Source organism: Musa acuminata, chromosome BXJ3-3 (genome assembly GCF_036884655.1).
Source record: "Musa acuminata AAA Group cultivar baxijiao chromosome BXJ3-3, Cavendish_Baxijiao_AAA, whole genome shotgun sequence".
Classification (NCBI taxonomy): domain Eukaryota; kingdom Viridiplantae; phylum Streptophyta; class Magnoliopsida; order Zingiberales; family Musaceae; genus Musa; species Musa acuminata.
The window spans coordinates 35,019,479-35,299,115 of NC_088351.1; the positions used below are offsets into that span (position 1 = coordinate 35,019,479).

Here is a 279,637-nt window from a genome sequence, read left to right on the forward strand (position 1 = left end):
TTATTTTATATTAAATAAGTTCTTAAAAAACTAATTTTTTTCATTTTTTTAAATAAAAAAGCATATTTATTTTTTCCACCCTAATTCAAAACAAAACGTTACGTGGGAAATTCAAGACAAAGAATGGTGAAGATCTACTCCGAATTGTAGGTGGCCAATAACAGTGCATCCCTGTTATCATCCCTGTTATCATTGCGTTCGATGAACATCCACTTTGACATCATATTATATATATATATATATATATATATATATATCAAGGTCTGTCGTATCGTATCGTATCGAAATTTTCGACCCGGGCTCGGTATCGATACGATACGATACGGTATATCGTATCATTGGTCTGTCGAACCGGTACGTACCGAGCACTGTAACAATGTTACCGAGCACTGTAACCTAGGTGTACCAAGCACTGTAACAATATTACAGTGCTCGGTACGATACAAGACGGTCCACGTATCATTGGTCTGTCGGACCGGTACGTACCACCCGTACCGGGCGGTATGGTCCGATACGACAGACCTTGATTATATATATATATAGTTTTTCTAGAAACAATACGTGGGTGCGACCGTTGTGGCTGTTCTGTTTATGACTCCACCCATGGCATTCTAGAGAGAAGAGGATGACGGTGATCTCCACCACCGTCACCGCATTTGGGAGAACAGAATAGATATAGAGAGAGAGAGAGAGAGAGAAAAAAAAGGAGCTTTGGTGATGCACACTGGAGAGACGAGAAACTGCCACGTGTGGCACTCGTTAACACGTGACGGTTTTGGTGCATGGAGATTTGACGTTGCAAAGGAGATGACGTGCGTGGGAAGCGATTCTCAATTTGAACCCAACGTGGAGGAAGAAGAATGGGAACGGAGAGGGATTCCACTTTGACGTCCGACTGTTGGGAATCGATTGGTCTACTATTATCAATCTTAATCTTAATTTAAATATATAATTAATAATTTAATAAATCAATTAATTCATTAAATCTAAATTATGATATTAAAGTCAACCTGTTTTTAGAATACGACAAGAAAACTCTGAATGTGAAAGACATGTCTATAGATAGAATACTTTTCAAGAAATAGACTAATTATCATTTTCCATGAGGAATGAAATGTGGAATAGTAAAAGCATTGACTTCCTCGTGTCGATTGGCTTCGACTGCGGACAACGTAGCTTTCCAAGGAGATGAATGAGGGAGGGGAGCAGTTCCATGTCTTCCTCGACCATCCAAGAATCTCCCCACCATGGCAAGTCAAAAGAGATACATAGGTGAGGCGTATCAGCTGCCTCCTCGGTCTTCGCCATGCCATGCATGCTTTTGATGATAACGATATGGATGTGCGTCTCGAATGATCACATTGTTAGAGTAGGATGAGTTGATGTGGATGTGGACTTTGTCGTACTTCCTCGTATCCTTGGCGTGATGGAATGGATAGAATAATAAAAGATTGAGAGGACGAGAGAAATGGACATGAAAATATTAATCGTAGAGGAAAGATTGGGTTTATAATTCGATTTTGATCTTCCATCCAACGGGAGAGATCCAATTTTTTTATGATCCATCTGATGTGCTCCACGTTGAAGTTTCATAGCAAATCTCCTTCCAAACTTAGAGGGAGTGAGCTAAATTTACGTAGGAATTCAAAAGCTTATCCTCATCCTCCTTCGACATATGGGGGAGATCATAACATATCCTTCAAATTCATACAATATAATGTACATGTTTTTAATATGGTTGGCATAATTTGATTTGGCAGCACAGCAACATAAGATTAGTGTGAAAGGGGGACAATGGGTCTTATATAAATGATAGTCACCAAAGTATATTTAATTAAAGATAGACTTACATTAATGTTGATTGGAGTTGGTACAAGTTGGCTCTAATAAAATATCATATTATTTCTCTAAATCAAAATATATAGAATTACCGATTCATGCCGTCTGAATTATCACATTCAATAAGTGAGATCCTATCTTAAATTAATAATATTATAATTTCTCGTATCATGTTTTAATATCACCTTTTTTATTTTTATTGATAAACTTGTTCTTATTATTTCTGTCCTTTGTCTATAGAAATTTTTTATTATTATTTCCCACCGGTGATCAGTCTCTCCTTTCAACATAAATGTGGCAAAAAAATTCTTTTGATCATCAATTATTTTATCTATTAGCATCATCCATCGTTCTACCACCATGGATTAGATTCATCATTGAACCATGAAAGACTAAACTCCTTAAATTAATCCATTTCTAGTCCATTCTATATTCGATATTATGATCATATTTAGTCATATAAGATATACTATAAATATAATTAAATTTTAATATAATTAAGATTTTTTAAAAGATAATCAACTTATAATATGATAGATGACTCGGAAAGACTCTTATCCTTTATCATCGCAACCCGACTATAAGAGATCAATTTTCAATCTCTTTTGATTTCTATTACATCACTTATAAGATCATCTAAGTAAATAGATAAATAGAAGAAGAAGAGTCTAGAGTGTGATCGGATAAAAGTTTGTAGAATGACATCGAATGAGATCGAGAACCTCTTAAACTCATAGAATGAATGAGAGAGTGAGCTAAGTTCACATAAATTTCGACTTTACATAGATATCATGTCTTATGCTACCTTCCATGACCTATCTACCATCTCAATCAAAATATGCATCTATAAATTTTTGATTAATCACATAGGTCATCTTGACCCAAGTTATTTTTATATATTGACCTATGTTGACTTGGGTGGAGCAGCACGTTATTGTCTTCCCACCTCACTAGCTAAAAGTCCAATGTGAACCGTATAAAGGAGACAACATAGAGGATGTATTACACGCAATATGTTATGTTCTTTCCCATCTCTTTCGGCAAGACTTCTCTTTTTTGGGTCAATCAATCAATCGAAAATAAAATAAAATATTTTAATTCACTTCATTTACAAATTATTTTGATAGATCTGATCATAAATAATTCTTAATCAGATACATAGAAAAAACCGATAGCTATAAATTTCAAACTCTTAAAATATTTTTAGTTAAAGAACAGAAGAGAGGGACACATGTCTAAGTGTATGGTGCAAATTAACATGAATGAAGAACATATATTACACACATATTATTTATTAAGTATAAATAATAGATACATAATTTAAACAATGATGACTGTGTACATTACAAGAATAAATAGGGTTAAAGTGATTATAATTATGCCTATGGGATCAGAAACCCGACAGGGAATCTTGCTGTGATATGATGAGAAAGTTGGGAATATCTAACTTCGGCTTCAAACTTGAGAATCCTTCTCTCCGTACAATATATCAATTTATATGTCTCAAGTGGTTGTCGCTATGCATTTGACTATCAGTTTAATCTTGCTTTGTGATTATATTTCTAATATGGAAAATGTTCTCATATGTTAGAATATTTATCATATCAGCACTAAATCTTAATAAAAATATTCTCCATCTAACATGTCTAATCATACTTAGCCGTAGACAATCAGAACCATAGCCAAGAATCGAATCCATATCGTTAATCTTGAAGGCTAGGGGCTATGGTCAACGTTGCTTGATCACTTTTAATATCTTTAATTCAAAGCTAAAGGTGAAATTTTGATTTCATTCGGCTCATTTACAAAATGAAAAAAATTAGAAAAGATGGAACTCTCTAGACGCAATATAAGTATATTATTTTTTTATTTATATTTAATAATATTCTTTTACATCGATTTATTCTTTTAGAAAAGATGCACTTAAGCATTAAATATATTTTGTTAAGAGATACTAGTTTTATGTTCATCATGTGCAGATAATATTTTCTCAAGAAATTTCTTTATTCTATCGAGAAAAATCCTGTTGGAGAAAATATTCTCTCGTATTCTTTAGTCAAGGTGCACAACTTGGATACTGTTTGGTCGAGGTGCATGACTTGGGTACTATTTGGCTGAGGTGAAGATTCATAACTCAAGCACATGACTGACCGAGATTCAATTGTGTGACTCCTCGCACTTTTTTACCACCAGTGCTTTGGTAGCAACATACTAGTTAGCTTGCTGGAACATCTCGGAAATGGTCGCCGGTGGCCTATCGACTAGAAGAACCTTGAAAGCTGCAAGCCCATCAAGAATGCTTACATAACCAGAGAAGGGTGGGCATTTGGAACCCCTCAGATCTCAGTAGTGAAGTGGGCGATGAAGAGAGAGAGAGAGAGAGATTCGTCTTCCTTCTGCCTTAGCTCAAGGAGCATGATCGCTGATGGTTTAAGTCACACATTAGTTAGGAAATGAAGCTCGAGTTCCCTTACAAGCTAATCAAAAGACGAGACCGAGGACGATCTCAATTGGTTATACCACATCCAAGCCGGGCCACAGAGGGTGATAGGAAATGCCCAACACATTATGACATCGGAAGTGTTATATAGGGCCTTCTAAGCTCGAAAAGTGATGATATGCTCCACCAGATCGGAGCCACCGTCATAGGCCTCTAACGTCAGGAGGCGAATGTTGAAGGGGATAGGCTTGTCCTGAATTTCTTAAGCAAATGGGGACCCAACCAAGGTACTTTTCCTGAACTCCTCCTTGGATTTATAGAATTCCCTCTGAACATTGTCTAGACACTGATTCACCAATCGTAACTGAATCCGGAACGAGTCATCCGCTGAGTTGGACAATAGAGTGTTGGCTTCGAAGAAGGTTGAGGTAGCACATTTGGGCACGGGGACACTATGCTCTATTATTGGCCTTGGGTGTCCAGATTGCTCCCCGGTTGGGGGATGGGCATTTGGAGCCAAAGGTGGTTGGTTGATCGGGGTAACATTGTGAGGTGCTTGGATGAGTGTAGGTTAAATCATGGGCAATGGCTATGGGGGGAGAACCATCTGCTGAGCTAGCAGGGGTATAAGGGATGCGATGGTTTGCATAATCCTAGCTAATGCTTTTACCTAATGGGTAAGGTTGAGGAATGTTTTGGCGGAGATGACTAGCTACCCCGGAAGGCAAGAGCCCGGGATTGTTGAACAAATGGCAATAACGCCTTAGAGTTTGAGTCAAGGTGCTTCCATCCATATGTGGGAGAGTGGGGAGCTGCCCTCTGAGCTCAAAGGTGGAGATGGTGGCGGGTGCCTTCTCGCTAGGGTGTTTGTTGGGGTTGTTCAGTGGTGGACACTCTTGCAACATTGACCCCTTTTTCTAGCATCAAAAATATTAGAAAACCTTATATCGTGGCCAATCGATCAGCATGACTTGATCCAATCTTAAGTGCGCGGAGTAGCCAACGTGGATGCTCAAATAGAGACAATAAATGTCAGGTTATGTACATGTTTTATCTCTAGAATTGGTCTGTGGTAGAGCAAGGAGTTGCTCTTCCTCCTTCACTGAATTGTTGCTTCTTAGTCATTGAATTCCTGCATAGAGGCCGAGGTCGAGAGGAAAATTTCTTGACTCGACCCCATCAAAGCATAAGCTAGTGTTAAGTGGAGTTATGAGGAGTTCAGTGTTCAAATCTCCAATCAGGAGATTGACTTTTATATCTACAAATGAAAGTTGATCGTACATGGTTTGTTAATGGACGCTGACTCCTCGGGTGATCGACTCGTATTTTCCATGAGGACACTGATCGACTTGCACGGATCGACATCGCGCGATGCCATTCCGAACTTTTCGGAGTAGTTCTATACTATGTGATATCGTCTTGTACGACCTTGGATAGCATAGGAGTAGGTGATCGTCCCATCCGAGTCCACCTTATCACGTTGATGCACCGTAGCAATCCTGAGATTCCGTGTTGATACTGATTGTTATCATGAAGTGGTACCATAAGATGTGATATCAGAATTCTAAGCACCGTTCCCAATTGAGACGATCAGTTTCCCCCTCTCTTTCTGCTATTCAAACTGTACGAACCAATCTTCCAACCTGTCTCACAGATCGACACCTATGCCACAGTCTCCCTCCGTCGCGTGGGAGGAACGTGTGTCCCGAGAATGCGATGATTCCGGGGAGAAGACACCCAAAGCTTTAAAGTCAAGACATGTACATGTTGTTGACTAGCGTTTAATGTTCCTCGGGTATTGTGTGCAGTTTGCGTGACACAAAGCTTCTGCACGAGGTTGTTTCAGCACAAGAAACCCAGCTTCCTCGAAGCTGCAACGAAGGCTGAAACCACCAGCAAAACCTAGCCGAGAAGCGATGCATTCAGACTTCTTTTTGGTGCGTGTTTGATACTGTCTCCATTAAATAAGGTGGTGGCGGATCTGACCATTTCAGAAAGATGTGGTGATCCATGTGGCGGTGCGACGTCGGCTGTCGGATCGAACCTCCTCTCACGGATCTTGCCACCCTATCTTCAACTCCCCCGGACCTCCCTCTCTCTCTGTTCTCTCTCTCCTCTATATCTAAAGCACATAGGGAATCCAGATTCAGCGTTACGGAACACAACACTTGAAGAGGCTGCAATGGGTTCTTGGGTTCGCACCATCACTACCCCCTTCAGGAAAGCTTGCACCCTCATCAGTCCACCCAGAGACAAGAAGCCGCAAACAGGTGAAGTGCTGCTGCTTTGCTACCTTCGTCTTCTTCTCGCTTTCCTCTCATGGTGAAGTAGCATGAACGGTTGCAGCGGGACACGACCGGCACAGGACGGCACTACACGGCGAGGTGATGGCCTGCGCCTACCACGACGTGCAGGTGATGTGGTCCATCCTCGACAAGTCCAGCCCCGGAGAAGATCATGCCCGACGCTGAGGACCCCCCCGAGTCTCTTATATGTTGTGCAGGTGTACATTCTGGTCGGCCAAACGATCGCTCTGGTGTTGGAGAACGAGAGTCGACTTGGCCTTTGTACTGTGAAGCCTTTTCCTTGGTTGGAATCCCCATGGCATTGTTCGGTGAAGCACGATGTGCAGTTCGTCCCCTTTGTACAAACACTTGGCCATGCAATTGTGGGGAAGCTTGTAAATGGTCATCTACATCTCTCTCTCTGCATCAATGATCCAATCACCATCGTCCGTTGTAGGGCACTTTAAGAGTTGTGCCGCAGCCTGATGAACGGCCACTATATATATATATATATATATATATATATATATATATCCAAATCTGATCTCAAATTATGGTAATTATTTATGTACAAGGATACAACTTGATGAGTAGATGTTTTAATATAGGAAGGGGTATTTCATCATATTTGAATATAATTAAATAATTAGTTATTTGAACTCTAATTAGGAAATATATTTTTGTTTATACCTTTTTTTAATCTTAGGTAATAATTATCATGATTTAGTATCTTCATACAATTTTCTCTCATCTTGCTCCATAGGCCAATTGGCAAAATAAGCATTGCATTTGACACCTTAACTTTCTCCAAGGAAAAATAACATAAAATTAATAAATAAATATAAAATGTCATTGATCATATGATAGCAACATAATTGAAAAATATAAATATTTTCTTAGTGTATGGTTCGAATAAGATTTGAATATACGACCCTTTCGCTCCGATATTATCTTATATTTTTGACTGTTGCATCTAAGAAAATAAGTCATTAAATATGACCTATAATGTTGTATTCTTATTAGTAATTTTTTATCTTCCAACCAAATACATCACATGTACCAACTACACCTTTCTATCTATCTACATGCATCATTGCACAGAACATCTCTCTCTGTCATATATTTATAGTTTTCTATAAAAAGAAAAATGCAGTTCTCCTCCAAAAAAAAAAACCAAATTCATTGCATATGCTTTCCCCCATTTTTGATACATGAAAGATCAGTCTGAAGGCAACTTCTGGACATGAGATAGATATTCTACATTGGTGAAAGCTTCTACATGGCACTCCTATGATAGTGAGGATAAAGTAGTCAACAATGTGATCTGAAATCTGCACCAGTGTTTGATGTGGCTTATTTTCTTAGGAGGAGAAGGAAAAGATAATGTTCTACATATTTGTTTGGTGAAATATAAATAGCAAATAAGAGAGAAATATTTGAAATGTGTGTGTTTTCCTTTTTAATCAAAACTTCAGATTGTATGTGTTTGTGTTTCTTGGAAAGAACTGAGTTCCACTTTGGCAATACAAGCTATATCTGAATCCTGACAAATTTGAGTGTTCTAACACCTTTTGCCTTTTCCAATGCTCTTTCTTTCTCGGAAAGAATTGAGTTTGATTTTGGCAACAGAAGCTATGCCAAATATTGGTTCCCTCTAATCCAAATTCATTTCATTTTCTACATAGAAAACATTGTCACCTTTTGTCATTAGATGATTTTTGTAGGTTGTTTGGCTTATTTCAACAAGCACAAAGGAAAGAAGAAAAACATAAATTTATACAGCTATAAATATTTTCCCATTTCAAAAGTAAAAAAATATATAAATAAGTTTTCTCTTGAGCATCAAAATTAATTATTTATAAATTTTTTAATGGTGATTTTGCTATAAAATATACTCATTTTGAATATTTCCCGATTGGTACCGCCATCTATGTTTTTTAAAATAGTGTTTTTATTTTTTTAAATATCAAAGTTATCCTTTAATGTTTTTTTTTCATCTATTACCATATTTTTAGTTTATTATAGTGTTTTGCCCATCATTAAAAAAAACATTGTAAAGCTTACTTGAAAGCACCATAAATTATTTAAGTAAACTATCAACATCAATCAAACTAATTATAAGCTTTAAAATATAATATTATAACGGTTTGTAAACAATGATAATTGAAGAAATATGATATAATATCACATACAATGTTTTCAGTATATTAATAAAATACTATAAATATTATTAAAAATATTATATACGAACTAAATAAAAACATTATAATAGATAAAAATAACAAAAAAGGACACAATTTTGATGAAATTTATAAAATATTATTAAAAGTTTTGATAACATATAAAATATAAAATATTTTTTAAGAAATTGCTTGATTTCCGATATTACCTTATGTGTGAGCTTAAAAGATGATCAAATCATTGACACGTGTCTGTGTTGCGAAGCGATGTTTTTTATTAGGATAATGTCTCATAATGATGTAACCTTAGTCGTAAGATTTACTTATGAAGATCGAATTATTGTCGTGTCTGAGTGTTACGAAACAACGCTTTTCGAGAGAGATCACATCTCATGACGTAAACTTATGAGATCGCTCATATTATAATAATAAAGATAATAATGTACAAATATAGTAATTTTATATTTCGAATCATGATAAAAATGAAGAGACAAAGTCCACCCACATATGTATATGTATTGATTAGGGAGCTTTACCACCACCATGCAACACAAGGATGCATGGTGGTGGAGAGTGCATGAGGAGCTAGAGAGCTTCCTACACCCCCTACCGTTGCCATCGTCAGTCATTTCTCAAACCTGTCCTATATTTTCGTAATCTGATTATAATATCAATTCTAAATCTCTTTTAACCTATTACAATATTTATAGTGATCATCTAAAGGATGAATAAAGAGGAGAATTTGAGTGTTCTAACACTCTTTGCCTTTTCCAATGCTCTTTCTTTCTCGGAAAGAATTGAGTTTGATTTTGGCAACATAAGCTATGCCAAATATTGGATCAAAAGCCTCTAAACCAAATTAATTTCATTTCCTACATAGAAAACATTGTCACCTTTTGTCATTAGATGATTTTTGTAGCTTGTTTGGCTTATTTCAACAAGCGCAGAGGAAAGAAGAAAAACATAAATTTATACAGCTACGAATAATTTCCCATTTCAAAATTATATATATATATATATATATATATATATATATATATATTTATACATTTTCTCTTGCACATAAAAATTAATTATTTATATTTTTTTAAAGGTGATTTTATTAGAAAACATCCTCATCTTAATTTTTTTTCAAATATTATTTTTTAAATTATAAAATATCGAAATTACTGCTTAATAATAGTTTTATCTATTATATTGTGTTGGTCTATTACCATATTTTTAGCTTGTTATAGTCTTTTAACCATCACAAAAAAAAAAGCTGCAAAAAAGCACTATAAATGATCTAAACATACTACTACCATCAATCAAACTAATTATAAACTTAAAATATGATATTATAATGATCTATAGGTAATGATAATCAAACAAATATGATATGATATCATTTACAATGTTTTCAATATATTAATAAAATGCTATAAACATTATTAAAAAGTATTATATACAAACCAAATGAAAATACTATAATATATAAAAAAAACTAATAATAAAACAGATAATTTTTTTGAAAAAAGTATTTTAAAATTTTAATTTAAAACATTATTTAAAAAAAATTAATAAACATATAAAATATAAACAAATTTATAGAAAAATTGTTTAATTTATGACGTTACACGTAAAAGATAATCAAATCATTGACACAAGTCGATGTTGCTAAGTGATGCTTTTTAGGATGATAGTGTAACATTTATTCGTGAAGATCGAATTATTGTTATGTATGAATGTTGAGAAACTATACTTTTTTTTTTTTTTTGGGAGATCACATGTCACTATGTAAACATGCGAGATGGGTCGTATTATAATAATAAAGATAATAAAGTGATGTAGCTACACACAAATATAATAATTTTGTTTTATTTTATGTTTTATTCACGAGAAAGAAGAAGAGAGACAAGTTCACACACAAATGATGTATATGTATTGACTAGCGAGCTTTACCACCAACATCCAACACAAGGATGGCATGGTGGAGAGTGCATGAAGAGCAAGAGAAGGCCCCATAGATCTTTGGGGAAGAAAGGAAGTGCGCAGACAAACTAGTGGACATCGGACAAAGGAGATTATTGGATCTTCGCCATGCAAGCTCATCTGAGATCTCAAGGGAACAACGAGTCCGGCCATGAGCTGATGGGATCCAGGTACATCTGCCCCTCCTCCGACCACGGGCTCATTATGTCCATGAGCCAGTTCGGCCTCTGGCTTCCCTCCGCTGCATGGCCCTGGTTCACCGTGTTGATCCTCTCCATCGGCAGCGGCATCATCCCCGTGACAGTGGCCGCGGGAACCACTGGCATGGGTGGTGGCGGAGGGGCCATGGCCAGCCGCTTGAGGAGCTCCTCTCTCCTGTCGCTGACCTCCTTCAGCTTGGTCTCCACCGACCAGGCGAGGGCGGAGGCATCCTCCACGTCCAGGTCGTCGAAGCTGCGGCCATGGAACCCCTCCCACGTCAGCCATGTCATCTCGATCTCCCGGTTCTCGCGCTGCTGCCTGCGGAGCTGCTCCAGAAGCTTGGCGATCCGCTGGTGGAGGAAGGCCTCCTGGTTGACCATCTTCCGGCTGCGCTCGATTTCCGGCATGCTCTTGAATCGCGCCATCATCTGCACAGCCTCCTGGAGGGACGGCCACGCCACCGGCTGGTTTTCGTGCGGCGTGTACACCACCACGCACGCCTCCACGCCGCACAGGATGCTCAGCTCCCGCACCTTCTTTATCAGCCCCTTGCGCCGCTTCTTCAGGGTGGCGCGGCGGGTGGCGTCGTTGACGATCCATGCCAGCTTCACCTTGTTCCGGGCCATAGCAGGCAAGGACCGAGCTTCGTACACCCCCTTCCGTTGCCATCGTCATTCATTTATAGGGCAGCCGAACACGAAGGGGTGTGAACGGGCTACCAACGGGATTCGAACGGGATCGGATATCCACCTCGGTCCACAAACACCATTACATAATACGATTGGAGAAACGTCATTGGTGCGTGGCCATCAGCCACGTCAATCGTTGTCAGAGGTGAGTAATCGAACCGCGAACTCCCTGTTCCGATACCGGCACCCGATCCGAACCTCTCACCCGCGAGGTCCGCTCGGCTGCGCCACCAACAACAGCAAACAGCTGCATCAGCGAGCACACGCCGGACAAGCGTCCAATCGAAAACGATATGGGAATCACCCATATCCACTGCACTTGTGACCGTCAATGGGGAATCCACGGGAAGGTACAGCTCAGCACCCGTGCATGCATGTGGCGTGCCCTAACCCGCACATCCTCTCTCTCTCGCTCTCTCTCTGTATCTTTGCGTGTGTGCATGTACTGCAGCGGTGCCATAGCCGATCAAGATTGGAAGGGGGAAGTATTCTGATCAAGTTTGGAAGGGGGAAATATTTTGATGTTGCGGTTGGTTGATCTGATTTTGATCTCCCAACTGTTACGAAATATAACTGTTACGATATCATCTGTCACGAACTCTCGGAGATGAATAAGTAATTACATCAACTTCAGAAAATAAGCTACTTTCCTTTACCAATGCCAGGTTCGTCTGAGTCACTGCGCCACAGAAGTAGGCCCCATCAAGGTAGGCGAATGGGTCCAATACGGTTTTTGATTTGATAGGCTTCATGGGGAGAGCCCATTATTAGGCCCATGGATGGGATCTTTCGGTGGGTCCCATCAAAGCAGGCAAATGATAGCGAGGCTCAGTATTAGGCCCAATAAGGCCCATGAACGGGTCGTTTTCATCGTTCCTCCCAAACCATTCGATCGTCCTAAAACCCTCTTCTCGCTTCTCCTCTTGCTTCTGTCATCATCATCGTCAACATCATCTGATGCTTGTCGTAGGTATGTCTGAAGATCTTGATCCTACTCTCATCTTGATCTTACTCTCATCAAAGCAGGGAAATGATAGCGAGGCTCAGTATTGGGCGCAATGAGGCCCATGAATGGGTCCTTTTCATCCTTCCTCCCAAACCCTTCCATGGTCCTGAAACCCAAACCGTCGTCTTCTCGCTTCTCCTCTTGCTTCTGTCATCATCATCTGATGCTTGTCGTAGGTATGTCTGAAGAACTTGATCTCACTCTCATCTTGGTTTCAGACATGTAGTATCCGGAACTGGGTCTCTGTGTTCTGCTTGATGGGCTGCACCGATCGTTTGATACGCAGTTAGCTTTCGTGTGATTGAAATGATGAGATTATAGATTTTTTAAACTACCATTTGTTCGTTCTTTTTTTCTTTTTTCTTATATGTTTATAATCGTTTAAGCAGCGTTCTTTGAATACTCATCATCGAGCTGTTCATTAGGGGGGAGAAGTAGACTTTTTTTTTTTTGTGCAGAAACCTTGATTAGTTTTCCTTCACTAGTTGCTTTTACAACGCCAAGATGACACTTTTTCTTTTTCTTATATCTCATTGCAATCATCTACATGATCATTTTGGTGCCCGGTTATCTTTCCAGAGATATTAACCGAAAAAAGGTTCTAATCTGGTTAGGGTAGTTCAATGGACTAACCTGCCATGAGCAATGCTTTCATAGTTTTATATAGTCTATTTCCTTTAACCTTCTTAAAATTTCAGAAGAGCAGACTTGACGAGGAGCAGAGTGTCAGGCCGAACAAGTTAAAGAAAGTAGAAGTTTTATGTGAATGACTCTAATCAAGGGCAGGGCAAAAGAGCTTTGTGGTAAAAATTTGTGGCTAAGGCAAAAAATGTCAACTTTGATCGATTGGAATCTAATGCTTCACATGGTAAATCTAGGATAATCTACTTGAAATCTTGAACACAAAGTTTTTGCTGTCTTTCATTTTAGGTCACGGAGAATTTTCATCCTCATCTGATAGGTCCTTAATGAATGCCCAGCAAAAAATTAATAAGAATTCACTCTAGTCCTATGCATATAATTTTTGATGATGATATTGTGGGTGAAAATTGATTGGCTGAATTTTCAGCGCAAGTTTCATGTAGACTAAGTCAACTATTGAGCTTGTATACGTTTAGCATCCCCCAATGTGAATCTCTAACTACATGTATATACTTGAGGTTGTCCTGAGCAAAACTATCTCCTATTCCTGTCACTTTGGAGCTGGACTTATTGATTGCTCATTCAAATCATAATTTAGTGCTCATCTTTGTATGAAAAAAATTACGAGTTCAGAGGACTCTCCTTTGACATATGTGGAACAAAGATAGAGATACAGATACCGGCATGACATGATAGAAATATGCTGATGTGTTAAGTCCTTAATTTAGGCTGTCATACATCAGAAATTTGGCAAGAGATATTTTTACATATACGGTACCATATATTTCAAATTTTGAAATTTATTTATGATGTTAACATTGACAGTTATACATCACAATGAATAACTAGCATCCTATTCCAATCATAAAAAAAAAGAGAAAATTATTCTAGGTCATGGTTAAAAATATTGGAATTCATATCCATACCGATCCCAGCTTGGATCGGCGCATACTGTTACCACTTGGTACAACACAATTATAAAATCGAATCTATGTTATGTTGATACACTATTGTTAAGAAGTAATATATGAAGCTAATTTTTTAAAAATGTTCATTAATTAATATCTAATGCGTAAGAGCAACAGATAGACAATCTATCTAATCATATATTAATTTATATATATATACATTTGTGTATACATATTAAATCATCAATCAAACAGAAGTTCTCCCAAGAAGTGTCCATAAAAAGAATCCTGCAACTATTTAATTGCTGTATACATTCTTGATGTTAATATTGAACTGTCCATGTTCATGGTTGGTCATCCATACCACTTGCTGATGTGATGATACTTGAACCTGAAAAGTAAAAGGTTGTTTGTAATCAGGTGTTATTCTACGTCCACGTAAAGTGATGCATGGTGATGTATATAGGATGCATAATTTCCTCTTGTCCTACTGTTATACCATGTGATGGTTACAGCAATAACAAGTGTATATGCTGCATATGGACCACAAAAAGTGATTTCTTTCAGAACAATGTATCTGTTCATTTTTTCCTCATAGGAAGGTTGTTGGAAGATAAGCTCTTCCAGTGATCACCATATGTGACTGGTAAAGGATGCTATGACAGTGATGCAGTGACACATTTTTACGCTTTCTCAATTGACCATCTCTATGATATTGTGTCCTCGCCATGTAATTAGAGTTCTTTGTAGACCTTAGATTTATGCGGCTTTTACCAATCCTCTCTACAGTCATAGTTATTTCTTAATGTTAAAATGGAGCAATAAATTTTTTCAGAATATGATATTTCAAGGAGTTCTTTCCTTTGAGAGTTGAGGGTATGTGAAATTTTATTGGAATCTAGTCCAGTCTTCCTCTTTTGTTCTTGTAGTGAAACAGGATTGATCAATCAAAATTTGTTTTTCTTTGAGATATGTTGAGTTTTAAATATGTGATCCATATTTAGCCGAATCCATTCATCTTCTTTATTTTAAAATCTTGATGACTTTGAACCTGAAAAATTGTGATCCTTCTAAGAAACACTAAACTCGATAAGTTCTACACTGAATCAACTCGTTATCTTTATTTTTAATGTCCTTGACATGTCTGAATTGACATGGGCAACAACCAAGCAACAATTGTTGATCGATTGATGTGAGTTTGATAATATGTTGAAGTTCTGTTTGATCCGCAAATTGGTCTCTCTTGGACTATATTTGTGCTGTCAAGCATCCTTCTGTGATGATGTTAGATGCTAACTTAAAATGTTGACATCAGAAAATTGTTCTCATCTGACAACACAATTTTCAAGGTGATGTGTTCAGGTATTTCATAAATGAATGTGAGAGATTTTTGGAGAACTATTCTACTAACAATTCTCTCTAGAACATTGGATATCTTCAAGAACTTCGTTTTATAAGCAAACAAATCACTGAACTCATCACATGTTCATATTTAGGAACAGATCATTAAATCAATGATCTCTTCTATTCTGCTAAACAATATTTGGCAGAAATCAATAGCACCTAGGAATAGATCTTGCCTGTCTCCTCTATCATTTATTGATCATTGTTATCTCCTCTTGGGATCATTGAGTTGCAGTGAACTTGGCTACACTATCTTTGGGAAGATAACAATTTGATATCAGAATTACATCTGCAACGATAACATGGTTTTGTGGCCTCAGATCTTCTATTGGCTGTTGGTGAGCACACCTCTTAAATTACATCAACAATTCATGTTGTTTTATTGTCTTAATGGAATTCATGCATATGTTGGTGAAGCCATTAATTCATCGATCATTTTCAAAATGTTTCATTTAATGACAGGTACTGTTTGTTGCCTCGCTGCATTATATCATTCTTCAGCTTTTTGAAGATGTCAATTCAGAGAACAGTTCAAGATTGGTTGGTCCTACTAATGAGGTATCAGATTCAAAGAATTCCCCTTTTATTTAAAACAGTGGGGACAACGTTTTGTCAATCTAGTTATGTCTTGGACTTGTTACTTGTTTCTTCTCTCGTCCTCAACCAGCTCCTTTTTCTCCCTGGATTTCAACTACTTGGACGTGTGCCATAAATGTTTGTCCATTGTCAATATTAACTTTTGGGTTGTCTTCTTTCTCCAAAAACTTTTGTCTTGGTAGTGACAAGTGGTAGTGCTGACAATGCTTAGGGCCTACAGGCTCCATAATGGTGGAAGATTCAGCAATAGCCAGTGATGATTTAGGGGTCGGCAAAAATTTATGATCGGCACAACTTTTTGCCGACCCCTAAATCAGATCAATTCCTATTCCTATATGCAAAAAGTAAACTAGAGATCCCTTATTCCTTTAGAAGTTCCTGGTTATAAAGTTTGGCAACACTGTAATTTTAGCATGGTTTATTGTCATGCATAAATTTTTTTCGTTGATGCTATGATACATAGGTTAAAATCATAAACTGTAGTACTTATATGTTGATGAACAACTGTAGTTTCACTAGATTGGTAACATCACTCTTATAGAAGAGTGTTATAGCAAATTCAGTTAAGACTAAAAAAATGGAAGATTATGGACCATCTCGTAATTGCCTTAATAGGGCTTCATTGACTTCTTTCAGATGATAAATTCTTGTTTTCACTTCACCTTTATTCACCAGCATCTTTTAACTGCTGATATGTTTAATTTGAACTGTTTGTTTCCTCATCTTTATTTCCACTTGACCTAATATTTTGTACGATTCCATTAGATGACATTTGGGTGGAAACAAGTGAGACACGTCGTGGAAGAATTAACTTCTAACTACGGTGGCCAATCTTCCTTCTTCAAATTGTAGCACTTAAATGATGCACGGTTTGATGACAGGCTCCACTTTCATAACAAAGAGTGAGAACATGATTACTTGGGTGTTGTGGGGACGAAGTGGCATTCTCAATCCAACAAGGATCCTATAATTAGTGGATTCATCACTTTGAACTTTTTCTTTCTTCCTTATTCTTGCTAAGGTCAAATGCCATCATGTCTTGGGCCTCCCACACCTTCCTTTTCTGAACGAAAAGCTATAGCACTTTGCTCTCTGTGCCACTTAAGGACCCAACTAAAGTGTAGCCTGTGGATTAGTATGAATCGAAGAGTGGAAATCCTTTTGAGCTAGATGTCTATAAATGACCCACTGTAGTTCCTTCTTCATAGGAAGAAGGGGGAGTACGACAACTGAGTAACGGCCTAATTAAAGTTGTTGCATGCCATGTTCCTGTCCATGCCTTGAGTAGGAGGGGAGGCATAACCCTAGAAACTGGAAGATAAGGTGCAGAGACATAACCCTAAGAATTGGAGAATTAGGTATCATCTATCTCTCTCTGCCAGTGCAGATGGATTGGACCCCAACAGCCCTTAAGTTAATATTGGCACCCGATGATCAAATTGTGCTAATAATGTAAAAAGAAAGAGAGGAGAGGAATACTACAAAACTTTTACATGTTTTGGCTCACATGCTTATGTTGACAAGCAAATTCAGATTGAAGTTTGCTGCATCAAATTTAAATATGGTGGCATGCTGGAGTACAAAGAGAACCCCTAACTTGAAAAAGGGCATGGAATCTCAAATCATGATAACACCGGCATGGCAGGTATCTTATTATATTATGTTTTGGTGTGCATTCTTTGTTTAAAATTATAAGATCGTATGTATACAATATCCTTCATCAAACTTTGTGTTGGCAGGAACCTCATGCATCGTACCATTTATCTCTTATGCGGTAGAGTTGAATTGAAGAGACACCTAAACCAGTCCAAGACCTGTGAGCACTCTTCCTCGACTCATTTTGCAGTCTCTGAGAAACGTCCACAGGCGATGGGAGTCCCTTTTGGTGGTATTCCCCACAACACATACTTCTTGTAACGAGCATGTGGACCACCCCTTGACCTGGTTCATTGATTCAGGGATGCTCTTCTTCTTCTTGTTCTTCCTCCTCCTGCTCCTCCTCCTCCTCAAGGACGAGATAAGGTTTGGGGCTCACGGCAATCTGTGATGGTCACAACAGGACTACAATAGCTTTGCCTCATTGCTCCACACCAGTACACGCCAAGATGCTACCTCACTATCATCCAGCTGTAGCCAAGCAGACGTCTCATGACCATCCATATCCAATGATCCTTTTGCACAGTAAATTCAATCACCAGCAGTGCCATGGAATCTTCTTCTTCTTCTTCTTCCTCTTCTTAATCATAACTAAATGTGTCTCCCTGATGTTTTCTAAAAGAAAACACATCTAATAATTGATGGTTGCAAAAGATAAGACTAGATGCTTCTTGTACAGTTGACAATTAGGACATCATGTGGCTTGCAGTGGTGAGGTGAGTCCCTGTGGATTACAATATTTTGTGAAACACAAGTGTATTATGTATAGCATTTCTTTCGGAAATGTCTGTCCTTTTCCTCATCCCATCTGTGCTTGGAAACATCAGTAAAGACAAGGGCGGCTTCATAATGCTTGAGAGGGGCTCTCAGTTTTCTATTTGGTGCCATCAAGTGGAGGTGGAGGCATAGAGATGGAGATGCCATTCCAGTGCTTGCTTGTCCCCATCCCATGCACACAATGCATGGAAGATTTTGCTTATACATGCCGGCTTTTGTTTACTTTGGCGTTGGTCAAAACCTCGTCGATTTGCTATAACATGCGGTGCGAGTTGTGCCAAGACGAGTGTCTGTATCACGATGTCATGCATATCTTTGGAGTGTGAAAGCAAGACTCGAGAGCCATCCTTTATTAAATAAATAATTAAATATCAAATTTGGTATTTAGTGTATCCATAAGAACGAGAGGATCCAAAGAAAATATATCATAAATGTCAGTCTTTATGGACGGACAAGTGTTATTTGGCTAGATTGCTATGACACTTCATATTTTATTAAATTTGTAATATTAAGTGTTTTTTATGTAAAATTTATGATGGTGAATAGTTTAGTCATAGTTTGTATTATCGGTTCGTATTCGATCATCAACTGATGGTATGATATGTACAGAACTATATTGTGCATATCGTCACATGATACACTGAGATGTATTAATCTATATTCATTCTTTGTCGAACTGATACGTATCATCTATACAATCAAACAATATGCTTCGATACATCAAATCTTTAGTTTAGCATCTATAATTTAATTTTTTATAGGTTGAGCATTATTACCACAATCGAATCCCTCGTTTAGAACTCAAGTGTTGTTAATTTAATTTTGATCGTCAATTTGATGGGGTGGAGTTCTTAGAGTTAGATTGTTTTCTTGGATTTGATTACATTTGAATTAATCATATCTAAAAGGTCATGCCCTCATTGGGTTTACTCTGTAACTATAGTTCCTAGTGCTCATTTATATTTGTAATATCAATTATCTCATAGTTTATCCATGTAAAAATATATTGTCTATTTTGTTTTGTGATCTTGATAGTTGTAATTTACATTAAAAAAAACTAGTTACGAGGTGCTTTGAATGTTTGTCTTTGGAGGACGAATTAGACACAATCACATGTCTTGCCTGGTTAGACGAATGTTTGTTATGCAAAATATATTTTTGTTCTAGGCAGATAAATCTCACAAAAGATATTGTTAGACATTTTGGATGTTTTTGTCTTAGAGGATGCATCATGTGCAAGAGACACTTCATCCGATTAAGATACATTGGGTACTTCAAATGCCTCTCTTGGCCGTAAGTATCATATGTATAAGACACTTCACTTAGTTAAGCTCCATTGAATGCTTTAAATGTTTTCATCCTAATCGAACATATTACCTAGGCTAAAAATACTTGAAGCGTTCGACATAACTCAACGAGTTGAGCTATCTCATACGCGATGCATCAATACAAGACAGAGGTATCTAAACTATCGGAAGGGCCTTAACATAATAATGTATCTCATCTTATGACAAAAAAATCCAAAACATCCGACGTATCTTTATTGAACAAAACATCTTCTTATGTCTAATGCATCATCACTGGAATAAAAACATCGGAAGCATCTCTTAACTATATTTTGATGTTAGAAACAATTATCAAGATTTAAAAATGTATAATATTAGACTCCAATGGATGAGCTCTTACCCCCGGTGTGAAGGATAAATAATATGATAGTTGGGACTCGACTAATGGAGTACTTTAATATTAAAGTAACCTTGTTTATGAACACAAACATAAATACACTTCTTCCTCAACCAACCCACTTTATAACATAAATTAATTATGAACTGAACCATATAAATAAATAAATAAATAAAGCCTTCCTACATATCAAGACCAATAAGATCATTAGGAATGATTATTTTCATATCTCACATTGGCTAAAGCGCCGTGCATTACATCTGTGACATTTGTTTACGACACAAACCAACCCACCACCCCCAATTCTTGCCAGTAACATTCGGATCAAGTGAAGCGAATATAATTAAGATGCTGAGTTTGATCCCATAGTCGGACGTGTCGATATGCTCGAGATGATTCGGAAAATAAAATCATATAATATATTTGTTAAAAGATTTATCATATCGAAGTTTATTAAGATAATATTTGATTTTTTTAATGAATAAATAAACGATGAAAATGAGAGTCGACAAATCATCAAAGTCTTTACCAATTAAAATTGACCGACATATATTTGATGTTGCTGGACATGAGATGCATGCATGCTCGTTATATGATTGGTATGAGATGTTTTCGGATCTCATCCCCTACCAAGCAACATTGCGATCGCACCGTAATATCGAACGTCTTCGATGCCTGTTTTGTCATGAGCCGAACAATGGAGCCGAAGGCACGCATGCATGGATGGAGGGAGCGTTAGTGAGGGCGGCTGTGCTGTCGATGGTGGGTTGCTTGTTGTCCGCCACCAGGCTATGTGGTTGAGGTCGACATGCATCCGCCCGCTGAAACAGTGGCCGATGCTTCTTTTAACACCGCGAGAGTGCCTCCGTCACTTCAGCACGCAGTACCAATGCTGGTGCGGTGTTCACGGTTGGACCATTTGCAGTGGCTCCGCCGTCCCTCGGTGGGGTTTCGCCCCTCTCGACTCTGTCTCCGATGCGTCTCTTTTTTAGACGAACCACGCACGGTTCTCCGCTCCGGCCCCCCTCCCCCCCCCCTTCCGAATCGTCCGCGTCGCGTGACTGGAATCCCTCATCCGTCGTACCTCTGATGGCGTGGATCTACAGGAACAGGTAGCATCAGCTGTGAGGACCATCGGCTGGAGCTCTCTCTCTCTCTCTCTCTCATGTCAGTAATCTTGGTGTCGTTCAGAAACAAGTACGACGAGGAGGATGTGGCTGCCTCGGACGGGGAATTACATCACATCTTCCGGTTCTCCTTGCATTGGGCAATCCACGACACCCGACAGCTATTTAGAAGCTTGTGGAGCAATGGATGATGTCGATCGAAGTCTGATAGGTTGCACACTTCAGTCCTGAGAGCAATAGCAGCATTTAATGTGCTTGGGCGGGCGTGGTCATGGACGGATGACTACTGGAAAGGCCCCTCGCATAAGCTGGACACAGCAAGGACAGGCAGTGTCGAACGATGAAGATGAGATTGCTCCTCTAATGGAGGGCCCCAATGCAGCACGAGCCACACTAAAAAGGGATGGCTACGATCCGTTCAATCAATCAATCAATCAAAAAAAGTGAATCGAATAAAAAAATTAATTCGATCAATTTAAATTTATAAATCGCTTAATCGATTTTAATTTTAATTTATTTTACTTTAATCGGATCGATTTCGTGGCATCCGAACTGCTCGGAACACGCGGCCATGTTGGAGTGAGCTTTTGGGGAGTCGCTGGTTCTCTCTGTAATTGCAGGGATGATGGAACTCTCTCGGGATGCACACGAAAAGTTACCCCTGTCCAGAGAGAGAGAGAGAGAGAGAGAGATTTGGGGAGTCGGTGGTTCTTTCCGGGACGGGGAAGCCGAGCAACTTCCTTTTTTGCCTTTACAACCACTTCACACAACCTTGACAAGGCTCTCCGTCGCGGTGGATGTGATCAGAGATCCACCAAAAAGCAAAAGAGGAGCTGTTCTCCCCCCTGACGCATGATGCCCAACACGTTCGTGTGCACTCTCTCTCCCTGAAAGTGGAGCTGAAATTTCCCACCACCTGGATTTGAGACCAACGTAATCTTGAGATACATGCATTCTCGAAGCTTACAGTGGAAAGATACGCTGATCGGTCAATTCCAAGATGCCTTTTTTGCATGGCCTTTTACTTTTTACTGCCATGGACAAAGTCTGCTGTGGAAGAATGGTGGCAGACACTGCCCCCACTGTTGGACCAGCAGAACGTTTAGTCTACGAGCTGGATGTGGCACTCAGCCCCTGCGCCCACGTTAAAAGGCAGTGGCGATTGAATGAATGTGAAGGAAGGAGGCCGAGAATCCAAAATCCAACCACGGCAGGCAGGTTTGACCATGGCCGCCCTGCCCTTTCTTCAGCTCGCCCCCGTCTTCTGAGTCGAATCCCGCCGGCCGGAATGGGGAGGCACGCTTGCTGCTTCAAGCAGAAGCTGAGGAAAGGCCTGTGGTCTCCCGAGGAGGACGAGAAGCTTCTGAATCATATCACCAAGTACGGCCATGGATGTTGGAGCTCCGTGCCCAAGTTAGCAGGTACGTGTTCTGTTGTTCACTTACGTCAATGCTCGAGACTCGGCTCGGAGCTGAAGCTACGAAATTGCAGGTCTCCAGAGGTGCGGCAAGAGCTGCAGATTGAGGTGGATAAACTATCTGAGGCCTGATCTCAAGAGGGGCACCTTCTCCCAGCAGGAGGAGGACCTCATCGTCGAACTCCATGCGGTGTTAGGCAACAGGTACTACTACTAATAATAAAACATGGCATCCCCAGAGATGCGTCTGCAAGCTCTGACTGCTGTTCCGTCAGATGGTCGCGGATTGCTACCCGTTTGCCGGGGAGGACGGACAATGAGATCAAGAACTTTTGGAATTCCTGCGTGAAGAAGAAGCTGAAGCAGAGCGGCATCGATCCCGACACCCACAAGCCGCTCAACGAGGCAGACGGCGGAGAGGCAAGAGCAGCCGGTAACGGCGACAAGGCGTCAGAATCCGGCGAGCCGAAGAAGCTCGCGCCGCCCGGGTCGGGGAATCCAGAGCACGCCGTCCTCCAGCCGATTGCGCCATTGATGCCAATGCTGGAGCGGAACCAAATTGGGAGGTCGATGACAGCCACGGAAGAACTCGGCCTTCCCAGAAGCGTGGAGAGCTCCTCCCTGGCCAGCTCAATGAGCTACATCGCACTTCAGCATGCATCTCGGAGCTCTAACTGCGACATCGTCAACCAAAATATGCCTCTCTGGTTTGCCCAGAACTGCAGGCTGCTCGATGTGATCCCAGAATTGAGCTACAACACACCGTCGACTCCATCGACCTCGGTGGAATTAAAGCCGATGCCCGCCGGTCTCCCACCGGACGCCTCCCTGCTACCTTTCCAGTACTTCGAGGCATGCAATACCAGCAACAGCAGCGCGAGCAGCGGCAACAGTAGCAATGGAGTGGAGTTGCAGAGCTACAGTCCCTTTCTCGACAATGGCATCTTCCCGTGGTCAGAGCTGCTGCCCAACAAGGGAGCGGAAATCCATCTCGAAGGCGAGCCAGAGGATCTCAAATGGTCGGAGTACCTCAACGGCACCATCAGACTGACAGACACGATCAAGAAACAAAGCCGGTGCTCGTATGGAATCAGCAATGGAGAGAAGCATACAGCTATTCATTAATCGAGTTCTCGGAAACAGCAACTGAATTGGAGGACTCGGAAGCAAAGAGAAGACAGCAGAGTAGTTCACAGGTGTGTGTGTGTGTTACAAGATTTTTCTCATGCACATAAGTCTCGGAGAACAGTCGTAAGCTATGTAATCTTCGAATAATTTGTCAGGGTGGCAGTGTTATCCCAACTTAATTGTTTAGGTTGGGACAGAGTGCAGATAATAAAAGCTTCTTTTCAGTCACCTTCACCTCCTTCTTTTTCGCTGTTTTCTTGCATAGATGCAGTTGACATGCTGCCATGAAAAGTGGAAAAAAATCCATGTTCTAAGGAGTCCCCTTCAAGTTTCCTTCATCACTAACACCATCAATCCTTGGCCTTTTGGCAGTCAACAATCAATTCTGTGAAGGCAACTGCGCTCCACTGTCTGCTTATGGCCGTCTACCTCTTGCTGAATGATCCGATAACTACTCAGGTCACCTCAGCTTCGATCATGAGGCTTACGAGGCTCTAAATTCTCGAGCTATATATTAAACGAGACAAATCATATATACTTGAGTATGAGAAGATACATGTTCATGAAGAAAGTGCCATAAAAGGAGGCGCTTCCTGGTTGCGTGTAGAAGTTGGAGAGTGGCTCGATAGTCTACCGAGGCTGACATTTGTTCTCTTTGTCACTATGTTGAGGAAATCAATTGAACAGCGATTGTGTGATGATGAAGCTGGCAGGCAGTAAGTTGCATAAAGGCTCATAATCAAAAGAGAAGCAAAGACCAAATTGACGAAGGAGAAGGAAGTCTGCCTCGAAAGATCTGCTCCTCTTTTTGTCTTCCTGCTGCAGTGCAAGATGGGAGCCTCATCACACTGACAGGAAACCTCATCACATGCTTAAACAAACGTGCAGGATGGGAGTGATTTGACTAGGAATAATATGACCAACTCTAAACATAAAAAGACGAAGGAAGAAACAACAAACGTGCAATCAAGTAAAAATAAGAAATCTTACCGAGCTCAACGAGTGCCCAATTCCCTGTCAGATTCTTTAGCCTGACAAAAAAGAGGGGAGCAGGTACAACAAGGAAATTTAGATTGGCCACCTGATTTGACTCGAAAGCAGCAACAGAGGGCTCACGAAATATCGATGCGAGGCCCCATGAACAGGAATACTGGAAGAAAAAGCTGTGAAGGCTTCACCTCAACCATCTGCATATGCTGGTGGAAGATGCACATCAGAATAAGACTTTACCTTCCTTCCGGGTGCATTACGAGCACAGGACCTTCTTGTGGCCCAGAGTATGCTGGGGAAGAGACGGCAACCCTGTTTATGTGAGTTTAGTGATTCATTGACGAGAAACAACTCTGGAAGTCGGCTCCACAGTTTCTGCTGTATGGTTCCATTATTGTGAGGGCAAAAAATTGCGACGGGCTTTGACATAATAAATACTAAGCAAAGACATGGACAATACGCAACCAAGGAAACAAAATGTTCTCGTTCTAATATGCCGTCAATAAAATATGGGAATGGGGTCTTGAAAGATGAGAGGTCTTCTGTAGACAGGTAAAATTCTTCAAACTAAACATGACGCACCTTTGATGAACAATATGATTAGAATCTTTTGCGTGCTTTCCATGGTCATGCTGGTGCTCTTGTTTCTACAATATATTGTTCCACAAGGTCCCCAAATCATGTGCATCTTAAAACAGGTCAGTTCAAAATGCTTCTACTCATTTAAGTCAGCATACAAAGGCTAAACCACAGACTATTCAACAACTATTAAATACCCAGACCACGTTACATGCTGATCTAAAGCAGCTATGACATCAGTTTATGCACAGGAGTAACTAGGATAGAAACATATTCAGAAGCAATATGCAAGTGAGAAGCATGATAAACTTTTTTTTTTCTTTTAACAAGAGGCAAGAATGATTGATGTAAGAGGTAAAAGATCTATTGAAGGTAATAAAATGCTCGCAGGTAGGACGACGAAGTCAAGCCGAATTCTCCTGCAATAGGTCATTTCACCATAATTAATTATATGTACTACCACACAAAAATTGCAAGGTATGAATTAAGTGCGTTCAACGACTCTGATTTTTTTTATAATCACGACATCATAATTTATTGAAATGTGATCTACCTTAACCACTGAACTCCCTAACATATTGCTGCAAGCAACCAAAGACAAACAATTTGTTCCAGGAAACTGAGAATTAATGGTTTCCTAGTGACGATACAAAATGGAGCAGAGCCTCTACAAAATATTAGTTGTTGCACATCTATGATTAACTGAAACCATTTGTGCAATTGATGTGACGTTACATATGCACCAGTGAGTTCTTGAAACAAAATTGTAAATGAATTTGTCCACCTAGTAGAATATGGAGAATAATTTGCATATCTCCTCTCTAAACCAAAGCATTCCGCTGCTTTTAGACTCAATACAGAGAATAGGCATCAGATAATCAAATAAGTATTCCATATAAGAGTATAACCACAGGAAGCAAGCAAGAATAGAAAGCATCAAAAGGTAAAATTAAAGCTCAGTGACCACAGAGCATCCACAGTCAAGGTTTTCATACCTTAGCTTCTCATATCTTCATTAACATAATAACAGATCGTATTCAGGTGCATTAAACTCTTATCTAGCGAAGCTGATATGAGATCAGCTACCAGAGGCTGAAATGATGGATTATCTAGAGCGTCACAGGTACACTAGATGCCAAATGATGGTCACACACACTAATCTGCTCATCTTTCAAAATGATAAATCAGTTCTCACAAATAAAGTGTATAAAATTATCAGGAATAAAATAGCTATATCCTGGATCTCATTATCCTGCCAGGTTGCTCTAGTGACTAAATGGGCCCCAAAATTGTCTTCAATGTTCGACAACTGAAGTTAGCCGCATTGACATCCCTTGGTAAAAGAAGAAATCAACTAAATCATCAATAGCCATTTATCATAATATGAAAAACACGACCTAAACAATTTGACAAGCTCCAAGGAAAGATCTGAAGCAATATGAGATTTCCAAGATGCATGCCACTTTTTTCCCTTTTATCAAACAATAATCCATTGATTTATGTCCTTTGTATAAGAAACCTGTATCATTAAAAATATCATAGTTTTATATAAACTTGAAGTTCCAAGAGATGTTAGCAATAACCATAGAGTGAAGAAGTTGTTACCATTAGGCAATATGCCTCAGAGCAGCCAATGAAGACTGGACCATGACAAAATTCATCTAATTATCTACTGAATAAAAATGGTTAAATTAGTAATCAATCTAGTTCTCCAAGAAAAAAATTTGGAGGAAAATGCTGAGCCTGAGTCTTCATGCCATTACAGAACACATCACTGCCATGTCAGTAATAGTACAGAGAAGCCATAAAAATTAATGCGTCTGTCACAAGAAGGCCTATGGCATCAAAAACATATTTTGGTGCAAATAATCCCCAAACCTGCAAGAAAATTGAAAAAGGTTTAAAGATTGACTTTATTATGGATTTAAACATATGCCCATATAGTACCTAATCACCATATTAAAAAATGATTTTTACAAGTTTTCTGAAACAACTTTTTATTTAGGGAACATCAAAGAAATTCTTTCAGAATATAAAAAGGTTGATTAATTATTATTGCTTTATCATCATTGATTGGTTTAAAGTAGTAAAAGCTAATATTATGAGGAAATATGGTGAATTGAAAAAGATCTCCTTAGAAACAGACCATTAGATGTCTTCTTTGAATTGTGACGCATATGATTGTCAATGTAGTTGTTGTAGCTGTTATAAGCCCATAAATCAAGAAGACCTGAACGTTCACAAGAATGGTACAAATGATTAGGGATAAACTGAAAATTCAGGACAGAGAAGTGAACAGGGAGAATGTTCACTGATCTACACCATGGCAATTATCGATAAAAAAGAACAAGAGAGGGAAAAGTAATTTTTGAGAAGTTGCAAAATGTGATATATGGTCTGTAAAAAATGAATCAAATTACCTGTGTCAGGTAGAGAAAAGTATTACCCTCAGCAGAGTTTTCCTTACTATTCTGCAACTGGATTGTGATAATAAATGGAATACTAAGAATAGGAAGAATGTGAGACACACCAAAAGTATCTATTGCAAGTAGAAGACCTTGACGGATGATATTGAAATGATCAAACCTGCAAAAAAATAAGGTAATAAATGTATCACTTTTGTGAATGAAGATTTTAAGCCTCCAAACAAAAGCAAAGGCATTGGTGAAGAAAGGACCTAAAAGACTTATAAAGGTAGTGACCTATGAGTAACCATAAACATGCATCATAGAAAATCTGCAGTTTAATCAGTAAGAAATATAGAACATCTCGACTTACCCAACAAATGCTGCACCATAACGCAGACCATCAAAGGTACACCTGCATAATTATACACAAAGGTTACGTGTGAAAAGAGCAAGCATAAAGACTAGAAATTCCAGGTATATGTCAGGATATGAAAATGTGAAATCTGTCCGGACATGTGATAAACCATGCATGTCTACCTATCACATTTGTAACAAAATAACAACTAAACTCATCACATCATATTGGCCATAGTTTCAAGATCAATATACATGATTTTCACATCACATGCTACTGAGGAAGTCCATATTCACCCAATACTGGAAAAGTATTTTAGTCAAAATACTGGAAAAGTACACAAGAAATGTACAACTAACTTCATCTTACCAGATAATAGCATTTCAGGCATTTAAATGACGCACCTCTACAAAACTATTGTCTTGCTTCATCATATCTCTAAATGCAGTCATAGAAGGATCATTCCACAGTATGCATTAAAAAGAAAATTACACAAAAAATTGAGAAAGAGTATAGCATCCTCCAGGGAAATAATTCCATCTGCTTTCAAATATGTGAATTATGGTCACTAATAACATAATAAATTGAACACCAGAAATGAAACTGGCTTCCATATGCAGAACAAACTGAGGTACCATGCTAAAGATATGGGGGTCATATGTATTATTCCAACAATTGTGGGTACAGATATGTGCACAATCATGCTAAGCTAGTGTCTCTTTTGTGCAGGGTGAATATACAGGGAGCAAAAATTTTAGGTGAAAATCTTAACCAATGCATGAAATTAGCTATAGGGTACAGGTTAACTTGATGCAGTCCCCTGATAACTTATTCTAGCCTAAGCTAAATGTAAGAAAATATTCTACAGGCGTTAATATAAAAAAATTTATAAAATCCATGTGACTTACCAGTGACCAGTGTAAAAGAATAAACAAACAGCTAGAAAGCTCCATTGAATCACAGGTATAGGATCAATGACGAAGGCTCCCAAATCTCTTCTTGTGGATTCTATCCATCCTTCCCTCCATGACTTTACTATAAACCAGGCTGTCATATAAAGATTATTCAAATGATACGGTATTACACTTACGAATTCCAGGAAAACATAGCAGAAAAATCATTGACAAAACAACTTCCACGCATGTAATATAAAACTCTACAAACTAGTAGACTGTTATTTTAAGATTTATAATCATTACACGTAGACAAAACAACTGGACTAAAACTTGAGATAAAGAATACCTCCACTTATGAAAATCAAAACAGCAAAGGGACCTTGTCTTCCCAGTAGAATCAAGATAGTTGGGCTCCATGAAGAAACTAAGGCCAGAGATAAAACTGTCATCCTTGCTGTTGGCTTTACCCTACTACTGTCCAGAAACCGAGAAAGCACTGACAATACCAGAAGTCCAAAGCCAATAGCATAAACCACTTGAGGTGCAAAGTTCCTTCCAGTATATTGAACAAACAAAGAAATAGGCATCAAATTGCTCTCGGAGGCCCAATGTAATGCTATGAGCAGATAGCTACATACGGTTCCAAAATAGAGAATATATCTAAAGTGTGGCCAACAACATATGCCAGAAATGAACTTGTAAAACATGATTGCCAAAACGAATAGCAAAATTATTGGAAATATGTCTGTCAAAACTGTCAAAAGAGGATCTCCTTCATTGATACCAAAAATATTTTTAGAAAAGGTAAACAAAAATGTCGAAGCAGAGCTTTCCTTTGACATCCCAATTTCTATTCCAAATCTAATAATGGTACTTAAAAGAAGAAAGAAAAGTTCCTGCAAAAAACAAATATCACAAAAATATAAAATATGAAAATCAGAAACATCTATCTGCATGGAACTAATACTAACATCTGTCGGAAGCTTCCATTCCCTGATCGAACGCTGTAATCTGATAATACCAGCAGTAGCTAAAAGAAAATTTGCAACGCTTCCTTCTGCCACTGAATGACATTCATAATAGTTGAAGGCAATTAGAATAGTAAAAGATATGGACAATACAGTGTGCATAGTAGTTTTGAGCTTACATATGTAACTATTTGACAGAAAACTGGCTGCCCGTATTGCCACCAAGAGAAGAGGAGAAACCAGACTGAAATAATTACCAAGAATGTTCAGGGCATTTTGATAAGGCTTACAGAGAATATTTAGCCTTCTGATCGCCAATAGGTGAATGGCAAGAGAAACAAGCATACAACTGAGTCCAACACCCATCAAAGTTCCATCAAACTCTGTCCAAGCTGATCGAGCAAGCTTGGCAACACTCTCTAAGAAGTCAGAATATGCATCAATTTTCTGTTGAAAAGGTGACTCTTCCCTATCCTGAATCCTGTGAGGGGTACCCATAGGTAAGTAACCACTGCTCACAGTATCTGACCAGTTAGTCTGAGCTTGACTGTACAACTCCGATACATGGTTTAGATCCTCAATAGGCAACCCAATAACTGATGTGGCAGAATAAAGATCAATATATCTCTTCACCTGTAAAGTAAACAACAGACCAAAAAGGAACTGAATTAAGAGAAGCATGGCAAGAGAATTGGAGGAAACCTTCTCAACTGAAGATTACAATTGGGATAGGCAAATAACAAAATAGATGTTAGACTAGTCCAGATTCGTCCAGATTCAAATGTCTCCTACAACTAGATACAGATTCTTATCTGTTAGTTCCATAATTTGGTAAACAAAACTCCTTTGTCCAAATGAACATAAGAAAGCATGAGATGGCAAGGTAAAAGGCTACAGAAAAAATAACATTGAATTCATTCATTAATGGGCATAAAACCGATTGCCCAATCTAATTATCTCAGATATATACGGTTGAATTATGTCATCTCATGCCAATTTCTTGACATGAAATGACACATGCATATCATGGGCATGCTAAATTTACTTCTGAATGTTTGTTGTTACTAATCTCGTGGCTTGACACAACCAGAAAGTGTATCACACTCAGCCACAAGAAGAGAAACAAGAACCAAAATGAAAAGTAACAGCAAAAGCTTTCTATTGTGTGATGCTAACCTCGTGGCTTATTCCGTTTTTCCAACAATAAAGTACTGGAGGAATTGCCTTGAAGCAGAACTTAACAGAAGTGTTAATACTGCTAATTGTTATACCTGGATTTCTACTTAAGTTATATTGGGGATTTCCTAATCAAATTTAGGTTAAAGTTAAGTAAGGACATTTTGATAATTTAATTTGGATATAGAGGAAGACCTAAAAGGACTTTAATGGAAACTATAAATAAATATTTAAGTACTCTGAACTTAACTAAACTTATGGCTTTTTACATATTTCAATGGTGACAGAAGATCCATGTAGCTGACCAAGGTTTTTAATCTCGTACTGTACCGGTGTATAGAGCTTGCTCGGTACGATACGGAATGACATACCAAGCGATACGTATAAAATAGGCATAAAACCTCCGAAAATACTTGAAAAATGGAAGAAAAAAAAGTTAGGATAAGGTTTTTAAGTTAGAAATAAATATACATTTAGTATAGTTTTAACAAAACTAATGTAAATTAAGTTAAGAATAGTGTCACGAATCTTTTTCGAACTTTGAGGAGTAGCCTTGTGCAAGGTTTGCAAATTTCGATCCATTCCGGATCATCCTTCCGTTAATATTGAATTATCTATAGAAAAATTATTTAAATTGTTGAATTATTTTGTATATAATTTAAATTTTAAAATTCAAATGAATTAAGTAATTATATATGTAGATATACCTGATTCTACCACAAAAACGAATGACGGACCTCTATGGGAGGTGGATCGAGGTCCTCGATCCTATGTATCTATATATCAATATGATATGTTTGTTGGACACAATCCTGAAATTAATCCCATATATAGTGTATTGATACACCGTATGTCATTGGTGCATCAATGTGGTGATGATCGTAGGTTGATCAACGTAAATCACATGTGTCCGAGGCGGCGGCTCCTGAGGTACGAATTGATGAATGTCACAACTTTTACTTTCGCTATTGATCTGCTATTTCGTATCATACTGTTACCCGTAGAAATATAATCAACTATCACTATACTGTTGTTGGCCATAAGATTCTCCATAATACGATGGCTGTGAATACGACGGTTGTAGAACCTCTCGATTAAAAAGTTCTTCCTATTAATCCTCCCAAATTAGCCTCCTAAATTTAATTTAATCAATAATTCGTTGCTTTGTTGAGTTTAGGAGAGTGAAAATATAAAAATAAGAGAAAGAATATAAAAAAAAAATGAGTTTGAGAGAATTTAAGAGAGTGTGAGAGTAAAATAGATTGAAATAGGGAGGAGGAAAGGGTTTAAAAACCCTTGAGGAGGCCTCCAACGATCAGAACATTGCTACCATTCGATAACGATCGATTTGGACCGTTACCGCCAAGTACAACCTTGTATCGCTCGATACAAGGCTAAATACTTGATACCGCCCGGTAGCAGGCGGTCCGCATTCCGGTCTGCTAGTAGACCGGTATGTACCGCCCGTTCTGAGCGATACGATGTGGTATTCAAATCCTTGTAGTCGACCCCAAATAGTTGGAACTTATGACTTTGTTATTATTGTTATTGTTATTTGTACTCCTAATCAAGGTATGCAATACCGTACTGTATCGGTGTTTCGAGGTTGGCACGGTACAGTATGGTACTGACGTACCGAGCCGTACACCCGGGCTTACCGAACGATTTCCTCTTATTATAGTACTGTAGCACTGTAGCACGGTCGATCTGGTAGCGGACGGTCCGCGTACCGATGTATCGTCGGACCGGTACGTACCGCCCGTACCGGATGGTACCATTCGAAATTGCATACCATGCTCCTAATTAATTTAGGATTTGGTCAATCCTCCACTTCCCTCCTTTAATCAAAGTCCATTCCTAATATAATTAGGAGGGATACCAATGTCCAAGTTAAATTACCAAAATGTCCCTAATTAACGCTAACCTAAATTTGATTAAGAAATCCGCAAAATAACCTTAGGTAGAATTCTGAGTATAACACTAATATTATAGTTTTTTACCTCTTTGGCATAATCAGGACAGACTCTTAGCTACAAATAGTTTAACAAAAGTAAATTAACTACACTGTAGTAGTAGCACAATTTTATTACACAATTTCAAGTAGTACCTGCCATGAGTTTATGCAGAGAGCATTAGCATAGTTTTGCTTCCATGCTGCCAAATCGGATGATGGTTGACAATTGTTTGTACCTGTTCCTCGACCTTCCCATGTATGAGCACTCAATGCATATATTTCAGGATCAACACGCCCAATGCTATAGAGAGAAAAATTCATTCTTGTAAGCCACCATGTATAGTAGGTAACACGGAAATTATGTAACAGAAAGCACCTAAGTTTAAACATATGAATATTATATATATATATATATATATACACACACACACACACGAATACATGTAAACCTATAGACACACACTTATGGCATCGAAAACAGCACACAGACAAACATTGTAAACTGACATGGTTATACCTCTAATGAAAAAACAAAAAAAAAAACCTAGAAACTAAATATTTAATATCTTTAAGTATCCCTTTTTTTGTGGAACATCAAATCAGCAACACTGACAAGTTGAGCAGCGAGATGCAATGTCGCTTCCTTTGGTTCAAGGGCTACAACTACCAAAACAGAATATGTAAACAGCAAATCATGGGTTTAAGTATAGCATAATCATGAGCTAATGAGGTTGAATGTGCTGGAATCAAACACTGGCTTTCAAGGGTTCTGAAATGTACCTGCCAAAAGGAAATGGAATACCAAGGAGTGCTGAAATAGTTACCGCAAAGTCGAGCTGCATGTATAAAAAGAAATGTGAGAAAAGGAAAAAACAGTTGAAGGAATTGAAGGAACTGCTATATTCGCAATATTAGGGAACATGAGGTTGGACCTAACCTGTTCGAAGATGCCAATGCATAGCTTTCTACCATCCTGATAATTTGAGAAATAAAAAAATTAAAAAACAAAGCAACAAAATATCATTCTATTGAAAACTAACAGCACAGACATCTTAATATTTTCAATGTATGCAACAAGGCACCACATAACTCTGACTGATGAATCAAAATACATATAACAAAGCTTAGGTTTTACTTTTCGACTGAGAGAATCCTCAGTTTCATTTGTCATATAGTGTAAATTGTCCATTGCATTTGCCTTTAACTAGTAATAAATTGTAAGATACTCCAGCATAGGGTATATAATAATAGATTTTGCCTTCAATATCAACATTTTCAAACTAGAAACATGTGAAAAGCAAAGCCTTATTTCTTCCTGACCCATATACCTCCTCACAACTCCTAAATTATCTTTTAATATCATCTCCATTGACATCCATCAATTAATTTGTTTCCCATCCTAAAGGTGATCATATCTTACCTCTAATTTAATATGGTAATAAGCTTGAGAAGGGAAAGAGTCGATGACAATTGGAAAAGCGTACAAGGCATCTAGGAAAGCAGATAACAAAAGACATGTTACCATATTTATTGCATAATTAGAGCAATTTTTCTTTTAGAAAAAATGAAACAGATTTACTAAAATGAATGTGCAAAGTGTGATGATACTAGTTGTTCTAAACCAGCTTTAACTAGAAGGGGAAGAGTGCATCAAAGATTGCACATCACATAAAACAATAATTGTGGTATAATATAGAATAAGGATATGAAACCGCCACCAGTTACAAAATTGATTCCAATAAATGAATTAGTTTCACTGAGACATAAACATACCAAATCAGGATGGCAAAAACTTGAATCAAGAACAGAAGAAACAGAAGCTGGAGGACTCTGTAAACTCATAGCAAAGAGTGATGTTTCAACCTGCAGAGTACATGCTCAAAACGAATAGATAGGTGAGCAAGAAACTCCAAATTAAAATAAAAAGAAGTGTATGGAGAACAAGCATAAAGTTGCTCACGAAACTTTAAAAAGGTATAAGAAATACACTGAACCTCTTCTGCTGTGCCACCACCATGATCACCGTTTGTGGTTTGGCCATGATCACCCATTACAGTAAGAAAAGTGTTCTCATGAAGGCCACCTGCTCCAGATTCGCTCTTCAGCACGTCAACAACTTCCTGAAGAGTAGTGTTAGTTGATACTAGATGAAAGCATGAGTTATGTCACAATGGTCATTGTAGTTAACAATAAAGGCTAGCAGGAAACAGAAAATTTTGAGCAAGTGGTTTCAGCAAAAATACCTCAAGAATACTGTTATATTGTTCCAACTTCTGTATCATCTGTGCAGAATCAACACCAAATATATGCCCCGCATGATCCTAAAAGATTAGCATCACCACATTTAATAAAGTTAAAAATCTTTTGTAAAAAGAAACATGTGTTTTACTTATGGATGCAATAACTACTTTGAATCCATAAAAAGGCTCTAAGTCAAGAAGAGGTATTTCTCTCAAAATTGATGACATTTTTATTATATCAAAATGGGTCAACAGAGGGTGCAGTTCTTTACCCTTCTTCGGTTTCTAAACTTTGGTAGTAAGTAGTAACAGGATCTATAGAATACTCAGCTTTAAACAGATTGAAATGCCTCATAACAAAGGCTTCTTATGATTAACGTGGCTGGCATTATGTAATGAAACATCACAACCTAAACTGCAGTTTTGCAAAACAGAATTGGCAAAAGGATGTTACTTGCAGTGGCTGTGAACATCTTCTGAGGGTCAAAAAGTGTTAACAAGTATGGAAGAAGCATAGGATAAATGGGAGGTGGAGGTATTCCTGAGATGGCATGTTCACATTCACCTGCTGGATGTTGTGGAAGACAAGAATTCTTTGAATTACCAGAAAACTCCAACCTTGATGTCATCCTCAGAAATTAAATCTGGAGTTATTTGGAATGAAAAATCAACATACCCACCATGAAGATGAATGGGTATCAAGACCTCTAGTCTGGAGTGAGACTAATGCTCCATCTATAACAATTTTAGTTTTTTCTCCCTTTTGCCCCTTTTGTCCCCTCTCTTTCCTCTGAATACTTAACTATCCTACTCAAATAGCACTACAGGACTTACCTTGAAAAGAAAAGATAAGATTAAGAACACATCTTATTTTGTCTATTGATAATAAGAAATTGATCATCATCTAAGTATCACATATGTTGCAAAAAATTATGCAAGCAAAATGCCACTTAAATGGAAAAACCAATATAACCTAGAAACTAGGACAGTAAATTCAATTCATGTTTTCAAAATTTGAGTTGGATCATGATAAATATCATCTACATTTCAAGCCCCAAAATTTTCTTCATAACTTTCATTTGCTCTTATGTGAATTAACTTGTGGTTTGCAGTTTGTACAGAAGCATGATTGATAGTAAATTCAGAGAAGTTTCCAAGGTTACGATATATGACAGGATGGAAGCATTCTGTTTGTATCTAAAAAGTCCAAGAAAGGTAAAAGATGATTTAAATGAGGCCCTGAAAGCAAGAGAAAAATTATCATGCATGAGTTTCCTCTTAAGGCAAGTTCCTTAAGCCCTGACAGCCCATACATATTCCTTCCCTTCTTTTATATATATTTTCTTCTAGTATCTCACTGCCCTATTTTCTCTATATTATACCACTTCATTAAAGCTGTCACAACACATGTGGCATCTTAGTTGTTTTTGGTCATATACATCTCAACTATTTGAATGTATTAATTGGGACAACAAAGCAAAATCATTTCAGGGTTACATGGTTCACTCAAGAACCTAAGTATGAAATGGGGGTTCTCATAAGAAAGACTACATGAAGGATACTACAAAATTCAGATAATTAGTTCCCACTTTCCTTGGTTGCAGATCAAAATGATTTCCTGAAGAAATTCAAAATCTTCGTTGGAAACTATTATGAGTTGTGAATCAGATCTGCTCACACAAAGAACATTTGTCCCAGTTGTCCTACATAATCACAAATCTGATGTGATGCAATGAATTGACTACCCTAATTTAGGAGAAAGCAAGGAGTTTGTGACGCTCATGCATGGATTGCATTGATGATTAATTGGATGTCAAGCATCTTAATTTCAAAGAGCAAGCACATCTGTTGCAAGTACTTTTTCAGTGCCCTAAGGAGTACCAGAGCTAGCTGTCTCATTGCATTGTATCAGAGACCAAACAAGTAACAAACTGCAGAAATTGTCGGGGTCAATATAAGCAAAATAGAAGCACATCAATCGGTGCCAAATAAGTTCCAGATAAGATTAGGTAAAACTGAATTCAGGAACCAACGCAAGTTCCTGAGACACAAGTCGCTCAGTCCTGTTTCTCTATCGTTGAATTTTCTTCTCCTTTTTGCTGAATATCATAAGTGTTGCAATTTGGTCTCTTACAAGTAAACATAGGATTTTAGTTAGTAGTATTTCTCTTAGATTTTGTCTTGCGGGCACCTGAATTCCTTTTATTCACATCTAGAGAGTTCTAGACTAGGTGAAATAAGAATAATATCTGCTCCAAAGAATAATTCATGTAGCTGGAAAAGAGATCAGACCACATAAATCCTTTGTATAATAAACAAGCCTTCTTATGCCTTCAGGTCAATGTAAAAGTCCTTTCTGTCCGCCTGTTCTATGTCTACTCTATTTTCTTTACCTCTTTTCCCTATCATCTGAAATACCAGTAATTACCAGGTTAACTTACTGGAACTGCATTAGTAACTAAATGAAGGTGAGATCAGAATATGGAAGACTTGAACAATGAAAGATGAATCTTTTATAAGAAAGAAAATATACGAGTGACCCTGCCAGACCTTCTAAACTTATTGACAGTTGAATCAGTCACACAGTAGCATCTGCAGTCAAACGGGAGGTGAGAATATTAGGTTCCTCTGATTTTACTTGTAATAAATCACAAAGTACTCATTCGAGATTTAACTTTTGTGATGTAGAATCCTCTCTTATCATGAAATCTATGCATTTGAACAACAAATCCTCTCTCATCATGAATTTTGTGATGTTGTAAAAATCAATTACATGGCAACATCTACCAAGAAGCAACAGAAACAGAATTAAAGATCTGGCTAAGCCTTCTGTCGAAAAGATTAACAATGTGATTATACGAAATATTATTTACCAAACAAGCAGAAAACCAAGTTATGATGAAAAGACAAAAAGATACAAATAGTCATATACAAGTATAAAAGTTTAGCAAATTTTGCATGTTCATCCATCGATATAACCTGCACGCAGGTAATTTAATTTTAAAGTTTGGAGGGGAACTTATCATAACACAATTATTTCGACTTACCACACCAAGGAAATGTGCAATAAGAACATCCCAGTCTTCTTTGTACAATGATGGAAGCAAGTGTTCGATCACACCATTATCTACCTGCCAGATAGAGACTGATTCATATCAGTAGAAAATATGTGTATATATCATGTCCTTTGTTAAGAATAAGGCACCATTTTCTGGTGGATTGAGAACATAGATTTAAATGAACTTACCGTATCAAGATCTTTAACATTAAAGGAAGGGTAAGGATATGATGTATTAAAGTGATCAGGAAACAGCTGCAACCAGGTATCATCACCCATCATCAGCACTCTCTTTCCATTTCTCACCAACTGTTTTGACATATGAAGAAGTAACAAATATCAAAGATTGAAATGCATAATAATAGCCTATTGGACAATATTAGGCCAAGAAGACAAATAATGAGAAGTTTCTTGTTTAAATACTTACTTTGCTTTTTACAATAAATGAACAACGTGAATGTAATACTAGACGAACAAACCTGATGTATCAGATTATCCTCCACAGTCGATAAATACTTTGTTTTTTACAATGCATGAACAACGTGAATGTAATACTAGACAAACAAACCTGATGTATCAGATTATCTTCCACAATCGCTGGAGCTCCAAAACTGTTACCAACATCGATGAATGTTGGGAGTCCTCCAGTAGTTAGTCCCTGAAGATGTCCCAACAGAAATTCAAAACTTAAACAAGGTAACAGGAACACAAGCCGCAAAAAAAAAAAAAGAGGCATGAAGAAGAGGAATTATGACTAAAAAATAGAATTATAACATTTCTTAGAAATTAATTGTTGTGATGCCAGATAAAGTATATTTCAAAAATTATCTATAAACATAAGAAAAAGAAACGCCAGCGACAAAGTATCTGGTTGTGTCAGATATAGCTTGAACAGGAAGAACATGCACTTGTAATATTTATGAAATAAGCACCTCACTCGACATCCTTGATAACAAAAGATTGCTGTTAATTAGTATAACCACAACCATCAAGCATTCTCCAGAGCTCAGTATCAGCTGTAACAAGTTAAACATCCAGAGCAATGTAATTCTGTATTTCTCTCCATTTCATATTTTCTTCAAATTTGATTGGAGTTGTTCTCTCCTCATATGATCCTCATATTTTGTTCTCCATTGAATAACCTACTAAAATCTTAAAATCTTACACCTCACTAAGCCAGAATCAATGAATTGAAAAAGATGCTCCTTTGTGTATGTGTTCTAACTTACTCCTTTAAGAATTTCCATTTTAAGGAGCCTGCAGATGGTCAATCATTCAGGTGTACATCAGAATATTAGATAGAAAATTTGAAAAAAAAAAAAGCCAGCAATAGTATAAATGGATAACAAACTTTAAACCTGGGGGCAAAAAGAAAGACAATCCACCACTCTCATGATGTCAATACCTAAAAAGGATGGAACAATTTAACAAACTTTAAACTTTTTCTAAAGGAAACTTCTTAATGAAATTAAAAACATATTTACAATGAAAAGCTCAGTGTAATGGAAAATGGCTCTATTTAAAAACAGTAATAGTAATGTGAAAACAGGAATGTGACTGCAATTCTACAACTCCTAATTATGTCGGAAGTACAATGCTATGGTTAATGGCAAGCTAATGAATCTATTACGAGCTAACGGAGCTAATTATTAAAAAGATAATGATTTTTAGGAACATGGGTTGTTACCCCTTTTTCTTGAAGATAATTGTACTGGAAAAGACTTCTCATCATTGTGTCACTTAATCAGAAAAAAACATACATGCAAAACACTAGGTGTAACATTCTTGGTCAAATAACAATAATTGTAACACTTAATTGAAGTGAATGTGGAATCATGATAGATATGTGTTAACCACAACGTGCAAGCCACAACCAGATTAACATAAATAGTCACACAATCAATACATGGTGCTTCTTGAAATACTATAGCTTAGAATGACGAGAATAACTTTCAGAATTTAACCTTCAATCGTTGCAAGCTTGTAGTTGGTGGGTCTGCGATGGCCTTAAAGATCCTAGCAGATGATCCTTCCGCCGAGGCCAGCTTCTGTAACACCCGTAATTTGTCCATCCATGGCTTTTTATCTGCAGCAAACCGCATATATTACCCCGATATACTCGTGGATTATTGGAAATAACAAGATAGACATTAGGAGAAAGAACACTGACCTTTAAAGAACGTACTGGGCGCAACAAAATCGAATCTGATGTCCAAGAAAAAACATCGTGTGAGAACTCGAAAACGAAAACCTAGAAACTTAACCTACAAGCGAAAAAAAAAAAAAAAATCAGGAAACCGGATCGAGAAATCGGGGTTTCGCCAGCCGATCCGCTTATGGAACGACGAGAGGAGTCTTGGTAGGGCGGAGAAGAAGGATTACCTGAGGGCGTCGAGCACGATGATAACAAGGCGATCGACAGCCGGCTTCGTCCAGCAACGGCGATCTCGATGGAGTTCATCAGGTGATTCGTCGGGCGGGGGAGTGAAGTTGCTGCGGCGATGAGAGGAGGAGATCGAGGAGCAAGGGGAGTGGGTGAGATCGGAGCAGTGGCTGAAGGAGGCAAGCTCGGTGCGGGTGAGGAGGAAGCCGCGGGTGAATAGGTAGATGGCGAGTGAGTGGATGAGGAGGATCACCAAGAAGGGACGTATCAAGCTCCATTTCGATCCTCCCGCCGTCTCCATGGCGAGAGCGAGAGGACAGAGCGAGAGAGACGGTAGGAATGCCGTTTGGTTCCCACGACGGATGTGAGTTTCCGATGGATGTGAGCTCCCAATAGATGTGACTCGACGAAGTCAAGGGTAAACGGTTGGGTTGAACCATGTACAATATTAATGTCCCTTTAGTTGTGTGTGTGTGTGTGTGTGTGTGTGTGGATATTTTGGTCTGTCCATATAGCTTAAACTCAATCTAAATACTTATTGATTCGACTCGAAATATACAACATCATCTTAATTTAGTTTCATATAGGAGGACAGTGAACTCAATGAACATGTACTTCTTATAATTTAGTATATCATGTCATCACCTCTGATTATATCATAAAAAAATTATATCTAAACATTAACTTGATATATCCAAACATAAATTTTTATGTCATTGTAATCATTTTCTATCTCTCTTTTGTATTTTTTTCAGAATATAAAACTATAATAATTCATAAAGCACGATTACAAAAGAGTCAAAAGAGAACAAAGAACGTCAGCTTACCATCTAATATTTTCAGAATTGACTTCTGTTTATATGTATGTACACGTGCACATAAATGCCTGTGTATTTACTAAAATGTCACGTACGGTATGCTGGTTGTTTGCTTCCGGCTCAACTCCCATTCCTTCGAATTGACTAGTTAGGGTTCGTCGCGTGCTCACTCCGACTCGTAGGCGTATGCGGAGCAGCGGCGGATCATGAGGACACAAACGCAGTATAAATGAGTCAGTGACGCGGGAAAGGAGAGAGCAGCCCTCCCAGGAGCTTAATTTTCCTTTTCCTTCTCCTTTTGATCGACCGCGGTCTCCCACTCTGGGCTGGTACCCTTCGACATTGTCATTGCCATGGGAATCAAGGTTAGGGTTTCGTTTCATTCCGTCTATTGCAGTTGTTTCTTGGCATCCTCACCGCGTGATGGCGTCCTCCTACTCTTCTTTGCCTGCTGTCCCTGCTAGGGTTTGACGAAACTCCTCGCGGATAACGCCCCCAAGGCCATGAAGGAGCAGAAGTTCGAGAGCTATTTCGGCCGGAAGATCGCGATTGATGCCAGCATGAGCATCTACCAATTCCTCGTCCGTTCCCCATCTCTTGGCCTCATTCCTAGTGTTTCTCGTTCGGAACTTATTTGGATTTGCCATTAGCATAGAGCTGCTTGTTAGATGAGTTCTAGGGTTTTGGGTTTTGGCAGATAGCGCCTCAGATTTTTAGCTCTCTGTCTTTTCCCCTAATCTTACGCGAATTCATGGTTTGCAGTCATTTTGTTTCTTATAGATTGTCGTGGGAAGAACGGGTATGGAAACCCTCACCAACGAGGCTGGCGAAGTCACAAGGTTACAAAGCATTTCTTTAGTTTTATTCTTCTTTCCGTTTCTTTATAAGTGACAAGAAAAGTTTGAATCTCGATAAACATTTCTATTCAGTGGGTTTATTTATTTATTCTTCTTGTTCTGACGTTTTGTTTGGTCTAAAAAAGTCACTTGCAAGGGATGTTCAATCGAACTATTAGATTATTGGAGTCGGGAATAAAGCCAGTGTAAGTCAGCATTTAATCCTTTCATTTTCTTATTTTGAATACAGTTCTTTGGTTTTCCTGGAACTCTTGATTAAAAGCATAAGTTTCTGTTTTTGTGTATGTGGTGCCAGATATGTATTTGATGGTCAGCCACCAGAATTGAAGAAACAAGAACTTGCCAAGAGGCAAGTCTTTACTAATCTGCTATATTCTTTTTTCTTTTATTTACATTCTCATGGCTGAATAATGATGTTCTCTAAGTTTGTTGTGATTTTAGATACTCAAAGAGGGAAGATGCAACCAAGGATCTGAACACAGCAATAGAGGTAAGTGCTTCTCCATAATGGTGCTTTCTTACGACCTGAGATGTACTTTATAGGTTGTTTCATTTTCCCCTCATGCTGCTTCTGGTCCCTCTTGTTCTGTTTTTAACCCTTTTAGGTGATGGCTTCTACCATTGCAGACTGGTGACACAGAGGGGATTGAAAAGTATAGCAAAAGGACAGTGAAGGTAGTTTTACATGTTTTTAGTTTTCAACAGATGATATGCCGTGAGGGTCTTGTTGACAACTTTTTAGTCCTAAATGATATTGATATTTACTTGTGTAAACTAGCACAAGGAAGCTTTAAGTTGTTTCTTGCTGATGTAATCCAAATATTTCAACCTATTTTTTGATATGCTTTTGGAAGAACTATCTGGGCAGCTATTAAACACTATATTACAATGCAATGCTTGTCTGATTGACACGGGGAAATGAATACCATTAGGAATATGATGTAGTTCATATTCAAAGTGAATAGGCTAATTTTTGGTTAGTGTAATGCATTTGACATCTGAAAAAGCGAACTGCAAGCATCTCGTTGCTATTTTATAATTGCTTTCTATTTCTGTTGCTCGTTTCGGATGGATGTCCAAAGTTTCATCAAAATTGGCTGCATTTCTGTAAGCTGTTTATGAGATCAGGCTGTCCACCTATTGGTGACATCATGGTCTGCTTTGGCAGTTAATCTGCCTCAGTCTTATGTTACTTATGATTGACTTATATGTGGACAAGAACAACCAGAGACGGTGACAGGAATTACCAATGGTACCACTCTTACAACAACCATTTCTTCCATAGTGGTTGTACAGAAAACAAACAAGAAAATATTGATGTATAATTATTTGAATCAACAATCCTCAATTACATTTATAAAGGACTCAAGATGTTCGATCATTAAGTTTTTCCTGACCTAGTATTCATGAAGTAGAAAAGTTTAATTTGACATCTTTATTATGTTCGAGTAAATTGGCCCATATAGTGAAAATATGGATCTGGGTCAATACAAGCCATTTCAGACTGCATATAATTTAAAAGATAATTTGTTTATGACCAATGTTTGTGATGTGACCAACTGGCAAGGTAAGTGAATGACCAATAATGTAGGCAATCTGACATGAACCTAGACTTTTTGTTCCCAACTTAGCTGACTCTTGGGTGCAGTTGTTTAGGTGGGATTTGGGATTGAAGATGTCAAATTTTATTAAGACACAAATAGGTAAATGGAATGTTCAAGAGCTGTTTCGGATTCATCAACATGAGAAGCTAAAGAAAGATAAGCAGTCTGATAAAGTAACAAATTTAACTCCTATATATTTGGCAAGAAGAGGATAGATGGATGTATGACTTGTTATTCAAGAAATCACGCGTAAAATGTATCAAGTTCAAAAATTTAGAATTTTAGACAGTATCAGCATTGAAGAAGTATTTATTAGTAGCAGTCATCACCAATTAGTAGGGAAGTCAGTGCTGACAACTGTTTAGTTAATTTGAACTGTAATTCTGCAAAACTCTGAGTATACCTGCTACTTATGCACTAATTTCATGATGATTTTTGGTTTTGCTTGCTAAAAGTTTCCATTTTTTGACAGGTAACTAGACAACATAATGACGATTGCAAACGTCTCTTAAGACTAATGGGTGTGCCTATCATTGAGGTAAAGTTACTAGGTTTAAGTTGCTGTTTGTTGAATGATTGACAGATGCATTCAGACACATACAGGATGAAGTATTACAGCATATCAGGGAGACTTGGTTTTATTGTTTTGCATTGTCCATTCATCAAGTTATCTTTTTCTCCTTATTGCATGATGAATCAAGCTCAACAAGCACTGCTAACGATGACAATGTCCATTTGGCTTGGCATATGAGCATCTTTTGAATAGTTGCATGTGTTTCCTTAATTGATTTTTTAAGCCTTGTTTCAAAAAGCTAAGCTCTCACTTTTTATTCCAAAGGCACCTTGTGAAGCAGAAGCTCAATGTGCAACTCTTTGCAAAAGCGACAAGGTAACTGATGCACTTCCATAAATTTTATTTTATTGTGATATCCTAAACATATTTTCATCTTTTTTAGTCTTTATGTCTAGGTATATGCTGTTGCATCTGAAGACATGGATTCTTTAACTTTTGGAGCACCGAAATTTCTTCGCCACTTAATGGATCCCAGCTCCAAAAAAATCCCTGTTATGGAATTTGAAGTTTCAAAGGTATGTTTATTTTAAATGACATGACTCTGGTTAATTGAACTACGAGTACACAGATCTCATGCTTATGTTTCAGGTTCTTGAAGAGCTAGAACTCAGCATGGATCAATTCATTGATTTGTGCATTCTCTCTGGATGTGACTACTGTGATAGCATAAAAGGTAAGATACATCTTGCACATATTGCACATTAACAGTGTATACAACACATGCCACATGGATGCAAATATTTGTGCAGATTGATTGACAAATCGTCTTATAACTAAAGTTTATGTTTCCCATGTTTCTGATATCCTTGGTCATGATTCTTGATTCCTTTTCGATAATATTTGTCGGACTTCTATGCTTAGGATGATGAGTATACTTTCTTGCATATGACGTTCTATTTAACCTAAAGAAGGGAAATATATAGAACACATAGAGAATGTATTGAACAATCTCTTTTTGTTTAGACATAGTTGTACTTGTAAATCTCTCAAAAATTTCCAGATAATACTTGTCACTCTTTTAAGGTTATTCAGACATATATTGAGATATAGATAAGACTTATATCACATCTCTCAAGTTTTGATTCATAATATGGACACATTGATATAAGGCATAACATGCATATACATATATATGTCCAGCTCTTTCCAGCTATGAAAATGTTTTTAGATTGATATCATCTGATCCACTTTCAGTTCTAATGGCTCACTATAACAGTGCAGTATAGGGCAATTAGTGGCTCAGTGTTGGAAGTGCCAGCAGCGATTATTATCCGAGGACCAATATACTCTTTGTATCATTGTGACAAATGTAATAAAGTTCCTTTTTTCATATCTTATTTCTGAGCTTAAACTATTACTAAATAAGTGAAGTTAGAGAACTTGCTTAAGGAAAGTCTATCTAGACTATCTTATTCAATTTAGCCACTGGATATAATATTGCAGAGGAATCCATATAAATATCACCAGGGACACACTAGTGAAGAAGTATGCCTCATTTGACATTGTCACTGGCAAGAGGGAACAAGAATGACAAGGTCTTACGTTGAATGTGGTACCAGCACTAAACAAATGGGAATGTTTTAGATGTTCTGCTAGTTTTAACATCCATTATGTCTATTTTAAACAAGGCTATTTTGTCCTAAAATTTATTTAGCTATAATTAGTCTTCCTAAAATTTTGTCATCACCCATTAGTTTTTGCTTTGTGGTATTGTGATCTACGTTCACCACGATTCAGTTCAATGAAGTAATAAGTTAATAACTATAATAACTAGGCTTATGGCCAGGTGGCCCACACATGATTATATATTTGTTTTTATGCACATTTTTCTGCTTGTGCATGTGCATGGGTGTGGCATGTGCACATACATGGGTTTGCACAAATAGAATTGACAAGGTGCACATACATGGGCATTTCCAGATTCAAAGCAATAAATACCCTCCAATTTCTTAATCAACCTTGGTGCCCTTTTACTCTTGTAAGAATCTAATGTGGTGCACCAAGTAAAAGCAGGTTTCAATTCATGGAAACCTTGAGATAGTCTTTTTCTTTTTTGGGGGATTTTGAGCTTTTGCTAGGCATTCTCTGAAATTTGGTATTTATCGGCATACCAACACATGGTATACTGGTACATTGCTATGGGTCTGGCTCTTGATACCTTGGTTAGGTCTAACCATAAATATTTATCTCTAGTGTCTATTTTGGCTAAATGTCTCCTTTATATATTTAGAAATCCCAAGCTAGTATAAGTGAGAAAAGGTTAGGGACTTGGAAACTTATCTGATGAAGTTTCTTATTTTTGTTAAATTTTCTCGTATGACATAGTATAAAAATACATCCTTTTCTCAATTCATGCTTGAGTGATATTCAAAGAATTTTGATGTAAGGTGCCCATTCTTAATTTGGAAGAGTGTATATGAGCTCTAGAACAGATTATTACTTCTTTTGGTATGCTTGTAATTTTAGTTTCATAATGGATTTTCCATCACTATGCATGTGATACATTCAATTCTTTCTGACTTTATATGTGTTGAAGATCTGTGCTAGATTAGATAGCTGTAAGTAATTGCTTTTGAAGCAGGTATTGGAGGTCAAACAGCTTTGAAGCTTATTCGGCAGCATGGTTGCATAGAGAATATCTTGGAGAACATAAATAAAGAAAGGTAGAGCAAGATTAAAATTGAATCTTAATCTGTTGAGATTGATACCAGATTATACCCTGATCTTATGATATTTATACACTTAGCTGTAAGAACCATAAAGCACAGGTATTGATCGTCATGAAGTTTATTCAATCATATTTCTTAAAAATGGATATTTGTATTGGTTCTTTTATTGTTTATAACATACTCAGAATGAACAAGTTTGCTGTTGAAAGAGTAGCCATATGCATCTATTATGTGTGTCAAACATCCTTGCATTTAAGACAAACATCCACCAAACAAATGCTGATTTGATCCTTTGTTCTCAGAATATTGTGTGTCAAAAATGTCTTGCATTTAAGACAAACATCTATGAAACATGCCAACTTGATCATTTGTTCTCAAGAATGGTGGTTCTTTGCCATTCTTGCTGTATGAGTTTGCAGATTGCTTTGACTTGACTTATAGGTGGCAATTGTGATGATATATCTTTTAGAGGTGTTTTGCCTACAGACTTTGCTATTGTTTTCTTCCATCTCAGATTGCTCCGACATTGCATTCTACTTTGAGGGTTCTTATTCTGTTAAAAAAATAAAAACAAGGGTATCGTGGTTTTTCTTATCTCATTTTACAAGAACCAGGCATAATACTTTTATGGGAAAAGGTTTCTTTGTTACCATTTCTTTTCTTGTATATTGTCTTAATAGACAAAACCTTTATTAAAGGTTTCTTATAATATTTGTCATTGTTATACTTATAATACCTGAAACATGCATATTTCACCGAACTTCACCGAAGTTGGTTATATATTATAGTGGAAATTTATTTTTTGAAAAATCATGAAACATAAGTTTATGTGTATCTAATTTTTTGCTTATTCCTTTTGAAGAGGATAATACATGCATATAAACTAATGCTTTGGATGAATTTGTATGCTGTGAGAGCAGTTCTTTGGTGGTTAGTCCATCTTTCAGAGTGCTCAGGACGTATAGTCATCAGTTTAGGTCATTCCTGCCATGTATAGGATTGACTTATTCTTGGCAATTAGAAAGTTTGATGGTAGGATTGAGTTTTGTGAGTGTTATCAATTATTATCTAAACCTCAACTTCCAAGAATTTTTTGGCTACAACTAGTGTGTATGTACACATGATACCCCTCGCTCAAACAATTAGGACAATTGGTGCTGGAGCTTTTATTTTGTAATAATGGTTTAACTTTTAGTTTACACTTGTGAACTCTAAGATAACAGTCCAAATTTCAAAATTTCCTTCTTTTTGAAAAAAAAAATTTATCTCGTGCTTGTCACAAATTAGTTAATAAAGCTATTTAAAAAAATCATCATCATGAGTGAAACTCTGTTTTTCCTGTAGTTTCTTATTTCTGTGCTTATTAGGTGTTGTCTTTTGTGCTATATGTTTTATTCTTTCTGGATCTTGTTGGCCTTTATATATTATCCAGGTAACTCTAAAGCTTCTGCCTAAACTTTATGTATGTTTACTATGTTACAGGTAATTAGTAGGCAAAAAAGTTCATTTTCTTCAATAATGAGTTAACATGCCATCAGTATCTGAACAAGGAAATAACTACAGTAAATTTGCTACCACCTTATATTATCTTGTGCTTCTTGGCCATTTAACTTGGCAGGGCTCAAACCTATGTATTAAAGTTGTATTCATTAGCTAGCATATTGAAGACTTAGATCCTGGGTTTTGTTCCCTTTCTTTGAAATGCTTTGGCATGCCCATTAGAGAAGCCACTTGCTAAAGTCCAGTGCAAAAGGATGTACTAGTCAAGGCTAAGCCATAAGCCAAGTTTGTTATGACTTGAGGAACTGGCTGATTTAATAATTGGGTGTAGCAGGCGTTCACCAACATTTTTTGTCCATCTTACTATTTCCTGATGTGTAGATCAATATTGTTATGTTAGAAGTACATCACTGAGATGTCATAATCTCCTACGTTAGATTCCTGACATCCTTGTCAGGATTCATCATGTATTACATAATTCTTCTGCAAATGCCCCTGATGTCTCGTGGGACACCATTTTCGTGTCTACTAATGCCATTTTAGCATCTGTTAGCTTACACCAAGTGGTGAATTATCTGTCAGTCCTGGTTGAACTAGATCCACATATTCTTCCCTCATTGAATGCTTCCTAATAGTACCTATCTTTATTCTCTCCTGCTTTCAATTTTATTTGAAACCATGTGTACCTGAATAATCTTCTAGCCTATTAATTATTATGCCAAAATGCAGATCATATATGCAAATCCACTTTCTTGTTATTTTTTGTTGTGGAACTGTTGTTGATATCCCCCAACTATTATGTTATCGCATGTCACCCTGTATCGCATAAAGTTACTTGTTATTGGACACTTCAGTTGGCACCAACACTTAATGTGATTATATATTTTTATTTATAGATATCAATTCCAGCTTGTTCAAATCATGTATATTATGTATCTGCAAGATTTGGATTTGGAGATGATGACTATCTCCACTTGTGAGTTCTTTGTCTCGATTCAAGCTTGTTCAAGGCGATTATGTTGCATTTGTCCTAAGCACACCTAGGCCATGCTCGTCACTTTACATATTTGCATGTAGCATATGCATGAATGTCAGCTATGACTTTTAGTTAATGAAGGTGCAAGAGGCCCACCATTTCTGGAGACCCATTGATTGTATTATGTCTCTGAGACTTCACACAACTTCATATCATGAACTTTCTATTGCAGGTACCAAATACCTGAGGACTGGCCATATCAAGAAGCTCGTCACCTGTTCAAAGAACCTAATGTGATTATGGATGTACCAGAGCTGAAGTGGACTGCTCCAGATGAGGAGGTAACTAACGAAAATAATAAAGGTGCTTCCGATCCATATATTAGACATCTTGGGACAACCTAACCAGGCATTTCTGTTTCTCATACCTAGGGTCTTGTGAACTTTCTGGTGACTGAGAATGGTTTCAACAATGATCGAGTTACAAAGGCATGTATTTTGTGCAGTTTGATCACTACCCACGAAATAGTTTTCGTTGTACTTAGCTATTTGGTGTTTGTATATTTTCTAGGCAGTAGACAAGATTAAAGCAGCCAAGAATAAATCTTCTCAAGGACGGTATGCTTTCTATTACTTTGTTAACTGAAGTTTTATTTTGCTTGTGATCAACGAGAGCACTTTCATTTACTCAGGCTGGAGTCGTTCTTTAAGCCTGTTGTAAGTGCATCTACACCACCTAAAAGAAAGGTCAGTGCCATATCCACCACCTCTCTCCTTGCATCTTTTTCTGGTCTTCATGGCTGTCAAAAGAATGAGTAATAGTTTCTCTTAGTAAATGAGTTATGCTGTGAGTACTTGAAAAAAACTTCAGGAAATCCAGAAGATGGAACATTTACTTGTCTTATGTGACTTTGCCATAACTGTCTTTAAAAGAATCAAGAAAGTCGTGAGTCATAGGTAGTGTGAATTTGCATATTGAATGTGAAGGCCTGTACTGATGCCAATTGTGTATCTGCTGTCAAAGCGGAGTTTGTAAAGAACAAACCCTTGTTTTTCTTTTTCAGGTAACTGACTGACCAGTGAAACCACAAACAAGCTTAGATAAGATATTTAGCCATTATAAACATATGAGATATATCTACATGTTCAGATAGTGCACAGAATTGGGACAGCTTAGATGGCCTGGCAAATGGTTACATGCGAATCCATTGTTCTGTTTCTGACTTGATCGATCATTGCAAAATGCTAATTATTGTTCTTAACCTCTTCACAGCATATTTGGGATTGTTCTGCATGTTAATGATAGAAGTACCTTGCTGAGAACATTGCTGAATTTCTTTTGTCAGGTTTTGGAAAAAGTGGCCAAAGAAACTTCGACGAACAAGAAGTCTAAAGCCGTGGGTGCAAAAAAGAAGAAATAATTGGAAAATTCAGTCTGTGCTTAAACATAGCATCTTGTTGACTGAGCTGACGAGAACCATTTTGTTGGTTCGTATTTTGCCGATCCTATCTGCACTACGGTTTGGGCTTTTATGATTCGACTCGGCCGAACCTGTTTTCTAGTAGTTCTTAATGGTAGATGTAGTTATGTTAATTTATTAAATGTGTTTCATGGTTTATTTGTGCTTATTTGCTGGCATCTCTCTTCCGAGCTACGATATCAAGGGACATCAATGGTCAAGTGATCGCCTACATTGCCGAGAGCTGCGGCTAAAAGGTATGCTGCGGTGGCTGGGCCTGTAGGACACCATTCATATTGCCACTTTAGTGCTTAAAAGCATGCAAACTTTTGGGACAATAACTCGATGAGATGTTGGTATTGCTTTTTGCTGTCCTTTGGGCAGGAAAATACTATAAAGTTGACTTATGGTGCAAGCAATGTCCTCAAGAAAATACTATAAAGTTGCAAAGAATTAAAACAATTTATCTCTATTTAATTACTAGCCCTGTAAGGCTTTACTTTATATTATTTTCCTCATATTTATTGGACTTGCTTCTATACATAATATATGCAGTTACCTCGAGAAAATAGTAGGAGCAGTAGGTTTTCTATTTATCCTTTCCGAGTCGACCACAAGACGTCTGTAATTAATACTTTCAAGTTCAAGGATTCTTGCATGTCCACGCCTTCCTTCAGTTGTTGTTCAAGTATGTACCAAATTGTTTTAGCAAATGAATATTCCATAAATAAATGTTGCCGTTCATCACTTTCATCTTCACACACAACACACTTCCATTGGAATAATGCCCACTAAACTTAGCATTTCATAGGTAGATAGCCGATTAAAAAACGTCGTCCAATCAAGCACGTAAGCCTTAGCTATAACAAGAATATACCAAAGCTCCAGAGAGACAGAGACATACTGATCCCTCAAATTGATTGATGCACTTTGCATCAACTTTCCAGATGTTTCACCGAGTCATCTTTAGTGAGGCGGTGAACGGAAGCTGATGGCGTTATTATTCTTGAGCCACACGTAAGGGCCAGAAGTGGAAGTCCCCTACTGCGGTGGGTCCCATTCGCTCCCAACCACGTCATCACATGTTACGCTCCGCTCCTTGATCCTTTTTCCCCGTCATCAATCCTTACGCGTACAGTGCGTCTGACGTTTGATTTTGTTTTATCTTTAGTATTTGTTTTATTTTTCTTTTACTGCGTTGGCCTCAAGCTAACTCCATAAGCCAAGCAACTTCTCGGTCAGACTGTGTGTCCTTATGAGTAGTGCTTTTGGAGAGAGAGAGAGAGAGAGAGGGCGGAGAGAGGCCTTCCGACGAAGCGTCAGTGGTGCGCTCACTCCCTCTTCCACCTTTCCGCTTCTGCAGAACCCTAGTCGTTCTTCTTCGATCGAGGAGAGGAGGATTCATCACCATGTTCGGCTCCACCAACCGTACGCTTCCGATCACATTCTCTTCTTCCCGTGCTCGTATACGTCCTTTTAGGTCCTTTTTCTCTTCTGATTTTGGGTTCTGTCGGAGGGATTCTGATCGGGTTTCCAAAGATTACGCTACTTGCTCGCACCGACTCGTTCGAACCGGGTCAATGCCACATGATGTGAAGATTTCTTCTCAGAGTGATTCGGTGGGAGGATATCGTTCTTGATCGGTGGTGTTTTCGTGGGCTCGATTTGGTGGTAGTTTGATGGTGTTTTGGTTTGTGTGCCCTTCCATTTCTTTGTAGGGTATGTTTGTAGGGTTCTCTAATTCTTGCTTTAGCTTGTACTGCTATGTCGATGCTCTGTTTGCCAGGCCGCCTTGTTCTCAAGAGTTCATATTGTGGCTCGCTTAATCGTCTTTGTGCTTTATTTAGCCTTCAGTTGCAAATTTTATTCTCTCTACCGTGGAGTTGTTTTATCTCTTGTTTTGATTTATGTTGTTATTTCTTCTCTAGTTCTGAAAAAATCATGGTTAATTTGCTGTGCAGCTTTCGCTCAGCCTTCTAGTCCATTTGGTTCCCAGTCAATGTTTGGGCAAACAAGCACCAGTGGCACTAATCCGTTTTCCCCCAAACCGTTTGGAAGTCCAAATCCTTTTGGTTCACAGACTGGGAGTTCGATATTTGGTAGCACATCTACTGGTGTCTTTGGACAGCCTTCTACACCTGCATTTGGTGCTTCTCCGTCTCCGGCTTTTGGGAGTCCCATGCCTGCTTTTGGGGCATCGTCCACTCCTGCATTTGGCAGTTCTTCCTCTTCCTTTGGTGGTGAGTATATCTCGAACAGGCAATTATTAGTGTGGTCATAATCAAATCTTTTGGTATTGGTTATTAACTTTTTGATGCTTTTGATTTAATTCATGGAATCCTTCATAAATTTGTTTTTTGCTTGCTAGCTAACTTGGTGTTGTACATGTCAAGTTTAGCAAGTAATTTTCTACATGGTATTCCTAGTGCCTCTTTGGTTCAAGTATCTGAAGAAATAAGTGAGTTATTCTGAGAATAAGCTAATCGATGGTGTTGTTTATATCTGGATGTTCTGGGGAATGAATGGTGATCTTTGTTCTCCATTAGAAGAGGAAAAAGTAATTATGTCATTTAAGAGCTTGGTAGTCTGGTTGACTAGGACTCTTTACCAGATGATCCCAGTATTGAATCCTGCAGAAAAAGCTACCTTTGGGAGTTGTTACAAAGTAAATGCTTATTTACTCACTTTTTTCTTTGGCCATTGGGCTTTAAGAATTAGGTCTCCCAGTGCATGCGTGACTAATATTTCTGCACTAGCTTTTGATAGACTATTTCAAAAAAAACATAGCTTCATTCGAAAGGAGAATCTTAGTCTGGAATCTGGACACCTCTAAGGAACGTCAAATTTCATTTATTGTTTCTGGAGTCTCTGTCTTATGACAGGTCTATGACTAATAAGATATTTGTTTTTAGTTAACAGCTAACACTCTTCATATAAAGATTTGATCTATATATTATGGGAATCTCATTGGTCTCTGTCTGTGCTTGTATTACGTGAATGCCACAGGCTTTGTTATATTATACAGTCTTCATTGGTGAAGTTCTCTTTTATTGCTGCTGATTGGACTGAAAATGTTTATTTGAGTAAGCTGGATTTTATATGATGTCATCGATCTATTTACAGATAAGTCTAGGTGAGATGATGATGAGGATCTAGCCTTTTCATGAGCAACTTGTCATGTCCCAGCTCAATGAGAGAATTAATCCATTAATTTTATGAGCCTAGAACGATGTCACTGAAAATGTTAAAGCCTTGTCAATGGTACTAGGTCTGTTTAGCCATAGATACATTTGTGTTCATCCTGACACTTCCAATTTATGATTAAATTGGGATGTCACAACATCCGTCATTTAAGCCTTGATCTCTTGATTAAGCCTAACAAAATCAGTTCTGGTGGGTAGTACATGAGATCCAAAAACTAACTACATGTCATGATATGCTTGTAGCCATGTTAATGATTAGTCCTTTGTCTATTTGGATCACCTAATCATCCTAGTGCTTGGTGCTCTGGTACTCATTTTGACAACGCAGCTAAATGCGAGAGAATTGACTCATTAACTTGATGAGCCTAGAACCATATGATCCAAAATGTACATATGCTGGTGTTAATGATAGTAATCTCATATAGTACGGTATACAACCATGTTCACTCCTTTCACTTCAATGCGAGACTAGATCAGGGTGGGACTAAACCAGGGTGTCACACAACTAATTTCTTAGTCTTCAACAAGGCCTTGTACTGATGAATACTTTGCTGGGAATACTATGTTTGGAGGATTGGTGCCTAGGTTATAACTCCATGAAAGTTCTGCACAATCTTAGTTTTGTTGATTTGGAGTTTTACCACATAACTGAGCATGCATTTGTGGAAGACTCTTGGGTGGAAATATTTGGCAGGAAGATCCAATGGATTCTCTTTAGATGACTCCTTTTATATTGATGATCTTTTATGTAAATACGTTGTAGCTGATGTAGCTGATTTGATACCACGGATTTTCATTGCAAGTCCTGTTAAATCTATACTCTTATATGTTATAGCCGGATACTTTCCAATTCAGTTCATAGTGTGCCCTGTCAATACTGTCAGATATTTGTGTGCCATGTTCTCTGATATGAATCATAGTGCTTACAAGTGATAGGGTTTAATTATTTGCTTTTCTATTATTGTTCTGTGACTCTGTCGCAGGTCCTTCTTTGTTTGGGCAGAAGCCAGCTTTTGGGAGCTTTGGGTCATCTTCCAGTCTATCAAGTCCTTTTGGTAGTACATTTCAGCAGACACAACCAGCATATGGGAGCAACCTCTTTGGTTCTACCTCACCATTTGGTGCTACTACTACCTCAGCTTTTGGCTCTGTGACCACCCCTTCTTTTGGTGCCACAACTTCACCAGCATTTGGTGCCCCAAGCATGCCCGCATTTGGTACTACAACTCCTTCATTTGGCTCAACATCGGCACCACTTTTTGGTACCACAGGAACTTCTTTTGGGGCTTCAAGTTCCCCAGCGTTTGGTTCAACAATGACACCATCTTTTGGAACTCCAACTACCCCTGTGTTTGGATCTTCAAGTACACCAGCATTTGGTGCATCTACTGCTCCCACGTTTGGGTCTCCTACGGTTTCTGCTTTTGGTGTATCAAGTGCTCCTTCTTTCAGTTTTGGTTCCACCGCTTCCTTTGGGCAGTCAGCATCTGCATTTGGAAGTACACCATTTGGAGTGTCACCATCTCCTTTTGGTGTTCAGAGTTCCCCATTTGGTAATTCTTTTTTTCCTTCTATCCAAAAAAATTATACCCCTTGAGGTCAGAATAACCTGAAAAGCATGTCTGTGTAGTAATTATTTTGAATTTCTTGTTTATATCCTATAGTGCTCTGGACTCTGGAGTACGTTTTTGAATAGAAGTGTACTCATTTATCAAAGCCCTTCTCTTGCTCACCCTTTTGGATCCCTTCCTATTGGTATTCTTATCACTATTCTGAATTTTGTTCTCCCCTCTTGTGCTAATCTTTTGCAGGTGCTCAGGCGATGACACCAACATTTGGTAGCCCAGGTTTTGGACAGTCAGCATTTGGGGTTCAACCTGGAGGAACAAGAGTTGCAGCATACAGTCCAACACCTGACATTGATGGTGGCACTGGTAGTCAGCCTGCTGGCAAGCTGGAATCAGTATCGGCGATGCCTGCATATAAAGATAAGAGTCAAGAGGAATTACGATGGGAAGACTATCAACGTGGTGACAAAGGTAAGAACTATAACCCTTTCAATGTGACTCTTTTCTCAGGGTATGGCGAACTTGCATAACTTCTATATTTGTCTGTTAGTAAAGCTAATATTTCTTTTTTCATATTATTGCACAACTCCAAAGTTCATGTTAACCGGGTGATATCTTTTTCTTCTGAAAACGGCAGAATAAGTGAGGTTCTGAATCTGTTTAAACAAAAAATTCTAAAGCTGAAAGTTCTGTAGGTAGCGCGACAACCCTAATTTGGCATGTAGATCAATTGTTTCCTTGTTTCCTGAGGCAAAAAAATTAGCATTTTGTGGCTGAAACTTTTGTTTCCTCGTGAGAATTTGGCTTTATGTATCTTTCTCTGGTAATTGTATGTCCTAAAGCATTCTTCATCCTGGTTGGGGCTATTCTCCATAACTATTGTTCTTCATTGTCTTAATGTTTATTTCTTTTCCCACAATTTTCTGCTTCTACTATTGACTTGGTCTTTTTTGTTTGTGATCTTATAGGGGGCCCAAATCCTTCTGGACAGCCTGTAGGGCCACTCAGTTTTTCTTCTCCATCTCAACCCAGCCCTTTTGGTTCAACCGGTGCATTTCACCAATCTGCTGCAAACCCCTTTTCCTCCACAGCACCTTCCAATCCTTTTGTTATTAAACCTCCTAGTTTTGCTTCATCTGGATTTGGTTCTACATCTACTTCACTTTTTAGCTCACCATTCACTACATCCTCATCAAGCCCTTTTGGTTCCACTTCTTCCACGGCTTCACTGTTTGGTGTCCCTACTGGTTCTGCATTTGGTGCAAGTTCAGCATCCTCACCTTTTGGTGGAGCAACAACTTCTGCCTTTGGTTCAACTTCACTTTTTGGCTCCTCATTATCAGGGTCAAGTTCTGCTTTTGGGACCGGCCTGGCCTTTGGCAACACTCAACCGTCTGGGTTATTCCAGTCTTCTGTTTCACCCTTTGGTCAGACATCATCACCTTTTGGGCCAAGTACTGGATTTCAGCAAACCTCCTCTGCTTTTGGATCAAATCTTTTCAGCACTCAATCCACTGGTTTTGGGGGGAGTTTATTCAGCAGTTCAACACCGTCACTGTTTCCTTCAAGTACTCCTGCTGGATTTGGTCAAACAGCTGTAAGTAATATTCAAGTTATGCTGGCTTGGTCAGATTTTGATATACATATTACATATACATGTATGCTTACATGTAATAAATTTTTATACCTGACTGGCTTGCATTATTCTGTAGTTGAACTTACTGCTTGTCTTTTACTGCCTTCTCTGCAGACACCTTTTCAATCGGTACCGGTAGCTCCGACATCAAGTTCATTTTCTTTTGCCAACTTTGGTCAGGCATATCCAAGTATGTTTGATGAGTTTTTCTTCTACTTGTTTTTGTTATGTATTACATCTTTTTTCTTCTTTCTGGCATTTCAGCCTCTTCTGGTGGCTTTGGTGGCATTTCAAATATCTTCAATCAAGGCATCTTTGGACAGTCGTATGTTCCTTTTCTTCTGCTGTTCTTTTTTCTCCTCAGATTACCGCTTTGTTATTGTTGTATTTAGTTTTTAGTTGCCATTCCCATGTAATTATGACTGTTTTGGTTCTTTATTCAAGAGTTTCTAGAATGGTACTAAGTAAAAGTGAATAGTAGCATATTGTGGTAAAATATGCTGTTAGCTGTTCTGAACATCTCTTATATATTGTTTACTACATTGGAAGTGAGAGTACCGGACAACAGTTCACTTATCCTATCTTTTGTTTCAAATGCTCAAGCTAGTATGTGATGTTTAGTTGTTATCCAGTAGGGCAAATGAACAACCTGTGGGATGTTTTTTTTTTAAGGGACAGTATGTAAGGCTTCATGAAAATGCTGCTATTAGTCCTGTCTTATTTCCTAAGTACATGTTTTGACCTTTTCTGTCTATATCCTGTTCTTTGTCTATGAACCAGTGCTTCTAGTCAATCCAATATGGTCATGCAACCAGCACCTGTTGCAAATCCTTTCGGAACACTTCCAGCAATGCCTCAGATGTCAATTGGTCGTTTGGGCTCCACCCCTTCAATTCAATATGGAATTTCTAGCATGCCTGTAAGTTTTTTTTTCCAAGACAGGGAACACTGTAGGAAAGTACCAGAATCTTTCTTGTGATTGTACATGCTGTGATTTTATCATTGATTTGTGCTGTTATCATATATCATGCTTCAGAGATTCATTATGTGAATTTTAAGTTATTAACAACTTCTTTGCTGTTAACAGGTTGCCGATAAGCCTCCTCCAGTAAGAACTTCTCCATTGGTGGTTCCTAGACACAGATCTCAAAGAAGCATTAGGCTACCTCCAGGGAAATATTATCCTAAAACTGATGGCCCAAGGGTGAGAGATTGATATTGGGACAACTTACAACAATAATAATTTGGTTATAAGATTTTCAACAAAATGAATTATTTGGTTATGAGTTAATGAAATGTAAGTTTGAAAGATGTCCTGCATTATATTAATCATTTTTCCTGAGGAAAAGTCACTATTTTTCTAATAGCAGGTGCCTTTTTTTTCTGATGATGAAGACACACTTTCAACACCCAAGGCAGATGCACTTTTCATTCCCAGAGAAAACCCTAGGTCACTGATTATTCACCCAAAGGAGCAATGGCCTTCACGAAGTAGTTTGGGAAAAGAAAGTATCTTAAAAGGTGGACCAACTAATACTGCTAATGAAAATGGTAAAATATTTCCCGCTCAGGATGCATTAACCACCTGATTACTTTGAATTCGCAACAAGATTTTTCTGCAGAAATTTTTAACATTATACACTATTTTAATAGTGTCCGATATATTGTATGGTACAGTTGGTTTGATTTGTTCTCATTAAGTTGGTTATAAAACCTTTTTTTGAGGTAAAAAAGGAGGATTAGTATTTATTCAATATGGTATTATTAGAGTGTCTAACCTTAGTGATTCTTGGATATATAAGAGCAATTTGCTGTAATTGTCATTTGAGTCGTCACTTGGATAGTATGCAAATGGATACACCATTTCATTTTGCATTACTTGTTATGATTGACTTTTGACTTATTTTTCCTTACAACGTAAAAGCATGATTAATGAAATTTGAAGGAAGAAATTACGAGCTGATGCTAAGCTGATCAACAACACATTCAATTGTAGAAGAGTATAAGATTATAGGCTCACATGTGCAGCAACCAACTGGCTCATGTAAAGAAGAAAACAAGTTCAGCGATACATTAGCAATTTGGGTGCTTTGGAGTGTTCTGTGATGACCTTATTTTCATTGAAGGTCCGTGTGCTTTTAGGGTTCCCTAGAATGTATAAACAGGTTTTAGAGTGACCACTGACCAGGATCTCCTTTGTGCTTATGTCCAGAAACTGGAAACAAGGTGCAGATGTGAGTCAGAAAGGAACTAATCCAATAACTTGCAGACCAGAAATGAACTGGTCTACAAAACTATAAGGCCTTGAAACTGGAGTTACATATGGCAACTAGCAAGAAAACTGAAATTGTTTCCCTTGTAATTTTCTTGGGATTGTACTACTAAAAAGTTCGACTGTAAGCATGTTCTAGGGTGAAAAAGGATTTGGAACTTGCAGGAGTAAGAAAAACAAGGACCACGTCGATTGGTCAGTCTCTGAATCTTTTGTCCTCTAAAGCTACGAAAAATAGATTTTAACGCATAGGGGATACTTATCTTTTCTTCAGCAAAAGTATAAAACTTTAAACGAGAACTATTGCATGCATTTTCACAAAATTTGTATTGCACAGTTAATGGCTGAAGCTAGCATAACTTTCTCCAAGTACAATCCTAACTTTTTTTTGTGGGCCACCTTATCCCTCTTGATAAAATTGTTTCTGTAAGTTGTGTCCTATCTTCCTATCTTAAGTGTTTCCAAAGGTTACAGATCAGGATGGTTAAGTGCCAGAAAGAGGCCATCTTCGTTAAAATTGTACCCAATTGTTATTGTTGCTTTTGCTGTAAAAAGTGACTGAAAGTAGTTGGATGTGAAATAATTCCTCGCTCTTTTGGGTGATACTAGTCTTTATAGCGCAAAATCATGTTCGTTGATGAGGTAGTAGTAGAAGCATCATTTGATGTGAGATGCTCCCTATACATATTTTTATTTAATACTATCTTTTCCTTCTTAGTGGTAAAGAGGTAAAACAGAAGGCAAGTAATGACAGTTATTTTTAACATTGTGTGTACGACATTTAATAAGCCTCGTGATCAAAGTTTCTGTGCAAGAAAATTGTGATATTGATCCAATAAATTCGACATTGAGAATTCTTGTGGCCTAAAAGTTTGTGGATCGATCAGACTCAGTTGTAACTCATGGCTAATCCTGGTCGACTCCAGGCAGTCACAGTGATCTTAGTCTGGATTAATCCTTACTGATTTGTAAACTTTCCACTCATATCCAGTCAGACACAATGGATATTGACCACCTGTGGGCTTACAGCCCACACAGTGGCAAGATGATGGTGTGATCTTCGGATTTTCTAGTTGGTCTTCATTGTAAATTTCCAAATTAAATTCCATTGATTTTCCTCTACTGCATCTTCAATGGATCTCTCTAGCGCACCAGCAATATTTACAATTGTTTCTTACATGTCAATGGCTTCATATGCTGTACATATTAGGGTTTAATATTTATTTCTTGATTACACCATTCAAATTCAGAACTTATTGTTTATAAGTTAATCTAGCAACAATTCATTTTTCATATTTTCGCTAAAGAAGTTATTTGATCTTTAGACCTATAAGTTCTTCTAACATTTACATAATCTGGAAATATTTCTTGTGGAGAACATTTAAGATATTTTGCATTATTTTAAGTACTATGCTATGATAGAGAAGCTTCTGTTCTTAATAAGGGAAACCATAGCAAATGTAGTCTTAACTAAACTGTTTAAAGGATATAAATGATGTCTGTGATTAGATTGTTGTGGTATCCGGTGGTCTAGTAAGTCGATGGCGACGGTGACATCTAGTTGACTTTGTGGCGAACATTAGAAACCCAATGATGATGCTGGGCAGAGTAAGTCTGGCCTATCTACAGTTCTGTACAAGGCACTTCTGTGAATCAATGCAATGATGACTTCCTATTTAATTTATTAGATGAAGACCGCAAATATTCTTTCTTTTGAAACTAGGATGGATCTAATATGTCAGGTGCAAAAGGGATCTCATATCATTTTCTTGAAGCAGGATGAGTCTAAAAATATAGTGCTGTTGTGAGGGGGCATGTTGGGACCATCATCCTTGCATGCTAATGCTTATTCAAGGAGAAGATTTTATCTTGGATTTCTTTGTTCATTCTGTTGCAGAGTTTCAATTTCGAGTCTAGTTATTGGTGAGATAATGATATGTTAGGTAGTTAACGGACCTTTGCTTGGAACTTTTGTCTTACATGATATCAAATTTGAAGATGTATTGTGTAACTTCAGTGCTCACTGTGAGTGAGTTGTTTCCTTGTCCTGGATCTTTGTAATTTCTATCAAGTGATTCTTTAAATAAATATTAGTCTTGCACATCAGTAGTGTTCCATCAAATTCATTTCACTAATACTATTTGCTGAATGTTTGGTCACTCTCTATGTTGCTCCAACTTAAATATTTTTTCTGTTTGATTGTAAGAGCCTTGATTCATTTTGTTACTCCAACCATGTGTAACGATGATTCTTTCTTCAGGTAATGTATCAGAAAAGCCATTTGCTCCAACTTTTAAAGAACCATATGCAGGTGACAATGATGGTAAGTTCATTTCATCTATTTGTCTTTTTTGAGAGACTATTGGAAATTCCTGTCTTCAGCAGAAAAGGAAGTTCCTTATTACTAGTATCAAACAGGCATTACAGATGTTTCTGTTTGAATTCCTCAATGGTTGGAGAGCTTAGTTGTAAATTGTGTGGGTTTAAATGTAGTTTGTGTATATTTGATAATATATAGGGCTTTATTTTTGACTTGTCATCTTTTTTATGCTGATTGAAGGCAATTAATATAGTGCTAGTGATTATTTTTGTGATACCAATTGCCATGATCTGATAATACCTGCTAGACCAATAAAGCACAGATTAATCTTTAGTCACATGATCCAAAATGATTAATCAATTACTAGTAGTACTCCCAAGTCCCAACTAGGTTCGTACATTATTCTTAGCCTAGCATCTCTAGATGATTAATCAGGTCACCAACAAATTAATAATCTGGATGTATGCAGTTCAATTAAAAACAAATCTTGAGTGGACTTTTTCTTTAGTTGTCTTGGATAGATTTATTGATAGTTTTCTTTGACTAGTCCTAGTATTATATACCTTCCTTAAAACTTCTCTTTTGGGGTGAATTATTAAGATAACTATTTTCAGATTCTCATTTCTCACCTGCATTTAAAATGATGCAGAATGTGGTGCTGAGAATGGTCACACAAGGGAGCAAATTGGCACGGTTATGCCACTTACAGAGCCTTTGCATGAGACAAATAGAACCGATGATGATCAGCTGCCGAAGGGAACAGACTCTTCATATGTGAAAATATATGGGCAGAGGCCTGGTGAGGCTGCAACTGCATACAAGCACGATGCAGGCATAGAAGCTCTCATTCCCAAACTTCGCCATGTTGATTACTATACCGAACCTAGCATCCAGGAACTGGCTGCAAAAGAGCTTGCAGAACCAGGCTTCTGCTGCCATGTCAGAGATTTTGTGGTTGGCAGGCACGGGTATGGCAGCATCAAGTTTTATGGAGAAACCGACGTAAGACAGCTTGACTTGGAGTCAATCATCCAGTTCAACAACCGTGAAGTGATTGTTTACGGTGATGACAGCAAGAAGCCTCCAGTTGGGCAGGGTCTTAACAAGCCGGCTGAGATAACTCTTTTGAATGTCAAGTGCATGAACAAGAGGACAGGGCAGCAGTATACAGAAGGCCCCAAGGTCGAGAAGTACAAGGAAATGTTGACACAGAAAACTCAAGAACAGGGGGCCGAGTTCATATCGTTTGATCCTATCAAGGGGGAGTGGAAGTTCAAGGTCATTCACTTCAGCTGTTATGGGTTTTTGGTAGATACCGAGATATGTAGGAATCGGGCTGGTCGTTCCTAGCCTCGTTTTCTACATTTTCTTGCCAAAGTGAGCTTTCTGTGGATAAACATGTATGACTAGGAGATAGCGTAGTTTATTGTCCATAATTCTACTCCTTTGTATCGCCTTTGTGTATAGGCTCCTCTTTGATGCATGTGTACAGGTTAACCTGCTCGTTTTGGAATCACCCTACTGTGACACAGCCATCAACTGAGATCGGTGTGCTATGCACGCAAATACTACTTTGGAATTTGCTCCTCTCTTATGTATGTATGTATGTATGTATGCATTCTCACTTTGGTAATGCACAAGGCATCAGATTAAAGATCTGTATTATAAGATACGAACATAAAGATGAATTGATTAATACTAAGGATGTGGAGTGAGATAAAAGAAATATTGATATATTTTATTAAAAATAGTGAATGTTTTAAAGGGTGAAGTTTTTAGAAAAACCTCTATGTTTAAGAATTTTCAGCCAGTGTCTCAAGTTTTAAAAAAGTCTTATTGTATCATAGTCACGTGAAAAGATTATTTTATTTATAATAATTTTTTATTTTTTTTTATTTTTGAACTTATCGTCACTTTCGTCAATTCATCTTCATTCTGTATCATCACACGTAACCCTTGTCACATCACTCATAACTCTGGTAACCCATTTTTTATCCCATGGTTGGGTGTCGCTTTAGCTAGTAACCTAGCACTCTTAATTCTCTTTTTCACTTTGCAATTGGTTGCATAAGGGTTTGCCATCACTATCTATGGCTCTTGTGTGATGGTTTACTATCACACTTTTATCACTAGTTGTATAGTCTCTTCGTGCCATCTTCTTATTGTCGATCCCCTGTAAGGAAGAAAGAGAGGTAACTCATCCTCACCCATGATCTCCGTCTTTGGTCATAGAGGCTACACCCCTATTATGGGTCTAATGAGGGTCATTGCACCTCTATCAATGGGTGGCCTTACGACCAAGAGGCACAACTAAGGGTTGGACGGAGGCCAAAGGATGGTGATCGACAATAGTAGTAGAATGATCATTTTGAGAAAAAGGATGCTATGCCAAAATTTTTCAGCCCAGGAAACAATTCTCAAACTGAAGTATTTTTTAAAAAGTTTACCCTTTTTAAAATATTTATTATGATTTTAAAATAATCGTATAGCCAATCTCTTGGTCGAGATGGTATGGCTTATTGTGGTTGTACTTCATGAGAATCGGATCTGAGACAAATCGGACTGCGTTGGATCCGATCCGTTTAATGGCCCCTTACGTCGGTTTTGGTACCCACGGATTTGATCCCGCGTAAAGCTGGCGCAGCGATAAAAAATTTAGCCGTCAGTGTGGAAAAAGTTAGCGTTGGCTTCAGCCACAACCCTAATTTCCATCGAAGCCAGCGGCGGGAAGAAGATCAGCACACCTTCTCTGACTAGCAATGGAGCCGAGCGTGGCGTTCGCCGCCGACAGCCCGCCGTTGTCCGTCATCGCCGCTGCGAGAGTCGCCGGCGTCGCTCTCTCAACGGACCCCTCCCTCCCTTCCGGCTCCGACCCCGTCCTCCGCCTCGCGTCCGGGTAAGAACTCTACCTCCCTCCTGCTGCTCTGTGGTTCTTGGACGGTGTCATGCTTAGGATCCCTTCGGCGAATGCGGAAAATCTTGTTGATTCCGATTCTCTACTGTGTACAGTCTAATTATTGGCGTGCAAATGAAGTCTATCAAACATAGATCTTGTCGTCTGCGGATAAACTTTGCCGTCGAAGAATGCGGCGATTCTATTTTCTGTTCCTGCTAGATCTCTGTATAGAAAACACTGTAATTTTGATTTTGCTTGACGGTTTTTGCTGGTCATTGAGTGTATAGGTTATGTTCCTACGGAATTTTTTATTTTTCTTACTCAACGGGTATGCGTGTTACCGAATCCCAATTCTTTTGGCTTCCTTTGCGGATTCTCTAATCTCACCTTTTCTTTCTTTCTTTCTTTTTTTCTTTTCTGCTCTTCTCTGCTGGTCTTGGGTGGAAATACCAATTGAATCATTGTGATCTTTAAATAAAAAAAATACAAAACAAGAAAATTATTATTTATTAAAATTAGCGACATTACTATTAAATTATGCATTCACTTTAATAAAAACATAATTATTAATTTAAGAATATTGTGAGTTACTAAATCTTAAAACTTTATTTATAAATTTTAATAGTTGCATATTCGTATCATAAGATTCAATTTTTATAAATTATAGGATATCTGACTTTGCAACCCCTTTTATGATCCTAGGTAGGTAAGCGAGTTTGATATTTGATAACTTCTGCTTTTGGATATCTTTGGTTTCTAAGTCACTTTATATACCTAACTTTTTATGGTTTGCTTGATGATACAGAGAGACCTTGCAGGGTACTAACTCTCTCCTGCGCTATATTGGGCAATTTGCAGCTCTTCCTAATTTCTTTGGGCAGGATGCATTTGAAGAAGAGCAGGTATTAACACCATGGCTTAGTGTTTGCTTTTGAGGTATTTTTGCTTCTTGGATCACTGAAGATGCATGACCAACTGTCCATGGGGGTTTTTGACAGATTAATAAATGGCTCGAGTTTTCTTCAACCTTTCTATCAGGCTCTGAATTTGAGAATGCTTGTGCGCATGTTGATGGACATCTAACTTTCCGAACCTTGTTGGTCGGTTTTAATTTGTCCATTGCTGACATTGCAATATGGTCTGCTCTTGCAGGTAGTATCTTAACTTCCGCTACTTGTTCTATTTTTTCATGTGTATGCCTTATATTTCACGGACAACCTTTCTGCTTGCAGTGGTAAGGCTGCATATATTGACCCTTCTGATGGTCTGCATTAGCATGAGCCTTGTGCATGATGCTGCTTTTTCTTTTTTATACATCTTATATTTCTAATATTAGTCTATTATTGGATTCTTATTGATATTTTTTATATCATGATACTACCTCCTATCACCATAGGCACTGGGCAGAGGTGGGAAAGCCTTAGAAAATCTAAAAGGTATCAAAATTTAGTTCGTTGGTTCAATTCCATATTAACAGAACATGGAGATGCTCTGAATGAAGTCACTGCTGCATATGTTGGGAAAAGAGGATTAGGTAAGTTTCCTGCAGGTAACACTAAGGGAATAGTAAGCAGTGGCAGTTCCAATGAAACAAATGTGCGGTCTCTGCCAAAGGAAACTGCTGGTGGCTTTGAAGTAGATCTTCCTGGTGCAAAAGTTGGGGATGTGTGCTTGCGGTTTGCCCCAGAGCCTAGTGGGTATCTCCACATTGGGCACTCAAAGGCAGCTCTGCTGAACAAGTACTTTGCCGAGAGATACCAAGGACGGCTAATAATTCGCTTTGATGACACAAACCCATCAAAAGAAAGTAATGAGTTTGTTGATAATGTGCTGAAAGACATTGAGACATTGGGCATCAAGTTTGAAAAGGTTACTTACACATCAGATTACTTTGAGGATTTGATGAAAATGGCTGAAAAGTTGATATTGGAAGGAAAAGCTTATGTTGATGATACACCAAGGGAGCAGATGCAAAAGGAGAGGATGGATGGGATTGAGTCAAGATGTCGGAACAACTCTGTTGATGTGAATCTTGCATTGTGGAAAGAGATGATTGCCGGGTCTGAGAGAGGTCTGCAATGTTGTGTAAGGGGTAAGCTGGACATGCAGGATCCTAACAAGTCCCTTCGAGATCCTGTTTATTATCGCTGCAACCTGGTTTCTCACCATCGTATCGGGTCTAAGTATAAGGTCTATCCGACATATGACTTTGCTTGTCCATATGTTGATTCTATTGAGGGCATTACTCATGCTCTTCGATCAAGTGAATATCATGATCGCAATGCACAGTATTACCGTATTCTTGAGGATATGGGCGTGCGAAATGTCCAAATATATGAGTTTAGCCGATTGAATATGGTATATACACTTCTTAGCAAGAGAAAACTTCTTTGGTTTGTCCAAAATGGTAAAGTCGATGGATGGGATGATCCTCGCTTCCCAACCATCCAGGGCATTGTACGTAGAGGCTTGAAGGTTGAGGCACTAGTACAATTCATTCTTCAACAGGTCAGTTGCATCATAATTCCCTTAACCTGTTGTCCTATGAAACATATTGATTTCATTATTTATGCTTAGCATTTCCTTTTGTGCAGGGTGCTTCTAAGAACCTGAACCTAATGGAATGGGACAAATTGTGGACCATCAATAAGAAGATAATTGATCCCATATGTCCAAGGCATACAGCTGTCCTTGAGGAACGATGTGTAATATTAATCCTTGAAAATGGGCCCGAGAAGCCCTTTGTTAGGATTGTGCCTAGGCATAAGAAATATGAACCTGCTGGCCAAAAGGCTACAACGTATACAAAGAGAATATGGTTAGACTATGCTGATGCTTCATCAATTACAGAGGGTGAAGAGGTCACATTAATGGACTGGGGAAATGCTATTGTAAAAGAAATCAAGAAAGAAGATGGAATTATAACCCAATTGGTTGGTGTTCTCCATCCTGAAGGTTCTGTTAAAGCAACAAAATTGAAGCTTACATGGCTTCCTGAAATTGAGGAGTTGGTTCATCTTGCACTGGTTGAATTTGACTACCTAATAAAGAAGAAGAAGGTAAGTTGCTACTGTTTCCAAGTTAACATGCTTGAAATTTTTCTTTTTGTGACTATTTGTTCATTTATCATCATACTTAGTTTCGTCATACCTAGAAGAAGGTCAATATTTCCTCTCATCTATATCTTCTGATATATTACCGAGTTATTCATTTAGTAACCACAAGATCAATTGCTTCCCATTCTGGGTAAGCATGTTTTCTATAAGATGCCACTGAAATTTCCACTTGACATAGTGACCTTTTTTATATGATTTCATCATGTGTATCAGGCAATTCCAAACTCTTGTTATTTATGAGTTCACTTGGCAGTCTATGCATATAATTAGGTTGGGAACTGAAATTTAATGTTCTTAAAGTGAGTTCTATATAATCAATTCAAAGGGAGAGAACTGCATGCTAAGAATTCAAAGATCCTCCCTGTTTTTTTGTAGAATTAGAAAATCGGTATCTTTCCAGCATCTGAAGTATAGTAGAACAGTAAGTATTTTGTTTGTAAATGCATTTTATATTTAATTATGTGATCGAACATGAGAAAGAAACTATACAAACACTGAATAATCTTAAAGGGGTATTGTCTATTAATAGAACTTGGGAAGTGAACCAGTGTTTTTCTGATGGGAGAGTGGTGGCCTTTTAAATATTTGGAAATTGATCTTAACCTGTCAAAAAAGATTGTAGTTTTGAAGAGCGGTTCATACGTCCACTTATGCGCCCGCATCTGCAGGTGCAGTCGATGGCTTACACTCCATTACCTATATGTGGTGCCAGTGGGTGGTTGCCCTCATTTGCCTACATATGTTGGGTTCTATTCATCTACTCTGCTAGTTGTATCTTTTATTTTTAAACAGAAAACCTTCAAAAATAGGTTGATGCTTCCATGAGAAAAGAAATATAATTGAAGTCGACGAATATTTTACCAACTGGTCGTGGTCATTGTTCATGTTACAAAAAAAAGAATTGTAAATAGACCTTGTTGTTTTAACATCCTAATGCCTGTGGAGTATGATATTTTTCTTGTGGCATTTGAAAAACTGTTGATTGATTTGGTGGAACTACAGCTTGAAGAAGGGGAAGACTTTCTTGATAACTTAAATCCTTGCACAAGATGGGAAATCCCAGCCCTGGGTGATGCCAACATGCGGAACCTGAAACAGGGTGAGGTAATACAGCTTGAAAGGAAAGGCTACTACAGATGCGATGTGCCATTCTTAAGGCCTTCAAAGCCGATTGTGCTGTTTGCGATCCCAGATGGAAGGCAGCAGGCATCCTAAACTCACAGCCACCGAAGCAGCTATTGGTCCAATTTATGCCCGTGTTTGAATTTGGATCAGTATTTTTGTTTATGGTTCGTTTGGACATCAGGAATGAGACTTCCTCTCCTTTACATACCATTTTGGGCTTATCCAATGCAAAAGTTGATGACTGAAACAATCCTTAAGATCTTTGAAAATCCATACTTACACAAGTGATGTGTACTGAGAAAAATGTGAAGTCCCAGCGTGCTTGCTGTAGTTGATCATGATATCCTGCATGAGTTGGATAAAAATATCTCATACAGCCGGAATAAAAACTTCATCAACAACATTTCTGCATGGGAAATGTTATATAGCTCTGTTACTCACTTGACATCTTTATAGATACATTTTGGATGCTACGACCACAAATCCATGGTATTTGCGAACAGTTCATTTGTCAACTCCCATTCTATTAAGATTCTTAGTCACTTGCAGATGTCTTGCATAAAAGAGCAGCTATTTTCCTAACTTCTCACTGAAACTTCTACAATGTTCTTACACAAGTAAAACAACCACCATTAGTAGCAATTACAAACTTCCCCATTCCACTTCATCAAAGTGGGCAAATGTTATTCAGATCTTTTAAAGAGAATTAATTATTGTAGTAATAATTTCAGATGGAGATTATTTTGACTTTTTTAAACAGGGTTACTCGATTCTTTTTGTAATAAAATAATCAAACAACTTAATTGTTCTACAATGAGAAAATACTTTCTACAAGCATTTGCCAACAGCTCATTCCCTTGATATAATCAAATTCTCCTTTCAACATTATATAATTAATTTATCATAAAAATCATCATTGTTATTTATTTTTAAATTTAAATATAATTTTGAAGTGGGACAAAAAAGGAAGAGGGCAAAATAGAAATTACAAACTAATTAATTATATAGATTTTTTATTGCGAGGAATCCTTATCCCTCCTTCCGTCATCCTCCTTAGTTTGTAATAGATTTTTTATTACAAACTAATTAATTATATAGAAATTAGGGTTTTCGTCATCCTCCTTTCGAGCTAGACATTTTTAGTATCATGGTTCTTAGACTTAAAAAATTTACATTGAAATTCATATAATTATGAAAATAATCATTTAACCTCATTTATCCTAACGTCATCGGTTTTATGGAAGATACAATATGTGGCATCGTGGATGGTGGTTGTGGTGGTAGTCGATGGCAATGAAGCGATGGTTGGCCTTGTCGATGTCAATCCGAATATCGACGACGAGGAGAAAGATGAGGCATTTACGTCAGCATCGAAGAAGAAAGAGGAGAAAGGTTAGGCATTTGCATCGATACCACACCACTTTACCTTCTTTTGCTCCTCTGAGGCCACTCTGCATTTGCGTCAATGCCGGAGGAGGAAGAGGAGGCATGTGAGGCATCTGTGTCACTGACAACGATGAGGGAGAAGGAAGATGAGGTATTTGTATAACACCATGCTCAAATCCTCAGACTGTCACTTCGTCTAGTAGCATAACGGATTCGAGAAAGGGATGATGGGCGACAAGAAGGAGAGAGGTTGTGAGCGAGGTCGATGAAGAGGAATACTTGCTTCGAGTTCTCAGGCTTTAGCCAACGCACGAACGATGCATACGTCTTGGCCATAGAGGCATGGTCGCTAACTTGCTTCTGGAACAACTCCACCCGCAATTAGAGGGGATACAATCGGACGAAAAATGGAGGCCTGAATAGTACAAATCTGATGATGGCAGAGACAACAAACCCTTATCCTCCTTCTCGCTCACCTTTGATACCGTGGTGGTGGGGGAGAATATCAGAAAGATGGCGATGACTGATACAACGAGTGAGATAACGAAGAAACGATGGGATCATTACGATTAGCCTTTGAATCGTGAGAATTGTCATTTTGGCTAGGGTTTTGAGATTCATCGTTCATATCCACTCTACCTCACTTGCCTCGTCTTCCTTCTCCCTTCTTGTTGTTGGCAATGTCTCACCTACCTCTTCTTCCTCCTTCGGCTTTGACACAAATGCAGAACAATTTCATAAGAGGTAGAGTGGTGTAACTCCAACGTAGATACCTTCCCTCGTCTTCTTTCTCCTCTTCCTTCTTGTCATCGATATTTGAATCGACATTGACAAGGTCGACAACCACGTCATCGTCGATCACCACTATAATAGTCACCCACGAATTCGTCATCATCGTTAAAATTATCTTTTTACTCATTTTATGATAAATAAAATTAAATATTTTATTTTTATAATTATAAAAAAAATAATATAAAATTTTTAAATCTAGAATAAAATAGGTGTAAGCTGTCGGGGGTAATGTGTAACTCCTCCCGATAGAGTGACGTGAGAACAAAATGCTGGCGAGCAGCGCTCCTCCTCCTCCCCTTCTTCAGATGGACCTCCCCTTCTCCTCTCTCCAAAGCCCTTTACTTCCTCCTCTTCTTTCTCCGACTCGGCGCCTCCTCGCCCTCCGCTGCTGATGTGGCTTCTCCTTCGAACACGCCCCCTCAAGGGGAGAGGGATGCGTCGCCGGTGGTGGCTCCGGCGTCTGGCTGCCGCGGCTACTAGCGCATCCCTATGGAGACGGCCGGCGCTTACCGCCTGGTAGACAGAGAGACTGGGGAGAAGTTCATCGTCTGGGAAGGCTCCGATGACAACAACGATGCCGACACCCCCATCCCCTCTGCGGAGGTCCTCTCTTGGAAACCCCCTGTCGCCGACGATCGACAGGAAAGTGAGAAATCCTTGTCCTCTCCCCCGCTTGTAACCTTCGTGGATTACAATTCCATTCATGAGGCAGAAACCCAACCTCACGTTCTAAAGAACGCGGTAATGAGTTGGTAAAAAACCCAACATGTGATTTAATTTTTCCTTTTGTTGAGACATACACATTGTTGAGCTGGTCATGATTGGTGAGGACAGGTTGATGGTTGCTGCTTCTTCATTAAGAGCTGGTCTTCATACTATGAGATGTTTTATCCTGATTCTTTCTTATCAATCGTCTTCTAAGGTTGCAGAGGTTTTTTTTTACCGCAGAAGTTGATGTGAGTCGGCTTGCATTACCGCTCGGTACGCAGTCCGATAGAAGACCAATATAGGCGGTACATTGGTATATCTTTATATATCATGTGTCTGGTATCTTTGATACAACTCAGTATGTACTGTACCAACAGCTGATCGGCACACTGGTATGGACCTGTAAGATGAACCATAGATGTGAATGAAGAGAGTTGCGCCTGCTGGTGGATCTCTTCGAAGTTTCAGAAGGCTGAAAGGCACAGAATCTGAAATCCTTGATAAAGGAAACCTCCAAAAATTATATGGAAGATTCTCAAATTGGAAGTGCCACGATTGCTGGAGATTCATCTTCAAGTGATGCCAATCGAATAGATTCATTTGGTTCTGGCAGAGCACAGGGTGACTCTCCTCAGGATTCATATTTGAAGGACAATTCAGCAGTGAATGAAGAGATTGAAGCCACAAATTCTTTGCGCTTGAATTCTAGAGAAGATGATTATGCTTCATTTCTAGACAGATCTGTTCCAAGGAATGCTTCCTTCATGGGATGGGGAGGTGCTGCTTAGCTGGCCAGTCGAAGCAGCACAGTAAAATGGCTACTGATGCTGGATTTTTTAGCAGGAAATCTTTCAAAGATGTCGATTGCACAGATGACATGGTCGGTGCTTTGAGGGGCCTGATGTTCCTTCGCCCTTCACATATTCAGGTGTTTCTTAGTTTCAGTTTCTTAGTTTCGGCTGAGAAAATTTGCTTTACTTTTTCTTCTGGTCTATACCGGAAGTCTCACACTATATGATAACCTCTGATCATGTTTGATAGGATGAACCCCTTATAAGCTTGCTTAGTTTCTATGATCTCAGAGAATCATGTTGCTGTCAAATCTAGTAAATTTGATCGAAGATAAATTTTATGGGTTTCCTCTCATGCAAACATTATATAAATTCTGTTCAGCCAAATTCTCATATTAGATCCTTGGCTTGCTTCTGAATCTGTCCACAATTATGTCAATGAAATTATCCAAATTGATCACTGGTTTGATTTGGGAATAAAGTGGCTTGTGGAAACTCAAGTAGCACTTTTATGTATTTTTGAATACTGCAGGCAATGGCATATTGACCTATTATAGAAGGAAAGACTTGTGTTATTGCTGATCAGAGTGGATCTGGTAAGACATTGGATTATCTTGCTCCAACTATATAATGCTTAAGACAGGAAGAGATACTAGGGCTTGGTAAAGCATCATCAAGGAGCCCAAGAGTGATAATATTGGTTCCTACTGCTGAATTGGCTTCACAGGTTGGTGTTTGATGTCACCATCACCATCTTTTTCTCTCTTTATCGTTTTTTCTCTCTGAGCCACCAATAGTTGAACTTGATCTATACCATTTAGTTTTGATGGTTTGGTTAAAGGTGGCTAGTTTGCTGTAATTAATTAACCAACTGTGAATGCAGAATTTTGGCTTAATCTCTGGTCATTATTGTTTATAGGTGAAATATCAAGTGATAATTGGCAGTTTGAGAAACCAAATAAGTGACTATTGACATGTTTAAGAAAAACACGGATGAATGCCTTTACAACAGTATCATAAGCTACCAAACACGACATCATTGATCAATCTGTCTGTATTATTTGACATTAATGAGAAAGAATTTATTGTGTTTTGTTTAGTTTTAAAAGCACAAATAAAGTTAGAAACCAATTATTGGTCATAGACATGCAGTATCATCCCTTTGCATGCTCTTGGGATATAGCCAGATAAATAATTCTGTACAGAAAGGGTATGTATAACACTGTACAGATCACTTTTATGTTCTCCTTACTCTTTCTGACACAGGGAATGAAATCAATCTAAATTAAAGTTGCCAAACTCACAAAATTTGTTAAATGAGAAATCTAGTGGACCTACATTGAAATGGAAACCGACAGCTTGTCCCTTTGTTGTTACAGGATAAATATCTTGCCGCTCTGTCCTTCAATTAGATGAATGATGGCCATTGCCTGTAGCAATTAACTTGATTTGGAACTTTTAGTGACCTACATTTTCACTTGCAAGTTCTTGTTGACTACAGTGGTGCTGATGGGGAGGAGAAGAATCCAGATACTGCTTTGAAAAATAAGAAATATGTTCTTCTGCAGCTTTTAGAAGAATTGCCAGTTCCTAAAACAATTGTTTTCTGCAATAAGGTAACGTTGAATTTTTAAATTTATGTTTTGACTAATTAGAAACATGGAAGTTATAAAAATAAAACAGAATGAGTAATGTAATCATGCTGACTGGACATTATTGCTTTCTTACTTCGGCAAATTTAAAGATCCATCTTAAAAGAATGTGTCTTAGCCGAGGAGCCCTTCATATGTTGACTTCAAGTTGGCAGCATCTTTTGTAATAGTAGGCAATCATTCCTCGAGTTCTGCCGATTGCATCCAACTGGGTGTCTCCTTTTTATGTTAAGCAGTTACCTTGTTTTGTTCCACAGATTGAAATTTGCAGAAAGGTCAAGAATGTGTTGAATCACTCCGGCAGGAAAGGATCTCAAATCAAAGTCTTGCCATTCCATGCCGCTATAGCACAGGAAGTACTCTTATCAAACATGAGGGTTTCTTAACTCATGTTCAAAAGATTAAATGTTTCTGATCTGCACTGACAGGTAACACAAATGTGGCAAATATTGTATTCATTGTCTCAAAATTATCTATGTAGCTTGTTTTAGAAAACATGAAAATTAGAAAACACATCTGATTTGCTAACGCATGTGACATGTTTAGTTTCATAATCCTCGGATTCTGGGAGCCTGCTCCAAATCTAGCAAAGTGTGTAGCGAAAAAGAGTTGCTCAATAAGCTATAATGATGGTGTTTAGATAGCAGTTTAGCTGGTTTAACTTTTATCACATGTCCTTTACTCTTGTAAGTAATATACTGTCATGGCTTCCGGCTAATGAACATTTTACCGTAGCTCATTTGAGTTGTCTTACTTTGATTGTGGTGAAATAACCAATTGCAGGAAAAGGCATGGCTGACAAACTGATATTGCATGCTGAATTAGGTATAATAGCATAGTTTTTTTAAGATCATACACATTAATTAATGATATATTGAAATCCTTGGTTACAATTATCTTCATCATGCCCTCTGCCTTTTTCTTTTTTTTTATCTTCCTATGCTTGTGTTGAATAAAAAAGAAAGAAAACCAAGAATCTGGGTTCGGTAGGTAATGACAAGGCAATTAGTCCTTTTTTCCTCACTGATATTGATGATCTTTCGACAGGGCATCACGGGGCATAGACTTTGCAGGTGTGGACCATGTGTTACTATTTGACTTCCCTCGTGACCCTATCGAGTATGTCTGTCATGTTGGAAGGACAGCTCAGGGCGCCGGAGGCAACGGCACGGCCTACGACAAAGCAGGTCTCCTTGGCCAGGAGGATTATGGAAAGGAACAAGAAAGGCCATCCATGCCATAGGTGACTGCTGCTTCTCTCTTCTCCAAACTGATGATCCTCTCTATCTTATACCACAGATGCTGACCGATGCTCCTGTTTCTTGTTTCAATAGCGAGATGACAAAGAGAAACTGTCAAGAGCAACACCGTACCACCGAAAACCTGATTGGTTGAGGTAATCTTTCTGAAATCATCTTTTATGCTTCAGTTCATCCTAAATTCTCATAAAATTTTCCATATCATACTCCGAACTTACAAATAGCTGATTCTTGGACACTAGAACACCGGCTTTCTTTCTATCTGCTGGTTGTGGGATTGGAGAACTAGGAGCAAATAAAGTGGTCGACACATCTCCAAGCTGTATCTTCATTTCACAGCTTTTCATTGTCATGAAAGATTTTGGCACATATCAACCTTATCTATTTTACATTGTTTTTATCTACACATCATCTCTCTGATCCGATGGATCATTGAAACATTCCATATCCCTACAAGTGTAAATTATCAACTACATCAACAAGTACTAGGATCAAATGGTTCTTGTATGGACATCAAGATCCTCACAAGTGTCAATTATCAATTACAATCGATTTACATTCAATATTATTTGTGAATGATCATCAATAAATTCTGAAAGAATTTATTCCTTAATCATGCTTGATGTGATGTCTTTCCATTGATTGGATATGGTCTAATCCAATATGTTCATGAACAATTCGCTTCAATTACCAGCTCTCATATTCATCCAACTTCTCTCGGAGAACATGATATCAAAAACCAAAAACACTGTGAGTTTAGCATTGCTCGAAAAAGTCAACGTTACAAATTCTTACGGAGGCGTTTGATACGAAAATTATTTACTTTAATACATATGATAGCATAGTTTGTAAAAAAAAAAAAAATATTAATAACAATTAAGTCATATGGACATCAATCCAAAATAGTAAATTAGAAAAATATTTCTTTCAATTAAATCTATTATAAAATTTCAATTTGGCTACAAGAATCAATGTTAATGATCGTTTTGGGATCTAACTAAATCGTCAAAGGGATCACATTGAGAATCCCACTCAATCTTGTTTTTTGTATAGATCAACCACTAAACAAATACCTGAGTCGTTTTTTAATTGATCTTGTCATCATCCACATCTCTTACTTCAATGTCTCATGACTTGGTGCTTGGGAATAGGGGTGATCGTGACTTGGAAACTATCGATTTTGATTTTCAAATCATTTGTTTTGATTTTCAAATCATTTGTTTTGATTTTTCAAACTAAAAATCGGAACTAAACTACACAGGTTCAGATTCTGGAAGTGAACCAGAACAGTTTATTCCGATTCGAGCAGTTCCGATTTTGGTTCGAATCATCAAATTTTTTTATTAAAAATAATTTTAAAATATAAAAATATATATATTTATAATTTTATTTTAAAAAAAAATAAATATATAACTATAATGAGTGTAGTAACATACAAAAAAAATTATATGAAATTATAAAACTATAAAAATTATAATCAAATAAATGACATTATAAAGATTCAAAATAAGGTTTCTTTAATTTAAAAGCAACACTTTAATCATTATAACATGAGCACTCTTTTTGTGTTATATATATATATATATATATATATATATATATATATAATTTACTCTATTTAACCGGATTTTTCAAAAATTAAGTGCCAAATCGAAATCGACTAAAAATGATTTGATTCCATTCGAAATCAATGAACTATCGGGACGGTTCGATTCCGGTTTCAGGTCACCCCTACTTGTTGTCGGTGAACAAACGTGTTGTGGCTGGTGAGTCAGCATGACTTGGTCCACGGGTCGATATCGGGAGTTTTTTTGTCTGCCGAGGTCGACCGGGCCCTTGCGACGATGTCTTGATCGGTGTCTCTCGGTCCGGGTACCGGTTGATGGCTTGCCTTGGGGACTTCGGTCGACGACTTCCGAGGTCAGAACGCTTGCGGGTCGTAGGTGGCTGCTTTCCTGCAAAAATGACCTTCGTCGGGTGATTTTCGATTTTAGCCCCTCCGGCGAGCAAGTCAGTTGTAGGTCAAATTGTTTCTCTCCTTTGAGCGGATGCCGACCATGGGCTTTTATACTTTTGTATGAGGGTCGGTTGCACGCGGGTTCGATGTGGCCCATGATCTTCGAGAGTTGAGACGACACTTCTAACCGACCGTCGTCTCGAGACGCACGGAGCGACGTCATACGGCACCACCCCAAGTTCTCGGGACGGGACACGTCGAACCTGTGTCTCGATACGGATTTTGACTTGCGTGTGGAGATGTTCCCCTTATTGATTCTCGAGCTGGCATTGTGGCACGTGAGTCAAACAATATCTTGCTATGGATTCGTGTATGACATTAACTGTGACGTGTGTTGGGTTCAAAATATTTCTTATCGCTTGTGATCGAAGCTGTGACGCACGGATCGTCGCATTCACACACGCCTCCATGTCGACTTGGAAACCACACCCTTCGAACGCCGAATCCAACGCCACCCATCACTGCTACTCGTTCATGGTGGCGTGCTAGTCGTTCACGTCGCACTCACCATTAATTTGAGTCGCATAGGCAATTAACTTGGCTCTTGACGTGGGCACTCACCATTCGTCATATTGCTTTTGTACGATATATTTTATTCCTTTGAAGAAAGTGTTTTAGTACGATCTTCATCGATTATTGAATGTCAATTATTAGTCAAAACTTTTAATTTATCTAAATATCATTAAAAATTCCTCTATCATGATGCTTAATCTTAAGGATATAGTAGATATTTTAATCTATTAAACCTCATATAAGTCTATTATTATTATTATTATTATCATTATTATTATTGTTGTTGTTGTTGTTGTTGATATTGAGTGAGTAACGTGGAAGATTGCATGTGAAAGGTGAGTGGGGTCAGAAGAAGCCCCATTCAATCCACATTTGTCTTGCTTGTTGCGATCGACTTGCGGAGCTCTCCAAAGTTCAATGCAACCAAATGCTTATGCAGTTGAATGATCAGTCTCCATCGTCTGAAAGGGAGGAAGAACATTTGTCAGTGTTAGGTAAGAGTAGTTGATGCGTCACAATGATAACCATACTTTTCAAATGTTCTGATATGATTCGAGCATGATTCATTTAGGATCCGAACTTGAATCCGATAAGAACCTAAGGATGACCAAGCGGAAGATAATCTTCGCTCTCAAATAAGTTATTGCATCATACGTCAGATATGAACGAGTTACTAGTTAAGGATAGAAGATCCACGTTGGATCTAATAAATTTATTGATCTATCTAACTTTAGCAATTCCATATTCTATCATAGAGTTGGATCGAATCACGTAAATGAACTCTCCCCGGAAGTCGTCGACATACTTGGAGGCATTGGTCATCACCTGCATGGCTTACGTACATCTTACGTACGACACCATGCGTGCGAGTGGGAACAGGAATAAAGACAACTCTATTTTCTACCTCGGTATATAATATTACTCGCATCATTTCAAGCTGTATTCTCCAAATTAATGTAGTGTGTAGAAGATAAACACTGCCATCGAGTATCACGTCAAATTGTATTCTCCAAATTGATATAGTATCTAGAAGATAAACACCTCTCTCTCTCTCTCTCTCTCTTTGAAGAATTCAATGGATATATGGAATGTTAATGGCGAATCTGTGTTGTTGCACATCATGGTGAAGTATGAACAGAGAGAGAGAGAGAGAGAGAGAGAGAGAGAGAGAGAGAGGAGATTCTCTTTGTAACAGTTTGACCTAACCTTAATAAAGACGAGTGGAGCAGTGTGTTGACGATTCAGAGAGGGTAGGCGTGAAGGCCCACACAAGTAAGCATGCTTTTAAGGGCATGGTTTACAAAGCTAACTCTCATTAATTTCATGTGCTCCATCGTTGTCTTCCAAGTCATGCTCACGGATAGGGTTTTCGCGCATGCGCGAAAGAATTTTGTACTCCTCTGAACTGCAGAGTTGCAGTCTTCGATTAAGACAGCTTTAAGATTTCTTCTCTGTAGATTCGGGAACAAAAAGTCTATGCAGTGGACACAAATCTTGCATGCATAATTCAACATCGCATGTAGATCGTGTACATATATCTATTTTGTTGCTTGAAGAATCGATAAGAAAGCATCGATGATGTTGTGGCACAGATGAGTTCAGAATGAAGTCTTATGACACTTGTTCTTCAAGCTCTTTTGTTTAGTGCCACGTCAAAGCGTAAGAAAAGATTTAAATCGATTTATAAGAACTTATAACTATCATTAACTTGGACTTAAACATTTGACTGGCAATTCGGCTTATCAAGAATTCCAAAGAGTGGGTGATGATAGCAGATAAGATTTCTTGTACGAGAAAATCTCGCTACTTTGTTAATCATAACTTCTATAAATAGGAAGAACATATCAATTATTTTCATAAAATATATCTTCCATCAATAAAATCTTGTTGTGCTTCGCCAAGACCGGTTCTTCTTCCGTCCCTTCACCTGTAGATTATTCTATGTATTCTCAAACCTTAAATATTATCGTCGTCAAACTACAAGATGGAACACACCTCAACAACTATGCATTCAATACAAGAAAGAACTTATCCTCTCTCTCTCTCTCTACAGGTTGAGATAAAAGACGGCAAAACCCAAAGTGGCAGACGACCCGGCGACGGAGGAGGAACTGTACGTATAAGATGCGAGTCAGATTCCTTGCTTACAGCGCCGAAAAAGTTATCAGATGAAAGCACCGTCTGCTCCACTGCCAATCAAGTCTTCACCTCAATTCTTGCCCATAAAATATTACGCCCAAACGGCGTTGACCGGATGCAGCTCCATTGATGTACAGAAATCAAAAAGTCGTCTCTGACTTATTCTGTCTCTCTCTTCTTTAACTCCCAAAGTATCTCGAGTGCGTGCGAACGGCTGTAACCCTCCCCCACCCTGTCTCGCTTATCATCATCTTTGGTATCTTGTGTGTTTGGAGAAGTTCTGCTTCGACGGTTGACCGGAGTTCAAGCACGCCTAAGCTGAAGGATGATTGCGTTGGGTACTCTTTGACTTCCATCTTGTTGTCCCCACCATGCACGTAGCGGGCTTCGCGCAGAGAATGAACGTGATCGAGAGCAGATACCTTGATCATCCTTCGGTTGCCAAAAGTCTTCCTTCGGAACCCACAGCGGGTGATGCCACTCGGAGGATAAAAGTCGTCAGTTGGACCCACGGTGGTTCCCACGTGAGAATGCGGATATTTGGGTGGGTCCCTTGATGATTGTGACCAGTTACCTTCTTTTCGTGGGATGCTGACGTCACATGACAATCGGTATCTCAGGGTTTTTTTTTGTCTGATTCGGAGGCCACACGATACATTATCTTAAGCGAAATCATGTGCGGTTCGTTGCACATGATTTTTCCTCTGGAGAGTCGGGACTTATCTGTCCTACATATTTGTTCCATTGGAATAATTTCTTTCTTCGTTTTCTTCTCTCAGGAAGTTTTGAAGATTATCATCCTCTTGGACTACTCCCGCAAACAAACTGTTCATTGTTCTGCTTCCCGCAAACACACTTGTTATACATGAACAAACTAAATAATTGAAGGATATATATACTCCTAAAATTTCAAAGGGGCAAATATGTTATTTTCAAACTTCAAGAGTATAAATATGTGAATGGATCTGGATGATCCACTAACCCGACACCGCAGCAACAAAGCATGGAATCACGTTGACCAAACTATTGGATCGAATCGTAATTCTCGATCAATACGCAGATCCAATATGTTGTAGCTGATATGTTACTGCTCACATTTAGATCTGCATTTGAGTTCGTACTTCCTAATCGATGGATCCAACCCAATAGCACACCGGAAGCAATACACACTCGACTCGGTCCATGACAGATGTGTGCATGTGGTTTCTCCTGAAGAATTAGATTACAAGGAGGAGGAACATGCCAAGTTTGATACTTCAAAGGATAGGAATGAGTCCCATTGTAATGTGTTGACATACAACCTAAGGAGTGTCCAATATAATAATAGAATTTAACGTTGTCATCAGGGTTGACTTGAGCAGGAGAGGAGAACAGCAGTTCATGAACGTTGTATAGCATTATGTTGTGTGTTATGACAGCTCGTCGGAACAACTCATCACTTCTAATTAATCTTTGAGAATAAAAAATGACAGCAAAATTGATAAGGTCAACATGTAGAATTGTTGACCCACACATTTGGTTATGCTTTGCTTACACGATTGGGAATAAGAAGATTAGCAGTACGTGACATAGTAGCAGCGTTTCAAGATCATTATGTCGGCCGGGAGCAGCTGACACTTTGACTCTCACTTCGAACCGGTTGGTCTTCCATGGCGCAAAAGTCAACGGCGTGCAGTATTTCCCACGGCTGGTCAATTAAATCGAGAGAATGACAGTTGCTGAGATCATTATTGTTTTATATCAGTGATTAAATAAGGGATGTGATTCAGCCACGTCGATCGCGATCATTTTAATACATGTGATAAAAGTATTGCCATTATCATTGCAGCATGCTGTAGTACACAGAGAAGTCCGCATGCTGTGACACGTGGCACAGTGCTGTTAGCTATAAATAGCGCAGCAGCGCGTCACCAAACTGCACCAAGTCTCTCCTTCAAGAAGAAGAAGAAGAAGAAGAAGGCAGGCTTCCTTTTGAGGGACAAAAACCTGCTCTCCTCTTCCTCTCACTCCTCCTCCGCGGTGTCAATATACTTATGGCCACGACGAGTGCGTGTCCGACACCGTCGACGGTGACGTCGAATGGGTCGTGGGACGGGGACAACCCACTGCACCACGCGCTGCCGCTCATCATCCTCCAGATCTGCCTGGTGGTGGTCGTCACCCGAGCCCTCGCCTTCGTCCTCCGCCCCCTCCGCCAGCCCCGCGTCATCGCAGAGATCATCGTAAGCCCCTATCCTCCTCATCCTACTTCGTCTTCCTCAGACAATCGTCCCTTTGTTCTTTTACGAGCCCGATGATCAAGGTGGAGAGTGTTGAGAATGCTTCTCCTCTCCTCTTGTCGTGAATCCAAACCCTAATCTTAAAAGAAGATATCAGAGATCTGGACGTTCTGTGTCCCAACAGTATAATGATTTTAGAAGCTAAGAGATCTTAGACATCCACCTGTTGTTGTATCTACGGAATCCTGGTACGACTTGACTTTGGATTCCAACGTTAGTCATATGATTTGACTTTGCGTTGCGTGGCGACGTATACGAGCCAAACCTTTAGTTAAAAGACTGAAAGGCCAGTGCCGTGAAATGACAGCAACCTTTGTTGATAGGACACTTATAGCGCTGACTCCGAGGCATTGAATGCACGTCCTATTCCTTTGGTAGGATGGCACAGCGTCGCATGTCGACGATGTTGCCGACTTTGTTGCATTTATGATCGCAAGAGAACTACAGATACATAATAATATGCTTTATGTGCTAAATGGGGGACGAAATGTTTGCAGGGCGGCATACTGTTGGGGCCCTCAGCGCTGGGCCGCAGCACAAGGTTCACGGAGAACGTGTTCCCAAAGCACAGCATGACGGTGCTTGACACCCTGGCCAACATCGGCCTCATCTTCTTCCTCTTCCTGGTGGGGCTGGAGCTCGACATCCGGGCCATTCGCCGCACCGGCAAGGGCGCCCTGGCCATCGCCCTCGCCGGCATCTCCCTCCCCTTCGTCCTCGGTGTCGGGACCTCTGTCGTCCTCCGCTCCACCATCGTCAAGGGCACCCGCCAGGGCCCCTTCCTCGTCTTCATGGGTGTTGCCCTATCTATCACCGCCTTCCCTGTCCTCGCCCGTATCCTCGCCGAGCTCAAGCTCCTCACCACCGACCTGGGCCGCATGGCCATGTCCGCCGCCGCCGTCAACGACGTCGCCGCCTGGATCCTCCTCGCCCTCGCCATCGCCCTCTCCGGCAACGGCTCCCCGATCGTCTCCCTCTGGGTCCTACTCACTGGCATCGCCTTTGTCACCTGCGTCGCCGTCTTCCTCCGCCCCGTGCTCGCCTGGATGGCCCGCCGCTCCCCGGAGGGCGAGCCCGTCAAGGAGTCCTACATCTGCGCCACCCTCACTCTCGTTCTCGCCGCAGGATTCACCACCGATGCTATCGGCATCCACGCCCTTTTCGGCGCCTTTGTGGTGGGCATCGCCGTGCCCAAGGATGGGCCCTTCGCGGGGGTGCTCATCGAGAAGGTGGAGGACCTGGTGTCCGGCCTCTTCCTCCCGCTCTACTTCGTCTCCAGCGGCCTCAAGACTAACGTCGCCACCATCAAAGGCGGCCGCTCATGGGGCCTCCTTGTCCTCGTCATCACCAACGCCTGCCTCGGCAAGATCGTCGGCACCATCATCGCGTCTGTCGTCGCCAAGGTCCCCATACGCGAGGCCGTCACCCTCGGCTTCCTCATGAACACCAAGGGACTCGTCGAGCTCATCGTCCTCAACATCGGCAAGGACCGCAAGGTCTGATACGTATTCCCCTATTCACAATGTATACACCTTTCCCCCCGTCCTATCAGTATGACTTATGCCGACATTATATCGAACAGGTGCTCAACGACGAGACGTTCGCCATCATGGTGCTGATGGCTTTGTTCACCACCTTCATTACCACTCCCATCGTCATGGGCATCTACAAGCCTGCCCGGCGAGCAGCGCCCTACAGGCACCGGACGGTGGAGAGGTCAGATATGGACAGCGAGCTCCGCGTCCTTGCCTGCTTCCACGGCAGCCGCAATATCCCCACCATGGTCAACGTCATCGAGTCATCCCGCGGCACCCGCCGTCGCCGCCTTACCGTGTATGCCATGCACCTAATGGAGCTCTCGGAGCGGTCGTCAGCCATCTCCATGGTCCACAAGGCCCGCCGCAACGGCCTACCCTTCTGGAACAAGGGGGGCAACGCCGATCAGATGGTCGTGGCCTTCGAAGCGTACCGGCAGCTCAGCGCCGTCACCGTTCGCCCCATGACAGCCATATCCGACCTCGACACCATCCACGAGGACATCGTCACCAGCGCTCAGCAGAAGCGCGCCGCCCTCATCCTCCTCCCCTTCCACAAACTGCAGCAGATCGACGGCACCTTCGAATCCATAGGCCACGCATACCATCTCGTCAACCAGCGAGTCCTCCGCCACGCACCCTGCTCCGTGGCCATTCTTGTGGACCGCGGCCTCGGCGGAAGCACTAAGATCACCTCCGACGAGGTATCCTACACAGTCGCGGTCCTCTTCTTCGGCGGCCCCGACGACCCCGAGGTCCTAGCCTACGGCACGCGCATGGCGGAGCACCCGGGCGTTTCCCTCATGGTTCTCCGCTTCCTCCCGGCCGCTACAGTGGACCAGGATGAGCTTGCCAAAGATGAGGCCTGCATCTCCAACTTCAGGGCCAATTTGCCATCCTCGTCGGCATCCGATGGGTCGGTCAAGTACGAGGAGACATCGGCTTCGGACAAGGCGGGAATCATAGCGGCCATCAAGAACTTAGGCCGGTGCAACATCTTCATCGTGGGCCGCTCGCCGCCGGCGGTCGCCCTGGTCGAGAAGAGCGACTGCCCGGAGCTGGGACCCGTGGGGAGCTACCTGGCCGCCTCAGAGTTCTCGACCACAGCGTCGGTGGTTGTGATCCAGAGGTACGATCCCAAGGGGGACACGTCCACGCTGGTGGAGGAGGTAGCGGTGGTGCACGATGTGCCCGACACACCGCTGGCCTTTGCCACGCCGGAGTCTTCCCTCCATGACAAAGGAAAAGGCAGGTAGACTGGAAGTTGTGGTCAATAATACCATACCACATCAGGCGGCTTCCCTTTGGCGTTGGAGAGGGAAGCGCACCTATGGTTCCATGCTTGTCGATCTCTATTGCCGGCCTGTTAGTTCAGCCTTTTCGTCCATACATAGTGGAGTATGCGATGAGCACGGAGTGATGACGATAGTGTAATGAGGAACAGCATCAGTGTACGCAGGTAGAAGAGGATGATACATGCCAGCATCATGCTCTGCTCTCTTCACTTGTACCACAACCTCACAAAGCATCATCTTCTCATACTAGCAGAATGAGAATGTTACAGAAGTGTACCCATTGAACTTTGTCGCAAAAAGAAACCTTTGTTATATTTTGGCTATCAAGGAGGATTTCCTTCAACAAGATTTCTTTATACAATTGAAGAAATCTTATCTGGAGACATATCGAAAATATCCTTTTACGGTGATGAATAGATCTAATTATCATAATCACGATCTCGCATTGTCTAACTTGAAAGATGCAAGTAGCCATCAACATGTCATAATTCCTAAATCAAATAGTGATCGTGATCTAAGCATATATTGGTGATCTAGGACGAGAGTCTTGGCCTTTTACTCTTATGGTATGGAGCCGAGTCTCTTATAGCACGTAGAGAATGGCGAGATGCTGACTTGAAATATGTTTTTTCATATCAGCACTTAAATACCGGTTTATTTGTTTCTTTATGCCGGAAAAGAAAGAAAAACTACTTGCGCATATCTCCGGTTGTGTCGGGCAGGATTTGCCATGGACCGAACCGGCCCAAAATGGCTTTATGCTTGCATTCTTGACGCGGATTTGATGTGATGGTTCGACATTTTCGAACCAGACCGGTCGCCGAGTTGATGGGCTGAACCGACCCCGGCCATCTGTTTCAAGCAATTGATCGCCCAAACCGCCCGAGTCCTAATGAGAACACAGGTGATTATTGTAATTGTGGTCGACGAAAATGACTTAGTGATCGATGAGAACACTGGGTACTTCTTTTGCTTCTTGTAGGAGAGGAGGAGGAAGAGAATGAGAAGAAAAAATGACGACAATATGTAATGCAAAAAAAAGGACAACGTCGATGATGACGCTCTACATAAGTTGCTTGATAACTATGTTGACAAAAAATACATATAAAAAATGATAAAAAAATAGTTCAACATCAGCATCGATGCTAACGTGGATATAGATGCAGAGCCCTGCTAAGTATCTATGTCAATGTCATCGTATATATAAAGTAATGTGACCCTTATCATTTTTTCTCCATTTATCGCTTAGCATATGTAAGAGGGAAGAATGATGAGTGATACTCGACATTCTCGTATTGTTTTGCATCACTCATTATCTCCCCCCCTCCTTACGTGTGTTGATAAAAGGGGGAAGAAGGACAAGGGTCACACCACTCTTCATCTATTTCGATATCAATGCAAATACCGCTCTGTATTTGCGTCAACACCAATATAAATGTCGAATGATCATTTTATCGTTTTACATCTATGTCATAGTCGATGTAATTGTTGAGCGACATCGATAGAACATTTGTATCTGCATCGTTCTCTTCGTCTTCTTCGTTTCTATCATATCTCATCATCGTTTTTTCTCTTTCATCCTCATCCGCGAGAAGCCAAGTCCCAAACGCTTTCCTTTCAACACTATATAATTAATTTAACATAAAAAAATCATCATTGTTATTTGATTTTTAATTTAAATATGATTTTGAAGTGGTAAAAAAAAAGAAGGAAGAGGGCAGAATAGAAATTACAAATTAATTAATTAATTATGTAGATTTTTTATTGCGAGGAATCCTTATCCCGACTCGCGGGGTAGCTGAGGGTTTTCGTCGTTCCCTCGCCTCGTCCTCGCTCGCTCTCTCTCGATAGACTGACGTGAGAGCAAAATGCTGGCGAGCAGCGCTCCTCCTCCTCCTCCCCTTCTTCAGAAGGACCTCCTCTTCTCCTACTCTCTCCAAAGCCCTTTACTTCCTCCTCTGCTTTCTCCGATTCGGCGCCTCTTCGCTCTTCGCCGCCGATGTGGCTGCTCGTTCGAACGCGCCGCTCGAGGGGAGAGGGATGAGTCGCCGGTGGTGGCTGCGGCGTCCGGCCGCCACGGCTACGAGCGTATCCCCATGGAGACGGCCGGCGCTTACCGCCTGGTCGACAGAGAGACTGGGGAGAAGTTCATCGTCTGGGGAGGGTCCGATGACAACGACGATGCCGACACCAACATCCCCTCCGCGGAGGTCCTCTCTTGGAAACCCCCTACCGCCGAAGGTCGACAGGAAGGTGAGCAATCCTTGTCCTCTCCCCCGCTTGTAACCTTCGTCGTTTACAATTCCATTCATGAGGCAGAAACCCTACTTCACGTTCTAAAGAACGCGTACTGAGTTGGTCAAAAACCCGACATGCGATTTTATTTTTCCTTTTCTTGATTTTGCATTGGAAACTACAAAATTATTTCGTTGAGACATACACATTGTTGAGCTGGTCATGATCGGTGAGGACAGGTTGATGGTTGCTGCTTCTTCAGTAAGAGCTGGTCTTCATACTATGAGATGTTTTATTCCTTATTCTTTCTTGTCAATCGTCTCCTAAGGTTGCAGAGGTTTTTTATACCACAGGAGTTGATGTGACAATGCCTATTGATGAAACCGGCAATAAGAAAGTTGTGCCTGCTGGTGGATCTCGTAGAAGTTTCGGAAGGCTGAAGGCACAGAAGGTGAAGTCCTTGATAAAGAAAACCTCCAAAAATTATATGGATGACTCTAAAATTGGAAGTGTCACGTTTGTTGGAGATTCACCTTCAAGTGATACCAATCAAACAGATTCATTTGGTTGTGGCAGAGCACAGGGTCTGAAGGATTCAGATTTGAAGGACAATTCAGCAGTGAATGAAGAGACTGAAGCCACAAATTCTTTGCGCTTGAATTCTAGAGAAGATGATTATGCTTCATTTCTAGACAGATCTGTTCCAAGGAATGCTTCCTTCAGGGGATGGGGAGGTGCTGCTTCTAATCGGGCTGGTACAGTTGTCCGGTCTAAGCAGCACAAGAAAATGGCTACTGATGCTGGATTTTTTAGCAGGAAATCTTTCAAAGATGTCGGTTGCACTGATGACATGGTTGGTGCTTTGAGGGGACTGACGTTCCTTCGCCCATCTCATATTCAGGTGTTTCTTAGTTTCTGCTGAGAATATTTGCTTTGCTTTTTTTTTTTCTTTTCTGATCTATACCAGAAGTCTCACACTTTTCTGATCATGGTTGCTAGGATGAACCCCTTATAAGCTTGCTTGGTTTCTATGATCTCAGAAAATGATGATACTGTCAAATCTAGTAAATTTGATTAAAGAAAATTTTATGGGTTTCCTCTTATCCAAATATTATATAAATTATCTGTTCAGTGAAATTCTCATATTGGATCCTTGGCTTGCTTCTGAATCTGTTCACAATTATGTCAATGAAATTATCCAAATTGATCACTGGTTTGATTTGGGAATAAAATGACTTGTGAAAACTCAAGCAGAACGTTTATGTAGTTTTTGAATACTGCAGGCAATGGCATATGGACCTATTATAGAAGGAAAGACTTGTATTGTTGCTGATCAGAGTGGATCTGGTAAGACATTGGCTTATCTTGCTCCAACTATACAATGCTTAAGACAGGAAGAGATACTAGGTCTTGGTAAAGCATCATCAAGGAGCCCAAGAGTGATAATATTGGTGCCTACTGCTGAATTGGCTTCACAGGTTGGTATTTGGTGTCACCATCACCAACTTTTTCTGTGTTTCATCTTTCTGAGGCACCAATAGTTGAAGTTGATCTATACCGTTCAGTTTTGATTGTCTTGTCAAAACTAGCTAGTTTGGTGTAACTAATTAATCAACAGTGAATATAGAATCTTGGCATAATATCTGGTCAATATTGCTTATAGGTGTAATATCTAGTGATAATTAGCACTTTGAGAAACCAAATAAGTGACTATTGACATATTTAAGACAAACACAGATGAATGCCTTTACAAGAGTATCATAAGCTACCAAACACAACAACATCATTGAACAATCTGGCTGTATTATTTGAGCATGAGTTAGAAAGAAATTTATTGTGTTTAATTTAGTTTTAAAAGCACAAATAAATTTAGAAACCAATTATTGGTCATAGACATGCATGATTATCTATTTGCATGCTCTTGGGATATGGCCAGATAAATAACTCTGTACAGAAAGGGAATAACTCCGATCATGTATAACTCTGTGCCAATCACGTTTATGTTCTCTAAACTCTTTCTGACGTAGGTAATGAAATCGATATAAATTAAAATCGCCAAACTCACAAAGATTGTTAAATGAGAAGTCCACAGGGCCTACATTGAAATGGAAACCGATAATTTGTCCCTTTGTTGTTATGGTCTGTAGTTTTGATTTTGATAATTTGTCCCTTTGGTCCTTTTTTTTATACTTTCATGTCTTAGTTTTCTTCTCCTCTGTGATTACATGCTTGATTTGGACTCCCATTTTGATTGTGGATTGCTTTTCCTTTGTCCTTCCTCCAATATGATGGTTGCCTAAAAAACTCGAATTGTTTTTGAAATTTACACAGCAAAGAAGAAGTGGATGATTCGGAGTTGGCTTTTCTGGGAATCGTAGTGATTTTTCTTCTTTTGCTTTTTCTCATTTTCTGTCATTGGCTGCCTTTTCACGTGCACTTAATAATTGGCTTTCTTGTTATTGTTCAATAGTTTGTTCCTTTTCTTTCGCCATGTTGATAATTGCTTAGTGAGTTGGATTTGCTTTTGCATATTCAAAGTAGAAATGGGTGTTGCCGATGGTATTGTGTCTGATGGAGTAGCATGAATTTGATATATATGTATGCAGTGCATGTGATGCATATTGATGGAACTGCTGAAATAAAATTTAGAATTTCACTCAAGTGTTTGTGAATGACATGGAACTTCTATTTCTGATGTTAGCGTTTGACTTTGCCTGAACCTTTTATATTTGCAGGTTCTTAGTAATTGCCGGTCGATAGCAAAATATGGTGTCCCATTCAGATCTATGGTTGCAACAGGCGGCTTTCGACAGAAAACTCAGCTAGACAATCTTAATGAAGAATCCGATGTACTCATTGCAACACCTGGCCGTTATATGTATCTGCTACAAGAAGGCTTTCTGCAACTAACGAACCTTAGATGGTAATCCGTGTTTGCATTTTTCAGTTTTTGCTATATCAAAGCATCACGGTTAAATTTAATTTTAATTGGAATTCTTTTGGTTTGCTTTATGTGACTGCAGAAATGTGCTTTTGTACAGATCTGAACTGGCATGCTTCTTAATGTACCTTTGCTGAAAGTTTAATGTGGCTTCCATAAACAACAATCTGTTTTGAACTAAAAGTTCTAAAAGAAATAGCAAAAGTTTTTAAGTCACAGTATGTTCTCGGAAGTTTTCTAAGACAGTATCAAGTACATAAAAGTAAAGTTGTTTCTTGTGAGGTTGTCATGTAAAAAAAAGAATAGAGCTTGTTTAAACACCTATGAACTAATCTCTTTAATACATGCAGTGTTGTCCTAGATGAAGTGGACATCCTATTCAGAGATGACGGATTTGAACATGTTCTTGAGAGCTTCATAAGTTCTGCACCAGTGTCGGCACAATATCTTTTTGTTACTGCAACTCTTCCAGTTGATATCTATAATAAAGTGGTCGAAATATTTCCGGACTCTGAAGTAATCATGGGACCTGGCATGCACCGTACAAGCTCCGGTCTCGAAGAGGTTAGTCTTCCATTATCTGCTTGTTTCTACCTTGAAGTGACGTGTAAAATCATTGATTCTGGCTACTTAACAAATGGGATGTAAAATCAGTCTTTAGGTGTAACCAAGCTGTAATTATGGCCGATAATTGGTTCTGGCAACTGAATGAATGATTGTGGAATACTTGATCTTTTTAATTGTAGATTGTGTGTTTATATACACAAAAAATCACATTCACCTTCAATTTATCAAAGTAGAAATACAAAATTGTTTTCTCCTACTTCGTGACTCCCAATTTTAATTTTAATGAAATATTTAACTATCATATATTTTAATATCCCTTGCCAGACCAACCGTCGGCAACCCCGAAAAATATTGCATCATAATTATCATTCTTGTACTTTGTCCATTAGTATAACACTAGTGGTTGAAGTGTTGAACAACTCAAGCCCCAGGTTACTTGGAATTGTGGACAGGAATTTTAGACCAACTGGCAATTGACATCAACCCTCCTGATTCAATGACAAATTTATAGCCAAGGTTAGGCAAAGATATGTTTGCAGAAAACATAAGAGGCTAGTTGGTGGTTAACAAAATCTGAGTTTTGGCTGCTTTTTTGACAAAAGAAATAATCATCATCACCTTCCCCACTTGATGACAACTAAAATCAGATGTCTTCAAATTTCATATATATTCTTTAGATATTTCCATTTTTATATAATTGGAAGAGAAACTGAATTATGATGTTTGTGATCCTGATTTGGTTAGTGAATATTCTGAAAGCTTCTCTGCAGAATTTTCAGATACCATTAATTTCTTTATATGAAACATGTTCTTATTGACTTTGTAAATATCTTATCACTTTGTTCTTCAGTTAGATGAATGGGGGCCATTTCCTGTAGCAATTAACTTGATTTGGAACTTTTAATGACTAACATTATTCACTTGCAGGTTCTTGTTGACTGCAGTGGTGCTGATGGGGAGGAGAAGAATCCAGATACTGCTTTTCAAAATAAGAAATCTGCTCTTCTGCAGCTTTTAGAACTCCCAGTTCCTAAAACTATTGTTTTCTGCAATAAGGTAACATTGAATTTCTAAATTTATGTTTTGACTAATTAGAAACATGGAAATTATAAACATAATTCAAAATGAGTAATGTATGTGTAGGAGATCATTATTTTCATGCTGACTGGATATAGTATTGTTTTTCTTACTTTGGCAAATTTAAAGATCCATTTTAAAAGAATGCATCTTAGCGTAGGAGCCCTTCATACTTCAAGTTGGCATCTTCATTTATAATATTAGGCAATTATTCCTCAAGCTTTGCAGATTGAAACCAACTGGGCATCTCCTTTTCATGATAAGCAGTTACCTTGTTTTGTTCCACAGATTGAAACCTGCAGAATGGTGGAGAATGTATTGAATCGCTATGATAGGAAAGGATCACAAATCCAAGTCCTGCCATTCCATGCTGCCATAGCACAGGAAATACGTTTATCAAACATGAGAGAGTTTCTCAACTCACGTTCAAAAGATTCAAAGTTTCTGATCTGCACTGACAGGTAATGGAAATGTGGCAAATATTGTATTCATTAGTTCAACTTTTTCTATGTAGCTTGACTTAGAAAACAAGTTATAAAAACACATCTGAGTTATAAAAGGATCACAAATCCAAGTCTCGCCATTCCATGCTGCCATAGCACAGGAAATACGCTTATCAAACATGAGAGAGTTGCTCAATAAGCTACAATGCTGGTGTTCAGATAGCAGTTTAGATGGTTAACTTTTATCACATGTCCTTTACACTTTTAAGTAATATAGTTTCATGGCTGCTGCACTAATGAACTTTTTACCATATCTCATTCGAGTCATCATTCTTTGATTGTGCTGAAATAACCAATTGCAGCGAAAGGCATAGACTGATAAACTGACATTGCATGCTGAGTTCGGTATAATAGCATGGTTCTTTTTGAACCATGCACATTAATTAATGATATATTGTAAAATGAACCATGCACATTAATTAATGATATATTGTAATCCTTGGTTATCTGCTACTGTGTCTCAGATCAAAATTAATGTTACAATTCTTTTCGTCATGCTTTCTACCCTTCTACTTATATTTGTTTTTTCTGTTCTTCTAATGCTTCTGTTGGAAAAGAAGAAAAAAAATTAGTCTTTTCTTCCTAACTGGTATTTGATGATCTTTCAACAGGGCATCACGAGGCATAGACTTTGCAGGTGTGGACCATGTGGTACTCTTCGACTTCCCTCGTGATCCTAGCGAGTATGTCCGCCGTGTCGGGAGGACAGCTCGTGGTGCCGGTGGCAAAGGCAAGGCCTACGTCTTTGTCGTAGGCAAGCAGGTCTCCTTGGCCAGGAGGATAATGGAAAGGAACAAGAAGGGCCATCCATTGCATGATCTACCTTGTGCGAGTTTGGTGCCATAGGTGACTCCGCCACTTCTCTCTTTTCCGAGCTGACAATCATCTGTATTGTATATCACAGAGGCTGAACAATGTTTCCGTTACCTCGTACCGATAGCGAGACATCCAAGAGAAGCTCTCAAATGTTGTAAGCAACACTCCCACCACTGATCCTGACTTGCTGTACGATTGGTTGAGGTAATCTTTCTTGCATCATCTTTTATCTCCTTAAATTCCCATAAAATCTACTATATCAGTTTTAAATAGCTAATCCTTGAATTCAGAAAACCCAACTTAATTTCTATCCGCTGGTTTTCGGATTGGCGAACCACTAGCAAATAAACCAATCAAGTGGACAAACTCTTGTTACTTCTAAGAAGGTTGCTGAAAGTTCTCTTACACGTCGGTGTGGATTTATGGAATGAGCAAGTGAATTTGTTAGCCTGCTTTGGTAAAAATTTTGATAGATTATAACCATCATGAAGAAGTGGTCTATGATAAGGAAGTCGTTCAACGACATAATCAGTTTCGACAAGCGTTGACTACGTCAGCATCTAACATAAACGCTACCAAATCAGGTAATATGGTTGTTCGTAACTTGGGTCTCCTTTTTTCTCCAATGTCAGTTATTCCTCCACTCATTATGGCAATATGTTGTTGGTTAATTGTACCTTATAACATGGAATTAATATGCTCCAAGTGATTTGTGAAATAACAAAATCTAATACAATTATGGTCTAACTCGGCATTAAACTATATAAGAGATCTGAAATCTCGACCCTAAACTATGTAAGAGATCTGAATTCCTGACCGAAATAAACCTCGAGAGCATAAAAGTGATTCAGTTTACCATTCTAATCATTTAGAACATTAAAAAATGATTTTGTTTAAAAAAAAGAGACTACTACAGCATCCATATGAGTTAAGATGAGACTTCGTCGGGATGGAGGTTAAGATGTCAGCCAGGTTGACAAAGATAATAATAATATGGCAATCATTCAAGGGTGACATGTATACCATGTGAAGATGAAGATAAAAACTGCAATTAAACATCCACACGTCATAATTCCCAAATCAATTACTGTTCGGGATTTAAGCATGCAGTGGTGATCATGTGATGAATAGTACGTGTGTGCCGGATTTGACTTGCTGAGCCGAGCCCGGCCATCTGTTTCAAGCAATTGATCCAAACCGCTCGAGTCCTGATGAAGGCACGTCAACCATGTCACCGTCCCTTTCATACGGCAGCATGCTGTGCTCAGTCAAATTAATTTCTTGATATTTATTGTCATAGACTATTAATTTTGTCAACCATTCTCTGAGTCAACGCAATTCGGCCTGCTCACTTACGTAGATGAACCTTCTTGTGCCCACGGTTTAGAGCCCGTGGCTTTCCCCAGGGTGAGTGAGGGCAATTGGGGACCCATGACGAAGCGTAACCCCGCATACTCCCATGTGTTAGGCTTCTCCATCATCACCGAGCCCAACATGGAGAACAACAACAGCGAGAAAGAGAGAGAGAGAGAGCGCGAGCGGTTGAGGCGGGTATGTGATGGACCCGGTGGGCCCACCGACTCCTTCACGGATTCCGGATCTTCTTTGGCCTGTACTTAAGTGAAATCCCGCTTCGAACCCGCCAATTAGGGTTTCTTTCCGCCCGTTTGATTTGAATGACCGAAACCCCCCAATAAGGGGCAACTTTCCCGAGGCCATCAAACCCATCCCGCCTCAAATGTCGGAGGGCAACCGGCGGCCGACTCCACCACACCGACCCAGGCCGCGCCTTCCTTGTTCTCCTTCTTCCCAGTTCAACGGTACCGGCTGGCTCGCGCGCGGCGCCGTTGACGCTCGTGGATCGGTCTCTGCTGCTTAGTAGTGGCCCCTGCACGGCAAAAGTCTCTGCCTTCCTTCCCAAGAAAACGTGGGCAATCATGAAGATTCAAGACGAAGAAGAGATCAAATACTACTGAGCCTACCTCCTCCTGCTCGTCCTCCTTAGCGTGTTCTCCAATCTCGATCTGGTGAGCGAGTTAGTAGCTGCCGGTTCGTTTGGATGCCCAGCATGGCGGCGATGGCATTGGAGCGGCTGTTGGAGCCAAACGGGGGTCAATCCGCCGTCGCCTTCTCTGCCTCCGACCGAGATCTCCAAGCCGAGGATGGCGACAACAGCAAGAAGTACCTCTCGGCTCGTCAGCAACTCTTTCTTTTCTCCCCGGAGCTCGCTTTCCCTAATTCCTTCCCACCCTCTCGCGACTCCTCCTCCCCCTCCGCCTTCCCTCGTGTCCTTAACGGAAATATTTGTAGCCTGAGCAGCAACAACATCGGCGCCTGGCCCGCCTCTTCAGGTTGTGGTGGCTTCCGGTTTCAGCGGAAGCGTGATGCTCATCGGGGAGTTGAGTTTTGCTTGGCTGCAGGGAAGCTGCCGATGGACAGACGTAAAGGCAACGAGGAGAGCGGCCGTTTGGATGCCTCTTGCAGAGGGGAGGAGAAGGGAACAAATGGACTGGAAAGGGAAGTCCTGGACAGGGGCGTCGATGAAGATGACGATGAAGATGGTTTCTGGAGCCCTCGTGAGACAAGGAGCGTTACGAGCTGCTGCAGTGGCGAAAGCTCCGCAGGATTTGGGAGCCGCACACCTAACCATACCGAATTCTATGATGCCATTGAAGGTATTATCTTCTCTCATACCCAAAATCTATATCTTTTTTGTGCATCTTTCTTTTATACACTCGATATGTCTCGAGATGATGAAATGGTGTTCTTCTCTGATGATGCCTCGCTTTTAGCTTGATTGATATGTTCGTTGTCATAGCAGTTGTTCATATTAAATTTCTTGCTTGAGCATTCTTGGTTTCAGTTGGTCCTGACATCCTCGTTATTCTAGAAGTGCTTATTGTGGTGGCAGATTCCTGCTACAAGTGAATCTGTGAAAGTTCCCCCTATTTAGTTTCTTTTCCAGTAAAGTGTATGTTAAGTTTACAACTACAGATTTCATGAATTATGTCACTGTTTTAAATACCGCCTTCCATCAGATATGCTTACATGGTTTGTGGTTCGATTAGCTGGATTTAACTTGATAGCTATTTAATAAGCTAGTAAGGCATATTTGCATTATAAATCTGAGCATAGGAAGTGCCAAGGCATATGTTCATGGGTTTATGTGGAAAGCTGTTAGTGTTCCCTTGTTTATTCTTAATAAAGTAATATGTGGGCATTGCGTTGAACTCTAGATCCTATATGTTTGTGTTGGATTGGAGTCTTTATTTCAAGGGCCTTGGCCACATAGAGATGTATTTGGGTATTAAGATTTTTGTTTTTTAGTGGTTGTCTGGTCTATTTGATCAAGAACACAAAAAGGAAGTGCCACTACAAGAGATAGAGGTGCATTAAGGAAAGAGAAATGTTGAAACAATCAGTAAAGCCTTCATCCTTTTGTATATTAACTATGGACAAGATAAATGATTTTACAAAAAGGAAATTGTTAGTACTCTTTCTTTAACAATTTGGTGTTTTCAAAAGTGTTTTGTCTCTAGATGATGTTTTAAAAATTAATGATAAGAAGGTTTTCAATAACTTCCTACATTTTTTTTAAGCTGCAAAAAAATATAATCTGCGACGATGATCTAAAAAAAAAAGCAAAATATTTCCTACAGAATAAATATTATAAGATATTTTTTTATGAAAAATCATTAATGTATGGGCAACCGAACTTGTTTTTAGTACATCTTTTTTTTATTGACTGGAGCAAAGAAAAAAGCTCAATGTGAGCTAATTGGCTTGATCATGAGACCCATATATAGAAAAAATTATTTGATTGATTCAACCTAAGGATCAAAGTGGTTCTTGGAAGTGTTCACATTTTGGCTAAGACCTCAGCTTAAAGAAGCAGGTTTGGCAGTTTTTTCTGGCATCAGGTTGTCGGATGAGATATAGATATACAAATGAAGAGTAAAAAGATGCATTTTGGTCTGTTCTGGAAAAGAGGAACATATAACATTATTTCCAACCCTCCTCCATCCTTGTTTTTCTCTTTTTTTTTAAAGATTCTTAGTTTATGCACAATTTTTGATGCAAAATATATTCAGATTTCTAACAAATTGAAGTTGCAAACTCAGGTCTTTTAAGTGTATTAGATCTTTATGTTGTTAAATCATCAGAACTGACAGCAGTCCCTAATTGATATCTGGAGATTAGATATGTTTGATCTAAATTATAAACTGTAAATTGATGTCCTTTTACTTAATTTGGGCTACCAAGTTTCTCAAATTAAACATTTTGAATCTGACTGTTATGGTTTTCCAGATTTCATCTCAGATGGTTCTGCTTCACAGTCATCTCTGTCCTCAAGTATAAAATATGAAAAGGAACTATGCACTTTACGGGTTGACCTTATTGAAGAGATTGAGAGACGAAAGACAACTGAGATGGCCCTTCTCCATATGCAGACCCAGTGGGGGAGATTAGCAGAGAGTCTGTCTCAAATTGGAGTTACATATCCTGTAAGCCAGCAAGCTGGAGGATTTCAGCTTGAGATAGATCCTGCAGAACTCTGCCAGGAGATTCTAGTTACAAGATATGTTTCTGAAGCTGTTGAAAGGGGTTTGGCCCGGGCTGAAACTGAAGCAGCTGCACAGGCAGTTGTTGATATGAAGAACCATGAGATATCTCGGCTGCGAGAACGAATTCACTATTATGAGGCTGTGAACCGTGAGATGTCACTGAGGAATCAGGAAATCATCAGTAAGTCCTTTTGCATTATTTCATTTACATTTGAATTCTTGATGTAGACAGCTAAACTGTTCTTTGTTTTTCTTCAACATACTAGTGCATCAATAATTTTAGAAGAGAAATCACATAAAACCTAACTTTAGTTTGTTTAGTTTTTTTCCCTCTTTTTTCGATGCCGTGCTTTGTATAAAATCATTCACATCAGTCTTCTAACCCTTTCGTTTTTCTATTATGGTAGTAGGAACTCTTTTTTTCATCATGGTTCTACGACATCTCATGTGTTTGATCAAAAGATATTGCATCCAAGATCATGCATGATTGACTGTTTACGATGTGTTCACAGAGCTGGCTCGCCAAAATCGTGTAAGAAGAAGACGGCAACGAAGATGGATTTGGAGCGGCCTCGGCTTGGCTGTCCTTGTTGGTGCTTCTATGCTTGCATCCTCACATCTAGGGTACACTGTCGACGACCTGCTTACCTTGGTCTACCATAATTCTGAGGATGCATCTTGCGATGGTTCAGATTGACGTACCTGCTTTTAGACTGTTAATATAGCTTTGTGTCTTAGATCATAGAATCAAATGTAGTGCAGTCGAAGCTTCTCTTCTGAAGCTAAACCTCGTGTTAAAATTATCTGTCATCCTTAGAGTTTGAATGATTAGAATATGTAGATTTTTGCAGTAGGAAGACGATGACTCTCTTCTTAGGCCCAAACAACACAAAACACTCACATGATGAAGCTACTCTTGATGTGTATATAAATGACAATGGGTAAGGTTGTCAGGAACCAGCATGATGGTTATATGCTTGAATTTATGTGATCCATGACATTTAAGTTCAAGTTAATTGCTAATCTTTTATATAATCATATTCCTTTTCACTCATTTATGGATTCATGGTGATATATGTTACATTAGAGCATATGACTTTGGTTAGCGAAACGAGTTTGCGAGTCCTTCGATTCATGGCTAAACTAGCCGCATAGATCGTCCTCGATGTCGTGGAAGGTCTGCAAGTGGGTCATTTGCCTTTAGGCCCATTATTTATAAGGTTAATTATATATTATCTTTTGTATTTAGATTCTATTAGTATTGTGTTTTTTGTATTTAAAAAATTTATATTAAGATTTTTATAGTTTTGAAAGTGAAACAAATAATTTTATTTACTCTAACATTATTAGTTGTATTAATGAAAAACATGATACGTGACACCATGTGTTAAATCGATAGAAAATGATGAAAAAAAATAATTTTAATATTTTATCTATTTTTAACATATGAGATTTTAAAATTATTTTTTTATCGATAAAATTATTTAAAATAAAAATATTAAAATTATTATTTTTATCTATTATTTTTGCGTCGATCCAAAAATAATTAATGTCCTGCTCAAGCCCAATCCTTCACGCCACGCCAACACCACTATCAGACGTGGCCGGGAGTACGATCCTGCTCCCTACAAAACAGGCATAACAGACACAGCAAGTCATCTTATAAAAACCCTACTCCCGAGAGGAGCAAAGGAAAAAAGGAGGAAACACACACAAAAAAGACCTCTTCACTTCATCTGACTTGATCGTTGGAGGGGTCGGGTCGAGCTTCGACCCAACCTGTGTGCAGGTACGAAGACGAAGCTACTTCCCCACCAACACCGAGGAGAGGGACCCTTCCAAACGGGACGTCCTGACGAGTCCCGACGTGATCTGATCTGCACGGCCAACCACATCAGCAACCCCGAGAGACCTTGAGCAAGATCCCCGCCATTCGGACCCGAAACAAGCCGTGTTGGCCCTGAGGCCACGACATGAAATTGTTGACACTAACATTTTGGCGCTAGAAGGAGGGCTTGAACCTCCTGGTCAAACAGACCGGAATGTCGACCGAGGCACATTAAACATCCTGCTCAGGCCCGGTCCTCCACGCCAACACTAGTGTCAGACGCTACCAGGAGTACGAGCCTGCCCCTGCAAGCGGGCACATCAGGAAACAGTAAGCTTCCCTATAAATACCCTCGCATTCTAAACGGGAGGGGAGGGGGGAAAGACAACCAACAAACCCACTGTGACTATTCACTGACTTGATCGTCGGGGGGGTCGGGTCGAGCTATCCTGACCCGACCTATGTGTAGGTGCGAAGACGGAGGCCTCCCGCTAGACGCCCAGGCGAGGAGTCCCCTCTCGGAGGAAACAACGACCCCGTCTCGATTGGACCACCGCAGCCGGCCACCTCAGCGGTCTCAAGGGTCGTCCCGGGAAGATCCCCCATCATCCGGACCCGAATCAAGTCGCGTCGGCCCCGAGGTTACGACTTAAAGTTGTTTACACTAACATTTTGGCGCTAGAAGGAGGGCTCGAATGTTAGGGGATCGCCCAATTGACTCAGACGAGCTCGCAGCTAAGGCGTCACACCCGATCAGAGCTCCGGGGGAACACCCCTCGCGTGGAGAACCTCTAGACGAACCCCCCGCCATGACTTCAGAGCGCTATTGGCGGATATTTAACGACCCGGGCCTATTGCTGCCCGACGGCACCCTAGTTGGCCCATCGCCCATGTCGTCCAAGGCCTTTCTGGACCTCACTCATCAAGTCCGAACTTTGAGCTGTGTCCCTCAGCGCGGCCTACCCGCATGCGCTGTGCTCCGAGGCTCCATGTTGCCCGAGACCAAGCCTGCGCGGCCTGCCCGCCTGAGCTATACTCCTCAGCCGCAGCCCGCCTGCGCCGTGCTCCTTGGCCGCATGTTGCCTTAGACCGTGCCTGCGCGACCTGCCCGCCTGAGCCATATCCCTCGGTCGCAGGCCGCCTGCACCGTGTTCCTCAGCCGCATGTTGCCCGAGACCACACTTGCGCGGCCTGCCCGCCTAAGCCATATCCCTCGGTCGCAGCCTGCTTGCGTCGTGCTCCTCGGCCGCGTGTTGCCCGAGACCACGCCTGCGCGGCTTGCCCGCCTGAGCCATATCCCTCGGCCGCAGCCCGCTTGCACCGTGCTCCTCGATCGCGTGTTGCCCGATACCATGCCTGCGCGGCCTACCCGCCTGCGCCATGCTCCTCGGCTCCATGCTGCCCGAGACCAAGCTTGCGCGGCCTGCCCGCCTGAGCTATACCCCTCGGCCGTAGCCCACTTGTGTCGTGCTCCTCGACCGCGTGTTGCCCGAGACCACGCCTGCGCGGCCTGCCCTCCTGCGCCGTGCTCCTCGGCTCCATGCTGCCCGAGACCAAGCCTGCGCGACCTGCCCGCCAGAGCTATACCCCTCGGTCGCAGCTCGCTTGCGCCATGCTCCTCGGCCGCGTGTTGCCCGAGACCACACCTGCGCGGCCTGCCCGCCTGCGTCGTGCTTCTCGGTCGCGTGTTGTCTTAGACCACACTTGCGCGGCCAGCCCGCCTGCGTCGTGCTCCTCGGCTCCATGCTCCCCGAGACCACAGCCTCTGCTTGGCCTGCTCTACTGAGTGTGCTCCTCGGCCGCACACTACCCGTGGTCACCGCTGCACATCCAACCCTTCTTAGTTGCTAAACTCCACGATTCCCACACCCCTGGCAATGGACCGGCAAAACGCCCGACTGGGACATTTTCTCAAAGCCGAAGCCATGCCTCGAACCCCCCTTTTACAGCAACCGACGCATAGCTTCCTTCGGGAGGGGAATATGATGAGGGTAATAATGGCGATAAGACTCGGGTTGACGTCAGCTGCCCTAGATGACGCCTCGGTTGACCTGACACCCCCTGGTCAAACGGATCGGAACGCCGACCGAGGCACATTAAACATCCTGTTCAAGCCTGGTCCTCCACGCCAACACCAGTGTCAGACTCTACCAGGAGTACGAGCCTGCCCCTGCAAGCGGGCACATCAGGAAATAATAAGCTTCCCTATAAATACCCTTGCATTCTAAACGGGAGGGGAGGGGGGAAAGACAACCAACAAACCCCCGACGACTATTCACTGACTTAATCGTCGGAGCTCGACCCGACCGGTATGCATGTGCGAAGACGAAGGCCTCCCGCTAGATGCCCAAGCGAGAAGCCCCCTCTCGGAGGAAATGGTGACCCCGTCCCGATCGGACCACCGCAGCCGGCCACCTCAGTGGTCTCAAGGGTCGTCCCAGGAAGATCCCCCATCATCCGAACCCGAACCAAGCCGAATCGGCCCCGAGGCCACGACTTAAAGTTGTTTACACTAACAATAGCGTTAGGATAAATAGAGTTATTTATTTTATTTTTAGAATTATAAAAATTTTAATATATTTTTTTAAGTATAGAAATTACGAGCTTAATGAGATTCGTATGTAATTAGCTCTTATTTATATGGAACAGGAGGACGTTTCCGACTACCTATTTGATGAAATTACACGCACGCTCGCCTGCTGCATTGTTTAAGCGTAGCCATGGGGTGTGGTGTGCAAACGTAGCACTGCCTTCTGCTTCCGCCCACCCTGTCTTCCTTCCATTCTTGAGATCCATATCTCTCCCGCCTCCGCTTACTCCGCTCGCCCACAAGCCAAAATACCACCCCCTTTCCTCAAACTTGTCCTCCTCCTCTGCTGCTTTCATTTTCCTTTACTTCTTCTCCTTCGTCTTCTTTCTCATCCCACAAGCTAGTCAGAATCCGAGGGAAGGGAAAGAACGGATCTCTTCCCTTTCCCTGTCAATGTAACACCTGTTTCCCTTGTTCCGTACGTTTTTCTTCTCCTTCCCCTCGCCTGCTGCAGCATGGGATAGGCTGAGGGTACATGGTGTCTCTTTGTCCGATCTTTCTCTAGTCTGTTCATGGAGTCCAAGATTCCGACGAACGTGTGCTGCCACGCCTGAGCTGCGCCTTCATTACCGTTTGTTGCTGCGCGCAAGCCTGCTGCTTCTTCCCCTGTCGTCGTGGTCGTTGGAAGAGTAAGCACCAAAGAGTATGGAGGAGGAGGACGGGAAGAAGGTCTCGGGGTGTGGCCTTCTCGTCCTTTACAATAACATCTTCCGCCGCGGGACCGCGAGCTCGAGCCCCGGGCACCCCACCTCGGCCGCCGAGAGCCCCAAGCTGACGGCGTCCGACTCCAAGCGCCGACGCGCCGCGTCCGACGAGGCCTCCCTCCTGGTGCCCGCGAACGCGTCCCATTTGCCCGTCGCGCCGGCTCCGCAGAATCCCAAGGCGGTCGCCCCGGGCTACCTCAAGGCCTCCGGAAGGCCGGCTGGCGCGCCCGCGGGCAGCGCGGGCCGCGCGCGCAATCTCGGCCTTGCGGGAGAGCTCGACAGCATGATTAACGATCACCAGCGCTCCATGGGCAGCAGCACCCTCGTCCGCGCGTCCTCCGGCAACGTCATGGTCTTCAGCAACCTTGGCAACATCCGGGCGCCCGGCGCCGTCACCCCCAACCGGAACGTGCTCGATTTCCTGCCCAAGACCGCAAGCGAGAAAGGGGGGATCCCCGACGGCAACCAAGGGCGCAGGTACACCAATGGCCCCGCAGGCCACGCCCCGAACAGCAGCGCCGTGGAGGTCGCGGCGCCCGAGGGGTTGTGCCGGGCTCTGTCAAAGAGACTGGAGCCGGAGGAGCTGAAGGAGATGGGCAACGAGGAGTACAAGAAGGGGAGATACGCCGAGGCGGTCGCGCTCTACGATCGCGCCATTCTTATCGATCCGGACAAAGCATCGTACTGGAGCAACAAGGCTGCTGCCCTCATGGCCATGGGCCACCTTCTCGAGGCCGTCAGTGATTGCAGAGAAGCAGTACGCATCGATCCTTCTTATGCCAGGGCGCATCGGCGATTAGCTACATTGTATCTCAGGTATGCAACCTGCAACTCGGACATCATGCTCTTCCTACTTGGGATCTTTGATCTGTGATGAACTCGTCTTAGGTTGGGAGAAGCTGAGAAGGCAATCCACCATTTCAAGCTAGCACGAAATGAGACGAGCTCCGAGGACATTGCGCAAGTACATCGCCTCCAAAACCATCTCTCCAAGTGCAACGAAGCCCGCAAGCTACGGGACTGGCACTCGGTGCTGAAAGAAGCTCGATCTGCTGTATCTTCCGGTGCCGATTCATCTCCCCAGGTCTCTCAGCTACACTCTCTTACTCATGCAGAGATGATGCACTTCGGATTGATATATCTATCCGAGCTACTAAATCTTGTCTGTTGTGTTCCAAAGATCGTGGCTGCTCATGTAGAGGCCCTCCTGGCGCTCGGCAGGCAGGAGGAGGCAGAAACGACATTGAATTGCGCCCCAAAGTTCAACATCGATGCGTCTACAAAGTTCTTTGGGGGTTCCAGAAGTGCACATCTGCTCTCAGTCAGAGCACAGATTCACTTGGCTGCAGGAAGGTCAGAACCAAACTCTGTGCTCCTCTTCTACCAGATCGAAGAGTATGCAGATCGTTTATGCTTGGGTTTTGTTTCTGTAAGGTTTGAGGATGCTGTTGCCGTAGCTCAGAAGGCTGCTCAGATCGAGCCGAGCAGCAGAGAGGTCGGTGCGGTTGCCCGGAAGACTCGAGCTGTGGCATCAGCTCGTTTGACGGGGAATGATCTCTTCAAGGCTTCCAAGTTCAGGGAGGCTTGCGTGGCGTACGGGGAAGGCCTCCACCATGACCCCCAAAACGCGATTCTTCTCTGCAATCGGGCGGCGTGCCGGTCGAAGCTTGGGCAGTGGGAGAAGGCCATCGAAGACTGTAATGCTGCTTTGAACATGCGTCCTTCCTACACCAAAGCTCGTCTCAGAAGAGCCGACTCTAATGCAAAGGTAATTTAGCTTCTCCGATGCGTGTTCCGCAACAAAAGGATAGGACTGAAATCTTTATGTCCGGCTACCAGTTGGAGCGGTGGGAGGCATCAGTGCAAGACTACGAAGCACTGATCGACCAGCTTCCGGGCGACGAGGAGGTGGGCAAGGCCTTGAGTGAGGCTCGACAGCAGCTCAAGAAACAGAGAGGTGAAGGCAGTATGGACACCAAGGTTGGTGCTAACTTCGTCCGTGTCACTAACAAAGATCAACTCAAGCAGTTCATCATGGCACCAGGTAAGGGTCATCATTCACTATTCTATCAATGACTCGGTGGAGAATGAGAGAAACTTTGCTTCATTTGTGTTTTGGCAGGGATCACTGTTGCATTAGTCTTCAACAAATCTAGTGAACTTCCAAGCCAATCAATTCCTTTCATGGAGAAAATGTCCAAGCAACATCCCACTGTTAATTTCCTCGCGGTTCGAGTCCTATCACGAAACTCCTCAAAATTTTCCATCTTGTATATCATCTCACATGAATCGTCTCAAGAATTCTATGAGGGTTTCTATCTTTTCGTTATCGAGATCTCCATGTCCAAAAGCTTCTTTTCATACTTCATTTCTTTGTGTTTCGAGTAATCTAGTCTGTGATCAAATTAATTTCGATCATAAATCTAAAAATATGATAACAAGTGCATCTCTCTTTTCAGATTTCTCATGTATCATGTTCCTGCTTGCAGATGGATCTCAGCCAAAGCCCGTCGTTGGAGGAGTACGGTAGCTATGGGCCGGTGGCGTTCAAGGTGTACAAGAACGGCTCCACGGTGAAGGACATCGATGGGCTCGACCACGAGCAGCTGGAGAGCTCGCTCAGAGCACTCAGCAAATGAGGAAGTCAGCCGACCAAATCAGAGAAGAAGTGTAAAGATAGCGAAGCTGTACATTGTCTGAACAACCCTACCCCGTGGTGGTGCAGATCGCCACCACCGTCTGTCTCCTCGAGTTCATCTGCTGCAGCCAACATTTGGGGAAGGAAAGCACATGATAGAACTAGTAGAGCCTTTTTGTTACTCATCCGACCCTCAACAATGACTCTCTCTCTCTCTCTCTCTCTCTGCACACCAACTGCTTGAATGAGAGGCTATTTCTTTCAAGGTCATGTTTGCGTGCCGGATCACATACTGCTGCACATATAATTTGACTACTAAAAGTGAAGATTTTATTAATGTTTGGAATTCTGCTATGAAATGTAAAAAAGAGAAACAACAATCTTTTTTTTCTTGGTTAAATCTTTTCCTAACAATTTAAGTTTTATAAGATTAACAATGTTATTTATTTATCTTTTTTTTTCTATTTGATTTGCATATTAATCAATTTCATAGAGCAAACTAAAAGTCGCTTTCTTTGTTGTGATAAATGATATAACTTAAAATTTTATTTTTAATATAGTATATATGGAGTCATTTTGAGTTTTTTTTAAAGATAATTTTTTATTGTTCGAGTTGTACTCGAGCGCGAAGCTCTCTAAGTCAAACTTTCATGGAGGATGTTCTCGATAATTGTTGGATCCAGTCCATATGTGGGCTTGGATAAATTGGGTTGTTCGAGCCCAAATAAGAGAAAGAGAGAAAGGGCAAAATTGGGTGAAGAGAGAGAAAGATTAGATTTATGAGTTTTCTGCTTGACGATCGGTGGTGTGTTGATCTGCAGTTTACCCTCTCTAAGGTACTTTCCTGCGATATCCATTTTGTGAGACATAGAATTCTCTTACGAGAAGATCTATCTTACACGATGAAGATATGCTATTCTTGAGCCAAAATCTATGATCTTAATGTTATTCTGATCCTCTAGTTATTCTAGAGAAGACCTATTGTAAACCTGTTATCATTATTATTGATAGTGAAAGTTTGAGGTAGATTACAATCTCGTAGTTCTTCCCACATTGAGTTTTTCACGTTAAAAGATTTGGTCTCACTGTGTGATTGATTTTTGCTAATTTGTTTATGCTGTGCTGGTTGATATTTTCATTTGGATATTAAGTTGGTATTTTGATGATGAACCTATTTTAATACACAAAGAGGGAAAAAATTATTCCGCTTTAACATGTTTCTTCCCAACAATAATGTTATCTTTTCGATGTTTAAATCAATAATCTAATCAGACAGACTTAAGATCGTTTTGTGCCTTAAGACATACTCGTGAGCGCGTCTCTTTTATAGCGGAGGTTTGGAGTTGTTACATTTGTTTATTATATGATTTGTGTCATAGTGAGGGTGTGAAATTCGATCATAGTTGTCGTCGACCCGCACCGAATCGACCAAGTGGCTCCATTGTGTTGGCCACATGGGTCCACTGGTCAATTACATGGAGCTAATGTGTCCTCCATATAGAGTCGACACGTTGATACGTCGACCATGCAATTTTTACTAATAATAAGTTTCATTTGTATTCGATGGGATAATTGACTTATTAATTTGATAATTTTAAATCACATTCAAATTATTTAAATTTAAATTACTAATAATAATAAATTTAGTTCTATAAACTAATTTAATTCTGGCCTTGCATTATGACTAGAACAAGATGTTGCTGAAAAAAACACAAATGCAAAGTTTGAATAATAGAAAGATGCTGGTATAGTCTTCCTCGTGCTTCCAAGTCAACGATGCATCCATTTGCATGCACGTGTTCAAAGACCAGTCCATTTATATTAATTCCACTTCGTTGAACGCCCAGCTCTTCGCCGTACCTTCGTTCCAATTACCCATGCATGGGATGGGCGGACTCTGATGATTCGGTCTGCTCTCCGTTCATCTTACTGATTCCATTGCAGAGAAAGTTCATCTATAATGGGTTGACTCGGACCGAGCCCGCACGAGTTGAACTTGTCGACTCCAGATGGATCTTCGACTTGAGCGAAAATATTATGGAAGGTGATTTGGGGATTGTTGACACCTCATCGTCATGCGGTCGATGCCTCACCATCATCTATTAATATCCAATGACCGGTGGAGTGGGGAGACTTCTAATCGGCAACAGCTGCGAAAAGAGAAAGAAAGGCAGGGTAGAGCGGGACCCCAACCCCACAGCAACATCCATTAATGGAGTGGCAGCGTGTGGGAGTCCGCGTTGTGCGGCAGAGAGAAGGCCAAAGCGAAGACCCACTTAAAGCGCAGTAGGAAGCCACGTTGCTGTTGCCGCAGTCAAGAAGTGAACACAAATCGCCAGTGTTCCACGCCACGCGCATTAATCGCCCTCCTCTCCACCTACCACCTCTTTCTCTCTCTCTTCATCCCCTTCCATATATATATAGAGAGAGAGAGCAGTTGCAGAAGCAGGGACTCAGGAAGAGGAGTCTCGTACGCCATTGGGTGGAGGGATAACAATGGCTCTTAGATTGCCGGCAAACCTTCATACCAACGCCTCTCTTCCGTGCAAGAAGAGCGGCGCAAGTAGTTGCAGTAGCAGTAGCAACAGCAGGAGGAGGTTTTCCGGTACCAACCTAATTGTATGTAGCAGTAGCTTAGACAAGCAGCGGAGAAGGGTGGGGGGCGGCGCCCCCGCTGTTGCTTCTCCGCTGCAGGTCGCCGAGGAGCTCGCGGCCCGCTTCGGCCTCGAGATGGCCGTGGCCGACCTCGAGCGCATCTACCGCGAGTACAACCGTGGGGACGGCCCTCCTGCCTTCTCGGACCCTGGCTCGCCCGGCCGCCCCCTCCGCGTCGCCTACCAAGGCGTCCGCGGCTCCTACTGCCAGGAGGCTGCCGCCGCGGCCTTCAACTCCTCCACGGCGGCGGAGGACTCCGGGCGTCTTTCCTTCCTCCCCTGCTCTGACATGGAGAACGCGTTCGCCGCGCTCGAGGACGGCTCCGCCGACCGCGCCGTCGCCCCCATGGAGAACTCCCTCGACGGACCCATCCACCGCAATCTCGACCTTCTTATCCGCCACCCCGGCGTCCGCATCGTAGGCGAACTCATCCTCCCCGTCGACCACTGCCTCCTCGCCCTACCCGGCGCCCGCCGGTCCGCCCTCAGCCGCGTCGTCAGCCACCCTCAGGCCCTCGCCCACTGCCGCGAGCGCCTCGGCTGCCTCGGCCTGGAGATCGAGGAGGCGTCCAACGCGGCCTCCGCCGCCGAGTGGGTGGCGGAGAACGGGATCCGCGACACCGCGGTTATCGGGAGCAAGATGGCCGCACGGGAGTTCGGGCTGCAGGTCCTCGAGCGCAACTTCCAGGACCAGCCGCCCGGCGCCAACGTCAACCGCTACCTTCAGCTGGCGCTGGGCAGCAGCAAGGGGAACGGGAAGAAGACGACGGTGGCCTTCTCCCTGGAGAGTGGGCCGACAGACCTCTTCCGGGCGCTGTGGGCGTTCGAGAGCCGCGGGGTGCGGGTGAGCCGGGTGGACCACCGGCCCAACCGAGCCAACCCGATCCGCGTCGTGGAGAAGGCCACGTACATGGACTACATGTTCTTCCTGGACCTGGAGGGGCCCGAGTCGGATCCCCGAGTCAAGGCCGGGATCGGACTCCTGCACGAGTTCGCCGGGTTCGTGCGCGTGCTGGGTAGCTACGACTGCACGTACCGGACGCGATAACAGGAGACTCGTAATACGAAGCCGCCAACGAGAACAAAAGCCTCTAATTGTAAATGCAATGCAAAATCAATAGAATTCTTTCGTTTTGTCAAAAACATTCCAAATGATCACAAAGAAACGGCATAGTAGAAGCATGTAGAATTGAAGACTAATGAAAGAAGAAGTAACGATGCGTACCGCAGAAAAGATGAGACATAAAGACACCACCATCAATCACCTTAAAAGATGGGAGCTCTAATTCTTGGGAATGTTCTTCCCGACGATCTTGGCAGGCGTTATTCGCAGAAGATTGCCGGGCTTTCCAGGAACAGCCCCTTTTATCATGACCACACGCAGTTCACTGTCTACTTTGACAACCCTCAGCTTTCGGATCTTAGTTTTGGTTCCTCCCATCCTTCCGGGCATCTTCTTCCCCTTGTAGACACGCCCAGGAGTGGTGCCAGCACCAATCGAACCCAAGGCTCTGTGACTCTTGGAACCGTGAGTCATCAGTCCACGACGGAAATTATGTCTTTTGATTCCACCTGCAAAGGAAAAGGAAGACTGAGACTTGATATTCCAGTGGCATATCCTTACAATCAAACAGGTAAAAATTGGATTATGCATGAAATATTTGAGTGTGTTAACTATGAACATTAGAACATTTCATCTATATGGCTGTTTCCTGTCTACCATCCTCAATCCTCTTCCACTTGATGTGGAGCGGCATTCTTGAGGTACATTTAGGAAAGAACTTCATCCAAAATAATATTTTTCAGTCATTTAAATAGTTCACACAAGATTATCCAGTTTATAGATTGAAATGTGCATATACAAGTCATAATGATGAAGAACAATTAAAAGTTCATGAAGCATGATAGGACTATAGGATAAATCCATGTGCTAATTGAATCAGATAAAATCTGTTTGTCCTCCGAGTAGTAATTTATGTAAGACAGAGAAACATGTAGTACGAAAGAACATCTAAGAGTAGATGATAGAATTAGAGTACATCATTGTGTAACATCAGAGCAAATATCAACCATAGAAATATTTGGTCCACATTGTGCCAGACGACACCAATTTACTCTTTACAACCGTTCTTAATCGCACTATCCTCCATGCCGATATGATGCTAACATGGAACATTACAGCCAGCAGAGACTGCAACTCAAGTGCAAAACCAAACAATCTTAGATCACAAATGCAAGGTTCAGGTGAAATTTGAAGAAAACTCATATGATAAATGTAATGGGTCTAACTTTACATGCTTGTCCCACTTTGTAGAAGGGTTTGTAGGACAAGTCATTTATGGTCAAACCTGTGCAACACAGTATTCCAACAAAAGCTAGTGACACACCGCCAATGGTCCCATCATTTTGGTTCAGGTAAATGGTTCCAACGTCCGAAGTATATAGGCACGCAAGACCAACAGAATGAACTCTTGATTAAACTACTCCAATTCACGACAGTTCTATTCCAAAGTCTTTTGTACAACAGCCATCTAGCAGAAAGTGTTGATAGCTTCAGAAATAATGTTTAATACCCAACAGCGTATCACTTTCTAGGCTTTTTCCTTCTCTTTTTCATACTTATGACCCCATCCTTTTTGGTTTATCTATAAAATCACTTACTTCTGTCATGCAACCAAAACCACCCAAAAAAGAAAGCAAAGCAGGTAATATTGATCAAGATTTTAAAAAGCTTCAGTAACCTACTAGATCAGTATGGCATTAAAATACTAAACGGCATACCATACTCTTGGATATCACTGAATTTGACACCAATTATTGGTCGGACAGACAAATATACATACTAGTCCGCTCAGTATTTTTAATTTTCATAACAATGGCGCATTAAGTTTTTCTCATGGTGTCACTGTTGAATCCATACAACGTTGATCCTTTTTAAGAAACAATGCAGGAAGGGATTCACCATCATTCTTGTCTAAAAGAGATGGTGAGAACTCATGTAACATGGCATCTCTTAAAAGCTGAAGAGAACAACAAAACCAACAGCATAAATTGAGCACAACGAACACTTTGGCTATTATGACTTGCTAAAATATTATACTTTAACCTCCTCCCTTGACCCTTATGCTAAAGGTTCATACATTAGTTTTAAGGATCCTTCCCTAAGATTTCAGATGCTTTCTGCACTCCAAGAGTTCCACAGCAAAGAGCACACTGCAATTGTAAAATTTACGGTATTACAGTTCTCATCCCTCTACTTAATTGTACTTTGCTCCTTAGCCTTCTCAAAGGGTGCAAATGCACCCAACAATCAACCTTGAAGCTGCTCTAGTATAAGTTTATACGTTAGTTATCCGAGTTACATCAACTCACTACCCATGAGGACGCTTAGATCCTTCTAAATTTAGACATAAATAGATTGAGGTCAGTTAGTTTCAAGTCAATCCCCACTATCAAGCCAAATTCCAGCTATTTCATGAAAAAAATAGATAATTGATAATTTGAACATTTAAGGGCCTTGGTCTACCAAACTTCTCGAACCCACCTTGAACGAGCTTCCATGATCCACCACTAGATTTCAATCTAACAGTTCATACGCCTATTGCCATGTATATATTCTCACCATAACGAATATGCTAATTTCTTGTACTGTGTTTAATAAATAAAGCTAAAACATGGCTATTTGTAAGGTTTATTAAATAACACAAGAGAAATAGGAAAATCTAATTTCTGCTAGGAAATATTTAAAGCATAAAAGATATAGAATCCAGGGTCAACACAGTTTAAACTCTTACAAATTAAATGTATACATTTGGATACAAGATGCCATGATATGACTATCTTAAAATTTACAGAAAAAAGGTAATCAGATAAGTTGATACTAACAAACCGCTGAAAGCAGCTTGGATCTGTAGACCATTAAACAGAAAAATACAAGTAATAAAGACCAAAGATGAGGAAATACCTTACAGCAGGTTTAGTAAATCATCTCCAAATTTAAGCATGCTAAACTACTATTGACATGGACATCCTCATTCTTCATTTTAAGAAGACGGTGTCAAGAGAAAGGTCAGTAGAATGAACATATTCCTTGATTCCGTTCTGCTGTTTAAAAGTAGCATTTAAGTTTGAACTAGGGCACTCTAAATTACATGCTGTCGCATTAAAATTAGATAAGATTTAGGTCATTACAATGACACACTACCAAGTTTGTGGCCATAACATTCATGTTGTGCATAAAAACTAATGTTTCAGTTGATGGAGCCAAAGTGAAGCATCCAGTAGAAGTCTAATATAGTCATCTTAGTGATAAACCGAACGATTGATCCAAGTAAGATTATAAATGCTCCTTGGTTGCTTCTCCACAACACCAAGAGTCCACAGCATTCATAGTGCGCACAATTGTTAACCTACACCAATCAACCGCCGTGTCTAGCAAATCACGATGCAGATGTCAAATGTCACCTTGTTTAGGCTGGTAGTTCGTGAGATTTACCTTCAAAACGATCTCCAAATGTTGATTTGTTGGTGTTCATCGGTGAATTGGGAAAGGCAGATTATGCATTCTTGATTAGTTGCTTATAATTTTGGGGTCCGATTTCCTAACCCTTAACCAACAGGGTTTCGAGAAAGGAGCAGAAGGATACCTTGGAATCCCTTGCCGATAGAGTTGCCGGAGACGTCGACGAGGTCGCCCTCCTTGAAGATATCCTCGACGATGAGCCTCTGCCCAGGCTCGAAGCCGTCGACGGACTGGAGGCGGAACTCCTGGAGGTGGCGCATGGGGATGGCGCCGGCCTTCTCCAGGTGGCCGAGCTCGGGTTTGGTGAGCTTGCGGTCGCGGACGCGGCGGTAACCGACCTGCACGGCGTCGTAGCCGTCAGTGGCCGCGGTCTTGACCTGGCTGACGATGTTGCCCTCGCGGAATCCAACGACGGTGACAGGGACGACGGTTCCGTCGGGCTCGAAGTATGTCATCATCCCAAGCTTAGTACCCATCACGCCGATGCCCGCCTCCATGCTCATGACCGTTACCCTACGGCCGCGCCGCTGGGGGAGGACGTCCACAGAGGAGGTGAGAGGGCACAACGAGGAGGAGCGCAAGGAGAGGAAGGTGGGGCGGGTGAGGAGGGAGGCTGTGGGTCTCCTAGTGGGAGCGGGCGAGAAGGTAGAGAAGCGCGCGCTGCTCATCAGCGACACCTCCATCTTTCCTCTTCGTTCGCTGGGCGCTGTGCCTCTTTTCCGTGTCTTTGTCTTATCCCCTTATCCGTCACGGGGACAGAGCAGAGGGCGAAAAGGGTATGAGACTGTAAGTGTTTTGGTGGAAGCCCCCGACTTCAAATTTTAATTTTTTTCTTAAAGAGGTATTTTGTTTGATTAATTTGTTTTTATAATTTTATTAAAAATACCATTACGCTTATTATAGTTATACAGATATTTTTAATTTTTTTAAATATATATATTTTTTATTTTTTTTAAAACAAAATTTTATTAAAATATGTTTTGATTTTTCAAAACCTTTACCTATCGAAATATTTTATTAGATGTTTTATAGTTAATATAAATATCTATTTTATATATATATATATATCATAAAAGTTTTATGAACATAACATCACTTTTACTAATAGAAGATTGTGTGTCTTTTATGCTCATTGTTGGAATAAATGACGTGGGTAAATATTTTATGAGAATATCATAATTCTAGTAACCTCGAAACAAACCAAGTCGATTTAAAATTTATCAATAATTTATATATAAATCTATAAATTCCCTTCTATGAGTTGACCAAAATGTTTAAATAAAATAATAAGTCCTAAATGTTCATCCCGTCTTGCCACTTCCTACTATTAGTATTAAAGCTGTATCTACTATGTTTACTGACTTATAATTTTGACTTCCATTCTTGCGCAGGATCACCGTCCATCAAGGTGGTTGCAAATCTTGAGGTATAGGTATTAAATTAACTTCCGTTATAGGGAACTGGCTTTTTTTATTCTTTTAATGATAAATTTCTCAAAAAATATTTCGAGGTTGCACTTTTTCTCATAGTTTTGTTATTTTCTATTAAATACATATGACATCTACCTTAAGTTAGACGGATATAGCGGCCCCCTTAAATATATATATTGATGAAAAAAGAGTGAGTCGATGCAATAAGATGGATATAGAGGAGAAAGTTTGTTAAAGGATCGATGGGATGATATGGGATGATATGACAATAATGATGAGGGAGTGGATGGAAGTGATGATAATATTATGATTGACGATAAAAGATATAAGAGTACCGTGAAGGTTCTTCATGTATGAGATGAGGCAGTGGCCGATGGTGAAGTAGTCGGCACATGTGAGGATTTTGTTATCAAGGATGATCGTCATGATCTTAACAATGAGGATGAAAGTTTGAATATACATGTAAGTCTATGCAATTCTTCATTCGAACAAACATAATCATGGTGAGGCCAAGATAACAATGATAAGAGCATGATAACAATGACTAATGAGAGTAAGAGTATAATGACAATAGTGAGGGACGAAGCAGAAAGGGATAGAGGTCACAACCAAGGATAATCTTGTTTTTATAAAATAAGAGATTCTTAAAAAAAAAAGAAAAAAAAAGGGAGTTATAGGTAGAAAAAAAAAGAAACTTGAGATATTTTTTGAGAATTTATTATTTCTTATATATATCCTTATAAAGTTAGAAAATGACATATTTATTCTTATAAATCTACCTTCTAAATATTAAAATCCTTTATATGCTTATCATCTTTGGTATGTATATGTGTTTCCAAAATTTGATATATATATATATATATATATATATGTATATATTAATGATAATCTAACTGGAGCTTGATTATAAGGATATATATATATATATATATATATATATATATATATTAAAATACTAAATATGAGGAATAAATATACGTATAATTTTGTTGTTCCACGTTCATTCTTTCGCGGCAGGAGTCGTTGAATTCAAAAGGCGAAACCGTAACAACCAGAGTGAAGGGCGAGAAAAGACATTATTGCGCTCCATTCGGTCAGTCTGGTGGCGTGTACAGTGGGTTTCTTCGCCGTGGCGTCTTTCTCCTGCCCTCTTTCTTCTTCCCACTCCTCCCTTGGCCGTCATCGCCGGGCGTGGGAGGAGCCGCCTCCGGTCGCTCGTCGCCTCTCTTCCGCCTGAGAAAGAGGAAAGGCGGAGAATAAGAAAAAGAAGAAGCTCCTCTACCGCCGTCCCTTTCATCTCAACCCTAACGAGGTACAATATTTTAACCCTAACGCTTCCATATATAGTCTGTCGATCACTTGCTCCTACTCCCCCGAGATTCCGCCCTCTCGCTCCGTCTCTCCTCGCCCAGGATCTGGTTTTGACTACAATCTGTTGGTGATCTTCCGACAATTAACCTCAAGATTCCCTTCTTTTGCTAGGCTTGGTTGGAGGACTCCGAAATATCGAAGGTCGTAGACCTTGTTCCATGAGTAGGGGCACCGGTGAGACTGCAAGGTTTACTTGAGAGAAGAAGTGCAAGAAAGCCCAACTTGCAGACACTTGAGGTTCGATCGAGTTCCTGACACTGCCTGCAACTGTTATCTACTCATTTTTTTGTTTTTTGTTCCGATCTGCTTGCTTGCTTTGAGCTTTGGTATGCTTTGGTTAGATTGGTCTACGTTTGCAGGTGGAGGAGCAGGGCAGGAATTTGTTTTGTTGTTTCTTCTTCCATGGCGCCCATTATTTTTGTTATAATCGCATTCCCATGTACGGTGGGAGCCATAGCACTGGCGATGCTTCACATATACAGGCACCTATTGAATTATACAGAACCTATCTTTCAGCGCTACATAGTTCGCATCATCTTCATGATACCGGTATGCTATTTTCTCCGTTGGTTCTTGGTTCCTGTTGTTGTTTTTATCATCTCCTTGTTTGCTTGATTGTGCAAGTATACCGTCAATCCGTCATCGCATTTTGTTGCAATATTTACTATTTAGCTTAGAAACATGCTGGGTGATTCTGCTTAGAAATTATTATTCAGTATTTAAAAATTGCTAATGTTGCTACTTCCTCACCTTTTTTTTTCATATTCCTAATTTTTCGTGATCACATATTCTAGGGTTAATTACTTCATGGCTATAATGTTACCAATCATCAGTTGCATTTAAAATTAGAAGATCTTTTGGGAATCTCTAATGGATGTTTTAGTTTTTTGTGGATGGATGTCCATGGGTTCTTGATTTTAATTTCTTTATAGTATTTTGAATTTTAAGGGTTTACTTTGAGTACTTCTTATGGTTTCTTTAGTGTTAAATCATATGCCTCTGAGTTTCATGCTTTTCAGTATATTGTTTATTCTCTTCTAGATTTCTATCAGCTGATGTATGAACCTAAATTTCCATTGCATGTCCCAAACCAGTTATGTCTCATTCACAAAACAACACACAATAAGGTTTAAAATGCAAGTTTGTATGGTACAAGCCCTTTTCTGAATTTATGCAGGCAAGGTACAGCATGACCTCAACTCACAAAACAGTTATGTCCCGTTCACAAAACGACACACAAGACGATTTGAAATTATGCGGGCGAGGTACAGCATGGCGTTAACTCTTTAAACTGCACCGAAACCCAAAAATATTTTTTAAGCTAATTGTTAAACTAAAGGACCTTGATATTGCTTCTTATGAAAGACCAACAGAGACACCATTTAGAATTAGCAATTTGCTGAGAAATGGACCGGTAAAGGACAGGTCCTGGTACATTGAGACAAAGTTGAAACTTGTTTATTGGATATCTCTGACTAGTGAATAACCTATGCTTCAGTTGAAATCTATGATACATTATCTACTTTATTTGGAGAATATGCAAGATGATGTTTTAAAGTGTACATATATGGGGCACAAACAAGACCATCTGGCCTTGAGGATTCAAGTAAACTCTAAAGTTCGCTAAGATCCTGCTATCCATCGTTACAAGCTACAAGCCCTATCATGACTCGGTTCAATGAGAAAATTAATCAATTAACTTTTTTGAGCTTAAACTACTAATTCAAAATGATTAATCTCAAGGTAATATTTCTTAAGTTTAATAGTAGTATGCCCTCAAGACTATATTTTACAAATTTCCCCACTTAAAAGACTTGACATTAAGGACCAACGTAGTTTAGAATCAAACTATAGTATATTTGGGAATTATAATTTTCCATCATGTCTTTATGCATTTTGATATGAGACTATCTTTGGAAAATACAATTTTCTTCACTTAAAGACTTGATATCCTCGTCAAGTACCAATATAGTTCAGAATTAAGCTCTAGAATGGTGCACGTGAGACCCAACCTAATGGTAGCTCCATGTTGTGATATGTCCTCTAGTCCCATCCATGGGTAACCCATTCTTAGTGGAGTCCCCACTATGCCAAATAGTAGGTTAGCTTTGTCACTGTCTGTCATCACCTAACCCAATGAAGCAACTGACCCATTTACTTTGTTGATTGTAGCCCACTGATCCAAGATGCTTAAGCCTAGGTTAAGTTAATAGTATTACATTCATCGAGCTTTTATATACCAATTCAAGTCTTTGCCTAATTCTGATGTGATTGTACTAGTGGATTACAAGTGCAGAGTCTACTGAAGTGATGAGAATGCTGCATTTATACCTGTGTAAAATGATGAATTGTGTCCAATGTGACATGAGTGGTATTGCTAAATTCTTAATAATTCTTGACTTCTTGGTTGTAGAAAAATGAATGAGAATGTTGCTTGCAATATTTACCATTCTTTGTCCATAGTTTTGTGTGCCTATCTGATATTTTATAATAAGAAGAATTATGCGTTTCTTAGTTAAAATGCTTACCCGAACTCTCATGTAATCCCACACCTTTTCTTTTCTTTTCAAGTGTTGGGAACACTTCGAGGGTCAATCCTCTTACTTCACTATGGTATAATTTGTTTGTTTACTCATTTTCTTTTGGCTTATGTGCCTTGTTTATATTTTCATCTCCAATAAATAGTACCTGTCTGAAATCTTGCCTCTATTCTCTGACAAAAATAATTTTGGAGGATCAAAGTGGTTCAGTTAAATTAATTCAGTAATTTTCCTCAAGAAAAACAACAGAAGAATAAACTGATTTGATGGTTCTTGTTAGTGTTTCATTTATTCTATGCTCTGAGATACAAATTCTGGTGTATGCATATACTAATTGCATAATTCCTTGCCTGATTAGCTTATACCTCTTTTGGCAGGTCTATGCACTGATGTCATTCTTGTCTCTCATCCTTAATGATCGATCAATATATTTTAATTCTATTCGAGAAGTGTAAGTATGTTTGTGATCTCTGTCATGCTAAATGTCTTGATCAAAATCAGTCAAACTTGCTCTGTATTACTGTGATTACATTTCTTTCGGTCTTAACATTTGTCAGTGACATGTACTCCACTGTCAAGATGACTAATAAGATAAATGGAGACAACATATCCGCACACCTCAAAACAAAGGCGGTTTCATGTGTAGCATTTCGTCTGTAACCATCAACTACAATAGTTGCTTGTTTTAAATACAATATCGGACATTATAACATATGACTAAGCTTCTTATAGCTTGACTCTCTATTTATGGTCAACTTGATGGTTCTTTGAGGTGCCTGTTGTTTCTGTTATAGATACATGAGATTGTGTAGGAAGATGTTTGGTAAGTTATTATTTTTCCTTTGATCAAGAAAAACTCATTTTTCCCCTGGATTAAATTGAGAGAAACCTCTTCTCATGAAATTAAGCCTTTTGCTTTGCTTTGCTTTGCATGCTGACAAAAGGAATGAGAGTAAAAGGAGGATGATGGAGAGAGGTTTGCAAAACCTAACAGAGAGGGAGGGAGGGGGGAGATTTGTAAAACTTAACAGAATCATTTATTAAACCCAGTTCAATTGAGATTCTTCTATTCTCGATGGCAAAAGTAGCATGTCTTCATTTAAATCAAAGCCATATTTTCTTCTTCAGCTTATTCTGAACCTTACATCATGCTTTCAAAGTTGATAGTTATTTTTTCCAAGATTCACTGGTATGCCGAATTATGAGTAAGATTGTTTTAATCAACTGTTGGAATGGAATTGATTTAGATAAGGTGATAGTAAACAGAACCACAGTTTAAGGAAGAGAAAAAGAAGAAGTTCAGAAAGAAAATAGACTCCATATTTCTATCCTTTTTGGCTTGTTGGTATGTTTAGCTGCAAGTTTGGTTCGCCTGTTGTTCCTCACTACATCCTTTTTGACTTTTCAATATTGATCCAAGATTGTTAGTATCTGCCTGTGATTCCTATTCTGTCTGAGTAAAAATGTTCTGTACATGATAATTTGGATAAGAAAAAAAAATAACAGTTGTGATTTTTCTTAATTTAGGGAAAGCTGTATTTTGATTATTGTGATTCCTTTTTAATGTTTCACTTGATATGTTCAGATTTTCTCTGAGAAGCATTAGTACAGATGGGACTCAAGGATCTGAAGTCTTTTTCAAGTTTGTCCAATAATTGTTCTAATAACAATTATGTGTTTCAGCTATGAAGCTTGGGTTATTTATAACTTCCTTTCTCTCTGCTTGGCATGGGTGGGAGGCCCAGGTGCAGTGGTTTTGAGTTTAAGTGGCCGATCTCTAAAGCCATCTTGGTACCTAATGACGTGCTGTTTACCTTCTATTCCCCTTGATGGGTCTGTTCTCTGAGAATCCCTTATCCTGTAATGATGGATTTAAAGTTTATCATATGAATCCCTTGTTGAAACACTTGTCACCAATGAATTCAATTAAGTCATATCTTTAGTTACTCATTTTTGAATGAATTCAATTATGAAACAGGCGTTTCATAAGAAAGTGCAAGCAAGGTGGTTTGCAGTTTGTGATCCTGAAGCCTATTCTAGTTGTGATAACCTTCATACTCTATGCTAAAGGGAAATATGAAGATGGAAATTTCAGCGTGGATCAAGCCTATCTTTACATCACAATAATCTACACAGTATCATATTCCATGGCGTTGTATGCTCTTGCTTTGTTCTATGTGGCATGCAAAGATTTGCTCCGGCCTTTCAACCCAGTTCCAAAGTTCATCATAATTAAATCTGTGGTTTTCCTCACATATTGGCAGGTATTTGTTTTACCGTAATTTATTGCTTGTTACCGTCTTTCTCTTTTAACGAAGGTATTAACCAATCTTTCATGCAGGGTGTCTTGGTTTTTCTCGCAGCCAAGTCTGGGTTCATAAAAAATTCAGAAGCAGCTGCGGAATTTCAGAACTTTGTGTTATGTGTTGAGATGCTTGCAGCAGCTGTTGGCCACTTGTATGCATTTCCATACAAGGAATATTCGGGTGCTAACATTGGTGGTTCTGGTGGTTTAAGGGGAAGCCTTGTTCATGCTTTGAAGTTCAACGATTTCTACCATGACACAGTTCATCAGGTGATCTCTCTTGTAAAGTAATTATTTCATCCTGTATTGAATTTAAGTAGCTTATTGTATGTTATCTGTTGATGATATTCTGATCAGTTTATCTTGACACAGTTCGCCCCTACTTATCATGATTATGTACTGTACAACAACAATGAGGGTGATGAGGGAGCAAGAAAGTATCGATCACGAACCTTTGTGCCTACGGGGCAGGAGATGGATGCTGTGAGAAAGAACAAACATATGTACCCAGGGAAGTTGGATGATACACGGTTGTCTAGTGTTTCCACATCAAACTCAGGAAGCCCTGTGATTACAAACAGATTGCAAGACCAAGTGGACTTGGAAGCAATCAAATCTTCATTGCTCAAAGACAGCGCTGCTGCTTCTGCACGACCATATGATTTTTCAGTATTGGCTGCTACTGATTTGTCAAATTACCCTGCCAAGGTTCCTCCTGCAGTTGATGACTCGAGCAAAAGGTAATCTTAAATTACTACTCATTTGGGCAATCAAAGTTGGAAGCCTTCAGCTGCACTCCACCGGAAGTGTGCATCTTTGTCTGCAAAACCGGAACATGCTGCACTGATTGCTTCAGTGAAACCGATGCTATATCGTACTTGATTCAATGGTGATCAGGATCGGTGATGTACCATCTTTTATTCGTGTCACTTATTTTTTAGTATGAACAGTGGTGATGGTGCCTGTTGATCAAACCATGTGTTCCTGCTACAGTGCGTCAGTTTCTACCTACTAGCTCACCTTTTTCTTTTTCTGAGCCAAGGTCAGAATAGCTTGTTGTTTGTTGTAATGACAGGATTTACTCAAATATGTGTTAACCTTGTACAAAATATCTGTTAAGTGTATGGCTATTCTTTAATCTATTAATTTTCTATTTCCCCTACGGGCCACTCGATGTTGTCGTTCATCTGCATCTCAGTTGAGACTGCCGATGGCTTCTTCCCACCACCATTTGCCGTGCCCAGCTGACACCAGTGCCTCTATTTCGGATTCTCTAGGCTTTTCCAGGTAGTCAATGCTACATGTTTTTTATTGTCCGTTTCCTTCACTGACTGATTTCTCTCTGCTTCAAGGTTGGTGTGTGCAGGCGCAAACCACCAGAGCTCTCGAGAAGTGCTTGTTGTTGCTGCCCGAATCGCGTGGATTCGAGCTTTGCTTCTGATGGTATTTGTTGATTGTGCAGGTCTTCCGCGGAAGAAACACTCTCGATGCTTCTACATGGATATGCTGCGTTTGGTTCAGGTCTAAAATAATCTTACACCATGTTAATTGAATTCCATGTAATTATCAATGAATTTAATTTAATTTCCCTGTCTTTCCTTGTTGCTGATCCAGCGTATACGTTGGGGTTACATGCGTCAGCGAAGAAGATGATATGTCCAGGTTAAACAATTTAAATGAGATTATCTTGTGCTTTCTAGGTCAATTTTTTTCGATCCTGGTTGTTCTTTTTAATCCTCGAGCATTTCTCTGCAGTGCTCTGACCCTGTCCCAATAGGCGTGCCATACTCTCCTCACTGGTTCTACCTGGGGGTGGTTTTTTGGTAAAAGATATACACCTCCCACCCACAAAGGAGCTCAGCAGCTGAGCTAACATCAATCACTAAATGGGAATGAATAGATGACTGTTAGATGATTCCAATCAATAATTGCTTCTGTACTGCCCAACCCCATCAGAATACAAACAGCAGATGCAGGACATCACTACCATCTATGTTGGCCATCCCACCCGCCTGGGGTTCCTGGTTGGTTTATTTGTCGAAACCTTATCAGAAACCTGTATGCAGAGGACACTCCACACTCTACCATTGGCAGAATTCCTAATGGTGATTCTTTGGATGACAAAGAAAAGTCGCAGATTTTGCCGTCACTCGGTGGCTCTACCTTCTTGTCCCGAAGCTTGTGCTGGCATGGAGGCGCCAGAAATATCTACGATATGCTCCACAAAGGGTTGTCGGCACGCACGTCCATGCTAACAGGACCTTCTGCGTATAAAAGGCGTTGCTTTCTACCCCCCTTTCCAACTTTCCGTGTTTCCCCCAAATATGTAATATTATCTTCAGAACAGCAGCCATCATACATATATCCTGAGTGGATAAGGACGAAGAGTAAGATAAGTCGGAGAAGTCAACGAGTGAACCAAGCAAACAGTTAGTGGGCTAATCCTGCTCAGTTGGAGACAAGCATAGGCGTGAAAGAGACGCATTCAATGGACTGTCCGATACCCCACCCGATTGTTTTCAAGGGTAAATTCTCCAAATGAGAATCTCGCACAGTATCATTATTTTCAAAATTTTCTAAAAATTCTTTTAATAAAAAATATTTTTACCCTCCTATCTGTGTCCCATCGTCTATATGCGCTTTCATCTCTTATCACTTACATCTTCGCATTATCATTTTTCATATATAGAGACATCGAAAAGAATCGAACGATTGGTATCTATCGATAACTCTAACATTAGAAGTGATGAGTCTAGGGTCTTTATCTTTCTTGTCGAAGGAAATAAAGACTTGATGACCCCCGTTATCTAAGACTTGAAGATATACGAGTAAAAATATAAAAGTAAAATAATTATATATATATAAAAAGATATTTTATAGAGTTATTTTTATATAAATTAGGGTGTTATCTAAAAATTTATTAAAATTAAGATTTTTTTTTTAATCCATCGCCTTTGATATCTATAAGAAAAAGAAAAGAAGATACACAAACGCCCAGATTCAATGTCTATGGTGACGCCATACTAAATGTCCCATCACAAATAAAGAATTGTTCACCTATCAGTAATGGAGCATTACCATGATGGTTGAAAAAAGTATGTGGAGGCTTAGAGGAATCCACCTTAGGACGAAGCAATTTTGCCGTGATCTCCATTTTTAATCCACAAATATCATTTTAGTTCGGCAAAATGATGTCAGCTGAGTTGTATAATAATATTTATTATACAAATTATTCTACCGGAAAATATATTGCGTTCGTCATTAAAAGAATATTAAATCCACCAATCGCATTTCTAAGGCATATTCGTAAAAGAATTATAGGAGGATAAATCGAGGTCGTTCCTCACAAGTGGATGACCAGAATTGACATGATTATTCCCTTCATATACGAAATGCATTATTAGGTTATTGACATGATCATTACAGATTTCATTATCCCCACCTAAACAAGTTTGAAGTGGACGAGTAGGTTAGGAATATATTTATGTGTAAGATGTAGATCGAAGAGAGGATAATAAATATTGAAAGGGTCATGCTGAGAGTGATCCGTAACTAATATAAGTTTCTAAGTTGAATCGTTGCATTCATCTAAATTATAGATTATAATGTGAAGGATATCCTCTTAAACTTGCAATCACATATTTAGGTAGATATTTCAAATCAGGATGACTATATATATATATATATATATATATATATTTATTTATTTATTTATCTTTCTATTTTGATTTAATAGCAACATTGTCATTGATCTAGCGTGGACATTGGATGATTGATCCACGGTGGCCTATGTGGAGCGCACATCGTCTATGTATTCTTCCGATTAGTGTGTGGGTATTTCATTCGGATCGACTTCTCCTTAGATGAGATAACAACGATCGCATGTTACATTATCTGATGTTTTTTTTATGACTAATTATAAATTAATCTTGGTAGTTAGATCATTTAATATTTCGATCTTTAGAATTAAAAAATTTATATTAAAATTTTTATATTTATGATATAACTTTATTTATCTTAATATTATCAGTTTTATGAACGAAATATATAACATGTGTAAGAATGACACGATAAATAAAAAAATAATTTTAATATTTCAATTATATTTGCTTTTGTTATATTATAATTAAAACTTTTTTGTTGATTATTATGATGATCGCAAATTGTGATACCGTTGGGATCACGAGTGGTTATTGTGGTGGTGGTCAATTTTGTCGATCTCGATCCAAACATTGACAATCAAAGTGAGGGTGATGACAACAGTGATGGTTTGATAATGATGGTGGTCGATCTCGGGGATATGAGAAAAAATAGAAAGAGCAACAGTGAGAGATGAGACAAACGGAGAGGAGGAAGAGGACGAGGACTATAGTATCATGGGAGATAGAGTCGGTGCGGTTATCCTTCTCATGACACTATCGTCCCGCAAGGGAGGAGGAAAAGGAGGGAGTGCAACAACGATGTTATATCTAGCTTATGTGACTTCATAGGGGGGAAGAGGAGGGAGAGTGACTATCTCCTCTCTCTTTGCCTCATCTCCCATCGTTACTTTCCCTCTTCTTCCTTCTCCCCCGGTAAGAAGTCGCAGAAGTCGAATATAGCATCGTTCCTCCTCTTCCATCGCAGAATGACAGTGTCACGAGAACAATGGTCATGTCAATGCTATCTCCTATGACATTATCATCTTCTCCTTTTGTCTCATCTCCTATCGTCTCTCTCTCATCTTCCTCATATCCTCGAGATTCACAACCTTCATCATCAACGATCGTTAGTTGCATGGCGACTATTACAATCTCAATCGTCAATGTTTGGATATCGATAAAATCGATCACTACCACAATAATCACCCATGACCTCTGACGACATCGTCAGTAAACCATCGTAATAATCAACTAAAAAGTTTTAATTAAAAAATAATAAAAATAAAATTATAATATTAAAATTATATTTTTATTAATCATTTTTATATCGTTCTTACGTCGTATATCTTTGGTAAAATAAAATATTTTACTTTTATAATTAGATTAAATATTTTATTTTTATAATTATGAAAAATTTAATATAAATTCTTTAATTTTAAAGATCGAAATGCTGAAGGGATTTAACCATAGCAGTAATAAATAATTAGCCCTTCTTCTTAGGTACGTACCGTAAGAGATCTCGAATCTTATTTGGCCCTCCTCTTGGATTTACTTTTACCTCCCTCCCACCCATCCGACGGCCGTGGCTGCCGGGCTTTACCGGACCGCGGACGGCATCGTTCACCGAATCTTGATCCGACGGAAAAAGAAAAGTAGATTTGGTGGCGGTCGCTCTCAATGGATTATTATTTCCATGCTTTTCCGAGGACGTACGAAAGCCGGTATGGATTTGCATCGCCGTTGTTTCATCCCCAATCCTGTGTGCTCTTATCCACAGCCCACCCCACTCTCCATCTATATAGATGGACGACGGGACTTCACGCTCGTATTCCTCGAGTTTCTTGTGACATCAGTAGCAGAAAGGATTTGGAAGAAGAAGAAGTAGTCGAGATGGGTTCTCTCATGGCCGGCTGGTCTTCGCCTGTTGTAGACCCAGAAAAAGGTAGAATCACAAGCTTTACATCTGTTCTCCTCCTCCTCCTCCATTTACTGATGTGTTATGCTGCAACGCGCACAGCTCTGCTGAAGAGAAACAAGTCGCTGACGAAGGAAGAGATCGACAGCTTCTGGAGACTGCACAGGCCGACCAAAGAAGAGGAAGAAGACTTCCAAGCCAGTTTGAGCTCCCCGAGAACCCCTCAGGTGGCTTTCCTCTCATTCGATGCTGTTTCATCCTCCTTTGTTTCGCTTTTACTTAGCTTTGTGTGTGTCTGTAGGAGTCGGACGGGCTGAGCCTAAAGAAGACTGTCATGGGGTTTCCTGATATCCCAGACATGGAGAAGCCTCCCAAGACCGGTGACTGGTAAGAAGAAGCCACTGTATACAACTCTTAAGTACATACGTACATGAAGGATGATGATATGGTTTAGGGTTTTGCCGGAGCAGGTGGACGAGGAGCAACTGGGCGTTTCTGAATGAGCCACCTCGTGACGAGCTGAGCGATTCAGCTCACAAGTACACAGCTCAGTTCCATGTTGCTGACCTCGCCGTCAAGAAATCGTAGTTCATCGTGGTGTGAGAATTCTATACATGTATGTGTATATTTGTATGGATGACGCTGCGTGCTCCTACGGTGTGGTCAATTACTATGGGTTTTGCTGTGATTTTGGCCTCTATGAACAGCTTTTACGTGTGGGTCAACGCTAAGAAACTAAGCTAATATGGTCAGTCAGCCACCTCTCAGCTTGATGGAAATTTATCATGTGAGAGCAGATTTATTTTGCAAGTCGATGCTCGGAATACTCTTATTATTCCCCGTCTTGATTATTATTATTATTATTATTATTATTATTATTATTATTATTAGTATTAGTATTATTATTATTATTATTATTATTATTATTATTATTGTTATTGTTGTTGCTATTATTATTATTATTATTATTGTTGCTATTATTATTATTATTGCTATTATTATTATTATTATTATTATTATTATTGTTGTTGTTGTTGTTGTTGTTGTTATTATTATTATTATTATTATTATTGTTGTTACTATTATTATTATTATTATTATTATTATTATTATTATTATTATTATTATTGTTGCTATTATTATTATTATTATTATTATTGTTGTTTCTGTTTTGATTAAAGGAACATATAATTTGAAGGATCCAAGCTAATGAATGAATTCTGTTAGTTGGTATAGTAATAACATGTCGAACTCGAAGGAGTTGCATAGAGGACTCGTTATTTACTGCAACCAAAGTGTATCTTTTGCTTTTTAATGCAAGAAAAAATAGATTTTTTTAATCCAAAAGAAACTATAATTATATATTATCTTTTATAATAAAAAATAAAAAATAATTTTAATATTTCAATTGATGATAACGAATAACATCGTTTGTGATTGACAACATCGTCGATAGAAACTATGAATGATGGTTATAGATTATGAGAACAATGACAAAAGATGAGGATCATTTTATTTGATACAGATACAAAATGATCCTCACCTATCGCTATCGTTTTTTTTTATCCATAATAATTTTTCGATATCGTTTTTTATTAATAAATAAATATTTTATTTTATAATTCTAAAAAATATATATATAATTTTTTTAAAACATAAAGATTATGATACTAATATTGATATGTAATTATGGTTATGGCATCAGTGTCATGTTTGAGCGCACAGACTTCGCATCGATATCTATGCATAGATTTCAATCACCAGACAGCTAAAAGCGCAGATCTGAATGTGCATTCATTTTTTACCTTCGTGCTATTCGAAGCTAACTTGATTGCTTCAAGGAGAAAGCAAGAGGAACAGCCTCAGATCTTTGTTTTCTAAGCTTTTACAGAGAACACTGAAGGCAGGACCATCAAATAACGAGTTCAATATTTTGCCATCTTAATCAGATTAACCAGGAATGATCACAGAACGAGATGAAATCATTCAGCAAAAGACCATCATCATCCCCTTCACCCAAGTAACCGTATGACCTGTTGCTAGGTTTAAGGTTTGACATCTTGACAACATAGATAATAGGCGTCCTCGTTACAAGGACTATGTGAAACTAAGCACTGGCAGCGGCTTTTGGATCGCTGGTAGTATAATCTACGATCAAGTTCTTAGACGCGGGCATCCCAGCAACAACATCCTCTTCGATTCCGCATTCGTTTGTGCCCCTTGAGATCTTGAAGTAACCATCCTGCACGAAACAGACAGATGTTGAGTCAGTCCATCAAACAGGCAAGAAGACTTCATGCAGTGTTTGTGGTGATTTGATCTTGATACATACATCACCCCAGCCTCGGTTCCACTGGTTTGCAAGAAGCTGCAGATTATTAGAGTAGACATAAGTCAGTAAGTGTTTGGTTGACTTCTTGGTAAGTCTAAGATGCTGAAGATTTTATCAACCAACCCAGTAGTCTTCACCCTCATCGCTAGTCCCCCATCCGATCAGCTTTACGGCGTGGCCACCGATTTCATCGCCTGTCAAATGCTTGTAGACTCCTGATTTATAGTGAGCAAAGTCCTAAGCACAAGGAAGATTTCACTTAAGTTAGCACAAAGTGTAATCTCTTTGACACCATCGTTTCATAAATATTGACAAACAGAGAAATGCCATGAGAATGTTGATGTGATACCATAAATTCTATCACTTTCTGGATGAGTTGTGGCCTCGGCAAAAATTTAAATTTGACTTACCTCATAAACAGTAAAGCTGACTTCCACAGGACCATTTGTGTAGACCTCTGTCATGATAGCCGGTGGATCCGATTTTACTCTATAAGCGTTGACAGCGAAATGCTTAGACTCATCCCACAAGAGATTCTTAACTTGACACTTTTTTGCACATTGTGGGGTTGGATATAGAGGTACACAGCCTGGATGAGCACATCCAATGTCATCGAAATATGGGTCACACTGCAAGATTAAGTATTTTTAACTTTGTTAATCTTTAACATTCAAAAAGAGGAGCAATATAGATTAGATTTCAAGAAACAAGATAAAAGAACAGTAGTGTTGAATGCAGTAAAAAGAAATTCAAGGGAACAGAAACGTATATATTTCTTTTCATTCTTCCTATCAAAGTCATCATACTCATAGGGCAAAACTCCCCAGCCTTTCCAGAAGTTCCAGACGAGGTAGCGTCTTTTAATATTCTTCAGCCATGACAAGGCGAAAAACCAACTCTTCCTCGACAAATTCTCTAGGTTTGTTCAACCTAGATCGACATGTTCAACCAAACATTGTTGTCCTTGTTGTCCTTTCATTAAAAATCCTACAGAAGCTGACATCATATTTGGCTACTCTCCTAGTCTCTTGAGCCGAATTATCAATCCTTGATACCATTCTGTATTAAAATTCAATAGCTTCATTTTCTGCATCTAACAACCACATTATGTTCCAATTCTGACTGCTCTTCGGTGTTTGGCATCATTGATCGGCGCAAGAAAATGAAAATTCTGTAACATTTATACTTATGCTACTCTGTGACCAACTACTCTTCCAACTCTGCTTCCTAGACAAAGTATCTCATCTATTCATTTCATTATTAATTGCTCATGGATCAATTTGACACATCATCAAGCTTTTAGGACTAATTTTATTTTGATTAAACTCCAGAACTTATCTAACAGGACAACAAGAAAGTAAATTAGAACGTATCTTGCTCCTGCCAACTTATGACATTATGCTGTGATGCTCCACATGCCAATACTAAACTACTGAAGAGCTCATGCCAGACTCCTGCGCATCAACCACTGCTAATGCCTAAAGGTACCTTTACATAAATAAAGCAAAGAAGAAATTGCATGATTTGTAGAAAATTTGCAAGAGTCGGATTGACTATATTGTCATGAATTACCTCATCAGTGACGACGCCATTCTCGACAAAGTACCGCCATGCACGTATGGGGTACCCTCCATCACAGCCGTCTCCACACATGAACCCACAGCAGGATAAAAGGTCGTTGACGGACAGAGAAATGTTCTGTAAACAAAGAAAACATAGGGAAGTTATGTTTGTCATTTTCATGAAAAAAATGATTTTAACCTTCAGAAATGCCGAGCAGGCCTTACCATGCCAAAGTGAACGCAGAAACGATCGGAAAGTGATTCTACAGCACCAAAAGCCCAACATGAACCACAGTGCCCCTGCTCATCATAAACAAGTTAAATACCTTAGGGTGTGCCTCAATAGTTAAATGCTGGAGATGAGCTAAATCAACCAGCTTACCTGATCTGTTGACCAAATTGATCAATGACCCATCAACATAGTTGGGACGCAATTAAAAGGGTTAGTCTTCCATGAAGGTCAAAATGTGCTTCCATCAATAACAACAACAAAAAGAAAGTAATGGAAGTTGAGGCAGCTGACCAAGTATTCTTCCAATTGTGCTACACTGAGGCCAAGCCGTCCTTGCATCAAATTGCTTCGGAAGCTTTAAAGATTTTGTATAAGTTTTTGTAGGAATATCCATCACCTCATTGTGAGGCATTGGTTTCACCCCAAGAATATGCTTGAACTGACCAATCTACAAAAGAAAAATGAAAAAGGGAAAGTAATTAATTAGACACATATGGTCAGAAGTAATTAATCAAATCTGAATGATTGAAATTAGGTCTGGAGCCTCACTGTATAATTTTCGAAACGGGAGTTCATGGAAGCTTTCCATCCAGCATTAGGGTTAGCATTAATCTTTTGAATAATTGAATTCTGTGCCATGTAAATACTATCATCATCAGCAAAGAGAAGAAGAAGAAATTTCCATATAAAACACAGAGTTGTTCATTTTCTTTACTGAACAAAGAGATGAAGCAACACCTGAAGTATCATTGAATCTGTCCTGAGTCGAGGCATTGGTTTTACTGCAAAGACCTGTACGGATATATATATATATATATATTTATTTATTTGAAGTAAAAGTCACAGGATAATTTTAGTTTCATGATTACTGAAGCAAAAATACAAGGTGAAGAATCATTGGTGCTAATCAACAAAAACAACAAAAGAAAGAACTATTATAAGAAAAGCAGAGTCGGTGTACAAGCATATCGAACAAAAAGATGAAGTTGTGAGGTTAGAATTACAACGCCTAAGCCCATAGCCACATCTCCTCTCACGATCGACATAAGTTCTAATGCATAAACACAAGGATAGCGGTTGTCTGCAGCGACATATATGTTACTATTCTTCGGTATCCCCAATCTAGAGGGTCCAGGCCCACAATCTCTTGAAGAAGAAGTCTTGATCATTCCATGGTGAAAGTCTTGTCCTTTTCCTTTCCCACCTTTGAAACTAAAATATCCCGTCTCTAAAAATTCCGGGAAACATTCCATTTGAGGTGCACTTCCACTCGTTTAAAAGCATAGATTGATTAGGTAGGTTTCATGTAGAGATAGCTTCTCATCCGTAGAGTAATTGGGAAAAGGTAATCGGTTGGTATGATTCATTCTTGTGAATGATTCCGGTGTTCCGACGCGATCTGTCGAGGAGGATGCAGAACCGCTAGGGCGGCGGATGGTGGTCTCGATCGGGTTGGTGATTAGGGGCAAAGATGTTCGCCATGGCCCAGATCGTAACTAAAATTCAAGGGTTGATTTAAGAGAAAGAGAAGCTAACCTGCTGCGGCGGATGAAGCGTCGAGGCTAAAGCGATCACAAGAAGAAGTAGGGACAAGGGGCACGGGGACGCCATTACTTTCTCCTCCGCTTCCTCCTCCCCCTCTTCCGACGACGAGGGGAGACGGGACGGTGAAGAGTAGCGGATGAGGAGGATGAGTTACTTGCGGTTTCTATACGTGCATATATTGACGGCAGAAGGTGGCCTTAAGGTCGTTGGCGTCTGCGGAAGGAAGCCGTCCCATCCATTATTCGTCGAGGAGTGACGTCGATGAGGCTCGGAAATAGGAGCTGCAAATAATGATAATAATAACAATAAACAAAAAGACAGTAATAATAGTAAGCGCAATCCAATGGGAGTGGCGAGTGCGGTCCAGTGGGAGGGTAACACGAAGACGCCGCCTGCTTCGCCCCTATTGCAAGCAAAACGAGAGGCGGTGTGGTTTGTCTTGCTTGTTCGATTGGGCTTTGATGCTTGCGGTGCTGACTGACACACTGTTCGTTTCCCACACGCTTTGATCTGATGACGATTTACCACCTCGCTGTGGAATGCGTCCAAGTGGGAGAGCAATTCGATATCGAAGACCGGTGACTTTGAGCGACTCAAAAATATACACTAAAGGCTCGATGGAGAGATTAGCATGCGTAGACGAAAAGATTACTTATTGTTAGCATGTAGTGAAACGAATCAAAGAGTAGTGGTAAGGAATGCATACGGCCAAAAAAGGGAAACACACAAGCATGTTTTGGTACCAGTAAGTACTAATCTTGGATACCGACTCCTTTACATGAGAACCACACGGAGCATCGAAATAAATGAGCATAGGAACTGCAGCAATAATGTTACACGTATCATCAACTTTTAACACGAACCTTCCGTTCCATCCTTCCATCTCTCACACACACTGGAAAGCTAATACGGTTCACCGTCGGGCTTCGTCAAGTACTTCTTTCAGCATGGCATAAACAAAAACAAGGTGAACTTCATGTACATCACATTTCTTGCTTCAAGAATTCTAAAACTCGGTTTACTCGATGCACATCTTTAGTATTGTTGGATAGTGGTAGTAACATTCAGGCACCATATTTTCTGACGCAGATTTACAGGGTATAGATGCGATGGTCGAACCAGAAACACATTCATGCCACCAGCCGAACAAGACAAACCTATAATGGGTCTGGAAATCGGAGATCAGCTGGTCCAGGGCCTAGGATGCCCTTGTCATGCTCTCCAAGGACGGTGCCGGGAACAAGGTTCGTGTCTGTTTGCCCATTTCTATCTTCTTCTGTAGGAGCCGGCTGTCTCCAGCTGCCCCCTAACCATTCGTGCTGCTAATAAGATGAATAATACAGGGTTAAGGAACATAAGACTCTGTCCAACAAAGTCAGAAAAGGCTATATAGTTCAATTTAGAACATCACAACTTACTTCTTCATGAGTGTAATTTCCATCAAGCAACATAGGGGTCACGATGGGTGGGACGACATCTGGGTCGGGCTTCTGAAATACAAATGTGGAATACAAACCTGAAGAAACAATGATGCTAAAGTTAGCCTCATGGGGAGAATCCTTGAAGCATCATACAGGAGACAGATTTATCACCTAGCAAATCAAAGGAACGAGCAAGAAGCTTCCCTCGAGGATCCACAAAATTTGCACCATAGCCGAAGAGCATTCCGGCAAACTGTGTTCTGAGAACAAATGACATGTATCTTCAGGTCTGGTGACCCAGAAAACTAAAGGGAAAAACCTTTGGCGATAAAATAGGATCTGAAATAGGACAACATCAATGTTTGATAAAATCATTAAACCAACCGTAGGCTAGATTGGAGATGTTAACAAACATCAATCTTGTCATATTTCAGATAGATTGGAGATGTTAAGTATGCTCTGATCAAAGATTAATGATGCTAGTCTCTAACTTTATAAGTGTCAATAAGTGTTTTTGCTATGTATATTATTACAACTCTACATTTTCAATAAAAGTGGTAAAAGTCAGGCTTGACCAACTCCGATTCCCAAAGCATGTTTATCAACTAGAATATCTAATAAGGATGGATTGAAGATCCAAATGCAGCCATTATTCCTTGTCATTTGTAACAAAGAATGTCTATAGGAGCTATTTTCCACAACGACAACAACGTTCACACATAATAATTATAACCATGGCTTCTCTAACCAGAACAAAATTATCGAGCACATTAGAAAAAGGGCCAATGCACTCGAGGCATTAAATCCCATAAATGTCGGAGGCAAGAGGTACAAAAAGAGCACATGCCTAAGCAAAACAAGGAACAATTTTAAAAATTTTAATGATCATACATTCTATCTATATTTTCTCATGCTTGATATGTTTTTGATCAATTACAATGTGAAACACTTGCATGTTGTTAGCTTATTATTCGCAAACATGATAGATGACTATTGATGCAAAATATGGTAAGCCTTGTTGTTGGCAGGGCATGACAATAATAGCCATCAGCTCAACATTATGGAGTTGCACCAACACATGCCTGTCATTGAAATTGACAAATGTTACTTAAGATGATACTCTTGTCCCACTTATGGACTCTTCCCTAGGACAGTGTGTGGTCCTTTGGGATTTAAAGATTCTAATGTCTATTCCCCGCATTTTGCTATATTTAAGTGTTGTGTCAGACAATCATATGCTTATACAAATTAACAGAATCAGGATTCCTTGAAGCTTCAGGTTGAATAACAAAGCAGAAGAACAGGTTATCCCTAGGTCACTCCGATATTATTTTCTATTAAGCCAACATATCATCATCCAATATTGGGATAATCAATCCATTAAGTTGATAGGCCTAAACTACTGGTCCCAAAATGTTTAGCCCATACCTCTAATGTGCTTTAAGTAAAGATTACTCAAATTGAAAGTCATAGGAAAGGAGGAAGAAGAAAAGGAATCTGAATAGTTTTGAAATATCAAAAGACATCCTTCTTGGAAATAATTGAAAAATAACATGTGCCCAAACACATAAATGTTATATATGTTGCATCTTAATTTTTTTTCATTTTTAAATAGTTTTAGATAATTGCTTAAATTCTTCTTTTTCTGTGTCTTTGCTCCTTTATTCTGCCCTCTATTGCATGATTATTTGTGTAGCTTATATTTAAAGTTATAAAGCATATCTGCTAGAAGAATTTAAAAGATAATAGTTCATAAGGTCTTTCTACCATTAACAGCTTCAACATTTAATAGCTTGATTGCCAACTTTACCCTGGAGAATAAAAGAATATACATAAATGCAGAAATAAATAAAGCACAATGTACCTGTTATCATCATAAAATTCAGCTAAGTTTTGTATCTCCACATATTCCAAACCTGCATCTCTGGCCAGCCTGAATTAATTGGCTTATCAGTGTCATATCCTCAGATTACGCAAACCAGATGTCTCTATAAATTAGATAATACGAAATAAGTACCAGACTAACCTAATCAGGCTTGGAAAGTGGACTAAGCAATGAGTTTCTGAAGTCATATCATTAGCAAATTTCAACTGATACTTTTTCCCAAACAAAGGAAACCTGAAAGTCATTTGCATATAAAATAACACATACGAAAGAAAGAAAACAAAAAGGACAACTGTCACTAACTCAGTACTTTTCTTCCTCAACTTCAAATGTAATAACATAGTTCTCTGAGCGGATGCAACTTGGGACAGCATTCGGCTTCATACCAATTCCCTTATTGTGGCAAGCTTCAACATTCTTCTGATATTTTGCCCTGACAAAGTAGCATCTCCATATGACATGATGAAAATATTCCAAAAGCAAGGTTTGAAAATCTAAGCCAGGAAAAGTGCAAAGACTGTCATCAACCAAGTATAGTTATCATGACATTCTTCCATCATCTAAATTAGCAATTTCTGTAACAGAAGGCATTGAATTTCTTTGACATCCATTATACCTTCTCCGTATATCTCAGACCTGTTATAACTACACTTTGTCATATCTTGTAGCAGGACAGTAGTTCCCGAGTGTCTTCTAAACCTCAGAATACCGAGTGAAAATAATGGGTTCGGGCTGTGTTAAAAGACATGTTTGGTTGGAGGTTCTTCACTCTAATCTTGTTAGTTTCAGTTTCAGAAAAGTTACATAAAGAAGAAATATGAAGGCATTAATTTGAACCAGGGCCTTTGTTTTTCATGTTTGTTGGGTCATTTCATGTTTGAAAAAAATGTTAGCTTCTACAATCCTTGAAGAGAGTCAAACACAAAACTCTACAGCATTATTTGGATCCCATTAGAGTATAGTAAACCATTTTACTGCAGTTAAAACCTCATACATCATAATCTAATCTTGCCTACAAAGTAACAAAACCTAGTATAAGAATTCCTAAAATTTGTCAACATGAGGGGCAGCTTCGAGCCAGAAGAAACAAGAAGGTGGTTAATAGCTAGTATAAAGTGCCCATATGTGACATCAATCATTGCTTGGTTCAAAATTTATAATATGTTCTCTTGACAATTTGTGATTCTACTGTCCTTTTCCATAACATGTGCTAGTTTCTTTCAGGTTTTACTTACAATTTTTCAAACTGCAACATAAAGAACTTTGGGAAAGAAGCTGTAATGTATCCATACCATATGGTAGATGAGTCAGGAGTTATACCGAAAAAATATCCCCCTGGTCTAAGCAATGATGAAACATTTCTCAAAAGACTCCTTACTTTCTCCTCACTCTCAAAGCATGACTGCAAAGATGTCTACTTTTAGAAGTATGTTGTGAAGAATTATAAAGAAAGAAGTAAAGGAAGTACCTGCAAATGCTGCAAACAACATACGATGTCTGCTGGGGTACCCTTGTCATGCAAATACGAGTCTAAATTTTCCTACAACATGTGATCGCCTCATTATTACCACAAATATATCCCATAACCAGAATTTTCTTCGATTACTAATTGTTAATAGCATGTAAGTTCACCAAAGATGCAACATGTGAAGTCGTCAAGTTGGTCTAGCCATCCATCACAAAGAGATATGATCTAACACCCAAGGATTAAATACAACGTGTAGGAGATGACTAAATGACTATGAAATATTGGGCTAATTACAGATTACCCCCCCCCCCCCCCTTGTAGTTAGCTACTTTTAGCATTTCGGTTTCTACACTTTAAAAAGATACATTAGCATCTTTATAGCTACGAAAGTGAAATATCTAGGCCAATTTACCTTAGCACCGTCGGTTTTACCAACAGAAACATAAAAATAAAGGGTAAAAATTATAATTTTAATATTTCAATTGGTAGTGGCGGACGGTGATGTCGTTGGAGACCATGAGTGGCTATTGTGGATGAGAAAAGAGACGGCGAGAGGTGAGGGCCGCTCTGCATCTATGTCAGCGTCAATACAGTTGCCGAGCGACAAAAAGGCCACTGATGTAGATGTCGAATGGCGCAGCTTGGCAACTGCGTTGACGTTGAAGCGGATGCAAAGCGACGCTACTCGACATCTGTATCAACGGTCCTTTCGTCGCTCGACAACTGCATCAACGTCGATACAGATGCAAAGTGACGAAAGGATCGCTCGGCAATTGTGTATGCGTCAACACAGGTGCAGAGCGGCTCTCACCTCTCACCACCACTCTTCTCATCCACAACAATCATCTGCAGCCCCCAACGGTGCCGTCATCCGCCATCATCGACGTCGTGCGCTACCATCAACTAAACATTAAAAATATATTTTTTACTCTTTGTTTCTGTGTTTCCGTTGGTAAAACCGACGACGTTATGATAAATAGACCTAGATATTTCACTGTCGTAACTATAGAGATCAATATAATATTTTAAAGTGTAGGGACCGAAATATTAAATGTAACTAACTACAGAGGTTAATCTATAATTAGCCCTGAAGTATTGCCCTAGGTATGGGCTGCAGGTTATGAAACAACAGTACAAGCATCCGCCCTCCTTCGTCTAGGGTTTTCTATCCCTCCGTCTGATTAACACATCAGTGGCGTGTGAATAGACGGGCGGATGCATCTGCTAGGTATAGTTTCACAGATTAGCAAAACTGAACAAGCGCACTCACCACGGAAGGATCCAACTCGCAGAACTCGGCGGTGTAAGGCTTCCGCTGGCCCTCCCACATGTCGCGGGCTTCGCTAATGCCGGACAACGAGGCATCTGTCCGATCAAAATAATGAAAACCAAGACGAATCTGAAGTCAAAGTGAGAACAGAAAAGGAAAAAGGAAATGGAAGGAAAGAAAAAGAATAGTAGTATACCGACTCCGATGTAGTGGCCGATCTGGGCGTCGTCCCACTTGTCGGTGTTCGCTCCGCCACCGCAGTAGAGGTCGCAAACCTGATTTAGTCGCCGAAGAACGAGGATGTGAGAGAGGAGCTACAAGAAAAAGAGAGGCAGGAGAAACGAGGGGGTGCGAAGAGAGACGCACGGTGGCGTAGGGAAAGGCGAAGATCTTGATGAGGGCGGTCTTGGCGAACTCGTAGAGGCGGTGGTGAGCGGACTCGGCCGCCCGGACGGCGAACGAAGCAGCGGGAGGAGGAGGAGGAGGAGGATGCGGCGCTGCTGCCAGGGGAGCCGAGGAAGCCATCAGCGTCGCTCCCCTCGCCGTTGCATCGGATGCTGTGCGAAGTTTGCAGGTGGGTCGGGTTTTTTTGGTTTTGGATCAAATCACTCAAATAAGCCTTTGTCAAACCGACTCACCACCCCGGCCGAGAAATTTATTTTATTTATAAAAAATAAGAAATAGCATTTCCTGTGTATATTCCTGTAAATTTAAATAAAATATCATTTAATTATAATATGAAAAATATTAAATCTCTTTTAATATTTTTCTCTTTATCATGACAATAAGAATATTGTTATAATAATAATAATAATAATAATACTAATAATAATAATAATAATAATAATATTATTATTATTATTATTAAGAGTATATGTTTAGATAATAATTTGTCAAAGAGAAACTGAACCGTTTGGAGCCGCAACTAATTAGAAGCTTCTTTTATGAATTTTTTGTTTATATATAAAAGCCTAAATGCTCAATAGCATATATGAATGAGCAAATTGGCATATATGAATGGCTTTCCTTTTACTTCACAACTTGCAGGAGCTCCTTTCCAAGGACTCCGTTAGTAGGTTTCGAGATCAGAGAGAGAGAGAGATCATAAGATGATTAAGTGATCATCTCATATTAATTAGTAATGAATCAACTCATTATATCATACACAAAAATATGATTTCATTAGACTAATCAGATTTGAAGGGGCAGGAAATCTCATACCAAATAGTCTCTTTTCGCTACATACAGATTGAACAACAGTGTACTCTTAAATTTCAAAATTAAGATCCAAAGTTAAAATTTAACAAATAAAAAAAACAACAAAAATCTCCCGTCTTCCAACTTCAAACCTCAAACGACATCATGATCATGCCACGGACGAATATACAGATGGTCCTGATGGGTTTTTGCTAGGTGAAGGCCAACCCAGCTGAGCAGCAACCATGGCCTCACATTTTTCACAAGATAATTATCTATGTTCATATGAATTATAGACGATACTCACATGCATGTGGCAGCTCATGCAACAAACCCTTATTTCGCCTCTTGTTTCACTTGATTTCTTGGAGTGTTTGAATCAGCCTCAGTGTGTTTCTTTAAGATTCCAGTAGCTTGTTGTCCTTGCCGAGTTTGAGTACCCTGGGGAAGAAAAAGGATAGGTTTAATACCCATAAAAGCAATTTCCTTGTGCCCCCATCATGGAGATGCAGTGTTATGAGCTATCCCAGGATCAACTATCTTTTAGGCATCATTTCTGGATTTTATCGAAGTTCGATCATGAAGGCTACCATGATTAATTATCTAGATGTCTGAAAACAACAATATTTGTTCTGACAAATGAAACAGTTGATCCTGAAATTTCTGCTAATTGTCGAGAGCTAATATTGGCACGTAGAACTAAAAGGTTGATGGAAGTGACTCACTGCTGCCTTCTGTCCGGTCAACCTTCTTAAAGATGGAACCCGAGCAACTGAAGAAGCGGCAGCGGCGACAGCAGCCACTCGTATCCTGAGAGAACGCCATATCATTGTATAATTTCTCATGATATATTGAGACAGGAACAACAAACTACCAGCAAAATAGCACTAAAGCATACCTCTTGTGGACATCAACAAATTCATCTGTCTCATCCACTATCTCCTCCTGCATGAAGCATTAACCACCCCATTACTTATAATCAATCATGTAGGAAACATATCATGGCCTAGAGACATGCTGATATCCTGATCGTACATGTCACTTGCATTGACAAAGAAATTATGTAAAATAACCTCCATGTTCTTTTCCTGATTTCAGAGTCAGTTAAATGTGTACACAAAAATAAGCTGTCACAGTTGGTATAATGGACATCTATTGGAAAATAGAAGTTGAAGCTGAAGACACTAAAGGTCCGTCCTGTGATATATGAGGATCTCTGCTAAAGCAATTAATGGAACACAAAGAATAGTTAAATTTTTAGCATGTAATAGTTATAGTTACTTGAAGGAGCTCTTCAAAGACATCCTCAAGGGTGATAATGCCAATGACCTCCCCATGTTCTCCATCTTCGGCTAAACGAGCTACTATACTTTCTGCTGCATCATTCTGTTGCAGGGTTGGCTTATCTCCAGTGACTTGTTTATTTTGCCATGTGTTGATGTCAACAACAACACAATCTGATTTTTCTCCGCCTTCAGATAATAAAGGAACCATCAATTCAGATTTGCCACTAGGTTCTTTGTTCGCTTCCAATTTCTTCCTTTCAGCAGGTGGAGTCTCATTTATGCTTTTAGCTTTCACAACAGCTGCCATATGACTGCTACCTTTTTGAAACTCATTCAGTATATCATACAGTGGCATATCTTCTGGAACCCTGTTAAATTTCAGAAATAAGCAGAGACTTGCTGTATAAGCATTAAAGCTTAACAATACAAGGTGTAAACCTCGGAATTCTTCTGATAGAAACAGCACTAACTGGTGTTTCCGTCTCAGCACGAACAGTGAGAAGGCTTTTCACCTGTGTCAAATAAGCAAATGCAAAATGAGAAAACAGCAATTACTACAGTCAGCAGTATTGTTGAAGGAAAAATAAATAAAAGCAGCATAAATCCAGAGGTGACACAAGAAGAAGACTAAAACCCACCAGCAGAAGGCCAATAATGTTTTTCGGATTCCCTGAATAAACAGGAACACGGCTGTGGCCTCTAGCAAGAATCTTGCCAATTGCTTCCCTGGGTAAAAGTCCAACCAAATAGGGGAATTTTTTTAATAATTGTAGGATATGAAAAAGAATGAAGTAATCCGGATTCTGGATGAAACCCTTTGTGGTCGAAAAGAATTGTCCAAAAAGGTTATCTTAAATAGAGGGGAAAGGAACTTTTTTGCATTCAATAGTACTACAGCAAACTAAGCTATTTAGTAAATCGCTGTTGCATGACAGCAAACATGAACCAGAATCTGATTGGATCATTATATTTGGAAATGGTCTATATTTATTAAACTTTTTTGTTTACAATAATCGTGTGCCTTAAAGAATATTTATAGTTTTGTGGTGGGCTTGAAATTCCCTTGTGTTTCATGACCTTTTAGAATAGTAATTAAAAAGGTTGTTGATAACATGTATCTCAATATTGAGGACAACATGCCATTATACACATAACCAGCAGAACAAAAATACAAAAGAAATTTTCTAAATGACATGAAATGTAGAGCCAATGGAAACTTAATATATCAAAATATTTTAAAGGATAGAATATTGGCTTAGACACTACCTAACAGCTAGTTTTTTTAATTAAAATAATAACAGTACAACTAAAGTTTGAAAAGAGAAGATTTCCATCTGGTGACCCTCACCAGTCTAATTTTGAATTGACATCTAATGAGAATGTTGATTCAATGGGAGTCATGGCTGCCTCAGCTGTCTGCACATGAAAACATAATTTAATAATACCCAAACCATAATCTCAAATTGAAATTCTAGAAACATGCAGTTATGCAGGTTATAATTGGCTGAGAAACTAGGAATAAACTATCCCCGTTTAGCTAGCTAAATTGAATTAGCAACTAACAAGAATCCAGTAAGTATACTGTCTCTAAATATGTCCGAAGGGAAAAAGCAGCTACAAATAAGCACGATGGTTTAGAAAGCTGCGTATCATACTATATAAACAAATAAGCACACTCCTCTCCTTTTAAACTTGCGTACTCTTAAATCTTCCAATAGATTCATATATGGTCCAAGATTTTGTAATAACCTTAATATTATTATTATTATTTCCAATCATGGGATGCTAGAATGAACATGGTGTCCTGGAAGAGATTTCAATTACCAAGCAAATATACAATGACCAAGAAACCAGTCTGTCTGGTTATATAAAAAGTAAAAACCCTCCCCTTTTCTAAGATATCTTGATATCTTCATGCTCAGTTGTCCAATGAAATAGCTGAGAGATGGTAGTTCAACAGATAGGGTTTCTTAAATAGGGCCAATAAGTGCTAAGTTCACAAGGTAAATTTACTAGGTTTATTTAACCTTGCCATGACTAAAATCAATGTATAAAGGGAACCTACCCATGCACAAGTTAGATGAGAGGAGTCAACTAGAACTAGTGATATGATGAGAGATAAAAGACGACCTTAGAAAACCTCAGTAGAGACAACATAAAGAAAAAACAAGTAAACTTTAGTTTCACTAGCAGTATCTCCTGTAGCATATCTCAAAAGTGGAAAGAGATCCATGTATCCAACCCTAAGTAGTAGGAATCAGATGGCTTGTTGATATAATATAGTATGACTAAGATCACCTACAATGGAAAACGGAAAGTCAAGAGATTGACATATATGAATGGAGTCTAAACCACTCTATGCTATAGCTATTGGCGATGCTAATAACATAATGAAGTATAGACATGTCAGTTTGTGTGACCACAAAATTTGGATAAAATCTAACATTCATCAAATGCCATAATGTCTTAGCCAAGTATTTGTTTGCTTTTCTGATTATTATCATTGCCTTCTTAGTATCAAGATAATTAGCTGAAAGCAGCGAAATTAAATCCACTGGTTCATGTATTTCCGAGGACTTCCACATAGATTAATTTGCTAGTCTTAAGAAGCTGATTTTTCCAGATTTATATACATAACAAGTTTGATGACTTCTGCATCTTCTTATGTAGTTTTACTAGTTAATACAGACATGAGACCAGGTGTTCATTTGATTAGGTACTAAAAAGTGTTCATCAAGATGTACACTCTGAAACAAAAGAGAACAAACATTGAAGTTTCATAAGACATACCTTTTCAGTCAAGTCTAAAGCTCCACTAATTATTGTTGTCTCATCATGTGTGAGCTCCCCACCTTTACCAGCCTAAAAGATTGAACAAATGCTAGTATCATGTATTCGAAATTTTGAGCTGACTCTAACAATCTTAAATCCAAGAAAATATGGACAGCTAATATAATAAGTCGGTGGTAGCGCAATGTAGAAGTTGATTACCTCTTGACTATGGATAGATACAAGAGCTTTTAACTGAGCACGCCTAAAAAGTGCAGATTCATTATGCCCTAGTGCACAATCAAGAATCTGGAATGGCATATTTGGAAAAATTAAACCAACAAATGTTCAAAGCAAAACAAAGCTAAATATTCATAAAATTTTCTGATATGGCATTTGAAAGAAAAGATCAGTGACACATATTGCAATAAACAAATTATTAACTAAGCACCGATGAGATAATAAACTACACTTATTTGATAATCATAATAATTGATAAGCTTACATAAACCATGGAGTCCTAGAGTTACTCTAATATAAAGGAAGTAGATAAGCAATACTAAAGTAAAGTACTAGTAATGAAAACTAATAATAATGTGAGCAAAGCAATATTGTGTGTAAACAACAATGATTGCAATAAAAGATGTACAACCAAATCACAAAACCTGTGGCCTTTTGTGATGGCCCAGATCTGGCCTACTAAGCCAATAACCTGATAAAGTGACCTTGCTTAGCCCATGCCCAGTAGTAGCCAAGTCTCATGCAGGAGCCCAAGCCCTACTTTGTGTTTTCGTGCTACAAGCTCACTCGATCATCGTCATCATCCTTGTTGAGGGGCTAGATATGGTCAAAAATTCATCTTTAGTATTTCAAGATGAATTAGGATGTTTTGCACCATGCCACTTCCCGTACACCCCTCCTAGGTTCAAGGGAGACCATATCAATGACACCAACATGATTAAAGTCGATATAGTTGGAGCTATTCAGATACCTTGCATAATGAAGGATTCATATATCACAGGCACACACTGTGCTAATAATGTGCAGGCATGATGCAGCAGAGGGTCCATATCGGTTGACACAAAATAAAAAACAAAGAGGCGTGGCACAATATCATCGATCATGGTACTGAATTATGTATTCTTTTTTCTTTGTCACATATCCTAGTCCTTTCTTAAGTCCCTGAATCCCGGTCAACAAACCTTCTTAGAGAAAACCCATTTGGGGATACAACATGGAACCTAGTCTTGACAGTCTCCATCATGACATTGCCCATGCTCTAGTGGGCCTACTCCTACCATAGTCAAGTGTAACCACATCATCGATGCCATTTACTTCTGGACAATCTACTGTCTAAAAGAAATTGCAAAATGATGCATAAATTACTTCTGACATATAATTAATTACCTTGCCAATAGGATAAGCTATCGGGTAGCATATAATCATCAAAATGCGTACAAGCCATACAAAATTAGCACCCACAGCTAGTCCATATCTTGTGCATATGGCTTGAGGAATAACCTGCACAAAAACATAGCTTATTAGCACTGTTTTCTTATATGTATAATTTAAGATTAGCATTTCCAACTTCCAAGCGTCAAAAGCTAAATGACGATCAGTTAAAGTACCTCTCCAAAAGCCAGAACAAATGTTACAGACAAGACAACAGCAACGAAAGGATGGAAAATCTTATCAAGGTATATGGGAAGAGCCTGCATCAACCTTTTCAGCATTAGTGTGCATGCTATAGAAGCAAACGAAAGAAGTTATGCAAACTTGACAAATGAGACAAAAGCTTATTTCACGATCTGAATTATATTAAGTAGGTGGAAAATGGTATATTGACCTTAATGGTAAAGCATCATTGCACATTGAGACATCATGAACATATTCAACTCTCTGTGAGAGATTGCATTTATATGTTCTCCTAATTTGTTTCCTATTCAACAACTTCATAATTCAAAAATCAGATCCCGGTTCCCCATTTTTCATCTGTAGCACTGACATGAACAATAATGCTCGCATCCTAAAGGCCTAAAACTACCAATTCAACAATATAATCTAGAACAACGATGAGATCACTCAGCTTTTAGTTCTTTTTTTAATTTGTTTCAACTTCTATGACATTTTGTTCCAAATTGCCTCAGAGCGAAGTTGTCAAGAGTGCAGAAAAAATAAAAAATCCTAAAGTCCATCAAGAACAAAGCTAAACTGCCTTTTGGAGTTTGTTATATCCTGTCATGAGATATATATATATATATATATATATATATATATATATATATATATATATATATATATATATATATAATAAATATGTTTTAAGTGCATGACCAGGAATGTACAGATTTATAATTTTTTTCTGAAAAGAAAATAGGACACTGTTACCTCCATGGCAGCAGCATTACATAAAAGTAAGGTGACAAGAAGTTGGTGTTGCTTTTGAACAACAGGAAGAATAGTAGCTGCAATAATAACCAGACAACAGATTTGTCAAAGATACAACCATAAAAGGTAAGAAATGTGCATAAATTGGTGAGCTAGATGATAAAAAACTTTGATTCAGCTAACAATATATAGAGACTTGATGAGTGTGCCTGTTATCGATCCTAATAATAAAATTCTATCGAGGATGTGGAAAGTTCGCAGACCCAGGAATCAAATTTATGCAAGGTTAATGGTAATATTGTCCTACTCACGTAGTAAAGAGTACAACAACAAAATCAGATAAATTATCTTGGACCATGAAAGAATAAGTCCTAGATAAATACCAAATTGGCAAATAAAAAAGTTGTACCACATAGGACATGGGCATTCTCATCACCTCTATTTCATACTGTTTTCTTATAGATGTAAAAAGATTGAAAATGATAAAGAAGAAAACATGCTTGATGTCTTAATTTCTTTCTTTCTTTTTTTCTTTTCAGAGGTAGAAGTTCTGAAAATTCTTGGAAGTTCAAACTTTCTTTTCTAATAGGACTCATACTGTTCAAATTTAGAAACTTTAAGATGCAATAATGAGCATTTGTCTCTACATGCATTTCCAACAAAACAAGTACAAAAGTTTCTATCTAAACAGATAAGAATTTTGGCCATGTTTATCTCATGGTAAATATTCTCTTTCACCCCTTCCTCTAAAAACATGTAAATCACTGTTAAACAGCCAAAATGTTTTTGACTGCTACAAAATCTATACTTTGATAGTGTTGACTGCCATATCTATCTAGTGGCTCAGATTTTCTCTTATTTGAGAGATTAATCCATTAAAATTTCTACAAATTCAATTATCTCAAGTATTTTGATTTCCATGTTTTCAGCTGGGTAACAGTAACATATCACAAACTAGAACTGTCACACAATGAAAGTGAAAATGCTCGATAATAAACTTCCTTAAACATTCTTTAATAAAAGGGTTTAAAAGTATTTATTTTCATTGATTGGTGACGGAGAAAACAAGAAACAATCGACATTGGAATTAATGTTTATAGAAAGAACTGTGAGAACTTTTTTTTTCGGCGAGAAATTACCATGAACATCGATTGCATCAGAAGCGTTTTCCTCTACTAACATCACGTTCATGGAAAAGAAGAAGCGTGGGATACGACAAAACACAATCTTGATCATAATTCAATCAACTGATAGAGACAGAAGCAATCAAGCGATGAAATCAAAAGAAGAAACCGAAGAAGCACGGGAAGCAAAAGAGGCCGGACCTGCCTGCTTCTTCTCGGTGGGCGTCCCGCTCCGCTGCAGGATCTCGAGCTCTACTAGGCCCAGCGACATGAGCCCTAGCGTTAGCCCAGACATGATCCCCGCGAACAGCACCAGCAAGCACGAGATCCCCGCGTAGGCGTACCACCAGCCCGTCCCGAACGGGATGTCCTCCGCCTCCTGCAGCACCGCCACGGTCTCCCCGTTACCCCCGCCACCCCCCGCCGCCATCATCATCGTCATCACCCCCCTCGCCACCGCCATCGCGTTCACCGCGTGCATATTCCCGTCTTACCAACCTACCAAGACAAACGATGATGCTTGGAGACCCGATACCTTTGTTTTCACTTCATCCTCTGGGCGTCCATCTCATCGACATCGTCTTCCTTGCGCCAAGCTTGCTACGACAGAAGCCACCAGCGGGAGTCTCAGAAGCGAGAGCTGACCTTGTCAACTATCCGACGGAGGGAAGCAAACATACAATGGCGATATTGACCAAATGGCCTCACGAGACGTGATCCACGTCGGTTTGGAGTGGCACAATAAATGCACCCACTCCTAGGAAGAAACCGACAAAAGAAACGGGAAAGCGGTCCGCCAAGTGCGGTGGGAAGCCTCGGCGCGTCGCGGAGAAGCGTTCGGCTCGGTCGGTGGCGGTCCCCGACATGCACCGCGAGTGTTCGATACGGCTCGGTCGATGACGGTGCCAGACATGCACCGCAAGTGTTCGATGGTTGGTCGCTAAGTAGTAACTGCGTCGACGGTCGATTAACTAGCTAAGTTGGCTCAGTCAATGAAGTCCAGCAGCGTATTAAGGTCAAACAGCGGGCATAAAATAAAAGTGCTATGACGCGTCGTTGTTCAATCTCGCGTACTACGATAGAGACTTTCTATTGAGAAAACAGATAGGCAATTGAATGGTCCCCAAACTGCGCGTAACAATATTTATATTTTCATCCTATTAGTCGTAAATGTGATCATCGATTGAAATTAATCCAATCGGACTCGTTTTTTCCAAATTTTGTCACTATCCGTCCAACTAAATCTAGGCTTCAAAGTTCAAAGCCCGATTTGAATATATATATATATATATATATATATATATATATATATATATATATATATATATATATATTGCAATCTTGATACTATTTATGGGGGAGTGCAGGTAGCAAAGGCGCAAGCTCATCTTAGGAACTCACATGGTGCTTCCGGATGTGAGTTGGGCAAGGTGAATTCGACTGGTGTGATCTTCAGGTGCTGTTTGTTTGCCTACGGTGTGTTTTGCATTGGACAAATGTGATTTTGGTTGCCTCGAGGTTCTGAAGTCGATCGAAGGTGTGCATTGGCCTCATCGAGATTGCTGCACAAGAGGTTAGCATCGGGGAAGTTCCCGACTCGATCTATTCGATGGTAAAGTCAACGATAAAATGAGAATAATAAGATTTTTTTCATCCCCTCTCAGATTCTAGGGATTAGCTTTTATACATTAATGATTGATGATCGGAAGTGAATAACTCTTTTCCCCCGATCTATGGTTCTTCGAGGGCTCATTTACGTCGATGGTCGATTAGTGTTAGTCATAGGTGTTTTGCAAGCCAATCACGTGAGTGATGACACGTGTGACATGACATGATTTTTTTTACTTATTTATTATTATTAATTTTTTATTTTATATTATTTATTGCATAAATATATTATGATGTTAATAGATCTGTTCAATGAGAATCGGATCGTGATGAGATCATAATAATGAGATTGATTCACCTTTAAACACAAATCCTAAGTAATCTTGGTCATATGTTACTTGAGAGAGATATCGAGATAACCGGGCAGATTGGTATACTATATACTCATTCATATGATCAAGACAGCTGGTCTCATAGTTGCTCGTGTGGGGACATTAGGGTCACAATGCAAGTGCTCATTAGAGAATGAGTTCACTGATTGATCCGCTCACAAAATATTAGATGGTTGATGATACTTCATTATCAGACAACCATTCCGTCATCCCAATGGTGTATCTAGTTCTTAAACTTGAGATACTAAAAATGTTCTATATAAGCACTCCATTTTTTGATATCGGACTTATAGGTTTGGAAGTTCTAGATCTAGTACAGTTAATCATCAGATGTGACAGCCAATCTTACGAGAGCTATTGAGTGTCGATAAAGGATCATCCGCTCTCGGTATCATGAGAGGAATATCTTATGTATTCTTACTCAAACAAATCCTTGACGAAGGTCATTCAGATTAAGAGATAAAGAGTTCTCTGGGAGAATCCAATTAGAGCGAGACCCTAAGAGAAACCGTATTGGTGCATGGTATGCGGTCTCTGAGATATTAGATTGATGTGAGACTATAGGTATATGGTAATCGATGACATATATGTCTAAATGATTGAATTCCATCGTATCGTCTATGGACTGCGCCGTAGTGGCCTAGTATATCCGCAATCGACGAGTCGAGTGAATTATTATGAAGATAATAATTCACTGAATTCGAAGGAGTTCTAACATGTATGACTCATGACCAGCTCGACATTGAGCCTAGAGGGTCACACATATATGGTAGATATTGTGACATGTTGAAGTTCAGATATGAGATATTCGTCGAAGCCCCTATTTTATTGAATATCAAATAAGTTCTTGAATTATTAGATCATATGAATAAGATATAATAAGAGTTAATGAGAGATTATTGGATATGAATCTACTAGTATAAGAAGTTTTGATAGTTGAACGAAGATTCAATACCCAATAGGACATGATTCATATGGTTAAGTTAACATGGAGCCTCTATAAATATGAGAGAACTAAATGGTTATAGGTTAAGCCTTGTTGGTTGCCACCTACTATTCTCTTATCCTCTTTAGATAGCAGGTGTGAATATTTGGATAATGATTCGAGGAGTATTTTCGTAGCCCATACCATATGGATCACCACTAGATAAGATGACCTCATTCGTCTCTCTCCCGGATTTATAGAAATTTAGAGATATAAAATGAACCTTATCGTCGGGGACTAATGCTCCATGTGATCTAACGTATAATCTTTTTCGAAATTACATTTAACGAGGAGGGGGTGAAAGATCGCTTCTATATCGTTTGTCACGTAAAGGGAGAGAGGCACGTGGGCTCCTATATCCCCTGTCACTGTATAGACAACAATAGATAGTTGGGTGGGTCAACAGATTAAAGCTAAAGTTCCTTTGTTCGTCTCATCGTTGCATTAGATTTATTTTGCTTATTTTACATATTAAAAATTTGCATATATACCACGTACATATATGTTATACAATATATATATATATATATATATATATATATATATATTCCTTTGTTCGTCTCATCGTTGCATTAGATTTATTTTGCTTATTTTACATATTAAAAATTTGCATATATACCACGTACATATATGTTATACAATATATATATATATATATATATATAGTATTTATAATCAATATCAATTTTTTTTGGCAGAACAAAATAAGGCGTATCAAAGGTTAGTCATATATTCACTGCTCCTGGTCGGCTCTAGACGGGTTGCTTCCATTCACATATATCTCTCACGTCCGTGAGTGGCTAATCCATCACAATCGAAGCACCATTAAAGTTAGAGCCTCTCATTTCTTATTATTATTATTATTATTATTATTCATAAAATATATTTCCATAACTCCCACAGGCGACATGATGTGAATGCATTGTTTCGATAATGTATTCTGCATTAAATATAGTGACTCGTGTAGAGAGGCTGGGAATAATTGTTCGAGTCGATCCTGTTATAGCATGCGACATCCTACGGTGAGATTCTACGCCACGTGTACTTTCCTCACGTGGATTCGTATGCGTTCACGTGGATACACGAACTGCATTATGCCTTGGCGGTGATCACAGCCGAACACACGTGCCCAGCGATCGGCCCCAACAACTCTCTCGTCAAAGGGTCACAGGAGGGGTTCGTCGGGTGGGCCCCATGGATCCCCTCGACCTCCTCGATAGAACACGTAGACCCCTCCTATACCGACCTGTGTAAAGATGGGACCCACCTGTTCGGCCACGGCTACGTCCATTCACGAGACGGGTGGCTGGAAGGACGGTCACCAAGGGCAAGGCAGGCGGCAAAAGTAATGCTGCGTGGGAAATGGTTTCGTTTCGGCCTTGCTTCGAGATTAAGAATCCGCATAATTACATTTCATCTCCGTTTCTGTTCGCCTTTTCTTCTTCTTGTTATTGCTCCTCTCGTCGATTCGCCGGGAGAGCGCTTCCCTACTGTGCGCTACGGACTCTTCGCCTCGTCCTTCTTGGGGGGGTTTCCATCGAAGCTACGCAGCCGATCGATCGGTTCACCCACTTGGCTTTCCCGTCCTCGTTCCTTATCGGGGCGATCGGTTCGTTCTTCTCACTCCCTTCGCTCTCGCCTTCGCTTCCTTTGCAGGGTAGTGTTCATAATCGGTGTATCTTGATCGACCAGTTGATTGATGTCGCGGGATCTTGTTTTCTTTTCCTTTCTGGTTTCCCGATCTCCCGTTTCTTTTGCCTTTCTGTTTCTTCTGTATCCAATTCGTTGATTGTAACGGAAACGGAAATCAAGATTGAGGTCTTCATGACAGTTTTGCTTTCGGCAGGGTTATATATGATCGAATGATAGCATGGGTTACAAGGAGGTTTACGCTTCTCTTCAAGAAATCTTCCCGCAGGTAAAAAGTATTACTCTCGGTTTGCTCTCTTAAATCTTGTGGGACTGATTTCTTCCTCGGTTTTCTTATGTTTATTGGTTCTTGGAACTTTCTTTTGGCCCTAAAATCTCTATTATCTTTGTAGAATAACTAAGGTTTGTTACTTTTTTTATCTTTTTCTAAAACATTCATTTACTAATAAACGAAGATTGGAAAACCTTGTATTGTAAAACAAGAATAAACTGCAAATCTTGAGGGCTTGCATTGGTTATACTTCTTTCACGGTTATTCAGGCTAACCAGTGTGGTGGCTGTTAACGCTGTGATATGCCTTCTTCCCCTTTTGGATTTTCGGTTGGATATGATGTTTATGCAGCGTAGGCGTAGTTAGTGGTTGTCAAGAATGACAAACCGTACTGGCGATGGCCCATCATGTAGGCAGATATGCAGGTGCTTCTTGTAATAAGAAAATCTAAAAATTGATGCAACTATTAATTAAAAATTTTATGCAGTAATTATCATGAATTTTTATGTTTATTGTTTGTATTTATTAATAAAAGAAGGGCATACCCAACGCCAATGCAGGATATGTGGAGGATGAATGTATGCACTGCATTTATCAATGTGAATCCAGCAAATTTATTAATGAACATCATAATGCGAACAATAAAGGAATTTTCTATATTAGTGTTGCAGTTAATTGAAAATTCTAAGTTAATTTTGACATTTGATAAGTCAGAATGTTATATTTAGTAAACAAATTAATTTCCAAACAAAATAATATTAATGGTTGAATTTTTATAAAGTCCAGAAGTAGCCTGTAAAAAAAAAAACATGTTAACACAATAAGATTAGTACATGTCAGTGGTTGTTCATATATGATGTTTTATCAGTCTATAGGAGTTCTTACTTTTCTTTTTTAGAAACATAGAATTGTAGACAAAATTAATAACTTTTTGTATCTGTCTTCCTTTAAATAATATATACTTCTAGCAGTAGTGTAGCTGTCTAGAGAAAGCCTTTAATAATATCCACTTGCAGGACCTCACTCAAATCCTTTGGCAAAACTCCAAGAGAGACAAGTTCCCTAGGTAATCAGTCAGATAGCTGAGGTGCTGATATTGGACCATTGTAGCATTGTAAGCAATGCCAATCAACCATGGTAACCTTTATTAGAATTATAGGATAAGGCCAATTTATTAATCAACAACTTGTCATATTTCTATTGATATTGGTTGACTCTGCTTACAAGAACAACAACAAGAACAAGTTGTAATGTCCCGATTGTTTGGTACTGGCTATGTGGATCTTTTGTCACCATTGAGCTTCATTAAAAAAATTAATAATCTTATTTAATTTAAAGTATTTAAATATTTACTTATATAATTCAACTTTTCCTCTTTGGCCTCTTTCTACATGTTCTCATACCACTCATAATTGTCTCACCTCTTCTAACAACAACATTCATAGGGCTTTTAGCACCTGTTGGCATCATTTTTAAATGATTCTTTCTTGTTTATATTCCATTAGAGCTATGCCCAATTGTTCACAAATGAAAATATTTCCTTTCCTAACTTTCTTGTAACTACACTCGTCCACCTCAACAGTCTCATATCATAGACTTCTTGTATATGTTGCTTTTTAACTTTCTAACACTTAAATTTATAAAGCTTCATTGACCTAATAATTTTATTATAAAATTTTTATTTAACCTAAAAGGTATTTGATGATTTTACAAAAATCATGAAGCTCCTCTGAGCTTTAACCACCCAGATTTTAATCAATGAACAACATCAAGATAAGTTGATTTGCTTGATTTGGGGTACTTGATTTTCAATAAGTAAAAAATTGGCTAGTCATGGCATTGTCTCATATCAAGAAATTGATTGAATCGAGGCTTGTCTTTGGAGTTGGTTCATCTGAGAAGTTATGGGTGCATAGAAATAAGTTTAGGAATAATAGACTTAGGTGATCTTCACACTTGAAAGCAGATGTTTAAGTATGTCATAAGTAAAAGGAAAACAGTTTTAAGTTAAAGATATCAGGAAGAGGAAGCTACAGACGAAAGAGGAATTAAACAGTTTGAGCTCACCATCGTGTATGAATTTTGATACGTTTATGCGAGTCCAAAGGTGTGTATGCGGATATCCATATCTGTTTATGTTCATGAACTTTTGTGATTTTCTTTTTGCATGTGAACGTTTATGTGTGTTTGTCATCCTTCTGCTTTTACAAAATTAATTTATAGAAAGTGCTTTATTGAAGTTTTTGTAGGTGAAACTTTTTTTTTTTTTTTTTTCATTTCCTAATGGTTCATTTTTCTAGGAATGAGCATAGTATATTTGGTGATATGGATTCAAAGAAAAGCTAGAAGCTAGTTTTAGCATCTTTTTGAAAGATCTATGCATTTGCTTGAGTTTGGTTGATAAGGAGTGACAAAATCAACTAAACTGCTATGCTTTCTGGAAATCTTTATTTTTCTGCAAGTTGTATGTGTGTTAATATGCATGCTTGTACATATGTGGTCACTAAGAAAAGGCGAACAGTTTAAGTTAAGAATATCAGGAGGAGGAAGCTAAAGATGAAAGAGGAATTTTCAGTTTAAGTGCATCATTGTGTATGCATTTTGATATGTTTATGTGAGTGCAAAGGTGTGTATGTGGACATACATGTGTTTATGTGCATGAACTTTTGTAATTTTCTTTTTGCATGTGAACGTTTGTGTGTGCTTGTCATTCTTCTGCTTTTACAGATTTAATTTATAGAAAGTGCTTTGTTGAAGTTTTTGAAGGCGGGGCCTTTTTTTTTTCATTTCCTAATGGTTTATTTTTCTAGGAATAAGCTAAGTATATTTGGTGATATGGATTCAAAGAAAAGCCAGAAGCTAGTTTTAGTCTTTTTTTGAAAGACCTACACTTTGGCTTAAGTTTGGTTGATAAGGAGTTACAAAATCAACTAAACTGTAATAGTTTCTGAAAATCCTTATTTTTCTGCAAGTTGTATGTGTGCTAATATATATGCTTGTATATAGTTGTTGATGTTTGCATGAATATATGATCCTGCGGTCTTAAATTACTTAATTTGGGTCTTACAATATATCATTAAGTTTACAGTTGCAAGAAAAGCCTTCATCAAGATAGTAAATATCTTATTTGTATCTTGTAGAATATATTTTGGTTCTCACTAATCAATGATCGATATGTATCGTGGATGGAACTGAAGCTTGTTTTGGAATTATTTACAGTTTCTGGATGGTGATTTATTTTTTTGGAAACATGTGTAGAGCCTTTAGTCCTCAAAAACTTGTAGCACTTTAGACCCAATATACTATTTTCTTAAATGCATATGATGATGGTTTTGTTCTTGTCTTTGCAGGTTGATTTCCGCATACTGAAGGCTGTTGCTATTGAACATGCTAATGATGTTGACACTGCAGCTGAATCTATTCTCTTAGAAGTGTTGCCATCTATAACTGGATCCTGTGAAGCATCATGTACCTTGCAAGATAAAGATGCAATGAAACATCCCTCATCCGCAGGTCAGGTTGCTTTTGACCTGTGGTTGAATGTTTTGGCTCTAGAGACAATTTCTTATGTGCTTTACTAGTTATATGCCTAATACCAGTAGTAGATCCATATTGTGTTCTAATTGCTGGTAGTTTGCTTTTGTTCCATTTGCTACTCGAATGCATATATATTGGTGCTGATGCTGGGAAAAATTGTTGGGCCAATGGTGTGATAATGTGGTGTATCATGTACTTTGAGAATTTTTTATTGTTTGCCTAAAGTTGCATCATGTTTGGATTTTGCAGTTGGGAAGGATAAACAGCCTATGTTGTTTGGCCTACAAGAAGTGGAGGAAGGGAGAAGATATAATTTAGGACAAGAGCCAGTTGCATGTGAAACTACAGTTTCTAATGGTTATACAAGTTCTCATGTGATGTCAACATGCATTAGCAAAGCAGATCCCAGAGACTTAGAGGTTGGAATTGTGGATTATTCAAAGGGGTTGGAGTGTCCAACATCACACTATAATTTTTTGAAGGAGCTGAACACAACTCAAACTGATTTGGAACCAAATTTTATGGAGAGGGGAATTGATCTAATCTCCGATATAGAAAATATCTCACTTCATGGTAAGTCACATGTGCATGACAAGCTTGTGGATGTGTCTCCTTGTAGTACGAGCAGTCAGGTTAACGTTGGCCTAGTAAGTCCTGGTTCAACACATGATGATCGTCCTTTGGGGCAAAACGACGTGCAATCATTTATTGGAGAATCAGAAAATGTAATTAATGAGTTGCATGATAGTGCTCAAATAGATTCATCAGCAGTTGCTTCAGTTGTTGGCTGTGATGTTCAGAATGCTTCAGTGGAACCATTTGAAAGGAATTCTGATGACTTGGGGAACAATATGATAATGAAGGATGGGAGCTTCTCCATATATGGTTCTGAGGAACAATCAGGATGGTCGTTTCAGCCTGCCATTGCTCAGTGTGTCTATGAGTTAGAAGCTAATACTGTTTCAGCTGGTGCTATATCAGGTGAAGATTTTAAAGATTTTGGTGAAGCTGCGGGTTCTTGGGGGTGTGGCATCAATCAGGTTACAACCACTACTGCTGAATGTGAAGAACTGCACTCTAAGTTGGTAGATGAGAGTATTGCCAATTTATCTTTTGAGAGAGGAATTCTTTCTGCTAATGATGATAATCTGCCTGCAACTCTGCTGGCCCGATCAGGCCACTTTGTTAACATTGATTATCTTGAAGATCTTATTTCTGATGCTAAAAGCAACAAGGTAAATCTTCTGTTGTTTATATTCTTCTGTTCATTCAATATTGTTTGACAACAGAAGACACTTTATGAACCATTGTGTGAACTCTAGCATGTAGTCATAGTAAAATTTTATCTAGGTTGTTATAATCATGGGCATCCAGTGCTTTAATGGGTTCTTCTTGAATTAATCTTGCAACTGTTACTTATCGCAAAGCTTGGGCACTGTTCAATGTACAGGTCTTGAAGACTTATTAATTACTTTAATATCTTTAACTTCTCATGAAGGAAAAGTTCAATATGCCATGAGCCATATGCCATTTTCATCTTTCTTTGATGGCTAGGAGGCTTTGTAATTTTCTTTGTCAGAGTATGGATTTTTTTTGACCTGTCATTTTATGTCATAATTTACAGACAATCGGGGGTGGGAATCCAAGTTCCCTAGCTACCATAGTTCCTTTCGTTGACTTGAATTTAAAGTTCTGTTGAGATCTTTTGCATTCGTTCTTTTCCACTGCAATCTTTTCAGTATCATTTTATGCTATATAATATTTCTAGGTTTATGTGAAATTATAACAGTACAAAATATTCCTTTTTCTGGTATAATATTTTCTGTTTGGCTTCACTTAGTTCCTAATTGTTGTTGCAGAAAAAAATGTTATCTGCCATGGAATTGATAACTGAGAGGATGAAAGAGCTGGAACATCTTAAGGAAAGAAACAAGAAGGCCCAAGAAGAATCTTCCTGTGCTGGTCTAGATACTCTTACCAAGGTGGAAGAACTCAAGAAGATATTAAAAGACACAAAGGAAGCAAATGACATGGTAATTTTCATAATCTTATCCACTTGTTTTTAACTTTTATTGCTGGAGGAGGACGGCTGAAACTTCTTTTTTAATATTTACAGCATGCTGGCGAGGTTTATGGTGAGAAGGCTATATTGGCAACGGAAGCTCGAGAGCTCCAGTCCAGACTCCACAGTTTGTCAGATGAAAGAGAGAAATCGCTGTCGCTGATTGATGAGGTGCAATTCTGACACTTTGTTTCTGGATATAGACAAAGCACATGCTTACTCTTGCTACCGTTCTTATATAAGCATGCATGTTTTCATGATATTGTTGGCTTTATTTTTAAAAATTTAGAAGCATAAACTATCGCAACTCACTGCCCAACTACCTCTTTGCTTAGATTTATTTAGGGAAGAGTAGTCCCTTTATCATTTTAAATAAATTCTTGTCTTTTGTAATAGTCTTTTTGCATCTTTAATATTAACTATTTTATTTGAACTTATCGGTTAATCTACAGGGTGTTTTTGGGACACCTAAACTAGGTGTTATTTTTTGTTTTAGACTGACGGAACTACCTCCCCCATGCTAGTTGCATAGGTTGTTTTGGCCTATGCTTGTAAACATTTACAAGAAAATGGAAAATGCTGCATAGCAATATTCAAACAAGTCTAATTTATGTTCACTGTATGTCTAGAATAACATAAAGATTACAATAATATAATTATTGTTTTGCAACATAATTTTTAGTGATGAGGATGGGCCTTGATGCCTTGCGACTTGGGTGTCAAAAAGAGTTTAGATCCTTAACATTCTAAATGTCTTGCACTGTTTATTATCATATTAGATAGAACTCATAACTGCAATTAATTTATTAATTGTCCTTTAGCCAATATTTCAGTACACATGTTCTTTGATATTCATTCTCAAATATAGTTTTTTTTTTGTATTTTTTGAGTTTTTAAAGTCGTGCTCTCTCTTTAGTTTGGTTAATGATACAATAATCCTAATATTAGTGTTTACTATTACTTCTTGATGACATTATTTTCTTGCATTTTATGATGTTTTATTCTATTCTATGTGAATTTCAAATTTCTTCTATAGCATTATTCACATGATATTATCATTCTTTTCTTTCTTCTTCTCACTCAGTTTCAGTTTTCGTATGCAGATTATAATTGTCCTCAATAGTTGTCAATTGTTTTGTATTCTCTTTGCAAATTATCTGCATATTCTTCTGCTAAATGGATTTGTGTATTGTGTGGAATCCAAGCCTTTCAGAGTAAAAGCAAGCTTTAAATGTGACATGTACTTGAGAAATTTTCTAGATTCACCAAGCCCTTGAAGCACGCATAGCTGCTGTGGAGGAGGAAATTGTAGCAGCTGAACAAGAAAAGCTCAAGAAGGAAGAACTAGCTCGCAAGTCTCTTAGCGAACAAGAAGCCACTGTGGCTTCCATAGTGGAAGAGTCAAAGAAGCTGCAAGAAGAAGCAGGAGCTAACTCCAAGGTTATGAATTTTTTTGTTTTGAATGGATGAAATGGATCAATTTTGCAAAGCGATGCATTATTTATTAAATGAATCAGCTGACTATATTTTTTGTCTTTAATTTTCTACAGTTGAGGGAGTTCTTGATGGACCGTGGCAGCATAGTTGATGCACTCCAGTAAGTTTGGATGTTGCCATTTGGTTTCAGTTGTTGATGCACTTAAACATTAATAGATTCAAAGCAACACTGATTTTTTACGTTTTATTATATTTTCACGAGAGTGTGTTTGCATAAGCTTGAAATCGTGGTTGTAAAAATCTGATTTCTTTATTTGTTGTTTATGTTCATCCATGATTCTTGGATTACTTGTAAATTCTTGGTTGCATAACAAAAGTGTTTCATTTTAATACATTTGATCTTCTATTTCAGAGGCGAGATTGCTATCATCTGCGAGGATGTTATGTCGCTAAAAGAAAGAGTTGATGGCCGTGTACTGTTGGGTAGATCTTTTTGTTCGATGACTTCTAGCTTAGTGGCTTCATCAAGCTCGTCCTACCCTTGTAGGACCAGACATTCATCAGAAGAGGTGCTTCAGCATGAAGATTTTACCATGACGCCCGCAATCACTGGGAATGAGCAACACGAGGTACAGCAGCCTGAAAACCGCAACGACATTCATGGAGCATTTGTGGATGATGGCTGGGAGATACTAAAAGGTGGAGTTTCGTGCTAGTTAGACTAGCAGGGAGTTACGATTCAAGTTAGATAGTGAAATGGCAGGCAGTGGTGCCACAGTTTCGTTTCGTTTACTTTTCCTTTTTTTAATTTTTTTTATTTTGTTCATATTTTGTGGATGTCCTATATAATTGTCATCGTGGACTTGAAGCCATATCGTTGCTTCGTATTTGACGGGTTCCATGATCATCCGCACTTGATCATCAGAGTGTATAGGTAACATTAAAGCACCGTAGGCATTTTCTTCTTAAGTAGCTTTTGCGTATTCTTAAGTAGCTTTGGTCAGCGGATTCTGATCCGTGACCAACTTTAAACTGGTATACATCTTAGAACAGAGTTCAGCAAAGTCCGACACAGCACGGAAAAGCTCTGGCAAGTGCGTCTTGAGAGTAACCGATGACTTCTCTCTCACCTGCTTGCATATCCCTTTGTGGGCTTCTACTTCTTCATCAAGCTTGCTTTTGAGAGACTCCACTGCACGCCTCCTTTCTCCCACGGCGTCAATTTGACTTGTTGCCTCCCCACCAGTCTCCGGCTCGCCCATCCTCTTCTGCGAATGCTTTTGGTACCAGTCCTCAAAAGCCCGTTTCTTTCGCAGATACGCCTTTTGGATCTCCCCGCATCTCTCTTTCTGCTTCAGCTCTTCCTGTTGGACTGCCTCTATCGTGTTTAAGACCGCTGAAAAGCTGAGGAGAGCAGTGTTTGCAAGCTCCTCAGGGAGCTGCTTCTCAAGATACTCATGCCATGCATGCACAAGAGTCTGAATCGGGGCATGAGCTGGCCTTTGCGGAGATGACACTTTCTCTTTCAAGCTGCTGTCGATTGGAATAAGATTCAACTTCAACCAACTATCAAGAGCTCCCACATACTGTTTCTGATGGGTAACAAGTTTATGCAACTGCGATTGCCACTCCCTGACAATGTCGAGTAGCTGCAAAGTGCGCTTGTGATGATGTTCACTTGTCTCCTTGGAAGCATTTGAAATGTCGAGAGCTTTGATACCTTCCATCATCTTCAGCTGGGAATAGTGATGCACGTGCATGGCCTGCCACATTTTGGCCATCCTGACAACAACCAAAGAACTATTAGATAGATTATTTGCATTCCAAAGCAACCAAAAAAAAAAAAGGAAAGAAAATGAATACAATGACAACATTGCCTAACGTATCGTGTCTAGCAACCTTTAATCTTTCAGCATGGTGCACTTTTTTTCTATCCAGAGTTGTTACTTCATCCTTTTTAAGGAATGATGTCATGACGACTGCAGGGATGATGATGATGATGTTGCATTCATGCTTCAAGGAACCAGTTCTCAAAACAAAAGCCCATAAAATGAAATTGGTTCACATCTGTTTAGCAATATCAATCACATTACAAAATCTGATGTTACATTGACGATCCCATCCGGTAGCTAATTAGTCTGGTCACTTCAACGTATATGAAATTAGTGCGAGACCAAAACCCAACCAAAATGCGGATGCAAATGGTATTGCAAGAAGACAATAGTTTAAGCATCATCAGAACAAGAATAAAAAAAAAAAAATACTGTGAATGCAAAATACCTACATACTTTCTGGAAACTTTTAACAAACTTACCCTTCAACGAGTTCCACTAGTTTCGGATAAAGCCGTTTATCACGCAGACGTTGGATTTCTGCCACAGTTGAATCCATTGACTGCATATCAACAACGTATTTAGTGTGCAAATGGCTCACAGCTGCTTTAGTTCTTTGCAGTGATTCACCACTAGCACCACCCTTCTTTTGCCTGTTCAGTAAAGCAACCTTCCTATGATACTCAATTTTCGTAAGCCTACCTGCCTGCCTCCGTAAACAATATTAAAATTAGATTCTGAGTTTGTAAGAGCCCAAAAAGACAATAAGCAATCAGATAACCACAAAAAAATTTCCAAGTAAAATATTGACAGGTCAAACTTATATGGAATGGAAACCAGAACAACTTGTTTGAACTCTGTAATGGTTATTAGTTACAGACTTTGTTAAATAGACAACCAGATCCAAGACTCTCTGGTCACCAATGATTAGACGTCTGTTGTTAGATAGGGCTATGTTTTCCCTCAAATCCATAAATAGACATACAAACTTCCCAATTTTGTTAGTATCCATAATACATCAAGTCCAGAAAAGTCATACTGCAACACAACACTAACACCTATGTTTGATGTTTTCCATAGTAACATTAAGGATTATTTCATTTTAGTCTGAAAAATTTATAACAAAACAAAAGGAAGTAATGTCTCTTAAAGTATAGTTAGCCTGAGGCGAAGCAGGAAGCAAATTATGAAAGCAAGAAACTGCATCAACCAAATCACCCAGAATCACTAAGTGTGGCCACACAAAAATGCACAGGGAATTAATTAGTTGAACCAACCATAAAAAATGATGAGAAAACAAACTTAAATGTGTTTTATGAGCTTGATGAAGTTCAATGAGAATGTGACATTTACCTTAACTTCATCATATAATCTTTTTTCCCATGCTAGGATCTTATCCAACACAGTTGCATGAGTTTCCCATTCATCATCGATGAAATCACCCTTACTGCCATCTGCACCAGGAGTAACTTCAAATGACCTATGCCATGTAATAACACGCATAACCCTCACAGAATGATCGACATGACCTATAAAATAAGTCCAAGATAGGTTAAGTGAAGTATTAATAGCAAAAAAACACATTGGTAACATGACAAACTTTTGAAGGGGACTAAAGATAAGAGAAGAAACCAGGGAGGTTTTTCTGTTTCAAAGGTAGCATATGTATCCATAATCTAGCAAATACTACATGGATCATATACATCTGATGAATGTTGTTTCTGCTGGCTTAATTTTAAGGCAATCTTCACACAAATCCCGAGTCCTCTATCCTCTATAATTCCTACAACACCAAAAACCATCAGACTTCATCAGTACACCATCACCTAGCCTTAGCCAATGCAACTCCATCAAGCATATTTACACCATGGTGCATATTCTTAAATCTTCGGATGGAAATCCATACTTCTATACACCGTGAACCGCAGAAATTAGATCGGAAGCCAAAAATCCTAATCACATTTTTGTTCGTATATTCCTTCTATTTCTTGTTGATCACAGGATTTTAAAGCAAGGTGCATCATTTTCAGTTTAAAGATTTCATCAGAAATGCAGAAAATATACTGAAATATCATGGAACAGCATTGAAAACTCTCCCTTGAAGGAGTACATCACTGAAATCTTGAGGATTGTTGAAGAATTCAAAGTCTCATAGATCCATCTTGCACTAGGTTAGACCTTGTATTTGCCCTCATAGTTAAAGTTCAACTCTATGAAAAAGAGAGAGAGAGAGAGAATTCTGACTTCTCTTTCCAATACTTTATTTTCTGGATATTATCCAGATTTCTATTGTTTATTTGCAGAAAAAGAATACTTGCAGGAAAATAATATGCATAAATCCATCTAATTACTAGAAAAAATGTGTAATAAGAAAGCCAAAAAGGAATCCTTATGAACCACAAGAAATGTGGTGGAGCACAATGAATATTATAATCATTGGTTTCATATAGATATGATGCATCCAGTCCCTCATAGAAGCGAGGCTGATGCAAGAGAAATGAACAGATAACTTACTTTAGTGAGGCCCTCTCTGCGCAATCTACAGACTACTTATAGCCGAATTAAATCAATTCATACAATACAAGCTATAAGTAAAGAAAGGAAATAGCCAATGGATAATTGTAACACTCTTCTTAAGTAAGGGTTTGAGAGCGTACTACTATTCTTGATAAGTGTACTACTATTCTTAAGTAAGGGTTTGAGAGCGCGACAATAATAACCCACAATTCTACAATATTATCAAAACTACGAAATAAAGATAACAAATCAACTCTTGTTAAAGATAACAAAAAGAATTATAGTACCTCGGCTATCCACAAAATTAGAGTGGTAATGCATTCTGGTCGCCTCAAGCACCTTTGAAACTTCATGTGTACTCTCTGACGCCCTGAGGAAAAGATCATCAAGATCTGTAAGCACCTTCATGAGATCGATGCTGCTGGACGGTGCGGCTGGCACCGTCTTCTTTTCCGGGGATTCCTCTCTCTCAGGCCGGATCCCGCCCGCTTGGGTTAGCGATGGAACCGGCACGTTTTCGTCCGTAAGACCCCAAGCCTCGGCCTGCGACGTTGGTTGAAGTGAGGGTGGCGGCGGCGGGGCGGGGGAGGGTGAGAGGGAAGGGGAGCCCCCGGCGGCTTCGGAGGGCCGGCGGCGGCGGTTAAGGCCGCCGTCGTTCTCCTCCTCCGCCTCGTCATCCCCCTCGTTGTCCTCCTCGAGGATGGGGGTGGCTTGATGAATCTTGGAGGGAAACTTCTTGGGGAGATCGGGCATGCTTATGGAGCGATGGAGAGGGGAGGGAGAGAACTCTGGGAGCGGCGGCGGGGGCGGTAAGAGGGTCTCGGTGGGCGGCTGGACAGGAGCGGCGATGACGGGGGCGCCGGTGGCGGAAGTGCCGCCGCCGGTGGAGGAGGAGGAAGAAGAGTGGACGGAATCATGGGCTGCCACCTGGCCGAACTCGCTGAGGGCGGCACCCGTGTCCTTGAGAGAGGCGGCGTAGGCGGAGTGGGCAGCGGCAAAGGCGTTTCGAGCGACCACCGCCGCCTTCATCCACTGCCGCCGCTCCTTGCATCGCGTAACCGCCTCGTCGTTGTTCACCCTCGACTGCGCGCACCCCATGACACGAGACCTTCGCTTCCCTCTCTGAAAGAGACAACGGAGAGCAAGTGACCTCCCCCGCGTTAAAAGGACCGCAGGTTAGAGGATCGGAACGGGCCACGGCCAGGGGAGCGCAGCACCGGATACAGAGAGAGGAGGAGGAGATAGGATGGTGCTTTGTTCCTTTTCTTTCTTCCTCCATTTTCTTTCTTTTGGGAAGGAGGGGGGAGAGCGAAGGATTCGTTGAATGGGGCAGAGGACGTGTCCTTTGTCAGCTTGCCGCCTTTTGGCACCTTTTAAAAAGTGAATTATTAAAAGAAAGGGAAATAAATAAAAGACGGAGAACAAGAAAACACTTTCGCCACCCGGTGACGATTACCGCCATGGCATCTGCCCGCCCATCACGGGACCCACTCCTGGCAGCGTCCATCCCAAAGGCAGGTAGCCGTTCAGGGACGGAAAACAGGTAAGAACTAGAAAGAGAAATAATGGAAAGAAGTGCGAGGCAACGGTAGCTCGTGGTTGTGTGCGGGGCGCGTGACTCGGGCAAGGTCGATGTCGTTATTAGGACTGGAGTTAATATGGTTTTAATAAATCTAATTTGGAAGCCCAATTTGTTACTCGTATCATCATCTCAAATAAATGAACTCTTTTTCTTTTTTTTTTATTGAAGGAGCATTTTTCTTCGACTATTTAATGATCATAAAACATGCTCTACTGATAAAAAGCATCTCAACAACAAGCAGCAGCTAAAAAGAAATAGTGTCAATAGGTGGACGACTTCGCAATTCATCAAGTGGATGCAGTCTTATCTTAAAAAAATAAATAAAAATAAATAAAAAAGACATGTCGTGCATACACTCTTACGAATTCTTCATGAAGACATCGCAATATAAGATTCCTACTGACTTGGCCTGAGCTACCGCCGTAGAGCAGATATTAGCATTTCCTAAAGCTGGTTAAGTATGAGCATGTTATATCCAACAACGAGTTCCAAACTTAGGTATCTGGTAATGTTGTTATCTTACCCCATAAGTAAGGAGGGTACAAGAACGCCTGAAGCTCACAGAGAGGAGGTATCAACAAGACCTTACAAGACGTTCACAATGATAAGGATCAAGTGACAAAGAATACAAAGTTGACTTAGAACTCACATTCAGAACCAACTTCAGAGTTATATTTGCTTTCCCCAGGAGTACTCCTTCGGGAGGTTCGTATGGTCGGGACAAGCGTATTGTTTTCTTCCTCGATAATCATTGGATGCTCCACATCTTCGCTGTGAAAATCCGGGTGGACATATGCATCTTGAAGGTAAGCTCTCAAATTTAGGTGTGGCTCTGTTGCTCGTTCTAGCGTGTCCTTTACCATTGCATCCTGCAAAGGGATAATATCTCATGAATCCAAAGCCCATGTACATACATATATTTCATCCAAAACAAACAACCATTAATAAAAAGTGCGTATACTTGTTCATCTATATAAGTCTCGGATTCAAAGCACTATATGAAATCTAGATCATTAGCATTGAGACAATTCATATCCAGATAAATGAGAGATCGAAGTTGCTATCTCTGAAACAAACCTGCAGGGGAAACTTGATAAATGCTGGTTCGAATCGACTCTTGCAGTATATGTGAAACCATATTGTCAACAAAGGAAGAACAAGTATAGGAACAGTAAGAGAACCATGTTTAGTACTCATCAAGCCCATAAGCAAAAGTTGTGAGATTATCATTGCAATAATCACCCGTCTAATGACATCTGGCCAGAATGCAGCAGCACTTTCATATTCTTGAGTGTATACATTTATTATCTATAACCAACAAACATTAGAGGTCATCAAACATTTGAAGTTCAAAGCAAAAATGGAATGGATTAGCATTCATAAAAAATGACTGATAAAAGATTCATGCATTTCAAATGCATTTTATTCAAAAGAACAAAAAAAATAATAGGTCCAACTGGGGAAAAATATACTTATATTTTTACATGCCGATATGCGTAAGATTAATCTTGTAGCACATCTATCTATGTTGAAGAACCTTATGTATCAAAAAACACATGTACTATTCATCACCCAAGACATTTTCCATCTACTATAGAGTATAGCTCAAAAAATGAGAAGATTCCACAGAAATCTTCAAAGACTTCAAAGACCAATTTATTAATGTGATATTGTTGTACCAAAGTTGTAGCAAAGTTCCAATCCATGGAAACCAAATCCCTAGTTGTATTATCTCCATGCCTAAAAGTCCAATAATGAGGAAGATCTTGCTTGTTTGCAGTTAAAAGATATCCTGGAGCAAACATACATGTTCTCTAAATTCCCAGATATTTGCATAGACCCTTAACGGGGTAAACGACAATCTTGCTGTAGGGAATCTTCTTTCATTTTCTTTGTGCTTCTCTTGCTCTCTCTCTACGGAACATTCACCTCACAGGGACAAATAAAACAGACCTGTGTGCACGTATATTTTGTTGGCATTTTCTAAAAGGTACAAGCAACTAAACATTAAACAGCGACATGCATGTTAAAAGAAAGACCTATGAAACATCAGCTTTTGGTTCTGCTTTATACTCTATATTGGTAAAACTAGTGGGAAGAAGACAGTTGGAGATATCTACATTTGTAAAACTGATTGATGATAGGATTGAGTTAAAAACAACAAAACAAGTTAGAAGTCAAAACATCATATTACCATGACAAAAGCAACTTTTCTTGCACTCTATCCAATTGTTCCCTTGTTCCACTGCACACACTTTTCCTCATTGATATCTACACTCTTTCTCATTGATTTTTATATCAACATCAATATAAAACGTGTAAAAGTTGCTTTGCAAAATTTATACTCACCTTAATTCCGTGCACAGCTAGTCTGTAACCTAAACTCCAAACTACGAATAATGAAAAGCTATTAAGAAATGAGTCCTACAGGAACAACGCCACGCAAAGTTCTTAAAAAGTATAAGATACCATTGAAAAATAAAACTTAATAACCAGAGTACCTGATGGCGGAACACAACATATGACAGGCCGAAGAAGATGAGTAGGAATGGAAGAAAAATTGGGGTGATAACATAATATACAAATCCAAGCAAGAAATATAGTTGTATTCTTGGTTCTGAGGATGCAAACTCTAAACTGCCAGGATCCATAGCTTGCTCACGATCTTGTTCAGTCTTGACTAAAAATGTATTCTTCAGATGGAAAATGATCAATGGTTTCAGTCTAAGTATTTCGGCAGCAATACCTGACCATCCATCAACCATTATATAGGTGATGAAAAATGTTGCTTTCATTGGAATAGACATCCCAACAGTTACAGGAATTCTGCACAAAATGGAACATTTAACATCCCACAAGATAAACAAGAAATTGTTTTGCAATGGTACTTAAGAGATACTTGATCTTCAGAAAAGATGAAAGCATACTTTCCAAGTATGGTCACTATCTTACTGGCTTGATATACTAATGTATGCGCCAGTTATTTGTTTGCTAAGAAACTACAAATAGAAAAAATATTTGTTCACTATCTTACTGGCTTGATCTACTTAATCAGAAGTCATAAGCCACTCCATAACCAATATTTGTTTGTTGTTTTATTCTAATTGTGTTCATAGAATCAACATATATGCCTTCTAATCCTTGACATCCTACTCAAATCTGCTGTCTTGCTTCATTATTTACACTTAAATCAGAAAATTGTACATCAAGATTTTACAGCAATGTAACCAGGACTTTTATGTGGAATCAATTCCCACAAGAGAGAACTCACAAATGAGAAGGAATTTATTAAAGGTTTTCTACAATCATTCTGTGTTTCATGAGTATCTGTCAACCAATGAAATGTTTTTCCAATAAATGTTGAATGCAGGTTAGGCGCAATTCAGCAATGTACAACTTCAACGATTGTCTTGATTCCCACCTATGCTTGATATTTTTAACTATGCTCAATCCATTTTCCACTACATAGTATACGAAAATATCTTTACTATGAATACATAAAATTTCCTGGATAGAAATCATCAAACTGGTGTTTTCTAATGCCACTAAAGTGAAAGGCTTTCTTGAGTATGAGACTGGGTGGAGGATTTGCTTTCTGCTACAGATCCTTCTTATTATCTACTACCCCAATTACTGAAGTCCTAAGGTCCTTGTAATAAATGAAATCTCTTGTTTTTTCCAACACCAAACATCCCAACTATTAACATAGTTGACTAAGGATTTCAATTGATAATGCAACTCACCTCTTGGACCAGTCCAGCTTGCCAGCACCATCAGTACTATCTGGTACTAATAAAAAGGAAAATATGAAGAAGGAAAACCTTCTCCTTCTCTTCTTCATCTTCTTCCCATCGTGTGGTCACTGTTGACCAGTGAGTACCAATAAGCAATTAGATTCAGTGGAAGAGAGGGTCAAAGCCTGAGCAAGCGATTTTGATGGTTTCAAAGGATTCAATTTTCAAAGGTTCACTTGCAATTTCAGTTCATGTGTTTCAATTATGTTAAGTGGTTTAAATCAAAACTGATTGCAATTTGACCAAAACTAAGCACTATTTTAATTCTTTTGAGCTAGTTCACTGTATACCACTCTAAGAAGCATGGTCCATGTGATGGTTGGCAGTTGGACAAGTACATAGCACCTAATACAGGTGGTATACTGTGACACTGCAATTCTTGAAAAGTATATTACACTGAAAGAATGCCATAAGCCCTTGCATCGAGCAATATCATTAGCATGTTTCATTCAGTTAAAGAACAGTTTATGCCTTATGGGACATGATATCACGGGCACAACTTGCTGTCATGGGAGGCTCCGAGGACAAAGTGACGTTGCTAGTGGAAAACTAGAGCATGAATCAATATCATTAAACAAAGGACCAGCAACTGCTATCGATGTCTTCCAGACAAGTTAAAGGGACGTGTAAACCTTTTGTATATCAAAATAATGCTTTATCACAGTTGTCTTGTTTCTTTAAGAGGGTTTACATTATGGGAAAGAAAGGAATATAAAGAAAAACATACACCCACTGGTTGCATATCCAAATGAAAAGTGTTGTTTTCTTCGTAAACAAATTATGTAAATACCCAAAACAAATGATCCAAACAATTCTCTAGTGATCCAAGTAACTAGTAAAAATATGCATTAATCAAGAACTTAGAAATAAAAACACATACGTGTTAGCAGATTCGTGAATGAAACTATTTAGTTGTTGAAATGCTGTTCCTGTAATAACACTCCCAAGAAATACATTAACCAGAAGAAAAAGATAGTACTTAGAAGCAGATCTCCTGTCCAATGTTGATAAGGATGTGTGACCCTCTATCTTGGACATTGTCATGAGTATTGTTGGAAGAAGAATAAGGAAGACCTTTAATGCAATTCCTGGTAGAAAACCTTGTATGAATGACTTAATTAGATTCCTGCACATAATATTCAACAATTCAGGTTCAGACATTTTGATGACTATAAACTGATTTATGATTGACTCCATGCCGTGTGAATTCGCTCGATCACTTCCTCATCAATTTTCAAAAAGGCATATTATTTTTCAGAAACCTAAAGCCATACTCTGTTAGATGGTGTTCTGAATCAACCATATTGGTCAAATACAAAATATCAATATTTCCCATAACAAGAAAAGCGTTTGCAAGAACAAAATAAGAAACACTTACGTTTCTATTAGAGACCTTAAGAGAGGAAAGACCTTCTCGAATCCCTCAATATTGGCTAGAGATTGAACAAATGCAATCGGGATCATAAAGAAAAAGGTAAGAAAGAAAATTGCAACAGCCATAATTAACCTCCGAATTGTAAGCTCAACAAAGGGGATAGCAAGATTGGGCCAATAGACATCACGGGGCTCAGGAGCCCAATCTGTTAACCACAAAGTTGGATTACTTGATTGCTGTGTTTGGGCACAAACAGCTGCACCCCATCGGGTTTTAAATGACACAAAAGCTGCTGGGATTATAGCATTAGGATCACTAATTATCCTTTCTCGTTCTGATGCTTCCTACATAGAACAAAGGTAACCATTATGAGAAAAGAACTTCATATTTTAGAAAGATTCCATTCAATATTGAAGAGCATAAAATAATTGATTTGATCAGCGCATCTGAACAGGTACAGAAATGTTGCTTCCTAGTCAGTTATTCATGAAGACCTTACAAAGATTGGAGTATTGAACAGCTATATTTGCTTCATGTTTATACAAATTGGATATGAATTGACAACAACACTAAATTCTAAACCATAGAAGTGGGAATGGCTTGGAGCTTCTCTCATGCCTTTCCACTCACAAATATTTGAAGCAAGGTCTTCAGAAGGTCCAATTAACAGTTTGAGACGTATACTCCCAATTACGTCAATGAATAGCAAGCAAGGAGACATTCAAACCTGGCAATAAAGCTATGCATCTTTGTCTGGTATAATGTCTACAAAGCAAACCTCAGTGTTTTAGCCCAACAATTCATGATAGGACATTTTGAGGAAAGGGGAACCATTAGGAAGAGAGCATCCTGGTGATAGGACGTGGGATCCTTGGTGTTGGAGCTAAAGGCTGATTATGTCAGAGACAACTAATAGATGGGCTAAAAGAGGATAATGGTTTATTATTCTTTCTATCTAGCACCATTTGTTTCTATCACAAAACTGGATGAAAAATGGAGCGTTGCATTAGGCCATTGAGAGTTAACATAAGACCTAATCAAATCTCATGAGCATGGATCTCAAATGTTTTCGTTTTGATGTTAAGTCGTCACTTAGAAGTGACTTGAATCATGACATTTTCACCATTCACGTGCCTCAGAAATGCAAAGAATAGCTAGGATGTCACTCAGAATGGACCATAAAATCGGCACCGGGATACGGTGCAAAATAAGCAATGGTTCTTGCATCGAGTAAGTCTAGGATCATAAGATTAGGCGAGCAACATGGATTATAAGAGAACTTCCAAGAAAGGGATGACAATTGGTAGCTACATATCTATGATGATAAGGAGGACAATTAACATAATTCATTTGTGGGAAACTATGTGGGTAAAAAAAATGTAGGATGATAGTTTGCATTGTATATCAAATTTGGTACACTATAAAAATTAAACATAGAAATGGTGTGATGTATCATCATCGATAAGGATATTAGTGATGATGTTATAAAGATGAAAAGAGCTGGAGATAGTTTTAAATTTTATGTTGGGAGAAGAAATATTGATGTTATAAGTGCTTATGCTTCTCAGAACGATTAGATCCCATGAAACTTTAAATTGTTCAAGGAATTCTAATCGAAAATTTATCTGTGTAGGGGATTCAAATAGTCATATAGGAGATAAAAATATACAAGAATTTAAAGAGTACATGAGGGCTTTGAATAACTAGAAAGTATGAAGAAGGCAGTACGATTTAAAATTTTGCTACTTTTTATGCCCTTGTAATTATCAATACTAACTTCAAGAAAAGAGATGAATAAGAGTGGACATAACTCATAAGTCACAATAACTATAGGCAGAGATTCTTCTTCCTTGCTAGAATGGTAATGTAAAGATCAAAAAGTTATATCTGGATATAACTTGACTATTCAACATAGATTGATGTTATTCGACGTATGTTTTAAGAAATGGAAGGTGAAAACCATAGCAGGTACTTTTACAAAAGTTAGATGATAGAACTTCAAGTCAGTCATATAAGATTTTCTAAAAGTAAATTAGAAAAAGAAGAGGCATAAATTTTGGTTGGAGATAATCTAATATCATATGGACTTCAATAGCTACTAAGATTAGGAGTATGACAAAAGATTCACGGAGAATCTGAAGAGAGGGGACTGACTTCAGTTGGTAGCCATTTACACAAGTTTAAAAGGCCCTCACTAGAAAAAAGGATCCATATTTTAAAAATTGGTAAACTTGTACAAATGAATACAAATTTGGAAGATATATAATTATTAAAAAGAGGTAAAAGAAAAGGACTAAGAGGCAAAATAGTTATAAGTACATGATCAGGATAGTTTTTATGGTAAGCTATGTGCTAAGAATAGGATCAAGACAAGAAGTGTTGGTTAATAATATGGAATTAGGAAAATATGGAGGAATTATTTTTTTATAAATTATTTAATGATTGTTCTATAATATATTTGCCTTGGGATAGACAACAATTGAAAGTTTAAAAATATATTTATTGATAAAATTAGAACAAATAAGGTAAAAGAAGCCTGAAACAGAAAGAAGATTTACAATAATGTATGACCTCATGGTATTCATATTGAATTTGGAAGAGTTCAGGGGATTTAAAGGAAGTTTGATTAACCAAGTTTATTTACCAAAATTTTGAGAATGAAAAGATGTCAAATGAATGAAGTGTGTTTTAGTATCCGAGTTCAGGGGATTTAAAGGTAGTTTGATTAACTAAGTTTATTTACCAAAGTTTTGAGAATGAAAAGATGTCAAATGAATGAAGTGTTTTTTAGTATCCATTTTTGAAATAAGGGAGATATTAAAAGCTTTTCTAATTGTAGGGGGATTAAACTAATTAGTGGTACCATGAAACAATTTGGAAAAGAGTTAAGTATACTAACAAGTCATGTGAACCAAGTATTTCCAAGAAAAAAACTTGGTTTTTCATGACCACAAGATTATTATAGATATTATTTAATCACTGTATAATTATTGAAAAAGATAAAGATAAGAAGAAAGATTTGCATATGATTTCATTAACTTGAGATAACCTACAATAAAAATCTATGAGATTTATCATGGTTGAATTCAGAAAGAAAATGAGTATCTAGAATTTAGAAAGAATTCTATGAGATTTTTTTTTAGTATCTAGTATTTATTAATGTGACAATATATATGTATCATAAAATAATTATTAGTCTCAGGATTATAGGAGTGTCTATCAAGCTTTCTTAGAATATAGGGTTATATTAAGAATCAAGAATCAACCTTTAAGCCTTTATCTTTTCACATTGGTGACTAAGGAACTTACTAGTTATACACAAAAAAACATGGTATATGCTCTTTGCTAACAAAATTATTTAATTAAAAGTTTAGTTGGGATTTAGTATAAACTTGTGTTGTGAAGACAAATTTTTAAAACTAAAGGTTTTTAGATTAAATAGAACTAAGACTAAGAATCTAATATATGAAATAAACTTTTAGAACTCTACATGTGGGATAATTGGCTCAATTCTATATGAACATACAAAGTCATTTCAAACAGGGTTTTTAATTTCAAATGACAACGTCCGTACCCGACGGTACCGTCGATTGGGGCTGTTTCCACCCCATTACCACCTGAAATCGATCGATGATGGTCGATTTCGACCGTCGCCGCCCGCTACTAGGTAGTATTAGCTGAGGGAGAAGGAAGAAGAGGGAGAAGAAAAGGGAGAACCTGGAGATCCGGCACCACTCTCCCTCGACGATCTCGATCCGTCATCGCCCTCCCTCGCCGGACGCCGCAAATGAGATGTCGCCTCCTCCTCATCTGAGGCGACAAGGCCTCGGTATCGTCGATGACTTCTCCTAATCCGCCGTGCGAGGAGAAGAAGCCTCGGCGTGCGAAGAAGAAACCTTGATGACGTTGCCGAGGCTTCGCAAGGAGACCTTGGCGTCGTCGACGACTTCTCCTAATCCGTGTAGGGAGAAGAAACCTCGACGACGTCGCCGAGGCTTTGAGGTTTTCTTCTCCCCACGTAGGGAGAAGAAACGCTCAGCAACGTTGCCCCTCTTTTATTTTTTAATTTTTAATTTTTATAATTTATTTATTTATTTATTATTATTATTATTATTATTATTATTATTATAATACCAAGGTATACAGTTTCGAATGATACTGCCCGGTACGGGTGATACATACCGGTCCGACAGTAAACCGGTACGCGGACTGCTCGCTACCGAGCGATATTTTTTTAATAATATATATATATATATATTATTTTATAAATAATATTTTTTTTTTACGACGTCACCGAATTTTTTTTTACTTTATATATATATATATATATATATATATATATATATATATATTGAACGGTATATCGCTCGGTATACCGTACTGTGCCATACCGAGAGAAGGTCGAAACTCCGGTACGGTACGATATTTCAATCCTTGATATATACACCAAGTACGCCAGAATGTACCGCTCGGTATACTCGTACCGTATCATATCGAGCTGAACTCTATACTTCGATACGGTATAAAATTACGACCCTTGATTTCAAAAGTATGCACATCTTGCATGTATATGTTTTCCAAACATAACTTTATCATGTTTTTCACTACTTGTTATACACATTATTTCCAAGAGAGGCTTATGAAGGTAAACATAACCTAATAAATAAAAACAAGTAACATGACTTTGAACACTACAAGGAGCACAGTTGATCCATAAATGTCATAACAAGAGACCATATCATGATCAAGTGTAATCCTATCTAAAATTCTAGATGCCTCTAAATGCTTACTTCTTTCAGTAGCTGTTCTATCGCAGCCTTATAGTAGTCAATGGCATCCACACTCTTTCCCAACAGACCAAAAAGTCCTGTCTATGAATAAAAATAATGGGTTTATACACCAAACTGTCAATGATTGTCAAGTAAATTAGACAGGATGTACATGTCAATAGCATAAGTACCTTTGTAGTTGGCCTGATGTTAGTATTTCGATTGTACTTGTTTTCGTAGTAGATAAACCAGTTTTCTAAGCCTTTTCTTTTCTCAACCAATTTTGCGAGCTTATTAGTATTATATACAACCTGCCAAAAATAAAAAGATGCAGTAAAGATAAACTAGATAAGTTATGAAAAGCATTGCATCCAACATAAACATTTCACTGCCAGAAATAGAAAGAAAAAAGTTAAACAAAGCAGGTATTCCAGCCATTATGACAACAATAATGGTAATAGTTAAGACCAAAAAACTAATGATTACAACAAGTTGTAATGTCCTATTTGGTGTTAACTACATGGATCTTTTCTGGGCATTAAAACAAACATTATGTCCCGATTCATAGACCAAACAATAATTTTAGCTGTAAAACATGTTTCCGATATCACTAGATAATGAAAAGTAGATTATTTAAGTTTTAGAGAATAAATTTCTTTCTATAAATTAATTAAATTGCAATTGAACACAAATGCCAAATGAACATGAATGTCAACTCTCTAGGCAACTAATCTCTACTTTTGAAAAGTTTCCAATAAGCCACAGTTATATTCGCTTATGTAGAGAATAATCATATGCAAAATTCTTAACAATGCACATAACGCTCACAATATATCAGATAATGATCAGTGTTGTGGTATGTATACCTATACCTATCTATAAGGTCTGACTTCTCGATCTGTCAATCTATTGTAAATAAAGCATTTAGGTCACGAGAAAGTCTGTTGAGCTCACAACCTTCTCTCCAAAAATCAATTTTCCCTTGACTTCAACATGGTATCAGACCAAAAGTTCCTATGTTCGAGTTTACATGCTCTCCTCCCTATTTAATTACGTTCCTTGTCTTGTACTTGAGCCGTTGTGGACAATTGAGAGAAAGAATATTTCCTTTCATATACCGGTTTAAGCTTTAGACGAGTAGGCAATGGTCACAACGTTCAAAATCAGTCATATAGTTACTTCTGTTAGGATAATATAAATATATCTAATGCTTTTTATACATTCAGCTATTTATGTATCCCGATAGGTAAGAAATTCAACCTGTATCAGTGTCTAAATCCAGAAAATTTTGAATTCACTTAATAGATACCAACATTAATGTGTAATGGGCATACATTTATGGAACTAATCCATCTTCATCCAGACATGGAAACAGATTTAGACAAACAGAGTGCAGCCCAGTTTCACCCATGCCCTTGGAGTTTAGCTAATCTAAATATCTGAGTATGACAGATCCCAATTAGAGCCACTGTTATTTGTCTTATAATTTTGTTGAGACTTTCCCCCAGTGATTGCAAAAGGCGCTCGGGCGCTCACCTAGGCGCTCGGGCGAGGCGAGGCGAGGCCCGAGCGCCTCGCTAATGTCCCAGGCGGTGCGCTTCAAACAGGCGCCGCCTGGGCGCTCGCCCGAGCCCAGGCGCTGGGCGCTTCGGGCGAGCGCCTGGGTAAACCAAGGCAACCGAATCAGAATTTTAGGTCTGGTTCGGTCCTGGTTCGATTGTTAGTTGGTTCAATCGAACCAACTAAACCGATATAACCCTAACCCTAACCCAACACTAACCTGCTGCCGCTGCTGCTCTCGATCCCGATCCCGATCGCGATCTCGTCGCTCGCTGCCGCTGCTCGCCGTTGTCGCTGCTCGCGCCTCCCACGAGCCCTCTCGCTGCTCGCACCTCCCGCGAGCCCTCTCGCTGCTCGCGTCTCCTGCGAGCCCTCTCGCTGCTCGCGTCTCCTGCGAGCCCTCCCGCGAGCCTTCCCGCTGCTCGCGCCTCTCTCGAGCCCTCCCGCTACTCACGCCTCCCGCGAGCCCTCCCGCTGCTCGCGCCTCCCGCGAGCCCTCTCGCCTCCTGCGAGCCCTCCCATGAGCCTTCCTGCTGCTCGCGCCTCCCTCGAGGCCTCCCGCTGCTCGCGCCTTCCGCTCCCTTTCCCTTTCCCGTTGCCGCCGCTCGCCGCTGCCGCTGCTTCCTCGTTTCTCCATCAGGCTCAGTATACTCTTAATATTAAGTTTATTTGAATTTTGAAATGATTAATTTTCTGTTAATAGATTAATAATATATTATTTTGATTTTAATGTTGTTACTTTTTATTTATTTGAAATTATTGTTATAATTATATTATATATTTTTATAATTTAGATAATTTTAAATAATTATATTATCTATTTTTATAATTATATTATATATTTTTATAATTTAGCGCCTCGCTTCGCTCGGGCGAGCGCCTGGGCGAGCGCCTAGCGCCTCGGGCGTTTGTGGACCTTGGCGCCTTTTGGCGCCTAGCGTTTTTTAAATCACTGCTTTCCCCATTCCAGGGAATAGATCTCAAGGAACTATTCCCCATTCCACAAGCAATCAAGCTTTGTCTTATAATTTTGTTGAGACTTTCCTCCTTTCTCTTTGTCAAGTGTAAACTATGCATCTTTTCATCTTTTTGTTCTTACTTTTTTCTATTGTACATCATGGAGCTTCCAGGAAGGTGATGTTCTCACGTCTAAAATCTTGACTGGTGCATATACAAGTCGCCTATCAAATCGTTATGATACTGATACAAATCAATATGCCAACACTCCGTATGAGATGGTACTACTCTGTACAGGGAGAAAAAGAGAAAGACGAGGGGAAAGGAAGAGAAAGGGGAAGTGAAGGATTAGCAAAGGATGATAAGGCGGAGGAAGCCAAGGACGATTAGTGGAGGAGGAATATAAGGAAGAAGCATACCAATAGTAGGAGATGACAAACTGAACAAAGACGAGGCAGCGATGCAGCTTTAGAGGAGTCAACTACATTGTGGGAGGAGGCAGCGAGGCGATAGGAGATGACAAACCGAACAAAGAGGCAGCGAGGGTAGAGAGAGAATGTGAGAGAAAGGGAAAAGGAAAAAGAAAGAGAGAGCATGCTTGAGAGTAAGAAAAAAGGAAAAAAAAAGAAGAAAAAAAGATAACCTTTGTCAAATGGTATAGTATTGGCTGATAAAACTTGGTATTCATCTGCTTAATGCTTGGTGCAAAGGAGCCTTACAAGTCCATACCAAACCAAACAGGATGAAAATGCAGTCCATCACCTGTTGGATCTATATATACTGATTCGTATCAACCAGTTCAACCGCTATTCTAAACCTTGGTTCTTGGTACTATAGTCATACGGTTTTCTTCTTTACACCAACCATTCCTATAAGAACTAAGTTTTATTTTACAATTTTGTTGGAACTTTCTTCCTTTCTCTTTGTTAGGGTGTAAAGATTCTCTTTTGTTTTCCTCTTTATCTCTTTGTTCTTACTTTTTTTCTATTTTACCTATTTTATTTTTTTGGTGAAATGAAACAGAAGTCTTATGTTTTTGCCTCAGAAAGAGAGAGTTTTCTTCTTTACACCTACCATTCCTATAAGAACTAAGCTTTATTTTATATATTTGTTGGAACTTTCCTCCTTCCTCATTGTTAGTGTGTAAAAGTTCTCTTTTTGTTTTCCTCTTCGTCTCTTTGTTCTTGCCTTTTTCTATTTACCTATTTTATTTCTTTAATGAAATAAAACAGAAGTCTTATGTCTTTGCCTCAGAGAGAGAGAGAGAGAGAGAAAGAGAGTGAGATTTGCTAGTGTATGTTACATTTCCTTTCCTGTTTTAAACTTACTGTGGTTACTGCCCAAAGAAATTGTTGTCATCCACAAGATATTCCTTCACCATGTACTTCCTAGATGCATTAGGCTGTCCCTTTTTACTAGGACAAATGATGGAGCGATCAGGTCCAAGGTATGCCTGAAAGTTGCATCCTAATATATAAAATGATTGCATATGCAAACCATAATAATTTGTTTGGACCAATATGTATGATGCTAACATGATATCAGTGCTTGACATGTATTATACAAATGGTGTGCCAACACGACACTAAATTGACAATGCTTATGAGAGCCAAACCACCATGGGGATATGCCATAATTGTAGAAAGCTTACTTAAAAACTTAAAAGAACCAAAATATATATTGAAGCCTTATAATTGGGAGTCTTTTATCTTGAATTATTTCGGATATATACAAGTTCACAGAACCAGCGAATAGATAATGTTATACAAATTATCAGGATCAGGCAGCATATTTCCAGTGATAGTAACATATTCAACTTAACTGTGCTACAGTGTTCAAATCAGACAGATACTGACCTGGTGTGTGAGATAATGATCGTGATGATTCACAGAAAAAAAATGCCCAACATGCTCACTCACTGATTCATCAGGATCAGGTGGAACATTTCTCACAAGAACCTAAATAGAACAATGATACTTTTAGAACTAGAAGCTGTAAAGGTTATATCTGGAACACAACTGTCCAATGCATCATAGATCAGGTTATCTCATTTGAGAAATCAACACTAGCATTTCGCAAACAAAGCTGTAACAAGATATGTAGTAACTTCCGTGCATCCAACTTATTTATAATTTTTTGCTTCATTTGTTTGTAAAAGAGAGTTTCTAATTATTGCCTACAGCACTGAGAATATCAAGGCAGCCAACAACCGGTTTTAAAAACCAAAAAAATTTAGTTTAAATCATTAATAAGCAACATACCTAAGGTGGCTGCTGCATTGCTGTCTGTTGAAGATTGTACAATAGATATGATTTTTTAAGAAAATATTAAAATGAATGCCTGGAAACAATTTGCCTCAGAAAGTTCTTTGGAAGCAATCCTCTTAGTAAATGATGTATCTAGCACATTTAATCACAAGCAAAAGTCTTGTGCGATTCTGTTCTGAAGAGTATATGATTCTACAAGCATTTCAAATGATCTGAAAGAATTGTGATGATCTCATTGGATTTTAGAAAACTTTTGAACACATAATTTTACAAAGTGAAGCCTAATATAGAAAAAATAGGTGATAGTTTCTCTAATTAGTTAGTAATCGTATAATTTGATTTTCTAGGTATGCCAAGTATGACACAATTTTCATCCTCACTAAATTTCACAATTAGTTGGGACATTGCCACTTCTCGTGGGCTTGAACCTGTTGCCTCCAATAACAGAAAAATAATTGACATAATTGCGATCATTTTCTCCTTGAGGAATCTTGTTAATATGAAATAGTATAAGCAGGTTGGAGACATGAATAAAGTGGGGGATTGTAAGATTTTAGGTTATAAATCAAAGAGGTAGAACACTTATATCTAACAAATCAAATCCAAGTAAGTTGTGAAGTATTTAAAGATTTTTTTTTTCAGTGAACATTTACTCTAAAGTTTGATGTACCAATCGACTAATGCGACGGTCGAACTCTTTACATATGTGGTGTGACATCAATTTCCCTACAAGAGAGGACTTGCATGGGACACTAATTGGAGTGAATTTGGATCCCAGCCCTATACATCAATCTCTCCTAATCTTAAAAACCTTGCTTTCGTTTATTACTGATTGGTGAATTCTGAATTTTCAGAAATGTTATTTGCTACAAATCAGTGTGGATCAAGGTATGCAATTTCGTACTGTATCAGAGTTTCGACGTTTGCTTGGTACGGTACAAAATTGTATACCGAGCGATATATATATATATATATATATATAAGGCGACGTCGTCGAAAAAAGCGACGTCGCGTTGCCTCGGCAACGTCACCGAAAAAGGCAACACGACGTCGCCTATTATAAAACATTTATATATATTAATATATATATTAATATATATATATATTTTTTTTTCGTTTCGCCCGGTAACGAGCGGTCCATGTATCGGTAAGCTGACGGACCAGTACGTACCGCCCGTACCGGACGGTATTATTCGAAATTGCATACCTTGGTGTGGACAATGGAAAACCACTGACCATTATATAAGTTCTTATATTGGTATCTAGATCACCTAAAGACCATAAGAAGCATCAAAACATCTGAAGTCATAGCATTCAATACTTACCTTCTAATTGACTTAAACATATGAAAAACCTTCACATTCACAGTCCTACATCATAGTGGCGTCAGAGTTTCTGATACATGACATACTATCACAATAACTGACGCGGAGCAGTATAAGTTTATACCATATGCCTATAATTGGTCTTACAAACAATATGAACTGTTCCTAGTTACTGTGTCACTTACTATAAATACATCTTTTAGCCAAATTGGAATATAATAATTTGAAGATCTATGCCTTGTGTTTGCACATTGCACTTTGAATAGCTGATTGCTAATGAAGGTCCATCTGAGTTTGCTTATACATATTGAGTTGTAAATCCAGGAAGAACGTTGAAATTCATGTATATAATTTTGTCATCAGTTGTTCATTCTTATAAGTTATATGCATATGTTATTAAGCCTCAAGTACATGTATTTTCTGAGGCATGATACTAGCAAGTAGCAACTACCTTGCCAATTTAATAGCGCAAGTATGTTGAAAGCCTTTAACAGTTTTGATCGTAGGCAATATGATAAGGTACATGTGGGAACTTTGAAGTCTCATCTAATTTGTCAAAGAGAAACAATCATATAGCCATGATGAATGGACCATCCAATTCTAATATATTTTTTATTTTTTTATGTGACATATAATCATTAATATATGTAAGCATCTTGCAACTTTTTTTTTCAACTATTAATTTGGCTAAATCATGGACTATGATCGTAGAACACAGACGTATGTTTCACTTTTTCCAGCATAGTTTAGAAGTGATAAGTGACCTTGAGGGCAAGGTCTGCCGTACCGGATCGTACTGCCCGGTACGGGCGGTATGTACCGGTCCGACAGGTCAGCGATACGTGAACCGCTCGATACCGGTCCGCACTGTAGTAGTATGGTACGGTACGGTACGGTACGACGGACCTTGCTTGAGAGTATATATGAACTAAGACAAAGGTGATACTGAATTGGATTCTCAACCAAGGTTCGCCGTACCGTACCATACCGGCGTTTCGACCCGAGCTCGGTACAGTATGGTACCGGTGTACCGAGCGGTACATCGGGACGGTCCGCGTACCGGTAACCTGTCGGACCGGTACGTACCACCCGGTATGGCCGGTACACTTCAGCATGGCAGACCTTGTTCTCAACCTTCTTTGATTTTTTCTTTTATCACTGCAAACTTCCTCGTATGTGCAAAGAATCTGTACAAATTATTGAACCATAAATCACAAAGCATACTTACAGGGTACAATTATGGGACTCGACCTTGTTTGTGATCCTTTATACTTATGGGGTACAATTATGGGACTTGGCCTTGTATGTTTTTCTTGGCCATATAAGAAGATATAGAGTATAAAAAGAACCATTTACAAAATTATGATTTCTGGATGCATTTACACTAACACTGAATCTAAAAAATTGAGCATCATGATCAAGAAATATCTTCTTGCACACATCAATATCAGGCACGTACACATACGAGGAACTTTTCAGAATAAAGAGCTGCTTTTAGAAAAACTCACAGTAAATTGATCTGGTCGTCTATTTGCAGAAGCCAAAAAATGCAACCTCATCGATGCTATTTTCTTATATTCAGTGTACAATACACAATATGTCCAAAGTGTAAAAACATAGGCCATTGCCAAATGCACCCAGAACCTGACAAGAAAAGCATGTTATGTATCACTATGGTGGATTCGGTTCTCTATGCAGATAGGAAGGGATACTACTAGTGCAGTTGCACAACTTTGCCTAAAAAACATATGCGCAATGCTACAAAGGCAATATATTAGAGAATAAAAAATGATAAGTTTAAGAGTCTTATCTAACCAATGCCAATGCTACACAAAAATATGTGAGAAACTAGGAGACAAGTTTAACATTCAAAATTTGAAAAACAACAATGATTTAAAAGGGATGGACCATGGAGACACATTAAAAATTTCAGAACCAGCAACAAGTTTCACGATAATAATCTTAAATTATAACCTTTATCAATTCAAAAAAATTAACATTTTGGCAAAACTCATCCTTGAGAACAAGCACACTTGAAAATGGTTCAGAAATTTCTACAGCTAAAGCACAAGGATGACAAGACTTAAGATGACAAATAATGCATTAGAGACATTTTCTTGATGACAAATCTTCATTTAAATAAATGCATTACCACTACGGGAACATTCTACTTCCAAATCCTCGATAATCACCAGCTAAATATATTGAATATAGTTCATCATATTATAGCAATATGTGCTGCGTGCTTCTTAGTCACAAATCTCTTAAACCCATCTAGTAGCAACACCAACAAGATGGATCTAAAGTATAGTTTCTAAATGTAACTTCAGATTGATGATGTTGTCAGACCCTGCCAACAAAATCAGACCAACCATCTTAGCTAGCCAACAATGGACTCCACCAAAGCACCAGGACTTAAATTGAACCATTATCCAATAATTATTACATCAAGTAGAGCACTACTACAAATACATTCTAAAGGGTGGGCAGGCAACAGAGTAAATATGCATGCATACATGACCAAATAAGGAATTAAATCACAGTCTAATACCAATTTTACTAATCAGTCAGACTAGTACGGTACTGATATACTGATTGGTATACCGACTTATACTGCTTGGCAACTGAATTTATATGATTTTGGTACTTATCAATGCACCAATACTCAAAATGAACCAGTACCACTCAGACTTGAATGAAAGAGGGTGAGAAGCAGGGAGGCGAAGCAGTAGGATCATGAGAAAAGAAAGAGACTGATGGAGGAGAGGAGGAAGAAAAGCATACCAAAGGTGGAGGAAGGAGACAACAGTGATGAAGAGGTGGAGTGGAGAAGGCAGTGCCAGTGGCAAAGATATTGCAGGAAGGAGGAAGAGACGAAGGGAGAGAGGAGAGAAAGAATGGAAAAGGGAAAAACAAGAAAACAAGAGTTGTCAAAAGCTGTCAAAAACAAAAAAGGATATGGCACCGCAGCTACTGCACTACCGTCGGGTTTTTAGTGAACCTTGTTCCAACAGTAAAATTGTGCCCAGGTACAATAATCATATAGGGCTTACCATCCAGTATGAACAGGTACATCAATAGATACCAGCCCATATTGATTGAGTTGGTCATGTATGCATACATATTTAACTCTGTTGCATTGCCACCCTTTAGAATGTATTTGTAGTAATGCTCTACTTGATGTAATAATTATTGGATAATGGTTCAATTGAAGTCCAGGTGCTTTGGTGGAGTCCATTGTTGGCTAGCTAAGATGGTTGGTCTGATTTTGTTGGCAGGTATATCAATAGATACCAGCCTATACTTCCGATATGAAAACACTGAATCCAAATCTTTAATAGAACTCGACTTCAGAAGCATCTATATGATCTATTACTGTATTTCATATAGCACTACGATTCCAATTATACCGGCAAAATGATGCTCAATCATTCCACATTAAATTTTATGATCTCCTTTTCGAAAGACAATTCTATTATGTCCTTGGAATCTGTATGGCAAAAGTTGGCATGGCTCATAATAGTGCGGTAAATCAATTTCACCATGGTTACAGACTCAAGGTTCAAGACAAAGACATTCGGCAAGTGAACAAATAAAATAAATTCCAAATTACAAAATCAACAGTAAAACTTAGAAATTCTATTAAAAACACAGGGCACTAAAATGATCTGCACCGGACGGCAAGCTCATCCGAAGTGGACCCAATCCAAAGTGATCCACTGGGGTCTCCTTGGGCCCTTTAAACAGCCCCTTTTTCCTGTTTCCCCTTCTCTCACACTCCCTCTCACTCATGCTCTCATTCTCTTCCAAATCTCTCTCATTTCTCTCCTAAATAGCTCTCAACACACTTCCAAAATCATTGAAGAACATTACAGGAGGGTTATTTGCTAGAGAAGAAGATCCAATTTCAACATAGGGTTCAATTTCTCTTCAAATCAAGGCATCTGAATATAATCTCTAAGCTAGTTTCATGCAAATAGGTTGGGGCTTATGCTTACTCTTCCATCCTTAGCTTAGATCTCTTTCATGTAGACCTAATTTAGGGCATGATGTACATGAAATTCAATTCCTTGATTATGACTGTATTGCATATGAAGCAATATTTTAAAAGCTCCCAATTCTTACATATAATTTGGGCAATGATATTTATTCTATGATGATATGACAAAGGATTTAAACTACCATGATATATATTATTTAACATGTCAATGTTACTCTCATGGGTCACAACATGATACAGGACCCACATCCACCAATTCTGATCATCATAAATTGGTTATTTGTGGAAGCATTGGCCTCCTTGCATAACGAAGCTCAAGATAACTTGGAGCCAATAGGCAGGTTCATCTCGTCCCAAACTGCATAACTTTGAGTACATTAAATATGCCCCTACATGGACAGAAGCTCCCTTGGCTGGAGGCTATTTGTGGTATGGATTTAAGGGTCCAACTTATGTTGAGAGAGCTTGGGGTTTCTGAGCGTGATGCATCACTTTTCAAATTATGCAGGTTTGAGTACATTAAACATATCTAAATTATGTTGTTTAGACCTCAACCAAGTGCATGGGAAAGAGAGGTAAAACCTTTCTGAACCAGATTGAATGTTTGATATAGAGAGCTTATCGATATCACTGAATGTTAAATCTTTATTGTTCTCCAGTGTTCCACCAGTCCAATTAACAGGAACCAAAACACCAAATGCAAGCACAGCTATAGGCGCAAAAATTTTTAACCTGCAGGAAATAACAAAAATTCGAAATAAATATGATGAGAAGCCAATAACAGGAACTTGTAAAGTAAATAGACACAGGAAGATATATGAACGACGATATACCAAAAGCTACAGTAGAAGTAGCGAGAATGATCCTAAGTTGTTAAGAACAGCAACAGTCGGGGTATTATTTCACACATTATAATGTAAGAATCTGCATGCAGTTAATTTTTGGATTTAAAAACAAGTATATATTTGAGCTGAAGCATATGATCTTAAACAGATGCAAAGTAGAATGAAAAACAAAAGTGCCTATGAACTGAAAAAAATAAGGATCCAATATAGAGAAAGTCATGTCAGAGAAAGCACAAGTAAGAAATGGATAATGTGGCCTTCATATGACCATTTACAGCTATCATTTTAGCAAGACTTGAAACCTTCAACAAACAACATTGGAGCAATGACACTATTCAACTCACCCAAGTAGATAGATCCTGATATACACGGCAGAATCCAGTCCTGCATGGTCGATTAATTCAGGCTCCGGCATTCTTAATGCTGCAGGCATCCAATTCAAAAATCTCAAATATGTTCTGCAGTCCAAGTTAACAAACTTCTTTATAAAGTTTCCTGAATGTGTTGGGCTGCTTCTAATCCCTTTCAGGTACCACTTAGGAAAATATACTCTATCATTATATGGTTGAAGCCGGAGTACAGCAAAAACAATCAGAAATATCAATGCAGACAGGATATTCAGGGCAGCAGACATCCCAATATCAGCAAGTGATGCCATGTTTTAGAAACTTCCCCCTCAGCTCAAATTTGTGGGTTGCCACGTTGTGGAACTAAGGTATTCAGCACAAGACAGACTACTGCAGTACTAAAAGCATAGAAAAACCAGTAAAATCATATCAGACATTGAAGGAATCAAATGACATACAGTTTACTCTTATAGAAGGAAATTTGCACTTCGATGGCTGTTATGAACTATTGGAAGGACATAGACAAGTATTAGACAATGACAGTTAGATATTAGAGGAGAAAAACTGTCAATCAACCAATACTACAAGGAAAAAATCCCTTTAGTACCTAGAAGTAAATTTAACAATCTGGGCTCCTTAGAATAGGAAGCATGTGGAAAGGAACTTCAGAATTGGCATATTCTGGTCCTGATTGTGTGAATCATTTTCCTTCAATTTAAGAATAAACTTTGGAGAAAGTCAGACAAGGTTTATAAAAAAATAACAATAGCTCTGGTGAGCCAGGTATGCATTTTACGAGGAGGCGACATGTTACCATGGATCGCCAACATAGAACAAAATAACTTCTTGAAAAGTTGCCTCCCATTTTTCCCTTTTATTCTTTAATCAATACACACACTACTCATCACAAACAAAAGTAAAGAAAAACTCCAGGTATACAGGAAGCGAAGTAACCAGTACGAAGTTTATGCCAAAAACCTCCATAATTTGCCAAGGATCTAAACCTAGACTCAATCGTTCAAACCAAAGAAAAATGAGAGAGAAAGAAAGAGAGATGCGATGGTACCTCAAGCAACCATCGTTTCTATTGCTTATGCAGGAATTGCTTCTCCTTTTCTTTTTTTGCACCTTCTTCTGATTGACCTAAGAAGTTAATTAAAATAACGTAATAAGTTATAAGGATTGCGCCAAAACCCCTCAAGAATTTGTCAAGAATCTGAACCTAGATTCAACCTTTTAACCAAAGAGAGGTGAAAGTGTACGTCAAGCAACCATCAGCTTGCACACCCAAACAAGGATTGCTTCCTTTTTCTCCTTGCCTCGGTGAATGCACCTTTTTTTTTTCTTTTTCTGATTGACCTAAGAAATTAATCCGGGTATTAGGAGCGATATAACCAACTACCAATTTATGAAAAACCCTCCAGATCCAGACACAAATTCTGTAACAAAACCCTTCAAGGATTTGCCAAGAATCTGGACCAAGACTCAGCATTTCAATCAAGGAAAGAGAGGCGAGAGGAGTACCTCAAGAAATTATCAGCTATCTCGCTCACGCAGGGTTTGCTTCGTTTTCTTTTTGGGCCCACCTTTTTCCTTGATATACCTCAGAAATAACTCGAGGTACAGAGGAGTGAAGCAACCAGATATCTCAGATTATCTCAGAGCCCTAAACAATTTGCCAAGAGCATCGACCTACATTCAATCAAAGAAGGGGACAAAGAAAGAGAGGCGAGAGGAATGCCTCAAGCGATCATCGCCGACTCTCGAGCAAAAAGGGATAGCTCTGATCCTTGGAGGCCTTTGCTTCAGCCCCTTCTTTCTCGTTCTTCGTGGGGGGCAAGATTCTTGATCCTTGAGAGGATAAAAATAGGAAATCAACTCGATGATTACCGCGACGCGATGATCCGCCATTGGAGGTGGGACGGGCGCAACAATTCCGGAGGCGTTTTCGATTCACGACCACCGAGCTTTCTCCTCGTATGATTCTCTCTCCTCCTCGTCTGCTCACGCCTTTGAAGGCGTGGCGATTCGCTCGTTGGGGGACCTTTGCTGATGCCATCCAGTAAGCCTTATAAATGATCGTGTACAATTCTTCCGTGGCTTCCCCATGACGGGTCGAGTCCAATCATCATCTCACACAGTAGCGGTCCGATCACAACGAAATCCTTGAAACTATTGAAGAGGATCCCAACCTCGCGGGTTCTCTCCCGCCATACCTTTCAAACCATTCGGCCCAGCCCAGTTGGGTCATCGGGCCAAGCGGTCCAACCAGTTCCATGTCAATTATTTATAATATAAAAGTATATTATATTATATAACACCAACAATAATAATAATAATAATAATAATAATAATAATAAGATTGTAACCTCAACTTTTTTGAGATCGGTATATGGCTATTTTATTATTATTGAGATTCATAAAAAAAATCACATGTCTAGTTAAATTTAAAATAATTTATAATTTTATTTATAATTTTTATTAATTTTTAAAATTTATTAATTACCGTATTCATAAATCCATATGCTCATATCATATTTTTCTAACAATATCTATTTTATTCATGGATATATTTTTTTATTTTTATTAGTAATTTCATACATTATATATATTGTTTTTTAATTACGCAACACTCATAATCCATAAAATTTGATCTCAAAATTATTCAATGTTCATAACTGTCTTATAATATTATTATTTTAAAAAATATTTTTATATAAAAATGTCGAAATCTATAACAAAAAAGTAATTGTGAAATATCTCCTCAGAATTTATCTTTTATATAGTATTTAATTTTAAAAATATTTATTTTATAGTTTCGTTCACACATCAAACCTAATTAGTAAGAATAATATGATAAATTATATTAAAAAATCGTGAAAGGAATAATTACAAATATTATTTTTCGTCGATGATTGAATCAATCAAAAGATCATAAAACAATCTGTGGCTGTTACGGAGCCACGTTCATGGTCTCATTTCTTCGGCGTCGCAAGCCTTGGAGAGAAGAGGAGCTATTGGAGCAAAAGGAGGAGCAATGGCGTCGCGTGCGGCGGTACAAGAAGGAGGCCGTCGAGCTTTCCGTCTTGGCTCACATTCTGAGGGAATGAGGCTCCTGCCGTTGCGTCGTCTTCTCTGCGCTCTAATGGCGGAAAGGGACACATCGCCGGCGTCATTTCTTCCAGCCAGCCTCATTATTGCTGGGGGACCCTCTTGGCTTCGCCCATGCCGACGACTCGCAGGGAAGGTGACCTTCGTAAACAGACAAATAGGGCTCCTGTCTCCGTTTCAGATAAGCGAGGGACCGTCAGAATGAAAGCAGCTGGGCATTTGCTCTGCTTCGTGGCGTGGGGGAAGAAAAAAACCATGCGTCAGCTGGCTCTCGTGGCTTCTGTTTTTCTCATTTTCTTGCAGATAACTTGTTCGACGATATGTCTCGACGTAGAAAACCAGGCTAATTGCCTGCGACGCCAAATCAGTAAAACGATAATTACATTTTCTCTTTCGTTTCTTTTTGTTTTGCCTAAATTAAAGTTTCGTTAATCGAGGCGCAATTCTCGGAGCTTCTGCTCCTTGAGGAAGGGGATGATAGCGACGTTCTCCTCGAGGAGCTTCTGCTCCAGGAGCTGGTTGCGGAGCAGGGACTCCTTGTCCTGGAGCTCCTCCACCAGGCGGAGCAGCTCGGCGACGTTGGGCAAGCGGAGTTGCACGGGGGCGGAGGCGCAGGGAAAGTAGAAGCCGAAGGACCGGGCGAAGATGCTCCGACAACGCCTTCTTCAGCTCGTCCAACTCTGTCTCGAGGTCCCTTACCCTCCTCTCACTGCGCTGGCTTTCCTCTTCACCGCTCCGTATCTTAGACCTCGAACCCTCGACTTCGTCCGGCAGCGCTCGGTTCTCCGTCTGCGGGCGCTCTTTCCGGTCGCCGGCCCGCGCGAGCTCGTCACCCTCGGTAGCGATCTCCTTCAGGAGCTCCTTTACCAGGCGGAGCAGCTCGGCGACGTTGGGCGAGCGGAGTTGCACCTGGGTGGAGGCACAGGGAAAGTAGACGCCGAAGGACCGGGCGAAGGCGCCTACGGCCTCGTCATCGGAGGATGGATGCGACGGAGTCTGTTGGCCCTCGGCCGCCACCGGCGGCGGCGGCTTCTGGGAGGAGGAGGACCGGCGGGGCACGTCCGTTCTTATTCGGGTCGTCTAACGAAGATTTGATTCAGATGAAACAAAAGGAAACAGAGAAGTTGTAATTATCGATTTTGCGTCAAATCACGTAAATTAGTTCTGGGAAAACCCTTAAGGCCAAGTGGAAGAACGTTTAGAATGAAAACTCCGGCATTTGCCCGCAGTCTGCGGTGGCTGATCGATGCTGGTGATGGGAGTTGGAGTCGTCTCTCAAGCGATGGGGGCCCTCCGGCAATCTGTACATGGATTTCCCCACGCAAATCTGGGCAGGCGCCAGTGCTTTCTTAAGCTTGGTTAGCTTTAGCCTCTCTGCATCAGCTGCTGCTGCGGTGATTACTGTTTGCTCTGACGGTGACTCTGTTTCTGATGGATGGTTTTCCCGTGACAGAGAGGACAATTCCCAGTCTCGTTTCGCAGGCAAAGCGAGCCAACATTTCATTTTTGGGGGCGGGGGGGACCGAACGAAGCACAGCGTGGCGGAATGCAGAAGCTTACAGGACCAGAACAGCGCCGTGTGCGTCGCTGCCCGCGCCACTGGGGCACTCGAACGAGGACTGCGCAAGCAAGCGAGTTGTGCCGACAGCGACACGTCGGGATCCACGGCGCAGTTATGGTGGGAGGTGAATGAGAGGGAGGAGGAGACTTGACAGTGCAGCTTTGTTGTCCTAATTGGGGCACCTCGGTCTCAGCTAGTTGATACAACATCAGTTTCTTTTGGCTTCAGCTGTCTATTCGTGATCAGCCTCAGCTTACTGACAGTGCATTCTTGTTGACTGCTCCGTGAACCGAAAGCTTGGCTCTCAAGTGCGTCTCCTTAATTGCCCTAACGGGACTTTACTTCGTACTGAGTTGCGCCATGGTAGCACGTAAAATGCACACGAGACAGCCATCGCCATCGAAGCATCGATCAATCATGCGTTGCGTTTGCAGAAAGTAAAGGAAGGAAGCATCGTTTTGGGAAGACGACATGAACCGGCGACAACAAACCATGTCCGGCCTTCTCTTTCATTACATGCCGGAGGTGTCAACGTGCCAGGTGCTGGAAAACCCAGGCACTTAACTTTCTCTTCACCACTGAATCCTGATTCCTTTTCTCCTCCGTCTCTCTTGTTCTATTCCCAGCTGTTTCATCACTCGCTACCATGTAGCTGCGGTGTCAAAGAGAAGGTGATCTCTCACTCGATGATGGAATCTAATGGTTTTGTGTTTTTTGACTGAGATGATCAAAAGCGAAGATGAAAATGTTGTAATGATACGGTTAATTTAGTTGGTGGGGATGGAAGTTGGTTATGGTCCCAATCCTTGAAATATCAGCGGCAGTAGCAGCAGCATACATTTACTACGCAACCTGAGCGACGGGCATTCTACATTAATGGGAGCGGTTGAATGGGTAGAAGGAGAGGGCAGTCGCAAGGGAACAACGAGACAAGGCGGTGGATGGAGTGCTTGCGAATAAAGAAAAAGGGGAAGAGATCACGAGAGCGGACGAGGGGAAAGGATTGACGCAGTGATGGTGGGCGCGCAGTGCATGTGAAACGACCTTGGATTCATATGCGACTTGGTACGTCGTCTTCACGCTCCCACTGGACGTCCTCCCAATTCCTCTGCCATATGACCAAGCTTGTCGAAGCCCGGCAGCCCGCACCTCCTTTATCGCCTCCTCCTCTCCCGTCCTCCTGTTGACACCACATGGAGGCCTACCCCGTGCCGCCGCCTCCTCCGTCATTGCTGCACCATGACCACCAAGCTGCCCGTGGCGGCGGCCAAGCCTTTCTCGCCTCCAACGCCGTCGTCCTAATCGTCGTGCCTCTCCTGTTGCTCATCCTCGTGGCCGTGGCCGCTCTGCTGCTGGTCAAGGTCTGCCGAGCCAAGGCCAGGAAGAGCAGAAACATGAGCAGCTGCAACAGCAGCTTCCGGAAAGGCAGTTTCGACCGGATGAAGATGCCTGTGTACTCCGCTAATGGCGGCGCCAACGCCATCGCCTATAGCCCAGGTAGGTCGACTTGCTTCCTCCCGTGTCGGGTTCCGTGTCATGGTTGAGCATCGCTTTCATCCGCTTGGCCTTCTGTGGTCTAATAGATGTGAGGAGTTGCATCCATGGGGGAAAGCTGGGGTGTCCGATGCAGGCCAGGCAGAGGAGAGGGCAGGTGTTCACTTACAGGGAGCTGGAACTGGCCACGGATGGGTTCGGCGAGAACAATGTGATCGGAAACGGTGGATTTGGGGTGGTGTTCAGAGGAACTCTGTGTGATGGGACGGTGGCGGCCATTAAGCTGCTGCGCAGGGAAGACAAGCAAGGGGAGAGAGACTTCAGGACAGAGGTAATCGACCTCTCAGCTTCTTCTTCTTTCGATGCTTCCCTTCACCCAACCTAGAAATTTTGCAGGTTGATCTTCTGAGCCGACTGCACTCCGGTTACTTGGTCGGCCTGCTCGGTTACTGCGCCGACCAACAGCATCGGCTGCTGGTGTTCGAGTACATGCCCAATGGCAGCCTGCAACACCACCTCCACCCCACCTCGAGGAAACAGAGCCACAAGCCTCTCGACTGGTGGACGAGGCTTCGAATCGCACTGGACTGCGCCCGGGCGCTCGAGTTCCTGCACGAGCACACCGTCCCCGCCGTCATCCACAGGGATTTCAAGTGCAGCAACATCCTTTTGGACCACGACTGCAGGGCCAAGGTGTCGGACTTCGGCATGGCCAAGGTCGGCTCCGACAAGATCAATGGCCAGGTGCTCACCCGAGTGCTGGGGACTACGGGATACGTCGCGCCGGAGTGAGTGAGATCGGAGTCTGTGTTTTGAGTTCCTCGTCTGGGTTTGCTCGATTCGTCTCAGGGAGACCGGTTTGGTGGTGCAGGTATGCGTCGACGGGCAAGTTGACGACGAAGTCGGATGTTTACAGCTACGGCGTTGTTCTGCTTGAGCTTTTGACGGGGAGAGTGCCGGTGGATCCTGGGAGGCCTCCCGGGGAGCATGTCTTGGTCTCATGGGTTCGTAACCCTGCCGTTCTCTGTTTCCTATCTCGCTGAAATCTCTGGCTGCAACTCATACCTGTGTCGAGAGAAACTTGCGAAGGTCGACTCCTCTGATCTCTCCTCTCTGCTGCTAATGGCACGGCAGGCTCTTCCTCGGCTGACCAACAGAGAGAAAGTGGTGGAAATGGTGGATCCAGTACTGCGAGGACAGTTCTCGAAGAAGGAGCTGATTCAGGTGTGAGCAAAAGACCGACCCTTCGGATTCCAAGCTTGCAGCTGCTTGTTCCACAGGTGATGGTAATTGATGGCGTCTTGATGTCGCAGGTTGCAGCCATTGCTGCTGTTTGCGTGCAGTCGGAAGCGGATTACCGCCCTCTCATGACGGACGTGGTGCAGTCGCTCATCCCGCTCGTCAAGAACTCCGTGGCGGCGAGCCCTACCACTCCGTCCAGAGTTCAAGTCTCGGTTGCAAGATCATGATCCAGTGGGGAGTTCGCAGCATCTACCAGCGTATGGGATGGGAAGACGGAAGCTGGATTCGGAATGGTTACGCCATTCAAGATTCGGGAGGTGGATGTGGGCAAAGACTGCGGTATACTGTAGTTGCGTTCATAAGATGCTCGACATCGTGTTGTTCCAGTTATATACTTCTTGGCCATGCTCTGGGCAGCTGCACATTTCATCAGATCAATCCACGATAAATTCTCAGAAAAAGGCAAAATGAATTGGAACATGGAATTCGCTCTTCGTCTTCATGGAGATGTGGTTGATGTTGCGACCATGTCATCTTGGATGCTGCCCAGATGGTGTTCGGTAGAATGCGCGAAAGGGATGTGGTTTCTGTGACGACAATGTGCTCATTCATGGGTGCTGCCCGGACGTTGTCCGACAGAATGCCCGATGGAGTATGGATGCGAAGTATAGATCCACATAAAGAGGGCGGGGAGGAGAGTGCAGGCTGAGGGTTGGGTTGGAGAGTAGCAAATCGAACCCGATAACAACACCACTCGACCCGAATCCGACTCGATCTGCTATTGCTAGTGCTAATTACATATTATCCCTATCCCTTATAATTAGTTATGTTTAACATTCTGATTACTATATTTTAAAAGATTATATTGAGATCGTTATACTTACGAAAATAAAATATTTAAAATATCGTGTGTGCTGTCACAAATACTAAAGAAGAGAAAAAAATAATTTCGTAGCCGTTGTTCTCATCATCTAAAAATATTAATTTCACAAAAGAATAATTTCTGTAAAAGTTTTGTTATCTTTCTCGGGCTTCGTCCTCCCCTCCAACTTTGGCTCTGCTTCTCATTCCTCTTGTGCCTTTCCTCGATTCTCTTTAACGTCAAGGCTATCTCCATCGTGCATTATTAGTTCTTGACCCTCCTGAAGAAAGAAGACATCTATGATGATTTTAAATTTGATGTTGAGATCGGTGTCGCCATCACCAATCCTTGCCTATGTCGTGCTTACGTTACTCTAAGGGCATAGAAAAAGGTCATGTTCCTCGATCCCCATGACTTAACTGGTAATTGGGTCGACCCTAACGTGTGCGGCTATCACGACATCTTCTTCACCGCAATGCCTGACAACCCCTCAATCAACGTTGTCGCTAGCATCGACCTTAATGGCATCGATATTATCATGTACCTCCGCACGAAGCTCGATCTCTTGATTAATGCTGTCATCCTCTACATCAACTTCAATCGCTTTTCCAGTATCATCGTCCAAAACATCTCCCGTCTCAAAGTCCACGAGCTTGACGCTAGCAACAACCACTTTGTCGGCCCATTCCTGGATATTGCCCTTCGCTTACCATCGCTTACCATCGCTTAAATATCTTAACCTTTGATTTGAGGGAGTATTGATATCGACGATCTTTAAGAAGGAGGTCGACAACTTTCGCAATTTCAAAGTCTTTGTTATCATCATCGCCAATAACAAGATTCATGGCTATCTTTCAAACAACATCAACAAGATGACGACCATCCTCAGCGAACAAACCTTCGAAAGTTAATCGAAGCTTCCTCTCGATAGATCATCCGAGAGGATAACGAAACCGCAGAAGGATAACAAAACTTTCACAAAAGTTATGCTTACGTAAAATTAACATATTTAGCTGATACGAATAACTATGAAATTATCTTTTAATCCCTTTTTTTTTCATTAGTGACAACACATGCAATATTTTTCGTTCGTAGAATCGACAACATAAAAAAAAAATTAAATATTTCACTTACATAAATATAAAAATTTTAATATTTTTTTAAATATAAGAAATGAGATGCTCAACATAAGAACTACAAAAAAAAATTTATAATTAGCCCGATCAATGGATTCGGGAACGGTTCTAACACCGTGACTAGTATTGGTTTCAACAAGAAAACATACAACTCGATACCCGTGCAAAGAAGCAAAGCCTTCATATCCAACAAGCAAATATAATTCCTGTGCCAACTCACCACATACAAAAGGGTCCCACCGATAACGTAGCCTATACGGTGCCGAATTAAATGTCACGTCTACAAGCATGCAAGCCAACGACGCACATCACAAGAACCCCACTCACTATCATACAGCTGGTCAATAACGAATCAATATGTGGTGATTATTGACGACGAAGGCTCACACATACTCAGCTCTTTAGTTGATTCATCCAAATGCCAAAAAATTGAGATCCCCAGATTACCGTTGATGCATTTAAAGAGAACGAACAAATTTGGTATACCATACCAATTCTCATCTACCTAAATTGCATGTTTCAACAACAACAACAACTTGCAATTTCTTTGTGGGGGCGAAGAAGAAGAAGCTATGCTGCTACCGTGGAAGAAACTCAGCTGATCACTTTGGATACAACTCCTGCACCAACTGTCCTCCCTCCTTCCCGGAGGGCAAATCTTTGTCCTGGACCATGAAACAAAGTTATTATTATGTTCATCATGCAGCCTTGCCGTTCTCGATTCAAACATATTAAAACAGTTTATCTTATTTACATGCAATCTCTTCTGGATAAAGCAAGTGGAAACATTGAGCATGAAAGGGATAGCACAACAGATCCATATAAAATCTATATTTCCTACATATTCCTCACATATCAATCTGAGGTGGACCCATCAGTGGAATGGAGAGTTTTCCAAGGATAAAAAGGAAAGAAGCCAATTTTTGGAACAAAAAATAATAAAATTACTATGATTATGAAAACTAAATAAATGGATAAAAGATCTTTCTTCCCCTTATGATTCATCTCCTACTTTCATGTACTAAGTCAAATGACATCTACAATGCGCAAAAGCTTTTCTTAGCCGCCAGAAAAAGATAGACCTAGTGGACCAAGCATAGACTTTTTAGCCTCCTTAGTCACTAAGAAAATGAGCTGAGCCTCGGGGAGCCGCTCATAGTGCTAGTAATAATGGCTTGAAGGAATATTCCTTCCTTCTGCAAGAAGTCTAGCAATAATAGAGGAGAGGATAAGAATGCGATGGGGCCCAATGAGTACCCGGTTCTATCCTCTTCTTCTATATATTCGCTAGAACTAAGCTCTTGCAGGGCATCGGTCGATAACACCAGAGCCTTACTTGAGCAAGAAACTTTCCTTGTACTCACCTTTGTGCCCAAACTTTTGTAAGCAATTTAAGCTTTCTCTAGTTCTTTGTGCCCAAACTTTTCATTCTCTGCTTTCATTCTGTTAGTTCCGCTTTTCATGCCCAAACTTTTCATTCTCTGCTTTCATTCTGTTAGTTCCGCTTTTCATTCTCAAACTTTTCATTCTCTGCTTTCATTCTGTTAGTTCCGCTTTTCATTCTGGTATCAGAGCCTACTGTTTTGATATAGTCTCTTACTTTGCTTATGATATTAATGCTATATATACATGAAATTGATTTCTCTTGCAATCTGAACTTGTGAGGAGCCCGAGGAAGGCAATTAGGTCAGGGAACCACAGTAAGACCTTTGACGCAAGCCCTCTAAAGTTAAGAAAGTAAGTAGGATTAAGCTCATGCATATCTAGTATATGTCTAAGCTTTGGGAAGAATCTATTCAAAAGTGGTATACCGACTCTCATACCTCCCATCTTGATTACTTAAATCTAGCCGAGACTTCAAAACCTACCCAAAAGGAACTTGCCCACAATATTTCAGTTATTTACGACCGAACTTGTCTCTCAAGTAGAGTAAATCTAAGAAACTTTAAGCTCCTGCTTGAAGAAAACCAAAACCTTGAGCATAGGATTAAAAGGCTTGAATCCTCAGTAAAAACATTGACCTCCTTATTTGTTGAAAATAAGCCTCTCACCCAAACTGAAGTTCAGAAACTGTTGTTTGAAATAACTAAGCAATCCAGGCTTATTGAAGAAGAAGCCTTACGGCTTTCACGAAACCTCGATCAAAAACTCCAAAGGATTGAAATCTTACTATCCAAAATAGAAAAGCAAATTTTTGGATGAGCCACATATCCTCAAGGAGTACCGAATCCTACAAAGAAGCCCTTAAGGCCACTGAATCCATTGATCCCCCGTCACTCGGTTTTCTTAAAACCAGTGATTGTCCGGGAACTCTCAGCCACCAGACAGCTGTAATTAAACAGCACAACGTGCAAATACAGCTTTTAATACAGATAGCTGAGGACATAAAAGGAATACGAACGGAACTACAGACAATACGGGAGTTGCAACAATCAAAACCCATACAATCCCAAGTAGTACCGGACGAACTCATCTCCAGACTAGCAAACCTCAACTTGGGTCCTTCGGAAAGACCTAAAGAGGCAAAAGGAAAAATTCTGGTCTTCAAAGACCCCATAAAAATTTTCCAAGAAGCAAGGAAATGACTACCAGAACTCAAGAGGTGTCTACATCAACTCCTCTCGTGGAAGACCAAATCAGGAATTACCGGAGGAACCAGAGGAGAATATTCAACGCCAGAAGGCGACTCGGGCAGCTTATCTCCAGAAATACGAACCCAAATATACAAATTCTGGAACAACAGATAGACCCTCAAGCACAACTACAATTATCTATGAGGGAAAGGGCTACAATAGCGCCTGCTGAGGTGCTATATCATTCAAGAAGAGATGATGTACATCATAGGGTCTACACACACAGGTCTGAAGAAGCCATGTTGGTCACAAATAACCAGGAAGACAGGGCTTTTATACAAGAACGAAGTTTTGACCAACTGATCCGGAGTGGGATGAGATACATTCATCTAGGGATCCTTCAAGCAAGGATCCAGACACTCCACCGACAAGAAGAAGGAACACTAGCACTATTGGTGTTCCGCGACAACAGATGGGCTGACGACAGGTCCATCATTGCAACTATGGAAGTAGACCTAACTAGAGGGAGTCAATTAGTCTACGTAGTACCAGACACCATGATGACGGTAGGAGATTTCTACCGTAACATACAACTCTCAATACTAACCCATGGTTATGATACATGGCAGAATGGAGAGGCCAATTTATTAATCACCAGGGGATTGGTAGGGCGACTTTCAAATACCCCGAATGTCGCCTTTGCATATGAAATTTCAGGGGTGGTGGACTACCTAACAAGCCATGGCATAAGAGCTTTGCCAGGTAGGAGGTACTCCACAACAGAAATTCGAGGAAGAGACTGGATGATCAGGCCTACGCAGGTCTCGATTCCCATGCAACCTGTTGAGCTCAGGAGCCGAAACCTGATCGATGGGAGAATTTCGATCAGTTTTGAAAATTACAAAGCTGCATCAACATCCAGTAGGATCCAGTACAACAACGCTGACGATGAAACGTTCAGTGACGAAGAAGAGATACGAAGTCACACAATAGCCGTCAACATTCAACTTTCCAGTGATGAAGAAAACGAGGCAGAAGAACTGCAAAAGGATCTAAACTTTTACTTCCAAAACATCTATACATCAAATAAGGAAGTAGAAATGCCGTATCCACAAAAACCTCAGAAGGAATTAATTGCGGCAGGGCTAGAAGAGGACCTAGTTATGGAATACCCACAACTAGCAAAACTGTCACATCAGGTATACTCATCATCCGCCATCTCAAATTACAGGCCACCAGCAGACTCAACAATGGGGCCAGTAAACTACCCTCCAGCGGTAAATATTGAATCTACAAGTCAACGACCTGAATACGAAGGAGGCTCGAGACGACCAAGGTTCAAAGCCAAAAGCTTTTCTGAAGCCTGGAACCTTCCCTCAGCTTTTCAGCAACAGGGAGCAATCTTCATAATCCCTTCTCAATTGGGTATGTTTGACGAGGTATTTATGAGATGAGAATCTATAACAAAAAATTTAGTATCTTTACAAGGATTCACAGATCCCCTAGCAAAAATGGAGTTCATAGAAAATCTTCTCGGGGAGGCTGAGAAATTGGCATGGATCCAATGGAGAATGGCATACCCAGAGGAGTATCAATTACTCATAGCCAATGCAGATGGAACGGGAGGTACGCAAAATATTCTTTCCCAATTAAGAACAATTTTTATATTAGAAGATCCGTTCCAGGGATCTACCACGGCTCAGGAAGAGGCCTACCGTGATCTTGAAAGGTTGTCATGCACTAACCTCAAATATATCATTCAGTTCTTAAATGATTATATGCGATTGGCATCCAAAACAGGAAGAATGTTCTTAGGACCTGAATTATCTGAAAAATTATGGTCCAAGATGCCAGGAGAATTGGGAAAAAGAATTAAAGAAGCATTCGAAACCAAGTATAGAGGGAACACTATAGGAGTAATCCCAAGGATTTTATTTTCCTACAAATATCTGGAGGCAGAATGCAAAGATGCCGCCTTCAGACGAGCACTGAAAGACCTATCTTTCTGCAGTGAAATCCCTATCCCGGGATATTATAATAAACCGGAAAGGAAATACGGGGTGAGAAGATCAACTACATACAAAGGAAAGCCCCATTCTTCCCATGCAAGGATTGAAAAGAGGAAGCATTTACTAAGAAATAAGAAGTGCAAATGCTATCTCTGTGGCGAAGAAGGACACTTTGCAAGGGAGTGTCCTAATGACAGAAAGAACATTAAGAGAGTAGCCATGTTTGAACAAATTAATATCCCTGAAGACTATGAGATATTATCTGTTCAAGAAGGAGAAAATCAAAGCGATGCTATATACTCAATTTCGGAAGGAGAGGACATTGAAGACCTACAACATGGTATTCACTCCTTTACTCATAAAATCTTTGCTTTAATAGAAGATAGTAGGACATGGTGGATTGGACCAGATACAGGCTACAGGGCAAGAATACAAGTTTCCCAGGAACAAGCGGAATGCAGGCATATATGGGAAATCAATACTGAACTACCACCAACACTGGAAGAATGCAAGTGCTGCAAAAGAAAATCACAAAGGAGGCATAGGAGACATTGTCCCCTATGCAAGATAACGTCATGCGGAATGTGCAGTATCTACTATTTTGACAAAAGAACACCCATCATGATGGAAGAACCACCAAGGTATGAATCAAAGAACCTGCTTCAAACTCAGCAAGACTTTATTAATCACTGTGAAGCAGAGATAAGAAGACTCAAGCTAGCAGTCGAGTTTGAACAGCAAAAGTCCAAAGAGCTTGAGGAAATAAATATTCAAGCTATAATAACAGCACAAGAGAATCTTCAGCTGAAAAAGGAGCTTTCAGAACTACAAGAGAAATATGGAAAATTGGAAAAAGAAATACTAGAGGTAGATCAACTACGACTGGAAAAGGTAGATCTACTAAGAGAAATACAAAAGCTCGGAAAAAGAAAAGCTGAAGAAAATGAAGAAGATGAAGAGGCCTTTGTCCTCTTAGAAGACGAAACTCAAAAGATCCTCTCTATGGAAACAAGAGAAACAGGAGGATCAAGGAAGTCCAAGAACATGCTCTTCAACCTCAAGGTACAAATGAAAATTTTAAATATTCCTCCTTTTGAAATAAATGCAATACTGGACACAGGAGCCACAACCTGTTGCATAGATGAAAAGGCTGTACCAAAGCTGGCGCTAGAAGAAAATCCCTATGTAGTTCACTTCAGTGGGATTACCTCCAAAACTACCGCCAATAAAAAATTAAGGGGAGGAAAAATGACCATTGGAAATAACAGCTTCAGAATCCCATACACCTATGCGTTCCCGATGAAGCTCGGTGATGACATCCAGATGATAATAGGCTGCAATTTCATAAGAGCCATGCAAGGAGGAGTAAGGATAGAAGGTAACACTGTTACATTCTATAAGAATCTGACGACTATTAACACTCTACCTTACATCTCAGCAGCCCCAGCAATAGAGGAATTGGATTTAGAAGAGGATGATTACATACAAATACAAGAATCAGTGTTATATTCAGCAGAAGCCCAACAAAGTCATGAAATTATAAGGGTTAAATTCGGAAGCCTACTAGACCAATTGAAGGCTCAGGGATATGTTGGGGAAGATCCCCTCAAACACTGGAAGAAAAACAAGATAATGTGCAAATTGGAAATCAAAAATCAGGATTTCACAGTAGAAGACAAACCCCTGAAGCATCTAACACCGCAAGCGAAAGAAGCTTTTTCTAAGCACGTAAAGGCATTACTGGAGATTGGGGTCATCAGACCTAGCAAAAGTAAGCACCGAACAACTGCAATAATTGTCAATTCAGGAACAACGGTGGACCCCAAAACAGGAATAGAAAGAAAAGGAAAAGAAAGGATGGTCTTCAATTACAAGAGACTCAATGATATCACTGAAAAAGACCAATACAGCCTTCCGGGTATCAACACGATTCTCAAAAAGGTTAGCAACAGCAAAATTTATTCAAAATTTGATTTAAAATCTGGATTTCACCAAGTCGCTATGCACCCGGAATCTATTGAATGGACTGCATTCTGGGTCCCTGAGGGATTATATGAATGGTTGGCAATGCCATTCGGCCTTAAAAATGCTCCTGCGGTATTTCAAAGGAAAATGGACAACTGTTTCAAAGGCACTGAAGATTTCATTGCAGTATATATAGATGACATCTTAGTCTTTTCAGAAAATGAAAGGGAGCATGGACAACATCTCGCTAAAATGTTGGAGATATGCCAGGAGAATGGACTCATTTTGAGTCCAACAAAAATGAAGATAGCGGTAAGAGAAATTGAATTCCTCGGAGCAATTTTGGGAAATTCGAAAATAAAACTCCAGCCCCACATTATCAAGAAGATTGCAGAATACAAAGAAGAAGACTTGACCACAAAGAAAGGCCTTAGATCATGGCTGGGTATTCTAAACTACGCCAGAAATTATATACCCAATTTAGGCAGACTCCTAAGCCCGTTATATTCAAAAACAAGCCCAACGGGAGAAAAACGAATGAATGAGCAAGATTGGAAGTTGATCAGAAAGATCAAAGGCCTAGTGCAAAACCTTCCGGATTTGGAAGTCCCCCCTGAAAATTGCTTCATAATCTTAGAGACAGATGGATGTATGGAAGGATGGGGAGGGATCTGTAAGTGGAAGAAACAGAAGTATGATCCCAAAAGCACTGAAAAAATATGTGCATATGCCAGTGGCAAGTTCAGCCCGATCAAATCCACCATTGATGCCGAAATGCACGCCGTTATGAAGACTCTAGAAGCTCTGAAGATATACTTCCTAGACAAAAGGGAGATTATTATAAGAACGGATTGTCAGGCCATAATAAGCTTCTTCAACAAGTCATCTCAGAACAAACCTTCCAGAGTCAGGTGGATGGCCTTCGTAGATTATATAACGGGGAGCGGCGTGGACGTCAAATTTGAACACATTGAGGGAGAAAGTAATGTCCTGGCTGATTCATTATCTAGACTAATCAATATTTTGGTTGCAGGATGGCCAAGCGAATCTCTGTTTCTGATCCTAGAAGCCACCCAGGAAGTACAGGCCAAGCCCAATGCGCGGGTATTGGCTCACCTGAGTCAGATGATAAATCAAGTGACCTCCTCCTACAGTACCAACAAGAATTGGATAAGATCACAGCCGGAACACGTGGAGGACTTTCATTCAACAAAATGGGATTATCAGAAAGAAGACTTGGAGCGATCCAGAAAGAAGCCTCCAGACAAGCGGTCAGTGCGCTCCAGCAATTCATCAACATCCACTCAATCAAAACAAAAGAATACAAGAAAAGAAGTGGAGGAAGGGACAATTGGTACAGGGATTGGTTACCGGTTATCATCCAACAGCAGCAACAGCTGGAAGATGCCTTATCCCTAGTAAAGGACGTAACGCAGAGGACAACAAGCTTCAGCCTCTGAAGACAGCCAGCGCAAAAGCTTTTCTTAGCCGCCAGAAAAAGACAGACCTAGTGGACCAAGCATAGACTTTTTAGCCTCCTTAGTCACTAAGAAAATGAGCTGAGCCTCGGGGAGCCGCTCATAGTGCTAGTAATAATGGCTTGAAGGAATATTCCTTCCTTCTGCAAGAAGTCTAGCAATAATAGAGGAGAGGATAAGAATGCGATGGGGCCCAATGAGTACCCGGTTCTATCCTCTTCTTCTATATATTCGCTAGAACTAAGCTCTTGCAGGGCATCGGTCGATAACACCAGAGCCTTACTTGAGCAAGAAACTTTCCTTGTACTCACCTTTGTGCCCAAACTTTTGTAAGCAATTTAAGCTTTCTCTAGTTCTTTGTGCCCAAACTTTTCATTCTCTGCTTTCATTCTGTTAGTTCCGCTTTTCATGCCCAAACTTTTCATTCTCAAATGAAGAAGATGAAGAGGCCTTTGTCCTCTTAGAAGACGAAACTCAAAAGATCCTCTCTATGGAAACAAGAGAAACAGGAGGATCAAGGAAGTCCAAGAACATGCTCTTCAACCTCAAGGTACAAATGGAAATTTTAAATATTCCTCCTTATGAAATTGCAGCCTATTATCATCTGGATGTCATCACCGAGCTTCATCGGGAACGCATAGGTGTATGGGATTCAATCCTCTTCTAAACCGGAAAGGAAATACGTGACCTCAAATAGGTGTATGGCTTTCACCTATAGGTGTATGGCTTTCAGAATGAAAACAGTAGGCTTTTCATTCTGGTATATTGTGGGCAAGTTCTGCTTTTCATGCCAAGTTCTGGTAACAGAATGAAAACAGTATCAGAATGAAAACAGTATCTGTTTTCATTCTGTTAGTTCTGCTTTTGTAAGAATGAAAACAGTATCTGTTAGTTCTGCTTTTCATGCCAAGTTCTAGTACTAGTACTGTTTTCATTCTGTTACCGCTTTCATTCTGTTATCAGCTCAACAGTACTAGTACTAGTTCTAGTTCTAGTTCTGATACCAGAATGAAAAGCGGAACTAACAGAATGAAAGCAGAGAATGAAAAGCGGAACTAACAGAATGAAAGCAGAGAATGAAAAGTTTGGGCATGAAAAGCGGAACTAACAGAATGAAAGCAGAGAATGAAAAGTTTGGGCACAAAGAACTAGAGAAAGCTTAAATTGCTTACAAAAGTTTGGGCACAAAGGTGAGTACAAGGAAAGTTTTTTGCTCAAGTAAGGCTCTGGTGTTATCGACCGATGCCCTGCAAGAGCTTAGTTCTAGCGAATATATAGAAGAAGAGGATAGAACCGGGTACTCATTGGGCCCCATCGCATTCTTATCCTCTCCTCTATTATTGCTAGACTTCTTGCAGAAGGAAGGAATATTCCTTCAAGCCATTATTACTAGCACTATGAGCGGCTCCCCGAGGCTCAGCTCATTTTCTTAGTGACTAAGGAGGCTAAAAAGTCTATGCTTGGTCCACTAGGTCTGTCTTTTTCTGGCGGCTAAGAAAAGCTTTTGCGCTGGCTGTCTTCAGAGGCTGAAGCTTGTTGTCCTCTGCGTTACGTCCTTTACTAGGGATAAGGCATCTTCCAGCTGTTGCTGCTGTTGGATGATAACCGGTAACCAATCCCTGTACCAATTGTCCCTTCCTCCACTTCTTTTCTTGTATTCTTTTGTTTTGATTGAGTGGATGTTGATGAATTGCTGGAGCGCACTGACCGCTTGTCTGGAGGCTTCTTTCTGGATCGCTCCAAGTCTTCTTTCTGATAATCCCATTTTGTTGAATGAAAGTCCTCCACGTGTTCCGGCTGTGATCTTATCCAATTCTTGTTGGTACTGTAGGAGGAGGTCACTTGATTTATCATCTGACTCAGGTGAGCCAATACCCGCGCATTGGGCTTGGCCTGTACTTCCTGGGTGGCTTCTAGGATCAGAAACAGAGATTCGCTTGGCCATCCTGCAACCAAAATATTGATTAGTCTAGATAATGAATCAGCCAGGACATTACTTTCTCCCTCAATGTGTTCAAATTTGACGTCCACGCCGCTCCCCGTTATATAATCTACGAAGGCCATCCACCTGACTCTGGAAGGTTTGTTCTGAGATGACTTGTTGAAGAAGCTTATTATGGCCTGACAATCCGTTCTTATAATAATCTCCCTTTTGTCTAGGAAGTATATCTTCAGAGCTTCTAGAGTCTTCATAACGGCGTGCATTTCGGCATCAATGGTGGATTTGATCGGGCTGAACTTGCCACTGGCATATGCACATATTTTTTCAGTGCTTTTGGGATCATACTTCTGTTTCTTCCACTTACAGATCCCTCCCCATCCTTCCATACATCCATCTGTCTCTAAGATTATGAAGCAATTTTCAGGGGGGACTTCCAAATCCGGAAGGTTTTGCACTAGGCCTTTGATCTTTCTGATCAACTTCCAATCTTGCTCATTCATTCGTTTTTCTCCCGTTGGGCTTGTTTTTGAATATAACGGGCTTAGGAGTCTGCCTAAATTGGGTATATAATTTCTGGCGTAGTTTAGAATACCCAGCCATGATCTAAGGCCTTTCTTTGTGGTCAAGTCTTCTTCTTTGTATTCTGCAATCTTCTTGATAATGTGGGGCTGGAGTTTTATTTTCGAATTTCCCAAAATTGCTCCGAGGAATTCAATTTCTCTTACCGCTATCTTCATTTTTGTTGGACTCAAAATGAGTCCATTCTCCTGGCATATCTCCAACATTTTAGCGAGATGTTGTCCATGCTCCCTTTCATTTTCTGAAAAGACTAAGATGTCATCTATATATACTGCAATGAAATCTTCAGTGCCTTTGAAACAGTTGTCCATTTTCCTTTGAAATACCGCAGGAGCATTTTTAAGGCCGAATGGCATTGCCAACCATTCATATAATCCCTCAGGGACCCAGAATGCAGTCCATTCAATAGATTCCGGGTGCATAGCGACTTGGTGAAATCCAGATTTTAAATCAAATTTTGAATAAATTTTGCTGTTGCTAACCTTTTTGAGAATCGTGTTGATACCCGGAAGGCTGTATTGGTCTTTTTCAGTGATATCATTGAGTCTCTTGTAATTGAAGACCATCCTTTCTTTTCCTTTTCTTTCTATTCCTGTTTTGGGGTCCACCGTTGTTCCTGAATTGACAATTATTGCAGTTGTTCGGTGCTTACTTTTGCTAGGTCTGATGACCCCAATCTCCAGTAATGCCTTTACGTGCTTAGAAAAAGCTTCTTTCGCTTGCGGTGTTAGATGCTTCAGGGGTTTGTCTTCTACTGTGAAATCCTGATTTTTGATTTCCAATTTGCACATTATCTTGTTTTTCTTCCAATGTTTGAGGGGATCTTCCCCAACATATCCCTGAGCCTTCAATTGGTCTAGTAGGCTTCCGAATTTAACCCTTATAATTTCATGACTTTGTTGGGCTTCTGCTGAATATAACACTGATTCTTGTATTTGTATGTAATCATCCTCTTCTAAATCCAATTCCTCTATTGCTGGGGCTGCTGAGATGTAAGGTAGAGTGTTAATAGTCGTCAGATTCTTATAGAATGTAACAGTGTTACCTTCTATCCTTACTCCTCCTTGCATGGCTCTTATGAAATTGCAGCCTATTATCATCTGGATGTCATCACCGAGCTTCATCGGGAACGCATAGGTGTATGGGATTCTGAAGCTGTTATTTCCAATGGTCATTTTTCCTCCCCTTAATTTTTTATTGGCGGTAGTTTTGGAGGTAATCCCACTGAAGTGAACTACATAGGGATTTTCTTCTAGCGCCAGCTTTGGTACAGCCTTTTCATCTATGCAACAGGTTGTGGCTCCTGTGTCCAGTATTGCATTTATTTCAAAAGGAGGAATATTTAAAATTTTCATTTGTACCTTGAGGTTGAAGAGCATGTTCTTGGACTTCCTTGATCCTCCTGTTTCTCTTGTTTCCATAGAGAGGATCTTTTGAGTTTCGTCTTCTAAGAGGACAAAGGCCTCTTCATCTTCTTCATTTTCTTCAGCTTTTCTTTTTCCGAGCTTTTGTATTTCTCTTAGTAGATCTACCTTTTCCAGTCGTAGTTGATCTACCTCTAGTATTTCTTTTTCCAATTTTCCATATTTCTCTTGTAGTTCTGAAAGCTCCTTTTTCAGCTGAAGATTCTCTTGTGCTGTTATTATAGCTTGAATATTTATTTCCTCAAGCTCTTTGGACTTTTGCTGTTCAAACTCGACTGCTAGCTTGAGTCTTCTTATCTCTGCTTCACAGTGATTAATAAAGTCTTGCTGAGTTTGAAGCAGGTTCTTTGATTCATACCTTGGTGGTTCTTCCATCATGATGGGTGTTCTTTTGTCAAAATAGTAGATACTGCACATTCCGCAGACGTTATCTTGCATAGGGGACAATGTCTCCTATGCCTCCTTTGTGATTTTCTTTTGCAGCACTTGCATTCTTCCAGTGTTGGTGGTAGTTCAGTATTGATTTCCCATATATGCCTGCATTCCGCTTGTTCCTGGGAAACTTGTATTCTTGCCCTGTAGCCTGTATCTGGTCCAATCCACCATGTCCTACTATCTTCTATTAAAGCAAAGATTTTATGAGTAAAGGAGTGAATACCATGTTGTAGGTCTTCAATGTCCTCTCCTTCCGAAATTGAGTATATAGCATCGCTTTGATTTTCTCCTTCTTGAACAGATAATATCTCATAGTCTTCAGGGATATTAATTTGTTCAAACATGGCTACTCTCTTAATGTTCTTTCTGTCATTAGGACACTCCCTTGCAAAGTGTCCTTCTTCGCCACAGAGATAGCATTTGCACTTCTTATTTCTTAGTAAATGCTTCCTCTTTTCAATCCTTGCATGGGAAGAATGGGGCTTTCCTTTGTATGTAGTTGATCTTCTCACCCCGTATTTCCTTTCCGGTTTATTATAATATCCCGGGATAGGGATTTCACTGCAGAAAGATAGGTCTTTCAGTGCTCGTCTGAAGGCGGCATCTTTGCATTCTGCCTCCAGATATTTGTAGGAAAATAAAATCCTTGGGATTACTCCTATAGTGTTCCCTCTATACTTGGTTTCGAATGCTTCTTTAATTCTTTTTCCCAATTCTCCTGGCATCTTGGACCATAATTTTTCAGATAATTCAGGTCCTAAGAACATTCTTCCTGTTTTGGATGCCAATCGCATATAATCATTTAAGAACTGAATGATATATTTGAGGTTAGTGCATGACAACCTTTCAAGATCACGGTAGGCCTCTTCCTGAGCCGTGGTAGATCCCTGGAACGGATCTTCTAATATAAAAATTGTTCTTAATTGGGAAAGAATATTTTGCGTACCTCCCGTTCCATCTGCATTGGCTATGAGTAATTGATACTCCTCTGGGTATGCCATTCTCCATTGGATCCATGCCAATTTCTCAGCCTCCCCGAGAAGATTTTCTATGAACTCCATTTTTGCTAGGGGATCTGTGAATCCTTGTAAAGATACTAAATTTTTTGTTATAGATTCCCATCTCATAAATACCTCGTCAAACATACCCAATTGAGAAGGGATTATGAAGATTGCTCCCTGTTGCTGAAAAGCTGAGGGAAGGTTCCAGGCTTCAGAAAAGCTTTTGGCTTTGAACCTTGGTCGTCTCGAGCCTCCTTCGTATTCAGGTCGTTGACTTGTAGATTCAATATTTACCGCTGGAGGGTAGTTTACTGGCCCCATTGTTGAGTCTGCTGGTGGCCTGTAATTTGAGATGGCGGATGATGAGTATACCTGATGTGACAGTTTTGCTAGTTGTGGGTATTCCATAACTAGGTCCTCTTCTAGCCCTGCCGCAATTAATTCCTTCTGAGGTTTTTGTGGATACGGCATTTCTACTTCCTTATTTGATGTATAGATGTTTTGGAAGTAAAAGTTTAGATCCTTTTGCAGTTCTTCTGCCTCGTTTTCTTCATCACTGGAAAGTTGAATGTTGACGGCTATTGTGTGACTTCGTATCTCTTCTTCGTCACTGAACGTTTCATCGTCAGCGTTGTTGTACTGGATCCTACTGGATGTTGATGCAGCTTTGTAATTTTCAAAACTAACAGAATGAGTCAATTAGTCTACGTAGACCTGACTAGAGGGAGTCAATTAGTCTACGTAGGCAAGAGCTTAGTTCCATCATTGCAACTATGGAAGTAGACCTGACTAGAGGGAGTCAATTAGTCTACGTAGTACCAGACACCATGATGACGGTAGGAGATTTCTATCCTCTTCTTCAATTAGTCTACGTAGTACCAGACACCATGATGACGGTAGGAAGTAGACCTGACTGAAGGTTCCAAACAAACCTTCCAGAGTCAGGTGGATGGCCTTCGTAGATTATATAACGGGGAGCGGCGTGGACGTCAAATTTGAACACATTGAGGGAGAAAGTAATGTCCTGGCTGATTCATTATCTAGACTAATCAATATTTTGGTTGCAGGATGGCCAAGCGAATCTCTGTTTCTGATCCTAGAAGCCACCCAGGAAGTACAGGCCAAGCCCAATGCGCGGGTATTGGCTCACCTGAGTCAGATGATAAATCAAGTGACCTCCTCCTACAGTACCAACAAGAATTGGATAAGATCACAGCCGGAACACGTGGAGGACTTTCATTCAACAAAATGGGATTATCAGAAAGAAGACTTGGAGCGATCCAGAAAGAAGCCTCCAGACAAGCGGTCAGTGCGCTCCAGCAATTCATCAACATCCACTCAATCAAAACAAAAGAATACAAGAAAAGAAGTGGAGGAAGGGACAATTGGTACAGGGATTGGTTACCGGTTATCATCCAACAGCAGCAACAGCTGGAAGATGCCTTATCCCTAGTAAAGGACGTAACGCAGAGGACAACAAGCTTCAGCCTCTGAAGACAGCCAGCGCAAAAGCTTTTCTTAGCCGCCAGAAAAAGACAGACCTAGTGGACCAAGCATAGACTTTTTAACTGATACAAGGAAAGCTTTGAGAGGAACCTAAAAAGATCTTACAATAAACAATAAAAAGATATTTAAATGTTCTTGATTTAACTAGAAATATTAAATTACACAGCTCAACGACGAAAAAAAGATCAGGGCACCCAACTCCAAACAACATGATGTCATTCATAGATTTCGAGGACAATAAATTGAACTGTGACATAACTTCCTCTCCCTCAAGCATGCACATGACCATCATGTGTTGGTGCATGCTGAAATTAAAAGAAGAAAAAGAAACTATGGTTTTACTAGCCACATGGCAGCAGTGAAAATTAATCCAAACCACTTTTGCAGATACACAAGTTTCAGAATTAAATACTAGGTCAAGACACGCCAATTTAGTCACCACATTTCAGATCTGTCCTCAAAAAAATGATATAGTTGATGAAATAGTAAAATCCACAAACAGATAAGTTATAAATACATAATTTATAGGAACTTGAATTAGACTACCTAAACTTGAAAGGTTTGGAATATATCCAAAATAGGCACTATTTCAAGCCCTTCCAGCAGAAGTTGTGGCAAATGCATACAAGGAAAATTCTGTATAAGCTACTACTCCATGAAGAGCTAAAAGTGAATTACTCTAGACCAGTTTTTCTATATGATTGTGGTATTGCCAGGTCCATAATCTTGCAAACATGCAGGTCAATATTGAAATCATGAAAACGCCAATTGATCATAATTAGTTTGTCAAAATGATCTATTTGTATCATTTTTCTTGGTATAAATACCAATGTAAGTTGTGAAAGACAATGAGAAAAGATTTTTATCAGAAAAATTGCCTTTCATTATTGTGTAGATACACCAAGATAAAATTACCTGCTTCAAGTGGAACAGGCGATATCAATTCGAAAGTAGCTGTGACGTTATCACCGGGCATCACCATCTTTACATTCTCAGGGAGCTCAACTTTACCAGTAACATCTGCAGTTCTCAAGAAGAACTGGGGCATGTAATTTGAGAAAAATGCAGTGTGGCGACCACCTTCATCCTTCGTAAGCACATAAATTTCTGCCTCAAATTTCTTGCAAGTCTTTAATGTACCAGGCTTGCATACTACCTACAATAATTTCAACAACCGTATCTCCATTTAACCACATGTTTAGAAAAAATTACTACATGAGTTAACCTAAAACTGAAGCCAAGTCAAGGTTTACTTTATCATGTACACCTACATTGGCCATACATGTTAACAACTGAAGAGAAGAGATAGTAAAAAAGTTTGTGTATTGCCATTGCTCATGAGTGTCATACTGTAATATTTAGTTGCTGTGAAATGTTGCAACATCAAAGGTTGATGGCACTGCTAACAGTCCACAGGAACATTATGACAATGATGCTAACCTGCCCTCGTTGCACATCTCCACGTTTCAGCCCACGTAAAAGAAGGCCAACATTGTCACCAGCCTACATGGGGCAAAACCTTACAATCTATTCTGCAGAGGCATATCAAAACAAAATAAAATGGCAAGTTATTTACTTACCTGTCCATGATCCAATATCTTCTTGAACATTTCAACACCAGTAACAGTAGTTTTCAGAGGCCCACTCTGATTACAGAAAAAAATACATTAACTATATCCAATATATTTCTAGCATAATAATGAGCAACCTAAAAAGGAAAGGATGAAGAATCATTAATGCAACCTGAATTCATAAAATATGTTGTCTTATTTAATATCAGAATCGTACTAGAAGTAACTATTTCAAAAGCTAGAGTATGAAATACTGGTTCCTTTCTAATACAAACACAAAATTTCGGATCAGTCATACAATTTCTATTTATAAATGAAGGTAAATGATGTGAAATAGACATTGAAATTTCAATTAACATTTCAGATAAAAGACAGTTAAGAAAGACAGTTCAAATTTCCTACAAAAAAGAAAATCCAGGAGCAGATCCAAATGCAGATGATTCTCGAGAATCTTGACGGACTATTTTTTTCACCTGTGTCAACCCTAAAACTTCAACATCGTCTCCGGTTTTAATTGTTCCTTGCTCAATACGGCCAGTAACAACAGTTCCACGTCCCTGTAGGCATAAAGACCATCCAAAAGAACCTTTAAGTTCCACAATACCTTCACCAAAGTAAGATCAGATAAGTAGAATCTGAACAACATCAAGCAGGAAATAACAATAAATTTCTTAACAAAAAAAATTTTAAGGGACACAACATAAAGAAAACAAAAGCTTCAATCAATGGATCAGTTCTAAATTCTAACCATGAAATCAATTATAAAGTTGATCTATGGTTGGCATGTTCTCTTATTTCAGTTGGCTGATGAATGGCATTACACTGATAGCGATTTTTTAGGCTTACCAATTTAACCCTCAAAATAAAATTAACAGACAATTTATCAACAAATTCTTTTCCATTTTGTAAAGGCTACCTAGAGGTTGTCCACAATCAGCCATAAAATCCAGAATATGTCATAATTCCTAAAATCTACTATCTTCACTTAAAGACGAATAAGAATATTTCATGCAGAAATGTCATCATTAAGTCGAGAAAATTTCCTGTTCCCTAGATAACATATAGTGCAAGCAAAAGAAAATAAAGATCATACAATAAAAACTGCTCAAAATTCCAATTAGTTCCCAAATGATAAGTCTAGTTTAGATGCATATCAAAGTAACATGCTATTGACCTGTATTGAAAACACATCTTCAATTGGTATGAGAAATGGCTTGTCAAGCTGACGTATTGGATCTGGTATGTATTCATCTACTGCATCCATTAATTTTAGAATTGCCTGTTTGCCAATTTCTTCATTTGTTCCCTGCAAAGCGCACAATGCTGAGCCTCGAATAATAGGAATCTCATCCCCAGGGAACTTGTAAAAGCTGAGCAGCTCTGTAGATAAGCAAAAGAATGTAAAGCATAACCAATCTATCAGAAATAGTTTTTTCACAAAGAAATAGTGTCATGCAACAGCATACCTCGAAGCTCCAGTTCTACAAGCTCTAGTAACTCAGGATCATCAACAGCATCAACCTTGTTCAGAAAGCAGACAAGTGATGGCACACCCACCTATGAGGCGCAATAGATAAAAAAGAACTGAATTAGTCTACAGAAACACCAGACAGATTATCCATGAAAAGACTAATTCAATAGCATGGCATTATATTAAACAAGAGTAATACCTGGCGAGCAAGCAGAATATGCTCCTTTGTTTGGGGCATTGGTCCATCAGGTGCTGATACAACAAGGATACCACCATCCATTTGAGCAGCTCCAGTGATCATATTCTGTTTATTGATAGAACAATAAGGCAGACAATAAAGAGACACTCTTCCTCTCACTCAATTTTCTCCCAGGTATTAGTTAATATGTTAGAGAAGAATACAAAGAGGGTGTTACCCTTGTGATAACTCGTAAAGCAAATAAGCCACTCACAGCAAACACAAATATCAATTGATGACAATAAAACAGTACTTAATATCCTTAACATATTTTTAAGATTGAGTAAAAATTTCAAGAAGTAAAAGTTATGTAATTTCAGTATATAGCAGTTGACACTCCAGTACACATTAATTTGAGATGATTTCAACACTATACAACTACAGATTGATTTCCCTAGGGAAAAGACTTACTAATAGCTACTTGTGTTAGAAACTGTTTCAGGTTGCTAGACTTGAAATTTCTGAATCATTAGTCATACCAGGAAAAAAGGCCCGTCAAAGAAAATTCCAATAGTCTAGATACAAAATTGAAGTTCAAAAGTATTGATGGCCAGTTAAGAGTTGTAATAATTTTAGTGCAAAAAAGATTGTATGGAGCTTTCAATCATTATGACCATAGTTACAGCAGTTGGTGTAGTGATACTGATGGTGGTCAGTGATGGCATAAGCAGTAACAATGGTGGTAATAAGTGATGTGAGCAAGGTGACGATATGATGATGACAGATGATCACAGCCACCGTGATGATTGCAGTAGTTGATGATGGTTACGGTTGTACTATTGGCAGTGAGAATGGTAGTGATGAAATTAATGGCAGTTGCAATGAAGGTGGAAGAAGTGGTGATTGTGATAAACACGATGGCAGTAGCAAAAGCTATGATGAAGTTAATGTTAGCGATGCGACTATAGAAAGTGACAATGGCAGCGGTAGTGATTAAAAACTGTTGGTGGAAGTATTGAGATGGATGATTGCAGTCATAGTGACATTGTTGGTGATGGTGGTGATGATGATGAGTAAGAATGATGATGGCAACAATCACCAATGACGATGGAGGTGGTGCAATGAGGCAATAGTGATGATGGTAACAGTAATGATAGTCACAAATTATGATAACAGCTACTGCCAGTGGTCATTGCTATCACAATAACAGCATGTCTAGTGATCAAAACTTAAGGTTGTCATGATGACAACAGCAATTATTGTGGCAATCAAGAGGGGTTAAATAAATAATCCCTTTACAACAAGTTATGAAGTCATAACCTCCTCTAAAAGTAACTATTTTAACTTCTCTTTTCTCCAAAAGCCCTTTTGAAAATGTGTCACCAAACAACCAAATGTTTGCAAAAGCAACCTTTTCTTTAAAAGCTACAAAAGGCCCTTTCATAAGCTCAGTTAAACAAGCCCATATTTGCTCCAGGGATAGGACTCACTCCAGTTCCTAATAGTTGGTCCAATCTAAGCCCTAACCAGCATGAGAAATTGCTGTCAGCAAACTCTCATGTATCTATCCATGTTACACTAGTTCCCTCCTCAAAAGACAAGTGTGACTGTGACAGTATCTAATGGAAAAGCACACGCATCAACATTTCCTACCTACAAAAATTGGCTTCCACAATTGCTCCTCCAAGAATCTTTAATTGAGAATTCAAGCAATGAATCCTTAAAATACTGTTATGTTTCGCAAATACATATCTCCAATTAGGCATCTAATTGGCAGGCTACGAATACTGTCATGACCAGAAAGTTGCAGTTGTACAAACAATTATCCTGATGTTGCTAAGATCAGACACAGTAAACGGTTTCACACTTTACCTTAACATAATCAGCATGTCCTGGGCAATCAACATGGGCATAGTGTCGTTTTGCTGTTTCATACTCCACATGGGCCTGCAGAAAGAAGAAATATCAACACATTGTAAAAATAAAAAATAAAACTTGCCATGACAGATGCGAAGAAAAGAAAAGGATGTACAGACTGTTGCAATGGTAATTCCTCTAGCTTTCTCCTCAGGAGCTTTGTCGATCTCATCAAAAGCAACAGCTTTAGCTTTTCCCTCTTCAGCTAGAACCTGGAGAAAAAGACAATAATAAACTCTGCTTTCAACTAATAGTGAAGGGAAAAAAAAAATAAAGATTTACAACTTTGTCCCAACCAACCGTAGAAAACTTTGGAATTGTAACATCAGAAATTAAGGAGTTAGATACTAAAAAGAATAGACCAACAGTCAAACCAAAATAAAACTAATTCAAAGAAATCTGAGCTCCTAAAAAAGGCAAGCTTTACCTTGGTAATCGCTGCTGTTAGTGTAGTTTTGCCATGATCAACATGCCCAATGGTACCAACATTTACATGAGGTTTCCTGGGATAACAAGAGAAAAATACGAGATCTTTAGCTAAAAGATCTTTTAACCTATGTTGTCTTTCTATAAGCAGCGTGAGACAGAGAATTTGTCATACTGGATTAGCTGCCCGAACGAACTAACTTGCAAGTAAAACAGCAAAATTAGTACCAGGTAAAACAGAATAAGTTTATAAAGCAAAACAATATAACATCAACCAAGAAGCATTCCTTCCAAGATGATGGACCCTACTTAAATCCTCTTCAATTAAGAAGCTCTGGATGGATAGCTGGTGAGAGAAGACTAACTTAAAAACAAACAATAGATTTGCCTATGTCACAAGGTTTCAGATCTTAAACATGAAACAGCCATCATCAAAGTAAACCTGAGAATTGAAGAAAAAAGCAGACAGGATAACCACACACTAGAACCTTGTGCCAAAACCTAGAATGACAAAGTCAAAGGGTTATCCTTCCTAGTGTGAAGAAAGTTAATTAGAAAAGTTGCTATATGAAGCACATTAATTTGATTACAAAATTTTCAAAATATATTCATGTAATAATTTGAACCTTACTCTAGACCTATGAAGCACAGACACAGACATGGGAGATGGCCTTGATGACACACAATTTTTTAAAAAAACAGGACACGGATACAATGAGGACATGTGTGTGTATAGATATGTATTTATATATATACATGTATGTATGTATATGTATATGTATGTATGTATGTATATATATATATATATATATATATATATATATATATATATATAATTAATTCAATTAGCATGAGTTTTATAATATTTATAATTAAATTTTATAAACTCAATAATTTGAACAAATAGATATCATCATATAGGTTAAAACAATTAAAATCATCCAAATTTAAGTATCCAAAATAAAAGTTCAGTATATCAAATAATATTTAACAATCTCAAGATAGAATTGATATACGTTTCCTTGCGATGATCTCCAGAGTTCTTTTCTTGCGAAGCATATGACCCTCACATGAGGGTCACAAAAATGTAGCATCACACACGGGTGTCAGACACATGTCAAAGGCGGACACATATACCAAAATCACGTGCGCGTGCTTCTTAGCTCTAGACTAGTGCAATCTAGAAGTTAAATATTATTTTGACAAAAAATAGGTTAGCAACAACTGGGTTTTAATATGTTTTCCAATAGGTCAATAATAAGGTTAAAAGTAATGTAATTGGACACTAGCAGGAACCAGTCCAAGAGCAGGGTATTATGGAAATACAGAAGTATCAGGCATGGCAATCTATATGTTGAGTTTGTCCAGTTTTCAAGCGCATATATAGGGCTATCCATTACCTTCACGTCACCAATAGCAGAAAAGGCGATTTCACTAGGTTCTGGACGTTGTTATGCTGAGCTGCATTACAGTTGGAGGGTACTTCCCTCAAAGGAATCCGACCACGTTTCCTCCATTAGTAGCTATATATCCAATCAATCAGTGCAATCGATGAGGCCTAATCTCAGGTGGATCAACCAATTACGGACCGACTGGATTCCTTTACAATATGGTCTGAAGGACCAACCTTATTACACTTACCAAATAAGTAACGAACAAATACATCAGAAAACCCAAGATTTCTCCATCGAGTTCAAGAAACACAAGCGTTCATTGGAAGATCATATTTCCAAAAATACTTCAAGGAAGCAAGATTCCCGTCGCATGAAGGAAAACGATACAAGTATCAAATGAGAGGCACTGGAATCTTACGTCCGAGTGAAGGTGGCCATGGACCTCCTCAACCAATGCGCAGCCGCCGGCTCGCCCCCAAGAATGGGACCAGGCAAAGATTGCGGCTCGGGGCCGACGATCGCGCCGCGACAGCATGAGTAGATGAGAGGGGAGGCGGGCGAGAAGCGGAGGAGTCGCCTCGAATTAGGGTTCCTCAGGGCGGCAGCGGTGGCCATCGGAAAATTATAATGGAAGATCGCCGCCCAGGGGTTCGGGGATCAAAACCCTCTTCCGGATGCGCTGGCAAGTGTCTTTGGAATTAGGGTTTTAGGAGCGTGAAACCTCAGAGCTGAACCAACCACGCGTATTACAGCTCGACTTCGGCCCGGTTCGGTTTCTGTGTCGACCGCCGCTAGACATTAGGCCGATTGAAGTCAGTACCATGGTTTCGCGACTTCAGTCGTGAGTTGCATCGTATGGGTTGGTATTAGTAGGGCTGCCAATGGGTCGGGTTAAGCACATCCATTTGAAGACGGGTTAAGCCGATCTCTTGATGATGCAAAGCTGGCTGGTCAAACACTGAAGCAAGTGTAGGAAATCAATAATCAATCATTTGGTTTACCAAAAAGCATGCACTAGTAGTACATCTGGATTGGAAAAGGGTTGATTTAATAACACCAATTTGGAGTATTTAGTAGCCACATTTTCTGCAATCTGTCATCATTGTCTGTTCCTGTTTTTTTTGTTGATTTCCATGGATTTTTCTTTCATCTCAAAGTTCATGTAGTGTCTTGTTCTATACCTAAACTCACATTGCTGAAACATCAATGTTACCATGGCCATCTGTGCAGATCACTTTCTAGTACAGTTAGCAAGTTGTATATACATGCATATACATGATTGGATTAACAACAGTTGTCACATCATTGGTAAAGTTGGTCTGAAAGTTTCTAACTTGTCATTCCCAATCTGCACTTTCATGGTTGTGTGGGTGGACTCTCCATTCTTAGAAAAGCTCCAGTTAGATGATGAATTAGTGTTCCACATTCCATCAAGCACTGTGGTCAAACTTGCATCTAATCGTAGCATCCTGCGGTAGAAAAAGAAGCTCACTTGTTGGATGAGAATTTGGGACACATCCAGTAAGACATTCTTCCCTCGAGAGAAATCATAACATAGAAGTCCTGGACATCATCATGAGGAAATAATGACCTTTGTTCATGCTGTTCATGTGGTAGTAAGGAAGCATTAGGCACACAGCTATTAGTATCCCCACGATCAAAGCACCATGCAATTAGCATCGGCAAAAGGATACTAACAGGTCCCATCAGATGAGACTTTGAAGTTATCTTCATGTTTGGGGCACTTACTGCCCTCACCGACTTGATTGTCCAAAAGAAGCCAAGCTTTCACTGCATGTAACCCCCATAGCACTTTGTTGATGGGTGGGAGGAAATGAGCATCTGATTCCTCCATTCCCTTTGGAAAGCTAAAGCTACATTAAATGCTGCATCTCTGATGTACTTATCATTCTTGCCATGTGCCGCAGAGCTGATCCGAACCATCCACACTGTCATCGAGCATGAAGAGAAAGTAATCTATTTGTCTACAGTGAAATGAGAGGTTAATGCTTGACAAGCAATACAGGAATAAAAGGAACAGATTCTTGTCCAGGGATTATTCAATTGATCTTGAGTACTATGGATGTGCATGAGTGTATAAAGTAGAAAGAGTAGAACAAAGGCTAGAAAAGCAGGAGTCAGAAGGTTCTTGTTAGAGACCTAATACCACTAATGTACTCATCATCAGCACTATGTACAAGTGCAATAAAGTGTCAGTGGAGCTGTGTCATGATGTATTTGTCTACCACTCAATAATTGGAGGCATGCATATGAAAAGTAGAGGGCAGATGGAGCTCATACGCCCACTTGGTGGGCTCCAAAGAGCAGAGGCTTTTGTGATGGATACTGCATGTGTAGTCAACTTTGTAACAAAAGATTGAAAGCTTCAAGAAGAACATATTCTGAGTCAAGAACTTTATGAGTGATGGAGCCATTTGTGGTGCTCAATGCTCCTCGGATGATGTCCCAGATGAACATTTTAGAAAGGGTGCCTTCGGTTGTCTAAGCTATAAAGACATGGCAGGAACTTTGTGGTTTCTCAGCATCTAAATAATCACACCTGCAAGTTTCATGCTATCATTCTGTAGCTCTGCAGCAAATATCATGCTACCAATGCAATAAAACATGAGCAACATCTTTGATCTATGATTCTGATACAGTCATTCCTTGGAGCAAGGATGGTGACAGAAGATGCATCTTTGCATCGCCATCCAAGAACAGGATCGAGCAAGGTGGCATCACGAATTGCATCAGAGGCATTACATCATACAAGAGATCTGTATGAAGCATGGCTGAGGAGTGAAAGAGGGTTTGAACACTGTACCTGAGAGCACTATGAAGCTGTCTGTGTTGCAGCCACCACCGCACCCACCATCACACGGCTGGGATTTGGTGCTCCGGTTCTTTAAGTTTCCACCACCCAATGAGCGCTTCGATCTCTCCCCTGTAGATTATTCCTGGGGAGGGAAGGAGCCGAAGGACCACCGCAGTCACGCTTTCTCATTGCTGGCTTCCCCACTTCATTCCCTGCGGTGGAGTCCCGCTTTCCATCCTCTCCTCTGCAGGCTTTACTCCCATGCTTTTACCGCCTCTTGTCAATCCACATATATATATATATATATATATATGTTCATCAACATGAGCTAATTCTTTTTCCAAGAGAACCACTGGGTTATGTCAAACCAAATAAGTACATGATATAAGCATAGGCTAATTTTCTTCTTTTGTCATTTAAATACTTATATTAATTACGTTTTATTATAGAAGGAAAGAGGAATCCACTGCTTTATTACGTTAAGTAACAAAAGATGGGCAGTGATGACTTCCCATAAGCCAAACGATCAAACTAGTCGGGATCCATATTTGGGGGTTACACTGCCTCACCCTTTATTCTTACTGCTTGTTTTACTCTCTTCAGCTTTAAAAACCTTCAACACATTTACCACTTGCGATGTGTTTATATTATTATTAGTTTCTATTTGCAATCCTCCATACATTATATATTTTCTTATCAAGGGGCCCCACCCATCACCTCCGTCACCTTTGTGGTGGTGCGGTCGCCGTCGTTTTCCTCTTCGACATTGGTCTCTGCTGGGTCCCGGGTGGCAAAAGGATGGGCCCCGGCACATGGGTCCCGTTCAAAGAGAACGCTGGCAAGGAAGGAAAAGGAGAGAAAACAATAGGAGCAGATGCGGAGCACGTACCTCGTGAAGCTTACCGCGCTTTAGATATAAGCCTCACACATGTACACCGCGGATGCAGACACCGTCCTGCAGGAACTCACCTTTAAACTACTCCCCGCTACCCTCGTGACGCCTGTCGACGTCCATGCCAACCCGGTTCAGTACGCGAATCGTTTCTCTGCTCCCACACTCGTATTTGCTGTCTTCGAGTCTTAAAAACTGAGGCTTTAGGGCAATTCGATCTCTCGAGGAGCCAAGATCCACACTATTCTAATCCTACCGTCCTCGAATTTAATGACTGTGAAGCTTGCAGTCGTGCGACTTGCTTCTGCGAGAGCCATGACAGAATAGAAGCAGAAGACCTTCTTTTACGGTTCCCAAAGAAACGATCGGCTCAGGCGAAGTTTGGTGGTGCGACGTTAGCTCGCACCGACGAGCGCAGAAAACCTTGAAGTAAGCGCAACGGTATTTGGTGTTCCGAGGCGCCGCGGAGCTATGTTACTCGAGACAGGAAACACGGCGCTCGCTCGTGAGAGAGGAGGGTAGTGCGAACGACGCATTTCCGTCGTGAGATGTGATCTGTGCTTCCTGTCTATCTCCTCACACCCAGCTCTCGCAAACCGTTCGCTCTCGACGGGCGTGCTCGCTGACGCCATCTCGATGCCAGAACGGACGCAGCGCAACGAATACATAAAGAAAACGTATACGACTAATAATGTGACGCGGCCGGGAAACAACGGATTAAATGATTTCAGGGAGATCACGGCCGTCGAGCGACTGAAGCTGGATCACGACCGTCGAACTGAATCGCTCGAGGGAGGGCCGGTTGACCAACCGTCCCCGGGAATCGGACGGCCGAGATTTCTGGCCCCACAGGCCGCGCCACGCATCCCTCCGAACGAGCGGCGGGGGAGGCATCGACGTCCCCATCGGGCGAGGACCACGTAGATGAAGGCGCAAAAGGGGATCCCGTCACCGCGGTGTTGAGGCGGGTAGCCGCATTTCGCCGGGACGGTGCGATCACCTCCGATCGCTGTACCGTCCTGGTCGTCCCGGTTTTTGTCCTCCGGTCCTCCTCGCTCGGCACGTGGCATACGGCGTGTACTGCCTCCAATAGTATTTATGGACGGCTCGGAGTCTCGCTCGTCGTCTCATTTTTCAGATACTTCTTTTGCGCTAATTGCTTCAAGTTCCTCCGTCTCCCTCCCTTCCGCTAGAAATTTCAGGATAAATTGGGAAATTTTGGTGTGGAATTGGGGTGGAAAGTAGGAGGAGGAGTGATTGATCGGTGGAGGTGATGGCGACGGCGGTGCCGGAGGTGTACGCGAGGGACGCGATGATCGCGTGGTTTCGGGGCGAGTTCGCGGCGGCTAACGCGATCATCGACGCCCTGTGCGGGCACCTGGTGCAGATCGGAGAGGGGAAGGAGTACGAGGCGGTTTTCGCTGCCATACACCGGCGTCGACTGAACTGGATCCCCGTGCTCCACATGCAAAAGTACTACTCCATCGCCGATATCACCGACGAGCTCGGCTTGGTGGCGGCCAACTCCGCGGCGGGCTACTTCGCCTCCGCGGCCGAGGAGCCGCTGGAGGCGAAGCAGCTGGCGGCGACGCCGGAGGAGGAGGAGACGATGGAGAGCGGCGACGCTCAGGCGGATGAGGACCATGCTGCTTCGGAGGATACGGCCGCCGACGGCGCTACGATCGCGGTTGAAGATGAAGCGGCGGCAGCGGCGGAGGAACCTGCAACTGGTGCTGCTGCGGAGGGGGAACTGACCGAAGGAGGTAGGGTCGGCCTCGAGGAGGAAGCGGCGCCGGCGGAGGTTTGTTCCGGTGATTCTTCAGATCACAAGAGTGCCGAAGACGGTGACGGCAAAGGAGGTAACCATAATTTCTCAACTCCTGAATAAATCACTAATGTTATTCATTTGTTTTTATATTAATAATGCCGTCATGTTTTAGATCGTTTTAACATCATTTGCAATCCTAATTGGTAGATCTGTTTCCGTCACCGTTGGGTAGTCGTCCGCACCGGAGCGAAGCTGGAGTCACCCACCTCTTCTACCTCTTTGGTATGTTAGGGATTGCGAGTTGTATCGGACGGCCCAGATGCCCCGATCTTTACTTACCTCCATTCCACGCCGCCGCCCTAGAGGTAGGGGGCGTCGTCGTCGAGTTAGCGTATTTACTTTGGGCCGTCAATGGGTTCACGAACGGGGGAATTGAAGTACTCCTCTGGAGCGTGTTGAAATCATGTAACTTTCAAGTAACTTTCTCGTCTTGGATTTATGGTGAGAGGGGTCTCCTAAAGAGGGCACGCAGTCCTTAGAAGGGGGAGTACATCAACTTGGAAAATAAGATGCATGCCAGTGGCAGGAGCTACGACACATGGAAGGTTTTATTTATTTTTTTGGGGTCGGATAGAGGTAGAGAGCTCCGGGAATGCGTCACGTGGCATTTGCTTTAGGCCTCGACCCGTGCGATGGGGATCCAGCGATTTCTTTAATACGTGTTTAGCGTGGGGCCGTCTGATCATCATCGGACGGGCTGGATCAGCTGATGGTCCTCGGATCTGGTTGGGCGAGCGTTGGTCGGGGGCACGTGCTGCTCTGTTTGGTGGTCAACCAACCCAGATGGGCTGGTTTGGTGATGCGCCGGTCATGCCGCGTGTCGATCGGCGGCACAAATCAGCCGTTTGGCTGCTGCTTTTGCTGTTAATTCACATTTTTCTGTAGCGGGGTCTATTGACGGGAAGGTAGGAGTCGGGGGGTGGCGGTGGCCGCGTCCCACTTCTCAAGGAATCCAAGGTTGAAACGGTACGTAGCCGCTTAAATCGAGTATTTAATCGACCCTTCACGAGTGGGACCCAGAGAGAATATACGAAATCTTAGCCCGCCGGGGCCCGCGGTTGTCAGCCCTTTTCCTCGGCCACATATTTCGGTCTGCTCTGCGCGTTCACCAGGTCGGCCCAGATTACTAGAAACGTGTAAGGCCTGTGTGTCTAGAAGTTCAACGTGTTCGACGTCGGTCTAGATATGTGTTCGAGGAACTTTCTCCATTGAGCAAGCATCATGGCAGTCGACCGTTCCGTCATCAGGGGTGAGGCTTCAGTTTTGTCATCAGTTATGGTGAATCTATCTAGAACATCTGCTCTTCGATATGTCTGTGACATTTGGGAAAATGATTAGCCCAAAAAGTTGTTCTGAAACTTGACTGCCTTGAAGTCACTCGAAGTAACTTCATATGGTCTACATCAATCATTTTTGTTGGAATCAAAAAATTGAAAATTCTAAATGAAGGTAGGTCTAGGCCTTTTTATCATAGGAGAAATGGATTAGGATATGTGTAGGCAGCTCTGCTGCTATGGTAACTATTTCTCGAATCTTTGAAGCCTCAAGGTAATAATCAAACTAGACTACGTTGCTAGTTTGTTGTGTCGGAAGCTAACTTGCCATACCAAACAGTTCCATTTGTCATATTTTCTTAATAAATTATTTTGTTAAATTTTCCTAAATCTAAATAGCAACTTAGTGAAACTCCATTGTGAGGGAAATACTATATGTTCTTTAATCATATATCAATTTTTAGTGGTGCATATCTGATTATGTGCCAACTCTCTGTATATTAGAGAATTCCTTGTGGTAGCACTCCATGCAACTAAAAACCAAACATCTGCGACCATTTGGGTTGCTTCATTCAACCAGACTTGGATTCCAGCATACCTCACTAGTATTGACATTCAGTGTCCCGAAGCTATCAAAATGCTATCCAATATGCATGTCATAATTATCCCAATGTGCAGCTTTTCCCAAGTTAAAGAGTTCTTTTGTGTCAATGTTATTAGTTGTCAGGTGAGTCATCCTTAATCATTTTATCGATTTTGTTTACAAATTCCAAGAAATTACTGAACACTGCTTAAAAATTGTGAAACACCTAAGATGATACAACTTAATGTGATTAAATTAGTATAAATGAAACAAATTCTGGAAATATTAAAGGTTAAAATCACTACTCCAATGGCTACCAGGAACTACTTCTGACCATGGTATGTGCCTTTTGGCTACCTGGTTGATTGTGGAATCCTTTCAATTTAGTCTAATAATTGATTTAGAATTCTTTGTACTAGATTATGAAGATCCATAATGATAAACTGCAACAAAAGCTTATTTTGAAATTTTCCTGTTTGCTTCTGCAACAATACATTGGATATGAAGCAGTTGTGTCTAAAATTTTCATCAATTGAGGCAATAACATTTCAAAAAGTTTCACCTATTGCGGTAGTTTCTAAAATATTTTGTTGCTTCTAGGATCTCAAGAGGAAGGAACTTTGTTCGACAAGGTCAATATTTGCGTGGACCATGAAGATTGCTTGGCACGTCCTGAAAGGATCAAGATCTCAAAAGGTTTTGTGGCCAAGGAGGCAGTGAAAGGGCATATGGCAAGTTCCATCTTAACATCATTTAGCATTTTCTGTATAGTGATGCAATAGAAGATGCCACAGGGCTAATAGTTCATTTATATGTTTATGAGTTTCCTATATGATCAAATTTGCTAATTTCTCATTGAAATTGTTGATCAGGTCAATGTTGTAAAAGGTCTTAAGTTGTATGAGGACATTTTCACAGACTCAGAGCTTGTCGGGCTTGCTGAATATGTTAATGAACTTCGTCTTGCTGGACGCAGAGGAGAACTCTCAGGTAAAAAAACAATGTTCATTGCTTCTTTGATATGAATTGGTTTTTAGTATAAAATAGTAGGATTGCTTTTCAAGAGATTACTATTTATTCAGAGATCAATTCAAATACTTGGAGGCTGACATGATTTTATGAAAATAAGGCTTGTTATTTACATCTCAGAGGACCAGAGAGTTACAAACTTATATTGGTGGTTTTCCTGTTCACTCTTTGCTTCAATTCTTTGTAGATATTTCAGAGTTTACGAGAGTCCACTGTGGTTAAATGAACTTCAATCTACAACCAACATCAGAGTTTCTCCCTTACATGAACTAGCCTTGTTTTCTTGAATCTGGCTCAGAGTTTCCATTTGTTAGCGTGCAGCATCTTGGAGGGTTTATGTTGTTGGTAATGATAAAAAGTTACTTAAATTTTCACTAGGCTTCATTATGTAGTTTAGACTTGGAATCTACCTCATAATAAAATATCAGGATCTTTCCTTCGCTGACTAGAAATGGATCAAGCACTGGATTTCACCGAAGGGTTAATTGCAAGTGTCTGTTTCTTAAATAAGAGCAATGGAAAATTAAACAAAATATAATAGAAGAGTTTAAAGAAATGAAGTGAATTAAGGCATTTGGCATCTGTGCTTCAGTTAATTTTCTATAGTAAGATTATGCTTAGCAAGAACTAAGCAAGTCCCTTGTTCTGCTTTATGATCTCATGCTTTACAAATGAAGTTGCGAGTAAAAGTTGCCTTTCTTCTACTAATATCTGAACTTTGGTAATAGCAGCATTCAATTCGTATACATCATGTGTAAACAATTTGTCTGATGTTGTTCATGATGTGATGCAAATGATATGAAAAAATCCAGCATAATTGCAGGGACGTAGTATATAAAGTTTCCATTTCTGATCGATGCACATATATGCTTTGGTATACATAACATCACCATAGATCCAATCTGATCATCAGATGCTGAATTTGTCCCACAATTGTCTTTGTGCCTATGTTTTCAGGAGAAACATTTATTTTCTTCAACAAACAAATGAAAGGGAACAAGAGAGAGATCATTCAGCTTGGCGTCCCACTATTCCAATCAACTACTGAGGATGCAGCAAGTAAACCCCAACTTCTTGAGAACTGTTCCAAACTTCTATTTTTATTTCTTACAAGGTTTGGTGCATTTTTCATTTTTGCATTCAAATGCACATGATTTTCCCTCGAAGTTATTAGCAGCATTCTGATTCTATTGATAAATATCATGGTCATTGATGTCCTTTTGTCCATATCTAGCACTTATTTACAATGTACAATCAAGACTAAGCCTCTAGTTTCTCACAATTCAAAATATATCTGAATTCTGAAATTTGCAAAATGCATCCGAAAGCATATAAAAACAACCTTTTATCAATGTGTTAGACTAATAACTACTGGATAACAAAAGAAATGTTTGGTGTAGGTAATATCGAATCAATTCCACCTGCTTTGCAGACTGTAATTGATCACTTGGTCCATTGGCGCTTAATACCAGAAAGTAGGAAGCCCAACAGCTGCATAATCAACTTCTTTGATGAGGTAACTCCTTTTCTTCATAGCATTGGGAAAATCTTACATATGCCTTAAGATTTCAAAGTTCTTGATTCTGCTGCAGGATGAACATTCACAGCCATATTTTAAACCCCCACATTTGGACAATCCCATTTCTACGCTTCTCCTCTCAGAAACGACAATGGCTTTTGGGCGGTCTCTTGTCAGTGACAATGAAGGGAACTATAAGGGATCCCTAACCCTTCCAATAAAAGAAGGGTACGGACTAGATCCTACATCAATGGTTTTCCATTAGCTTTCTATTCTTTCCACAAGTTTATGCTCTTAAATTACCCAATTCGAATGTAGCACCAGTAGAAATTTAGGTAATTAGCCGATGTAAGTAAAAAGAATCCCTGTTTAACTGGCGTCTGTTCGGAGGCATAACACTGTAATATACTAGCATCAAATAAGACACTTCCAATGATTAGAAGGTTGAAATTTGTATAATCGTACATGACTTTGTTGCAGGACGCTCCTAGTTATGCGTGGCAATAGTGCTGAAATGGCGAGGCATGTTGTGTGCGCATCACCAAATAAGAGGATGATCATCACATTTGTGAAGGTTAGATCTGCCAATCACCTGGCAGATTCACCAGCCGCGCTACAGCCAACCAAAGCGATGACCCTGTGGCAACCTGCACCAAAAGTGTCCAATGCTGGAGTCATTGCCTATGGGCCTCACGGCATGATTCCAGCGGCATGGGGACTGACTCTTCGTAGTCCTGTTGTCGTGCTGGCACCACCTAGAGCCATGGCCATGAGCTCCAGCAAGAAGGCGCCACGCAATGGCACAGGCGTGTTCTTACCATGGATGGTTGGACCAAAGAAGTACACCAAGCATCTTCCGCCTCGTATCCAGAAGAGACGACTACCGTCGTTGCCATCTCCATTAGAAACTCAAGCATAGATGCTCCTGGCTCCAGAAAGTCACAGAGTGTGACTCAAGGATCATTCTTAAAGAACTATAGGGATCAAAGTCAGCAACTTTTGAGGTGCATTTTCTGTCTTATGGTGCAGTGCATGTAGTTAAGGTTGTGACAAGAACGGTGGAGAGGTATTTGTTGTTCAGAAGTTTCCTTTTCCATTGGCGTGGCTAGTCTCTTTGAAGTGGAGGGCTGATTACTACACCATTTTTAGGTTAGCAAAAGCTTGCATGAATCCTCTCCTGGGAATCTTAGAATTTTGTAATATTTATGTTAGTGTCATCTTCAAGGTGATAGATTTCTGAGTCACACTTCTTTGGTTAAATTTAGATTTTCGATCTCCACAAGAATTTGGTGGTTTTCAGTTAAAGAGTTATTCAGATAGACTAGCTTGAAATTATGAGATGTCAGGTGTAATCAAAAGAACTCATATAGACCATCATCAACTTTATATCAAGTTCTACAGGCACAGATGAAGAGAGCAGCTTCATAAAACCATCTGACTTTTATAAAGAGCTGAAGGCATATACTGTGGTTATCAACTACATACCAGTTTATTCTTTCCCTTAGTTAACTGGGTATGATATTTGCTTAACCTTAATGACAGGTAAGGACTGACAGTTTGCGTTTATGGTGAAGTAGAAAAGTTAAGCTGCTTTTTGTTGGTTATTCTCATTAGTAGATGGATGCTTACAATCAGCTGATCTAATCTTTTCCTCGCTTTCAGATGGCAAGCACCATCCCAGTTGAAACATCAGGTAAATAACTATTGACAATCAAATGCACATCAAGAAAAAAGCAATCTTTATTGGCCAAGCAATGTCGTCGAATCAAGGATTGGAAGGATCATCATCGTCCAGGCACTGATCCACCACCCTTCTTCTCATCATGCTCGCCCAAATCCTCAATCTCATCCCACCCGAGATCATCTTCCTCTGACACAGAATTCTGCGTCGAGATGATTAAGAACTCACCGTCCTTGCATGACCCTTCGGCCACCACAGCTTCATCCGACTTGCAGGTCGACTTCGCTTCCCTGTCTTTCTTTTCTTCTTTATTTTCTTCCGTCTCAAGTTCTTCCTCGTCACCCTCGTCATCATCATCAACCTCCCAGCTCAGCTCCTCCGACTCCTCCTCTCTCCGAATCATCCTCCTCACAAGCTTTGCTCTGGCGTCCTCTGCCTGCTTCAGCTTACGCACCCGGTAGTAGTACCGGAACCAGAATGTCTCGTACTCCACAACACCAGGCACCAGCTTGTTCAAAAGCCTAAGCAAAGCTCCATTCTCACGGCAAAGATTCTCGATCTCCTCCTCCTTCTCAACCAAATCGAATTCGGATCTCCACTTGCTGAAGTCCTCGGCCTCCTCCGGGTCTTCCGAGAAGGTACGCACCTCCGACTGTACTGTAAGCAGCTCCACGTCGAATCGGCTGTACCGCCGGGAAGAGCTGACGGTGTTGGTCGGCCCGGAGTCATCTCCAGTCTCCACCGCTTCTTTGCCGGTTCCCCGCCACACCGAGCCATCGAGGTCACGGAAGGCGCGCGCGGCGGCCTTCCCGACTGCCTCCGTCTCCTTCTTCAGGCCGGTGCCAAACTCCGCGAGGTCGCGACGGTAGGTCTGGATGACCGACTCCGACATGGAGGCCAAGGTCTTGATGAAACCACCGAAGCTCCACTCCGAAGCGCCGCCGCCCTCTCCTCGTCGATAGTCGTCATCATGCGGCTGGGAGGGCTCAGGATCGGCGGAGAAGACCGTCTTGAGGAAATCCATGGCGGAGAGCACGTCTTCGCGCTATAGTTAGGGCACAACACGAGGAGAGAGAAGGGCGAAGAGAAACAGAGACGCCGAGGACGAAGATGATACGGTTCAACGCATAACGTAACGGAAACGTCCAATAACGGAGAGGTATGGTTTGAGACGGAGGGGATCCGAAGCTGCTGATCACCGGAAACGGATTGCCTGCTGAATAAAATACCCTTAAGAAATAATTACTTAGTGGGTTTTTGGAAAATTGTGTCGGGTCCGCATCCGGATCAAATCGAGCCGAACCCGACTCCTTCCTCTAACCCGCCTCGATAAACCTCAACGCCCCTTCCCCTCCCCCACCCCCACCTCCACCCCCCCGTAGATAGCAGCATCACACGTCACAGTAATATGTCGTCGATGGGTCCTTCCCCCCGTGCGTCTCACCCTCCCCCCCGTTTCCATTGACAGCTTTCCCAGCTCACCCGTACTTATCGCCTGCCCTCCCTCCTTTAACCCCTTCGTCTTCTCCTTCGCCTCCAACGCCACCTTCAATTCCTACCACCTCCTCTCTCGGCTGTGGCAGGATGGCTTCCTCCGTTCGTCACCACTTCCAAGGCCTCCTGCCCTTGGCACTCCTCCTACTCCTTGCAGACTGCGCCTCCAGCATCCACGTCGATGTCATCCGTCGCCTGTCGAGCATGCCCGCGTCTGTCCCCGTGTTCCGCGAGGCCCCCACCTTCCGGAACGGGGACTAGTGCCCCTCGCCGTCGACTGTCGGTGGACGCGTTGACGTCACCAGGACCCTCCATGCCAACTACCTGCGCGGCACCATGGTCGCCGTCCTCTCCATCCTGCAGCACACCTCCTGCTCGGAGAACGTCACCTTCCACTTCCTCGCTGCCTGGTTCAAGCCAGACGTTCTGGCTAGCATCCGCACCGCCTTCCCCTATCTCGACTTCCGCATGTACCGCTTCGACTCCCACCGTGTGCGCAGCCGCATCTCTAAGTCGTCCGCCAAGCCCTGGACCAGTCGCTCAACTACGCGCGCATCTACCTGGCTGACATCCTCCCACCCGAGGTCTGCCGAGTCATCTACCAACATCATCGTCGTCGATGACATCTGCCACCTCTAAGAGGTGGAGCTCGAGGGCCACGTGGTGGCGGCATCGGAGTACCACCACGCCAACTTCACCAACTACTTCACCGACGCATTCTGGTTGGACGCCACCCTCTCCAGCACCTTCGACGGCCGCCAGCAATGCTATACTTCAACACCGGGATGATGGTCATGGACGTGGATTTGAGGAGTTACATTAGGGGACTTGGTATTTCGAAAAGTTAAACTCAAGAACCCAACTAAATTTGAGGGCAAGCTAGTGCCAAATTAGGACGACCTTATCGAGTTGTCAAGGTCATCTGAGATGGAACTTATAACCTTAAATTAACAATTGGGGTGGTATTGCCAAGGACTTAACATATTATAAACTTAAAGAAGTTTTATCTTTCAGACATCTCTCGAAGTCAAGTCAGAGTAACTATTCCCTAAGCGTTAAGCCTTAATCTTACATATCTTTGGTATCAGTTGTAAAAAAAATAAATATTTTCAAGGCATAGATGTTGCAAGGGAAAGAAATTTTATTACTTTAGAAAATCTATACCAACTCGATGGGACCTCTATATCCAAAATAGGATCTCAATCTACCGAAGTAGAACATTAATTGGGTGGACCAACTTGATGGTATTAAGTTGGGTAAACAAACCCAATGACTCAGTAAATGCCAGCATAATATGACAAGACAATGAGTAAGCATCGTGGCAAGTCGGGGTCATCATTAAAGGGGACTTGGGTAGCTATCAAAATATTTTAGTTTTTAGGGTACTCAATAAATGAGTCTTCCTTAATCTCTATACTGGGCACCTCGTCTTTAAATGGGCTAAGGTAACATAGTATCAGTACTGATTCAAGGTGACCTCTGACCTCTCTAAACCCTTTTTGAACTTGGAAGAGGCCATATAGTTGATAATAACTTCCACTTGATACCTCGGTATCATGGTCATCTCAGCCTATAAGATATCTTTTAGAGTCTCTAACTTATTACTCAAACTCTGAATTTATTCATTCAATGTGGTCAATTGCTTGGTCACACTCATGACCTACTCGTTATGACAACTTACCTGACAAGCTTAGAATTGAATATCATCGGCGAATGTAGCTCTCCGGTAAATCATAGCAGCTCATCCTCCGTGCTATACTTGTTGCTTTGGATCATCTTTAATTATTCAACCTTATCCATGAAGTGTCATTGCCTCTTCCAATTATGTTGGCAGCTCCTCGAACCTCTACTTCAGTGACAAGCGTTGGGTTTCTCTTCTTCATCTTTGGCCCCTGCATCTCATATTGGAGATTGTCGATTATAAGAGACTGTTGATTAATCATTGAGTCATCATCCCATACATGGTCAATATAGGTTGCGTTATCATGATGATGCTATAAATCAAAGATAAAAGAGTTAACATTATATAATAATAAGACATTAAAGGGGTTCGTTGTAACTTAGCTTACCAACACTTCATTACGATAGCCTACATCAAGTAAAACCTCTAAGGGGGAATGGTAAATTTGTTTTGCTATCATGGTGCATAGGGACTATTGGCAGTGTTGCTTCGTAACTTCAACATTGTTCCATATTTTCTATCCTTCTCGTAAGCCCTCTCATCTTAGCTACAATGATATGTATGAAAATGAGTCTAGTATACTAGCTATCTTTAGTATTATAAAGGGCAAGAACTTGTCATTTCATAAATCAAATACTAACCTTGGTCTTTCTTATTTTCTTTTCGATAAGAACCTTGAGCTTCAAAGGCCTTCTAAAAATGTCCGTGCTTGAGGGGCAAGAGGCACTTTATTTAATTCCTCTTTGGGAATCTAGACTATTTTAGGTTCCTTAACCTGTCGAGGATGAGACATCTTCTTTACGACATTCTTCCTTGATTGATTGGTAGTGAAAGATTGGTTAGACTAAATCGAGACTAATACCTCGAGTAATGACTTATAAATAAATAGGAGAAGAGCCGAAGAAGCTCTTGTTATGTCTGAAGAGGAATCGACTCCTCTTCTCCGTAAGGCTCGAAGATCGATACCCATAGGAAATCAAAGAGATGAGGCTGCATAGGTTAATTATTCAAAGTACCAAAAAAAAAAAAAAAAAAAAAGGTGGGTGCAAAGAAATCTAGGAGCCAAGTTGAGACCCACGTCAATCGATCAATCCTTGTTTGTCTTTATAAAAATCTTAGAAGAAGAGAGCACACCTCTTAACCTAAGTGCTTGATCTATCTTTTCGTCTAACAAGTAGAAAATTATGTTAAATATAGAATGCATAGATCAAGTAAGATTAAACCCTCAATCCCGACCTATATATATATATATATATATATATATATATATATATATATATATATATGTGAGGAAGAAGTACTCATTCTAACCCTTATTAACATTAAATCCCTCTTTAGTAGCTAGGTAGTAGTTTTGTAGTAGCTTTTTTTGTCTTACACAACTAAAAACAAACAACAAAGAGTTTACATGTCATGATAATATTGTATGGTAGCACTCCTCGATAAACACCACCAAATAGTATCATGAGTTAGGCGTCATTTGTGAGTGTAATATCATTTACTATTGGAGGCAAGACATAATTATTAGGTGAAAGGGAAAATAAAGTCCCGCCTTTAGGGCATTAGAAGACAAACAAAAAAATCTAAACATTAGGTCATATGTGATCGGGCTAAGGGACTTGCAGCTTAAACTCAATTGAGATAGAGTACTTGGCCAACAAATGATCCCAGAGTTGTTTGCTTATCATCAAGTCCCTATTTTATATGATTTTCATGGACTCTAAATCATGAAGAATTTTTGAGTTTAGTGGGATTGACTCACTTGACGAAGGAGAGATTGGACCTTCCTCTACCATTAAGTTGTCCGAGGACGGAGCGCTAACCTCCTAAACAATTAATAGTTATAAGATTGGAAAAACTTATGAGAGAAAGGAAAGACATCCCGACCTACAAAGGCCGAAGAAATTCTTTGATCGATGTATTGAAAGGCCAAGGTGCTAGAGAGCTAACTTGCTTAGAGGATGGGACACTTAGGAATCAACTCGTTTTTATGAAGAGGACCAAGGACTAACTTGCCTTAAAATAAAGAGCTAAGGCTAAGAAAAAGAAGATCCTAAGAAATACCATAAAGGCTCAGATGAGAGAATGAGTCTCTCCCTATGACTAAAGATGATTTATAGGAAAAGATTAATCTCTTTCTCTCTCTTCTCTCACATACGGAAGAAAGGTGTCCCTTCGAGTTAAATCCAAAAAGATATTAATTAATTTAGAGTGTGAAAGTGATCGATGTGTAAAGGCTACCTCAGAAGAAATCTTCGATAACGGGAGATACAAAGCAAAGTATACTTAATGAATGAGTTGGCAAAACCTAACCTATGTAGGGTGAAACTCATCACAGCATAAGGTACAAGACAAAATGTGTTAAAGACACATGAGTCGATAAAACTTGATCCACATAGAAAGAAATTTGTCATAGTTGGAGGTATAAGGCAAAATGCATATGAGATATATGAGTTGGCATAACTTGACCCACACAGGAAGAAATCTATCTTGGTATAAAGCACAAGATAAAATAAATCCGTAACACGTAACTTAGGAAAACTCATCTTATCTAAAGAGAGACTTCAAAGACATAAGTTAAACTAAGCCGAGAAAGCCCGGCCTACCTAAAGCGAGGCTTGCTTATGAGATGAAGGTTAGAAAAACTTAACTCTCTCGAGGCTAGCTTGAAGTGGAGGGGTTAGGCACCAATCCTCTGTTGCTTGAGGTTATAGGTCGGGTATTGACTATCTCCATTGACCATAGTAGAGGGATCGAATGTCAACTCTCTTCTCGCCCAAGGTAAGTAAGTCCGGCATTGACCTCCACCTTTGCTCAAGATTGATAGATCGATGCTGATCACGATGTAAGGGTCAGGTGTCAACCCCTCTTTATTCTTGAGGTGGGTGGTTTAGGTGTTAACCTCCTTCACTAACCATAGAGGAGGGGTCGGGTGCCGACCCTCCTTTGCTTGAGGTGGGCTAGTCGGCATGCATCAATCATCTTGTTGCTTGAGATAGGGAGGATAAATTCTTAATCTATTTTTGGGTGTGCCCAAAGTACGTTGGTCAAGAACTCCTACTTCCCCTCGAATAAGTAATCAAAGGAGTGTAAGATTAATATGTCAAATTAGCTAGATATCATACTTCAAGACCCTTATCAAAGAGCCCTCGAAGCACAACTTCGAGAGAGAATAAATGATATGAGGATACTATTGATCAACTATAATTCAACATATGTTTTTCATATGACATGTTCACATTAGAACAAGACTAAAGTTATCCCTCACCGATATACTTGTGTAGATATTGATCCAAGATAGATAGTTATAGGTTGTCATGGCCATTGTCACCTACATGAAAAAAAGATCAAATTGAGATTGTTAAAGGCAGTTAAAGCTTATCCCCTAAAAAGTATTTTACAGAATATATCGTTTATTCACTACTAGGTATAAAAGTTCGTTTTTAACATAATGAAAGGATCACTTTATTACCATTGGCGACTATACTCATATACTTCAAGTTACTAACTTACGTGTTGTATGGACCAACTCGGTAAATCTTTTACAATCTTGATCTTCGTATAGGTGACACCTCAAATGACCTCCTTGGGAGCTTAGCATTTCTACCTTGGAGACACCTCGAATGATCTTCTTGGATGTTCAGTATTTTAACCTCGAAGGTACCTCGGATAATCATGTGTTTGAACCACGTTAGACTAATTTTGACATCAACGATATCTTTCCATAACAACATTATTAACTCAAAAATATTTAGTTAATTATTTATATAAAGACTAATTAATTAATTTATTAAAATTATTCAGTAATTTGAAATTTTTTTATGGGTATCAATTGGAGAATTTGGATGGAGATATTGTTAGGAGCAAATGTATTATTATTTTCACTTTGCACAAGGATTTTTTACGTAAAGACTCTTTAACATGAGGGGCCTTATGTACAGTTACTATATATATTCAAGGGCTAATATGCAATTAGCCTTCGTTGCTAGATATTTGATCCAAACCACGCTCTCCCCTCCGATCCCAATCTCCTATCATCTCATCCCGGAAACCATGAAGGTTCAAGTTCTCGGTCGCCCCGGCGGCCATTTGCTCTTCTCCCACCCCAAATCACCCATCGTCTGCCTCGCCAACCAACACCCCGTTGCGAAAAACCCCATCTTTGACCCCGAGAAACCCTACCGGAGACGGACGAACGCCTCCTCCTCCGCCGCCCCTTTGGCTACTTCCGCTGCCCCTTCTCGCCGCGCCGCCGACGTCCCCGGCCGGCCCTCCCCCTCCTCCCTCTACTCGCGGCCCAGCCTCCAGCAGATGAAGGCCGAGCGTGCCGCCAACCGCGCCCGCGTCTACGAGTTCCTGCGCTCCCTCGGCGTCGTCCCCGACGAGCTCGACGGCCTCGAGCTACCCGTCACCGTCGACGTCATGCACGAGCGCGTCGAATTCCTCCAGTCCCTCGGCCTCACCGTGGACGACATCAACAGCTACCCGCTCGTCCTCGGCTGCAGCGTCAAAAAGAACATCGTGCCCGTGCTCGACTACCTCGGCAAGCTGGGCGTCCGCAAGGCCACATTCACCGAGTTCCTGCGGCGGTACCCGCAGGTCCTCCACTCCAGCGTCGTGGTGGACCTCATGCCGGTCGTCAAGTACTTGCAGGGCCTGGACATACGGCCCAACGACATCCCCAGGGTCCTCGAGAAGTACCCGGAGGTGCTCGGATTCAAATTAGAGGGCACCATGAGCACGTCGGTGGCGTATCTGGTTGGGATCGGCGTTGCGAGGAGAGAGATAGGCGGCGTCCTTACACGGTATCCAGAGATATTGGGGATGCGAGTGGGAAAGGTGATCAAGCCTTTCGTCGAGTACCTCGAGTCGATCGGGTTACCAAGGCTTGCAGTTGCGAGATTGATAGAGAAAAGGCCTCATATCCTTGGCTTCAGCTTGGAGGAGCAGGTGAAACCCAATGTTGAGGCTTTGCTGGAGTTTGGTATTAGGCAGGAGGCAGCAGCTTCGGTGATAGCGCAATACCCGGATATTATGGGGCTCGAGCTGAAGGCTAAGCTTACTTCACAGCAGAGCTTGTTTGAATCGAATATCTTGGTTGATCGTGATGAATTTGGAAGAGTCATCGAGAAGATGCCTCAAGCTGTTAGCCTAAGCCGCTCTACCGTATTGAAGCATGTAGATTTCCTCAAAGGCTGTGGCTTTTTGTTGAATCAAGTCGGCAGAATGGTCGTAGGGTGCCCCCAATTGCTCGCACTGAATCTTGATATCATGAAAATGAGCTTTGAGTATTTCCAGTCGGAGATGGATAGGGATTTGGAAGAACTTGTTTTATTTCCTGCTTTCTTTACCTATGGTATCGAGTCCACAGTGAGACCTAGGCATCGGATTACCTCTAAAAGAGGCATTAAGTGTTCTCTAGCATGGTTGCTTAACTGTAGTGATGAAAAATTCGAAGAACGGATGAAGTATGACTCTATTGGGATTGAAGAAATGGAAACAGAACCATCATTCGACATGAAATCTCTGTTACAGCCTAGGAAAGACGAAGAATCTGCTTCTGAATATGACGACAGTGATTATGAAGACACCGACGAAGAGTATCTATGATATTTATCATGCACCAATGCTTTCTGCCTGATGAAACCAAATGGAAACTTTCTCAGGAATTTTATCATGTGCCAATGTAGTTTCACCTCGGCATTGGAAAGGAGCACCAATTAAATGGAAACTTTCTCAGGAAGTTCCGTTGATATATTCAGTAGCCATTTTCATGACAAGTTCTTGAGGTACAAATTTTAATCTGTGCAACTTCCATAGTTGTGTGAGATAAAGAAACTACATTCGGTGAGGTGCTTTAAATATGTGAAGTGTTCGAAAAGGACGAAAACACAAAAGTTGTAAGTTTTTTTTAGATTTATTCCATTAGATCTTCATGATGCTCTGAATTGCAGTTATGTGGCTATTGGCACAATGGATCTTGACTTGCTTGATGTTGGTATGGTTGACACTCAAAAGTATTTGTTTTAGATTCTCTTATCCATCTGGTTCTACATGTCATATGTTGCTCATGCAAATAATTACCAATTCAGATCCCTTCTTATTTTTTGGTATATGAATCTATGAGTCTTGTGTGGCCATTGTCATCTTATGAACCATGCTGATAATTCTTTCTAGACATACTAACTTTCAAGATTATCTTTTCCTCCTAAGATGTGTCGTGCTTCCCAATTTCAAAGTCATCTTTTTCTCTTAAAGTATGTTGTTCTTCACTTATATATCTTGTGACGACAATTCTATGTGTTGGATGTCTTGCCATCCAGATTCACCCTCCATGTACTGATCGAAGCTTTAGCAGTTAAATTCTACATGTCAAAGATATTTATTGCTTCATTCTGCGCATCATGAAAGGTATTTGTAAAGATGATTGATATGGTTGTATTGATCTTTCACCATTACTAGATATAGATATATTGGTATTACGGGAGAGTGTCAAGATAATATTAGTATGTTTTATCATGAGTTTAAACAATAAATAGGGGTGCGATCTTCCTTTCGAGTGCACTTAAGAATGAGCAGCAGATTAGCTGCAAAGTATTTGTCGAGGAGTTGTAATAAGATTTTATTATGTTTCGAGTTATTATGATTGTTTGATTGGTGTTTGACTTCCATCTGATACTTCTTTCCGAACGTGTATCTCGACATGCTGATACTTCTCTTGCTGCCTTCATCTTCCTCAGCTGACCCCGGGCAACACTCAACTGTTGGCCTAACGTTCTTTATTCCCTTGCCTAATTAACTGGTCATCCTTTCTTGACCCTGTTGGTTACTCAATTATTGTGTCACTGTTGCTTCTTCACTTATTCTCTGCCCATCTTTTTGAGCCTTATCAGGTGCTGCAGATTACCCGTATCAGATGTAGCTACGAACGAGAGAAAGAGTTCATCGTATAATCTTCTTCATTGGAAGCTTGAAGTTGTACCACTTAGGATGGCATGTGTGCATGTCGAGTGCTTTGGCCATTACAAGAAGTGGTGCCGCTGCCGCTGCAACTGCTGCGTCCACTGCCATGCCACCCACGCCGCCGTTGACCCTTCCCGAGTCCACAAATACGACCCCTCGATTGCCCCGCCCCACAGGGTTCGCCACGTCCTGTTCGGAGCCTCGCTCGGCTCCTCCGCCATCCCATGCGTCGGCCTCCGCCTTCAATACTCCTCCCTCACGCAGCGGGGCTACTACCTCGGCTGGCCGGACCGCGCCAACGAGGACAGCTTCTGCGTGAAGATGCAATTCCAGGGCAACCCGGACCTCCACTTCTTCGGCGTGTTCGACGGCCACGGAGACTTCGACGCCCAGTGCTCCGCGTTCGTCCGTGACAGGCTCACGGACATCTTGGCCGGTGACCCTCACCTGTGGGAAAACACCACGGAAGCATACCGCTCGACCTTCGCCGCCACGAACATGGCGCTCCACGACAGTGAGATTGACGATTCCTCGAGCGGCACCACCGCGGTCACAGTTCTCGTTCGGGGGGACACCCTCGTCGTGGCGAACGTGGGGGACTCGCGGGTGGTGGCAGGTGTTTGGGACGGAGATCGTGTGGTGGCGGAGGACCTGTCGAGCGACCATAAGCCGCTCCGGGTGGACGAGCGCGAGAGGTTGAGGCAGTACGGGGCGATGGTGCCAGGGGAGGAGGATCCCAACGCATGGAGCTGGAGCGACAACAAGGAGACATACAGACCTGTCCCACCGAGGCTGTGGGTGCGGGACTTCGGATTGGCTTTATCGAGGAGCTTCGGAGACTCGGACTTGGAGAGCGTCGGCTTGATTGCCGTGCCGGAGCTGAAGGTGGTGAAACTAACCGCGAACCATTCATTCTTTGACTTCCTCTCAAGTCAAGCCGTGGCCAGAGGGTAACATCGAGGACATCGTCACCGAACTGGCCGCGAGTCCGGCACAAGTGAGGACGAAGTCTTCTCAAGAATAGAGAAGCTCTCTGAAGTGAATCCCATGCTCAGTTTCCGTGGTTGCAGGTTGGATCCAACGATGCTCTCTTTTCTTCTTGTAATGCTTGTTGAATGATTTCTGCACTTGTCACTGAAAGAACTCTTCTGTTAGGCTTGGCATATCATATCCGGAGTTGACCAAAATGCATGCACGGGCCATATTTGAAGCTGCAATCTCCATGAGCAATCATGGAGTGAAAGTCTTGCCAAAGATAATGGTTCCTCTCACAGGAACACCTCAGGCACGAACCTTACATTATCTTGACTTTTGAGTGTTCAACACCGAATCTATTTGACTTTTTGAGTGTCAGGAGTTTGAGCATCAAGTGAGTCTGATAAGAACAGTGGCACAGCAAGTCTTCACTGAGATGGGAACCTCCATAAGCTACAAGGTCGGAACCATGATCAAGGTTCCAAGGGCTGCCCTTGTTGCAGATGAGGTAAACTGTGTATCCAAGGCTGTGTCTTCCTTTCGATGCAACAACTGAGTTATAAGCTTGACTCTCAAGATTTCAAGTTGAACCTACTAGCAATATCTGCAAATATTGCTACATCAAAACTTCATGTTTGCAGATTGCTGTGCAGGCAGAGTTCTTCTCTTTTGGAACAAATGACCTCACACAGATGACATTTGAATACAGTAGGGATGATGTCCGCAAGTTTCTTCCCATCTACTTATCCAAAGGCATCCTCCAAAATGATCCCTTTGAGGTAAAACACAAGTCCATGAAAGAATCTTATTCTATTGCTTATGGGAGATTGATCTGTTCCTGTGTGGAATCAGGTGCTTGATCAGAAAGGAGTAGGTCAGCTCATTAAGATTGCTGCAGAAAGAGGCAGAAGAGCTAGGCCTGATCTCAAGGTAAGTGGTATATATGTATGAAGCTGCAGCACAGAGGAGGAGGTCTTAGTAGGATGTATGGTGCTCGAGCTGAAGGCTAAGCTTACTTCGCAGTGAGCTTGTTTGAATTGAATATCTTGGTTGATCGTGATGAATTTGGAAGAGTCATCGAGAAGATGCCTCAGGCAGAAACAAGCACATTGTAATCAAGTTAGATTCGTTCATGGCATTACTTCATCATGTAGGAGTTTTTTGAAGGTAAGTTACCACCTATTCTGATTAGAGTTTGAACTATCATCTGGTGGCTTTGGTATGTTTTTTATTGCCAGGCTACTCAAACAAATAGCAAAGAGGAGAACAATTGTGGGTCTCTAACGTCAAATTCTTGAATTTAGTAGTTTCTATTGCTGCTAACCAGGTTTTGGATACTTGTCAGAGACGAGGAATTTCTGTTAAACACAGCTTTCTCGGTGATCTCATCAAGTACATTATCTTTTCAAATACTAGATTCTTTATTCTACCTTTATCTAGCCGGATACAACTCTTTAAATTTCATATATATAGAAGAATTAAGATTGTTCCTCAGATGGTTCTGCCTGTGACTCCTTTTGAATAAGAAATGTGTAGTGCATCTATTGAGCCTTCATGAGTAAGCACATTAACTGCATCAAAAAATTAGAACTCTACTGGATTTTAGGCTTATGGCAAAGAAGTCTGTCTCACTTCATAAATTTTGGACTGGCCTTTGTCTCTAGTGGATTTTAGGCTGGCGGCAAGAATGGAAAAAAAAAGAGGCTCTTTCACTTCATGGATTTTGCAATGGCCTCTGTCTTTCATACTGAATGCCAGATAAAATATTTGAACTAAAAACTATTGTTTTTGTCATATCTCTTTCATTAGAAGTCTTCATTCCAGATCCCTACCTCTGTATATGTTATTCAAGGGAATATCCAGAGTACCAAAAAGCATGAGATATGTGTCTTCTTGATGAATTCTCTAGGCTTTTCTTCTTGCATGAAAATGGGAACTTGTTTGAATAGCTATGAAAGAAACAATTTCTTCTCTCGAGATATGTTGCACTCGGCTCAGAGTTGTAATCCTTTCAAGCTTTGTTGCTGTTGTTGCATTACAACTACTATTTTTTTAACAATTGTTTTTTTGTTGTTAGCTTGCTGCAAATCAGATCAGCGGTTGTGGAAACACATAAGTTCTGCATCGTCTGCTGTTTATATTTTGATCATAACACATAAATGCAGAAGAGGAGATCGGTCCTGCAGAAAGGTTAGATACTAATCCCTCTGCTTTCTGCTTGCAGCAATAGATGTTAGCTACGAGAATTTGTTTATGCTACCTGTTAGTTTGGCAAATCCCACGTTGTCTTATATCGGAAAAATCAAGTATGTTATTTCTTATTGTAACGATAAATAAGGGTCTGCGTTTTGAAGCTAGATGCATCATACAAGAAAGGGTTTAATTTCTATTAAGTCTACACTTAGTTAAAATAGTTTGGGCTTATAGTTTGGACTTTTCTTATTTAGTAGTTTCAGGTATTTTACGTTTATAGCAGAGTTTTACTCCTCATCCGTCCGTGAATGTAGATCAATTAATCAAACCATATAAATTTGGTGTCTTTGTCTCTTTTATTTTTCTGCTTTATTATTTTTTTTGGTTGTCAAATTATCCTTTGATAAATTTCTTAAGCCAACTCTAATACTACCTGCAAAAGAAAATGAAGTTAATAAGCTAACGCACTAACAAAATTATCATGGCTGATGTGCACACAAAGATAATTGTAAGAGCTTGAACAAATACCAATAAATGATTCAAAGGTAAAGAATGGTTCAATAATCAATTAAGCACACACAAAAGAGCATTGAATGTGCGGTTTTACTTAATCCATTTTGATATTTAATTCTTTTGCTGTACTTTTTAAGTGAATTATGTTAGTTTTACAAAATGCAAATTGAACCTACAAAATAATTTGTGGTTGTGACAGTGGAAGCGTAAGGTAAAGTTAGTCTGCTACAAAGATCGTGACAGTCGAAGTTACAGATGGATAGATCCTTCTCCGATAGACTAGACGAAGGAAAGTGGACTTTTTCAAGAGGCCTTGGAGGCGTTCCTTGTCGACATCATATGTTAAAGATGACCTGCTCCTGTTGACCTTTGAGTTGAGGTCAACAATGTTAAAGATGATATGCGTCCATCTCTATGAGCCCTTTCAAGTTTGACACGTCTTGTTCTTAGTCTACCACTTCGCTCGTCATAGTGGCCTCAAGCTCCATCAGCCGTGTATGTTTGGTCTACCGAGTCTGATTTATCCTTCTGGTCAATGGTTAATGGGGCACGTTGTTGACGTAGTGATATGGGTTTCATAGTGTCGTCATAGCAGGAGAGTTTTGCGTTGATGTCCACCGAGGCGAGGCTTGTGAGACGTTTCAGAAATTTCGTTCATGGCTCCATAGGGTCAGAATCTGTCATGGAATTCTCTTTCCGTCTGTCGTAATACCACTCGTCATCTGATGGTGCCTTGGAAGCTTTATAAGAGAAGCCCTTTGATTTCATTCCCAAGCATACTCGTACTCAACCGTTTGTGCCTCAACAAGACTCGCTCCTACTCACCGCTCAACCAAGGCAGTCATGGAGTCCGGTCTTAGGAACCTCCACTTTGTTCTCATCCCGTGGCTGGGCATGAGCCACACGATTCCCATGATCGACATCGGCCGCCTGCTCGCCGAGCGTGGCGTGACCGTCACCGTCGTGATGACGCGGGACGGTGCCGCTCGACTGAGCCCGACCATCGCCCAAATCGCCAGCTCGGGTCTTCCCATCCGCTTCGCCACCCTCCCCTTACCGTCGGTGGAGGTGGGCCTCCCGGAGGGCTGCGAGACCGGCGACAGCCTACCCTCCATGGACTTGATGCCCAACCTCTACCGCGGATCCAAGTTTCTGCGGCAGCCCTTGGAGGAGCTGCTTCGAGAGCAGACGATCGCCCCGAGCTGCATCATCTGTGGCGCGCGCTACCCGTGGACTCCGGAGGTTGCTCGCGAGCTCGGCATTCCATGCTTCATCTTCCAAGGCTTTGGCTCCTTCGCACTTCTTTGCATGCACAACCTCTACTGTTACAGGCCCCATGAGCGCGCGTCGTCCCCGACCGAGCCCTTCGTAGTCCCAGGCTTGCCATTTCATTTCGAGATCGCCAGGCAGCAACTACCACTTCAATTCCAGTTGTTGCCTCGTTTCACGGAGATTTGCAATGAAGTACGAGAGGGCGAATTAGCCATGGACGGTGTCCTCGTCAACAGTGTCGACGAATTGGAGCCAGGATATGCCGAGCGCTTAGCGGCGGCCTCCGGGAAGAAGGTGTACACCATCGGACCGGTGTCGCTGTGTTATAAATCAGGGAGGTTGGACATGGCTAATAGGGGTAAGAAGCTGTCAGTGGATGCAAGCCGATGCTTAGATTGGCTTGATTCGATGAAGCCACGGTCCGTGATCTACGTCAGTTTCGGTAGCTTCGGCAGCTTCGCACCCGCACAACTGATGGAGCTCGGCTACGGTCTGCTCGCCTCAAACAGGCCATTCATCTGGGTCATCAATGGCCTGGAAAGGTTTCCGGGCGCAGTAGACCAATGGCTGCAAGAGAAGCTCGAGAAAGAAGGTGACTCAAAGTGTCTCTTGATCAGGGGGTGGGCGCCGCAGGTGATGATCCTGTCGCACCCGGCGGTGGGTGGTTTCTTGACGCACTGCGGGTGGAACTCGACGCTGGAGAGCGCGAGTGCGGGCGTACCGATGGCGACATGGCCGCTCTTCTCGGAGCAATTCCTCAACGAGAAGTTGATCGTGGATGTGCTCAGGATCGGAGTCGAGGTGGGCGTCAAGACCTCCATGCAGCAGATGAGGCAATCGCCGGAAGAGGGAGCGCGGGTCTCGAGGGAGGAAGTCGCTAAGGCCGTGGAGAGGTTGATGGACGGAGGGCAGGAGGGAGAAGAGAGGAGAAGGAGAGCTAAAGAATTTGGAGAGAAGGCACGGATAGCGATGATGGAGGGAGGTTCTTCGTATGAGAACGTGACACGATTGATTGAATTGGTGGCAACAAAAGCGAAGGAATAGGAGATGAATGTATGACTTGTTTTCCTCCACTAATAATGTAGCACACGTTATGCGTCAGAAATTGTTTGGCGAAATAAATGATATCATCGCTTGGCTTCTTCTTGTTAGGTGAAATTGGACGAATACCTTTACATCTTCATAGTTCCGTGACAATGATCAATCTGTCAAAGTACACATGAATCAATAGATCATCTTTTTGATCTTTTATATGTGATGTGATATAATAATTTACGAGTCCATCTGGGTCGACGTGCCAAATAGACAAGACGGGACAGCTGAGGTCGGCTCCACTTGGATTAGCACAACAATGGATCTTGACTTGCTTGAAGTTAGTATGGTTGACACTCAAGTATTTGTTTTAGATTCTCTTATCCATCTGGTTCTACATGTCACATGTTGCTCATGCAAAGAATTACCAATTCAGATCCATCTTATGTGGCCATTGTCATCTTATGAACCATGCTGATAATTCTTTCTAGACATACTAACTTTCAAGGTTATCTTTTCCTCCTATGATGTGTTGTGCTTCCCTTTTTCTCTTAAAGTATGTTGTTATTCACTTATATATCTTGTAATGACAATTCTATATGTGTTGGATGTCTTGCCATCCAGATTCACCCTCCATGTACTGATCGAAGCTTTAGCAGTTAAATTCTACATATCAAAGATATTTATTGCTTCATTCTGCACATCATGAAAGGTATTTGTAAAGATGATTGATATGGTTGTATTGATCTTTCACCGTTATTAGATATATTGGTATTAAGGGAGAGTGTTAAGATAATATAAGTATTTGTTTATCATGAGTTTAAACAATAAATAGGGGTGCGATCTTCCTTTCGAGTGCACTTAAGAATGAGCAGCAGATTAGATGCAAAGTATTTGTCGAGGAGTTGTAATTAGATTTTATTATGTTTCGAGTTATTATGATTGTTTGATTGGTGTTTGACTTCCATCTGATACTTCTCCTTTCCGAACCTGTATCACGACATGCTGATATTTCTCTTGCTGCCTTCGTCTTCCTCAGCTGACCCCGGGCAACACTCAACTGTTGGCCTAACGTTCTTTATTCCCTTACCTAATTAATTGGTTATCCTACACGAAGGTCGGGTCGGGGTGCTCAGCCCGACCCCTCCGACGATCAAGTTAGTCGATGTAAAGGGGAAGTCAGATGAAGAAGTTATTTTTTTTCTCCCCCTTCTCCCGTTCGGAATGCGAGGGTACTTATAGGGAAGTTTATTATTTCCTGATGTACCCGCTTGCAGGGGGTAGGGTGGTGACGTCTGATACTAGTGTTGGCGTGGCGTGAAGAATCAAGCCTGAGCAGGCGTAAATGCGCCTCGACCAGCGTTCTGGTCCATTTGACCAGGTGTTGTCACGTCGATCGAGGCGTGAGGCGTCATCTGACGTCAGCCGAGTCTCATCATAATTACTATCCTCATCATATTCCCCCTCGGAAAGAAGCTATGCGTCGGTCGGTCATTGTAATGGGAGTCCGAGGCATGGCTTCAGCTTTCAGGCGGGCTGGCAGGCGCGGTCTCGAGGAGCATGGAGCCGAGAAGCACGACGCAGGCGGGCTGACCGCGTGGGTGTGGCCTCGGGCATCATGCGGCCGAGGAGCACGACGCAGGCAAGCTGGCCGCGCAGGTGTGTCTCGGGGAGCACGGAGTCGAGGAGCACGACGCAGGCGGGCTGACCGCGCAGGTGTGGCCTCGGGCGTCATACGATCGAGGAGCACGATGCAGGCGAGCTGGCCGCGCAGGTGTGTCCCGGGGAGCATGGAGCCGAGGAGCACGACACAGGCGGGCTGACCGCGCGGGTGTGGCCTCGGGCATCATGCGGCCGAGGAGCACGACGCAGGCGGGCTGGCCGCGTAGGCGTGGCCTCGGGCGCCATGCGACCGACGAGCATGATGCAGGCGGGCTAGCCGCGCAGGTGTGTCTCGGGGAGCACGGAGCCGATGAGCACGTCGCAGGTGGGCTGGCCGCGCAGGTGTGGCCTCTGGCGTCATACGACCGAGGAGCACGATGCAGTCAGGCTGGCCGCGCAGGTGTGTCCCGGGGAGCGTGGAGCCAAGGAGCACGACGCACGCGGGCTGACCGCGCGGGTATGGCCTCGGGCATCATGCAACCGAGGAGCACGACGTAGGTCGGCTGGCCGCGCAGGCGTGCCTCGGGCGCCATGCGGCCGAGGAGCACGACGCAGGCGGGCTGGCCGCGCAGGTGTGGCCTCGGGCGCCATGCGGCCGAGGAGCATGACGCAGGCGGGCTGACCGCGTGGGTGTGGCCTCGGGCGTCATGCGACCGAGAGGCACGATGTAGGCGGGCTGGCCGCGTAGAGGCATACTCAGGCAGTCGGTAGCTGACGAGCGACTTGGTTTTGATCAGCGATCTATTGCTCAGCCGTGTGCGGGCACGAGTGGCCAGGTTACTTCCTTCCTAGGGAAGCTCAAGGGATCGTCACTTTCGGGAGTCGCTGGCTTTCGAGGCTGATATGATTAGCGCTTCCGTACTCGCACCGCGCGATAGTTGGCTGCCACGTCAGGCCATATTTATGGCAAAGTGACGTTGTGGTCTACGGACGCAGTGCACTTCAGGAGAGGAAGGGTCGCCGTTTTGGCGAGATGTGGCCTATAAATAGCGTGCAGTCGGCTTCCTGCACGCCCTGATACTTGCATTTGTTCAATCATCTCTCCGGGCGACCTTGTTTCGCACCCATCGGCCGTCCCACCTTCCTTTCCAAGATTTGGTAAGGATGGCTTCTCCTCCTTCTCTGCCCTCTTCTTCCTCGCCTTCCACCTCCGGTAATGTCGGAGAGAGGGCGTTGCTAGTGAGTTCCCGCTCGTCGTCCGACGAGAGGGCTGCCCGAGGCCTCGAATCGTTAATGTGGCCGCATGATCTCAACTCAACTGTGAGCGAGTCATCGCTCGACTCCCTCCGGGATCGTTACGATATCCCAGCGGAATTCACGCTCGTTGCCCCTGAGCCGGGGCATCGGGTGTATGACCCTATCTCTAGGGGCTTCGCCCTAACCCTGGACGCCTTCGAGGTCGGGTTGCGCCTCCCTCTTCATCCAGTCATAAGTTCGTGTGTCTCGTGGTGGCGCATTTCTCCTTCTCAGATGGCGCCGAATTCCTGGCACTATCTAGTGGCGTTCCTCGGGGAATGTCACTACTCCAGCGTTACCCCGAGCCGATCCCTTTTCCTCTCCTGCTTCCGTCTTTCCAAGGGGTCGGGGGGTTACTATATGTCCGCCCGACCGGGCTTCCGGGTCAGCGGGGCTCCTTCCAACAACAAAGGGTGGAAGGAGCATTTCTTCTACGTATGCCATCCAGAGGGCTGAAGCTTTGGGCTCCGGTGGGCGGCACGTGCAGTCGACAACACCGCCCCGGCCCTGAACGACGAGAAGCGCTAGGCCCTTCGAAGACGTAAGGATATTCTTCCGGCCTCCCGAGTCATCCGGAAGATGATCGAGGTGTGACCGGTCGAAGCGGGTCTGAGCCCGGTGCCTCGAGGTATGCCTTTAGCGGGTAGTGGCAGGGTTTTGTGTTTTCGACGTTCTGACCGATGTCGATGTTTTTATGCAGAGATGGTGAATCTCGTTGCTGTACGTGGAGGGCGCTCTTTGTCGATCACATCCCCGCGTCATCCGGCCGGTCCGGATATCGGCTTGAGGGAGGCGCCGGTGGAGCTTGAGGCTGGCCGTCCTCGGAAAAAGGCCAAGATCGCCGCCCAGAAGAAATCAAATCCGCCGGGGGCTCGGCCATTTGAGGTCGTTGTTGAACCGGGCACGCATGACCGGCGACGAGGACTTAGTCGGGGGGAGGTTGGGCCGAGCAACGAGGGGGTAGGGAAAGCGCCTAGGGAGCCTTCTATCCGTGATTTGTGCCGCCTCCCTACGGGGGCGTAGAACGAGTCTTATTAGGCTCGTTTGATGGGCGAGCTTTCGGAGGGCCAACCCTCCGGTCAGTTGGTGGCCTGTTGGGCGGGATTGACCAGTGAGACTCGGGTATGGGCCGACGGGGAGGTTGCGGCCGTGTTCATCCGAGGCGGGCTTCACCCTGACATGGCTCGTGAGCTGTACACCATGCCCTCGGATGTTTTGCTGGGCAAATATGCCAAGTCGTTGCTGTGGGTAAGTGTCTCACCATCGGACCCCGACTTTATACCCGGGCGGCGTCAGTTCTGACTTTTTCTTTGTAGGGCCAACATTACACTATAGCGTTGGCAGACCGTGTTCGTGACGTAGGTCGGGCCCTCGACATTCTGTGCGACCGGAACGTCGAGCTGCGCAAGCAGCTCTAGGAGGTCCGTGCGGGAGCGACTCTAGAGGCGGTCGCGACAGCCGAGCAGCGTTCCTCAGAACTGGAGGCGGAAGTGACGCGCCTCAAGTCTGAGGCGACGGCGGCCGATCAACGTACCTCATGTTGGGAAATCTTGGGGGCGACATCACATGCGCAGCGGAAGAACAAGAAAACAAAATCCCCGATTCCCAAAGAGATGTTCGTCGTCGTGCGAAGATTGGTTCGCAAAATCCGCGAAACTTAAAACTACGTATAGAGTAGGTTGTGTTACCTAGGGAGATCGTATATCCCTATTTCCTTGCAGATCCTTAGGAGAGGGTGAAGGAGATCAAGCGTCCTCCTCTCTAGCGGTGATCCACACAGCAGGGTTGCAACGACGCTCCTCAAAACTCCAGGCCTGCTCTGAGATGGAGAGGGAGAGGAGAATAGGAAAAGCAAGCAAAGGCTCTAGCCTATGAGGCTTTGAATCCCTCCTATTTATAGAGGTCCCGTGTCAAACCCTAATGGGTCCTCCCCTAGTGGGTATTGGATCTGCATCCAATAAGACAAGGGCTCCGTCGGATATCTCATATCCGAACCTCTACTCATCGCAATGCCTACCATATGTGTGTGACCCTCTAGGCCCAATATCGAGCTGGCCGTGAGTCATACATGTCAGAACTCCTTTTAACTCAGTGAATTATTATCTCTGTAATAATTCACTCGACTCATCGACTACGGACGTATTAGGCCACTACGCCATAGTCCCCAGACGATACAGGGGAATCCAATCCATTGGACCTGCCTGTCCTCAGTTACCGTATACTTATAGTCCCTCATCCATCTAATATCCCAGAGACCGTATATCGAGCATGGTGTTGTCAGACCCATACGGTTTCTACTCGAGTCTCGCTCTAATCGGATTCTCCCAGAGAACTCTTTCTCTCTCAACCCGAATGACCCTGGCCAGGGATTTGTCTGAGCAAGAACACATGGGATATTCCTCTCATGACGCCGAGAGTGGATGATCCTCTATCGACACTCAATACCCCTCGTAAGGTCGACTACCACTCCCAATGACCAACTGTACTAGATCTGGGACAACCAAACTTATAAGTCTGGTATCAAAGAGTGGAGCACTCATACAGGACATCCTTGGTGTCTCAAGTCTAAGGACCAGATACACCACTAGGACTACGGAATCGCTGTCTGACAATAAGGCATCATCAACCATCCAGCATTCCGTAAGCGGATCAATCAGTGAACTCATTCTCCAATGAGCACCTGTACTGTATCCCTAGTGTCCCTACACGAGCAGCTATGAGACCAGCTGCATCCATCATATGGACGGGTATACAGCACACCAGTCTATCCGGTTATCACGATGTCCCTCTCGAGTAACCTATGACCGGGATTATTTAGGATATGTGTTTAAAGGTGAATCGATCTCATTATCGTGATCTCATCACAATCTGATTCTCATTGCACAAATCCAAGGACATCACAATATATATATGCATTTATGCAATAGTTATAAAGTGATATACGCCAAAATATAATAAGCAAAAAGATTCTGTATCAAGTCACACGTTTCATCACTCATGTGATTGGCTTGCTGGGCACCTATGACTAGCACCTCGGCACTGGAGGCGGAGGTCCTTCGCCTTAAATCTAAGGTGAAGGCGGCTGAAGAAAAAAATGAAGGGCTCCTAAGAGTGACTCGGATCGAGGCACGTCTGGCCCGGAACGAGGCGATCACCATTACGCAAAAACTAGAGGGGGCCCTGGTCGAGGCAAAGGGGGCTTCCGAGGCCCTAGCTGCTGAGCGGGATCAGCGGTCAGAGAAAAACAAGAAGATAATCGAGGACTACAAACAGTCCTCGGGCTTTTAGCTCGGGCTGGTCCGGTCAGGGCAGGTTACTTACGAGTACGGGTACCGGATTGCCCTGGGCCGGTTCAGAACGCGCCATCCCGGACTGGAAGTCGAGGAGGATCCCTTCGCCTCGTTCCCCGAGGACCTAGACGTAGGTATGCCGGACGAAGTTCCCTTCGACGATAGTGTCGGGGGCTCTGACGGTTAGGGTAGAAACTTGTAATAATTTTGGGTGTTGGTCTGATCGTGTAAGTCAAGGTCGAGTCTTGTAGTCCCAGTTTTTCTTGAATAAAAGAAAATTTTCTTCTCTTGTGTATTGCCAATATTCCACCTTCTCAGACGAAAAACTTTTTAAGGTTTTGGACGTTCCATGTTCTCGGCAAAGAAGAGCCAGCTATCGTCGCGAGCCGGTATGTGCCCGGTCGGACAATCTCGATGACCTGATAAGGTCCTTCCCATTTGGGAGTGAGTTTACCATGCGCTTGGGTTGGGTTACGTACCTCGACCCTGCGCAGCACTAGGTCGTTCAACTTGATAGGTCGGGGGCGGACCCTTCTATTGTAAATCCTGACGACGGCTCTTTTGTAGGATAGGTCCTTCAGGTGCACGTTGGCTCGCCTTTCCTCGAGCAAGTCCAATCCGGCTCGGAGTCCTTCAGCCGACGTCCCTTCATCGTAAGATCCCGTCCGTGGGGTGGTAATCCTTGCCTCAACGGGTAGGACGGCCTCGGCGCCGAAGGCTAAGCTGTAAGGGGATTTCCCTGTCGCGGTCTTTGGCGTGGTCCGCAAAGACCATAAGACGCTCGGAAGTTAGTCAACCCAGGCGGATCTGGCCTTAGTAGGATGTATGGTGCTCGAGCTGAAGCTGCAGCACAGAGGAGGTCTTAGTAGGATGTATGGTGCTCGAGCTGAAGGCTAAGCTTACTTCGCAGCAGTGCTTGTTTGAATCGAATATCTTGGTTGATCGTGATGAATTTGGAAGAGTCATCGAGAAGATGCCTCAAGCTGAAACAAGCGCGTTGTAATCAAGTTACTTCATCATGTAGGAGTTTTGTGAAGGTAAGTTACCACCTATTCTGATTAGAGTTTGAACTATCATCTGGTGGCTTTGGTATGTTGTTTATTGCCAGGCTACTCAAACAAATAGCAAAGAGGAGAACAATTGTGGGCCTCTAACGTCAAATTCTTGAATTTAGTAGTTTTATTGCTGCTAACCAGGTTTTGGATGAACTACACATTTTTTATTCCTTTTGAATAAGAAATGTGTAGTGCATCTATTGAGCCTTCATGAGTAAGCACATTAACTGCATCAAAAATTAGAACTCTACTGGATTTTAGGCTTATGGCAAAGAAGTCTGTCTCACTTCATAAATTTTGGACTGGCCTTTGTCTCTAGTGGATTTTAGGCTGGCGGCAAGAATGGAAAAAAAAAGAGGCTCTTTCACTTCATGGATTTTGCAATGGCCTCTGTCTTTCATACTGAATGCCAGATAAAATATTTGAACTAAAAACTATTGTTTTTGTCATATCTCTTTCATTAGAAGTCTTCGTTCCAGATCCCTACCTCTGTATATGTTATTCAAAGGAATATCCAGAGTACCAAAAAGCATGAGATATGTGTCTTCTTGATGAATTCTCTAGGCTTTTCTTCTTGCATGAAAATGGGAACTTGTTTGAATAGCTATGAAAGAAACAATTTCTTCTCTCGAGATATGTTGCACTCGGCTCAGAGTTGTAATCCTTTCAAGCTTTGCTGCTGTTGTTGCATTACAACTACTATTTTAACAATTGTTTTTTTTGTTGTTAGCTTGCTGCAAATCAGATCAGCGGTTGTGGAAACACATAAGTTCTGCTGTTTATATTTTGATCATAACACATAAATGCAGAAGAGGAGATCGGTCCTGCAGAAAGGTTAGATACTAATCCCTCTGCTTTCTGCTTGCAGCAACAGATGTTATCTACGAGAATTTGTTTATGCTATATGTTAGTTTGGCAAATCGCACGTAGTCTCATATCGAAAAAATCAAGTATGTTATCTCTTATTGTAACGTTAAATAAGGGTCTTCGCTTTGAAGCTAAATATATCACATAAGAAAGGGTTTAATTTCTATTAAGTCCACACTTAGTTAAAATAGTTTGGGCTTATAGTTTGGACTTTTCTTATTTAGTAGTTTCAGGTATTTTATGGTGTAAAAATATTTTCCTAAGATATTTATAATTGTCCATTTTATAGTAGAGTTTTGCTCGTCCGTGGACGTAGGTCAATTGATCGAACCACATAAATCTGGTGTCGTTGTCTCTTTTATTTTTCTGTTTTATTATCTTTTTTAGGTTGTCAAATTATCCTTTGGTAAATTTTTTGGTCTACCTCTAATACTACCTAGAAAAGAAAATGAAGTTAATAAGCTAATGCACTAACAAAATTATCACGGCCGATGTGCACACAAAGATAATTGTAAGAGCTTGGACAGATACTAATAAATGATTCAAAGGTAAAGAATGGTTCAATAATCAATTAAGCACACACAACAGAGCATTGTGCGGTTTTACTTAATTCATTTTGATATTTAATTCTTTTGCTGTACTTTTTAAGTGAATTATGTTAGTTTTACAAAATGCAGATTGAACCTACAAAATAATATGTGGTTGTTTATGTGATAATTATCATGTCAATCACGGTTTAACCCAACATTGAAAGTAGAAGCGAATAAAAGAATTAGATTAACTTAGATCTAATGAATGTAGACTTATTGAAGTTACTAGGTCAATTATTTTATCATGTCAGAGTCATAACAAATGGTGTCAGGCCTGAATAGTATTAAACATGATGAGAGCATCGAATAATAAATGGTTACCCATAAATGAGATTAGAAGATTATATGTGGATAGAATCAGATAACACATCGTTGTGTGAATTCATGTGTTTATATAGATATAAACATGGATTAAAGAAAATAGACAAAAACTCTTAGTTTCTACGAGTCTCTTTCTTATTTCTTATGATATTATTACTCCTTTTTGTATCATCTATTGATTCCAAACTGTGAAAGCCATGTTTCCATTCGGATACTTATATATAGATTTTCCTTATATAGATTTCATTTCAATAGTAATTTACTAGGTCTATCCATCTTGATCAAAATAGGGTCATTCGTGGACAAGATTAGAGGGTGCATCATAAGGTGGAATCACCACTAGATTAGACCTCAGATTCTAACTATGTTAGGCTTTAACGAGGATGTTAAGCCCAGAGAGATTATAACATAATATGGATTATTACTATCTAAGTCTCATGTGAATCTAGTAGATTTTGGATACCGTTAAGTCTCTAAGTGGAGGAGATTATAATAAAATCCTAATCCAGAATGCTATAAAAATATAGATTAATTTATACGAATTCGATGGATGAACTATTATCAATTTAAGTATTTTCAACGAGTGATGATTCAACAAATTGGGTTGTGACAGTGGAAGCGGAAGATAAAGTTAGTCTGCTACAGGGATCGTGACAGTGGAAGATAAGATGGATAGATCCTTCTCCGATAGACTAGACGAAGAAAAGTGGACTTTTTCAAGAGGACTTGGAGGCGGTCCATGTCGACATCATGTTATCAGGGACATGGCCTGCTCCTGTTGACCTTTGAGTTGAGGTCAACAATGTTAAAGATGATATGCGTCCATCTCTATGAGCCCTTTCAAGTTTGACACGTCTTGTTCTTTGTCTACCACTTCGCTCGTCATAGTGGCCTCATGCTCCATCAGCCGTGTATGTTTGGTCTACCGAGTCTGATTTATCCTTCTGGTCAATGGTTAATGGGGCACGATGTTGACGTACTGATATGGGTTTCATTGTGTCGTCATAGCAGGAGAGTTTTCCGTTGACGTCCACTGAGGCGAGGCTTTGTGAGACGTTTCAGAAATTTCGTTCATGGCTCCATAGTGTTAGAATCTGTCATGGAATTCTCTTTCCGTCTGTCGTAATACCACTCCTCATCTGATGGTGCCATGGAAGCTTTATAAGAGAAGCCCTTTGATCTCATTCCCAAGCATTCTCTTATCCAACCGCTAGTGCCTCAACAAGACTCGCTCCTACTCACCGCTCAACCAAGGCAGTCATGGAGTCCGGTCTTAGGAACCTCCACTTTGTTCTCATCCCGTGGCTGGGCATGAGCCACACGATTCCCATGATCGACATCGGCCGCCTGCTCGCCGAGCGTGGCGTGACCGTCACCGTCGTGATGACGCGGGACGGTGCCGCTCGACTGAGCCCGACCATCGCCCAAATCGCCAGCTCGGGTCTTCCCATCCGCTTCGCCACCCTCCCCTTACCCTCGGTGGAGGTGGGCCTCCCGGAGGGCTGCGAGACCGGCGACAGCCTACCCTCCATGGACTTGATGCCCAACCTCTACCGCGGATCCAAGTTTCTGCGGCAGCCCCTGGAGGAGCTGCTTCGAGAGCAGACGATCGCCCCGAGCTGCATCATCTGTGGCGCGTGCTACCCGTGGACTCCGGAGGTTGCTCGCGAGCTCGGCATTCCATGCTTCATCTTCCAAGGCTTTGGCTCCTTCGCACTTCTTTGCATGCACAACCTCTACTGTTACAGGCCCCATGAGCGCGCGTCGTCCCCGACCGAGCCCTTCGTGCTCCCAGGCTTGCCATTTCATTTCGAGATCGCCAGGCAGCAACTACCGCTTCAATTCCAGTTGTTGCCTCGTTTCACGGAGATGTGCAATGAAGTACGAGAGGGCGAATTCGCCATGGACGGTGTCCTCGTCAACAGTGTCGACGAATTGGAGCCAGGATATTCCGAGCGCTTAGCGGCGGCCTCCGGGAAGAAGGTGTGCACCATCGGACCGGTGTCGCTGTGTTATAGATCAGGGAGGTTGGACATGGCTAATAGGGGTAAGAAGCTGTCAGTGGATGCAAGCCGATGCTTAGATTGGCTTGATTCGATGAAGCCACGGTCCGTGATCTACGTCAGTTTCGGTAGCGTCGGCAGCTTCGCACCCGCACAACTGATGGAGCTCGGCTACGGTCTGCTCGCCTCAAACAGGCCATTCATCTGGGTCATCAATGGCCTGGAAAGGTTTCCGGGCGCAGTAGACCAATGGCTGCAAGAGAAGCTCGAGAAAGAAGGTGACTCAAAGTGTCTCTTGATCAGGGGGTGGGCGCCGCAGGTGATGATCCTGTCGCACCCGGCGGTGGGTGGTTTCTTGACGCACTGCGGGTGGAACTCGACGCTGGAGAGCGCGAGTGCGGGCGTACCGATGGCGACATGGCCGCTCTTCTCGGAGCAATTCCTCAACGAGAAGTTGATCGTGGATGTGCTCGGGATCGGAGTCGCGGTGGGCGTCAAGACCTCCATGCAGCAGATGAGGCAATCGCCGGAAGAGGGAGCGCGGATCTCGAGGGAGGAAGTCGCTAAGGCCGTGGAGAGGTTGATGGACGGAGGGCAGGAGGGAGAAGAGAGGAGAAGGAGAGCTGAAGAATTTGGAGAGAAGGCACGGAAAGCGATGATGGAGGGAGGTTCTTCGTATGAGAACGTGACACGATTGATTGAATTGGTGGCAACAAAAGCGAAGGAATAGGAGATGAATGTATGACTTGTTTTCCTCCACTAATAATGTAGCACACGTTATGCGTCAGAAATTGTTTGGCGAAATAAATGATATCATCACTTGGCTTCTTCTTGTTAGGTGAAATTGGACGAATACCTTTACATCTTCATAGTTCCCTGACAATGATCAATCTGTCAAAGTACACATGAATCAATAGATCATCTTTTTGATCTTTTATATGTGATGTGATATAATAATTTATGAGTCCATCTGGGTCGACGTGCCAAATAGACAAGACGGGACAGCTGAGGTCGGCTCCACTTGGATTAGCACAGTCCAAGTTAGGACAACAATGGATCTTGACTTGCTTGAAGTTAGTATGGTTGACACTCAAGTATTTGTTTTAGATTCTCTTATCCATCTGGTTCTACATGTCACATGTTGCTCATGCAAGGAATTACCAATTCAGATCCATCTTATGTGGCCATTGTCATCTTATGAACCATGCTGATAATTCTTTCTAGACATACTAACTTTCAAGGTTATCTTTTCCTCCTATGATGTGTTGTGCTTCCCTTTTTCTCTTAAAGTATGTTGTTATTCACTTATATATCTTGTAATGACAATTCTATGTGTTGGATGTCTTGCCATCCAGATTCACCCTCCATGTACTGATCGAAGCTTTAGCAGTTAAATTCTACATATCAAAGATATTTATTGCTTCATTCTGCACATCATGAAAGGTATTTGTAAAGATGATTGATATGGTTGTATTGATCTTTCACCGTTATTAGATATATTGGTATTAAGGGAGAGTGTTAAGATAATATAAGTATTTGTTTATCATGAGTTTAAACAATAAATATGGGTGCGATCTTCCTTTCGAGTGCACTTAAGAATGAGCAGCAGATTAGCTGCAAAGTATTTGTCGAGGAGTTGTAATTAGATTTTATTATGTTTCGAGTTATTATGATTGTTTGATTGGTGTTTGACTTCCATCTGATACTTCTCCTTTCCGAACCTGCATCACGACATGCTGATACTTCTCTTGCTGCCTTCGTCTTCCTCAGCTGACCCCGGGCAACACTCAACTGTTGGCCTAACGTTCTTTATTCCCTTACCTAATTAACTGGTCATCCTTTCTTGGCCCTGTTGGTTACTCAATTCTCGTGTCACTGTTGCTTATTCACTTGTTCTCTGCCCATCTTTTTGAGCCTTATCAGGTGCTGCAGATTACCCGTATCAGATGTAGCTACGAACTAGAGAAAGAGTTCGTCGTATAATCTTCTTCATTGGAAGCTTGAAGTTGTACCACTTAGGATGGCATGTGTGCATGTCGAGTGCTTTGGCCATTACAAGAAGTGGTGCCGCAGCCGCTGCAACTGCTGCGTCCACTGCCATTCCACCCACGCCGCCGCTGACCCTTCCCGAGTCCACGAATACGACCCCTCGATTGCCCCGCTCCACAGGGTTCGCCACGTCCTCTCCGGAGCCTCGCTCGGCTCCATGCCGTCCCATGCGCCGGCCTCCGCCTGCAGTACTCCTCCCTCACGCAGCGGGGCTACTACCCCGGCAGGCCGGACCGCGCCAACCAGGACAGCTTCTACGTGAAGACGCAATTCCAGGGCAACCCGGACCTCCACTTCGTCGGCGTGTTCGACGGCCACGGCGACCTCGGCGCCCAGTGCTCCGCGTTCGTCCGCGACAGGCTCACGGACATCTTGGCCGGTGACCCTCGCCTGTGGGAAAACACCACGGAAGCATACCGCTCGGCCTTCGCCGCCACGAACATGGCGCTCCACGACAGCGTGATCGACGATTCCTCGAGCGGCACCACCGCGATCACAGTTCTCGTTCGGGGGGACACCCTCGTCGTGGCGAACGTGGGGGACTCGCGGGCGGTGGCAGGCGTTTGGGACGGAGATCGCGTGGTGGCGGAGGACCTGTCGAGCGACCATAAGCCGCTCCGGGAGGACGAGCGCGAGAGGTTGAGGCAGTACGGGGCGAGGGTGTCGGGGGAGGAGGATCCCGACGAACGGAGCTGGAGCGACGATGAGGAGACATACATACCCAACACACCGAGGCTGTGGGGGCGGGACTTCGGATTGGCTTTATCGAGGAGCTTCGGAGACTCGGACTTGGAGAGCGTCGGCTTGATCGCTGTGCCGGAGCTGAAGGTGGTGAAACTAACCGCGAACCATTCGTTCTTCGTGGTGGCCAGCGATGGGGTCTTCGACTTCCTCTCAAGTCAAGCCGTGGTCGACATGGTACAGTAGGAATCGTAGCTTCGTTTGAGCTCTCTTCGTTGTCTCTTACAGATACATGCCTGTTATCGCAGGTGTCCTGTTTCGCGGATCCTCGGGATGCCTGTTCTGCCATTGCTGCCCGGTCTTACCGGTCGTGGTTACGGCATGGACGATGGCTTGGACGAAGAACCGATGATATCACCATCATCATCGTGCAACTAAAAGATTTGGCTGAGGGGGATTCAACTACATAACGATGATGATGATGATCGCTAATGGCAATATGTATTTCTATCTTATTAGTATATTATTATGTACGCTATTTAAATTTAACATAATAAAAAAAAGAAACGCACAGAATACTAAATTTACATCGAAATATACTACGAAATTAAAATTAAATGGAGATGGAACAAAGAACCTCTTATTCCACATGAATGTTGCCTCATTTCTGTGCGAGGATTATAAAGACGATGAATTGATGATGCGATAGAATTGCATCACCAATGTGTTTTTGTGACATCCACTGATCACATCTAATTTTGTTGAAAGTTATATGATCGGTAGCCGTGATTCGAGTCGGAAACAAAAGTGGCTGGAAATCGCCGAGGCCACGCGCAGGGTTCGGAGATAAGATGTCGGCTCATTGTGACCGCAATCGTGCCACGTGGGCCGACGCCACCCCTTCGATCGTACGTTTATGATCCTCCCGTGTGCATCACAAGAGGTGCCCAATGGTGATGTGTGAATTTACTTGTATATCCTTCGGACAGTGCAGCCGAGCGCGTGAGATCGAATGCCATTCGTGGTCGAGGAGGGCAATTATGTCAATTCGTTTTTTTGTTTTTATTTCGTATTTTCTTGAGGTCCGAGGCGCTTTCGCCTCTCGGAGTTCCTCATATCTCGCAGGAGAGCGAATCATAACACGGCAAACACAAACAAAGAAGAAGAAGAAGAAGAAGAAGAAGAAGAAGAAGAAGAAGAAGACCGACCAGAATTTATCAGCATTTAATTGAAGGTGAGTTGATTCCAATCTCTTCTTGTTCTGCAAATACCTCTTTTGATCGCGTTCGATGATCAAGAGTACCGGATCAAGTCATAGTGATCTCGAGATCATGTTCTTGTCTTCTTCTCATATAGTATGAAGCATCAGCAGTTCTCATGCTTCATTCGTCTGTCTAATTCAGAAGAAGATGCCGTATTCAGCCACGAAGGGCGTATGCGTGCGTTCCATGACGTATTTATACGTACAGAAGAGGCCGACGGCCATGGAATGGCCCCCCGTGGAAGAGCTGAGGAGGAGGGACGGGGTGGGTCGCTGGGGCGCCGAGCGTCGCAGCTTGGCTAGGCGTCGAGCTCAAGCCGTGAGGTGCGAGGGGTGCAATGGGTCGGATCCACGGTCAGGTCGGAGCCGGAGCTGGACCCGCAAACGGTTCCAAGCCGTCGCCTCCCCCGTGCCCACCACCACCAAGGTATGTCTTCCGAGTCACCGATGCAACCACGTCATGGCGCTGTCTAAATTTACTTATACACCCCCTATAAATCAACGGAATCGATCTTAAGCCGACTGCTACTGTATGTTCTCAGCGAGTGTTCACCTTCGGGAAGGGGAAGAGTGAAGGCGACAAGAGCATGAAGTCTCTGGTAAGTGCACGCCAGTCGCTGGCTGTGTGCATGCATGGGGCGTTGACTGTTGCATCATGCAAACTTGCGTACGTGGCAGTTGGGCGGGAAAGGAGCGAACCTGGCGGAGATGGCGAGCATCGGGCTGTCGGTGCCGCCGGGCTTCACCGTGTCGACGGAGGCCTGCCAGGAGTACCAGGAAGGCGGCCGAAAGCTTCCGGATGGACTCTGGGAGGAGATACTGGAAGGGCTGAGTGCCGTGGAGGAGGTCATGGGGGCTCGTCTCGGTGACCCTTCCAAGCCCCTCCTCCTCTCCGTCCGCTCCGGCGCCGCGGTAGATCGATACTTGTAGCTATGTCAGAGTATTGCGTGCTTGCTCTTGTGCAGGCTCGTAAGTAATTACGCTGAAGCATTCATGGCAGGTGTCGATGCCGGGGATGATGGACACGGTGCTGAACTTGGGCCTCAACGACGAGGTGGTGGCCGGGCTGGCGCTGAAGAGCGGCGAAAGGTTCGCCTACGACTCCTACCGCCGCTTCTTGGACATGTTTGGGAACGTGGTATGTGCCTATTCTTCCGATCGATCACCTTTGATCTCTGTAGGGGCACCGAAACCTGTTACGTTTGGTTTGTGAAGGTCATGGGGATCCCCCACTCACTGTTTGAAGAAAAGCTCGAAGCCCTGAAGGCGGTCAAAGGCGTCGAGCAAGACGCCGACCTTACCGCCGCCGACCTCAAAGAACTGGTCACACGGTACAAGAACGTCTACACCGAGGCCAAAGGGGAGCAGTTCCCTACAGGTAAAGTGTTCTACCCCAAATCTTTCTTGACTCTGTCCAAGGGAAGTCAATCGGAACTGCTTGCAGATCCAAAGCGGCAGTTGTACATGGCGGTGATCGCCGTGTTTGATTCATGGGACAGCCCGAGAGCCAACAAGTACCGGAGCATCAACCAAATCAAGGGGCTTAAGGGGACTGCAGTAAATGTGCAGTGCATGGTGTTTGGGAACATGGGGAACACCTCCGGGACCGGAGTCCTCTTCACTCGCAACCCCAGCACGGGCGAGAAGAAGCTCTACGGCGAGTTCCTCATCAATGCTCAGGTGTCGTGCATCTTCTTCTTCACACTTTCTCATGGCAGCCTTGATGAACCATATCACCCTTATCTCAGGGTGAGGATGTAGTTGCTGGAATCAGAACCCCAGAGGATCTTGATAAGATGAAGGATTGCTTGCCGGAAGCTTACTACGAGCTGGTTGAGAACTGTAACATTCTGGAACGGCATTACAAAGAAATGATGGTGAGATTTGTGTTTGTGTCGGAGTTGACCTCAAGATTTTAGTCTTCAGTTTGTGGAGCTGCAATTACCTGAGGTGAGTTCTCTCCATTGTTGCAGGACATCGAGTTCACTGTTCAGGAGAACAGGCTATGGATGCTGCAGTGCAGAACAGGGAAGCGCACGGGCAAAGGTGCAGTGAAGATTGCAGTTGACATGGTGAACGAAGGCCTCGTCGACAAGCGTTCTGCGATCAAGATGGTCGAGGCAGGCCACTTGGACCAACTTCTTCATCCCCAGGTATGCAAAGTACTCTGCTCACCTACGCTGTTCTGCTCTGTCTTCACCATATGATTCTCGTTCCCTGTTCATGTCCTGTGTAGTTTGAAGATCCATCTGCGTACAAGGATAAGGTGATCGCCACAGGCTTGCCCGCATCACCAGGTGCTGCCGTTGGGCAAGTCGTCTTCACTGCAGATGATGCCGAAGCATGGCATGCTCAAGGGAAGGCTGCAATTTTGGTGAGACATTTCCCCTGGCAAGTAAGATGAACAGTGCCTGGAGCTTGCATCAAGATTGTTGATCCTTTGACATGTGTGAAGGTGAGGACCGAGACAAGCCCGGAGGATGTCGGTGGCATGCACGCCGCCGAAGGAATACTAACAGCAAGGGGAGGCATGACTTCCCATGCAGCTGTGGTTGCTCGAGGTTGGGGAAAATGCTGCGTTTCTGGCTGCTCTGACATCAGTGTGAATGAGGCGGACAAGGTGAGTTCTCTCTCAGAAATCGGTGAAGAAGATGAACTGAAATCATGATTGAATTGCATTATTATCTCAATTGCTTTCTGATGTTGGATTTAGCCTTGTAGGTCGTGGTTATTGGAGACGAAGTGGTTCAAGAAGGAGACTGGCTATCACTCAATGGATCGACGGGAGAGGTGATTCTGGGGAAGCAGCCACTCTCTCCACCAGCTCTCAGTGGCGACTTGGAAACCTTCATGTCATGGGTTGATGAGACAAGGCAACTAAAGGTTTTCTCAAGATCCGTCTTTCTCCACATATCAGGTTCTATTTATGATCGCAATAGAACTAAAATTAGCATCATTGTAGGTGATGGCAAATGCAGATACACCTGATGATGCACTGACAGCAAGAAACAATGGTGCACAGGGGATTGGACTCTGTAGGACAGAGCACATGGTTAGCTCAGTGTAACTTCAGCTTTATCTTTAGGATTCACCTTAGCCAAGATGATAATGAATAGTGTTACTGATTAGGAACAGATTGTTTGGTGTTTGATATCCATTGTTCCATTGTTACTCAGTTCTTTGCTTCAGATGAGAGGATAAAGGCGGTGAGGAAAATGATAATGGCAGCAAATCTTGAAGAGAGGCAGCGGGCATTAGATCTCCTCTTGCCCTACCAGAGATTGGACTTTGAAGGGATCTTTCGTGCCATGGACGGTAGGCTGCTTTCCTCCCACGGTTGACTTTCGACGGGGGTGAGTTTATGTGTTTGGCTTTTTTGACGTTGACTTTCAGGATTTCCGGTGACTATCCGACTGCTGGATCCTCCGCTCCATGAGTTCCTGCCGGAGGGTAACATCGAGGACATCGTCACCGAACTGGCCGCCGAGACTGGCACAAGTGAGGAGGAAGTCTTCTCAAGAATAGAGAAGCTCTCTGAAGTGAATCCCATGCTCGGTTTCCGTGGTTGCAGGTTGGATCCAACGATGCTCTCTTTTCTTCTTGTGTTGCTTGTTGAATGATTTCAGCACTTGTCACTTAAAGAACACTTCTGTTAGGCTTGGCATATCATATCCGGAGTTGACCAAAATGCAAGCACGGGCCATATTTGAAGCTGCAATCTCCATGAGCAATCAGGGAGTGAAAGTCTTGCCAGAGATAATGGTTCCTCTCACAGGAACACCTCAGGCACGAATCTTACATTATCTTTGACTTTTGAGTGTTCAACACTGAATCTATTTGACTTTTTTGAGTGTCAGGAGTTTGAGCATCAAGTGAGTCTGATAAGAACAGTGGCACAGCAAGTCTTCACTGAGATGGGAACCTCCATAAGCTACAAGGTCGGAACCATGATCGAGGTTCCGAGGGCTGCCCTTGTTGCAGATGAGGTAAATTGTGTATCCAAAGCTCTGTATTCCTTTCGATGCTACAACTGAGTTATAAGCTTGACTCTCAAGATTTCAAGTTGAATCTACTAGCAATATCTGCAAATATTGCTACATCAAAACTTCATGTTTGCAGATTGCTGAGCAGGCAGAGTTCTTCTCTTTTGGAACAAATGACCTCACACAGATGACATTTGGATACAGTAGGGATGATGTCGGCAAGTTTCTTCCCATCTACTTATCCAAAGGCATCCTCCAAAATGATCCCTTTGAGGTAAAACACAAGTCCATGAAAGAGTCTTATTCCATTGCTTATGGGAGATTGATCTGTTCCTGTTTGGAATCAGGTGCTTGATCAGAAAGGAGTAGGTCAGCTCATTAAGATTGCTGCAGAAAGAGGCAGAAGAGCTAGGCCTGATCTCAAGGTAAGTGGTATACATGTGTGAAGCTACAGCACAGAGGAGGAGGTCTTAGTAGGATGTATGGTTTCTTGAACAGGTAGGGATATGTGGTGAGCATGGTGGCGAACCCTCCTCGGTTGCTTTCTTTGCACAGGCTGGACTGGACTATGTCTCATGTTCTCCTTTCAGGTTTAGGGTTTGCACTTTTTTCCTGTAGTTCCATGACACAGGTTACTGTATCATCCTGATTTGTCACTGCCAATTGCAGTTAGTGTCTTCTTGCTTGTCATTTGGATGCAGGGTTCATTTAATCTTGATGTATTCCTTTCCTTGCAGAGTCCCAATTGCAAGGCTTGCTGCAGCTCAGGTGGTGGTGGTGTGAAAGGCCTCAGGATATGATGCTCAAGCATCAGAAAACAACATCTGGTTTTCCCTTTTTCTCTTTAACCTTGCAGAACTCAGAAACAATGGCTGGTTGATGTGAATAAGAAACTTAGGATCAACATCCACATTGTGTTGCACCCTTTTGTCATCTAGGAAGCAATTGTGGCATGTAAGTCTCTGTATTGCTTCTTTGACCATTTGTAAATTAAGAAACACTGATTGCTTTAAATAAAAGCATTGAAAAAATGAATCGATAGGATAATTAATCTATTAACTTAACTTATTAAAGTCGAACTATTAACCTAAGAAGTATAACATCAATTTTATATAAATTAATTGAAGTCTTCTCTCACTTTCGATATTGACATCATTATTATAAGATAGCAACGAAGAATAATGAACCAACTAAGACTTAATATTACTATTCCTATTAAGACCTAACTTGATAGGATAATTGACTAATTATTTTTGTTGAGCTAAACCATTAACTCAAAATGCTTAGGTTAAAATTCTCTTAGTATGCTTTCATAGGGTTTGAGATCCTTATTAAGGCACGACATAACATTTCATCCATGATTAGTCATTTTTTAGTTAGATCTTTAATCATGTCTAATACAAGATTAATTCCGATACTAATTATCACATTCGACCTAATGAGATGTTAACTTTGTCACATTTAAACTACTGACTCAAAATGGCTAAGTAAAAATTAATAATAATATAACCTCATTTCTAATAGAAGACAAAATAGAAATGTTTTTGAGAAATTATGATTACACTATAATCCCTTATTTGAAGCTTACAACTAAGCATGTTGCCTAAGCTAATCTCATTCTCAATTCTAACTGTGGACGCATAAATTTTGAACAAGAGTTGACTGCATCATGTCATTACACTGTGAAGGTTGACATTATAAGACAAAATTGATGAGCTGTAAAGGTAGATATGGTGTAACGGCCGCATGATTTAAGGGAATTAAGTCAAACATGGATTGCTATATTATGTATACACGTTAAATACAAAACTATATACATACATATATTATATATCATGTTATTTTAGCTTCAAAAGCATTTACACACGTCCTGTACAGAGCACCCAACGAAACAAGTCATCTCCTTATTATTATTTTAACCAATAATACACAAAATATGCATAAAAAAATATATTGAAAACTACAAATCTAAAAAACGTCCACTTTATATTAAATTAAGTTAATGTCGTAACTAAAAGGATATCAGGATGACGTCGCCCGCACGTGAGTGACGCGCCTACCCTAATTCCCGCATCACGCGATGATGGGGCGGTGATTCCACCACATCGGGACGCCGTGACCGCTCACTGTCGCCTGACACCTCCTCTCCTCCCCCTTCCTCGTTGGCATCACCATCTCTTTGGGCGACACCACCGCCGGTGCTCTCACCTCCTCATCACCATCGTCTACTACTTCTTCTTGCTCTGCTATTACTGCTGCTTCCTCATTCTCCTCGCGATCGGATCGGACGACGAAGTCCAACCGGAGGCGCCCGCCGGAGCGGGAGGCACGGAGAATCTCCGGCGGCCGCTCGAACCGCACCTCCGTCAGCCGAAACCGCCCACACTCCTTCACCGCCCGCATGAACCGGCTCGTCCGCCCCACCAGCCACGGCAGCGGTGGAGGGGGAGGCGGCCGCATCCTCGCCTCCGCCCTCCTACGCCGCGGTATGCCACTCCACCCCCAACTCTTCGCCATCTCCTCCGCCTCCAGCCCCCCGTCGCAGCTCTCCGACCCGAGGCCCTCGGTGACGACGCTGAACCCCCCGTGGTAGTCCAGTTCGTGGAGGCCGCGGGTGCCGGGGTCCACGCGTTCCGGTGGCCGCCCGACTGCCGAGGACTCGAACACGTTCGGCGGCCGCGGCGCGTCGCCGGCGAGGATCCGGAGCCCGCCGCCGTACGAAGTGGGTATATTACGGCATCGATTGCGTTGATTCAGCCGCCGCCGGTCGTCATCGCGATTGCGGAACCTCAGCATCGTTTGCAGGGTCGTGCACAAGGTCATCATGGCTTTCTGTTCCAGTATCTGTTTCCTTCCTTTTACTCAAAACGGTAACGGAGCGGGCGGAGGATTGGGAACAGTGAGGCAGAAGGACGAGATCGAAAGGAGAATGACGGGCCCTTATAAAGGGCGACGGATGGGGTTAGACAAAAAGTACGCGATTTTTGTTTCTCTCTCTACATTTGGACAGCACACGGAGGCGAAGGTTATCGCTCTCGCGATATGCCTCTCTCTCACCCGTGTCTCCGTTGCCCATTCATTTACCACCCTCATTACTGGACCTATGTGGGACCACGTGTGAATCTGCAGCTTCGTACTATCACAAGGCAGGTAGCTTTGTTTCGGTGGTTTTTCTCTTTCTAAATTTAGCGCAACAAAAAAAAGCGAGTAGTACTTCTCTCACCCATTAATGGCTCCCGCGGAACTGGCCTGCCTTGTGATTGGACATAGGAGGTCCACGTGTGAGGCAACAGTTTCCTATTATTAGTGGTAGCCGAGACGAGTGGGTCGTAAAAGGCCACAGCGATCGCTCCCACGCCCCAGTCGCACCGCCCACATCGCACGAATCTTGATGCTGTTAGCAACGGTTAGGAGATTGCTTGGCCACGTGCCCACCGGGAATGTAATTAAGCGCATAACGCTCGAGAATAATGAGATTTGCAATGTGTAATCACCGAACAATATGTTTACGAGGGAAATCCGATAGGGCAAGGCTTCAGCGATGTGATGGTCTTCTGGCAATAAGTGACAATGAAGAACAAGTGGATTCATCGCAGGGGAAGAGAATGAGCTCAAGCATCCTAATTATTTATATCATATGTTAATTAATTCTTCATCCGCACCACATCATTGTCATTATTATTGCTTTTCCTGTCTTCTGAAACTGTGCCAATAGTCGCCATTCTATCAGTTGGTGATGTGGGCAGAGGGGTCCCGAGGCGGTGCTGCCAACTTGACTTCTTCGAGCACGTGGTCGTGGCCGGCAAGACAAATGCCTCCATCGCCGAGCAGGACGACTCGCCGCCTGGCCCTTCAACAACCTGCGGTATGTAACCTCAGCCCAGCCCATATTGGCCCAGAAAGTATCAAGGTATTGGACGCGGTACTTCTGTTTGGATTCGATCACCAGCTCTCGATCCAACCGTCGATTTCCAAGTCCCCTTCTGCCCACCTAAACATAATTGGATGCCGCGCACGGCTCGGCGGCGATGGCGATGGCGATGGCGAGAGCGAAGCACGGCCTCTTCCTCCTTCTCCACAGCCGTCGCTTCTTCTCCCTCGATTACCCGCTCTGCCGTTCCCCCAACACCCTGTCTCCATCTTATCCAACCGCTGCCGCGCGTGGCTTCTGCTCCGACGGCATCTCCGACCTCCGCGACCGCATCCTCCGCCTCTCCGAGAACCCTGCCTCCGTTTCCACTGCCTCTGCTGACAAAGAGGCCGTCCGATCTGCCGTATCCGCACTAGCCGACGAGCTTCTCGCCCTGCCCGACGGCCAGGATCCTGCGGTCTCCCTGGACTCTGGCTCCTTCGACGCCCTCCTCCGCCTTCCCCCAGCTGGATTCGCCTCCGTCGAGCTCCTCTCCCGCCTCAAGTCCCGCCCGCTCCTCGCCCTTCAGGTTCTTCACCTGTTACTGTCTCTCTTTCTCGCTTTCGCCATCTGATTTCCGGCTCCTTCAATCACTCTTAAAGTTCTAATCTTGCATCGTCTTCTAGGTTTTTAACTGGAGAAAAGGGCAGGCTGATGCCGAGATCCCGATGCTCCCTGAGGAGTATTACAAGGCCATCACCCTGGCGAGCCGCACCAAGAACGTCGATCTAGCCGCGGAGCTCTTCTCCCAAGCCATAGCTGACGGCATCCGTGAGGTCTGCCTCTATAATGCCCTCATGTCCACCTATATGTACAATGGCCTCACCAAGAAGGCGATCTGGGTATTTGAGGTCCTGAAGCAAGATGCCGAGTGCAAGCCCACCATTGTCAGCTACAACATTCTGCTTTCGGTATTTGGCCGCTCCATGCTCGTGGAGCATATAGAGACCACCCTCCAAGCAATCAATGATTCGGAGCTCTCCTACACCATCACCACCTACAACACAGCCATAGCCGCATATCTTACGGCATGGATGTGGGATAAAATGGAGGGGATGTACCAATCTATGCTGGAGGGGCCTGTCAAACCTGATGCTGGTACCCTCCTCCTGATGTTGAGGGGTTATGCCTACTCAAACAATTTAGAGAAGATGGAAAAGACTTATGATCAAGTAAAGGAGACAGTCAATAATCGGCAGTGGCCTTTGATCCATGCAATGATATGTGCTTATACTAAGAGTTCTCACCCTGATCGAGTCAAAAGAGTGGAAGCCTTGATGAAGTTGATTCCAGATGATGACTATAAACCTTGGGTCACTGTACTTTTAATCAAGATGTATGCACAGGAGAGCATGATTGAAGCAATGGAAGGATTAATATCCAAGGCATTCCAACGACACATTATAGTGACTACTGCAGGGATAATGCGTTCCATCATATCAAATTACTTCAGAAATAATGCGGTGGATCGGCTAGCTGGGTTCATCAGACAGGCAGAATATGCAGGGTGGCGGCTTTTTCGATCACTGTATCACTGCAAGATGGTGATGTATGGGCAGCAGAATCGCCTGGAGGAGATGCTTGGTGTTCTGGATGAGATGGAGAATTTCAGGTTTAGTCGAACAAGGAAAACTTTTTTGATAATGTACAAGGCATATTACAACACAGGGAGGAGGCCAGAGGCAGCAACGGTTATTGGGATGATGTGGAAGCATGGTTATGGCAATGATGAGGATGCTTTTGTTTTGTGAAGTTTGAATAGATACTGCAGATGGAATTACTAGTTTATGATATACACAATGATTCGGATGATACAACAGATGATTTCTCCAAAACTAAGAATGCAGACCTTTTATAGAAATTGACTAGGGATCGCTGATGGAATTATTTAGATTAATAACAGACTAGCAGATTATGAAGTTCTACTTGGTGAGTTTTGAGCTTACAATTCCAACATGTGCGTTGTTTTTGTAATTTTATTGTGTATGAATGTATAATGTTGCTATTCCCTGTTAAAAATATTAGCAATACTAATTCTTTAACTAGTACCATTTTTAGTAATATTTAATATCCTAAAAAATATTCATCTGCGATGGTTGCAAATTGCAATAACATATGTTATCGTCAATACATCTTAGGTTTGAAAGATACAGAGTGAATCTAAGATTAGCATTGAACTGTGAGATATGTTGGCAAGTGAGTTTCATAACCACACTTTAGCTATAAAAAAAAAATCTCTTCCATCTGATCTTGCTCATGGCCAAAGCCAGCATTTGCCCTCTCATTGTGTAATTCTCTCCTCACAATATTTTTCTTCTCAATCAAAGAGGTTCAAAAAGGAGATGATATCAATGCATAAGAAATCTTCTCTTGTTGAAGCAGTTTTGTGGGGTCACCTTTTTTTATTAACATATAGGAAAATTCTAGTGGTATGTTTTTAAAACACCTCGGTTTGGTCCCACATCACTTAGATGTATGTATATCTAAGTGTACTACTGATTACTTATTAATATGGATTGAAGTACTTTGGACCAGTAGTTTAGGCTCAACAAGTGAACGGGCAAGTTATATTATCAGATTGAGTCCTCACAAATGGTAGGTATTAGAGCTGATCTAGCATTTGGCATAGTTATGGGCTCGAGTAGGAAAGGCTACTCATCGACAAAGAGCTCGTCATAATATTGATCCACCATTGTGTTAGGCCGCACGTGCGCAATGCTATAGTTTGATTCTAGACTTGATGTCGCCCCCTTGAGTGTGGGTGATTTTCCAAGCAAAGATATATATTGACTTATAAATATCTGATAGGTGTACTACTGTTAACTTAATATTAAGTATTTATTAGGATCCTTTTTTTGAACTTTTGAATAATGTTTATTGAGTCTATTTAGTTCAGTTGTTTATCGAGTCTGTTTAATCCAGTTAAAGTCAAGTAGAGGTTTATTTAATATTTATTTATTATTAAGAGTCCAAGTCGTAGTGGACTCTAGGCGGAACTCTATAAATAGTTATGTAATCCTTTCTTTTGGAATCAATCAATCAATCAGTTAATCAATGAAATGTTATTCCACTCTGTAGACAAACCCTAGGAGGCCGATCCCCTCGAAGTGATCAAGGAGGCCGATCCTCTCGAAGCGATCGTTATCATTCCATTTTTTCCCATTTCTTCCACGATAAGACCTTATCATTTGACTTTAGGGTCTTACCATTTGGTATTAGAGGTTTATTATTTCTTTCATTTTTTTTACGATAAGACTTTAGGGTCTTATCATTTGGTATCAGAGCGACGATCCTTGGCGTTGCAGTGTTGCCGTAGCTATAAAAAAAAAAAAATTGTGTGAGGAAGGCTGAAGCCGGCAACCACAAATGCCGATCCTTCTCAACCAAGAAAGAACCTCTGCGTCTTGGTTAGCGACCACCGTTGCCCCTTCTCCACCGTCGTCGCTACTGCCCAGCAAGCAGCCGCCACTACCGCCGCTGCCCCCTTGTTGTAGTTATCTTCATCTTCGGAAAAGAAGAAGAAGAAGAAGCCACAGCCACCCCTGCTTTCCCTGCCGGACCCCTGCTTCCGACTAGCCCACCTGCCGCCGTTGCTTCCTGGCCGAGGGACCACCACTGCCGCCTCTGTTGCCCAGCCAGTAGCCACCGTCGTCGCCGCTGCCCCCACCCAGCCAGCAACCTCTCCTCCTCGCTTCCCCATCTCGCTCGAGCGAGGACTGCCGGCGTCGTTTCCCAGCCAGCGAATCACCCCATCGCCACTTATACCGTCGACAACGTCACCCTAGTCCGCCATCGTGCCGCACCCCCCACCCCAACCCCAACCCCCGGCCCCGCCCGCCCACCCCCGGGTCACAACCGCAACCATCGGTTGCCGCAGCCCCTCCTTGCAGCGGTTGCGGAAACAGAGCTTCCTCTGTTGCCGCAGCCCCTCTGTCACAGACTTAGCTGGTTTTGCCTAAGTCGTGCGGCACTCTTGCGTGTCCGTCCGCAAAGGTCAGCCTCCCCAAACCCCCCCCCCCCCCCCCCATAGTCCCTTAGAACCTACAACAGAGAAAACGGGTTAGAGAAAGCGCCTCACTCGGGATCCACAAGCAAACATTCCAAGAAACACTTCATAGACAATGCAAATTACAAACATACTTTACAAGCTCTGAACAGTTGCACAACAAAGGGTCAAAATGGTCCATTATAGATCAAAAATCTCTCATAAGTGTTCACATGACACAACCTTTATTTACAAGCCTAAAGCGGCCACCAAACCCAACTAAAATGAGATTATTAAGCCTTTGGCCGTCCCTGTACATGTTGTGTAAAGCATGAACATACCAAAAGACACGGACATACATAAGCATTACATCAAACATCTTGTTTCGAAGTTTCTCCGTGATACCTCGTCGATCCCAGCCAACGGACCACCCCATTGCCGCTTCTACCGTCGGCGACGCTGCCCTAGTCCGCCATCGTGTCGCCCCCCCCGGGTCGTAGCTGCAGTTGTTGGTTGTCGCAGCCCCTCCTTGCAGCGGTTGCAAAAACAAAGCTTCCTCTGTTTCCGCAGCCCCTCGTCGATCGCAGTCGCGCCTCCACCAGCACTCCTCTTCCCCTCGAGCGTCGCGCCGCCCAACCGACCCACCACCGTTGCTAGCCACCGTGCGATGACCGCCGCTCGCCTCCCAACCGCCGCTCCCCCTTGCTCTGCATCTTTTGTAACCGAAACAGAACAAGCACAGGCAACTCACCTTGTTGCCCTTGTTTTCAGTCGCACCACAGTCGCGGGTCCCTTTGTTGCTGTGAACGCCGGCTGCCGTCACCGTCGCTGCTACTGCCCAGCCAATGATGGCGTTGCTCGTCAACAATCGTGATCCTCGCAGCCTCCCCCTTGCTCTGGTGACAGAAACAGGGCAAATCACCGATTGCCCTTGTTCCCGTAGTGCCACCGTCGATTCCTATTCTCCACTGCAACCTCAACCCCGGCCACTTCAACGCTGCCTCTCCCTTGCTCTGCCTCCGCTGTCGTAGCCACCGGATGCCGTCATCGCAGTCTCAACCTGGCTATTTAGCGATCGCTCCCGTGAGTCACAACAGTTGCAGTCGTCACCTTCCAGCACCCGATGCTCTCATCTCATGCAGCGACTGAAACACAGGGCAGCACCTCTTCCTCCTCGGTAGCTTCGCAGCTACAGTGCGGATGCCCTTGGCTAGACATCAGAAATAAAAATTGGGAATTACCGACTTGCAATCGTATGCAATGGCTGCCGATAATTCAGTGAAAGCACAAATGAAAGCGTTGAAAACCAGAATTGAGAATCGGCTACAAGAAATCCTTCATGATTTCAAAAAGAGCTTGTTGGAGCACTTTAGTGGGTTTCAAGTTATGTGTTGAACAGATTTGGAGGTACAGGAAAAGGGCCCTAGGATGGTGACACACACTACCCATGCATTAGGGTAGAATTTCCACGATGGGAATATGAGGATCCGATTAGTTGAATCTCTAAGGCGGAAATTTTTTTTCGTTTTCACAGAACCCCAAAAGAATCTAAGGTAGAAGTGGCCTCAATCCAGCTCGAGGGAGATGCACTCTAGTGGTACGATTGATATGAAACTGTTTACGAAGTTCCTTCATGGGAGAAGTTCAAAAAAGGGCTTCTTGTTCGATTTGGCCCATCCGAATATGAGAATGTTGATGGTCAGCTCGCCAAAATTCGTCAAACTTCTACAGTGTTGGAATATCATAGTAGGTTTGAAAGATTGTCAAATCAAGCTAGAGATTGGTCGAAACGACAGCTTCTGGATACATTTATTGAAGGGCTTAATCCGGAGATTCGGTGTAAAGTTAAGGCTCGTCAACCCCGCACCATGATAGATGCGATTTCATTTGCACGCCTGCATAAGGAAAAAATCAGCATGGAATATCGTCGAAACAGAGGTGTCAATAAACAGTGATCAACAAGCAACACATCCCATCTACTCCCAGTCGAAATCCTATCACTTGCAGACTAACCCAAGAAGAGCTTAAAGAAAGATTAGCGAAGGGTTTGTGCTAGTATTGCGATGAAAAGTGGAGTAAGGAGCACCGATGCAAACAAGGGCAACTTCTGATGATTGAACCAATTGGAGAGGAACCGAAAGCTAAGAATGTGGACTTTGATCATGAAGGTATAAATTCTAATGAAGATATTGGACCTACCATACATACAATGCATGCATTAACCGGCTACTCTAACCCGCAAACTATGGAAGTTGGCGGAACTCTGGAACATCAGCCTATTATAGTTTTGATTGATACTGGTAGCACTAACAATTTTATGGACAGTGAGATCGTTGACCGATTGGCCCACCACATTGAAGACTCTGACAGATTTGAAGTAAAGATCGTTGATGAACGGATTTTCACTTGTGATAGCAAAGGTTCAAAGATAAAATTGATTATACAGGGCCAGAAGTTTCTTGCAATGTTTAATACACTGAAAGACCGACTAGTTGCTTACACTATCAAAAAGTGGAGATCATACTTGATCAACGGGTTGTGATGCGTTGCAGATAGTTTATGACTAAAGTGCTGAAAGAGAAGCTCCCTGAGATCAGTGATTTAAAAAGCGCTAGGCGCCAAAAGGCGCCAAGGTCCAAAAACGCCTGAGGCGCTAGGCGCTCGCCCAGGCGCTCGCCCGAGCGAAGCGAGGCGCTAAAATATAAAAATATAAAATATAATTAATAAATATAATTATTTAAAATTTTAAATAAAAATATAAAAATATATAATATAATTAATAAATATAATCACATTAACAGTATAAATCTGCTGACGGAGAAACGAGGAAGCAGCGGCGAGCGACGGCAGCAGCGACGGCGAGCGGCGGCAGCGGCAGCGGTGAGCGGCGGCAGCGGCGAGCGGCAGCAGCAGCGAGCGGCGACAGCGGCAGCGGGAAAGGGAAAGGGAGCGGAAGGCGCGAGCAGCGGGAGGGCTCGCGGGAGGCGCGAGCAGCGGGAGGGCTCGAGGGAGGCGCGAGCAGCGGGAAGGCTCGCGGGAGGGCTCGCAGGAGACGCGAGCAGCGAGAGGGCTCGCAGGAGGCGCGAGCAGCGAGAGGGCTCGCGGGAGGCACGAGCAGCGGGAAGGCTCGCGGGAGGCGCGAGCAGCGGCAGCGGGAGCAGCGACAGCGAGCGACGAGATCGCGATCGGGATCAGCAGCGGCAGCAGGTTAGGGTTGGGGTTATATCGGTTTAGTTGGTTCGATTGAACCAACTAACAACCGAACCAGGACCGAACCAGACCTAAAATTCTGGTTCGGTTTACCCAGGCGCTCGCCCGAAGCGCCCAGCGCCTGGGCTCGGGCGAGCGCCTAGGCGGCGCCTGATTGAAGCGCGCCGCCTGGGACATTAGCGAGGCGCTCGGGCCTCGCCTCGCCTCGCCCGAGCGCCTAGGCGAGCGCCCGAGCGCCTTTTGCAATCACTGCCTGAGATTGATGCTGCTCAGCCTTGAGGACAAGGCTGATTTGAAGAGGGAGGAACTGTTAGGACCCTTTTTTTGAGCTTTTGAATAATGTTTATTGAGTCTATTTAGTTCAGTTGTTTATTGAGTCTGTTTAGTCCAGTTAGAGTCAAGTATAGGTTTATTTAATATTTATTTATTATTAAGAGTTCAAGTCCTGGTGGACTCTAGGTGGAACTCTATAAATAGTGATGTAACCCTTTCTTTTGGAATCAATCAATCAATCAGTTAATCAATGAAATGTTATTCCACTCTGTAGACAAACCCTAGGAGGTCGATCCCCTCGAAGTGATCAAGGAGGCCGATCCCCTCGAAGCGATCATTATCATTCCCTTTTCTCCCCTTTCTTCCACGATAAGACTTTAGGGTCTTATCATTTGACTTTAGGGTCTTACCATTTGGTATCTGAGCCTTATCATTTCTTTTATTTCTTTTACAATAAGACTTTAGGGTCTTATCAGTATTTTGGATCGATGGTTAGAACTCAACAAGGTAATTGGTAAATTATGTCGTTGACATCCATGTTGGTATCTACATGATATCCTCATTGTGATAGTATCCATGTTGGCATCCATGTTGGTGAAACAAGACTCTTTCACTAAGAACTAGACTTTTTTATTCCACGAAACACTACTCAAAACTAACTTGAGCTTTGAAGGGTTTGTGTTGGGAACAAGGTGATACCTATTTTATTTTACGGGTTGGATGCCTTGTTCAGGATGACCCGTCTCTTCAAATTTTCTTGTGAAGTGCGATTCTTAGTACATTTGATTGTCCAATTGGACTCAGTTGAACCCATTTCATCGGACGCAAGCAAGTAACCAAATGGAACCTTAACATCTTATGACAATAAATAACATGAGGACTTAAACAATTGATGATAAGTGAATGTACCCTTATGAAAGGAATATCACTGAGTATATGACAAGTTGAAGAAGGCGAAAAACAGAAGACGTATGTCATTAGTCTGCCAAATTAGTTGCAGTTATAGAAGACTTCCTGTATATCTGGATCTTTAGTTTTGCAAACCATAATATGAAGTTCAACCAGAACTTGAGAATAAATAGTTATAGTAGTTTCTGTAGGTGAAGTGATTAAAGGTCATGATTTTTTGACTTCGCATGATGTTTTGTGCAGATTTGTAATTGGTTGCATATGTGATTGTCCTATCTTTTTTATTTTAGCTAGAAAAGATGAGTCATTTACTACGGCATGTAGTGTGGTAAGCAAGTGTTTGTCACTATATTGGGAATATGCCATGTGGCTTCTAGGCAGAGATGATTTGGCTATACTTGCCCATTCACTGAATTATTTTGGAGTTACCATTCTTACATCAGCTTAACTTTCCAGTCAATGGGCTTTATAGGTAGCTATGAATTCTGGAACCATCTTTTCCTTTTATTGATTTAGTTGCCGACTGGCTATGAAATCTCTGGCTTTTTATTGTCTTAGTCAAATCCATGGGACTCAACTCCCACTGCTATTAATTTGGACATACATAACAATGAGCTAATTGAGATCATGAAATTTGGCTTTTTAGCTGAATACTGGCGATAAATAATTATATTTACTTGGTTGTGTTGGTTCTGCTACACTTTAACACACAATATCTTCAATGAAACTAATTTTCAATCATTTCATTAGTACGTTCGTTCGAGTGGTCCAATTTTATTTTTTTTGCATATGCTAATGTTTTGCATGTACTTGTAGACCAATGCTGGGAATTTGCATAATCTAGCTGATTGGTCAAATGTTAAAGTGAAGAATGGCTGTTCGTTTTGCTTGATTGACTTCTTGTGCATATCCCACATTTGTATCTATAGAAGAGCTATGACAAACCCCCAAATAATTCAGACATGCCGGATGCTGTTGTACCAAGAAACAGGACATTACTTTTTTTTTATTCTCCTTTTTTGTGGTTTCTGAATCCAGAAATCAAATAAAGTCAGACATTGAAGAAATCTTCTCACATGATATCATCATCTCAAGCACCAGAAGATAAGAGAGGTCATCAGATCTTATGGCAGTTGTTTTTTCTTTTACATATAAAGCCTATGTAGAATGTTACTGTACTGGGCATGCCAATGTCAGCTGGGCAGTTGAATAGAGAGCAATGAGCAGCTAGTTGACTATATCAAATAACGTGGCTAATTTAATACTTAGATTGTACGGGCCAGAAATGAATGTTGACTTCAACATGTCATTGAATGTGCCATCCTTCTTGTTAGAGGCCATTTTACATTTTCTTGGGACCTCCCTTCTACCAGCGGTGGGTGAATCTGCCATGTAGCAGCAGCATGGAGCCAGTCTTCCTAACATCTGAAATTGTGTTTCTTTTGGATCGAGTTTACTGGTTTTGTGTTTATTTTATTAGTTACAGGTGCAAGTCTATCTTGCATTAGTTTCCAATGGTTTGATTATAGGAGCAAGTTAGAAGCGGACCGCTGGCTAGAATATTGCCACACTGCTTTTTGAAGTTAATCGAGCTCAATCTGTTTCAGGTTTGAGGAAAGCCTTCTGTGGGATGATCTCAATGGACCATAATAAGGTACGAAATTTGTTTCAGGTTTACTAGATGATAGAATGTGGATTTTGTAGCTGCCGACAGGATTCATTTCCGATAACATGTCTGGCAGAGCTAATTCTTAGTATCATTCCGGATTCTTGATGTCATATTCCTGAATAGTATGCTCATTTTTTCCTTTGGTTTTGGCTTTTGCTTGGATTGATTTTGGAAGTTTATCTGTTACCTAATAGTCTTCTTTGAACTGTAGAAGATGGATAAAAAAGATCAAGAAGCCCAAGTAGCAATCTTCCAGTCAAGGACAGAGACAAACATGTTCATGTTGCAGGTACCCCCCACACTTCCACCCTATGGTAAATTAATTTGATTCGAGATATGGAAACAGTCTCTCTATTTGTTGTCGAATTAATACTGTATGCATTGTATCCTTTTAAATTAAAGAGGTCTTTATTGATATCTCTCAAATAGTGTGGAATAATGAAGTAGTTCATTCTCTATTTGTGCGTAGGAATTGTGCCTCAAGCGTTGTTTTCTTGTGACCTTCAAGCTTACATACGCTGCATAAAAGATTGCAACAGTGAGACTGTGGAGCTGAAGGATTAAACCATCTTTTCTGGAGCATGGCTGACCAACCAACCAACCATTTGCCAAGGAAGAAGAAGCCTCACGAGTCATCAAGAGAAGGGCCAAAATGTCCCCTTCGTGTCTGCTGGCAGTGGCTGGCGTTTAATGCCAATGTAAAGCCATTCGTACGCTGTCACCAACGAGAACGCCAAGAAAAGGTTCCAAATGGTTGGTGGATTCTACACGACAAAACTCATGTTGCCAGCTCCCAGAGGCATGACAATAACAGCAGCTCCGGCGAAGGCTGCCACTGCCAAAGAAGCAGACCGACTGCGATCCAAATGCGCTCTCTCTCGTCTGTGGAGTGCATGCTACAGGACAAAGGAGAAGTCTCTCGCCTGGGACAGCTTCACTTCGTCTTGTTCTCCCCACACCCTCTCCGTTACTGTTCCTTAGACTCGATCAGTTTATGTCCCAGGTGGGTGCCAATCAATCAAGGATGGAGCGATAAGCAATCGTTCAGCATATTTGTGCCGACAAAGTGAAATGAGTCCAAAGCATTCTTCCATGGGAGTAGCCTAAAGGAAAGGACTAATGATGCTGTGCTTAAAACCAAGCTGTGGTGGAAAAGAATTATGTGCTGTCGAGAGTCATTTACTCGGTGATTCCTTCTGCAAAAGAAAAAATTGCAAGTGACTTGTGCTTCTTTTTTTTGTAGCTGAAGCAAGTTTTCAGGGCATCAATCATTGATGAGAAGATGGAAACAATAGCTTGGGATATTAATTGTGCT

The 279,637-nt window shown here is 41.0% G+C and overlaps 30 protein-coding genes, 3 long non-coding RNA genes and 3 pseudogenes across 53 annotated transcripts; 25 read left to right on the forward strand and 11 right to left on the reverse strand.

The window, feature by feature from the left end:
* Positions 1-6,277: 6,277 nt before the first annotated feature.
* On the forward strand, positions 6,278-7,025 carry LOC103978912 (uncharacterized). Its single transcript, XR_010494851.1, has 2 exons — positions 6,278-6,549; positions 6,626-7,025. It is a non-coding gene; the product is annotated as an uncharacterized LOC103978912 (long non-coding RNA).
* Positions 7,026-10,534: 3,509 nt separating this feature from the next.
* Positions 10,535-11,542, reverse strand: LOC103979548 (agamous-like MADS-box protein AGL80). Its single transcript, XM_009395722.3, has one exon. It carries the CDS (start codon positions 11,540-11,542, stop codon positions 10,844-10,846), a length of 699 nt encoding a protein of 232 aa, XP_009393997.2. The 3' UTR covers positions 10,535-10,843.
* A 976-nt stretch (positions 11,543-12,518) lies between these two features.
* LOC135633458 (uncharacterized) lies at positions 12,519-18,924 on the forward strand. Of its 2 annotated transcripts, XR_010495010.1 has the most exons (5): positions 12,519-12,787; positions 15,801-15,903; positions 16,028-17,807; positions 17,902-18,050; positions 18,121-18,922. It is a non-coding gene; the product is annotated as an uncharacterized LOC135633458 (long non-coding RNA). The 2 variants fall into 2 exon arrangements; XR_010495009.1 differs by having other exon boundaries at positions 17,902-18,924.
* Positions 18,925-22,508: 3,584 nt separating this feature from the next.
* Positions 22,509-24,178, forward strand: LOC135633672 (transcription factor MYB61-like). Its single transcript, XM_065143427.1, has 3 exons — positions 22,509-22,826; positions 22,897-23,026; positions 23,098-24,178. The coding sequence occupies exons 1-3, from the start codon at positions 22,694-22,696 to the stop codon at positions 23,945-23,947; spliced, it is 1,113 nt and encodes a 370-aa protein (XP_064999499.1). The 5' UTR covers positions 22,509-22,693; the 3' UTR covers positions 23,948-24,178.
* Positions 24,179-24,462: 284 nt separating this feature from the next.
* LOC135633671 (uncharacterized) lies at positions 24,463-41,346 on the reverse strand. Of its 5 annotated transcripts, XM_065143423.1 has the most exons (23): positions 40,957-41,346; positions 40,745-40,779; positions 40,539-40,660; positions 39,143-39,232; positions 38,764-38,883; positions 38,564-38,647; positions 35,520-35,597; positions 35,271-35,396; positions 35,050-35,139; positions 34,214-34,249; positions 34,057-34,112; positions 33,430-33,577; positions 30,326-30,779; positions 30,150-30,241; positions 29,525-30,074; positions 29,191-29,329; positions 28,298-28,339; positions 27,940-28,105; positions 27,666-27,749; positions 27,125-27,397; positions 25,181-27,038; positions 24,941-25,100; positions 24,463-24,769 (listed from the first exon to the last, which is right to left on the reverse strand). In XM_065143423.1, the coding sequence occupies exons 1-20, from the start codon at positions 41,256-41,258 to the stop codon at positions 27,302-27,304; spliced, it is 2,910 nt and encodes a 969-aa protein (XP_064999495.1). In that variant the 5' UTR covers positions 41,259-41,346; the 3' UTR covers positions 24,463-24,769; positions 24,941-25,100; positions 25,181-27,038; positions 27,125-27,301. The 5 variants fall into 5 exon arrangements, with proteins under 5 accessions (XP_064999495.1, XP_064999496.1, XP_064999494.1 ...); XM_065143424.1 differs by having other exon boundaries at positions 24,463-24,766; positions 24,941-27,038; XM_065143422.1 differs by having other exon boundaries at positions 24,941-27,038.
* A 562-nt stretch (positions 41,347-41,908) lies between these two features.
* LOC135632847 (flap endonuclease 1-A-like) lies at positions 41,909-51,573 on the forward strand. 3 transcript variants are annotated; one of them, XM_065141675.1, is made up of 18 exons: positions 41,909-42,140; positions 42,240-42,356; positions 42,556-42,614; positions 42,758-42,817; positions 42,928-42,981; positions 43,074-43,122; positions 43,260-43,307; positions 44,709-44,774; positions 45,075-45,125; positions 45,206-45,325; positions 45,399-45,483; positions 46,027-46,119; positions 47,392-47,473; positions 50,188-50,296; positions 50,387-50,447; positions 50,530-50,572; positions 50,647-50,701; positions 51,301-51,573. In XM_065141675.1, the coding sequence occupies exons 1-18, from the start codon at positions 42,129-42,131 to the stop codon at positions 51,373-51,375; spliced, it is 1,239 nt and encodes a 412-aa protein (XP_064997747.1). In that variant the 5' UTR covers positions 41,909-42,128; the 3' UTR covers positions 51,376-51,573. The 3 variants fall into 3 exon arrangements, with proteins under 3 accessions (XP_064997747.1, XP_064997749.1, XP_064997748.1); XM_065141677.1 differs by lacking the exon at positions 46,027-46,119; XM_065141676.1 differs by lacking the exon at positions 44,709-44,774 and having other exon boundaries at positions 41,990-42,140.
* A 1,075-nt stretch (positions 51,574-52,648) lies between these two features.
* Positions 52,649-64,007, forward strand: LOC103978907 (nuclear pore complex protein NUP98A). Of its 3 annotated transcripts, none has more exons than XM_018823840.2 (12): positions 52,649-52,842; positions 53,376-53,654; positions 55,601-56,170; positions 56,429-56,656; positions 57,154-57,782; positions 57,936-58,011; positions 58,086-58,146; positions 58,602-58,740; positions 58,909-59,025; positions 59,189-59,372; positions 62,354-62,416; positions 63,063-64,007. In XM_018823840.2, the coding sequence occupies exons 1-12, from the start codon at positions 52,824-52,826 to the stop codon at positions 63,761-63,763; spliced, it is 3,066 nt and encodes a 1,021-aa protein (XP_018679385.2). In that variant the 5' UTR covers positions 52,649-52,823; the 3' UTR covers positions 63,764-64,007. The 3 variants fall into 3 exon arrangements, with proteins under 3 accessions (XP_018679385.2, XP_064999640.1, XP_064999641.1); XM_065143568.1 differs by having other exon boundaries at positions 59,192-59,372; XM_065143569.1 differs by lacking the exon at positions 52,649-52,842 and adding an exon at positions 52,879-53,133.
* A 1,034-nt stretch (positions 64,008-65,041) lies between these two features.
* Positions 65,042-69,834, forward strand: LOC135633830 (glutamate--tRNA ligase, cytoplasmic-like). Its single transcript, XM_065143767.1, has 6 exons — positions 65,042-65,309; positions 66,115-66,211; positions 66,308-66,461; positions 66,706-67,817; positions 67,904-68,368; positions 69,428-69,834. The coding sequence occupies exons 1-6, from the start codon at positions 65,173-65,175 to the stop codon at positions 69,638-69,640; spliced, it is 2,178 nt and encodes a 725-aa protein (XP_064999839.1). The 5' UTR covers positions 65,042-65,172; the 3' UTR covers positions 69,641-69,834.
* Positions 69,835-73,931: 4,097 nt separating this feature from the next.
* Positions 73,932-76,126, forward strand: LOC135632554 (DEAD-box ATP-dependent RNA helicase 50-like; annotated as a pseudogene).
* A 6,604-nt stretch (positions 76,127-82,730) lies between these two features.
* Positions 82,731-86,239, forward strand: LOC103978905 (cation/H(+) antiporter 19). Its single transcript, XM_009394859.3, has 3 exons — positions 82,731-83,029; positions 83,584-84,582; positions 84,669-86,239. Exons 1-3 carry the CDS (start codon positions 82,841-82,843, stop codon positions 85,875-85,877), a joined length of 2,397 nt encoding a protein of 798 aa, XP_009393134.2. The 5' UTR covers positions 82,731-82,840; the 3' UTR covers positions 85,878-86,239.
* A 1,471-nt stretch (positions 86,240-87,710) lies between these two features.
* Positions 87,711-94,277, forward strand: LOC135633755 (DEAD-box ATP-dependent RNA helicase 50-like). The gene is made up of 9 exons (XM_065143630.1): positions 87,711-88,169; positions 88,505-89,052; positions 89,435-89,629; positions 90,887-91,074; positions 91,443-91,656; positions 92,587-92,715; positions 93,025-93,197; positions 93,851-94,085; positions 94,180-94,277. Exons 1-8 carry the CDS (start codon positions 87,785-87,787, stop codon positions 94,083-94,085), a joined length of 2,067 nt encoding a protein of 688 aa, XP_064999702.1. The 5' UTR covers positions 87,711-87,784; the 3' UTR covers positions 94,180-94,277.
* Positions 94,278-95,007: 730 nt separating this feature from the next.
* LOC135633756 (uncharacterized) lies at positions 95,008-99,631 on the forward strand. Its single transcript, XM_065143631.1, has 3 exons — positions 95,008-96,730; positions 98,364-98,801; positions 99,133-99,631. Exons 1-3 carry the CDS (start codon positions 96,115-96,117, stop codon positions 99,315-99,317), a joined length of 1,239 nt encoding a protein of 412 aa, XP_064999703.1. The 5' UTR covers positions 95,008-96,114; the 3' UTR covers positions 99,318-99,631.
* Positions 99,632-103,129: 3,498 nt separating this feature from the next.
* Positions 103,130-105,091, forward strand: LOC135632932 (inactive TPR repeat-containing thioredoxin TTL3-like). Its single transcript, XM_065141824.1, has one exon. The coding sequence runs from the start codon at positions 103,684-103,686 to the stop codon at positions 104,614-104,616; it is 933 nt and encodes a 310-aa protein (XP_064997896.1). The 5' UTR covers positions 103,130-103,683; the 3' UTR covers positions 104,617-105,091.
* Positions 104,860-106,381, forward strand: LOC135632555 (TPR repeat-containing thioredoxin TTL1-like). Its single transcript, XM_065141166.1, has 4 exons — positions 104,860-105,510; positions 105,582-105,786; positions 105,865-105,971; positions 106,232-106,381. The coding sequence occupies exons 1-4, from the start codon at positions 104,860-104,862 to the stop codon at positions 106,379-106,381; spliced, it is 1,113 nt and encodes a 370-aa protein (XP_064997238.1).
* A 2,495-nt stretch (positions 106,382-108,876) lies between these two features.
* On the forward strand, positions 108,877-110,082 carry LOC135632556 (arogenate dehydratase/prephenate dehydratase 6, chloroplastic-like). The gene has a single exon (XM_065141167.1). The coding sequence runs from the start codon at positions 108,877-108,879 to the stop codon at positions 110,080-110,082; it is 1,206 nt and encodes a 401-aa protein (XP_064997239.1).
* A 44-nt stretch (positions 110,083-110,126) lies between these two features.
* On the reverse strand, positions 110,127-114,325 carry LOC135634002 (large ribosomal subunit protein uL3c-like). The gene is made up of 2 exons (XM_065144108.1): positions 113,681-114,325; positions 110,127-110,606 (listed from the first exon to the last, which is right to left on the reverse strand). Exons 1-2 carry the CDS (start codon positions 114,237-114,239, stop codon positions 110,317-110,319), a joined length of 849 nt encoding a protein of 282 aa, XP_065000180.1. The 5' UTR covers positions 114,240-114,325; the 3' UTR covers positions 110,127-110,316.
* Positions 114,326-116,036: 1,711 nt separating this feature from the next.
* Positions 116,037-122,326, forward strand: LOC135634357 (uncharacterized). The gene is made up of 8 exons (XM_065144767.1): positions 116,037-116,298; positions 116,469-116,594; positions 116,717-116,906; positions 119,275-119,348; positions 120,581-120,730; positions 120,876-121,161; positions 121,239-121,472; positions 121,575-122,326. The coding sequence occupies exons 3-8, from the start codon at positions 116,760-116,762 to the stop codon at positions 121,944-121,946; spliced, it is 1,263 nt and encodes a 420-aa protein (XP_065000839.1). The 5' UTR covers positions 116,037-116,298; positions 116,469-116,594; positions 116,717-116,759; the 3' UTR covers positions 121,947-122,326.
* A 172-nt stretch (positions 122,327-122,498) lies between these two features.
* LOC108952390 (uncharacterized) lies at positions 122,499-123,815 on the forward strand. The gene is made up of 3 exons (XR_010495333.1): positions 122,499-122,723; positions 122,817-122,864; positions 122,958-123,815. It is a non-coding gene; the product is annotated as an uncharacterized LOC108952390 (long non-coding RNA).
* Positions 123,816-126,624: 2,809 nt separating this feature from the next.
* Positions 126,625-127,446, forward strand: LOC135634277 (uncharacterized). Of its 2 annotated transcripts, none has more exons than XM_065144639.1 (4): positions 126,625-126,785; positions 126,861-126,985; positions 127,060-127,145; positions 127,213-127,446. In XM_065144639.1, exons 1-4 carry the CDS (start codon positions 126,734-126,736, stop codon positions 127,259-127,261), a joined length of 312 nt encoding a protein of 103 aa, XP_065000711.1. In that variant the 5' UTR covers positions 126,625-126,733; the 3' UTR covers positions 127,262-127,446. The 2 variants fall into 2 exon arrangements, with proteins under 2 accessions (XP_065000711.1, XP_065000710.1); XM_065144638.1 differs by having other exon boundaries at positions 127,229-127,446.
* A 1,273-nt stretch (positions 127,447-128,719) lies between these two features.
* On the reverse strand, positions 128,720-132,619 carry LOC135633219 (cathepsin B-like protease 3). The gene is made up of 11 exons (XM_065142431.1): positions 132,421-132,619; positions 131,623-131,676; positions 131,434-131,514; positions 131,176-131,332; positions 131,035-131,039; positions 130,878-130,952; positions 130,663-130,788; positions 129,501-129,719; positions 129,214-129,327; positions 129,091-129,126; positions 128,720-129,000 (listed from the first exon to the last, which is right to left on the reverse strand). Exons 1-11 carry the CDS (start codon positions 132,493-132,495, stop codon positions 128,866-128,868), a joined length of 1,077 nt encoding a protein of 358 aa, XP_064998503.1. The 5' UTR covers positions 132,496-132,619; the 3' UTR covers positions 128,720-128,865.
* A 778-nt stretch (positions 132,620-133,397) lies between these two features.
* LOC135633218 (mRNA cap guanine-N7 methyltransferase 2-like) lies at positions 133,398-139,072 on the reverse strand. Of its 2 annotated transcripts, none has more exons than XM_065142430.1 (11): positions 138,840-139,072; positions 138,670-138,748; positions 138,474-138,568; positions 137,204-137,275; positions 137,028-137,137; positions 136,046-136,168; positions 135,877-135,969; positions 135,715-135,783; positions 134,022-134,110; positions 133,848-133,945; positions 133,398-133,748 (listed from the first exon to the last, which is right to left on the reverse strand). In XM_065142430.1, exons 1-11 carry the CDS (start codon positions 138,996-138,998, stop codon positions 133,587-133,589), a joined length of 1,149 nt encoding a protein of 382 aa, XP_064998502.1. In that variant the 5' UTR covers positions 138,999-139,072; the 3' UTR covers positions 133,398-133,586. The 2 variants fall into 2 exon arrangements, with proteins under 2 accessions (XP_064998502.1, XP_064998501.1); XM_065142429.1 differs by having other exon boundaries at positions 133,398-133,751.
* Positions 139,073-139,635: 563 nt separating this feature from the next.
* LOC135585431 (DUF21 domain-containing protein At4g14240-like) lies at positions 139,636-148,198 on the reverse strand. Of its 2 annotated transcripts, XM_065142214.1 has the most exons (14): positions 147,439-147,574; positions 147,253-147,360; positions 146,114-146,190; positions 145,354-145,437; positions 145,133-145,246; positions 143,948-144,034; positions 143,747-143,818; positions 142,305-142,372; positions 141,595-141,682; positions 141,395-141,468; positions 140,952-141,324; positions 140,569-140,615; positions 140,396-140,480; positions 139,636-140,111 (listed from the first exon to the last, which is right to left on the reverse strand). In XM_065142214.1, exons 2-14 carry the CDS (start codon positions 147,347-147,349, stop codon positions 140,007-140,009), a joined length of 1,371 nt encoding a protein of 456 aa, XP_064998286.1. In that variant the 5' UTR covers positions 147,350-147,360; positions 147,439-147,574; the 3' UTR covers positions 139,636-140,006. The 2 variants fall into 2 exon arrangements, with proteins under 2 accessions (XP_064998286.1, XP_064998285.1); XM_065142213.1 differs by lacking the exon at positions 147,253-147,360 and having other exon boundaries at positions 147,439-148,198.
* Positions 148,199-151,593: 3,395 nt separating this feature from the next.
* LOC135633711 (uncharacterized) lies at positions 151,594-160,066 on the forward strand. 2 transcript variants are annotated; one of them, XM_065143545.1, is made up of 9 exons: positions 151,594-151,831; positions 152,069-152,140; positions 155,494-155,656; positions 155,930-156,915; positions 157,540-157,713; positions 157,797-157,913; positions 159,003-159,182; positions 159,293-159,339; positions 159,592-160,066. In XM_065143545.1, the coding sequence occupies exons 2-9, from the start codon at positions 152,093-152,095 to the stop codon at positions 159,893-159,895; spliced, it is 2,019 nt and encodes a 672-aa protein (XP_064999617.1). In that variant the 5' UTR covers positions 151,594-151,831; positions 152,069-152,092; the 3' UTR covers positions 159,896-160,066. The 2 variants fall into 2 exon arrangements, with proteins under 2 accessions (XP_064999617.1, XP_064999618.1); XM_065143546.1 differs by lacking the exon at positions 151,594-151,831 and adding an exon at positions 153,160-153,280 and having other exon boundaries at positions 152,108-152,140.
* Positions 160,067-160,114: 48 nt separating this feature from the next.
* Positions 160,115-164,866, reverse strand: LOC135585433 (protein ROLLING AND ERECT LEAF 2-like). 2 transcript variants are annotated; one of them, XM_018823796.2, is made up of 4 exons: positions 163,816-164,866; positions 162,365-162,465; positions 161,494-161,717; positions 160,115-160,961 (listed from the first exon to the last, which is right to left on the reverse strand). In XM_018823796.2, exons 1-4 carry the CDS (start codon positions 164,624-164,626, stop codon positions 160,166-160,168), a joined length of 1,932 nt encoding a protein of 643 aa, XP_018679341.2. In that variant the 5' UTR covers positions 164,627-164,866; the 3' UTR covers positions 160,115-160,165. The 2 variants fall into 2 exon arrangements, with proteins under 2 accessions (XP_018679341.2, XP_064999619.1); XM_065143547.1 differs by having other exon boundaries at positions 162,365-162,540.
* Positions 164,867-165,533: 667 nt separating this feature from the next.
* Positions 165,534-188,353, reverse strand: LOC135585882 (CSC1-like protein At4g02900). 7 transcript variants are annotated; one of them, XM_065142096.1, is made up of 14 exons: positions 187,874-188,353; positions 187,583-187,708; positions 187,416-187,492; positions 186,347-186,747; positions 185,740-185,889; positions 182,666-182,801; positions 179,422-179,523; positions 175,240-175,359; positions 175,070-175,150; positions 170,283-170,623; positions 169,785-170,030; positions 167,612-167,936; positions 166,292-166,418; positions 165,534-165,979 (listed from the first exon to the last, which is right to left on the reverse strand). In XM_065142096.1, exons 4-14 carry the CDS (start codon positions 186,658-186,660, stop codon positions 165,780-165,782), a joined length of 2,142 nt encoding a protein of 713 aa, XP_064998168.1. In that variant the 5' UTR covers positions 186,661-186,747; positions 187,416-187,492; positions 187,583-187,708; positions 187,874-188,353; the 3' UTR covers positions 165,534-165,779. The 7 variants fall into 7 exon arrangements, 6 of the variants coding, with proteins under 6 accessions (XP_064998168.1, XP_064998166.1, XP_064998167.1 ...); XM_065142094.1 differs by having other exon boundaries at positions 166,188-166,418; positions 187,416-187,483; positions 187,874-188,351; XM_065142095.1 differs by having other exon boundaries at positions 166,188-166,418; positions 169,884-170,030; positions 187,874-188,351.
* A 994-nt stretch (positions 188,354-189,347) lies between these two features.
* Positions 189,348-194,237, forward strand: LOC135634393 (probable serine/threonine-protein kinase PBL7). The gene is made up of 8 exons (XM_065144825.1): positions 189,348-190,150; positions 190,235-190,818; positions 190,914-192,518; positions 192,605-192,846; positions 192,912-193,303; positions 193,387-193,519; positions 193,650-193,739; positions 193,829-194,237. Exons 3-8 carry the CDS (start codon positions 192,215-192,217, stop codon positions 193,982-193,984), a joined length of 1,317 nt encoding a protein of 438 aa, XP_065000897.1. The 5' UTR covers positions 189,348-190,150; positions 190,235-190,818; positions 190,914-192,214; the 3' UTR covers positions 193,985-194,237.
* A 1,570-nt stretch (positions 194,238-195,807) lies between these two features.
* Positions 195,808-218,360, reverse strand: LOC103978889 (elongation factor Tu, mitochondrial). Its single transcript, XM_009394841.3, has 12 exons — positions 218,043-218,360; positions 216,232-216,307; positions 215,924-216,016; positions 215,760-215,834; positions 213,909-214,013; positions 213,705-213,795; positions 213,413-213,618; positions 212,712-212,795; positions 212,248-212,313; positions 212,108-212,170; positions 211,583-211,823; positions 195,808-196,420 (listed from the first exon to the last, which is right to left on the reverse strand). Exons 1-12 carry the CDS (start codon positions 218,237-218,239, stop codon positions 196,350-196,352), a joined length of 1,368 nt encoding a protein of 455 aa, XP_009393116.2. The 5' UTR covers positions 218,240-218,360; the 3' UTR covers positions 195,808-196,349.
* A 4,086-nt stretch (positions 218,361-222,446) lies between these two features.
* LOC135634235 (RNA demethylase ALKBH10B-like) lies at positions 222,447-228,883 on the forward strand. Its single transcript, XM_065144568.1, has 7 exons — positions 222,447-223,190; positions 225,617-225,747; positions 225,889-226,006; positions 227,003-227,104; positions 227,446-227,561; positions 227,638-227,792; positions 228,045-228,883. Exons 1-7 carry the CDS (start codon positions 222,605-222,607, stop codon positions 228,481-228,483), a joined length of 1,647 nt encoding a protein of 548 aa, XP_065000640.1. The 5' UTR covers positions 222,447-222,604; the 3' UTR covers positions 228,484-228,883.
* A 317-nt stretch (positions 228,884-229,200) lies between these two features.
* LOC135634236 (uncharacterized) lies at positions 229,201-230,354 on the reverse strand. The gene has a single exon (XM_065144569.1). The coding sequence runs from the start codon at positions 230,267-230,269 to the stop codon at positions 229,349-229,351; it is 921 nt and encodes a 306-aa protein (XP_065000641.1). The 5' UTR covers positions 230,270-230,354; the 3' UTR covers positions 229,201-229,348.
* A 475-nt stretch (positions 230,355-230,829) lies between these two features.
* Positions 230,830-231,587, forward strand: LOC135632557 (probable galacturonosyltransferase-like 4; annotated as a pseudogene).
* Positions 231,588-236,429: 4,842 nt separating this feature from the next.
* Positions 236,430-238,359, forward strand: LOC103978886 (transcription termination factor MTERF4, chloroplastic). Its single transcript, XM_009394838.3, has one exon. The coding sequence runs from the start codon at positions 236,474-236,476 to the stop codon at positions 238,028-238,030; it is 1,557 nt and encodes a 518-aa protein (XP_009393113.2). The 5' UTR covers positions 236,430-236,473; the 3' UTR covers positions 238,031-238,359.
* Positions 238,360-240,538: 2,179 nt separating this feature from the next.
* On the forward strand, positions 240,539-257,229 carry LOC135632558 (uncharacterized). The gene is made up of 5 exons (XM_065141168.1): positions 240,539-240,866; positions 241,000-241,137; positions 241,211-242,548; positions 243,264-245,377; positions 255,575-257,229. The coding sequence occupies exons 4-5, from the start codon at positions 243,908-243,910 to the stop codon at positions 257,120-257,122; spliced, it is 3,018 nt and encodes a 1,005-aa protein (XP_064997240.1). The 5' UTR covers positions 240,539-240,866; positions 241,000-241,137; positions 241,211-242,548; positions 243,264-243,907; the 3' UTR covers positions 257,123-257,229.
* A 707-nt stretch (positions 257,230-257,936) lies between these two features.
* On the forward strand, positions 257,937-259,814 carry LOC135634038 (probable protein phosphatase 2C 35; annotated as a pseudogene).
* A 391-nt stretch (positions 259,815-260,205) lies between these two features.
* On the forward strand, positions 260,206-265,288 carry LOC135634397 (pyruvate, phosphate dikinase 2-like). The gene is made up of 21 exons (XM_065144830.1): positions 260,206-260,356; positions 260,526-260,810; positions 260,926-260,982; positions 261,062-261,295; positions 261,384-261,521; positions 261,599-261,761; positions 261,828-262,063; positions 262,132-262,260; positions 262,357-262,536; positions 262,620-262,757; positions 262,839-263,003; positions 263,105-263,266; positions 263,346-263,435; positions 263,560-263,698; positions 263,777-263,954; positions 264,040-264,169; positions 264,241-264,369; positions 264,503-264,640; positions 264,714-264,791; positions 264,865-264,956; positions 265,104-265,288. Exons 2-21 carry the CDS (start codon positions 260,532-260,534, stop codon positions 265,147-265,149), a joined length of 2,901 nt encoding a protein of 966 aa, XP_065000902.1. The 5' UTR covers positions 260,206-260,356; positions 260,526-260,531; the 3' UTR covers positions 265,150-265,288.
* A 919-nt stretch (positions 265,289-266,207) lies between these two features.
* On the reverse strand, positions 266,208-267,414 carry LOC135634039 (uncharacterized). The gene has a single exon (XM_065144167.1). It carries the CDS (start codon positions 267,190-267,192, stop codon positions 266,440-266,442), a length of 753 nt encoding a protein of 250 aa, XP_065000239.1. The 5' UTR covers positions 267,193-267,414; the 3' UTR covers positions 266,208-266,439.
* A 913-nt stretch (positions 267,415-268,327) lies between these two features.
* LOC135634036 (pentatricopeptide repeat-containing protein At2g30780-like) lies at positions 268,328-270,324 on the forward strand. Its single transcript, XM_065144164.1, has 2 exons — positions 268,328-268,805; positions 268,903-270,324. Exons 1-2 carry the CDS (start codon positions 268,395-268,397, stop codon positions 270,025-270,027), a joined length of 1,536 nt encoding a protein of 511 aa, XP_065000236.1. The 5' UTR covers positions 268,328-268,394; the 3' UTR covers positions 270,028-270,324.
* The last annotated feature ends 9,313 nt before the right edge of the window (positions 270,325-279,637 follow it).

Excerpts from the sequence above, each read along its gene's own strand:
- LOC103979548 (XM_009395722.3), bottom strand. The coding sequence starts at position 11,542 with ATGGCCCGGAACAAGGTGAAGCTGGCATGGATCGTCAACGACGCCACC.
- LOC135633672 (XM_065143427.1), top strand. The coding sequence starts at position 22,694 with ATGGGGAGGCACGCTTGCTGCTTCAAGCAGAAGCTGAGGAAAGGCCTG. Across the intron at positions 22,827-22,896 it reads CTCCGTGCCCAAGTTAGCAG|GTCTCCAGAGGTGCGGCAAG; the intron begins GTACGTGTTCTG and ends ACGAAATTGCAG. Across the intron at positions 23,027-23,097 it reads CATGCGGTGTTAGGCAACAG|ATGGTCGCGGATTGCTACCC; the intron begins GTACTACTACTA and ends CTGTTCCGTCAG.
- LOC135633671 (XM_065143423.1), bottom strand. The coding sequence starts at position 41,258 with ATGGAGACGGCGGGAGGATCGAAATGGAGCTTGATACGTCCCTTCTTG. Across the intron at positions 39,233-40,538 it reads CAAGCTTGCAACGATTGAAG|GGACTAACTACTGGAGGACT; the intron begins GTTAAATTCTGA and ends GGACATCTTCAG. Across the intron at positions 38,884-39,142 it reads AAGATAATCTGATACATCAG|TTGGTGAGAAATGGAAAGAG; the intron begins GTTTGTTTGTCT and ends ATGTCAAAACAG.
- LOC135632847 (XM_065141675.1), top strand. Across the intron at positions 43,123-43,259 it reads ATCTGAACACAGCAATAGAG|ACTGGTGACACAGAGGGGAT; the intron begins GTAAGTGCTTCT and ends CTACCATTGCAG. Across the intron at positions 50,573-50,646 it reads AATAAATCTTCTCAAGGACG|GCTGGAGTCGTTCTTTAAGC; the intron begins GTATGCTTTCTA and ends TCATTTACTCAG.
- LOC103978907 (XM_018823840.2), top strand. Across the intron at positions 58,741-58,908 it reads ATGGAATTTCTAGCATGCCT|GTTGCCGATAAGCCTCCTCC; the intron begins GTAAGTTTTTTT and ends TGCTGTTAACAG. Across the intron at positions 59,373-62,353 it reads TAATACTGCTAATGAAAATG|GTAATGTATCAGAAAAGCCA; the intron begins GTAAAATATTTC and ends TTCTTTCTTCAG.
- LOC135633830 (XM_065143767.1), top strand. The coding sequence starts at position 65,173 with ATGGAGCCGAGCGTGGCGTTCGCCGCCGACAGCCCGCCGTTGTCCGTC. Across the intron at positions 65,310-66,114 it reads GTCCTCCGCCTCGCGTCCGG|AGAGACCTTGCAGGGTACTA; the intron begins GTAAGAACTCTA and ends TTGATGATACAG. Across the intron at positions 66,462-66,705 it reads AATATGGTCTGCTCTTGCAG|GCACTGGGCAGAGGTGGGAA; the intron begins GTAGTATCTTAA and ends CTATCACCATAG.
- LOC103978905 (XM_009394859.3), top strand. The coding sequence starts at position 82,841 with ATGGCCACGACGAGTGCGTGTCCGACACCGTCGACGGTGACGTCGAAT. Across the intron at positions 83,030-83,583 it reads GCGTCATCGCAGAGATCATC|GGCGGCATACTGTTGGGGCC; the intron begins GTAAGCCCCTAT and ends AAATGTTTGCAG. Across the intron at positions 84,583-84,668 it reads ACATCGGCAAGGACCGCAAG|GTGCTCAACGACGAGACGTT; the intron begins GTCTGATACGTA and ends TATATCGAACAG.
- LOC135633755 (XM_065143630.1), top strand. The coding sequence starts at position 87,785 with ATGCTGGCGAGCAGCGCTCCTCCTCCTCCTCCCCTTCTTCAGAAGGAC. Across the intron at positions 91,657-92,586 it reads CAAGCTCCGGTCTCGAAGAG|GTTCTTGTTGACTGCAGTGG; the intron begins GTTAGTCTTCCA and ends ATTCACTTGCAG. Across the intron at positions 93,198-93,850 it reads TTTCTGATCTGCACTGACAG|GGCATCACGAGGCATAGACT; the intron begins GTAATGGAAATG and ends ATCTTTCAACAG.
- LOC135633756 (XM_065143631.1), top strand. The coding sequence starts at position 96,115 with ATGCCCAGCATGGCGGCGATGGCATTGGAGCGGCTGTTGGAGCCAAAC. Across the intron at positions 96,731-98,363 it reads ATTCTATGATGCCATTGAAG|ATTTCATCTCAGATGGTTCT; the intron begins GTATTATCTTCT and ends ATGGTTTTCCAG. Across the intron at positions 98,802-99,132 it reads GAGGAATCAGGAAATCATCA|AGCTGGCTCGCCAAAATCGT; the intron begins GTAAGTCCTTTT and ends ATGTGTTCACAG.
- LOC135632932 (XM_065141824.1), top strand. The coding sequence starts at position 103,684 with ATGGAGGAGGAGGACGGGAAGAAGGTCTCGGGGTGTGGCCTTCTCGTC.
- LOC135632555 (XM_065141166.1), top strand. The coding sequence starts at position 104,860 with ATGATGCACTTCGGATTGATATATCTATCCGAGCTACTAAATCTTGTC. Across the intron at positions 105,511-105,581 it reads GAGCCGACTCTAATGCAAAG|TTGGAGCGGTGGGAGGCATC; the intron begins GTAATTTAGCTT and ends TCCGGCTACCAG. Across the intron at positions 105,972-106,231 it reads CCACTGTTAATTTCCTCGCG|ATGGATCTCAGCCAAAGCCC; the intron begins GTTCGAGTCCTA and ends TCCTGCTTGCAG.
- LOC135632556 (XM_065141167.1), top strand. The coding sequence starts at position 108,877 with ATGGCTCTTAGATTGCCGGCAAACCTTCATACCAACGCCTCTCTTCCG.
- LOC135634002 (XM_065144108.1), bottom strand. The coding sequence starts at position 114,239 with ATGGAGGTGTCGCTGATGAGCAGCGCGCGCTTCTCTACCTTCTCGCCC. Across the intron at positions 110,607-113,680 it reads TATCGGCAAGGGATTCCAAG|GTGGAATCAAAAGACATAAT; the intron begins GTATCCTTCTGC and ends TTTCCTTTGCAG.
- LOC135634357 (XM_065144767.1), top strand. The coding sequence starts at position 116,760 with ATGGCGCCCATTATTTTTGTTATAATCGCATTCCCATGTACGGTGGGA. Across the intron at positions 116,907-119,274 it reads GCATCATCTTCATGATACCG|GTCTATGCACTGATGTCATT; the intron begins GTATGCTATTTT and ends CTCTTTTGGCAG. Across the intron at positions 121,473-121,574 it reads ACCATGACACAGTTCATCAG|TTCGCCCCTACTTATCATGA; the intron begins GTGATCTCTCTT and ends ATCTTGACACAG.
- LOC135634277 (XM_065144638.1), top strand. The coding sequence starts at position 126,734 with ATGGGTTCTCTCATGGCCGGCTGGTCTTCGCCTGTTGTAGACCCAGAA. Across the intron at positions 126,786-126,860 it reads TGTTGTAGACCCAGAAAAAG|CTCTGCTGAAGAGAAACAAG; the intron begins GTAGAATCACAA and ends CAACGCGCACAG. Across the intron at positions 127,146-127,228 it reads CCTCCCAAGACCGGTGACTG|GTGGACGAGGAGCAACTGGG; the intron begins GTAAGAAGAAGC and ends TTGCCGGAGCAG.
- LOC135633219 (XM_065142431.1), bottom strand. The coding sequence starts at position 132,495 with ATGGCGTCCCCGTGCCCCTTGTCCCTACTTCTTCTTGTGATCGCTTTA. Across the intron at positions 130,789-130,877 it reads TCTGCGTTCACTTTGGCATG|AACATTTCTCTGTCCGTCAA; the intron begins GTAAGGCCTGCT and ends CTTTGTTTACAG. Across the intron at positions 129,127-129,213 it reads ATGAGGGTGAAGACTACTGG|CTTCTTGCAAACCAGTGGAA; the intron begins GTTGGTTGATAA and ends AATAATCTGCAG.
- LOC135633218 (XM_065142429.1), bottom strand. The coding sequence starts at position 138,998 with ATGGCTTCCTCGGCTCCCCTGGCAGCAGCGCCGCATCCTCCTCCTCCT. Across the intron at positions 133,946-134,021 it reads TCGTTCCTTTGATTTGCTAG|GTTTGTATTCCACATTTGTA; the intron begins GTGATAAATCTG and ends TTGTTTCTTCAG. Across the intron at positions 133,752-133,847 it reads GAAATTACACTCATGAAGAA|CAGCACGAATGGTTAGGGGG; the intron begins GTAAGTTGTGAT and ends TCATCTTATTAG.
- LOC135585431 (XM_065142213.1), bottom strand. The coding sequence starts at position 147,718 with ATGCACGCGGTGAACGCGATGGCGGTGGCGAGGGGGGTGATGACGATG. Across the intron at positions 146,191-147,438 it reads CACCGAGAAGAAGCAGGCAG|CTACTATTCTTCCTGTTGTT; the intron begins GTCCGGCCTCTT and ends TTATTATTGCAG. Across the intron at positions 140,616-140,951 it reads TCTTTGAAGAGCTCCTTCAA|GAGGAGATAGTGGATGAGAC; the intron begins GTAACTATAACT and ends TGCTTCATGCAG.
- LOC135633711 (XM_065143545.1), top strand. The coding sequence starts at position 152,093 with ATGGGTTACAAGGAGGTTTACGCTTCTCTTCAAGAAATCTTCCCGCAG. Across the intron at positions 157,714-157,796 it reads CAAAGGAAGCAAATGACATG|CATGCTGGCGAGGTTTATGG; the intron begins GTAATTTTCATA and ends TAATATTTACAG. Across the intron at positions 159,340-159,591 it reads AGCATAGTTGATGCACTCCA|AGGCGAGATTGCTATCATCT; the intron begins GTAAGTTTGGAT and ends CTTCTATTTCAG.
- LOC135585433 (XM_065143547.1), bottom strand. The coding sequence starts at position 164,626 with ATGGGGTGCGCGCAGTCGAGGGTGAACAACGACGAGGCGGTTACGCGA. Across the intron at positions 162,541-163,815 it reads TAATTTTGTGGATAGCCGAG|GTCATGTCGATCATTCTGTG; the intron begins GTACTATAATTC and ends CTTATTTTATAG. Across the intron at positions 160,962-161,493 it reads CTAGTGGAACTCGTTGAAGG|GATGGCCAAAATGTGGCAGG; the intron begins GTAAGTTTGTTA and ends GGTTGTTGTCAG.
- LOC135585882 (XM_065142094.1), bottom strand. The coding sequence starts at position 186,660 with ATGGCATCACTTGCTGATATTGGGATGTCTGCTGCCCTGAATATCCTG. Across the intron at positions 167,937-169,784 it reads ATTCACGAATCTGCTAACAC|AATTCCTGTAACTGTTGGGA; the intron begins GTATGTGTTTTT and ends CATTTTGTGCAG. Across the intron at positions 166,419-167,611 it reads ATGTTGTGTTCCGCCATCAG|ATAATAAATGTATACACTCA; the intron begins GTACTCTGGTTA and ends TGTTGGTTATAG.
- LOC135634393 (XM_065144825.1), top strand. The coding sequence starts at position 192,215 with ATGGAGGCCTACCCCGTGCCGCCGCCTCCTCCGTCATTGCTGCACCAT. Across the intron at positions 192,847-192,911 it reads AGAGAGACTTCAGGACAGAG|GTTGATCTTCTGAGCCGACT; the intron begins GTAATCGACCTC and ends GAAATTTTGCAG. Across the intron at positions 193,520-193,649 it reads AGCATGTCTTGGTCTCATGG|GCTCTTCCTCGGCTGACCAA; the intron begins GTTCGTAACCCT and ends ATGGCACGGCAG.
- LOC103978889 (XM_009394841.3), bottom strand. The coding sequence starts at position 218,239 with ATGGCCACCGCTGCCGCCCTGAGGAACCCTAATTCGAGGCGACTCCTC. Across the intron at positions 216,308-218,042 it reads ATGGCCACCTTCACTCGGAC|GAAACCTCATGTAAATGTTG; the intron begins GTAAGATTCCAG and ends TTGTTATCCCAG. Across the intron at positions 213,619-213,704 it reads TGTAGAACTGGAGCTTCGAG|AGCTGCTCAGCTTTTACAAG; the intron begins GTATGCTGTTGC and ends GCTTATCTACAG.
- LOC135634235 (XM_065144568.1), top strand. The coding sequence starts at position 222,605 with ATGGCGACGGCGGTGCCGGAGGTGTACGCGAGGGACGCGATGATCGCG. Across the intron at positions 223,191-225,616 it reads AGACGGTGACGGCAAAGGAG|GATCTCAAGAGGAAGGAACT; the intron begins GTAACCATAATT and ends TGTTGCTTCTAG. Across the intron at positions 226,007-227,002 it reads ACGCAGAGGAGAACTCTCAG|GAGAAACATTTATTTTCTTC; the intron begins GTAAAAAAACAA and ends CTATGTTTTCAG.
- LOC135634236 (XM_065144569.1), bottom strand. The coding sequence starts at position 230,269 with ATGGATTTCCTCAAGACGGTCTTCTCCGCCGATCCTGAGCCCTCCCAG.
- LOC103978886 (XM_009394838.3), top strand. The coding sequence starts at position 236,474 with ATGAAGGTTCAAGTTCTCGGTCGCCCCGGCGGCCATTTGCTCTTCTCC.
- LOC135632558 (XM_065141168.1), top strand. The coding sequence starts at position 243,908 with ATGGAGTCCGGTCTTAGGAACCTCCACTTTGTTCTCATCCCGTGGCTG. Across the intron at positions 245,378-255,574 it reads TGGCAACAAAAGCGAAGGAA|TCCCAAGCATTCTCTTATCC; the intron begins TAGGAGATGAAT and ends CTTTGATCTCAT.
- LOC135634397 (XM_065144830.1), top strand. The coding sequence starts at position 260,532 with ATGCCGTATTCAGCCACGAAGGGCGTATGCGTGCGTTCCATGACGTAT. Across the intron at positions 263,955-264,039 it reads CTCGGTTTCCGTGGTTGCAG|GCTTGGCATATCATATCCGG; the intron begins GTTGGATCCAAC and ends CACTTCTGTTAG. Across the intron at positions 264,370-264,502 it reads CTGCCCTTGTTGCAGATGAG|ATTGCTGAGCAGGCAGAGTT; the intron begins GTAAATTGTGTA and ends TCATGTTTGCAG.
- LOC135634039 (XM_065144167.1), bottom strand. The coding sequence starts at position 267,192 with ATGATGACCTTGTGCACGACCCTGCAAACGATGCTGAGGTTCCGCAAT.
- LOC135634036 (XM_065144164.1), top strand. The coding sequence starts at position 268,395 with ATGGCGATGGCGATGGCGAGAGCGAAGCACGGCCTCTTCCTCCTTCTC. Across the intron at positions 268,806-268,902 it reads GCCCGCTCCTCGCCCTTCAG|GTTTTTAACTGGAGAAAAGG; the intron begins GTTCTTCACCTG and ends ATCGTCTTCTAG.